Genomic DNA, 288,358 nt, shown 5'->3' with positions numbered 1-288,358 from the left:
AGAAAACCCTTGCCTAAAGGTTGTGACCACCTCTTGGTACAAAGTGTTCAGGTAACTTTCCCCCTCCCTGATGTGTTACTGTGTCTGCAGCTTGGCCTCCAACTCAATGACTCTGAGCCAAAGCTGAAATGGGTCTTAGGAGGAAATGTTGGACAGGCTAAGCTTGTATTCGCTTGGGTTTAGAAGAGTAAGAGGCAGCTTGATTGAAACATATAAGGTCCTGAGGGGTCTTGACAGATTCGAGGTGGAGAGAATGTTTTCTCTTGTAGGAGAATTTAGAACTAGGGATCATTGTTCAAAAATAATGGGTTGCCAATTTAAAACGGAGATGAGGTGAATTTTTTTCTCTCAGAGGGTTGTGAATCTTTGGAACTCTCTTCCTCAAAAGCTGGTGGAAGCAGAGACTTTGAATATTCTTAAGACAGAGGAGGATAGATTCTTGGTAAGCAAGGGGGTGATAGGTTATCAGGGGTAGGCAGAATCAGTTTTGTGGTTATTATCAGATCAGACATGGTCTTATTACATGGTGGTGCAGGCTCGAGGAGTCGAATGGCCTACTCCTGCTCCTTGTTCATATGTTCGTAGATATTTACTGCTGAGGTGATTGCTCTGGGTTACAGTGGAATCCAGGATCACCCACATGCTGCAGCCTTGACACATCACCTGTCCTGCCATCTTTAATATGTTTTAATGATCTACTTCATTATCTTATTCAATTATTTATTTTCTTTTTAATGTGTTTTATTAACCTTACCATCAGATCTTGTAGTACTTTAAAACTTAGGAAATAGAATAGACCTTAACCACTTACCAGATGCTCACCAACGAGCTAGCTTCTTCCCCAATCAATCAAATTGCTTCTTTGTTGTGATGTCACTATTTGTTTAATTTTCACTTTTCTTCCTAACTCAGCATGGGCCGATTCCAAGCATGTGTCTGTCCAACTCCCAGTTAAATGTAGGACTCGAACCTTGTTCCTGATTTATATTATCCTGCTCCGGGCTGGTTCATCACAGGTCCGCCACCTCCCTGACATCCAGATAAGTCAATGTGTGACCCACCCCAGTCATGTGCCTTGGTGCACCTTCCCCCCCAAGTCTTATGTCTCTGTGCACCCTCTCCCTGAGGCATGTGTCTGGGTGCACCCTTCCCCCAAGTCTGTCCCTTGTCATCTGCGTCTGTCCACCCTTCCCCTGGGATCCAGTCAAATCTCCCCCGCCCCGCAATCAAGTCTTTGCCTTCCAGCCCCTTCCATTGCCTCTATCTTGCCCCACCTCCCACTCTCCCGGTCCATCCATTGATTTCCAGCAGCCTCCCCCTTTCCTTCCCACTAGTCTTGCATGAGCACTTTTGGCACGGAGTTGGAGCAGCGGTGAGTGCAGCGCAGTGAAAAATTGGCAAGCACTGAGCACACAAATCTTGAGGTCATGAGTGAAGTGCAATTCACTAGGTGCACATCACTTATGTCCAGTCGTGATTCACACCTGGTCAATTTTGATGCTGGGATGGATGTTTGATCTGTAAGGGGGAGGGGGAGGGGGAGGTGCATGATTCCAGTGGGCTGGGTTTTTAATGAATATTCATGATATTCAAATACATGTAAATGCATTTCCCAGCATGGCACAGTGGGCTACCTGGCCCACCATGGAAGTAGGGAGTGGAAAATTTAAATCTATTTTTACACCGGCAGGAGACTGACTATTGGCCGCACTTCAAATGTTCCCATTCTGCCCACCACAATGCCTGCTGTTGGCGGGACCGGAAAATTCCAAACAAAGTAATTGTTTCGTTTTTCCATCATTTCCCTATTCTCCATTATAAATTCTCCTGTTTCTGCCTATACTGGACCCACATTTGTCCTTACTAATCTTTTCCTTTTCACATACTTAAGCTTTTACAGTTTGCCTTTATGTTACTTGCTAACTTGCATTCATATTCTCTTTTCCCTTTCTATATAAAGTTCTTGGTCATCCTTAGCTGGATTCTGACTTGCTACCAATTCTTGGGCTTACTACATTTTCTGACAACCTTATAAGCCACTTCCTTTGATCTAATACAATCTTTAACTCCCTTTCTTAGCCACAGTTGATTCACCTTTTCTGTCGGTTTTTTGTGTCTGAGAAGAATATATATTTGTTGTAGACCATGGTTGGAATCATTCCAGATTTGTGCTAAATGTAGTAGCGGACAGGCAAAAAGACATTTTAGCCCCCGGCCGCAATGGCGGCCTTCCATGCTGTATCGTCTCAAACCCCCCACATTAATTATGCATTCCTGGGATATACACACCGTTTCCATGGCAGACATGCTCCGATTCACCTGCCATGCTGTCACTTCACCGCTTCATCATGTCAGGCACCACATTTAAAGTCGTGCTCAGTTCTTCCAGACCAGTACTGCTTGAAAGAAGACTGCAGCCCTTGAGCACTTTTTGGACACAGTGGAGGCCCAATGTGATGTCCTCTACTCGAGATCTAGCAGCAGGAGGAGTGGCAACATTACTAATCCGGCCTGGTAGGTGATGGTAGTAGTGATCAGTGCCAATGCTGCACAGAAGAGGTTGGCCATCTAATGCAGATTGAGGATGAATGATCTCATCTGTGCAGTCAGGCTTTGGCAACCATCTCATCGCTCTAAACTCTCACACTCAAGCCCATCACACATTCACTGGCATCTCTCTCATGGCCAGCTCAAGGAACATCACCACCCATTCTCACACACATACCCTCACGTCCATCAGGCCTAATCTCCTCTGGAGACTGCGTCCTCAGCCCTCACCATCTTGAGGCCACTTTCACACATCAACATGTGCCCCCACACACAACACCCTGGGATAACCTTCTTCCCTAGAACAACCCTCAGCCTCTTCCCTTGCCTGAGGCCACTTCTCCACCTTCCCCAAGCAAGCCCTAGCCCTACAACTGTTGAAAAGCCACCCCCACCTTATGGCTAATCTGGTGGGTAGAGACCTGCCATGAGCCCCGTGATGTGGTGCTGTCTGCGAAGCCTGGCGCTGATGACCACGAGTGCTGACCGAAACAAGGGAGGCAAACAAACCTTGAAGTCCCAAGTGAAGTGGAGCCCACCAAGTGCATGCTTTACATATGGTATTGTGAAATGGGCGGATAATCCAGCATTGGGGTGGGGGGAAAAGAGTCTGACGGGCTGCCCTAATATTGATATACCAATTTATTACAATGAGGTTCCCGATGTCTGATGGTGGGAAACGCTGTCTGCCATCGGCAGGCTGAGCAGATAATCACAAATTGGTTTTGTGCTGTTGCGAAACTGACCGTGCCATATTGTCCGCTCACACCACTGAACACACTGATGCCAGCGGGCATGGAAAATCCCGGTCCATGTAATACTTATTTAAATACTAGCCATTGCCTGTCTACCATCAAATCTTTTAATGTATGTTCCCAATCCACCATAGCCAAATTGCAACTCATACCTTCAAAATTTCATTTGTTCAGATTTAGGATTCTAGTTTCAGAATGAACTTTATCACTTTCAAACTTAATCCAAAACTCCATCATATTATGGTCACTATTTCCTAATGGCTCCTTTACAGCAAGGTTGTTAATTAGCCCTTTCTCATTTGATAACACTAAATCTAAAATAGCCTGATCCCTAGTTGGTTCCTCAATGTACAGCTCCAGAAACCCATCTCATATGCACTCCAGGAAATCATCATCCACAGCATTAGTGCTAATTAAATTTACCAGTCTATATTTAAATTGAAATTTACCATTATTAATGTATTAGCCATGTCACATGCAGCTCAGATTTCCTGATTTATACCATATCCAATGTTACCACTACAGTTTCATGGCTTGTAAACAACTCCCATCAACGTTTGCTGTCCCTTGCCATTTCTTAGCTCCACCCAAACTGATTCTACATCTTGATCCTTTGATCTAATATCCTCTGTCACTAATATACTGATCTTGTCCGTTATTAACAGTGCTACCCCACCTCCTTTACGCCTCCACCTATTCTTCCTAAATGATGAATATCCCTGAATATTCAGTTCTTAGTTCTGGTCATTCTGTAACCATGTCTCTTCAATGGCAATTAAATTGTAACCATTTATCTCTATTGTGCATTCAAATCATCTACCCATTGCAAATTTTGTGTTCATTCAGATAGCGTGCCCTTAACTTTTTTTTTAACATTATTCCACATTCTGATTCTATTTCAAGCTCACCTTGCTTTGTCTGCCTTCTAATTTTGCTTATTATTTTTCTACTTCCTGTTACCAGTTTTGCTTTCCTCCAATCTGAGCCCCCTCTCAGGTTCCTAACCCCCTGCCAATCTAGTTTAAACTCTCCCCCATAGCACTAGCAAATCCCCCTGCAAGGATGTTAGTCCTGGTCCTGCTAAGGTGCAACCTGTCCATCTTTTACAGGTCCCACCTGCCCCAGAACCAGTCCCAATGCTTCAGAAATCTGATGCCCTCCCTCCTACATTAAATTCTCCAGCCATGTGTTGAATCACTCAAACCTCCTTCCTCTGGTCTCTAGCACGTGGCACTGGGAGTAATCCTGAAATTATTGCTTTAGAGATCCTGCTTTTTAATTTCCTTGCTAACTCCCTAAAATCTGCTTTCAGGACTTTATCCCTCTTATATTCAATATTCATACATTTTAGTAACTTTCAAAAGCAAATTAGAAATATACTTAAAAAGGAAAAAAGTAATTGGCAGGGCTTTGGTCATAGAGGAGGGAGTGCGAGTAATTGAATAGCTCTTTCACAGAGCTGGCATAGGCATGATAAGCTGACATATCTCAACATGAAGTAGCACGGCTGAGAAAAGCAGAAATGATGGATAGAAATAGTGGAAAAAAATAACTAAAATGTCATTTTATAGTCTATGGCCTCCTGTGCTGAATGATTTATTGAATGCAATTTGTTATAAAAATCTTACAGCCATACTATAAAGCAGCAATATAGTTGATTTTTCCATTATTTCTATGCACTAATTCTGCTCTTTCAACAGTGGTGTTAATGGTGAGATATTTCCATTAAAATGGTACAGTTCAGAGATTGGTTAATGTAGCAGGTAAAAGTTTCTACATTCAAATGCAACTGAACTGCCAAATTAATAACTCCAGCAAATTCTAGAATGGCTTTTATAGAATTGCAAAAGCACCTCAATAGGCTTGTTGCTAGTATAGCCAAGAAGGATTTTTTTTACATTTCCGGTTTAGAATTTTACGTAGACTACATGTGAATAAGAATTCCCAGTATTCATTTTCATTTGTAAGCTTTGTGAATTAAGAAACTATTATTCGGCTTTATCTGTGTATGTAAGAACTAGCTCATATTTTGTACAATAGATATTGAGACTGTAATAGATCAGTATAGAAAAGGCTAATCAAAGGAGCAATTGCGATCCAGTGATTGACTTGATTAAGGGAGCTTGCCAGTTTAATGTTGCTATTCCTTGTTCCATACAAGTATAAACTTCATCTTTTTATTTTCAAATGTGCTTAAGCCACAATGCTTTAAAGTACATGATCAATACCCAAGACTGCATGGCTGTTTGGAAGTGTTTTTAACAGAAGGCTTTCAGTGAGTGAATAAATAACCAAGTAGAATCCATAGTTAGATATAAGAATATTGAGCTTTGAAAAATAGTTATGGTATTACTTTGCAATGAAATAGTTTACTGCACGTTGAGAATCACACACCTGGAAGTTAACAAGTCTCCAAACTAAGAATGAAGTGTAACCCGATTAATCGTTAGCAGAGCCACATGGTTGAACAACAATTAGCAACAGGAAAAATATATACTGTTTGATAAGGTCACTGGTACTTCCAAATTACAAGGATACCTGAATGTGAATTCAACAAAAAGGAAATATTTTCCCCTAATATGAAATCACATCTTCATATAATAATGTTTACGGAAAGCTTAAGAAACAAAGGGAAGTTGCAGCTGGGACAGAATGTTAACTGAAATATAACAATGAAAATGAAATGTATAAAGCGAGAGGCTCTGCAGCTAGACTGGGAGCAGCAGTGAATTCTCCACAGAAGAAAGATGTGGGCTAACTGACCATCGGCATAAAGATCAGTAAGGTATCTTGCAAGTTAAGGTTGCCCCTTAGAGGAATGTAGTTCAATGTCCTTTTACTGCCACGTCAATGTTGCTTGCTTTGCTGATGCATAATAAATCAATTGTAAATAAAGGTTATACTGCTTTTTAAAATGAATTGTGAGAAATTGATTTTTTAAAAATAATTTTGGGGAATATTGTGTTATTCTGTGGAAAAGGCTGTGTGTGTGTGTGTGTGTGTGTGTGTGTGTGTGTGTGTGTGTGTGTATTTGTGTGTGTGTGTATGATTTAATTAAGCTGGGCAGAAAGTAATAGGAGATAGATTGTCTGGGGGGGGGTGGGGTTTAAAACATGAAAAAGAAAGAAGTGTTATGTTTGAGCTACAAGTAAGTAGGTTAGATCTAACATTTGCATTTTTAAATAAGCTGAGAGTTTGCTTGAATATCAAAGGGGGTCAGAGTGGCAAGAAACATGTTTGCATCTTGCAGGAATTCATAGGTAAACAAGAAGTGGGGACATTATATTTTATTGACCTGAAAGCAAAGACAAGATGAAGCCATGAAATATTTTATATTTGGAAGGGATTTCAAAGTGGGGTGACAACAATGGAACCTGATGAAATGGGAAAAAAAGGTATTCTATAATTACTGTTGAGCTGTTGTGAGGTAGCAGTTTGAACTGGAGCTGGGAGAGGATGCAGTTTGAATCAACCATCCAGACAAGCCAGAAAAGTCTTAGGCTGCAAAAAGCAGTTTTATTCTGAAGTTTGGCTTTCCACAGCAGAGTGGAAGCGAATTACAGGTCATATGGTATACCTTTACTGAATCTACAGCAGTTTGCTTTGGGTAATATTACTGGATTTCTTATAGTTAAACATCTATAAGGGAGTGTTGCCTGGAAGGTGTTTACTTGTGGGTCTGACCAAGAGAATCTTTTTGGGGGAAACGTTTGTCAAACTAACCTTAATTGTGTAACTGTAATCTTGTGTGCTTAAGTTTTCTTTTGTTCTTGTTAATAAAACTTTTACTTTTAATTTTTAAAATCCTAAGAGTGTTACTGTACCTCTTGCTGCTGAGATCAGTTCATCTTCTTCTTATTTTCAGAATACAAAAAAAAATGGTATGGCCCGTTAAGCCAAGATTCCCTCTGGGATTTGATTTGTCCAACAATTAACACAAACTGTGGTTATAACAAATTCGGGGGCTCTTTGCGGGATTATTAAAAGTCCTTGATTGGGTTGGAGTTTGTGACTCCAAGGGCTACAAGTATGAGAAGAATGCTGAACTCAGGAGTTTTGTGTTGAACTGCAAAATGGCTTTGGCACTTGCTATGATTTTTCTGGGAGTGGAAAATGTAACTGTGGAGTGTTTGAAATCTCTGACTAAAATTCAGTTGAAAGAATTAACAGATGAAGTGCAGGTAAGATAAAAGTGGAATTTTGTGAGGCTATTTTGTTAAGGTATTTACCCAGCATTTAAAGTTGGAGGAAGGGATGTTTGAAACTAGTGTGTTGCAGCTGGAGCTCTGAAGAAGGTTCATACGGACTCAAAACGTTAACTGTCCACAGATGCTGTCACACCTGCTGAGTTTTTCCAGCATTTTCTGTTTTTGTTTCAGATTTCCAGCATCTGCTGTATTTTTCTTTTATATTATGGAGGTATTAAGACTTCAGGTGCAAATGTAAAAGCTCGAACTTGAACAGAAATGGACTGAAAAAAATTGAATTAGAAGAAAAAGAAAAAGAAATGAAAAACTCAAGTTAGAAAGAAAAAAGAAGGAAAAAAAAGATAGATTAAAAGAAATAGAAATAAAAAAGCTTCAATGGGAAAGAGAGGAGCAGGAAATGGAAAATAAAAGATTACAAGAGATAGAAATGCGAAAGCTTGAAGATGGACTTCAGAGAGAGAAGTTAGCAATTGAGGAAAGAGGGAGAGATGGAGAGCTTCAGAGAGAGAAAGAAGCCAGACAATATGAATTGTCTAAAGTGAAACTTAGAATAAAGGAAGACAGGGGAGATAGTGCTTCAGATAGTGACTTTGATTCCTTTGAGGAATTTGGTTTAATTAAAAATCTTTGGTTAGTGCCTAAATTTACAGAGGATGGACTTAAAAGATATTTCACGTCATTTGAAAAGATAGCTATAAAATTGAATTGGAAAAGAAATGCTTGGGCTATTGTGTTACAAAGTATTTTTTCAGGTACAGCAATGAACGTGTATGCAAGCTTATCAGAGAAACAGTCTGCAGATTACGAGATGGTAAAGAAGGCAACACTAAATGCCTATGAGCTTCTCCATGAAGCTTATCAGTTGAAGTTTAGAACTTTAAGGAAGAGTCCTCATCAGACATTTGTTGAGTTTGCAAGAGAAAAATAAATTATCTGGGATCAATGGTTCAGGGCATTAAAATTAGACAAGGCTTTTGAGAATGTGAGAGAGGTTATGATTACGGAAGAATTTAGAATTGGCATTCCAGTAAACATTAAGACATATTTAGATGAAAGGCAAAGGAAAAGATCAGGAAGCTGCTGCTTTAGCCGATATGTATGATATTTCACACAGTTGAGTGTAGGAAAAGAGTCAAGTGAAAATCAGGAAAGAAGTTGGAGATTTAGAAAACCTAGTGATGGTAAAAATGTTAGTAATAAGGATCAAGCTGAAGGACATCAGTCTATTAAAGATAGAAAGGTGGAAAGTAGTGTTGAAGGAAGGAAACTGATATGTTACCATAGTAATAAGGCTGGACATTCGAGATCAACTGTTTGGAGGTTAAACAAGGGGCAAGATAAACCAATGGTTTTTGTACAGATGGAGCAGGAAGAATGAATGGTAGCTAGAGAAGTGGGAATGTGTTCCTAACTTAACCAAGGAAATTCTGAAGGGCAGGTTGCAGAGATGTTTAACGATTTTATATGCATATGTACAGGGAAGAGCAAGAAAGGATTTCAAAATTTTAAGGTGTACTGGGGCTAGCCAGTCCTTGATGTTATGGGATAGTGCTGTTGTCCAGAAGGGTAATTGCAGGACAAAGTATGAATTAAGGGAATTCATGGTGAGCTCAAACCTATTTCATTGTGTAAGGTAAATTTAAAAAGTGATTTGAAAACAGGAGATGGATTGTTGGGTAGTAGAAAAATTGCCCATTGCAATTCTAGGGGATGATATAGCTGGATCACAGATATTGACCATGCTGACAGTAGTAGAGCAGCCGGTTGAGACACAATCAATAGAGGTTTTACAGCAAGAACATCCTGGATTGTTTCCAGGTTTGTGGTGATGAGATCATATACGCACAAGTTTAAACAGGAAGATGAAGAATCTAAAAGACAGGGGGAGGATGCTGAAATTCAGTTGGCTGGATCAATCTTTGAAAAGATTACTCAGGAGAAGAAGATTAAAGAGGATGAGGTTGAGGTGTTTAGTTCAGTGAAGTTATTGGAGCTGCAGCAGAAGGATTCAGACTTGAAGCAGTTATATCAGACAGCTGATTCTGAAACAGAAGCAGAATACATTCCAGAGTGTAATTACATTGAGAACAATGTGTTAATGAGGAAATGAAGACCGCCTCATGTTCCAGCAGATGAAAAGTGGGTGATAGTGCACAAAGTAGTGATACCATCTGCTACCGGAAAGACATTTTAAGATGGCTCATGAAATTCCTATGGCTGGACATTTGGGGATTAGGAAAACACAAACTAAGATACAAAAACATTTGCACTATCCTGGACAACATTAAGATGTAGTCAAATTCTGTCAAACATGTCACACATGTCACACGATGGGCAAACCTCAAGCAGCGATTAAGCCTGCATCTTTAATTCCAATTCCACCACTTGAGGAACCTTTTAACAGATTGTGTAGGACCCCTCTCTAAAACTAAAAGTGAGAATTGGTACTTATTGACAATCATGGATGTGTCCACAAGATTTCCAGAAGCAATAGCTTTAAGGAAAATTACAGCAAAGTTGATTATAGAGGAGTTAACCAAATTCTTTACAAAATGGATTACCAAAAGAATAACAGTCAGATCAGGGTTTGAATTTCATGTCACAGCTGTTTAAAGAAGTAAAGAATAGCCTAGGAATTAAGCAATTTAATTTGTCTGCCTATTACCCTGAATCACAAGGTGTGTTAGAAAGGTGGCATCAGACTTTGAAGACTATGATTAGAGCATATGGTGATGATTATACACATGATTGGGATCGAAGGATTCCGTTCTTGTTGGTTGCTGTTAGGGCCGCCCCTAATGAGTCAACAGGATTCAGTCCTTTTGAGTTAATTTATGGTCATGAAATAAGGCAACCACTCAAACTGATTCAGGAGAAATTAGTGAACAAAATTCTGAAATTACTCTCCTGGATTATGTGATTCAGCTTAGACAGAAATTAAGCTTGGCCAAAATAGCCAAGTGGTTATGGTACTGGGTTTGTAACCCCAAGATCAAGAGTTCAAATCTCACAATGGCAAACTATGAAACAATGTAACTTCATCTGAAACAGATGGAAACAGGTTTACTCAAAAGAGTATCAAGAGTTCAAATCTCACAATAGCAAACTATGAAACAATATAACTTCATCTGAATAGGAACAGATGGAAACATGTTTGTACTCGAAAGAGTTACATCTTCTGTCCTCAGGGACGGGAAGTATGCGTTGTGCTTCCTGCAAGAAACCCATACCGTTCCGGGAGACGAAGCCACGTGGCTCCTAGAGTGGCGAGGGGGGGTCTACATGAGTCACCTAGCCTCCAATTCTGGCGGGGTGGCTATCTTGTTGGCCCCGCATTTTCAGCCGGAGATCTTGGGGGTCAAGGAGCCGGTGCCAGGCCGGTTGCTGCACCTGACTGTGCGTCTGGGGGGGGCGGTGCTTCACTTTGTGAATGTGTACGCTCCCCTGGGCACGCAGCAGCAAGCGAGCTTCTTTGAAGAAGTGTCCACTCATCTCGGCTCCATCGACGCTGGCGAGTGCATCGTCCTTGGGGGGGATTTCAATTGCACCCTCGGGGTCCGGGACCGTCACGGTACCCCGCACTGCACGCGAGGTGTGAGTGAGTTGCGGGACCTGGTCAGGTCCTTCGACTTAGTGGACGTCTGGCGAAATCTCCATCCTGACTCCAGTGTGTTCACCTTCGTGTCACCTGGAGTCGGAGCGTCCAGACTCGACCGCCTTTACGTTTCGAAGGCGTACGTGTCCTGCGTTCCGGCTGCTTCTATACAGCAGGTTCCGTGCACGGACCACCGTCTGGTGTGGGCGGAGCTCACTTCGTTCTGCGCTCGGACGGGGTCCGCGTACTGGCATTTTAATAACCTGTTGTTGGAAGACCAGCGGTTCCTGGACTCGTTCCGTCGCTTCTGGGCCGGCTGGAGAAGGAAGCGGGGAGGCTTCCCCTCCTTGAGGCTATGGTGGGACGTGGGCAAGACTCACATCCGAGTTTTCTGTCAAGAGTACGCGAAGGGGTCGACAAAGAGACGCAAATCCAGGGTCGAGGAGTTGGAGAAGGAGGTGCTCGACCTGGAGGCACGTCTCCGTCAGCCCGACGCGGACCCGGCCCTGCGGTCGGTGTACGATGAGAAGAAGGGCGCGCTGCGGGACCTGCAACTGGTCGGGTCTCGGGGCGCGTTTGTGAGGTCGCGGATCTGTTTCCTTAAGGAGATGGACCGTGGCTCTCCCTTCTTCTACTCACTGGAAAAAAGGCACGGGGTCCGTAAGCAGCTCTTTACGCTGCTGGCCGACGACGGATCCCTTGTCTCGGATCCGGAGGGCATCAGGGCCATTGCCCGAGATTACTACACTGCCCTGTTCTCTCCGGATCCGTCCAGTGAGGAAGCTTGCAGAGTTTTGTGGGAGGACCTGCCGCATGTCGGCCCGGAGTGCGCCAGAAAGCTCGACTCCCCTATAAGTCTGGGGGAGCTGACCGGCGCACTTGACGGTCTTTCTAGGGGCAAAGCCCCGGGACTAGACGGGCTGACCGTGGAGTTCTTCAGGGCGTTCTGGGACGTCTTGGGGAGCGACTTCGCGGGGGTCCTGGGGGAGAGCATTGCTACCGGGGAGATGCCCCTTTCGTGGCGCAGGGCCGTGATTGCCCTGCTGCCGAAGAAGGGGGATCTCCGCCTTCTTAAAAACTGGCGCCCGGTCTCCCTCCTCAGCACGGACTACAAAATCTTCGCCCGAGCCATGTCTTCTCGGCTCGGCACCGTGCTGGACCACATGATCCACCCTGACCAGTCCTACACCGTCCCGGACCGAACCATTTATGATAACATCCATCTGGTCCGGGACATCATCCACCATTCCCAGAGGGCTGGTCTGTCGAGCACCTTCCTGTCTCTCGATCAGGAGAAGGCGTTCGACATGGTGGATCACGAATACTTACTCGGAACTCTGCGAGCTTTCGGGTTCGGGACGCATTTTGTCGCCCGGATCCGACTTCTGTACATCGCCGCGGAGTGTCTAGTGAAGGTTAACGGGTCCCTGACGGCGCCCCTTCGCTTTGGGAGAGGGGTACGTCAGGGCTGCCCCCTGTCTGGCCAGTTGTATTCTATTTGCGTGGAGCCTTTCCTGCGCCTCTTGCGGAGGAGGTTGTCGGGATTGGTTCTGCACGGGCCGATGACGTGCTCCTTATGTTTAGTGACCCGGCTGACCTGCGGAGGATGCGCGAGTGCCAGGAGGTCTACTCTGCCGCTTCTTCTGCCAGGATCAACTGGGGTAAATGTTCTGGACTCCTGGTCGGTCAGTGGCAGATGGATCCCCTACCCGAGGAGCTCAGGCCTTTCACCTGGAGCAGGACCAGCCTCCTCTACCTGGGTGTCCATCTCTGCCCCGCTGAGGAATCCTGGCCGGCAAACTGGCAGGAACTGGAGACGAAAGTCACGGCTCGCCTGTGGCGCTGGACAGGACTGCTCCGAGTGCTATCTTACCGAGGTCGAGTTCTAGTCATAAACCAGCTGATCGCCGCCATGTTGTGGTCACTTTGACCCCTCCCCCGGACTTTGTCACAAGAATCCAGAAATTGTTAGTCGACTTCTTCTGGGACAAAAGATTGCACTGGGTCGCTGCCGAGGTTCTGAGTCTCCCACTTAGGGAGGGTCGTCAGGCACTAGTATGCCTACGCACAAAGGTGGCGACTTTCCGCCTTCAGACCCTGCAGCGATACCTCTACGTCGAGCCTCCTCCTAGATGGTGTGCCCTGATGACGTATTTCTTCCGTCAGGTGCACGGCCTGAATTATGACGTGCAGCTCCTGTTTATAGAACAGCTGGGCCTCGGTGGCTCCTTGCAGGCATTGCCTGTCTTTTACCAAGACCTGATCAAAGTCTGGAAAATGGTCACCTCACGACGCAGCTCTCCCCCGTCAGGAGTAGCGGCTATCGTCAGAGAGCCGCTGCTCAGGAATCCGTCCCTCCGTCCTTTTCAGTGGTTGGTGGAGAGGAGGGCTGTGGCCGTAGGGGTGACCAGGATCGGGGACGTGCTGGGTGGCGGAGGACTGGGCTGGATGCTCCCGCAGAGTTGGCGCGACGCGCGTCTGTGAGTGTCCAGGTTGCAGCCGATGCCATCCAAGACCTGAGAACGGTCGTGCTCGGACCCGACGTTATTTTGGGTCTTGAGGTGGCCCAGGTGCACGGTGGTCTTCCGTCTGAACGTTCCCCTGTTCGGACAGAATTCCACATTGGCCCCAAGCCCCGAACTCTCACTCGGGTGCTGGTGCCCTGCAATATGAGCCGCCTCGGGGACATGCCCTCCGTGCTTTTTGGCACGGCAAAGAGGGGCTTTTTGTACGGACTGCTGCTGCACACCTTCCATTTTCTTGCCCTTGTCCGTCGCCCGGACTCGCCCTGGGGTGCCTTGTTGCCGTCCGGCGGCGGAGGCCCCCGATGGGAGGCCCTCTACGGAGGTGTCCTCCCCCTTTCTATCGGGGACCTGGGTTGGAGGGTGTTGCATGCAGCAGTCCCTTATAATAAGAGGATGCATAGGTTCACGGACTCTCAGGACACGTGCCCTTTTTGCGGTCTTGTGGAGTCCGTGGACCATGTATACATAGGGTGTTGTAGACTGCACTCCCTTTTTAGTTATTTGAAAAACCTTTCATTGATGTTTTGTTTGCACTTCAGCCCCACGCTCCTGATCTATGGGCACCCGGTGCGGAAGTGGGTCGGGAAGGAGGAGGACCTCCTCGTGAACCTGCTCCTGGGCCTGGACAAGTTGGCCATTAACAGGTCCAGGCAGCGGGCGATCGATGGGGGAGTCCCGCCCGATTGTTTGTCCCTCTTCCGTGGCTACGTTCGCTGCCGGATGTCCCTGGAGAAGGAGCACGCGGTGTCTGCTGGCACTCTCGAGGCCTTCCGTGCTCAGTGGGCACCGCGGGGACTGGGGTGTTTTGTTGACCCCTTTAATCACATTTTGATTTAAAGTTTGTAAGTTTCCTTTAAACTTTGTCCTTGGTTTTACAGCTGACCTGAATTAGGGGCTGTGCCTGATTTATCCCAATTTTGTTGATTTGGTTTTCATTTAAAAGATTATCAAGAGTTCATCTTCTTAACGACCTCGTGGAGGCAATTGTGGATTCAGTTGGTTCCCTGATACTGAGGAGAGAAGGTGTGTGGTGTTGCTGCTCCTCAGTGTTTCAACTGTTTCTGCTGCTGCCTTTGGGGTTGCTTCTGCTGCTGCCCCTGCACTCGAGGGTGTTTACTGCTGCTGCTGGACCTGCACTCGAGGGTGTTTGCTGCAGCTGCTGCTGGACCTGCCCGTGTGGAGCAAAAGGAGAGAGAGGGAGAGAAGAAGAACAGCTTCTGTTGCTGCTTCAGGACAGGAAGGCCAGGAGGCCAGGACTGTGTCTAAAAACAACATCCTAGGTGGGTGTCCAACGTTATTGTTTGTGTAAGGTGGGGGCAATAAAGGACTGTGCTTTGTGGGGGGAGGAAAGAAGACTGCAGGAAGGTTTAGGGAAGGAAGAGAGGGGGGTGTGTGGTTAAAACCACCTTTCTGCTACCCCCCCACCCACCCACCCCACCCAGCCCTTTCCCAGTAAGGCCAGCGGTGGCTGGTGAAGACATCGCCTCCCCCTGCAAGAAGATCATCAGGCCCCCACCCAAAGTCCACCTTTCACTGGAGACACCCACCTGGACTCTTCCCTTTTCCCTCCTGTGCCTCCCTGTCCTTCACTCCTCTCCCTCCTCTCCTCTCCTGTACAAAAGGGGGAGGTTATTACTACCTCTATCCCTAGGGAGGAACATTGTATAATTTAAAAAAAAATATATAATTTAAAAAAAAAATGGCCAATCCTTCCCAGGGTGGGCGTGGCTCTGGCCCTAAGGCCAGTTCAACATCTCCTGTGGCCGGGCCCTCGAGGGCTAATGTGGAGGCGGCTTTGTCACCAGTGGCAGGGCCTACAAAAAAGACCTATGCGGGGGTGGTTGCTTCTGCAGCTCCTGCTGCTCCCGCTGCCCTGTCGCCATTCCATCTCCTCACCAGGGCCCTCGGGGTAAAATGCTACGCTCACCCTGAGATGACTATTGATGCCTGCGTTAAGGCTATGGCTGGGGTCGTCGGCCCCTCAGCCATTGTCGCGGCCTCAAAGATGTATGGGAGGGCCATCTTTTTCTTGAGGTCCGAGCGGGCGGTGCAACTCGCCCTGCAGAAGGGGCTCACTGTGGGCGGGACTTTTCTGGCGGTGGATCCCCTTGAGGCCACCGCCCAGAGGATTGTTATTTCAAATGTCCCGCCCTTTATACCATGTGGGCTCCTCTTCCCCCACCTTAATAGGCTGGGGGAGGTCAGGTCAGGGGTTGCGCCAGTCCCGCTCGGCCTCAAAGACTCGGCCCTCCACCACGTGTACTCCTTCCGGCACCAAGTTTTCGTCTGCTTGGCCCGGGAGGAGTGCCTGGAGGGGGCCTTCTCAGTTAATTTTGAGGGGACCGCCTATCGGGTCTTCTGGACCGCGGAGGGCGTGCGGTGCCATGCCTGTAAGGAGGTGGGGCACGTAAGAAAGAACTGCCCCGCCTCCAAAGCCAAGAGCCCCACCCAAGCGGCTGCGGCTGGCACCGCCCCTCCTCCCCCCGCCACCACTCCATCTCCCTCCCCACAAGGGGAAGCGACCCCGGCAGCAGCTGCCATCTCGGCTGCCGGTGAGGCGGGGGGAGAGCCCCCGCGCCATAAGAAGGCGCGGAGGAAGACCCGAAATTTGGAGGCAGCCCGTGAAACGCCCCAAACCCCCCAAACACCTGGAAAAACCGGCTCGGGGGAAAAAACATCATCCGGACCTGGCGTCGTGTCCGCATGTGCTCCCGGGTCCGTGGGCGCTAAGGCGCCAAGTGCTGGGCCCGGCGTCATCCCTGCGCGTGCTCCTGGGGCCGGCGGGGAAAAGACGCGGGACCCCGAGCCGGGGAAACAAACATCAAAAACCCAGAGGGTTGAGTGTCCGGGAGGGCTGGACAAGGAGGAGGGGGGCCTCGGAAATGGAGGTCTCCCTAGCCCCCAGCCTGACCCGGAAGAGACGTCATGCTTCGGAGGAGGAAGTGGGCGACGCCCAAACTGAAGAAGTTGGGCGTGTCCCTTCCCCTGATGAAGAGGTGGTGGCGTCTCCACCCAGTAAAACCTCGCCCTGCCCTCTGGGGGAACCCGAAACCCCTACCCCTACCACTGTTCCCCCTACCAGTCTGCTGCAGTCCCCTGAACAGGGCCCCTCGGGGGTCACTGAGGGCACCTCCCTTGAGGTGGTGTCCGACTCCAGGGCACTTAATACCCCTGAGGTACCTTCTGGCTCGTTGGGGGACTGCAGATTTGAAATTTTTAAAAATGTTAATGGGTCATTGGGTGGCGGCGAAAAGGAGGGCCTTCCCGCTCCCTCCCAAACCTTGACACCGGGCGTCCTATGTTTAGGACAGGACCTTGTCCTGAGCTCCCCGGACGCCCCGGTGCTGGGAGGAGAGCGGGCATCAGAACTGCCGCTGCCATCTGGCCCAAAAAGTTTAGAGGAGACCAGAGAGGACTCCTCTGGCCTTGATCCTGGGGGTGGGATCGAGGCACAGATAGAGCCAGCTGGCAGCTCCGAATCAGCCCCCGTACTCAATGTGGGGGAGGGGTCGGAAGCTGGAGGCGACGACCCGGAGGAGGACGGGGTGTCGGTGGTGAGCGTTGGGGATTACGCGGAGTCACTCTCAAGAGAGGCGGCGGATCCCCTGGTACCCTCCACTGACTCCCCCCTCATTCCCCCCAAGGGAACTCCGGGACTTTTTGTCGGGGCACCGCGGTCGCCGGGACAGGGTTCAGTTGGCCTTGGACCGGTGGCATTTGTTTCCGCTGGTGTTCTGGTCCACTCGCGAGGCTCTCAAGTCTCCCGAGTTGGATAGGAACGCGCGGCGGAGGGTCCAAACGTTTCTCGCTGGGCTCCTGAAGGAGAGGAAGGACTAAAATGTCCTCTTCTTTTTAATTACTTAAGGTGAAGGTTTGATGTACCTTTGACAATGAAGACGACTATAGCCAGCAGGGGCGCACAGCACAGGTTCCAGAACTTCTCGGTCCTCAGGGACGGGAAGTATGCGTTGTGCTTCCTGCAAGAAACCCATACCGTTCCGGGAGACGAAGCCACGTGGCTCCTGGAGTGGCGAGGGGGGTGTCTACATGAGTCACCTAGCCTCCAATTCGGGCGGGGTGGCTATCTTGTTGGCCCCGCATTTTCAGCCGGAGATCTTGGGGGTCAAGGAACCAGTGCCAGGCCGGTTGCTGCACCTGACTGTGCGTCTGGGGGGGGTGGTGCTTCACTTTGTGAATGTGTAAGCTCCCCTGGGCACGCAGCAGCAAGCGAGCTTCTTTGAAGAAGTGTCCACTCATCTCGGCTCCATCAACGCTGGCGAGTGTATCGTCCTCGGGGGGGATTTCAATTGTACCCTCGGGGTCCGGGACCGTCACGGTACCCCGCACTGCACGCGAGGTGTGAGTAAGTTGCGGGACCTGGTCAGGTCCTTCGACTTAGTGGACGTCTGGCGAAATCTCCATCCTGACTCCAGCGTGTTCACCTTTGTGTCACCTGGAGTTGGAGCGTCCAGACTCGACCGCCTTTACGTTTCAAAGGCGTACGTGTCCTGCGTTCCGGCTGCTTCTATACAGCAGGTTCCGTGCACGGACCACCGTCTGGTGTGGGCGGAGCTCACTTCGTTCTGCGCTCGGACGGGGTCTGCGTACTGGCATTTTAATAACCTGTTGTTGGAAGACCAGCGGTTCCTGGACTCGTTCCGTCGCTTCTGGGCCGGCTGGAGAAGGAATCGGGGAGGCTTCCCCTCCTTGAGGCTATGGTGGGACGTGGGCAAGACTCACGTCTGAGTTTTCTGTCAAGAGTACGCAAAGGGGTCGACAAAGAGACGCAAATCCAGGGTCGAGGAGTTGGAGAAGGAGGTGCTTGACCTGGAGGCACGTCTCCGTCAGCCCGACGCGGACCCGGCCCTGCGGTCTGTGTACGATGAGAAGAAGGGCGCGCTGCGGGACCTGCAACTGGTCGGGTCTCGGGCCACGTTCGTGAGGTTGCGGATCCGGTTCCTCAAGGAGATGGACCGCGGCTCCCCTTTCTTCTACTCACTGGAAAAAAGGCACGGGGTCCGTAAGCAGCTCTTTACGCTGCTGGCCGATGACGGATCCCTTGTCTCGGATCCGGAGGGCATCAGGGCCATTGCCCGAGATTACTACACTGCCCTGTTCTCTGCGGATCCGTCCAGCGAGGAAGCTTGCAGAGTTTTGTGGGAGGACCTGCCGCAGGCCGGCCCGGCGGGCGCCGGAAAGCTTGACTCCCCTATAAGTCTGGGGGAGCTGACCGGCGCACTCGACGGTCTTTCTAGGGGCAAAACCCCGGGACTAGACAGGCTGACCGTGGAGTTCTTCAGGGCGTTCTGGGACGTCTTGGGGAACGACTTCGGGGGTCCTGGGGGAGAGCATTGCTACCGGGGAGATGCCCCTTTCGTGGTGCCGGGCCGTGATTGCCCTGCTGCCGAAGAAGGGGGATCTCCGCCTTCTTAAAAACTGGCACCTGGTCTCCCTCCTCAGCACGGACTACAAAATCTTCGCCCGAAGCATGTCTTCTCAGCTCGGCACCGTGCTGGACCACATGATCCACCCTGACCAGTCCTACACTGTCCCTGACCGAACCATTTATGATAACATCCATCTGGTCCGGGACATCATCCACCATTCCCAGAGGGCTGGTCTGTCGAGCGCCTTCCTGTCTCTCGATCAGGAGAAGGCGTTCGACAGGGTGGATCATGGATACTTACTTGGAACTCTGCGAGCGTTCGGGTTCGGGACGCATTTTGTCACCCAGATCCGACTTCTGTACACCGCCGCGGAGTGTCTAGTGAAGGTTAACGGGTCCCTGACGGCGCCCCTTCGCTTTGGGAGAGGGGTACGTCAGGGCTGCACCCTGTCTGGCCAGTTGTATTCTATTTGTGTGGAGCCTTTCTTGTGCCTCTTGCGGAGGAGGTTGTCGGGATTTGTTCTGCACGGGCCGGGCATCGGGGTGGTCCTTTCGGCTTACGCCGATGACGTGCTCCTTATGTTTAGTGACCCGGCTGACCTGCGGAGGATGCGTGAGTGCCAGGAGGTCTACTCTGCTGCTTCTTCTGCCAGGATCAACTGGGACAAATGTTCTGGACTCCTGGTCGGCCTGTGGCAAATGGATCCCCTACCCGAGGAGCTCAGGCCTTTCACCTGGAGCAGGACCAGCCGCCTCTACCTGGTGGTCCATCTCTGCCCTGTTGAGGAATCCTGGCTGGCAAACTGGCAGGAACTGGAGACGAAAGTCACGGCTCGCCTGTGGCGCTGGACAGGACTGCTCCGAGTGCTATCTTACCGGGGTCGAGTTCTGGTCATAAACCAGCTGATCGCCGCCATGTTGTGGTATCGACTGGTCACTTTGACCCCTCCCCCGGACTTTGTCACAAGAATCCAGAAATTGTTAGTCGACTTCTTCTGGGACAAAAGATTGCACTGGGTCGCTGCTGAGGTTCTGAGTCTCCCGCTTAGGGAGGGTGGTCAGGCACTAGTGTGCCTATGCACACAGGTGGCGACTTTCTGCCTTCAGACCCTGCAGCGATACCTCTACGTCGAGCCTCCTCCTAGGTGGTGTGCCCTGATGACGTATTTCTTCCGTCAGGTGCACGGCCTGAATTATGACGTGCAGCTCCTGTTTATAGAACAGATGGGCCTTGGTGGTTCCTTGCAGGCGTTGCCCGTCTTTTACCAGGACCTGATCAAAGTCTGGAAAATGGTCACCTCGCGACGCAGCTCTCCCCCGTCAGGAGTAGCGGCTATCGTCAGAGAGCCGCCGCTCAGGAATCCGCCCCTCCGTCCTTTTCAGTGGTTGGCGGAGAGGAGGGCTGTAGCCGCAGGGGTGACCAGGATCGGGGACGTGCTGGGTGGCGGAGGACTGGGCTGGATGCTCCCGCAGGAGTTGGCACGTCGCGTGTCTGTGAGTGTCCAGGTCGCAGCCGATGCCATCCAATACCTGAGAACGGTTGTGCTCGGACCCGACGTTATTTTGGGTCTTGAGGTGGCCCAGGTGCGCGGTGGTCTTCCGTCTAAACGTTCCCCTGTTCGGACAGAATTCCACATTGGCCCCAAACCCCGAACCCTCCCTCGGGTGCTGGTGCCCCGCAATATGAGCCGCCTCGGGGACATGCCCTCCGTGCCTTTTGGCACGGCAAAGAGGGGCTTTTTGTATGGACTGCTGCTGCACACCTTCCATTTTCTTGCCCTTGTCCGTCGCCCGGACACGCCCTGGTGTGCCTTGTTGCCGTCCGGCGGCGGAGGCCCCCGATGGGAGGCCCTCTATGGAGGTGTCCTTCCCCTTTCTATCGGGGACCTGGGTTGGAGGGTGTTGCATGCAGCAGTCCCTTATAATAAGAGGATGCATAGGTTCACGGACTCTCAGGACACGTGCCCTTTTTGCGGTCTTGTGGAGTCCGTGGACCATGTATACATAGGGTGTTGTAGGCTGCACTCCCTTTTTAGTTATTTGAAAAACCTTTTATTGATGTTTTGTTTGCACTTCAGCCCTACGCTCCTGATCTATGGGCACCCGGTGCGGAAGTGTGTCGGGAAGGAGGAGGACCTCCTCGTGAACCTGCTCCTGGGCCTGGCCAAGTTGGCCATTAACAGGTCCAGGCAGCGGGCGATCGACGGGGGAGTCCCGCCCGATTGTTTGTCCCTCTTCCGCGGCTACGTTTGCTGCCGGATGTCCCTGGAGAGGGAGCACGCGGCGTCTGCTGACATGCTCGAGGCCTTCCGTGCTCGGTGGGCACTACGGGTACTGGGGTGTTTTGTTGACCCCTTTAATCACATTTTGATTTAAAGTTTGTAAGGTTCCTTTAAATTTTGTCCTTGTTTTTACAGCTGACCTGAATTAGGGGCTGTGCCTGATTTATCCCAATTTTGTTGATTTGGTTTAATTGTTTTCAATTAAAAGATTATCAAGAGTTCAAATCTCACAATGGCAAACTATGAAACAATATAACTTAGACAGAAATTAAGTAAGGTGTGTGAGCTAGCAAGGAAACATTTAAAGATATCTTAACAAGTGATGAAGGCAAAGGTGGACAAAAGGGCAAAGGCTCGTAGTTCTGTGGCTGGGGAAAATGTGTTAGTATTGTTGCAAGTGTCAGGTGAACCATTGGATGCAAGTTTTAGTGGACCCTACCAGATCAAAAAGAGACTGAGTGAGGTAAACTACATAGTAAATATCCGAGATAGGAAGAGTCAGTAAATGTGCTGTGTAAATGTGCTCAAAAACAACATTGACAGAGAGAATAAACAGGAGGTAGTTGTAAAAAAAAGAAAGGGGGGTAGAAATTTAAGGATTCTGAAATTGATTTTCCTCTGATTAAACTGGATAATGAGACAGTGCTTAAGAGTCTAGATGTAATGTTAAATTACCTTCCAGAAAAGTGTTGGAGTGATTTAAAAGAGTTATTGCAGTCACGTTAAGCAATTTGTAGAAACAAACTGAGAACAGATGTGGCTATGCATGATGTTGATCTGGGGAACTCTGAATCAATAAGGCAGCACCCATATAGATTAAATCCAGGAAAATTAGCTTAAGTGCGGAAAGAAATTGAATTTATGCTTCAAAATGACATCATAGAGCTAATCACAGTAATTGGAGTTCACCCATTGTAATGGCGCTGAAACTGGATGGATCACAGACTATGGACTATGTGCCCGCTGGTGGTGGGGCATGTTTGGTGGCATGAGTGGACAATATGGCAAGAAGGCCAAAAATCAGTTTCACGATGTTGTGAAACCTGTTTGCGATCATCTGCTCCACCCACTGATGGCGGGCCACATTCCCCACCATCGGATGTCAGGAAACCCATTGTAATACATCAGCATATCATTATAAGGCCAGCCTGTTGGACACATCCCCCTGTGCTGGATTGTCTGCCCATGTCAGCGAGAAAACACACTGGTACAGAACACGCCTTGACAATTGTTACATGCAAAAGTTGGGATTTACCGTCAGGGCCTTGTTTACATCGTGGACATTTGAGGAGCAGGAGATTCTGGGGCCCAACAGAAATGGCACACTGGATTTTCATGAATAAGACTCTGCTGTGAAGCATCTCATGGAAGTTGGAAAGTCACCATTGATGCTCAGAATGGATGATGGTTGAGGAGGTGGGAGAGGAAGATGTAGGATCAACTGGCAGAGGAAGAGGTGTTGAGGGGTGAGAGTGGGAGGTGGGGAATGAAGTTGTCAGGAGGGTGAGGTTGGGAGGGGGAGAATGAAAGTGTTGGGGTGAGGTTGGGAGCGGGAAGGGAGTACAGGGGAGGAGGGGGTAATGGAGAAGATGGCAACTGGAGAGCTAGGCATACAGGGGTTGGAAGGTGTAAGGGAAGGAGTTCGGAGAGGGGAAGGAGTCTAGGGGGGTGGAAGGAGTGTGGAGAAGAGAAGGGGGTCCGGGGGGGGAAGGAGTGCAGAGACAGGAGGAGGCCTGGGGGAGGAAGGACTGTGAAGAAGGGAGATAGTCCGGGGGGAGGAAGGAGTATGGAGAGGGGAAAGAGTAAGGGTGGAGGAAGGATTCGAGAAGGGGGGAAGGAATAAAGCTGGGGGAAGATGTGAGGGTGTATGAGGGAGTCAGCAAGGGGGAATGAGTAAGACTGGGGGAAGAGGTAAGGCTGGAGAAAGGAGTTGGAGTGGGAAGGACTAAGGGTGGTGGAAGAAGTAAAGGTGTCTGAGGGAGTCAGGAAAGGGGGGGGTTTAAGTTGGGGGGAGTCCAGCAGTGGGAGGACTGGGGGGGTGGGAGTGGTGAAAGGGGTACTTGGGGGTTCGTGTGAAGGTGTTCTGGGAGGAAAATTTTCCAATGTGGAAGGGGTCTGGAGTTGGGGGAACGTCCAGGTGAATGTGCGAGGGAGGGGTCTGATGGGTCCATGACTGCCTCCTGGGGAATGAACTGAGGGTGGGCGTGGTATGAGGGAATGGTCAGAATGATCAAGGGCAGAGTGAGGCAGTAGGGTGGGAGGGTGAGGGTTCGATGCGAGCGATAGAAGGGACAGTGAGGCTTGTTGGTGGGGGCTTTAAGGCAGACATGGACCCTGGGGCAGGAAGGAGAAGGTTGGGACAGTGAATGTGGATGGGGGTGGGATTTTCGGGAAGGAAGGCAATGTACACATTCACCTGGACATCCCCGAAGGAAAAGTGTTGTGGCTGGTAGGTCACAGAGAGGAAACGGAAAGTGATGCCAGAGTGGGGTCACCTGTGATGGGGAAAGGAAATGGGTGACGGGGGAGAGGAAATGACGGGGGAGCTCACAAAAAACAAATCCAGACCATGCTATCTAAATCAAAAGTGAAACGACGGTCATGGTGGGCGAGATCAGGTGCGCATGGCAGTGTGATCATGGGGTGAATGGAGATGCAGGTCAGCTCAGATGGACAACTGAAAGCGAACCCCAGCAGGCAGCATTGAAAATGCTCAGGGCATTGAGGTGAGTGTGAAACGTGAAGGATCTGCGAGCATGGGACAGTGCTTGCACAGAGCTCCAAAAGGCCTTGCCCCACACACACACCTCTCCCACCAGAATCACTCGTTGGCCAGCTGCTGCTCCTGTGGTGACAGAGGATGAGGTGGAGGGTCTTAAAAGCAAAGGGGGCTTGAGAGGACAGCCTCTGAGATTCCTGAGTGGAAGACCCAGGTGTGCCAGCTGCTGCTCCTCCTTCCTTTGGGTGCCCAGAGGCCCCGGCCCGACTCCTTGAGAGGAACAAGCACCTGGAGGGACAGCGAGGTGCCCAGTTTCCCCCTCTCATTGCCACTACAGGAACTCACCCATGGCTCCCACGATTGAGTGCAAGTCTGCACACATCTCCCCATTCTGCTAGACCAGGGTCTCCATTAAGTCCATCATCCACCCCATGGAGACATCCATACATGCACATATGGGCACCACTTCATCAGAGAGCAGGCAGACACACTCCTCCGACTCGCATGTCACTCTGCTGAGGGCTTCCAACTGCTTTGCGTGTTGTCCCCACCCCTTCTTCTGTTTCTCCAGGGTAAGTTGGATGGCCAAATCTAGAACTTCGTCATCTGACTTGGACCTCAAAGATGCCTGATCCTCAACAGTCCTCTGAGTGCCAGGGAGATCACATGAACCTGCCACCTGCTGTTGTGGACATGCATCTATGCGGTGGCCATCACATTATGAACCCGAGCCTGCTCTAGATCTAGGTTCCACCAAAGTGCGTGTCTCTACGTCGGTGCATGGTGTGAGTTAGTGCTATGACGGGTCTTCCAGGCTGCTTATTTCCAGCTCTTCAGTGGAGGAAGTTTCCTATTGGCTGGAGGTGAGGCCATGGATGGGTCTGAGAGAATGACTGGCTGAGGGTGTCGGTTGCTTGGCAGAGTTTCCTGTGAAGCAATGAAGAGATAAGCAGTGCATGGCAGCAGAGTCAAAAGCAGGAGAGAGAGCACTCACATTTGCGTTGAGAAAGGGATGATGTGGCGCAGGATCCTTATGAGGGTGATCACCGCCAACCTCACTGTCACTGCAGGCACAGTCCACGTGCTCACCAGCCAGTGCAATGGCACACTCCTCAAAGTGAGTGAGGGGCCTAATGTGGGCCTCTCCACCCCGGACTTCTCCCTGCTAATGTAAACAGGCATCTCCTGCATGAAAACAGATGGAGGAAGCATGAGCAGGACACATATGATCATAAGACTATAAGACGTAGGAGCAGAAGTAGGTCAATTGGCCCATTGAGTCTGCTCCGCCATTCAATGAGATCATGGCTGACCTGATAATCCTCAACACCACTTTCTTGCCTTTTCCACATAATCCTTGATTCCCTTACTGATCAAAGGTCTGGCTATCTCAGCCTTGAATATACTTTATTGCAGAAGGCTGAGATGGCCAGATCTTTAATCAGTAAGGGAATCAAGGTTATGGGGAAAAGGTAGGAAAGTGGTGTTGAGGATTATCAAATCAGCCATGATCTCATAGAATTCTTTACTGCAGAGGGCTGTAGAGTCTGGGTCATTAAGAATTTCACAAATTCACTATCCTCGGAGAGAAGAAATTCCTCCTCATCTCTGTCTTGAATGAGTGACCCCTTACTCCGAGGTTATGCCCTCTGGTCCTGGACTCTCTCACAAGGGGAAATAACTTCTCAGCATTTACCCTGTCAAGCCCACTAAGAATCTTATATGTTTCAATAAAGTCGCCTCTCGTTCTTCCAAACTCCAATGAGTACACGCCCAAACTACTCGACCTCTCCTCATAAGAAAATCCCTTCATAGCTGGGATCAACCTAGTGGACCATCTCTGGACTGCCTCCAATGCCAGGATATCTTTCCTTAGATAAGGGGACCAAAACTGTTCACGATATTCTAGCTGTGGTCTAACCAGCGCCTTGTATAGTTTTATCAAGACTTCCCTATTTTTATACTCTATTCCCTTTGAAATAAAGGCCAACATTCCACTTGCCTTCCCTATTACCTGTTGAACTTGTATGCTAGCTTTTTATGATTCATGCACGAGGACTCCCCAAATCCCTCTGTGCTGCAGCTTTCTACAGTCTTTCTCCATTTAAATAATATTCAGCTCCTCTATTCTTCTTGCCAAAGTGCATAACCTCACACTTTCCCACATTGTATTCCATCTGCCAAATTTTTGCCCACTCACTTAACCTGTCTATATCCCACACATGGCACTATGTGTAATGTTTGTTTGATTAGTGGAGCCATGGACAGGATGAGAACACAAGCTCAAGAAGGTATGAGCCTGATGGAGATTTGAGGGTGTGTGTGACAGCTAGTGGTGTTGTCCCTTGAGATATGAGATCCCTGTCGATGTGTGATGGGTTTGTGAGTGTGTGAGTTGAGAATGATGAGAAGAGTGAATTACCTTGGCGGAATGGATGAAATCATTCATTCTTTTTTTGGCACTGGGTGGCTGTCCCCTTTTGCAGGGCATTGGCGCTGACCACTGCTGCCACCATCTCCAAAGCATTAGTGAGGTTGCTGCCCATCTTGCGGCCAGAGCAGGGGTAGGGGACATCACGGCGAGTCTCCACCTGCATCCAAAAGACGCTGGAGGAAAGCATCAGTGAACCTTTGCAGCAGACATGAATTGGAAGCACTGAGAGGTGTGTGTGCAGCTGGACTTTAAATATGGACCTGGCGTTTTGAAGCTGGGAAGCAATGGTGTGGCAAGTGAATGAGAGCCTGCCCGCCATGGATATGGCATGTTTCCTGGGAATGCATAATTAATACAGCGGGTTTGGGACAATATGACGTGAAAAGCCATCATTATGGCCAATGGGTAAAACATCATTTTACACACCTGCTACTGCACAGTGCAAATCTGGGACAATACTGCCCTATGTATTGATTACAGAAAAATGAATGCTGTGACAAAAGGAGATTCATATCCTATTCCATAATTGAAGGATTATATTGAGAAAGTGGGACAGTCAACATTTATTACAAAAAATTGGCTTGCTGTGAGGATATTGGATTTTGGAAAGGTTAGAGATATCAGCTTTTGTGATGCAGGATGGTTTATATCAATGCAAAGTAATGCCCTTTGATATGAAAAATGCACCAGCAACATTTCAGAGACTAACAAATAAAGTGACTTAGGAACTGAGCAATTGTGCTGTGTATATTGATGACTTAACAGTATTCAGTCAAATGTGGGAGGAACATTTCCAACATTTAAAGGAACTGTTTGATCAACTGCTGGAAGCCAATTTGGTTGTAAATTTGGCTAAAAGTGAATTTGTGAAAGCGCAAGTTATATATTTAGGCCACACTGTTTGACATGGTCAAGTGGCCCCATGAAATGCAAAAGTAAAAGCTATTGTAGAGTTCCCAGTGCCTACAGCAAAGTGGTAAGTTTTGAGCTTTCTAGACATGAGTGGATTTTATTGGAAATTCATGCCAAACTTCAGCAGTGTAGTGCTCCACTGACTGGATTGTTAAATAAGAACAAAAAGTTGCAATGGACACAGGAATGTCAGAATGCATTTGACAGCTTGAAAGCTGGACTAACAACTACACCTATTCTGTCAGCACCTGATTAAACACAGCAATTTAAGCTGGCTATTGATGCCAGTGATGTAGGGATTGGTGCTGTGTTGCTACAAAAAGATGAACTTGGAATTGAGAAGCCAGTTGGATATTTGTCACGGAAATTGAATGTGCACCAGAAGAAGTATTCTACTATAGAGAAAGAGACTTTAAGTTTAGTGTTAGTTTTGCAGCATTTTGAAGTATATGTTGCAAACAATTCTTCAGAGACAGTCATATATACTGACCACAATTCTTTGGAGTTTCTGGAAGTTTCAGAACAGAAATACAAGACTCTTTCAGTGGAGATTATTATAGTGACCATCAATTTAAAATTTATACATGTGGCTGGATGAGAAAATTTGATTGTAGATATGTTGTCAAGAATTTAAAATTCACAAGAACTGGGATAACCTCTTATTTTTACAAAAGACTTGAACATAATTTCATGGTTAATGCATGTACACTATAGTGTAGTAGTTTTGTTTGTATAGTTAAATGCAGCAAGGAATAAGAAATATGTTGAAAAATTAAATCATCTTTTTGGAATTATGTTCATTTTTTCCAAGGGATTGTGTGAGAAATGGATGTTTTTAAAAATATTTTTGGGAAATGTTGCGTTATTCTGTGGAAAATGCTGCGTGTGTGTATACAATTTAATTACGTTGGTCAGAGATTAATGGGATTGTCGGGAGGGGTTAAAACATGAAAAAGATAGTAGTAATATGTTTGAAGTACAAGTAAATAGGTTAGATCTAACATTTGCATTTTAGATAAATTGAGTGCTTGAATATCAAAGGGGAGTCAGAGGTAAAAATAAACATGTTTGCATCCTGTAGAAGTTCATAGGTAAACAAGAAGCAATATTTTATTGAACTGATAGCAAAGACAAAATGGAGACAATAAAGATTTTATATTTGGAAGGGTTTAAATTACAAAGTGGTGTGAAACAATGGAAGCTGAGATGAAAGAGGAAAAATGGCATTTTAGAGTTACTGTTAAGCTGGAGCTGTGAGAGGATGCAGTGTAAATCAACCATCCAGTCAAGCCAGAAAAATCTTGGGCTGCAAAAAGCAGTTTTATTCAGAAGTTTGGTTTTCCACAGCAGAATGGAAGCAAATTACAGGTCATGTGGTATGCCTTTATTGAAGCTACAGCAGTTTGCCTTGTGCAATATTACTAGATTTCTTATGGTTAAATATCTATAAGGGAGTGTTGCTTGGAAGGTGTTTACTTCTGGGTCTGACCAAGTGGAGAGTTGTTTGGGGGGAAATGTCTGTGAGACTAACATTAATTGTATAACTGTAATCTTGTGTGCTTAAGTTTTCTTTTATTCTTGTTAATAAAATTTTACTTTTAATTTTTAAAGTCCTAAAAGTGTTACTGAACCTCTTACTGCTGAGATCGGTACATCTTTGGAATACAAAAAAAGGTTATGGCCTGTAAGCCAAGTTTCCTTCTGAGATTTAATTTTCGCAGCAATTAACACCGGCTATAGTCATAACAATATATATTGTTAGGAAATAGAGATCATTTAAGTAAGTTATATTTGTATTTGTGGGTGTCAGGGATGAGTTTTAGCTTTAAAAGTTTGGCTTGTGTTTTTGTATTTGTGTTAAGAAAAGTTCTTGGAGAGTGGAAGTTGGAAACCCTCATGTGAAAGATGAAGTTCAGTGAGGCTGCTTGGCTCACAGTCTGACAAACATGTGGGGCTGGGGGTGGGGGAAGGAGCCGGGGAGCTGAGGAGACATCAATAGCATCCGTTTAGGCTGTGGCATCTGTTACTTGGTTTGAGAGTGTGATATGCCGGACTACAGGTCATCTATTGGTTTACACGGACTGTGTACTTACTATAGACATTAGTGTATAAGATAACTTTTGTAACTTGTGTTATCCTTACAAATCTGTATATATCTGTAAAGGTATAGTTGTGGACGAAGGAGTGTTGTAATATAGTTAATCTTTTCTTGTTTAATAAATGTTTTATGTTTTTGTTAAAAGTTCATCAGCTGACTCCGATGACTCTGTTCAGTAGCTATTCTCCATGTGTCTAAAACAAATAAAAGTTGTTTCCAGGACCACTGTCGACCTCATCTCCACTGGAGATCTTCCTTCCACAGCTTCCAACCTCATAGTTTCCCAACCTCAGACGGCCCGCTTCTACCTCCTACCCAAAATCCACAAACAGAACTGAACTGGCAGACCGATCATGTCAGCCTGTTCCTGCCCCACAGAGCTCATTTCTTGCTATCTTGACTCTATTCTCTCTCCCCTTGTCCAGTCCCTTCCCACCTACATCCGCGATTCCTCTGACACCCTACATCATATCAACAATTTCCAGTTCCCTGGCCCTAACCGCCTCCTTTTCACCATGGACGTCCAATCCCTCTACACCTCCGTCCCCCACCATGGTCTGAGGGCTCTCCGATTCTTACTCAAACAGAGGCCCGAACAATCCCCATCCATCACTACTCTCCTCAGTCTGGCTGAACTTGTTCTCTCACTGAATAATTTCTCATTAAACTCCTCTCACTTCCTCCAAATAAAAGGTGTGGCTATGGGTACCCGCATGGGCCTCAGTTATGCTTGTTTCTTTATGGGGTATGTGGAACATTCCTTGTTCCAGTCCTACTCTGGCCCCCTCCCACAACTCTTTCTCCCGTACATCGATGACTGCTTCGATGCTGCTTCATGCTCTCATCTGGACCTGGAAAAATTTATTAATTTTGTCTCCAATTTCCACCCCTCCATCATTTTCACATGGTCCCATCTCTGACACTTCCCTTCCCTTCCTTGACCTCTCTGTCTCAATTTCTGGTGATAGACTGTCCACCAATGTCCATTACAAGCCTACCGACTCCCACAGCTACCTCGACTACAGCTCCTCACACCCCGCTTCCTGTAAAGACTCCATCCCATTCTCTCAGTTCCTTCGCCTCCGTCACATCTGTTCTGATGATGCCACTTTCAAAAACAGTTCCTCTGACATGTCTTCCTCTTCCTTAACCGAGGTTTTCCACCCACAGTGGTTGACAGGGCATTCAACCGTGTCCGGCCCATCTCCCGCGCATCCACCATCTCCCTCCCAGAACCATGATAGGGTCCCCCTTGTCCTCACTTATCACCCCACCAGCCTCTGCATTCAAAGGATCATCCTCTGCCATTTCCGCCAACTCCAGCATGATGCCACCACCAAACACATCTTTCCTTCACCCACCCCGGCAGCATTCGCAGGGATTGTTTCCTCCTGGACACCCTGGTCCACTCCTCCATCACCCCCTACACCTCAACCCCCTCCCACGGCACCTTCCCATGCAACCGCAGAAAGTGCAACACCTGCCCTTTTACTTCCCTTCTCTTCACTGTCCAAGGGCCCAAACACTCCTTTCAAGTGAAGTAGCATTTCACTTGCACTTCTCTCAATTTAGTCTACTGCATTTGCTGCTCCCAATGCGGTTTCCTCTACATTGGAGTGACCAAACGCAGACTGGGTGACCGCTTTGTGGAACACCTTCGGTCTGTCCGCAAGCATTACCCAGACCTCCCTGTCGCTTGCCATTTCAACACTCCACCCTGCTCTCATGCTCACTTGTCCATCCTTGGCCTCCTGTAATGTTCCAGTGAAGCTCAACGCAAACTGGAGGAACAGCACCTCATCTTCCGACTAGGCACTTTACAGCCTTCCAGACTGAATATTGAGTTCAACAATTTTAGATCATGAACTCTCTCCTCCATCCCCACCCCCTTTCTGATCCCCCTTTTTTCCAATAATTTATATAGATTTTTCTTTTCCCACCTATTTCCATTATTTTTAAATGTATTTCCATCCATTGTTTTATCTCTACCTTTTAGCCTATTTGATCCCTTCCCCCCACCCCACCCCAACTAGGGCTATCTGTACCTTGCTCATCCTGCTTTCTATCCTTAATGTCACCTATTAGCACATTTTTTAGTTAATATCACCACTGTCACCACCTCTTTGTCCTTTTGTCTATGACATCTTTTGGCAAACTCCATCTATCACTGGCCCTCTATCCAGCTCTACTTGTCCCAACCCCCATTAAACCAGCTTATATTTCACCTCTCTTCTATTTTTCCTTAGTTCTGTTGAGTCATATGGACTGAAACGTTAACTGTGTTCCTCTCTGCAGATGCTGTCAGACCTGCTGAGTTTTTCCAGGTATTTTTATTTTTGTTTTTGTTTTAGATTTCCAGTATCCGCAGGTTTTTGTTTTTATATTAAATAAAAGTTAGGATCTATCAAGCTGGATTCCACCCTGGGATCAGGCTTGTCCAGTAGTAACATCAGCTGGGGATCATAACAATATATGTATCGAGGGCCCAAATTACATTCAAAAGCATATTGCATAATTATGTAAAAGTATTATCTGTTTCATTTGAGGACTTGAATCTTGGTTGAATTTTTTCACACAAATATGCTTTTGTTTGTTCCCAAAGCTGATTAATTGCTTTGAGCTACTCACATGGCCAGGTTAAAGGTTTACCGTACTTTGAAATTTAAGAGGAGAATTTTCTCCCCGTCGGGCAGGCCGTTTGGGAATGGGCATGGACAGGCGTGGAGCTGATCACTGCCCACGATTGGCTCTGTGCCACAATTTTACGGGGACAGGCCAATTAAGTCCCGCCCAGTGTGAAGCACAGCTCCCAAGGACAGCGGGAATGAACGGGCAGCAACAGGAGTGCAATGATCGCCGGGTCCAATGGCAAACTGGCGGCCTGTTTAAATAGCGCTCCTGCAGCCTTGCAAAGGCTGTGAATCATGGCAAACAGAAGGGCTCCCCAGAGCACTGCTGGTGAGTAGGCCAGGCAGGAGGGTAGGTCAGCGGGGCACTGTGTCCCTCGCTTTTCTGTGTGTGCCTAGCTGCCCTCCTGGAGGGGGGTGGCAGCACAGCAGGGGGTCCTCGTTCCTAGGGACAGGAGGAGGAGGCCCCCCCCCCCACATGACCAAATGTGCATGGGAGCAGGTGGCAGACTTGATTAGCTCCCATGATGTGGTGCGACGCACCTAGGTCCAGTGCCACAAGCGTATCAATGACCTCTTGCACACAGGAAGGCATGGGTCACTGAACACAGCAGATTGATGTTCCCCCCAGCCCTCCGTAACTCTGAGTGCAGTTATAGCATTGAATCATTCATGACATGTGTCCCTCGCTGGGTGGGCTAGTTCACCCTGAGAGGGTTGTGCTGAGATGCGTTCTGAGTGACACCCAGAGTAGTTTTGGGGGCTGTCTCAAGGATCTGCACCTAGATGCAGTTCTGGAACTGCAAAACATTTGAAAGTCAGGCTGCTGACATGCTGGGAGGGGAACTTCCAGGTTGCGAGGCACTCATCCATCTGCTGCTCTTGGCGTTCCACGTGCTTGTGCATCCTTGCTCTGCAAGGTGAAACCGTATGGTAGCAAATGTGACAGGGGCAGCACGTGGACAAGGGCTACAGCCTTGGTTTCTTGGTGTGAGTGTGTGGCAGCTGTGGGGTGATGATTCACTGGAGCCCTGCAATGTTTCACTCAGACGGGGGTGGCAGGGATGCAATGGCAATCCAGGTACAGGGTGGGCTAATCAATGCTCCTCTCTCCTTTTCAGGAGAAGACTGCACACAACACCGCAGAGCGATGCGGACTGGCGGAGGCCAGGCACAGTTGGCCATAATCACCAGATACGAGCAGGAGGCAATGGAACTGGAGACATGCCATGCACCCAGGTCCACCAGTGGCGGTGAGGCTGGGGTGCCAAGGGGAGGTAAGATTGCTGTGCACTGAGGTTACTGTGAGTGACCAGCAGCCACTCCACTGTTGAATGTTCAGTGATTTAAGCTTCCAACATGGGTTGACTATTGATGATGGAAGGGTGAGCGCATTCTGATCTGGGGGCCAGGCATGCACATTGACATTGTCTCCACTTGAACTAATCAAATGTACTTGTTCTTCCTTTCAACATCACAGGAGCAGGGCTGGGAGGAGGAGGCAGAGGGGCCACCTCTAACACCTGAGGGCCCAGAACAATTAGAATCACCAGCGTCACACCATCTCTGCCAGACAGGCACCAGCGCAGATACCAGCACCTTGCTGGGAATTAGATCGTCGGCTAGTGACCCAGGGCACAGTGGTGAGGGCACTTCACACTTGCTTGAGGTGCGGGCGGAGATAGAGAGTGTTCATGGTGCCAGCGGTCGGAAGACTGCAGGGGACCAGGCACATTTTCAGTTGGTGTTTGATGATGTGCCTCTGGAGTTGACCCTGAGGCAGCAGATGCTGGAAGTCCAACAGGGTATGAGGGAGGATCTGGCGGAGATACATGAGGCTATGCATGGCTTGGTCTCTGTGCTGGAGGAGTCCACATGGAGCATCACTGACGCAATGGGCCTCATGGCCGAACGCCATACTTCCACCATGGAGAGAGTGGCACATCTCGTGGAGAGGCTTCTCCAGGAGAACAACCAGGGCCACCTGGGGTTGTGCTTGGACCTGCAAGCCCTCACAGCAGCATTGACCTCAGCTGGTCAATGCCAGTGTGGGAGATGGATTGGACAGCAAGTATCCCAGCTAGGTGCTCATCCACCAGTGGTGAGCAGGGATCTCCGAAGCAACTTCACTTCAGCGCCGGAGCTGCCTATTGTCTCTGTGGGCTCCTCTCAGAGTGCTCCAAATGAGGGTAACAGCTCCTCCGCCCCTCTGCCAGTGACTGTGGGATCCAATGAGTCTGCGGCGATTGAGGAAATGACAGCTGTGGAACTGGCCACTCCCTCCCAGGTGGGGCCATCAAAGGCTCCACCGGCCAGAGGACGCCCGCCAAGGTCATCGAATCCCAACAGGACAGCACAGTGAACAGGCTGTCGCAAATGCCAGTGCCAGCAAGGGGGGTGCACCTAGATGTAGCTCCTGGAAACGTAAACTTAAGGCACCTTAGGCACACCAAGGGCTTCTCACTGGAGGTTTTATGTTGCCCCACTTTTAGTTGATGACAAGTTGGTGTGATGCTGAACATCTTTGCATTCAGTTTCTTTTCTACTTTATTTTGTTAATTCATTAAATGTTTATATGTGAACATGCCTCAGGGTGATTCCTTACTTCTGCAGGTGGATGGGAACACATGATGTTATGTGTGACTTGTTTGTCATTGACCTTTATTGACAAGACACATAGTTAACGTTCCTAACCAGGCAGATGTTGCTGTCAGGTATCAAGTATGGAGCCTGCAGCCCCGATGTGTGTCGGAGGTCCATCTGTGGTGAGCTGGTTGAAGCTTCATTGGATTAATGCCTCCTGGGTCTCCCTGCCTCCCTGGAGGATGCCCGGGTCAGCATCTACCCACCTCAGCGTTCTCCTATGCATGCTCATCCTCTGACTCACTATTGGACTCATTGTGTGCAGATGGAGCATGTGTCTACATCTTCTTCCTCCACTGCGCCAGATGGTGGAGAGCGCAGCATGCAACCACTATCAGCGACACTCAATCTGGGGGGTATTGGAGTGCACCCCCTGAACGGTCCAGGCATTGGAAGCACATCTTGAGAAGACCAATGGTTCTCTCTATCACAGCCCTTGTGGAGGCGTGGCCCCTATTGTACCGCTGCTCGGCCTCTGTTCTTGGATGGTGGAGAGGTGTCACGAGCCACTTTTCAAGGGATAGCCCTTGTTACCCAGCAGCCATCCATCCAGCCGGGCTGGAGCACTGAAGAGCCTCGGCACCTGGGAGTGTCTGAGGATATAAGCATCATGGGAGATGTCTGGATACCTTGCACAGACTTGCAGACTCTGCATCCTATGGTCATACACTATCTGCACGTTCAAGGAGTGGAATCCCTTCCTGTTGATGAAGGCACCCAGCTCACCCGCTGACGCTTTGATGTGTGAAGTCGATTGCACCCTGGATGCAGGGAAACCCAGCAATCACTGCAAAGCCTCTGGTTGCTCTGTCTGGCTGGCCTTGTCCCAGCGGTAGTGGATGGAAGTCAATGCACGCCCGAACAGAGCATCTGTCACCTGCTTGACACAAGTGTGGACAAATGACTGGGAGACTCCGCAAAGATCACCCACTGACCCCTGGAAAGAGCCGGAGGCATAGAAGTTGAGGGCAGCCATGACCTTCAATGCCACTGGCATGGGGTGCCAACCCACACAGTTGGTGCAGATCTCAGGGCCTATCATCTGACAAATGGAAGTCACTGTCTCCCTTGAGAGATGGAGCCTCCTTTAGCATTGTACCTCAGACATATTGAGGTAGCTGCTTCACCACCTGTAAACCCTGGCAGCAGGATAGTGGTGTCTTCTGCGGCCCCTTCCACCTTGGACTTCTTGTTGGTCCTGCATCCCTTGTGCCTGCGCCTGTCCTCCCAAAAGTGGCTCCCCTGGGGGCTGAATGTGGACTCCTTCTCCTCCTCCCCCTTTGGTCTTCCTTTCCTCCTCCTCCGAGGTCCCTCCAGTGGAGAGCACAACTCCCATTCCCAGGGTAAGGGAAGACTTCCTGAAACCAGCAAGGCTCCAAAAATGATGTTTACTCCAGAGTCCTGACCTGAAGCTTGTTACTCCTCTCCAAGCAGCTGTGAAGAGTTTTGAAGTAGTCCTGCTCACACAGGCAAGTAGCAGTAAGTTTAAGCATTAAATGTCTGACAAGTACTACTCACAACCTCACTCACCCCTCTTATCCCACCTGTGGATGAGGTTTATAAAAATGTGGCCTATCTGCCTGCCCAGTCTGAAGGTCTCATGGGCCCCGTAAAATCAGCATCAATTACTGGCTCAAGGGCCTTAAGTGGCCCGTTAATTAATAGCAGGCACGCATCAGAGATCATCGCGTGCCCGCCCACCGAAATATCGCAATGACGTGTGGTGATGTTGGGACGCATGCCCGATGTCACCGCGCATCATTTTATGCGTTGTGTGCGGGGCCCGCTCCCACAAGTGAAAATTCTGCCCCAAGAAGCAATGAAACACAAATATTCTGGGTTAGTTGAAACATTATTTAGACTTGGCACAAATATATCTGACTATTGTGAGGGCTTTAAACAACAGTACCAGAAATTCTACTAATTGAAAAGTACTTTTGAAATGTTAATTCATGTATAATCACAGGAAAGGACAGCACATTGGTACTTTAGGCAATAGTTACAAAATCATAAGAAGATGATACTTTCAACTTCAACAGGAGCTTAAAATGGGCAGGAAGCAAATTGGCTGTCTGTTTCACAATTCCCCTGATTTGCCTTTCCATCCATGCATAGCAGGTACATAACAGCAAGCGAAACAACAACAACTTGCTTTTCCTTGGTGCTTTTAATGTGGTAAAACATCTCGATGTTTTGCAGGGCATAAGGAGATGTAGGGCAGATGACCAAAAGCTTGGTCAAAGAGCTAGAATTTCAGGACCGTCTTAAAAAACTGAGATGTTTAGGGGATGGAATTCCAGAACTTAGTGACTCAGCAGCTGAAGATGCGGACTAATTAAAATTGGGGACGCTTAAGAGACAAGAAGTGGAGGAGTGCAGATATCTTGGAGGGTTGTTGGGCTGGAGGAAGTTCCAAGTTGATTGATTATTTCTCTAGGGAAAGATCCTGTTCTGCTTGGGACCTATTCCTCCATCCCTAGCCCCTTAATAAATCATCCAAGATGATGAACTGACTGTGTGGGGAATTATGAGAATGGTCCTGCATCCAACCACACTAATTCTATATATAAGGATTGACTATATGAATAAGATTACTTGAGGTAAAGCTAGCTTATAATAATACTTTTTCAATTGCCTTTATTTGGCAATGTGATTAGTTACCTAGAAAAGTATATTCTGAAATGCAAGACTGTGTTTTCTTGTTTAAATTTTAAAGAGAACAAACAATTTCAAAGCATCCATTAACTGTAATAGAGTATCTCTCTTTGTATTTAAGTAATAGTTTGGACTGTAACATGTATTTGCTTTTTCACTAGAGAAGATTACTTTTGCCACATTAGAAAGTAAATCATAACAAATTGACTTATGTGTGACAGTTTTGTAGTCAAGGTTATGCTCAAGGGAGGATGCATAATGTTCTCGAACACCATAGCTAAGATTTGAAAAAAGAATAATTACATAATATATACAATGGAAGACGTGTCGATAAAACTGCAATATAGTATTTGTTGTTACCATCATGGATATGAGAAAGTAGCAAATCAGGAGAATGAAATACCAGCAATGATATAAACAAGTCTTCCACCTTTAGTCCAGAACATTAGGTAGCTTGAATTATTAATTTGATCTTTGGTATTTACATTAGTCTCAGTACAGCTGGTCTCTATCATAGTATTCAGTTAGTCATTTTTAGTGAAGATAAATTCCCTGGTGAACCCTTAGTCCTTACTAAACATTCATTTTTCTGTCTCATGTTATTTGCAATACATAATAGATTTCACTTTTTAAAGTGCACACAAAGTGCTTTTCATATATATACCTTCCCACTGATGGTAGAAAATGGGCGGTAGGGAAACAACATTTTATAAAAAATAAATCCTGCCAATTGGCCACTGGAGACTCATCCAACTCTATTTGAGTGGCCCTCAAAATGATAAGCCAAAGTTGCTCCCTGAGAGAAGCAGGAGCTTTAATTCAACATTTAAATTAGGATTGAACACCCTTTGTAGGAACCCTGCCTGACTGTTGTGGATCAATGGCTGGGGTGTGGGCTATGCTGCCTGTCCTTCATTGTCTCAATGAACCAGATGGCCAGATCACTCGGCATTAGAGTCAGCCAATTTCCTGACCTCTCTGACACATGAGCTGCCTCACTGGCTGCATGCTGATAAGGTCCAACTGTGAAGATGGATCGGGATGTTCACTGGTGCAACTGGAAGATTATATTAATGTAGTAAAATCAGTAAAGTATGACAAGTGATGTGAAGCACATATGGTCTGTGACAAAAATATGATCTGCACTGTCAGTTGTTAGTACTATGTTAATATATTTTTTTAAAAATCTGGTTAAACCTTTGTTTACAAATTGATGAGAAAACTGATGTCCATCGTATGCTGTAGTTTATAATCAGTGTCATTGTTTCATCTTCATGAACAGCAAATTTCATTTATATAGTACCTATAGTGTAGATAAACAGTACCTGGTGCTTCACAAAAGCATAAGAAAAGAACATATGGTGAGCTGATGAAGCAGAAATTAGGAAGGGTAATCAAAAGCTTGGTCAGGGGGATTTTAAGGAGGGTCTTGAAAGAAATGGAAAGGCTGAGAGGTTCAGGGATGGAATTCTAAAGAATAAAACATAACCAAATAAATGTAAGACTACCAATGGTTGAGGAAAAAGGAACTGCAGAACAGGTTGGAGTCAGAGGAATGGATAGGAAAGTGTAGGACTATACAGCTGGAAAAGATTATAGAGATAGGGAGAAGTGAGGCAATGGACAATTTAAATAAGTAATGGAGAATGGAGAACTGAGAGCCAATGTAACTCAATAATGTAATTGCAACAGTACCCACTCTCACAGGCATGCATGCGCACACACACACACACACACACACACACACACACACACACACACACACACACACACACAAGAAAAATTGATTGTACTGTAAAAATCCAAAAATTTACTGTCATGCTAGTTTTTTTTGAGATGAAGGCTTGAAATGTTGCAGGCCTGTGATTTCCTTCTTTTGGTCAACTGAAGAAATAGAAGTTTGGAGGTTTATGAAGATAGATCTGTAGTGGCTTACTGCTTCTAATAGCAGGTTTCTCTGGTTTCACTCCAGTTGTTGTGTAATTGAATCCTTGCAGTGAAAATTTTGTTTGATTCCTCAAATAGGAAGGTCAAGGCAAACCCGAATTCTTTGCTTCCTGATGGAATTTAGGCAGGGTCCTGTTCCTTTCCTAGTCTGGAACTCTTCTTCTTTCTCTCCCTACCTGCTGCTCACAAAAATGTCTCTTATTAAATGTCCTTTAGCAGAAACCTGGTTTCTGTCAGGTGACCACAGTATCTGTTTCTTATTGTACTCACAAATGGTCTCTGTTGCTTTGGCCATTGACATACGATGGGGTTCGAGTTTCACCTAATTACATATCCTTGTGATAGATAGGATTATTTTCCTACGCATTCTTTGGAATTCCATTCAAAAGCCAAGAAGTATGCAAGTCTATTATGAATAAATTTCTGTTACTATTTGGATAATCGTAGTCATTAATCCACAGGAAAGGTTTGTTGCATTTTAATGCTGTCTCAATGAAATGTCCCAACAGTTCATTTGCATTTTAATGTATTTTTCAGACATGCAGGCTAGCTTCAAGGGCCTTGTTCCATGTATATTGACAGAAAACTAAAAACATCACCTGACCTCTCAACTCCATTTTTTTTTCAAAAGCAGTGTCCATTTTCCATTTTATTTTCAGGCAAAATGGTTCATTTCAAATAAGTCCATGAATCCATATTGTGTGAACGTGACATTGGGCATTTTGATACGCTGAAGTATGTAGAGAATGGAAAATAGGAAGGCAGCTGGGTTCTGCTTATTTTGTCATTGTGTGTTAGGGTTGACTCCATTCTTTAAGCAGTGTTAACATTACATACCATTGAGGATTCTGTCCAAAAGTTTGTTGAGAGCAGCAAGTATCTTCTCACCAGTTTGTATGCTGTGTAAATCTCTGGTTTTATAGCATCTTGCCCATATTTTGCTTCTGTGAATTATTTTAATTGTAAATAAAATTGTCTTAACAGTGGTATTACATAAAGTGATCCAGCAGTAAGTGTTTTTCTCATCTTGATTTGGGAGGAATTGTAATAAACGTTGAACATATGTAATGTGGTAGTGCCACATAACATGACAAAGGGTATCCTTGGTGTGAAAACAGAACTTTGTCTCCACGACACTTCTACCAATACTGTCATGCATAGATGCATCTGCAACAGGTAGATTGGTAAGGATGAGACCAAGTAGACTTTTTCCTTCATGCTAGATATCTCATCACTTGCATCAGGCCTGGTCTGGCAGCTATGTCCTTCAGGACTTGGCCAACAAGGTTGGTAATGATGGTATTGAGCCTCTCTTGGTCATGGGCTTTGAAATCCCCACCCTTCAAAATGATGTTTAACATTGAGGAGTACTGATGCATCAACTGAGACAGGGTGGTAGATGGTTGCACAAAAAAGATAAGAACTTGCATTTATATAGGCTCTTATCACAATTTCAAGGTGCCGTAATGAGTTACTTGTTAAAGATGGGAAGACCCATGCCATTTTCTTTTGTCTCTAGCACAAACTCTGCAGCCTTGCCATCAATTCCATGCACCTCCCTGTCTTTGTTGAAACCGACTGTTTAAAACCTCAATATCCTTCTTGATGCTGAGTTGAATTTCCAACCTAACATTGTCTTTGTCATGAGGGCTATTTCTAACTACGTAACATTGCCCCTCTTGGTCTGGCTTCTGCCAAAGTCCTCATCCACACTTTCTTCACCTCCAGGCTCACTGCTGCTTTCTTGTCCTTGTACCCTCCATAAATGTCATCTCATCTAAAGCTCAGCTGCCCCTATGTTCTGAACTGCAATAGATTGAGCTCACCTATCACTCCTGTGCTCCCTTAACTGCGTTAGCTCCCAGTTCCTCAATGTTTCCAATTTAAAATTCTCATGTTCATGTTTAAGAGCGGAATTGTCCCAGATTTGCACTAATTGCAGAAACGAGTGGGTAAAATGATGTTTTACCCGCTGGCAGCAATGGCAGCTTTTCACGCCGTATCGTCCCAAACCCACCTAATTAATTATGCATTCTCGGAAAACACGTCGTTTCCATGGCAGGAGGGCTCTCATTCGCCTGCCATGCCATCACCTTGCTGCTTTAACAGACCAGGTGCCATATTTAAAGGGCAGCCATGCGCACACCTCCCAGTGCTTCCAGCCCACTTCTGCCGCACAGAAGACATTGCCCTGAATGGCAAAAAGACTACAGAGCTCAGGTTCAATGACGCATCCCTCGAACATCTTTTGGGTGCAGTGGAGGCTCACTGTAATGTCATATACTCCTGCTCTGGCTGTAGGATGGGCAGCAGCCTTACTAATCTGGCTTGGGAAGTGATGGCAGCGGTGGTCAGCTCCAATGCCCTGCAAATCAGGACAGCCACCCAGTGCCGATAAAGGATGAATGGTCTCATCTGTTCTGTCAAGGTAATTCACTCTTCTCATCACTCTCAATTAACACTCACAGGTCCATCACACATCCACAGGGATCTTACACCTCAGGGGACGACACCACTAACTCTCATACACTCCCTCACATCTCCATCAGGCTCATACCCTCTTGAGCTCATGTCCTCATCCTGTCCATGGCTCCGTTGACAATATGAACACTCCATGCATTCCAAGTGTCCTGCTCACACTCTTTCCATCTGCTTTTGTGCTGGAGAAGCTTGCTCACATCAGCAGGGAAATGTCTCAGACCTGGGGGGATGGGGGGTGGGGGGGTGTGTGTGTTTGTGTGTGGAGGCTAGAGCGCCTCACATTAGGCCCCTCACTCACTTTGAGAAGTGTGCCATCGCACTGACTGGTGAGGTCATGGACTGTGCCTGCGTGATGGTGAAGTCGGTGTTGAAAACCCTTGTAAGGATCCTGCATCCCTCTCTCAATGCAAATGCCTCTCCTGTGTTTGGCTCTGCTGCGATGCACTACTTATATCTAGTTCGGTTCCCAGGGAGCTCTGCCAAGCAACTGATGCCCTCAGCCAGCCAGCCAGTCCCTCAGGTCCATCCACATCTGCACCTCCAGCCATGAGGACACTTCCTCCATTGAAGAGCTGGAAATAAACAGCCTGGAAGATCTGTCACAGCGCTTACCCACACCCTCCACCAGTGCAGAGACACACACCTCGGTGGGATCTAGATCTAGAGAAGGCTCAGGTTTACAAACTAGTGGTCACTGCATGGGCACATGTCTGCAGCAGAAGAAGGCAGGCTTGTGTGAGCACCCAAGCACCAGGAAGACTGCTGGGCATCAGTGAGGTACGAGTCAGATGATGAACCTCTAGATCTGGCCTTCCAATTAGTCCTGGAGAAATAGCAGAAGGCGTGGGCTGTTGGAAGCCCTCAGCAGAGTGACATGTGAGTCAGAGGAGTGTGTCTGCCTGCTCTCTGATGAAGTGGTGCCCGCATGTGCATGTATGGAGATCTCCATGGGAAGTATGGCAGATGTCATGGAGATTCTGATGCAGCAGAACATGGAGATGTGTACAGACCGGCATTCCATTGCGGAAGCCATGGGTGAGTTCCTGCAGTGGCAACATGAGAGGGAAACAGGACACCTCCTTGCCCCTCCAGGTGCTCCTTCCCCTCAAGGCGTCAGGCCAGGGCCCCATGGCACCCGAATCTCAGGAATCTCAGAGGCTCCCTCTCTCCCACCAACCACACCCACCATCCCTTCTACCACTAGCGTTGAACCCTCACTCTCTCACCCTACTGCTTCACTCTGCCCTCAGTCATTCTGACCATTCCCTCATACCACGCCCACCCTCAGTTTGCTCCCCACAAGGCATTCATGGACCCATCGAACCCCTACCTTGCACTTTCACCTGGACATTCTCCCCGGACCCCTTCCCCCTCCTGGAACTCCAACCCCTCCCTTGGTCCTCCCATTCCCCCGAACTCCTTCCCCGTTTAGTCCCTCCCCCTTCTTGACTACCTCAGACACCCTTACTTCTTCCGTCACGCTTAGTTCTTCCTACCTTCCAAATGCTATCTTCTCCCCATTACACCCCCTCCCCGTACTCCCTCCCCTTCCCAACCTCAACCCTCAACAGCTTCATTTCTCCATTCCCTACCTCACCCCCGCCCCGACACCTTCAGTCCCCACCTCCCAACCTCACACCCCCTGATATCTCTTCCTCTCCCAAACTTATCCTAGACCTTCTTCTCCCATCCCCTTTACTGGCATCTATTGTCAGCATCAATGGTGACTTTCTAACTTCCATGAGCTGCTTCGCAGCAGAGTCATGTCCACGGGAATCCACCCAGCATGCCATGGACATTCCTCCAAGATCTCATTGCTGTTGGCTCCAGCATCTTCTGCTCCTTGGCTGTCCGCAATGTGAGCAAGGCCCTGGCGGTAAGTCCCGACTTCTGCACATCACAGTTGTCAAGACATGTTCTGCACCGACGTGTTTTCCTACCGATGTGGGCAGATGATCCAGCAGGGGGGCAATAAGTCCAGCGGGCTGGTCTTATAATGATATGCTGATGTATTACAATGATGTTCCCAGTGTCCAATGTTGGGGAATGTGGCCCGCCATTGACGGCCTGAGCGGACAATCGCAAACTGGTTTCACGACATCGTGAAACCGAATTTTGGCCTTCTCGCCATATTGTCTGCTCATACCATCAAACACGCCAATGCCAGCAGGCATGGAAAATCCCAGTCTAAGTCTTTCTATGGTTTTGTCCCTTCCCTGTCTCTGTAATCTTCTTGAGCTAAGACCCCCACCCTCAAGATTTTGTTCTTCTGACTGGTCGCTTGTGCATTCCCGCTTCCTTCACTTCACCATTAGCAGCTAGATCTTCAGTCATGTAAGTCTCATTCTTTGGATTTCTCTCTCTTATTCCCATTGTCCGTCCACCTCTTTCTCCTCTTTTAAGATTCTCATTTGAGTTTGAGTCTAGATCAATAAGGTAGACAATTGTCTATTTCAGTCTCATCAAAGAAAAATTCCAACTGTAGATAAGAACACTGAGACCCAGCAGAAGTTACCTCTGCTGTACTTCAGTTCCAGACAGGAAGACTCTTAAGGCAGTCTCCAATGAATTAGTATGTGTTCGAGTTCATGCAACATAATTGGCTCCATAGTGCATTTTTGGATCATCACAGAATACTCAATCACTTGAAGCAAGTGAATCACCAAGCATCAAAAGGATACTTTTATAATAAATTGACTTATATAATACTCATCCATAACTCTGAAGGAAAGTTGCAAATGAAATGGATCAGAAAATGAATAATAACTTGTAATAACATAGCACCTTTTTAACAGTATTAAACAACCCAAGTTGCTTCACAGAAGGCATTACAGAACAAGATATGACACCAAGCAACATAAGGAGATATCAGGACAGACAACCAAAAGCTGGGTCAAAGAGTAGGTTTCAAGGAGATGTCTTAAAGAATGAAAACGGGGTAGAAGTAAAGAGGTTTAAGGAGGAAATTCCAGCACTTAGGACCAAGGCAGCTGAAGGCACAGCCAGCAATTAAACTTAGGGATATTCAAGAGGCTGTAATAAGAGAAGCACAAAATAAATATCGGAGGATTGTCAGGCTGTCAGAGATTCTAGAGATAGACAGGGGTCAGGCCATGGAGTGATTTGAAAACAGGGATGAGAATTTCAAAATTGAAGTGTTGTTTAACTGGGAGCCAGTGTAGATCAGAAAACACAGTGGTGGTGGATGAATGGGATTTGTTACAAGTTAGGACATGGGCAGAGATCTGGATAATATCAAGTTTACAAAGGGTGGAATATGGGAGGCCAACCAGGAGGACATTAGATCAATCAGTTCTGGAGGTAACAAATGCATGGATGAGGGTTCAGGTCAGATGATTGGTCAAAATATAAAGAACGGCAGGGAATGACTAAAAGGTTAGTCAAGAGAAAGAAATTAAAGCATGAGAGGAAGGGAATCAAAGGATATTGGTGGTAAATGGGAATGTAAAACTTGAAACATAATCTGATTAGCCATGATCTCATTGAATGGTGGAGCAGGCTTGAGGGGCTGAATGGCCTACTTCTGTTCCTACTTTGTACGTTTGTATGTTCAGCAGCAGAAGAGCTGAGGCTGGATACAGTTGGCAGTATTACAGAGTTGGAAATAGGAAATAGGTGGTGTTAGTAATGGCATGGATATGTGGCATGAATACCAAGCCATGGTAATGAGAAGGAATGACCTAAAGTCTGGTTTAATGGGCTTGAAAGGCTTTTCAAGGGAGGAGAGCAAAGGGCTCAGGGAGGGGGAAATGTACAAGAATACAAGAAATAGGAGCAGAAGTACATCAATGAAGGTTGCTGAGATTAGATGGGTTAGGCTATGAAAGCCATTATAAAGGGTTTAAATTGAATATGTGAGACACACACACTGGTATCGGCCAGAGAACTTGAGGATGATGCTAAGCAAGACTGTATTTTGAACTTGTCTGTGACATCTTTTGATGATCTGCTTCTATCACTGCTTGTTTGTCCCTACAACCACACCAACCCCCTCCGCTTCTCTCCCCCCACCCAACCGCCCCCACCCCCCCAACACACCTTAAACCAGCTTATATTTCACCCCTTTCTTGGTGGATTCACTCAGTTCGGTCGAAGGGTCATGAAGACTCGAAACATCAACTCTCTTCTTCTCCGCCGATGCTGCCAGACTTGCTAAGTTTTTCCAGGTAATTCTGTTTTTGTTTTGGATTTCCAGCATCCGCAGTTTTTTTGTTTTTATCTCTGTATTTTGAACTAATCGTGTTTTCTGAGGGATGGAGAATTGAGGCTAGGAAAGGGTGTGGGTATTGAAATAATAACATTTTGAGTTGATAAAACCATAAAGCTTCCATTTTCACCTATCTTCTTACCATTTCTCTACTCTCTATATAGTGAATATGTCACTAATTTTTGCTTCAGTATATGCTTTAGAAAGAGTTTCACTTGCTATAGCTTCAATCTGGCCAAAGTTTCCTATGATGCTGCCACTAAAACTTAAAAACACAATTGCTTCACTGCTGGCTGTAAAATCTGAAACATTAGCTGCAGATCAATATAAAAGAAAGTATAAACTCAGTAAAGGAGACACTGAGCCACTAAACTGTCCACCAGAAAGGACAACTAACTATTGATGACCTTGTTCAGTTCTAAATGTTTTAGGACATTGCTGCCAATACACCACAACCTTTAATCTCCCAAAATATAATTTACTCGTAAAATTTGTAGACGTACATAAGAAAACTGTTCAAATTTGACATTACACAAAGTGCAATGCAGGGCAATTTATTTCAATATAGTACAAGGTGCCTCATCACACTCCCCATTACAGGTATTAACAATGTGCATTTATATTTCATGTTAAACATTCTCTGGTGCATACAGGCCATGGTTTTTAATCCCTCAGGGTACAATGACAGAAGGGCTTTAGATGTTGGCCTTTCCACATTGAGTCTTTGCAGTGGCAGCCCCAAGCTTTAGTGTGTCCCTCACTTTTCGGCAGACCAAAGAGCATCTTTCAGCAAGTTGATGGTACTCTAGCAGCAGTTGATGTTTATCTCGATGTGTATCCCTATGCCTGTAGAGCTTGGAGTCCTGCATTAGAGTTGCTCGGGATCAACCTCAACGAAAGCCACTGCATCTCTTCCTGCTTTGCATAGGTATATTCGAGAAAGCGTAAGCAATAGTCTCTTCCCCACTGCAGCCACCTGGTAGGCAGCATGTGTTGGTGCTGAGACACCAGGCATGCAGGAAGGATCTTCGGGGGAGGCTCCTCACCACCAACAAAGCTACATCTTGGGGTGCTTGTATGAAAGTTCTGGCACTGAGGCAATCTGTCAAGTAAGTTTGAGATGCTCAAGGAACCTGTCAATATAGCACAGTATGTGATTCATTGGTCAGTCTGAAATTAGCACAGGACTAACTCAGCAGATATGTTCAGCGATATGGCCTACACTCCTCTTTAATTTATTCTGAAACAAAAGACAGCATCTCCCATAATAGTTTAGATCAACATTCAACCAAAGGCAAATGACGTCTGAGTGTATTAGTCCTGTTCAATCAAATGATTCAGGCAACCAAACTACGTATGCCTTTGAAATTCACACCTTGAAAAATTCCTGTGAGCTTGGCTGTCTGCATTGAGCTGATCATTTTCTTGGTGAGGAATACTTTATGTAACCATACAAAAGGCAAGTTTGAAAGAAAAATCAGAGGAGTACTTCCAAATTAAATCCGGTATTGTCATAGATTTTGACTCCTTGAGTAAATTGGAGAAGTCACAAAGGTTATTTTAACTTGATAAATTCATAGACTGTTGCAGCACAGAAAGTGCTGACAGGCTCACCCAAAGTTAAGCTGATGTTTCCGCATGTTTTCCAAATAGCGCAAAGGATCGCGGAATTTTAGGCGTAACTGAATCACGATCATGACATTACGCTCGAGTATCCGAGACTTGATAATCCTGTGCCAATATTCGAAGAAAAAACCCAGCCCACCACATTATTTGGCGATGTAATACTCAAGCAATGTAATATTGACATTCTGAAGTGATATTTCTGGCACGCTGATTTTCATACTTCACTATGTGGGCTAGTTTAACGAAGTCGCTCCCACATCGTTAAATACATCGGACAGCGATGCCCGGGAAAGCTCTCCCTGCAGTTCCAAGAGTTCTTCCCTGAATTGCATCATTGGGTTGAACATTTAGCAAGTGCACAGAAGTTATTTTTTTGACGATGACCTTTTCGAATGTACGATACAATGTTTTGAGGCCATCCCTTCAGCATCAGCAGAATAAAATTAAAGTGAAGATTTGCCCCACTAAAGCGCGCGGACAATTGTTGCACTCAAATTGCTGATTGAGAAGCCGGGTCAGGGAACGAGACCACGCACCGTCCGGGCGGATCAGGGACAGCACAGCGCGTGCGCGCCCATCGCTCACACTATCCTGCTGGCTGACACTCGCCTGAGCGCTCCTCCTATTGGCCGTCAGGGGCGGTACCATGTCAGAGCTGAGCGCCCCGAGTGGTCGACACGCAGGTCAATCAGAGCAAGCCGGCTAGCAGGTTAGTTTGAGGAGGGGGTTTGTGACGGGTGATCGAGCGTCTTCACGGCGCTGCAACGACCCGAGGGGAATAGAGAGAGAGACTGTCAGTCATTTTAACAAACAATTCCCGATCGGTGTAAACCCGAGGTAAGAGCTGTGTGGGAGTGAAAGACAGGCGAATGGGTGAAGTTTTCTGGTGGTCAGTATTTGACGGCGATCAGCCGGTTGGTGCGGGGGAAACCGCTACTCGGTTTTTATTAATAAATATAAGGCAGCCCGGTGAAATCCAAAGGTTAAGTGTGAAATTAAGGGCGCTCTAGTATATAAGCCGCTTGTTCGTGGCCGTGCGAGGCAACAGCTCTTGTCTGCTGCCGTTTTTTCTCCCCGACGTTGCGGTTTTTTGGTCATTGTTATGCGGGGTGAATGAGGATAGAGGCTGTCGATGGATGGATGGCACCCCTCCCCGTCCCGACAGGACAGCTCTTTCAGGGGAAGTTAAACCGTTCCCCTCACTCCTTATTTATAGAGGGGTTTTAATTTGCATTGCGGTTGTTTAATTGGTCAACATATTAATTTTATAATAGCATAACCTGGCGGTTCTCGATTTTGTCGCATCGATTTAAAGGGCTGCTTTAAATACGGACCTGTTCGAGAGACATCAGCGCGCACTGTTACTTGAATGTGCACCAATGTAAAGATCACATTTTGAAAGTTGCCTGTAACTTTTTTAACCGAAACTCTTAGACCTGAAACCTGGATGTTTGCACTGGCAATCATTTAATAAATACCAAGCAGCATGGTTTGCCTGCACCAGTGAAACTTAACCGATGCCGAGGCGTTCACAGGTTGAATGATAAACCAAATCATTGTAAAGCGAGGCAAAATGAATAACATTTTCAAGCTTGTTTTATATGGAGGACCCATGTAAATGTGGACAGCACTGATTTACGGCTGCCCGATTAACGCCTGCGTGACCATGTCAACTACTTAAGGGTAAACGGTGCCAGAACTGCAGAAGAATATTTATATTACCGTGCAGTGTCAGAAGTAATGGGCTTGTAAATCAACCAGTACAGAAATCTGTTTACAGATGCATAGAAATTTGAAAATCTTGAGGACTTCCTAGAGTTTGAAATAACGATATGTTAAGCGCTGAGCATGCAATTCGAAGGACTGTTCCACATATTACCTTTACCGAGTTTATTGGGAGCTTAATCCGTTTTATATAGCCACTACTGTAAGATTTATAAGTTGGGCAACAATTTATACTAGTTAATAATGATGTCTTACTAAATTAAGTTAAAATGTATTCTAAAATATCATAAAACAATGTTTCTTATATTTAAAGTAAATTCTACAAAAGTGTAAACCACTGGTATAAAATTGCTACCTTACTGTTGGAATTTAAAAAGTACCATCTGGTCTGGCTTTTGCATTGGATTGTGAAGATTTGCCACAACCAAACACAGCAGAGGCCTTTTGAAGCTCTTGCATTTGTGATGTGAATTGCCTTCCTGTTGCCCATAAATGGTACAACCCAACTCGTGGATTAGATTAAGAGATTAAATATACATAAATTAGGTTGCTATCCCCTGGAAAGTTAGATGTGATAGGATTTAGAAAGGAATTTTTCTGCTGGTGAGGGAGTCTAGAACAACCTTAAAATCAGAGTCAGGCCATTCAGGAGAAAAGTTGGAAACATTTCTTCACAGAGTGGTAGAGGCATGGAACTTTCCAACCAAAAGCTGTAGATGTTAGCTCAGTTAATTATCTCTGCCACTAAAGGTGGGGGGAGGTAATGTTTTCACCCCTGTTTTAGTATGTAAACAATATATCTCAAAAAAACTAATGGATGATTTCAACAAAATTTGTTACACAGATAGGGTATGGCCCAAGGGAGAACTGATTAGTTTTTGGCGAAGTTGCAGATCCGGATCCTGGAATTTTAAAAAAAGTTATCCGTTAACATTGGGTGAATTGGCAATTTTAGAATATTATTAGTTGTTCTATTTAGAATGTTGTTGATTATTTTAAAATATTGTGGCTTGTCTCAGCTCCTGTGGTAGAATTTTTCACAGCTGCTAAAAGGTGAGCAGAGTTTTCAGAGCAGATTGTTGGAAGTAGATTGGCCTGAAGCTGCCTTAGTGAGATGGAAGCACTTAATTTAAAGATTATTTCAGCTCTGTGGTTACAGAGCATCAACCAGGCAGGGAAAAGCCTCAAAGAACAACTGTTTAATTGTAACAACATTGAACTAACAGAATTGCAGTGGTATCTGTTCTGTTGAGTGCCCTCTTCACTTGTTTTACAACTGAGATTGGTAGGTTTTTGCTGGCTATAAAGGGATATGGAGTCAAGGCAGGTAGGTGGAGTTATAATACAGATCAGTCATGATCTCGTTGAATTGCAGAGCAGGCTTGAGGGGCTGAATGGTCTACTCATATTTGATATTTTTAAGCATTTTTTTTCTGTTGCAATAATCATGGTCTGTATGTCAGCTAAATAGATTTGGACATGTGTTTGTAACTCCTAAATTGGCTCATGAGTTGCCCTACATAAATTGATTCAATTAAAGAATACACCTTAGCAATCAGCATGAATACATGACAGCATTGAATACCAATTGTTCACTTCAGAGATCAAGGTTTAGATGGCACACAATTTGATGTACTGCTTAAACAAAGCTTTGTTTAATTACATTGGCCACCTTAGAGTTGATGCCATGTAAATGTTTCTATCTGTATTTACATTAATACACCTCCAAAAAGGATTTAAATGACATGATCCAGATGATAAAATGCACAAGAATAATAACTTGTATTTATATAGCACCTTCAAAATAAAATGCTTCAAGATGCTTCACAGGGCCATTATAAAACAAAATATGGCGCTGAGCTATGTAAAAAGACTCTTGGGCAGCTTACCAAAAACTTGGTCAACGATGTCGGTCTTGAGTGTCTTAAAAGGAGGAAAGCAAGATTGAGAAGTAGAGAAGTTTACGGAGTGAATTCTAGAGCTTAGCACTTAGATGGCTGCAGGCACAGACACCAGTGGTGGAACAATTAAAATTGGGTTTCTTGGGAGGCCAAAATTAGAGAAACACCTATATCTTGTAGGGTTATAGGGCTGAAGGAAATTACAGAGATAGGGAGGGGCAAAGTCATGGAGGGATTTGAAAACAAGGATGAGAATTTTAAAATTGAGGCATTGTTTAACTGGGAGCCAGTGTAGGTCAGCAAGCACAGGTGATGGGGATGACATTTGGTGCAACTTAGGACATTGGCTTCAGAGTTTTGGACGATCTCAGGTTTACGGAGGGTAGAATGTGAGATGCCAGCCAGGACTACATTGGAATCATCAAGTTTGGGGGTAACAAAGGCAGGAATGAGGGTTTCAGCAACAGATGAGCTGAGACAGGAGGTGGAAATAGGTGGTTTTAGTGAAGAGTGGATAAGTGGCTGAAAGCTTATCTTGGGGTCAGTTATGACACAGAGATTGTGAAAGTCCGGTCCAGCATCGGGCAACTGCTCGGGAGAGGGTTAGAATCGGTGGCTGGTACTGAAGGCACTGTCTTCAGTCTTCCCCATATTTAATTGAAAAAAGATTAAGTTCATCTAGTACTGGATGTCGGATAAGCAGTCTGACAATCTAGACACAGTGGAAGGGTTGAGAGAGGTAGTGGTGAGATAGAACTGGGTGTCATCAGTGTCCATGTGGAAACTGACGTGTTTTTGGATGCTGCCCAGGGGCAGAATATAAATGAGAAATATGAGGGGTCCAAGGGTATATCCTTGGGTGACACCAGAGATAAATTTGAGGGAATGAGGGGAGAAGCCATTGATGGTAGTTCCCTTATGATTACATAGATAAGAATGGAACTAGGTGAGAGCAGTCTCGCTCATTACCTCGACTACAGCTCCTTACACCCCGCTTCCTGTAAGGACTCCATCCCATTCTCTCAGTTCCTTCGCCTCCGTCGCATCTGTTCTGATGATGCCACTTTCAAAAACAGTTCCTCTGACATGTCCTCTTTCTTCCTTAACCGAGGTTTTCCCCCCATGGTGGTTGACAGGGCCCTCAACCGTGTCCGGCCCATCTCCCGCGCATCTGCCCTCACACCTTCTTCTCCCTCCCAGAAACATGATAGGGTCCCCTATGTCCTCACTTATCACCCCACCAGCCTCCGATTCAAACGATCATCCTCTGCCATTTCTGCCAACTCTAGCATGATGCCACCGCCAAACACATCTTCCCTTCAACCCTCCCGGCGGCATTCCGCAGGGATCATTCCCTTTGAGACACCCTGGTCCACTCCTCCATCACCCCCTCCACCTCAACGTCCTCCAATGGCACCTTCCCATGCAACCGCAGAAGATGTAACACCTGTCCCTTTACTTCCCCTCTCCTCACCGTCCAAGGGCCCAAGTGAAGCAGCATTTCACTTGCACTTCCCTCAACTTAGTCTACTGTATTTGTTGCTCCCAAAGCGGTTTTCTCTACATTGGAGAGACCAAACGCAGACTGGGTGACCGCTTTGCAGAACACCTTCGGTCTGTCTGCAAGCATTACCCAGACCTCCCTGTCGCTTGCCATTTCAACATTCCTCCCTGCTCTCATGCTCACTTGTCCATCCTTTGCCTGCTGCATTGTTCCAGTGAAGGTCAACGCAAACTGGAGGAACAGAACCTCATCTTCCAACTAGGCACTTTACAGCCTTCAGGACTGAATACTGAGTTCAACAATTTTAGATCATGAACTCTCTCCTCCATCCCCACCTCCTTAATGATTTTCCCCCTCCTTTTTGTTTTTTCCAATAATTTATATAGATTTTTCTTTTCCTACCTACTTCCATTATTTTTAAGTGTATTTCCATCCATTGTTTTATCTCTACCTTTTAGCCTATTTCGAACCCTTCCCCCCACTCCACCCCCACTAGGGCTATCTGTACCTTGCTCATCCTGCTTCCTACCCTTAATTGGCACATTTCTTTACATAATATCACCAGCTTCAACACCTCTTTGTCCTTTTGTCTGTGACATCTTTTGGTTATCTCCACCTATCACTGGCCCTCTATCCAGCTTTTCTTGTCCTACCCTCCTGTCCCTTATACCAACTTATATCTTACTTCTTTTCTATTTTTACTTAGTTCTGTTGAAGGGTCATTCAGACTTCAAACGTTAACTGTGCTCCTCTCCACAGATGCTGCCAGACCTGCTGAGTTTTTCCAGGTATTTTTGTTTTTGTTTTTGACATCAGAGAGGCATTGGACGAGGATGGTGTGGCCAACTGTGTCAAAGGCTGCGGATAGATCAAAAAGGACAAAGTGAATAGTTTGCCTTTGCAGTTACATAGGATGTCATTTGTGACTTTGGTAAGACTGTCTCTATACTGTGGCAGGGGAGGAAACTGGATTGGAGGGGATTCAGATTGGAGTTTTGGGCAAAATGCACAAGAATTTTGGAGATTATAACGTGTTCAAGGACTTGGGGTGGAAAATGAGATAGGGTGGTAGTTTGGAAGGACGGAGGGGCCAAAGACTGATTTTTGAGGAGAGGGGTAATGATGGTGGATTTGAAGGAGAAAGGGACAGCATCTGAGAAGCAAGAACCATTAACAATGTCAGTTAACATGACAGCCAGGAAAGGCAAGTTAGGTAAAAACAAAAAAACTGCGGATGCTGGAAATCCAAAACAAAAACAGAATTACCTGGAAAAACTCAGCAGGTCTGGCAGCATCAAAAGGTGGTCAGTAGTTTATTGGGAATAGGGTCAAGAGAACAAGAGATGAGTCTCATTACAAGATGAGCTTGGAGAGGGCATGAGAGGAGACGGGAGAAGGAACTAGAGAAGGAAACCAGGTCAGTGATAGGGCAGGGGAGGATTTGGTTTTAATTTCTGTTTTCAGCCGAAGCACAAGTTGAGTTCAACTTAACATAGGATAACACAATTACGATATTTAACCTGAGCTGGTTTCAATTTAAAACATAAGATTAATTCAGTTTCCAAGACCATAGCATATGCTTGGTGGGATTAGCTTTTGTAATCTTTAAGTAGTTTGTGGCCTTTGGCTATTAAGGTGCAAAATAAATGCAAATTCTCTCTCTTCCCCTTCATTATGGTAGCTCTTAACTAAGTCTGTCCCATTTCCTTAACTTCTTCACTGACCTATCTCTGCCCTCCTGAATTATGTATGGGTCCTTCTTGTCCTCATCTCTTCCCCAGCAACCTCTGTGTTTGACAGATCATCTTCTATCGTTTTTGTCACTTCCAACGTGATCCCACCACCAAATGCACCACCTCATCTATCTGCTTTTGGCATTCCAAAGGGACCAATTACTCTTTGGCACCCTGGTCTACTCTTCCATCACCCCTAACACCTTCTGTCCTTCTGCTGGCATTTCACCATGTGAGTGCAGAAAATGCAGAATCTGTGCATTCATCTTCCCCAAACCACCATTCAAGACACCAGGCACTCCATCCAGGTGAAAAAGCAATTTACTTACACTTCCTCCAACCTAGTATTCACTGCTCAAGATGCATTTTCCTCTATGTTGAAGAGCCTAAATGTGAATTAGGTGGTTATTTGGCTGAATACCTCCATTTTGTCGGTAAGTGTGACCCTGAGCTCCCTGTCGTTTGCCAATTTAATTTTACATCCTACTCCCACTCTGACTTCCCTGTCATAATAAAAACAGAAAATGCTGGAAATATTCAGCAGGTTAAGCAGCAGCTATGGAGTGAAACAGAATTCATGTTTCTGGCCGATGACCCTTCATTAGAACTGAAGAAAGAAATGTAATAGGTTTGAGCAAGTGAAAGGGGGAAGGGGAGAGGAAGAACAAAAGGGAAAAGGTCCCTGTTAGGGCAGAGGGCAGGAGAGGTTAAATGATAAAAGGTTTCATGGTACAAAAACCAGTGGGAATGGTAATGGCGGTAATGGTGATAGTAGTAATTACTTCCCTGTGCTTGGCCTTTTACACTGTATCAGTGAAGCCCAGCACAAGCTTGAAAAACAGCACCTCATCTTCCTCCTAGACATTTGCAGCTATCTGGTCCCAATGTTGACTTTTACAAGGTGCTGGTAAAATAGCAAGGATCGACCACTCTTTGATGGATGGGGAAGGGAGTGGATTGCTACTTTGGATGTAGGTCCCCATCCTTCCTCTGCCAGCAAGATGGCCTGCACTCCTGATTTTTTGCCTCATTTTTCTTCCACTTGACTACTGGACCACTGGAGCCTGCTCCGATTTTCTTGTATTTCTGGTTTCCCTCTACTTAGCTATCCTTTTTAACTACTCACACTTCCTGGGTCTTGAATATGCCATTTACTTTTTCTAATTTTTCTTAACATGCCTCTTTTAATCTATACTATTGTCACTTCTGTTATTTAACCAGCTCCTGTTCTCCACTTAATTACTTTACAGGTCACTCTTTAAGTTTCTTATGGATGTGGTTTTCCCTTTCCTTTACTGTATTCCTTCTTCTCTCCTTGACTTGCATACAGCTGAGATAGCAGGCATGTGATCTGCTCCTGTCTGATCCACTGTTGCTTCCCCACAGTGATATATGAGTGGGCAAGATCATGGCAGAAAGGATATAATGTGAAAAAAATTGAAGTTATCCACTTTGGTAGGAAAATATAGAAATGCAGAGTATTTCTTAAATGGTGAGAAACTGGGAAGTGTTGATGTCCAAAGAGACCCATGTGCCCTTGCTAACGTGCAGGTGCAGCAAACAATTAGCCAGGCAAATTTATGTTGACCTTTATTGTAAGATGATTTGAGTACAGGAGTAAAGATGTCTTGCTGCAATTGTATAGATCCTTGGTGAGACTGCACCTGGAGTTTTGTGTACAGTTTTGGTTTCCTTACATAAGGAATGAGTTGCCATAGAGGAAGTGCTACAAAGGTTCACCAGACTGATCTCTGGCATGGCATGATTGTCCTGTATGGAGAGATTGAGGAAACTGGGCCTGTATTCTCTCAAGTTCAGAAGAATGAAAGGCGATCTCATTGAAACGTACAAAATTCTAACAGGGCTTGACTGGGTAGATGCAGGAAGGATGTTTCCCCTGGCTTTGGAGGGTGGGGTGTGGCCCAAAACCAGGTGACACCATCTCAGAATAAGAGGTAGGCCATTTAGGACTCAGATGAAGAATTTCTTCACTCAGAAAGTGGTAAATCTTTGGTATTCTCTACACCAGTTGGCTGTGGGGGTTCAGTCATTGAGCATATTCAAGACAGAGATTGATAGATTTCTAGATATTAATGACAACAAGGAATATGGGGATTGTATGGGAAAATGGCGTTGAGGTAGAAGATCAGCCATGACTTGATTGAATGGCTCGAAGGGCCGAATGGCCCACTACTGCTCCTATCTCCTATGCTCCTATGCTCCTTTCAGCCATTCGTCAATGCTATATTCCAGTAATGCATGAAATGTTAACCTATTTCCTTCCTGCAGAATATGGGTGTTGAGAGTTTCCAGCATTTTCTGATTTTGTTCCAGATTTCCAGCATCTGCAGTATTTTGCTTTTACTACTTTCTTTCCCAATCTGTTTTGCCAGGTAGCACTATTAGGCTCCCAGTGGTAACTATCACATGGGTGATGTTAGCCTAAAAATGTACAATTACTTCCATTAAGGAACTGGTGAATCACTATGTCAAAACAGGTCTGACCTCTATAGTGTGTGATTTAATTCTTGGTTGTCAATAAGTTGCATCTCATTGGCAAATGTCTTCTTTCACTCGTCGCTACCTCACCCCTTTGGTACAGGTTACTCGATTACTGTATCATCGTTCACTACTTCCCCTCCCCACTTCTACCTACTCTGCTGTCAGTTGCATCCCCTTAATCCTCCATCCACCCCAAGGTACTGAGATGTTAGAGCCCCCCACTCTGCTTCAAACAGTTTCCTTACTATCATCTCTTCCTATCTATTTTTCTCAGAGGCTTTGCTTACTTTTAAAATTCAATTCTAGTCCTTAGGCATGCATTGTTGCCTAATTGCCATTTCAGTATAGTAGTTGGTGAAGACTGTGCTATCTTCTAATTAATTTCACTGGTGATGTTTTCAAAGAAACAGGTAAGTTTTCAATTATTTTTCCAAGGCCAGGCAGGACGAGCTGTCCTCCTGAGGGTTCCACAAAACTAGTCTTTGCTGCTGCTGCCCCTGTCCCTCCATCCTTCTATGATTGCGACTCCATTCCTGGCATAGAGAGGGCTGGCCATGGAAGTTTTGAGGAAACTTTCCCTTCCTGAATTATACTTTGTCTTTGTGTGTGAACATTGAGGTGGACTTCCCTTCCTTGCCAGTTTACAATTTTAACCCAAATGAGGGTGGAGACATTGGAATTAGTCTTCAAACTTCTATTTGGTTTACATGGGAGGAGAGAATTGAAGAGCTGCTCTTCCTCACTTTACTTCAATTTTGATCTGGATGATGGCGTGGCTTTCAGTTCTCAAGGAGCACCAACTTTGCCTTCATTTGAGCTTGTGGCTACTTTGCAATTGTCAAGAAGCTCCAACTTAGGGGAAAAAGGGGGGCCTCTGTTTAGTTTAATTATGGCGTTGTTCAAATGCCAGTGCAATCCAGGGTTTGCCTTGTTTTTGATTTTTGTTTATTGGGCATTGTGGTAAACACATTGGGAGAAAGGGATAATACTGACCTGATATTGCTATAGTTTTGGCACTTGCAGTACAACATCATCATTTCATAATCATAGGTGTACAGAATTTAAACGGCAAAAACATAATGTAGAACTTGGTGCCTTTATCAACATCTGATTTCTCTTATTTGCTATTTTTATATATTGGATTTGAACTGTTACTTATAAGTTCAAGCTTGGTCTTTTCAAAGGTTATCTTCCTTCACTGGCTTCCTTTTACAGTTCTTTACAATCTAACACTAATCTCTTGATACTGCTGGAATTATTACTATTTGTGAATTCGCAGCATGTTCAGAGGCATGTCTGGAATCAATTAGAATCCTTTTTCATTTTTTTTGAGTAATTTTACACCAGTATTTTATACTAGTTTACCATAATTTATACCAGTTAAGTGGCTGTTCAGTTGTTTCAATAGATTGGTATTTTAACTATATTTTAGAGAGCAGGCAGGGATGGGCAATAAATGAGTGATGCCCACATCCCATGAAAATTTTTTAAAAATGATGCCTCCTTAGGTTCAAGGGTAAGCCCAATGACAGGTGCAAATTCGAAACATTTTATAACTGGAATGTGTCGCCTCCAATTAAATACCCAAAATCCTTAATGGAATGTACAATGTGTTCCATGTTTCAGCAGAAAATTATTTGGATTACATTCCTGCTCAGCTTCTTTTGCATCATTACAATATTGTACAGCATACATAACAGCCTTAAATGTGTTTACTTTATTTTTTTTCTTGGGTTGAGTTCACTTATGGTAAACTTTAAATGATAGTAAATGTATTTAAATTAGTTAGTTTCAACAAGACAAAATTATCACAGGTAAATGTAGTAACTGTTTATTTCACACCCTCTGATCTTTTTATAACCAAGATGTCTAATTATTTGCCATTTTTAGATAGTAAGAGAATACTGCTCTGTCATGACAAATGTTATTGAATGTAGGGTACTCGTTCTTTTCGCTGACTCTGTCAATAATGAATTGCAGGAGACTAATTGTTGCATAATGTAATGTTTGTGGATAATACCAAGCCGTTTGTTCAGGTGATAAGATTTAGGGAGCTAATGTGCATTCAAAGAAATCTGTCACAAGCAGGCAGAATAGAGAATGGCATAACAATGAACACAAGGTAACACATATTGGAGCAGGAAACATAATGGGCCAAACCTTCCGGTCTGTGGATCTTCGAAAGATGTGTCGGGATCCTGTGGAAGTGCTGACACAATGACATATATGGGAATTGCCTGGGAAGTTTAAACCTCCAATGGGCATTCTGCTGTTCCCCAAGACCCTCCGCGATGTCTCAGATTCTGAGTTAGAGTTGGAGACTTCGAACGGTTCCGTAGTACTTAGCTGGGTCTAACAAGATTTAAAATCTAGTCTAACACCTCTAACTACACACCTGGCTCCCTCATCCCCACCCCATCCCCCTCCGAATGTCATCCGACGACCCCCAACCTGACCCAACTACCCCCCAACCATCTGACTACCCTCACGACCAGAGTAACCCCCCCTTGACCACTTGACTCCCCCTGCCGACCTGACCCAATTACTCCCTGCCTGACCAGCTAATCAGAACTAACTACCACCCCACCTGACTACTGCCTCCGACCACCAACGACTCTTTTCCCCCCCCACCCCAATTCCCCGACTGCCTGACTAACCCATAAGCACCAAAGTAATGTTGAGTGCATTTCTGTGAAAGGCAGGATCAAAAGATCCTGGAAGAAATCCGCACAGCACCAAGTCAGGGAATTTGAGTGCAGCAGCAATCTGACAATCACTGCTGCTCAGAAGATCCGGGCCAATGGGCTTAATAGGCCTTATTTTGCATGGACTGATAATTTATGGAATTGAAATTGGGTTAAGAAATTTCACTCTTTCAAGAAGTAGTCTCCATCACTCATGCTGTTATCAAAAAACCTTTCTGGTATAAATTGGGCATACTAACAAAAATAAATTTGATGGCATTTTGTGAATTTCTTAGAAAATTGGGCTGCACATCATTGTTTCTCCCTTCTGGGAAAATGGCATAAATAATACAGGGATGTATTGGCCCACCCTAAACTAATATTTGTAAAGAATAAATAAATAATACATAATTAAAACTGGTGAAATAATATTAAACACCATGCAGTGCCTAGTCAGACTTTCTGTAGCTGTTCTCTTGGTGCAGCAATGGCAGTCACTTCTGTAAGTGGTTTGACTATCATGTTGAGAGGTCTGCTTATATAGACCAATATCTATCGATACATGATGGTGTTACTAGGGATTTAATAACAGCACCTTTGTGTGATCTAGAGTGATACAGTATTGGTGCCTTTTACATATGAACCCTTTCACTCTTTCTGAAGGCAGACCAAGAAAACACTTGGCAAATTGAGGACGTGTACAAGTCCTTAAGCTGCCTTATTTCACATTAACAGCATATATAGAGCAACAGTTGTGACCAGATTTATTTAGTTCAATCAGTACAGCTTTTCTTCATATAGTACAAAATAATGAAAATGCATACTTCCGCACTTTAGTGGGTTGCTTTACTTGCCTTGAACAAAGTAACTCCAGACTTCCATCCTGTTTACTGTTTTGGAACCTGGCCAAACTTGCTTTTTCAGTCTTTGCAGGACCTTCCTGATTGGCAGTGTTTCGGTTTTTTATTTAAATCCTCCCTTCACAACCAGAATGAAACAAATTCTAACAAACTGCATATGAAGCATTTATTGATTGTCAAAACAGGCTAACAAATTGTTTATTTTTTACTGTCTATGGGTAACAACATAAAAACAGTCTTAATAGCATTTTAGCCAACTGTTGTCGCAACACTTTTTTGAAAAAAAAGTATGTTAACACATATGCCTTAAAATGCATTTGAAAATAGCTTTGTTACAAAAACTCTCTGGAAGAGTGGTCATAAAATCTTGAAAAAAACCTACTCTTCCTGAGAGGTATCCATCAAACCAGCTGTCATCAAAGGTTAAGAAAGATTAAGTTATTGATGATGAGAGAGACATGTTGCTGAAACTTTTCATCTTGCACTTATCAGGACAGACACAAGAAATCAAAATTTCAAACAATCACAAAAGGTGCTGATTGGCAAGTTGCCCCTGGCCTAGACATTGCTATTGAGAAAGCCATGGGCTCCCTAAGATCCTGGGTAATTCAAAAAAGGCACAAGGCTTGAACATATTCCTTTTGTTTGCGTAGAACAGATCCTTGCGTATGAATGTATGTTGCTTCTAGCAAGCGTACATGAACCAAGTTATGTACACGGCTGATACCTTCACTAACAAACAATTTAAGATATTAGCACACTCAGGATTGTTCAGCAAGTGCATTTAATCCAGGAATCACATCTAACACGTAGACATTTTGTTTTGGGTTTTGCAATAGTGGGCTGGTTGAGTATGATCTGTACTCTGCTTATTATAAAGAACAGTTGACTTGCCAACAAATCAGCATCCTTATCTCCTGTAGTATAAATTGTTGTGAGTGTTTGAAATTTTGATTTCTTGTGTTTGTCCTGATGACTGCAAGATGAAAAGCTTCAACAACATTTCTCTCTTTTTTCAGCAATGTTCAAGTTCTGTACTACCAAAAGCCTGAGAGAATAATTTGAAATGACTGGTTAGTCAAAATGTTTTCAGTTAATATGAGCAGTAATCAACAACAACTGAATTATACAGGATGAGAATAACTTGGAGTGAAATCATATTTGGAATATATACATTTTGGGTACTATACTTCCTAAAAAGCATCTATAGATTGAAATGGTTTTGAGAAGTGTGACAAAGATAATTTTTGGACTTGAATTGTATGTGGAGATTTGAAGAGCAGATGTTTTAATTGGACAGAAGCTATATAACCTGGGTTCTTTAAAAACTGAGACGTTGATGATGCTGATTTGAGCAGGAGTATTTAACCTGAACTATAAACATAGGAGTTGTGGGTAGAGACTAAAGCAAAGTTTGTGATTAGAACTAATTATTGTTCTCTCATAATATGTGAAGTATTTTTGGATTTAGTGGATGGGTTCTGGTTTGCCACGGTCAAGAGCAGGCACAGATAAAATGGATTGAATTGCTTTCCTCTGTGTTGTGAGCATCAATGGATCTATGAATAGCCTCCCACCAAAAACAAACAATCGATGTTGTGTTTGCTAATTTCATTAAAATGTGGCTGAGATTGGGATGGAAGTTTATTGGGTTATCTGTCGACATATTATTTAATGGATTCTGCATTTCTTGATTCCGAGATTTAAGAGGAAGAGATAGGTGTCATTTTAAGCAAGCCAATCAGTCAGGGGCTAAATACTGAAGAAATTTGATATTCATGAGTTTAGTTTGAATATCTTTATGGACTAGTTTGGAAGTATTTATGCAGAAGTTTTTCCCAAGTGCGTTGACAAGGAAGTATTCAATGAATGGCATGACACTAGGAAGTTCTGAGGAACAAAGGGACCTTGTGTGTGTCCATAGATCTCTGAAGGCAGAGGGGCATGTTAGTGGGGTGGTGAAAAAGATATATGGGACACTTGCCTTTATCAATTGAGGCATAGATTACAAAAGTAGGGAGGTCATGTTGGAGTTGTATAGAACCTTGGTGAGATCACAGCTGGAGTACTGTGTGCAGTTCTGGTCGCCACATTATAGGAAGGATGTGATTGCACTGGATGGGGTGCAGAGGAGATTCACTAGGATGTTGCCTGGGATGAAACATTTAAATTATGAAGAGAGGTTGGATAGACTTGGGTTGTTTTCGTTGGAGCAGAGAAGACTGAGGGACGACCTGATTGAGGTGTACAAGATTATGGGGGACACTGACAGGGTGGATAGGGAGCAGCTGTTCCCCTTAGTTGAAGGGTCAGTCACGAGGCGGCATAAATTCAAGGTGAGGGGCAGGAGGTTTAGAGGGGGACGTGAGGAAAAATTTTTTTACCCAGAGGGTGGTGACAGTCTGGAATGCACTGCCTGGGAGGATGGTGGAAGTGGGTTGCCTCACATCCTTTAAAAAGTACCTGGATGAGCACTTGGCACATCATAACATCCAAGGCTATGGGCCAAGTGCTGGTAAATGGGATTAGGTAGGTAGGTTAGGTGTTTCTCACATGTTGGTGCAGACTCGATGGGTCTAAGGGCCTCTTCTGTACTATGTGATTCTGTGTGGAGGGACTAGGGTAGGTGCATCAAAGGGAATTTTTATTCTGTGATTTCTTAAGGGTTCCATGAGTTCCCCCTATTAATCAGGCCATGAGAAAAGGCCCCAAGCAAGACAAGGAAAACAAAGAGTCAGCCTGTGGCACTCTTGTTTAGCTGATTGAGCGAGACATGGGCAGGGTCCAGTAGATAGGTAAGCTATTTGCCCTCAATGGGAGACTGAGGGTGTAGAAGAAAAGTAAAAGTACAAATATGGGAAGTGAAAAATAAAAAGAGAAGAGATACTTAACTTCAATCTTTTATTTTCATGTTAGCACTGGCTCACCAGCTGAGATCAATAAATCTAGTGATTGATTATGAAAGTGATGGTATGCTTTTGGCATGATCTGCTGTACAAAAATCTCTTTCAAAACACTTGTCAAAAGTGGTTATATGTTCCAGGGCATTCTAATATTTATCATTTTGAAAATAGATTAGATATAAAGCTTAATGACATAAAAATGCACATTTTGCAGTAACTTGCATTTATACAGCATCTTTAATGCAATGAAATGTCCCAAGATCATTCATTTCAGTGCTCTCAGACAAAATTTGACACTGAACTAGATGAGGAAAGTTTCGGACAGATGAGAAGGTAGATGCTAAGCAATGTGTTCAAGGACAAGAGAGGCAGAGTGGTTTATGGAGGGAATTCCTGAGCCTGAGGCTTTGGGGTCTAGAACTAGGGGTCACTGTTTAAAAATAAAGAGTGGCTTATTTAAGACAGAGATGAGGAAAATTTTTTTCTGAGAATCGTGACTCTTTGGAACTCTCTTCCTCAAAAGGCAGTGGAAACAGAGCCTTTGAATATTTTTAATGCAGCGCTACATAGGTTTTTGATAAGCAAGGGGGTGAAAGATTATCGAGGTAGGCGGGACCGTGGAGTTGAGGTTACAATCAAATCAGTCTTGATCTTATTGAATGGCAGTGGAGGCTCGAGGGGCCAAGTGGCCTATTCCTGCTCCTAATTCGGACGTTTGTATGTAGATAGCTCATGGCATGCCCGCTGATGATGGGGCAAGGAAATTGGGGATGCACAAGAGGACAGAACTAGAGGAGTCATTTATACTCTTTCATGGGATGTGAGTGTTGCTGGCTAGGCCAGCATTTGTTGCCCATACTGAATTGCTCTTGAGAAGATGGTGGTGAGCTCCCATCTTGAACACTGCAGTTCCATGTGATAAAGGTATACCCGCAGAACTGTTAGGAAGGGAGTTCCAGGATTTTCAGACAGTGAAGGAATGGCAAAATGGTTCCAAGTCAGGATAGTGTTTGAGTTGGTGGGGGAGCTTGCAGATGATGGTTTTCTCATGTGTCTCTTGTCCTTCTAGATGGTAGAGGTCACGGGTTTCAAAGTTGCCATTGAAGGAGGTTTGGTAAGTTGCAGGGTACAGAGTTACCATAGGGTGATAGAGTGGAGGAGACTTCAGAGATAGGGAGAGGGGCAAGGCTATGGAAGATTTGAACACACACATGAGAATTTTAAATTTCAGCCATTGGTGGACAGGGCATCATCGTAGCTCAATGAGCACAGGGTTGAAGGGTGAGGAGGACGTGTTGCAGGCAGCAGCGTTTTGGATGAGCTCAAGTTTACAGAGTGAAGACAGCCAGGATCGATATCTAGCCTGGAGATAATAAAGCCATGGATGATGTTTCTGCAGCAAGTTGTTAGGGCACAGTGGATCGTAAACGCCAAGCTGCTCAAATCCCACACCATAAGACATAGGAGCAGAAATAGGCCATTCGGCCTATCAAGTCTGCTCGCCATTCAATGAGGTCATGGCTGATCTCATAATCCTCAACTCCACTTACCTGCCTTTTCCCCTTAACCCTTGATTCCCTTACTGATTAAAAATCTGTCTATCTCAGCCTCAAATATACTTAACAACCCAGCCTCTACAGCCCTCTGCGGTAAAGAATTCCACAGATTCACTACCCTCTGAGAAGAAATTCCTCCTCATCTCTGTTTTAAATGGTACCCCTCACTCTAAGCTTATGCCCTATGGCCCTAGACTCTTCCACAAGTGGAAACAACCTCTCAGCATCTACCCTGTCAAGCTCCCTAAGAATCTTATATGTTTCAATAACGTTACCTCTTGTTCTTCTAAACTCCATTGAGTACAGGCCCAACCACTCAACCTCTCCTCATAAGAAAATCCCTCCATATCCGAGATCAATCTAGTGAACCTTCTCTGGACTGGCTCCATGCCAGTTTATCTTTCCTTCACAGTATTCAAGGTGTGGTCTAACTAGTGCCTTGTATAGTTTTAGCAAGACTTCCCTATTTTTATGCTCTATTCCTTTGAAATAAAGGCCAACATTCCATTAGCCTTCACTTTTACCTTCTGAATTTGTATGCTAGCTTTTTGAGATTCATGCATGAGGACTGCCAAATCCCCCTGTGCTGCAGCTTTCTGCAGTCTTTCTCCATTTAAATAATATTCAGCTCCTCTATTCTTCTTGCCAAAGTTCATAACCTCACACTTTCCCACATTATGTCCCATCTGCCAAGTTTTTGTCCACTTAGTTAACCTGTCTATAATCCCTCTGTAGACTCTTTGTGTCATCCTCACCACTTGCTTCCCGCCTATTTTTGTCATTTACAAACTTGGTGATAGGACATTCACTTCCCTCATCTAAGTCATTAATATATATTGTAAATAATTGTGGTCCCAGCACTGATCCCTGTGGCACTCCACTAGCTACAGGTTGCCATCCTGAAAATGCCCCCCTTATCTCAACTCTGTCTTCTATTTGTTAGCCAACCCTCTATCCATGCTAGTGTACTACCCCCAAAACCATGGACCCCTGTCTTCTTAAGTAGCCTTATGTGCAGTACCTTACTGAAAGCCTTTTGGAAATCCAAATATATTACATCTTCTGGTTTCCCTTTATCTATCCTGCTTGTTATCGCCACAAATAATTCTAATAAATTTGTCAGGCATGATTTCCCCTTCATGAAGCCATGCTGACTCTGCTTGATTTATATTATGCATTTCTAAATGCTCTGCTATTACATCCTTTATAATAGACTCTAACATTTTCCCAATGATGGGTGTTAAGCTAACTGGCCTGTAGTTGCCTGTTTTTTGTCTCCCTCCCTCTTTGAATAAAGGTATTATATTGGCAGTTTTCCAATCCTCTGGAACTTTTCCAGAATCTAAGGATTCTTGGAAGATTACTGCCAGTGCATCCACTATTTGTGTAGCTACTTCCTTTAATATCCTAGGATGCAACCCATCAGGTCCAGGGACTTATCAGCCTTTAGTACCATCAGTTTCCCTAGTACTTTTCTCTAGTGATAGTTATTGTATTTATTTCCTCGTCTGCTTTTGCCCCTTGATTATTTAATATTTTTGGAATGCTATTAGGGTCATCTATCGTGAAGACTGATACAAAGTATTTATTCAACTCCTCTGCCATTTCCTAGTTCCCCATTATTATTTCCTTAGCCTCATTCTCTAAGGGGCCTATGTTCACTTTGGTCTCTTTCATCCTTTTTATATATTTAAAGAAGTTTTTAATGTCCGTTTTTATATTACTTGCTGGTTTAGCCTCAAAGTTTATTTTCTACCTCTTTATTTTTTTTGGTCATCTTTTGTTGGTTTTTAAAACTTTCCCAATCCTCTGTCTTATCAGTAATCTTTTATGGTTTTTCATTCAATTTGATACCATCCTTAACTTCCTTTGTTAACCATGGCTGGTTTATCTCCTTCTTAGAATCCTTCTTTCTCACTGGGATATATCTTTGTTGTGAGTCATGAACCATTTTCTTAAATGTCTGCCATTGCTCATCAACCATCTTTTCTGCTAAACTCCTTTTCCAGTCCACTCCAACCAACTCTGTCCACATTCCTTTGTAATTTACCTTATTTAAATTTAGCACAGTTGTTTCTGACTCAAGTTTCTCACTCTCAAACTGAATGCTAAATTATACCATGTTATGGTCACTTTCTTAGATGATCTCAGAATAAAAGATCCCTTATTAAACCTGCCTCATAACACATTACCAGATCCAAAATAGCCTCATCCCTGGTTGGATCCACAAAAAATTGTGCTAGGAAACTGTCATGAATACACTGTATGAATTATTGCTCGTGCCAATTCAATTTTCCCAATCTACATGATTAATTCACCCATGATTAATGTACTGCCTCTTTTACATGCCCTCATTATCTCCTGATTTATTCTCTGTCCTACAGAGAATAAATTCTCTATCCTCTGTCCTATGGTAAGAGGGTCTATAGACTACTCCCACCACTTACGTCTTCCCCTTGTTATGTCTTACCTTCACCCATATGGATTCTATACCTTCCGATCCAAGATCCTTTCTTACTATCATACTTATTCCATCTCGTACTAACAAAGCTACCCCACCACCCTTTCCTTCCTGCCTGAGCTTTCAAAAAGTCATATATCCCTGAATATTTAGTTCCCAGCTTTGATCTCCTTATAGCCATGTCTCTGTAATGGCTATAAGATCATACCTATTAACCTCTATTTATGATGTTAATTCATTTATTTCATTCCGAATATTACATGCGTTTAAGTAAAGAGCCATTAATTTTGCCTTTTACCATTTTTTTCCCACTTTGATCCTATTTGCTGCTGTATTTTATATTTGTACACTCTGTCCCTTCCTGTCACACTCTAGGTATCAATACCTAAATAGCTGTCCTGCAATGCTGCCATATCCTTTTGCTTTGTTGGCCTATGTATCCCCTCTCCAGAACCCTCCTCTTCCAACGCTCCTCACCGCCCGCCCGCCAGCCACTTCAAAGCCCTGTTACAGCCCTAGTTATTCGATTCGCCGGGACACTGGTCCCAGCACGGTTCATGTGAAGCCCGCCCCACTGGAATAGCTCCCTTCTACCCCAGTACTCGTTCCTGCTCCATGAACTGAAACCCATTCCTCCTAAGCCAATCTTTGAGCCACACATTTAACTCCTTGTATTTATTTACCCTATGCCAGTTTGCCTGTGGTTTAGTTGGTAATCCTGAGATTATTACCTTGGAGGTTCTGCCTTTTAATTTAGCTCCTAACTGTTCAAATTCTTTCAGCAGAACCTCCTTTATAGTGCTATCAATGTTGTTGGTACCAACATGGATGATGACAACTGGACCCTTCCCCTCCTGCTCCAAGTTTCTCACCAGCCCTGAGGAGATGTCCTTAACCCTGGCACCGGGCAGATAACACAGCCTTTGGGACCCAAGCCAGTGGCTGTAGAGAACAGCATCTAATCCCTAATTATACTGTCGCCTACCACTGCTACATTTCTATTTCCCTCCACTTGAATGGCTCCCTGTACCACTGTGCTGTGGTCAGTTTGATCATCCTCCCTTCAGTCCTTGCTCTCGTCCACAAAGTTTGCAAGAGCCTCATAGCTGTTGGATAGTTGCAGCCACTGGGTCCCCATTCCTGCTTCACCTGCAGTCACCACCCCCCCCTTCAAGATCACAGACCAAATTTGAATTACCTAATCTGAGGGGTGTGACCGCCTCCTGGAGCAAAATGTCAAGGTAACTTTCCCCCTCCCTGATGTGGCGCAATGTCTGTAGCTTGGACTCAAGCTCCTTAACTTGGATCTGAAGTTCCTTGAGCTGCAAACACTTACTACAGATGCGTTCGCTCTGGATTACCATGCTGTCACATTTTATTTAATTATTTAATTAATTACTCTATTATCTCTGCTCTTTACACTTTATTGTAATTTTTTTACTCAGCAGTATCGATGTTAAACATTAAGCTATTTTTTAAGGAAAGAGAAAAGAAGGGAAAAAAAACTAGAGACCCAAACACAAACTGAAGAACTCACTTCTACTTTAAATCCTACTCACCAGTTGGTGCTCTGCACACTCTTTAATGGTCTCTTGCCTCTCTTTGTGCACTGTTTAATGATGTCTCACTCTACTTGCACTCTTGCTGTTAATGGACCTGCTGCTTCTCGCGCACTCACACTGTTAAAGGTCCTGCTGCTCTTCTCGCACTCTCTTACTGTTAATGGCCCCACTGCTTCTCGCACTCTCACTGTTAAAGGCCATGTTGCTCCTCCTGCTCTCTCACTGTTAATGGCCCTGCTGCACTCTTCTGCCACAACTGTTTTGAAAATTTGTATTTTATTTCAAGATGCATGCCTTGAATTCAGTAATAATAAGTCTACTGAGACTTTTTACAAAACTAAATTGGACATTTATTAATAGAAAAAAGATTTTAAGCACATAACATAGGTCTGCAAATTACTACTATAATAACTAACTCCCTAATTAATCTGGCTCCCAGTTACACTTCTTTTAAGGCAACAGTAAAAACAAATAAATTTCAACAGACCCAGGCAAAGCACACAGTACCCTGGACAGTGATGTTCGTGGTGAGTTTTCTTAGTTTTGGTTCCTATGGACAGCAAGTTGATGCATAGAGGCTGGAGGCTTTTCACATTTGTTAGATCTTAGAATTCCTCCTCCCTTGTACATAATGTCAGCTCCTTTAAACATACTTCTCTCTTTTTAATGTAAATTCCATTGTTCCAATATGTCTTTGCCACTTTACTTTATCTATAATATAAATCTTCCATAGTACTCATATTATCAGTAACCTTTGGGAAAAATAAACACATTGTTTGACTTAGCTTCATATGGCAAAGTATAACATCTGAACATCTCTTTGAAATTTGAACTACTCTGGTTTACCTAAAAAGTCAAATGTTCCTCACACCTCACATTCTAAAACTTCAGCCATGTTTACGTATTTAGCATTTCAAACCTAGCTTCTCGTTTGATAACTCAAAAGCTCTAGACTAGCTGTCTCTAATTCATTTAAATCTCAAACACACACACACACACACACGCACATACACATATTAATCCAAACCCCACTATTAACCTACCTACATTTACAATAAATCACAATAAAATGATTGTGACCAAACGCATTGAGACAGTAGTGGATCAGTGGCTAGGTAGACTTTTTCCTGCACCCTTCAGCTTGATGTGGCAACTTCATGAAACTCACGGAGATTAAAGGCAAGATGCTATTTCATTAAGATATCGGCAGAGTGGTGCTAACCATCCAGCTACTTGTGGTGATTCACAATTCCTCACCATAAGTTGCAGGTCAATTTGCAGATGAATAACAAATGGCCTAGCAAGCCAGTCAGTTGTATTTAACTGCTATGAGAATCAATAAAAAGAAAAACAGATGTACTTTAAGAGGCGATGGCATAGTGTTATTGTCGCTGGACTAGTAATCCAGAGACCCAGGATAATGCTCTAGGGACCTGAGTTCGAATCCCACCATGGCAGATGGTGGAGTTTGAATTCAATAAAAATCTGGAATGCTATTTTCATATCTGGAATGAAAAGTTGAATGATGACCATGAAACCATTGTCGATTGTTGTATTCCCCATTCTACCATTATCTACCATCCGTAATGTCCTTTAGGGAAGGAAATCTGTTGTCCTTGCCTGGCCTACATGTGGCAAATGGCAAGCTGGCAAGCCACTCAGTTGTATCAAACCACTACAAAGTGACAAAAAAGGAAAGAAAGCGGACGGCATTGACCTAGGCAATCTCAGCCCTGTCGACCCTCCTCCTTACTAACATTTGGGGGCTGGCGCCAAAATTGGGAGAGCTGTCTCACAGATTAGTCAAACAACAGCTTGACATATCTTACAGATAATGTCCCAGACATCACCATCTCTGAGTATGACAGGACAGACCCAACAGAGCTGGCAGCACAGTGGTATACAGTTGGGAGGGAGTTGTCCTGGGAGTCCTCAACATCAACGCCAGACCACATGAAGTCTCATGGCATCAGGTCAACCATGGGCAAGGAAACCTGCTGATTACCACATGACTGCCCTCACTCAACTGATGAAACAGTGCTCCTCCATGTTGAACATCACTTGGAGGAAGCAAGAGTGCAGAATGGGGGACTTCAATGTCCATCACCAAGAGTGGCTTGGTAGCACCACTACTGACTGAGCTTGCTGAGTCCTAAATGGCATAGCTGCTAAGCGATAGAACCAACAAGATGGAAAAACACAAACAAAAATATTTGTTTTTGTTTCAGATTTCCAGCATCTACAGTATTTTGCTTTCATCTAAGATGGAAAAACAGACTTGACCTCATCCTCACCAACCTGCCTGCCACAGATGCATTTGTCCATGACAATATCGGTAGGAGTGACCGCACAGTGGTTGTGGAGACGAAGTCCAGCCTTCAAACTGAGGATATCCTCCATCGCATAGTATGGCACTACCACTGTGCTAACTGGGATAGATTTCGAACAGATCTAGCAACTCAAGACTGGGCATCCATGAGGTGCTGTGGGCCATCAGCAACAGTAGAATTGCACTCGAACACAATCTGTAACCTCATACTCTGGCATATTCCCCACTCTACCATTACCATCAAGCTAGGGGATACACCCTGGTTCAAGGAAGGGTGCAGGAGGGCATGCCAGGAGCAGCACCAGGAATACCTAAAAATGAGGTGTATAACACAGGACTACTTGTGTGCCAAGCAGCAAGTGATAGACAGAGCTAAGCAATCTCATAACTGACGTATCTAAGCTCTGGAGTCCTGCCACATCCAGTCGTGACTGATGGTGGACAATTAAACTGGAGGATGAGGCTGCACAAATATCCCCATCCTCAATGATGGAGGAGGCCAGCACAACAGTGCAAAAGATAAGGCTGAAGCATTTGCTACAATCTTCAGCCAGAAGTGCCATCTCTGCCTCCTCCAGAGGTCCCCAATATCACAGATGCCAGCCTTCAGCCAATTTGATTCACTCCACGTGATAAAGAAACGGCTGAAGGCACTGCAAAGGCTATGGGTTCTGACAATATTCCAGCAATAGACTTGTGCTCCAGAACTTGCCGTGCCCCTAGCCAAGCTGCTCCAGTAACATCACAACGCTGGCTTCTACCCAGCTATGTGGAAAATTGCCCAGCAATGTCCTGTACATGAAAAGCAGGACAAATCCGACCTGGCCAATTACTGCCCCCATCAGTCTACTCTCGATCATCTGTAAAATAATGGAAGGAGTCATCAACAATGTTATCAAGCGGCAATTGCTTAGCAATAACTTGCTCACTGATGCCCAGTTTGAGTTCCGTCAGTGCCACTCAGTTCCTGACCTCATTACAGCCTTGGTTCAAACATGGACAACAGAGCTGAACTCCTGAGGTGAGGTGAGAGTGACTGCCCTTGACATCAAGATCACATTTGACCGAGTGTGGTATCAAGGAGCCTTAGCAAAACTGGAGTCAGTGGGAATCGGAGAAAATTCTCTGTTGGTTGGAGTCCCACCTAGCACAAAGGAAGATGGTTGTTGGTGGTCAGTCCCCTCAGCTCTAGGACATCACTGCAGGAGTTCCTCAGGATAGTGTCCCAGGCCCAACCATCTTCAGCTGCTTGATCGATGACCTTCCTTCCATCATCAGGTCTGAAGTGGGGATGTTCGCTATTATGACACAGCTGATAATAAATGCTGAGTTGTTCAAATTCCAGAGAAAACTTGAAACAACTGTCATTACCAGTTGTTGCAATTTGTATGTTTCAAGATGCAGGCTTTGAATTCTATTATAATAAGACCACCGAGTCTCGAGAGGTTTTTATACAACTAAATTAAACATTTATTAATTAAAAGATTGTAAGCACATACATATTACAAATTACTACTGAAATAAACTTCTAAAAATTCCCTAATTAATCTGACACTCAGTTACACCTCTGTTAAGGAAACAGTAAAGCACATAGACTTAAACAGACACCTGGCAAAGCACACTCTGGACAGTCACATTCAAAATTAGTTTCTTTCAGCTCTAGGTCCTTGTAGACAATGACTTGAGGCTTACAGGCTGGAGGCTTTAGATCTTAGAATTCCTCTTCTTTTACCAACACATTCCCTTCCTTTATATATATTTTCCTCTTTGAATGCAAATTCTCATTGTATCACTAGGTTTTTTGAACTTTACCTCTTATAACAATAAAACCCTTTCATAGCACCAATTTTATTAGTAAGCTTTGGAAAAACATAAATGCATCGTTTGGCTTCTTTTGGCTAGGTGTAATATTTCACCCATTCTTTTGAATGGTTTATTTTAAAAATGCAAATTGTCTCCTTTATCCTTCACCTTCCAACTTCCCTATGTTTATCTAATTAACATTTCAAACCTACTCCTCTTCTATACATCAAAACCTCTAGACCAAAAGGCTTTAATCCAATCAATACACACACACATAGACACAGGTACCACTAGAACTCTATTTTCTAATTTCCAATAACTTTATAGACATTATATCTTCTTGATATTTGCTGATGATTGCACAATGTTCAGCACCATTTGTGACTCCTCAGATACTGGAGCAGTTGATGTCCACATGCAGCAAGACCTGGACAATATCCAGGCTTGGGCTGACAAGTGGCAAGTAACATTCACGCCACACAAGTGTCAGGAAGTTACTATCTCAAACAAGAGAGAATCCAACCATCACCCCTTGATGTTTAATGTTATTACCATCACTGAATCCCCCACTATCAACACCATGAGGGTTATCATTGGCCAGAAACTTGGATCTCATCCTCTCCACTCTACCTATACAGATGCATCTGTTCATGACAGTATTGTTAGGAGTGACCGTTGAACAGCCTCTTGAGATCGAGTCCCATATGCACACTGAAGACACCCTCCATCATGCTGTGTGGAACTAACCACCCCAGTATTAAATGGGATAGATTCAGAACAGATCAAGCAGCTTGTAAATAGGCATCCATGAGGCACTGCGGACCATCAACAACTGCAAAATTGTATTCCACCGCAATCTAACCTCCTGGCCTAGCATATTTCTCATCTACCGTTACCATTCAGTGACAGGAGATCAACCCTAGTTCAATGAGGAGTATAGAGGAGCATGTCAGAAGTAAAACCAGTTGTACCTTGAAATGAGGTGCCAATGTGGTAAAGCTACAGCACGGCTACATGAGTCTTCTGGTGTTTGGCACGTGTGGAGCAATGAGAGATCTTACAACCAATATATCAGTTCAAAGGCTTGCAATTTCATCCAGTCATGAATGGTGACCAATTAAATGAATTTCTGGAAACCATTTGATCCTGGGGATTTATCATTCTTTGGTGCCATTATTTTCTTTATTGTTGTTACTTTGTTAGTTTTATGAGCCTCTGGGCCACATTTTCATCTGGGTATGGAGGTGCAAATTACCACAGTTTTTCTTTGGAGGAAATCCAATTTCCCTTCATATTCCTGACCTTGCGCCAGTTTTCTCTGGCCTTTTTGTGGGTCAGGAATGCCAAAGTGCAAAATGCACACTTGCCCCCGCTGAGGTTGTGTTCCCTATTTTAAATCGGGGACCAAAATTGGATTTCCTCCCACACACCATTTTAGTCTGGTGGTTCGTGGTTTTAGAAGCCCACTTAAAAACATACCAGGCCTGAGAGTTTATGGGAAAAATAGAAAGTCTGCTGAGGAGCCTGGAACATTCTGAACACTCTGAAAGGTAAGTGTAAAGTGATTTCACATCTTCAAATGTCACTATTAGGTGCTGTGTTGTAATGTGGATGTGTTTTTAATGCAGTGATTAATCAGAAGGATCTGTCCTTTAAAAGGTAGGATGACCTTTACATTGAGCAACCTTTTGTATTTGATCATGTGTGTTACAGTGCTTTTCCAATGGGGAAAGCACTATAATGCAGTGAAAAATGTTACAAAATGCCCTGTCAACCCATGTTGTCACCTTTTCTACTGGCTGATTTAAAAGAAAATTTGGTTTTAACACTTGAAAAGAAATATAATCATCTATTCCCTTACATCCTGGCTTTGACACTTGGGGGAGAAGAAATCTCCACTTGAAAAAAAATAACCACCTTACATTCTGGTTTTGAAACATGTAATTCTCCACTTAAAATATGTCTAACCACCTACTCCCTTACATTGATTGACTGCTTTAAAATTGAAATGAGCACCTTCTCTTTCCTTCCAAGAGAAAGGTTTAATGTTTGGAGAGCTGAAGCCATTATCAATGCTTGGCTGAATTTCAGTTGCCAATGGGTTTCCGTACAGTAGGTGTCCCATATGTCTGAGAGTGAATGGTAATTTCAAGAAGTTGTAATATAAGACTGTCCCTTTGTAGTTTATGGTTTGTTGAGACAAGCTACTAGGATTACAAGTATTACAAGGTTTTTTTTCACATGCCAGAATGCATTTTTTTCAGTGTCAGTGACATGAAGGCTTTTAGATGGTGAGAGGTTTAGTTTTTCCCCAAGGAATGTAAAATATTTTCCATTGATCTCAGATTCCATGAAATATCATAGTGCATACTGTGTGAGTAAAAAGGGAGGATAAATGGGGGCGCATAAAGGTGGCATGGGTGATTTGAGGGAACATAGAGGATACATGGGGGCTCAACAAGAAACTTGACACCATTGAGGACAAAGCAGCCCACTTGATTGACACCTTAACCACCACCTCCAACATTCACCCCCTCCACCAACGATGCACAGTAGCAGCAGTGAGTACCATCCACAAGATGCACGACAACAACTCGCTAAGGCTTCTTCGTCAGCACCTTCTAACCTGTGACCTCTACTGCCTAGAAGGACAAGGGTGGCAGATGCATGGGAACACCATCACCTGGAAGTTCCCTTTGCAAGCCACACACCATCCTGACTTGGAACTATATCGTCGTTCCTTTACTGTTGCTGGGTCAAAATCCTGGAATACCCTCCCAAACAGCACTGTGGGTGTAGCTACATTACATTGTCGCCCAAGTCCTGTGAAAGAATTTAAAAAAGCGGTGACATGGGTGATCTGAGGGTGCATTGAGGATACATGGGCATAGAAATGGCGTGGCTAACCTGAGGGGGCATGGAGGATACATAGGGTGCATGGGATGTTCTGAGGGGGCATGGGCTTGAGGGGTGTGATTTAGGGAGCCTTAAACACTAGGATAACACAAGAAATAGGAACAGGAGTACACCTTGTGGCCCATCAAGCCTGCTCCACCATTCAATACGATCATAGTTGATCTTGGGCTTCAACTCCATTTTCTGCCCGTTCCCCATATCCCTTAATTCCCTGACACCAAAAATCTGTCTATCCCAGCCTTAAAATGTATTCAATGATGGAGCATCCAGAGCCCTTTGGGGTTGAGAATTCCAAAGATTCACAACACTTTGAGTGAAGTAATTTCTCCTTATCTCAGTCCTAAATGATTGGCCCCTTATCTTGAGACTGTGCCCCCATGTTCTAGGTTTCCCGATCAACAGAAACAATCTCTCAGCGTCTACCCTATGAAGCCCCTTCAGAATCTTTCTATGGTTTCTATGAGATTGCCTCTCATTCTTCTAAACTCCAGAGAATATAAGCCCAATTTACTTATTCTCTCATCACAGGACAACAGCCTCATCCTAGGGACCAATTCAGTGAACCTTCACTGTACTGCCTCCAGTGCAAGTGTATCTTGTCTTAAATGTGGAGACCAAAACTGCACACACTACTCCAGATGTGGTCTTACCAGAACCCTGAACAATTATAGCAAGACTACCTTATTCTTGTACTCCAATCCCCTTGCAGTAAAGGCCAACATGCCATTCGCCTTCAAAATGTTTGCCGCACCTGCATGTTAACTTTCTGCGTACGAGCACACCCAAGTCTCTTTGAACATTAACACTTACAAATTTCATACGGATCACACGGTGCAGAGAGGCCCTTAGGTCCGACACGTGAGAAACACCTGACCTACCTACCTAATCCCATTTACCAGCACTTGGCCCATAGCCTTGAAAGTTATGACGTGCCAAGTGCTCATCCAGGTACTTTTTAAAGGATGTGAGGCAACCTGCCTCCACCATCCTCCCAGGCAGCGCATTCCAGACCATCACCGCCCTCTGGTTAAAAAGGTCTTTCCTCACATACCACCCCCCCAAACCTCCTGTGAAAGAATTTAAAAAAGCGGTGACATGGGTGATCTGAGGGTGCATTGAGGATACATGGGCATAGAAATGGCGTGGCTAACCTGAGGGGGCATGGAGGATACATAGGGTGCATGGGTGGCTTGGATGTTCTGAGGGGGCATGGGCACCTCGAACTTATGTCTTCTCGTGACTGACCCTTCAACTAAGGGGAACAGCTGCTCCCTATCCACCCCGTCCATGCCCCTCATAATCTTGTACACCTCAATCAGGTCGCCCCTCAGTCTTCTCTGCTGCAACGAAAACAACCCAAGTCTATCCAACCTCTCTTCATAACTTAAATGTTTCATCCCAGGCAACATCCTGGTGAATCTCCTCTGCATTGCATCCAGTGCAATCACATCCTTTCTATAATGTGGCGACCAGAACTCCATACAGTACTCCAGTTGTGGCCTCACCAAGGCTCTATACATTTCCAACATGATCTCCCTACTTTTGTAATCTATGCCTCGATTGATAAAGGCAAGTGTCCCATATATCTTTTTCACCACCCCACTAACATGCCCCTCTGCCTTCAGAGATCTATGGACACACACACCAAGGTCCCTTTGTTTCTCAGAACTTTCTCGTGTCATGCCGTTCATTGAATACTTCCTTGTCAAATTATTCCTTCCTCTCTCTTTTCAGGGTTAAATTGCATCTGCCACTTATCTGCCCATTTGACCATCCCGTCTATATCTTCCTGTAGCCCAAGACACTCAACCTCACTGTTAATTACCCGGCCAATCTTTGTGTCATCCGCAAACTTACTAATCCTACCCGCCACGTCGTCATCTATGTCGCTTATATAAATGACAAATAATAGGGGACCCAGCACAGATCCCTGTGGTACACCACTGGACAATGGCTTCCAGTCACTAAAGCATTCCTCTGTCATCACCCTCTCTCTCCTACAACTAAGCCAATTTTGAATCCACCTTATCAAATTACCCTGTATCCCATGTGCATTTGTCTTCTTTATAAGTCTCCCATGTGGGACCTTGTCAAAGGCTTTGCTGAAATCCATATAAACTACATCAACTGCACTACCCTCATCTACACACCTGGTCACCTGCTCAAAAAATGCAATCAAATTTGTTAGGCATGACCTCCCTCTGACAAAGCCATGCTGACTATCCCTGATCAAACCTTGCCTCTCCAAGTGGAGATAGATTCTGTCCCTCAGATTTGTTCACTTTTAAACCTGTCACTCCCTATATCAATTTGCTCAAGAACTTCACAGTCTCTCTCCCCGAGTTCCATACCTTCATCCTCATTCTCTTGGGTGGATACCTTTTTAAAAATATTCTGCTTTTCTATTCTTACGACCAAAGTGAATAACTTCACACTTCCTTTCATTGTACTCCATCTGCCATCTTGTTATCCATTCACTTTAACCTGCCTATAGCTGGAATTTTACAGACCCATTGTGGTGGGAATGTGGCTGTAAAATGTAGTGAGCCATTCTAATCTCCATTGACTTAGGTGGGACTGTAAAATCCCGCTGGCATAAAATTCCGCCCTATATCCCTATATTATCCCCAATTCCATGAGCCCTTATCTTGTCTATAACCAGTTGTGTGGTGCCTTATCGAATGCCTTTTGGAAATGCATATATACTCGTTCCCCTTTATCTATCCTACTCGTTACATTCTCAGAAATATTTAATAGATTTGTCAAACAGGATTTCCCTTAAGTAAAACCATGGTGACTTGTTCTAATTATACTATGCTTTTCCAAGTGTATTGTTGAGACTCCCTTACAACATTTTTCCAACAACTGATATTAGGCTAACTGGCCTGTAGTTCACTGTTTTTTGTCTCCATCCTTTCTTGAAAAGCAGTGAAACATTTGCCAACTCCCAATCTAATGGTAGAGTTCTGGAATCAAAGGAATTTTGGAAAATCATAGCTAGCACATCCAGTATCTATACAGCTATCTCTTTTTGGACCCTAGGTTGTAGGCTATCAGGTCCTGGGGATTTGTTGGATTTTAATTCCTTGAATTTCTCCAATACTTTTTCTCTGGTGATACTAATTTCCCTAATTTCCTCACTTTTCTTTTAGCCCCTAGGTTACTTTCTATTTCTGATCTGAAACTTGTGCCTTCAATAGTGAAGACAAACACAATATTTGTCGAGTGCTTTTGCTATTTAAATATGTGCTGGGATATTCTGGAGAACTGAGGCGGGCCTTCTAACTGGCCCGCCTCCGCACCTACGCTCCTCACGCACTTCAGTATGGTTCACAAACTACATAGTGAACCTGACCCCAGTGCGAAAAGACAAAAATGGCTTGTGAAGTCACACGTGGGTCGGGTGTGCAGTTTACAGGCTGTAAAAGTGTGCAGATCAGATTTCCCTGAGCCAAGTGGAAGATTTGGTCCCTAATTCAATATTAATTTTTCGGAATGCCTGGCATGCAAACTTCTTTCTCTACTGCAAATACTGATGCAAAGTATTTACTCAACAGGTCCATAATTTCATATTTTCATCAACATTATCATTGTTATCAAATTTTCAAGAGGCCCACATTGCTCCTGAACATTTTCTTTTTCCAAATATAGTTTTAAAATTTTTTGTTCATTTTGATTTCGTTGCAAGTTTCTTTTCATCAATCTTTTTATGCCTTTTATTGTCTGTTTTGTTCCACTTTGCTGCAATTTTGCAGAAACTGAACTGGACCAGCCATATAAATACTGTGGCTACAAGAGCAGTTCAGAGGCTGGGAAGAACAACTTGCCTCCTGACTCCCCAAAGCCATCAGCAAGTACAAGTTAGGAGTGTGATGGAATACTCTCCACTTGTCTGGATGAGTGCAAGCCTCAAGAAGCTTAGCATCATCTAGGATAAGGCAGCCCACTTGACTGACACCCCATCCACCACCTTCAACATCCACTCCTTCCACCACTGATGCAAAGTGGCAGCATGTGTACCATCCACAAGATGCATTGCAGCAACTCACCAGGGCTCCTTCAACAGCACCTCCAAAACCTTCGATCTCTACCACCTAGAAGGACAACGGCAGCAGACACATGGGAATACCACCATCTGCAAGTTCCTCTCCAAGCAACACACCACCATGACTTGGAACTTTATCAGCATTCCTTCATTGTCGCTGGGTCAGATTCCTGGATCTCCCTCCTGAACAGCACTGTGGGACTACATGGACTGCAGCAGTTCAAGAAGGTGGTTCACCACCACCTTCTCAAGGGCAGTTAGAGACGGGCAATAAAAATACTGTTCTAGCCAGTGATACCCACATCCTGTGAAAAGAATAAAAACATTTTTTACATTTCTATGCTTTATCCTTTAGCTGTATGTTATCTCTTATCGCTTTAGCCATCCATTGCTTTTTTTGGCAAGTAGACCTTTTGCCCCTTAAGGGTATAAACTGGTTCTGGTTTTTGAATACTGATCTTTTTATCAATTAACAGATTTTCTCTGTTTACAGTAAACAGTCCATCTCAACACATTGAAGTCACCCTCACCTAAATCTAGAATCTTCGTAGCCACTTCACATTTTCCCTTTCGAACACTGTCAAGATTGATCATATGATGATCGCTGATAGATAAATATTCACTTAACTAAATCTGGCTCATTTCTCATTACTAAATTTAATTTGGCCTGCTTCTTTGTTGGTTTTCGACCATATTGGGCAAAATATTTAGCTCAGCGGGCGCATGTGCGCCTGACCCGCTCGAGTGTAAAATGACACGCGTTGATGTTGGGCAAGCTTCCTGACGTCAATGCGCAGTCGCATGATAGTTTCGTCGGCGTGCATGGGAATCGGCAGCGTGCCCACCAACAATGAAAAAGCCTATTAAGGCCATTAAAGTATCAATTGACTGACATTTTTCTCTACCTGTCGAGCCTTATGGTTGTCGGGCAGGTGAAAAGGCCAAACAGCCTTTGCACTTTTTAGGAAACCTCATCCACAGCAGGATGAGCAAATAAAAATAAAATAAAATTAAAAAAATTTAATTAATAACATGTTTTGTCTCGTGACAAAGTCACATGAGGGGACAAGTTTTATAACTTTGTCATTATTTATTTAAAATAAAATCTTCATTTCCCTGCGGCAGCTCTGTGCCTCGGAGATTCTGAAGCGCGCATGCGCGAAGTTCGTGCTCGCCCCACTTGCCCTCCTCCCCCAGCCTGCACAGGTAGCACTGAGTGCTGCTGCTCACGTTTAGTGCTGGGCAGGCCTTAATTGGCCCACCAGCATAAAATTGCCTTCCGGCCTCGATCGTGGGCAGCAGTCAAGCTTGCCCAACAAGGGCAAGATTCTGCCCATTGCTGCAGAAAATGACCCCAGACATACTCAAGAAATGTGCTACTTTTTCTGTTGTGTGCTAGCCTAATTATTCCAATGTATATGAAATTTAAAATCCCCCCCCCCCCCCCCCCCCCCCCCCCCCCCGCCCGAGCCATTAAGATCACACTGCCTTTACTCCATGCTTGTCTAATTTCTGCACTTCTGCACTTCAGGGCTGCTACCAGCGAGCCTCTATGCAACTCCCACTACAGTATGAAATCCTTCTCTATTTCTTAATTTTATCCGTAAAGTATTGACTGCCTGATTACCTTGTTATATCCTATCTAATCATGGAAGGATGAAATCACTTCATTGCTAAAGTACACCTCTGTCTTTACCATTTCTCTATCTTCCCTGTAGACCTTATAACTTGTTATATTTAGTTCCCAGTCCTGACTGTCTTACAGAGATGTCTCAGTAGTGGGTCAAAATCTTAGAATTTCCCACCTAGCTGTGCTGTGGAGTATGTTTCCCATGCGGACTGCAGCGAGAAGCAGCTCACCATCTCAAGAACAAATAGGGATGGACAATAAATGTTGCCCTTGCCAATGATGTCCACGTGTTATGAACAAATACAAGGCATAGGTTGTTCATGCACCGTTATTTTCTCAGCAAACACAGCCCATTATTATTATTATTTGTTTTTCCTCTTTTTAAGCAATATTTCTGGACTCTCCTTTGATACAGGTATTTACATTCTGCTGGGATATGGCTCAATGGATGCTAGTCTTGAAATATTTTGGAAAAAATTAATCCAAGGACAGTTTGAACTGAACTAAATCCAGTGTTGCCTGATAAATTTCTTGTTTTCTGTAAATCTTATTTGTAAATGATCATCAACGTCAGGGAGATAAATGTTATGGTCAGGATGTTGCCATGCCACCATCTATCAGCATTGATAATGTGACACGGGGTTGTTTATCGTTTCACATCTAAGCTCCACAATCGCCAGCAATCTGACACTTGATGCCGAAATCAACTCACACGTTGCAATCACTGCAGCTGTCCATGTCCAATCCGACTAAGAAAGTGTGGAACAACAGCAAACTGAGAACACTAAACTGCGATTCTACCAAGTCTGTGCCTTCAGTGCACTCCGTTACAATGGTGAGATGTGAGCAACATATGCTAGGCAAGAGAAAAGGCTGAACAGTTTTCACCTTCACTGTCTCAGACATAACCTTGGCATCTTTTGGCAGGACAAGGCCATGAACTCGGAGGTTCTGGAACATGCTAATTCCATCAGCATACACTCATTGCTAAGCCACTGTGCTGGTTCATCGAATGAATCATGGCCATATACTCAAAGACCTTATGTACAGTCACGATCTCCTGGCCATCCATATCTGCGCCACAAGGACATCTGTAAGTGGGATATGAAGATGGTGGAAATTGACACTGACAACTGAGAGACATCGCTGAAGGCTGCAACCTCTGGAGGCTGACTGGAAGGGCATAGGAAGAGACGAGCATAAATGAAAAGCTCAGCTGGCCGGCAAGATGGCCCAGAGTAAACTGAACCGTGCACCTTCTCAGCCCATTGTCTTCGTTTGCAGCATGTGTTAGAGACTGCTGTGCCATAGTGGGGCTCCTGAGACATGCCAGCTGATGCTTATTGCAGAATTGACCACCCCACGATGCAAACTAGTACCTTATAAGACAAGGCTGCCACCATTAAATGGTCAGTTACATTATACTGCCCTTTAGCAGATAATTATCTTTACAAACCTCTTTTTTCAACTTACATTTTGAAATCCTGGTGTAGCTCATGGCCCACTATTTGGTGTGATTTAATGTTAATATCACTACTGGAAGAACCACATAACACAATGTAGTGTTGAACCTTCTTGCATTGTTTCCAGCATGGTAGAGTCACAGTGACATGGAGAATATTGCATGATCTTCGTACATTTTAACAAGAACTTTTCGCCACTCTTTGATCTTAAAGAAGTGAATCTAATCGATGAACTCTAAGTGCAAGTGCAAAACCAGATTGACGCCTTAAAATTTGATTTAAATTTAGTCATTACGTTTATGCACATGCAGTTGTCTGAAAATAATAAAGCTGCATTTTTCTTCTGCTGAGGCAGCCTGCCACTAAAAAAGCTGGTTGACAGAGTTGACAGTATTTGTTGCTGATGGTCCTTGGACTCTTCCAGAGGTAAAAGGAAATTGATACTTCAGATGAGATATTCTGCTTCTCTAGAGGCCATAAAAGCGCTAAGTAAGATTATCTTTTCACCATTTCAACAGAGCTGCTCGTGGGCATTCGACAATAGTGCAAACTTCCCTGTAACATGGTACTACTTTGTACTGATTGGGAACAGTAATAACTTTAAGAGCTCAATTACAATTCCATATCGTACGCTGTGGCATTAGATTGTTTGGCAACTATATGCAGTTGGCTTCAGAGTACTTAAGTGTTTGTTTTATTTAGGTGTAGGCTGCAGTTATATATAATTGGGTGGCATGGAGGCTGGTGCAGTTTAAAGGATTATACTGACATTTTCTGTGGTAGGGATTATAGCACTTCATTTCATATTTGACCTTTGCTTTATTTTGATTTTGTAGCGAGTGGAAAATGTGCCATTCCTCAGCCCTGATATCCTTCATGTTGAACTCAAAAATTGCATGCAGATGTGTGTTGATTTGTGATATACCCATCTCATGGTTCGTAATCATATCTAAGGCATAGAAATCATAACATTGAGTTCTGGGTAAAAGCCAGTTAGCAAATTATGCACTGCATTTTACTGTTGTATACCAGGGGAAAAAAGTATCTTTTGACAAGGTCCTTTGGCAACTGTAGGCTGTCATGTGCACAGGACGTATAAGCTATTTAAAGCATAAAACTTGATTTCCTTTATATTGAGGAAAGGAGCCATTTCTTGTTATACTACTTGGTAGCAATTGATTTCAAGAGAATCCAGAGTGTCCACTATTTTTACAGAACCTGTTTCTTTTTGAAATCAGCTATAGATATTTAAAACATTTAGGTAAGTTTCTTTACATGTGGTACAAGCTATGTGTCTGAAATAAGACACTTATAATCATACGTTTAAAGCCTTTGTTTTAAAGAAGCAATGCTTTGGGCACTGTCAAGATACAAGGTTCAGCTCACTGATTCAGAAATAAACCTTGGTGTAGGGGATATAGAATTAACTAAAATTAATACTTTTGTACTATTCATCTTGGAGTTTTAGTCCTCAAGATTTACCAAATAAACAATTAAATCTAATGCTACATTAATATAGGATAGACACTAGTTTTAAAGTGTGGTACTTTATTTTTAAAAGTGCTTTTAACAGACTGATTATTTTACAGTTGAAAATGCCAGCTGACTTCCTGTTATTGTGACCTGTTAACGTCTATCTTAAGAGCAAATAAACACTTGTCCTGCATGTTCAAATGATCTAAAGTCTCATTCATTCTTTTTGTAGAAATCAATCACCCAGCTTTTAAAGTTAAGAAAACAGAGATTGCTTTTACTATTGTACTAATTTTATCTTCTACATTTAGCCTTATTGTTTATGTACAATATTTTCAGACCAGACATGCAGACTTCTAGAGCTGCGTGCAGATTAGGAATCAAGTAGTATTCAATCTTTAGCAATTTCTGAGTATTTGCTAAAAATAATATAAATATTAGATAGACAAGCTTGCTTACAGTCTCCACTGAATTCCTTAAATGCAGAGATTTGTAAATTCCATTGTGTTGGCCACATGCTGCTCCAGGTTCCTGACAATCCAAGCCCAATGAACGGAGTCATATTTATCTTTACGTTTCTTATTTGCTGGCTTAGATTGATCTACGGCTGTAGACCTCTTGTCTCCACCAAGACTCAGAAAGGGTCAGCTATTGTTTAGTGTTTTCCACTTCTAACTCTGACCTTATTAAATAAACATAGGCTACCCTTTCATTACTTTAGGCAATTATTTAAACCTTCTCAACCTGGAAGTTTTCATTGCTTACATTTAAAAATTTCAATTCCCAAAATAAAAGTTATATTCCTAAAACATAGGAATCATGAAATTACATCTTCATAACAGAGGAAACTTCTAATGCTCCCTCTTCCCCTTCCCTTACATTATCTTACCTAGGAGATTGCTGGCTCCACCTGGCTGTGGAGCAGAGATGATGATTTTGTAGGGAGTATCTATAATTCTACGGACATAAAAAGAAAGTAAGATTTGCATTTATATAGCGCCTTTCACAACCCGCAGGGCATCCCAAAGTGCTTTACAGCCAATTAAATAGTTTTGAAATGTAATCATTGTTGTGTTGTAGGAACACAGCAGCCAACTTGCACACAGCTAGCTTTGACAGACAGTGATGTGCTAATGACCAGATAGTCTGTTTTTGTGATGTCCATTGAGAAATAAATATTCACTAACTCCTGCTGCCAATTGGAAGGGAACAGGTGCACATGTGCACTCAGCCCACACTGCTGCTAGCACTTACGCGACTGTTTGGAATTTGGAACATGCGTGATCCACAGTAATTTCAATGCAGCAAATAACCATGAAGAAAGAAAAATGTAATCTACCTTCAACAATTCATCCCAGTTTCCAATCTCTGATGCAGTCTCAGCCTCAGTGAGATTTTATGTAATTGCTGCTTCCTTAAACTTAACCCAGTGAGTTAAGATTCTGTGCAAGGAGTTCCTATATAGCCTGTTTGGCTCAATGGATATAAATTGGCACTCTTAATCCCAAGGTCATTGTTATAGGTCCCAAATTGGGTAATTAATTTTTCTTCAACATTTTATTCAAAATCTTTTTAATTGATTTTTTTTTTGCCAAAAAGTGACCTTCAACTAAATATTATAATCAGTGCTCCACATTGGAAGTTGAGAATCTCATTTACTGAAATTTCCTGATATGTATCATTAACTGGATTGTCATAAGCATGCTTTGCAGAGGGAATGATTGATAAATCATGGATGGAGTGGATTCAAGAATTTGCAATTGGTTAAGGGCTGCACAGATCTAAAAGTGGGTAAATTGAACATATTGTTAGTCTACATCAAGCCAATTTGTTCATTTCGATTCTGCCAGCTGAAGCTCTTGATACTGAGACTACAACTGAGCATGTGTAGGATATGCTCTACTCCACAATTGAACACAGCCACAAATACTGGTCAAGATGCTACTAATCACTCTCCTACTTTTCTTTGAAATAGTGTTGTGGATCTTTTACATCCACCTGAGAGGGCAGATGGGGCCTTGGTTTAACTTCTCACCTGAAAGATGGCACCTCCACCAGTATAACATTGGAATGTCAACCTAGGTTGTTGTGCTCAAGCCCTAGAGTGGTACATGAACCCAACCTTCTGACTGAGAGGCAAGAGTTATACTAGCCGTGGCTAGCATTGTAAGTATAATACAGGATTGAAACATAGAAAATAGGAACAGGAGCAGGTCATTTGGACTTTCGAGCCTCCTCCGTCACTCACTATGATCATGGCTGATCCTCTAACCCAAAGCCGTAGTCCCGCTGTCTCCCCATACCCCTTGATGCCTTTAGAATCTAGAAATCTATCTATTTCCTTTTTAAATATATTCAGTAACTTGGCCTCCACAGCCGTCTGTGGTAGAGAATTCCACGGTTCACCACCCTGAGTGAAGAAATTTCTCCTCCCTCGGTTCTAATTGGCCTACCCTGTATCCTGAGGCTCTGATCCCTTGTTCTAGACACCCCAGCCAGAGGAAGCATCATCCCTGCATCCAGTCTGTCAGAATTTTATATGTTTCAGTGAGGTCCCCACTCATTTTTCTAAATTCCAGTGAATACAGGCCTACTCAATCCAATCTCTCCTCCTATGACAATCCTGCCATCCGAGGAATCAGTCTGGTGAACTTTCGCTGCACTCATTTTATGGCAAGTATATCCTCTCTTGGGTAAGGAGAGCAAAACTGCACTCAACACACCAGGTGTGGACTCGCCAAATCCCTGTACAGTTGCAGTAAGACATCCTTGTTCCTGTTTGCAAATATATTTATACGGACATATGTATGTGCTCTTGTAATCTTCTTGCAATGAAGGTCAACATACCATTTGCTTTCCTAACTGTTTGCTGCACCTGCATGCTTCGCTTTCAGTGATTGGTGTACAAGGACACCCAGATCCCTTTGTACGTCAATGTTTCCCAATCTATCACTATTTAAATAATACTCTGCTATTCTGTTTTTCCTACCAAAGTGGATAACTTCATACTTATCCACATTATACTGCATCTGCCATGTATTTGCCTGCTTACTCAACTTGTCTAAATTGCCTTGAATCCTCTTAACGTCCTCTTCACCTAGTTTTGTGTCAGCAAATTTGGAAATGTTACATTTGGTTCCCCCATCCAAATCATTGATTATATATTGTGAATAGCTGGGGCCCAAGCACTGATTCCTGTAGTACCCCACTAGCCCCCACCTGTCAGTCCAAAAAAAGACCCATTTATTCCTATTCTGTTTCCTGTCTGTTAACCAATTCTCAATCCACAGCAATATCTTATTCCCAATCCCATGTGCTTTAATTTTGCACTAACTTCTTATGTGGGACTTTATCCAGAGCTTTCTGAAAATCCAAATACACCACATCCACTTGTTCTCCTTTATCTATTCTGCTAGTATGTCTTCAAAAAATTCCAGGAAGTTTGTCAAACATGATTTCCCTTTCATAAATCCATGTTGACTTTGTCTAATCCTGTAGATATTTTCTAAGTGTCCTGTTATCACATCCTTCATAATAGACTCTAGCATTTTCCCTACTACGAATGTTAGGCTAACTGATTGATGGATCAGCTAGCCTTTTCCTGACTCTCATTTTCATATGTTGGTTATGTTTTGGAGCTGGAAGTAGGCATTCCTTGTGTTGGAGAATATATCAGCTTGGGAGCTTAGCTTGGAGATCTAAAAGGACACAAATTGCAAACCTTCTGGTTCAGCCTGACACAATGACCAGGGAAGTCGATGGAACCAATAGAAAACATGTGGAATTTTTTGGGGGAAGAGAATATCGTGAGTTTCCCAGTTTTCACTGGAGAAAATTGTGTTGCATTCAAGGTTAGGTGTTGGACCAGCAATCTGTCAGCATAGTGGAATTGTCGTCAAGGTGTGCTAGGGAGGTAGTGTTGGGTGTCAACAATGTACATATAAAAGCTGACCTCTGTATGTGGATGAGATCACCAAAGGGAAGCGTTTAGAACATCCAGAAAAGGTGCAGAATAAAAGCCCAATGATTTCCCATTGAGGATGAGAAAAGTCAGAAGGAAAGTCTGCTTAGTTTGCTCTCTATGCTTCCATGTTATTAGTAACTAAAAGCTTTGACGAAGTTTGGAAGTTTGTCTGTATTACGACAAAGTTGGGAGGAGTGCACTGACTGTCTCTAGTTCCACTACTCCACGGATCACAACATATATTTAAATGATTTCTCCAGCTTGCTATATGGCCAGCTATTAATCTCAGAATGGCCTTACAATACTCAGGTTTTTTTTTTCAATAAATAACAAAATTATTAGTTTATTATAAGATCGGACTTGTCAAGTAGAAGGAAAAGATTATTAACAAACAGTATGAAATATTAAAGTATAATAATTACTCTTTCTAAATACCTTAACTCTCACTCACATATATACACACACACACGCACACACACCAAAAAAAAGAGGAATTCTGCCAAAAGGTTAAAAGTCAACGGTTCGAGGGAAAAGGATAGATGATGGAGTCCTTGGGTTATATGGTTGGATCTCAGCACTGGTCTGAGAAACAATCGATGAGTCTTGCACTACTTTCCAGGTGCACTTCACAGAAAACTTGCAGTCAGTCGATTTCAGAAAGTACAGCAACCTTGGAGCAACTTCCATTCACTTTTTCCTTTGGTCTGGGTCTGGAGCTCCAGGATCTGTTATCATCTTTACCCAAGCAGTTGATCCTCCTTGTTTACTCTCCAAAGCCAAAGCCAGTCTACCAGCTTTTAAACACCGTTTTCCAGGCATGGTTTTTTTCAAAGCTATAAACCACCATGTGACCCTTTTGTAAACAGTCCACCAGGGTCAAGAGCTTCTTTAAAACTGCTTAATTAGCGTTTTTTTGTAAAATGCTGTCCATTTCAGAACAACAGCAACCAGTCATTGCATTAACCCTTTAAGGGATGGTGTCTTTTAAAAAGCACAAGTTCTTCCAGAATGTTGAAGATGAGCCATGTTCTGTGATTAAAGTATTCATGACGCCTGCTAGGCCTCTGAGCTGAGGAATGACATGTAGCCTACGGGCAGACAGGTAGAAAATTCATAAAATATGTATAACAGTGATGGGGTGCACATTTTTTGACTTTTGAATGAATGCCTGATTGCTGGTGATTGATGAACGCTAAGACCTAGTTGGAATATGCAAGGATGAAGAATTGCCAATTGCCACCACAAAAGCATCCACTGGTTTTACTAATAAAATTGAATGTTGATCAGCTAATTTGTTCAGGACAAAAGTCTTATTTCAAGAATATTTCTTAAAAATGTTAACTTGTACAAGCCCTCTTATGAATGTTGTATGAGTTGTTTATCATTAGGGTTTTAAATTCACAGCTCTCCTAGTCAACGTAATTTGTATGCAACTGTATAATCTGTTCTACAGTGAGTAATGCCACAGTAGCTCCGCTGCTATGAATATAAGACAAAACTTACATTTGTATAATGCCTTATTATCGCATCTTTTAGAAATATGTCAAAATGCTTGAAAGTGCTAATTGTGTTGAAATGCAATGATTGTTGTTGTAGGCAGTATGCTAGCCATTTCAATTTATAAATTTATTCCTGGTTATTTAAGTATGGTGACTTGACAGCTTTATTTGTCAAATTGTTAATTAACAGATGTTCCAATTTTCAGGCAAGCCTGTTTCAGCTATGGAAGGTACCATTGGCTAGGCATGATCAGTCATTACAGTGAGAACAGAATTAACAGGTCAGCATCTCTCTCTTTTCCATAATACTTTAATCTGGCAGCCATTTATTGTAGGTAATGGAATGGTGACTGCATGATTAACATCAAAAGATTTGTCTCTTAATTCATATGCTTGCTTTCATTGGTAAATCTCACTTTTACAATATTAGAATCCATGCAATTCACATTCTCAAAATATAAAGAATTTCAATTTTATCACTGTATACTGTAAACTTAGCAGCTTTGTCTTTAGGTATGTCATTTTGCCCAGTTAATATGTAACCAAATGAAATTAAATGGAAATAGGTTTGTGGCCTTGTCCTCTTGTTAAATATTGCATGTTATTTTCAGCAGGGAGTGTTCTATCCTCACAAGAAAACATGCCATTAGTAAAGAGGAACATTGAACCCAGGCACCTCTGTCATGGTGCTTTGCCTGACGGAATTAGCAATGAACTGGAGTGTGTCACAAACAATACGCTAGCGGCCATCATTCGTCAGCTCAGCAGTCTTAGTAAGTGTAGATGCGTCTTTCTTCTCAGAGTTTGTTAACTTTGAATCTAAATGATAAAAATAATCTAACTGCTTGTTGTCTCAAGCATTTTTATGTGTACATCCTTATATAATGCAAATGTTACAAGTATTGTTCAAGAAAACACTATTCTCGTTTAGCAGGTGTAACTAATATCTGTGGATAGAGACTTTTCAGTTAGCATAATAAAGATCAAAGTGTGATCAAAATACTGAAAATTTGTATGGAGAATTCAGAAGTTATGAATGAGATTGATGCCTTGCAGTAAATCTATTTGCCTTTAAATTTAGCCAAAAAAATGTTTCTTGATCTTTAACATATTTATTCTTTTGATAACTTGTTTTTTTCAGGCCACTGTTCTGTTCATTGTAATAGAAAAGAGAATCATGTGAAAATTAAGATTTATTTGATTTTAAATTTCACTGGCAGACTGAAGTCAATATTAAGCCATCTATAGAGGTTAGCAATGCTGGAAGTACATTGCCTTCAGCCAGATCCCAAAATGGTTGATCAATGCATTCACTATTTGTAATTTAAGAGTTGTTGCTGATAGCAGTCTGGCTTAATCATAAATACACATCCGTGTTAAAATTGTATTTATGACCAAAGAGAATCTACAAGTACAAAAATCTAGCAGATCCCTATTATTTTTACATCCATATCAAATTAGAATAGTAAAAGGTTAGGAATACTCTTCCTCAGAAGCTTCTATTGGTCATTACTCAGTAGAATTAAAGGAACTTCAAGATGCACTGCAACAGCTCACCAAATCTCCATCAACAGCACTTCCTTCACTGTCGCTGGGTCAAAATCCTGGAACTCCCTAACAGCACTGTGGGTGTACCTACACCAAATGGACTGCAGAGGTTCAAGAAGGCAGCTCACCACCGCCTTCTCAAGGCAACTAGGGATGGGCAATAAATGCTGGCCCAGCCAGTGAAGCCCGTGAATGAATTTTAAAAAAAAACTATTGCTTTGAACAAATGTTGACCACATAGAAGTACTAGCCTGGGTTTTGGGGTCAGCAACAAAGGAATGGCGCTTAAATAAAAACAAAAAAACTGTGGATGCTGGAAATCCAAAACAAAAACAGAATTACCTGGAAAAACTCAGCAGGTCTGGCAGCATCGGCGGAGAAGAAAAGAGTTGACGTTTCGAGTCCTCATGACCCTTCGACAGAACTTGCGTTCGAGTCCAAGAAAGAGTTGAAATATAAGCTGGTTTAAGGTGTGTGTGTGGGGGGCGGAGAGATAGAGAGACAAAGAGGTGGGGGGGGGTGGTGGGGGTGTGTGGTTGTAGGGACAAACAAGCAGTGATTGAAGCAGATCATCAAAAGATGTCAACGTCAATAGTACAATAGAACACATAGGTGTTAAAATTAAAGTTGGTGATATTATCTAAACGAATGTGCTAATTAAGAATGGATGGTAGGGCACTCAAGGTATAGCTCTAGTGGGTTTTTTTTTATATATATAATGGAAATAGGTGTTGTCTGGCGCACTGACCTCTACCTCGCGGAGGCTGAGCGTCAACTCGCAGACACTTCCTCCTACCTCTCCCTGGACCATGACCCCACCACTGAACATCAAGCCATTGTTTCCAGGACTGTCACTGACCTCATCTCCTCTGGGGATCTCCCTCCCACAGCTTCCAACCTGATAGTCGCCCAACCTCGGACGGCCCGCTTCTATCTCCTACCCAAAATCCACAAACAGAACTGCCCCGGTAGACCGATCGTCTCAGCTTGCTCCTGCCCCACAGAACTCATTTCTCGTTATCTTGACTCCCTTCTCTCTCCCCTTGTCCAGTCCCTTCCCACCTACATCCGTGATTCCTCTGACACCTTACGTCACATCAACAATTTCCAGTTCCCTGGCCCCAACCGCTTACTCTTCACCATGGACGTCCAATCCCTCTACACCTCCATCCCCCACCAGGATGGTCTGAGGGCCCTTAGCTTCTTCCTCGAACAGAGGCCCGAACAATCCCCATCCACCACTACTCTCCTCCGTCTGGCTGAACTTGTTCTCACACTGAACAATTTCTCCTTCAACTCCTCTCACTTCCTCCAAATAAAAGGTGTGGCTATGGGTACCCGTATGGGCCCCAGCTATGCCTGTCTCTTTATGGGGTATGTGGAACATTCCTTGTTCCAGTCCTACTCCGGCCCCCTTCCACAACTCTTTCTCCGGTACATCGATGATTACTTCGGTGCCGCTTCATGCTCTCGTCAGGACTTGGAAAAATTTATTAATTTTGCTTCCAATCTCCACCCCTCCATCATTTTCACGTGGTCCATCTCTGACACTTCCCTTCCCTTCCTTGACCTCTCTGTCTCAATCTCTGGTGATAGACTGTCCACCAATATCCATTACAAACCCACCGACTCCCACAGCTATCTCGACTACAGCTCCTCACACCCTGCTTCCTGTAAGGACTCCATCCCATTCTCTCAATTCCTTCGCCTCCGTCGCATCTGTTCCGATGATGCTACATTCAAAAACAGTTCCTCTGACATGTCCTCCTTCTTCCTTAACCGAGGTTTTCCACCCACGGTCGTTGACAGGGCCCTCAACCGTGTCCGGCCCATCTCCCGCGCATCCGCCCTCACGCCTTCTCCTCCCTCCCAGAAACATGATAGGGTCCCCCTTGTCCTCACTTATCACCCCACCAGCCTCCGCATTCAAAGAATCATCCTCCGCCATTTCCGCCAACTCCAGCATGATGCCACCACCAAACACATCTTCCCTTCACCCCCCTTATTGGCATTCCGTAGGGATCGCTCCCTCCGGGACACCCTGGTCCACTCCTCCATCACCCCCTACTCCTCAACCCCCTCCTATGGCACCACCCCATGCCCACGCAAAAAATGCAATACCTGCCCCTTCACTTCCTCTCTCCTCACCGTCCAAGGACCCAAACACTCCTTTCAAGTGAAGCAGCATTTCACTTGCATTTCCCCCAACTTAGTCTACTGCATCCGTTGCTCCCAATGTGGTCTCCTCTACATTGGAGAGACCAAACGTAAAATGGGCGACCGCTTTGCAGAACACCTGCGGTCTGTCCGCAAGAATGACCCAAACCTCCCTGTCGCTTGCCATTTCAACACTCCACCCTGCTCTCTTGCCCACATGTCTGTCCTTGGCTTGCTGCATTGTTCCAGTGAAGCCCAACGCAAACTGGAGGAACAACACCTCATCTTCCGACTAGGGACTTTACAGCCTTCTGGACTGAATATTGAATTCAACAACTTTAGGTCGTAAGCTCCCTCCCCCATCCCCACCCCCTTTCTGTTTCCCCCTTCCCTTTTTTTTTCCAATAAATTATAAAGATTTTCCTTTTCCCACCTATTTCCATTATATATATAAAAAAAACCCCACTAGAGCTATACCTTGAGTGCCCTACCATCCATTCTTAATTAGAGCATTCGTTTAGATAATATCACCAACTTTAATTTTAACACCTATGTGTTCTATTGTACTATTGACGTTGACATCTTTTGATGATCTGCTTCTATCACTGCTTGTTTGTCCCTACAACCACACACCCCCACCCCCCCCTCCACCTCTTTGTCTCTCTATCTCTCCGCCCCCCACACACACACCTTAAACCAGCTTATATTTCAACTCTTTCTTGGACTCGAACGCAAGTTCTGTCGAAGGGTCATGAGGACTCGAAACGTCAACTCTTTTCTTCTCCGCCGATGCTGCCAGACCTGCTGAGTTTTTCCAAGGAATGGCGCTTGCTGCTTAAAAGCTGGCCTTAGAGTTTTATGGGGTTCTAGGGTGGAGACTTCCTTCATTCCTCTGTTGCTTTGAATTTGGTGCCTTCTACAGGGTATAGAGCATGATAGAAAATTTATTGCAAAGAAGGAAACCATTCATCCCATTGTGTTTGTGCTAGCTAAAATAGATCTATCCCATTTTCCAGCTGTTGCTCTGTAACCCTATAGGTTACAGCATTTCAAGTGCATATCCAAGTATTTTTTACTTGACGATGTTTTCTGCCTCTACCTTTCAGGCAGTGAGATCCAGACTCACACCACCCTCTGGGTGAAAAACCTTCTCAACCCCCCTCGAATCATTTCACCATTTACTTTTATATCCTTATCCAGTTAATGGCCACTCTGCTAAGGAAAATATGTCCTTTGTATCCACTCTATCTAGGCCCCTCATACATTTATACACTTAATTAAATGCCCCCTCAGCTTCCTCTGTTCCAAAGAAAACCCTAACCCACCTATTTTTTCTCCATAATAAAATTCCCCATTCCTGACAAAATTCTCAAATCCCCTCTGTATCCTCTTTGGTGCAACCACATCCTTCCTGTAATATGGTGATCAGATCTATATGCAGTACTCTAGCTGTGGCTGTAGCCTAACTAGTGGTTTGTGCAGTTCTAGCCTTCATAGCCACTTTGCCTGTCTTCCCGTCTTGCTACCTTCAGTGATCTGTGTCATGCACTCCAAGATGCCTCTGTTCTTTACATTAGTATCCTACTATCTATTGTGTGTTTATTTGCTTTGTTTGCACCCACCCCCCACCAAACGCATTGCCTCACACCTCTAATTGAATTCCATTTGCCATTTCTCAGCTCACCTGAACAGTCCATTGATCCTTTTTTCAGTCTTTAGTTTTCTTCCTAATTGTCAACCACACAACCATTTTTTTTGCATTATCTTCAAAATTCTCAATCACATACCCTACATTTGAATTTTAATCATTGGTATATACTATGAAAAGCAGGGGACCTAGTATTGAGCCCTGCAGAACCCCACTAGAAAAAACCTTCCAGTCACAAACAACCCGTTGACCTTTGCTTCCTGCCAGTGAGCCAATTTTTGATCCAGCTTACCTTGCCCTTGGATCTCATTGGTTATTCATTTTCTGACCAGTCTACCACATAGGACATTATCAAAAGCCTTGCTAAAATCCATGTAGACTACATCAAATGTGCTACCCTTATTGACTTGCCTTGTTACTTCCTCAAAAAGCTCAATCAAGTCAGTCTTCCCTTAACAAAACCACACTGACTGTCCTTGATTTATTTGTGCCTTTCTAAATGACGATTCATTCTGTCACATCAGAATTTTTTCCAATATCTTCCTGAGATTAAGCTGACTGGCCTGTAATTACTCTGTGTCTCCCTTTATAAACATTGACACAATATTAGTAGTCCTCCGACACCACACTGTAGGCAGAGAAGATTGGAAAATGATGGTCAGTGCCTCTGCTTTTTCCACGCTTGCTTCTCTTAAGCATCGTGGCTTACATTTCATTCAAAACTGGACATCCATGAGGCTCTGCAGCAAAATTGTACTCATCCACAATCTTTAACCTCATGACCCGACATATCCCTCATTCTATGATTACCATTAAGCTGGGGCTGAACCTTCGTTCAATGAAGTGTGCAGGAGGGCATGCCAGGAGCAGCATCAGACTTACCTAAAAATGAAGTTTCAGCCTGGTGAGCTACAACACTGAACTGCTTGTATGCTAAACAGCGGAGGCAGCATGCGAACGACAGACTATCCTGACTAGGAACTATATTGTCGTTCCTTCACTGTTGCTGGGTCAAAATCCCGAAACTCCTTCCCTACATGCGAACATATACACAAGAACTTACCAGTTAGGAGCAGGAGTAGACCACTTGGCTCTTCAAGCCTGCTCCACCATTCAATAAGATCATGATTGATCTGATTGTAACCTCTACTCCACATTCCTGTCTACCCCAATAACCTTTCACCCCTTGTTTATCAATAATCTATCTAGCTCTACCTTAAAAATATTCAAAGACTCTGCCTCCACTGCCTTTTGAGGAAGAGAGTTCCAAAGAAAAAAATTCTCCTCACCTCTGTCTTAAATGAGTGACCCCTTATTTTTAAACCTGACCCCTAGTTCTAGATTCTCCCACAAGAGGAAACACCCTCTCCACATCCACTCTGTCAAGACCTTCTCAGGATCTTCAAGGTTTCAATCAAGTCGCCTCTTACTCTCCTAAATTCCAGTACATACAAGCCTAACCTGTGCAACCTTTCCTCATAAGCCGACCTGCTTGTTCCTGGTATTAGTCTAGTAAACCTTCTCTGAACTGCTTCTAATACATTTACATCGTTCCTTAAATAAGGAGACTAGTATTGTACACAGTACTCCAGATGTGGTCTCACCAGTGCCCTGTAAATTGAAGCATAACCTCCCTACTTTTGTATTCAATTCCCCTCATAAAAATGATAACATTCTATTAGCTTTCCTAATTACATGCTGTACCTGCATACTAGTCTTTTGTGATTCATGCACTAGGACACCCAGATCCCTTTGAATCTTGGAGCTCTGCAACCTCTCACCTTTTAGATAATGTGCTTTTTTATTTTTCGTGCCAAAATGGACAATTTCAGAATTGCCTACATTGTACTCCATTTGCCCGATCTTTGCCCACTCATTTAACCTATCTATGTCACTTTGTAGCTTCTTTGCGCCCTCTTCATAACTCACTTTCCTACCTGTCTTTGTGTCATCAACTAACAGTCCCTAACAACACTGTGGGTGTAACTACGCCACATGGACTGCAGTAGTTCAAGAAGGTGATTCACCACCACCTTTTCAAGGGCACTTAGGGGTGGGCAATAAAAATGCTGGCCTTGCCAGCGATGTTCACATCCCATGAAAGAATTTTTAAAAAGCCCCTCATCCCAGGAATGAGTTAAGTGAACCTTCTCTGAACTGCTTCAAATGCAATTCTATGTTTTTTTTCAAATAAGCAGACCAAAACTGCACACAGTATTCCAGATGTAGTCTCACCAAGGTCCTGTACAGAAGCAGTAAAACTTTCCTACTTTTTCTTCCATTGCCTTTACAACAAATGCCAACATTCCATATGCCTCCCTAATCATTTGCTGTATCTGCATATTAACTTTTTGTGATTCATGTACCAGGACACCCAGATCCTTCTGTACCATGGAGTTCTGCAGTCTCTCTCCATTTAAATAGTATAATGCTTTTCTAATCCGCCTGCCAAAGTAGACAAGTTCACATTTTCCCACATTACACTCCATCTGCCAAATTTTTGCCCACTTGCTTGACTAGTCTCTATCCCTTTGCAGACTTTTTATCTCCTCTTGACAACTTGCTTTCCTAACTATCTTGTGTCATTGGCAAATTTAGCTACCATACATTTGGTCCCTTCACCTATATCATTGATATAGATTGTAAATAGTTGAGGCCCCAGCACTGATCATTTTGGCACTTCACTTGTTACAGATTGCCAACCCAAAAAATACCCATTTATCCCTACTCTCTGCTTCCTGTTAGCTAACCAATTCTTTATCCATGCTAATACGTCACCCCCTACACCATGTAATCTTGTCTTGTGTAGTAATCTTTGATGTAGCACCTTATCAAATGCCTTCTGAAAATCTAAGAACACCACATCCACAGGTTTCCCCGTTATCCACCTTGCTTATTACTTCCTCAAGAAACTCTAATAAAGTAGTTAAACACAATTTTCATTTCACAAACCCATGTTGACTCTGCCTGATCAAATTATGATTCTCTAACGGTCCTGCTTCTTGACTGTTGTCAGAGCCATACTCATCCAGGCAAGGGGTGAGTTCCATCACACTCCTGACTTGTGCCTTGGAAACCTTGGACTTTGAGGAGTTATTTGCTGCGGAATTCCCAGCTTCAGACCGGCTCTTATAGCCACAGCATTTATATGGCTGGTCCTGTTCGGTTTCTAGCCAACGGTAGCCCCTGGGATATTGATAGTGGGGGATTCAATGATGGCACTGCTATTGAATGTCATGGAGAGATGTTTGGACACATTTTTGTTGAAGAGGATCATTGCATAGCACTTGTGTGGCATGAATGTTATTTGTCACTTAGCAGTCCAAGACTGACTGTTGGCCAAGTCTTGCTGCATATGGACTTGGACTGCTTCAGTACCTGAGGAGTCACTAAAGGAGGAGGTGCTAAACATTGTGCAATCATCAGCGAACACCTCCACTTCTGGTCTTTTGATGGAAGGAAAATCATTGATAAAGTTGCTGAAGATGGTTGGGCCAAAGACACTCCCTTGAGGAACTCCTGCAGTGATGTCCTCTGACTGAGATGATTCACCTCCAAGAGTCACAATTATCTTCCTTTGTGCTAGTTACGACTCCAATCAGTGGACATTTTTGTCCCTGAATCCCATTGACTCCCGTTTTGCTAGGGCTCTGTCAAGTGCTGCCTTGAGGTCAAGGGCGGTCACTCTCACCTGACCTCAGCTCTTGAGTTTTTGTTCATGTTGGGACTAAGGCTGTAACGAGGTCAGGAACTGAGTGGTGCTGGCAGAGCCCATACTGAGCGTTAGTGAGCAGGTTATTGCTGAGTAAATGCAGCTTGATAGTACTAGTGATGAACTGTTCCATTACTTTGCTAATGATCGAGAGTGGACTGTTGGGTGGTAATTGGCTAGGTTGGATTTGTCCTTTTTTTTTGTGGACAGGACATACCTGGGCAGTTTTCCATATTGCAGGGTAGATACCAGTGTTGTAGCTGTACTGAAACAGCTTGGCTAAGGGCACAGCTAGTTCTGGAGCACAAGTCTTCAGTACGATTGCTGGAATGTTGTCAGGGCCCATAGCCTTTGCAGTATCCAGTGCCTTCAGCCACTTCTTGATATCACCTGGAGTGAATCGGATTGGCTGAAGACTGACAACTGTGATGCTGAGGACCTCTGGAGGAAGCTGAGATGGATCATCCACTTGGCACTTCTGGCTGAAGATTGTTGCAAATGCTACAGCCTTATCTTTAGCACTAATGTGCTGGGCTTCCCCATCATTGAGGATGGGGATATTTTTGGAACCTCCTCCTTTAGTGAGTTGTTTAATTGTCCACCACTATTCACGACTGGATGTGGCAGGACTACAGAGTAAGTAATCATGTGTTCTAGCTTTGGATTAACACCCTCCCCCCCAGCAACTCATCATTTAACTGGTTGATCCCCCCCGGCATGATGGTAATGGTAGAGTGGGGGATATGCCTGGCCATGAGCTTACAGATTGTGCTTGCTGTTTGATGGCTCACAGTGCCTCATGGATGCCCGGTTTGGAGTTGCTAGCTCTTGTTCTAAATCTATGCCATTTAGCATGATGGTAGTGACATGCAACACAATGGAAGGTATCCTCAATGTCAAGACAGGACTTCGTCTCCATAAGAACTATGTGATGGTCTCTTCCACTAATACTGTCAAGGACAGATGCATCTGCGACAGGTAGATTGGTGAGGACGAGCTCAAGTAGCTCTTTCCTTCTTGCTGGTTCCCTCACCACCTGCTATAGACCCAGTCTAGCAGGTACGACCTTTCGGGCTTGGCCAGCTCGGTCAGTTGTGGTGCTACTGAACCACTGTTGGTGATGGACGTTGAAGTCCCTGACCCAGAGTAAATTCTGTGCCCAAGCCACCCTCAGTGCATCCTCCAAGTGGTGTTCAACTTGGAGGAGTACTGACTCATCAGCTGGGGAGGGCCAATAGGTGGTAATCAGCAGGAGGTTTCCTTGCCCATGTTTGAGCTAAAGCCGTGAGACTTCACGGTGTCCAGAGTTGATGTTGAAAGCTCCCAGAGAACTCTCTCCTGACTGTATACCACTGTGCCACCACCTCTGGTGGGTCTGTCCTGTCAGTAGGACAGGACATACCCAGGGATGGTGATGGTGGTGTCTGGGACATTGTAAGGTATGATTCCATTAGTAAGACTATGTCAGGCTTTTGCTTGACTCGTCTGTGGGACAGGCACCCAATTTTGGCTCAAGTCCCCAGATGTTAGTAAGGAGGATGTTGGAGCGTCGACTGGGCTGGGGTTGTCATTTCCGGTGCCTAGGTCTACGCTGGGTGATCTTCTAGTTTTGTTCTTTTTTGTAGACTTTGTAGTGGTTTAATTTTTTCTATTCATTCATGGGATATGGGCATTGCTGGCTAGGCTAGCGTTTATTGCCCATCCCTAATTGCCGTTGAGAAGCTGATGGTGAGCTGTCTTCCTGCATCGCTGCAGTCCATGTGGTGTAGGTACACCCACAGTGCTGTAAGGGAAGGAGTTCCAGGATTTTGACCCAGTGAAAACAAAAGAATGACAATATATTTCTAAGTCAGGATGGTGTGTCGCTTGGAGGGGAAATTCAGGTGGTGGTGTTACCATGTATCTGCTGTCCTTGTCCTTTTAGACGGTAGCGGTCGTGGGTTTGGAGGGTGCTGTCAAAGGAACCTTGGTGAGTTCCTGCAGTGCATCTTGTAGATGGTGTATACTGCTGACACTGAGTTGGTGGTGGAGTGAGTGAATGTTTGTTGATGGCGTGCCAATCAAGTGGGCTGCTTTGTCCTGAATGGTGTCAAGCTTTTCGAGTGTTGTTGGAGTTGCACTCATCCACACAAGTGGAGAGTATTCCATCACACTCCTGACTTGTGCCTTGTAGATGGTGGACAGGCTTTGGAGAGTGAGGAGACGAGTTACTTGCCGCAGCGTTCCTCGCCTCTGACCTGCTCTTGTAGCCACAGTATTTATATGGCAAGCTTGGTTCAGTTCCTGGTCAATGGTAACCTCCAGTTTGCTGATAGTAGGGCATTCAGCGATGGTAATGCCAAGGGGTGCTGGCTAAATACTCTCTTGTTGGAGATGGCCATTGCCTGGCACTTGTGTGGTGCAAATATTACTTGCCACTCGTCAGCCTAAGCCTGGGTACTGTCCAGGTCTTGCTGCATTTGGACATGGACTGCATCAGTATCTGAGGAGTCAGCAATGTGCTGAATATTGCGCTATTGTCAGCGAACATTTGCACTTCTGGCCTTTATGGAAGGAAGTTCATTGAAATAGCTGAAGATGCTTGGGCCTAAGACACTACCCTGAGGAACTCCTGCAGTGATGTCCTGGAACTGAGATGATTGACCTCCAACAACCCACAACATCTTCTTTGACGCTAAGTATGACTCCAGCCAGCGGAGAATTTTCCCCGATTCCCATCGACTCCAGTCAAATGTGGTCATGATGTCAAGGGCCGTCACTCTCACCTCACTTCTGGAGTTCAGCTCTTTTGTCCGTGTTTGAACCAAGGCTGTACTGAGGTGCCACATCAAAGGCTATTGCGGAAAATAAAAGCTCATAGCGTGGGGTAACATATTAGTCTGGATAGAGGATTGGCTGACTGGCAGAAAACGGAGTATGCATAAATGGGTCTTTGTCAGATTGGCAGAATATGACTAGTGGGGTCCCTGCTGGGGCCTCTGCTTTCTACAATTTACGTCAATGACTTTGATGAGGGGAGCGAAGGCATGGTAGCTAAATTTGCAGATGACACAAAGATAGGTAGGAAAGTATGTTGTGAAGAAAACGTAAGGAATTAATAGATGGGTATAGATCAGTTGAGGGAGTGGGCAAAAATCTGGCAGATGGAGTATAATGTGGGAAAATATGAATTCTTTCACTTTGGGAGGAAGATAAAAAAAACAGAGAATGACCGCAGAATTCCGAGCTGCAGAGGGATCTAGGTGTTCTCGTGCATGAGTCACAAAATGTTAGTATGCGGGTACACCATTTAGTCAAGAAGGCTAATGAACGCTATCCTTTTTTATGTGAGGAATTGAATGCAAAAGTAAGGATGTTATGCTTCAGTTATACAGGGCACTGGTGAGACTGTATCTCGAATACCAAGTGCAGTTTTGGTCTCCTTATTAAAGAAAGGATGTAAGTGCGTTGGAGGTGGTTCAGAGGAGATTAACTAGATTGATACCTGAAATGAGCGGGTTGTCTTACGAGGATAGGTTGGACAGGCTGGGCATGTTTCCACAGGAGTTTAGAAGAGTGAGGGGTGACTTGTTTGAAGTATATAAGATCCTGAATGGTCTTGACAAGGTGGACGTGGAAAGAATGTTTCCTCTTGGGGGTGAGTCCAGAACTAGGAGGCACTGTTTTAAATTTAGGAGTCCCCCTATAGGACAGAATATACCAAAAATATAAACAGATGAACTAATAGTCAAATTAACTAATTAACAGCCCCTTAAAGGGGCACTGTAACAAAAATCAAAACTTTCAAGAAAACATATTGAATTCAATCAAAATATGCCACCTTGGGACTGATGATGCACTCCAGCCCCTGCAGCGCAAACTGGTCATGGAAGGCCTCAAGCACTCTGGCAGACACTGTGGACACCTGGGTGTGGATGTAACCTGGAAAAAGAGGCAGACAGTCTGGTTAAGCAACCCCCTCAACTGTCCGCTGCTTGGACCTGTTTATGGCCACTTTGGCCAGTTCCAGGAACAGGCTAACAAGGAGGTCTTCTATCTGCCTGCCCCACCTCCGCACCAGATAGCCAAAGATCAGGACCGTGGGGCTGAAATACAACCAAAAGTTGAAGAGTAGCCCCTTCAAACAATCTAAAATGGGCTGCAACCTTGCACAACCTATATACACATGGAACACGGACTCCTTGAGGTCACAGAAGTTACAGGCGGCCTGGGAATCTGTGAACCATCATAGTTGAGTGCTGCATGCAAAACCCTCCACACCAGGACTCCCACATGGGTCCCCTTATCCTCCTGGTGGCAAGTCTCTCTTTTTGTATGTACTCAAGTTGCTTAATCAGTACCCTCCACCTGTTTATCCTTAACACCTTTTATTTTGAGAAAATTAGTAGAGTTAAAGAGAAATTGTTCTTTTCAGGAGCAAGTTCAGCCAGGGAAGGGTGGTGGTTCATGGAAACTGTTTGGGTCTCTGTTTATGGGAGAAGTGGAGAGCCCTCAGACTGTCCTTGCTGGGGATGGAAGTGTGGCGATATTGAACGTCCATGGTGAAGATGAGACAGCTAGGAGTAGGAAATTGTTGTTAAAGTAACTGAGGGCATCAGAAAAGTCAAAGTCCTTGGTAGGAAGAGACTGGGTAAGTGGAGAAAAAATAGAGTCAAGAAAGGAAGAAATCAGTTCTGTGAGGCAGGAACAGGCTGAAGCGATAGATCTATCAGCGCAAAAATATGAGTTCTGTCGAAGGGTCATGAGGACTCGAAACGTCAACTCTTTTCTTCTCCGCCGATGCTGCCAGACCTGCTGAGTTTTTCCAGGTAATTCTGTTTTTGTTTTGGATCTACCAGCGCAGCCTTGTTTGTGGATCTTGGGAAGGAGGCAGATGTGACTGTTCGGGGTTGGGGCACCATGAAGTTGGAGGCTGTAAAGGGAAGAGCTCCAGAAGAGATGGGGTCAGTGACAGACTTCGAGGTGATGACTTGATGTTCGGTGTTGGGTCAAAGTCCTGGAGAGGTAGGAAGAAATGTTGGAAAGTTGTTGTTCAGCCTCTGCAAGGTCAGTTCGCTAGATGACAACAGCACCACCTTTGTCAGCAGGTTTGATGATGTTAGGGTTGAACCTAAGAGAACGGAGTGCAGCAAGTTCAGAGGGAGACAGGTTAGAGTGAATGAGGGGAGCAGAGAAATTGACAACTTCTGGCATGATATTCGTCATCTCAATGAAAATAATTTTGAAGTCCATTTCCTGATGCTGATGAAGCATCCCATTATGAAGCAAGATGTGGGGTGATTGGAGTGTGGGTGTAGACATGGCAGCATTATTTTGGATGAATTAATGCTTCTGTAGAGCTGAGACAGGGGAACAGTTTAGGAAGCGTCAGAAAAGTTGAGCTCTCAACATGTTGAAGGCCTGTACTAGGCTTTTGAAAGAGGAGTTACAGGGTGGGCATATGGAGTTGAAAGAAAGCAGTCTTGGTAATTGAGCAGACTTAGGGAGGAAGCTGAGCTCAGGATTTGGCAGTACACTAAAGATTTGAATCTTGTGACAACCTGAGGTAACAGCCAGGGTTTGATGATGTCAAGGCCAAAGATATGTAGTTATATGTTAGCCAGGAGACTGACATTGGTTTGCTCAACATTAACTTGGAAGAATTTTTGGGATATTCAAGTCATGATATTGGATGGGCTGTTAGAAAATGAATCAACAGCTTTTGAATTGATGGCAAAGCTAAATGTTAATTTGTCAGCATACATATGGAAGTTGACCCCAAGTTAGTTGCATGCTAGCTGTATTATCAGGCTGGTTTGGTTGACATTTTTGTTCACTTCATTCTGATTTCTCATTTTAAGAGCATAAATAATGTGAGAGTCTTTAAATGGAATATCACTTCTTGTTTTTTAAATATAGTAGTTTCATGATTCAGTCTACCTGAAAGGAACAGAAACTGTATGAGGATATTGATTGAAATTTATACAGAGATGAACACATTTAGTTTACCACAGGAGAATAGTACGAACATATGTGCAAGGAGCAGGAGTAGGTCATTCAGCTCCTTGACCCTGCTCCGCCATTTTATAAGATCATGGCTGATCTGATACTAACCTGAAACCTGCATCCCACCTACTGCTGATAACCTATCACCCCCTTGCTTACCAAGAATCTATCCACCTCTGCTTTAAGAATATTCAAAGACTCTGCTTCCACCACCTTTTCAGGAAGAAAGCTCCAAAGATTCACGACCCTCTGAGCGAAAAAATTTCGCCTCATCTCTGTTTTAAGTGGGCGTCCCCTTATTTTTAAACAGTAACCCCCTAGTTCTAGGTTCTCCCACAAGAAGAAACGTTCTCTCCACATCCACCCTGTCAAGACCCCTCAGGATCTTATATGTTTCAATCAAGTTGCCTCTTACTCTTCTAAACTCCAGCGGATACAAACCTAATCTGTCCAACCCTTTCCTTATTAGACAACCCACATATTTCAGGTATTAATCTGGTAAACCTTCTCTGAACTGCTTCCAGTGCATTTACATCCTTCCTTAAATAAGCTGACCAATACTGTACACAGTATTCCAAATGTGGTCTCACTGATGTCCTGTACAACTGAAGCATTGCCTTGCCTACTTTTATATTCAATTCCTTTTGCAATAAATGATATGCAATAAATGATTATAAATGATAGACATTCTATTAACTTTCTTAATTATTTGCTGTACTCGCATACTAGCCTTTTGTGATTCATGCAATAGGACATCCAGATCCCTCTGCTCCTCAGAGCTTTGCAATCCCTCACCATTTAGATAATATGCTTCTCTTTTATTCTTCCTGCCAAAAGGGACAATTTCACATTTTCCCACATCGAACTCCACCTACCAGATCTTTGCCGACTCAACTTATCTATGTCTGCTTGTAATCTCCTTATGTCCTCTTCACAACTTACTTTCCTACCTATCTTTCTATCATCAGCAAATTTGGCAACCATTCCTTTAATCCTTTCATCTAAGTCAATTACATTGTGTTGTCATTGCAGCAGTTCTATGAGGGGTATTGGTGGCTATTAAGAGAAACAGTGGCTTAGGGAGATTTTGAGTTGCTTGTGCACCATTTATCAACATATATTTAGGCTTTAATAACTGGAAACTATGTTTGGGATTTTCTGATCCTGCCAGTGGGAGAACCAGAAATTCCTGCCCAATGTAAACGGATTTTTGGCTGCCCTCCAAATTTTCTTATCCCACCTGCGCTGATTCCTGCTGTGGACGGGATCGGAAAATCCCAGCCTATCTTTGCCTAAGCCATCCAAATCATGGTAATGTGAGATTAAAATCACCCAAAATTCATCCAGTGGGAGTTGGGTGTCAGCATATCATTTCGAGGTCAGCAAGCATTGCATTGGATTGCGCCTAGGATTCTGTTAAGCCTCCAAGTTTCAGCCTGTCAGTGCAATTCTTGGTTTGGCTGTTGAACTAAGTATTCCACAGTTCCTAACTTGGGATCCTTCCTGCAACCTTCCCCATTGGCTCTTGGTCTCCAGATGATCTCTGCTTTATCTGACTCTAGGATGTGAAGACAGATCTGTTTTGGGAGAAGGATGAGGCACACCTTACGGAGTGGCTCTCATTGAGCACTACTTGATGGCTGAATCAGCCAAATCTAGTTGCTCACATCTCAAATCCTTGGCCTTGAGTTCTGACTCTGAGTTTGTTACATAATGAAATATGAAACAAAAACAAAAATTGCTGGAAAAACTCAGCGGGTCTAACAGCATCTGTGGAGAGAAAACAGAGTTAACGTTTTGAGTCTGTATGACTCCTCTGTGCTCCGAAGAAGAATCATATGGATTCAAAACTTTAACTCTGTTTTCTCTCCACAGATGTTGTTAAACTGCTGAGATTTTCCAGCATTTTCTGTTTTTGTATCAGATTTCCAGCATCCGCAGTATTTTGCTTTTATTTATATAATGAAATATGTTTACTAATTAAATTGCAATATTATCTACTAGTTCATTTCTCAATATTTCTGTGGCAGTGTCTTCACAAACCACAATGTAATCCTTTTGTGAATGATATATGTATCAATGATCAATGGCAGGAAGTGCACTGACAATTTAGATCCATGCTGATAACAAAAATTTGTGCTAGTAAAATAAATAAACCCTCACATTAAATTGAAATCACATTTTTTAATTATTCAGTGATTTTGTTCAATCTTTGTTCCAATAAACTTGAGAGTTAAGTTAATTCACACATGTCGTTGGCATCCTTCCATCTACGAAAGATGTTGGAGATGCAGCAAACAATCTATTTCAGATGGGGTGTTTTCATATGGCCCACCTTTTGCCGATGGCTGAAGATGCTAGTCTTTGAGAGGCAGGCTCAAGTGCCACAAGTGCCGCACATGAAGCTACCAAATGATGGTGCTGGCATCCGGTGCCAAGCTGCTGTAGCCAATGGTTGTCATGGTGATGTGCGTCAGTCCACAGGAGGTGTCGCCATTTTTTTGTTGTCAGCTCGTGACTTCCAGTTGCGATAATCAATGCTTAAGGCCTTCACATCATGCTTGAAAGCATCTTGAAACGGAGCTTTAAGGCATTCTACTGGTTATTTGGCTCTGGCTACCTCACCATACAGAAGTCTTGGGGATTCAACGGTCTTCCATCCTGCAAACGTATCTGAGTCAACAAAGCAACCTCAGTGCTAACAAACTTGGGAGCTCTGTCTTTGAGAGGATTGTCACATTCGTGATTTTGTCCTGCCAGTATACACCCATACTGTGCCGCAGTCAGCAAAGATGGAAATTCTTGAGCTTTTTTTCTTGATAGCTGTATGTTTCATAGCCATATAACAAGGTGCCATATAAAGCATCAGCTTGTTCCTAAGGGCCAACCCGATGATGTTCCATGCGCATTTTGTGAGTTAGCCAAAAGTGGTAGCTGCTTTCCCTACACGTGTATCAAGTTCTGCATCAAGGGATAGGATTGTCTGTCACCGTGGACACGATGTAGCAGAATTTGCTAACCACTTCCAGCAGAATGTTATTTATTGTGATCAGAGGTGGAGATGCAACATCTTGTTTTATGAACACTTTTTCTGACTCTTATAGGCAGGGAGCATAAGTTACAGGCATGAGAGAGACAATCCAAAGGCTGAACAGTTTCCACCATCACCATCTCAGATGTATCTTTGGCATCTCTTGGCAGGACAGGGTCACCAACTCAGAGGTCTTGGATTATGCTAATTTCATCAGCAAATGCCCATTGTTAAACCAGTGATGCTGGTTCTGGCTTAGCCATGTTCATCGGTTAGATGACAGCTGTATACCCAAAGAACTGGCTACTGGGCCACAGTGTCCTAGGTGTCCACACTTCCATACAAGGACACCTGCAAGCGACATATGAAGATGGTGGACATTGACACTGACAACATTGTCACTGAGGGCCATGATCTCTGGAGGCTGACTGGAAGGGCATAGGAAGAGACGAAGAGAAAGAAAAAGCTCAGCTGCTAAGAGGAGGGCTCAGAGAAAACAGAGGCCAGCAAATTGTGCACCTGCAACAAATACGGCAGAGACTACCATGCCAGAGTCGGGCTGCTGAGTCACACTAGGTGATGCTTAACACAGAGTTGAGCATCACAGTGCAAACCATTGTGTTATAAGATGAAGGCTGCCACCAAGCCTGTTAATGGGCTGTGGAGGGCCAGAAGTAGATTTTTCAAAGTGGAGTCTGGAAAAGTGAACGGTCTGTAGCGCATAAGTGCTCAGCTATTGGGTGCAACGACGGGATGTGACTGATGAACAAAAGTAATGGAAAAATAGGGCAATTTCAACAGAGTGGGTCAAGAACCTTCCGATTGACCATTTGGTCACTTATGTGCTGCTGGGCCTCTGATCTTCTGCCTGCTCTATATTCTGCAAGACAATGGCAAGCCCTGTCATGGCTGCTATCTGCCTTTCAGCATTGCAATCTAGAGTCTGTTCCCACCTCCATGCAGCACCCCAGCACAACTAATTTGGTGCTGAACTTGCCTCTGGCTCAATTAGTGGCTTCCCATTTCAAAATAATGGTGTGGACCCAGAAATGATCCAGACATCAGGTTTCCAACCCCAAATTGAAAATCAAGCTCTCTCTGCCCTTTATATTGTGTCACTATCTTCTACTGTTGAAAGCAGGCTATTTCCAGTAGTTGAAGGGCCAAGAATAAGAAGACCATAGATACAAGATGAAACATAATTTAAGAGATGTGGAACAGAGGGTAGAAGAAACTTCCTAACACTGAAAACGGAGGATAATGGAATTCGCTTCCAGAGAAAGTGATGGAAGCAGTGACCATGGTTTAGAATTTCCTTTAGGGTTGTATTTTGTCTGCAGCGTGGGAACAGTACCAAGGATTTTCTGGGTCTGGCAACATTCAACATTAGATTAGGTAGGTGAATGAAGGGAGATGGGAACAGGGTGTACTATTTATTCGTGTGGAGGTCAGACACAACACAGACTGATTAGGCTGAATAGTCTACTTCCATATTGCAACTTTTTTATATTTCAATGAGTGTGAAAGGTAGAGCCATGGAAAGGGATAGATATGAAGAGGGAGAGTGCAAGAGACAGGTGTTTGAGTTGAGCTGCATTGGGGGAACAGCAAAAAGGGGAGGGTCAGGAAGGAATGGCAGTTGGGGCCAGAGGTCATTGAAGAGAGAGGAAAAGAGCAAGAGGTGAAGACTCCAGCCAGGAAGCTGTAGATGGATCTACTGTTTGGGGTTGGAGGTGGAAGTAGGAAAATTAAATTCTCTGGCAACCACATATTTGGGGAAGGCCCTTTCTGGTTTAAATAACAGGCTTTGCAGAAGTCATAGGAATTCCATTGTTTTGACACATTTAACATTTGTTTTAAATGCCAATCTTGCTTGGCGGGATAAGGTCATTCTAATTTTACATGCGGTTTGGTGACAGTCTTATTTTGTGCAATCAGCTCTGCAGATGGTTATTTTGATCTCCAGTATATATTTGTAGAACCATGGATGAGTGGTTCTCTATTGTGTATTGAACCAGCTGCACAACAGAATTATGGGGGGTGGCGGGGAGGAGAGGTGGTGCGAAATTGAGGGGGTGGGGGGGAGGTTAAATTTAATTTTTAGGCATTTTGAATTTCTGCCTTGCTGGGGAGTCGGGGTTCCAATTTCAATTGGATATGAGGGCAGGTTCAAAGTCACCTTTTATGTCGGTGTAGGTTGTTTGTCCATCGTATTTTTAGTGTGGGTTAGTCAGATTTGATTGAGCTACCAAGAGTTGGTGAGTTTGGTGGCTGTCACCAACTTTTGCTGTACAGAGAGAAATGGGATATATGCAGCAGTCTAGGTTGAATTTCAAGGCTGTTGAGAGTTTGGAAGGTTTAAGACACAAAGTTGGTTTCTTCAGTGTATTGTGAGAAGGGGAGGGAGTCGCTTTGGTCTATGACAGTGCTATTTATTATGTTATGATCCCTGCTAGGAAACTGTAAACCAAAATAACCAAATTTACTGAATGACCCCCAAAGGAAGAAATTACCAACAAGAATCCACTTTTTGTAGCTTTTACTTGAACATGAATCAGAACCAATGCGTGAGTTAGCTGGCAAATGATACTTCAGATGAAAAGGTAAATTACACTTTAAAATAGTCGATGCAACAAAGATACGTCTTACACAACTACAAGTGTTTGCATCACTCCCTCCATAAATGTGCTACAATGTAGCTACACAGTTTTACAATATGCTCTTCTCTTTTCTTGCAGGGTAGATTAGGAGTTCTATCTGACAACAGCTTTCACCTTTGAGTTTCATTGGTACAATTATCATCAGCAAAGGCACACTTCTATGAACCCTTTCTCCTTCGCGTCATGTCAATCATGCTGGAGTAGCTTTCCAGAGTTTCCTTTCACCTGACCACAAGACATAGGAGCAGAAATTAGGCCATTTGGTCCATCGAGTCTGCTCTGCCATTCAATCATGGCTGTTAAGTTTCTCAACCCCATTCTCCCGCCTTCTCCCAATAACACCCCGGTTTACAGTTTGGCCACTTCTGGGAAAACCCCTAACTCTTTGGCATCTCCGAGCTATTCACACAGCTTTCCAGGTTTTAGAGCTTTTTGGTCAGCTCACACAGTACCTTCCAAGAGCTCCTGTCTCTTTTTCTACCAAAGAGAAAAAACTGACCTCTTCCTAATAGTGATTTGATTCTTCTCCTCACAATAATTCTGTGTTCCTTTCTGTCTCTGTCTGCTTTCTCTGTGTCTGCATCTGTGTCCTGATCATCTTCACCCTTCAGCTCCTCTGCTTGTAGCTCTCCTTTGTGTCTGCCAGCCACACAGCCTCTTTCTTAACTTCCTTTCTGTTGGTACTGCTTCTAGGTCAAGGTCACCAGGTCACATGGACCAGTGTTGTTTCTGATCCCAGAAAATTACAAATGATCCCTTTACAATTGATACAAACACTTAAAAGGCCTTTTCAAACATTCTTAACAACAATTACAGATTCCAAGATATTTTAAAGAAACGACAAATTTTCTTTACTGTACTGCTTCCAGGTTGTCACAAGTACTCTTTCTTGTCCAGCATGATCTGCGGGCTAAATACTTGCTTGCCAATGAGGTGAAGGATGCTGTAGCTTAGAACACTTCAGGAAATGTTTGTATCATTCTGATGTTATTGTACCTATATCATTTGAGTTCATTTTACTGCAATCTTCCATTTCCATGATTCATGGTGCTGATCTTTATACTTTACACTCGTTCTCTCTGCTTGTTTAATTGCTTTGTTTCATAGCCAACTATGGTACTCTCAATTGACTGCCACCTGTTCAGTCCAAATCAGGTCTGGTGTAAAATGGGCTGCAGATCGCTATTGACTATTCTGTGTTAACGCCAAAGACCAGTTTTAACTCCACTGTTAATGTTTAATGAGTGGATGTTTAAGAATCCTTGTTGGTAGTGCCTCCAGTATGTCAGAATCATTCGTAATCGTAACAGTTGTTATTCTTATTTCCTGAAGAACGGCTGTATTGCTTATTCTTACTTTAATCTCCAAAAGTAATATTACATTAACGCCTGTTATTATTACTTGTGTTCCAAGTGGTGATGACATGGCTTCTGCTCTAGAGTCTTTATACACGAAGGATGACATCAGAGGTCACATGATTATGGCAAGCCACAGTACATAAAGGCACTTCTCCAAATGTCCTCCTTTTCGTAAAAAGAAAAAGCAACCTGAATATACTACCATTTGCAGTTGCAAGTCAGACACATACATGGTCAATAATGAAAACCATCACGCATATACAGTAAACTGTTTATTCATTCTAGTCTGTCCCACTTTCCCCTGTCCTTACACAAATCTGTTGCCTTTGTTGGGGAGCGGTTGACCTCTGGAACTGATTGTCCTTTAGTTCCTTGTGCAATTGGTGAAATCACATCTTCCTCATCAGCTGTCAGCTGTGAAAGAGCAGCTTCTCCAGTGGCACATATTTCTCTGCCGTCATGACGATATATTTGGCCGTCCATTCTCACTGTGTACGGTCAGGGTGACAACTTCTACGCAGGTTGCAGCTGCCAAGTGGGCTGACTTTTGAGAGCGTTAAATGTTTGCATTCTGACCGACTTTTCAACTCTTAGATCTGGCAGTGATTTGGCAGCATTATCAAAGTGAAATTTAGTTTTCTATTATTTCACTTGATTTTGTCACTTATTCCTTCTGGCTTTTGTGTTTTTTTAGCTATTGGAAGAGTGGTTTGGGTGTGGAGTAACACTAGTTGCTGAACTGGACTACTGTCCCTACCTTCAGTAGGTGCATTTCTCCACTCCAGGGTTGCCTTCTACAAACCTGTGCTGGATCTTCTTGATTTTATTGATGATCCCGTTAGTAATTTTCACTGCTGCCTCAGCCTTTCCATTTGACTGGGGATAGTGAATTCACCAAGGCTCCTTCAACAGCACCTTCCAAACCCACGGCCACTACCATCTAGAAGGACAAGGGCAGCAGATAGATGGGAACACCACCACCCTGACTTGGAAATATATTTTTCATTATTGCTGGGTCAAAATCCTGGAACTCCCTCCCTAACAGCACTGTGGGTCTACCTACACCACATGGACTGCAGAGGTTCAAGAAAGCAGCTCACCACCACCACCACCTCTCAAGGGCAACTAGGGATGGGCAATAAATGCTGGTCCAGCCAGTGAAGCCCACATCCCTTGAATGAATATAAAAAAAAGTGTAGGGATGATATGTAATGCTGAATTTCCCATAACATTTACAAAGCGCCTGACTTCACTTGTGAACTGAGCACCATTGCCACTCATCACAATGTCAGGAATGCTGTAATGACTGAAGTGCACTTTCAGACATTCTATCTCACTCGTGGTCTTTGATGTCAGCTTGTCTGACTCCCAGTAGTCTGAATAGTAGTCAATGGTGATGATGTAGTCAGTTTCAGTGAGAGTGAAGAAGTCTACTCCAAGCTTTATCCATGGTCTGTCTGGGATGTCATGAGCAGCTCTTTAGTTTGCTTAGCTTGATGTTCATTACAGGCACTACACTAGCTAATATGGTCCTTTTATCTCATTGTTCATTTGGCCAGCAGAGTACTTCTCTTGCTTTCCTCAGACTAGACTCAGTTCCTTGATGGCTTGCATGGATGCAATTAAGCATCTATTTTCTGATGATCTCAAGGATAATGACACTGGTTCCTTTGTACAAGGTGCCATCATAGGTAATCATTCCTGTATACCCAATACACACTCATACAATAAGTATGTCTTTGATGGTTTCAGGCCATTCTTTCATCACTACTTCCTGTAGCATTTGGAGAGTTGCACCTCATTGCATAGCTTGCTTCGTCTAAGCAAGACGTTTACCTGTCAGATTCAATGTCTCTGCTGGGTTGATGACTTCCAGAGCATGCTGTGCGGTTGCTTCTTGTTGAATCTGGAAGAGTTCACACTCTATATTAGCATTGTCAACTTTCTTCAAAGGGAATGCAGCTCTTGACCACATGTTGATGATGTACATCTGCTTCCCTTGCTTGTACGTCACTTCCAAATGATATCTCTGCAAACAAAGTAACATCCTTTGCAGATGCTTTGGAGCAAATAAAAGCACTTTGAGAAAGATGCTTTGAAGTGGTTAGACTGTACCATCACTGTCTTTTCCAAACAGGTACTGATTAAAATGCACACATCCAAAGACAATAACTAGTCACACTTTCTCAATCAACGTGTAGCATTGTTCAATTTGCGTTTATGCTCTGGATGCAAACACAACTTGGCTGTCCTTGCTGCATGAGGGTTGCTCCAAGTCCTGTCTTGCTGCCATGCAGGGTAATTTCATTGTTAAGATTATAGTACCTCAGCACTAGCGTTGTAGCCATTAGTTGTGTGATGTGTGTGAAAGCAGCTGCCTGTTGTGTGCCCCAATACCATCAAACATCTTTTGCAGTGATCTCGCGTAGAAGTTCACACTCTGATGACAAATTGGACAATTAATTTGTTGTGTCACTTACAAATCCAAGAAATCATTGCACTGCCTTCACATCTCTTGGTTGCTGCAACTCTGCTACAGGCCTCATCTTATCCAGGATCAGAGCAAACACCTTTCGCCGTCAGTACATGATCTATGTATTTGACTTCAGTCATCTTCAATTGCAATTTCTTCTTACTCAGCTTTAGATTCATCTGGCAATCTCTGTCTAGCAGTCTCACTAGACTACGATTGTGTTTTGTGATGGCTTCTTGCATTGTATCTCCACATCCACAGACCAGCAGGTCATCCATAATCGCTTCCATTCTTGGAAGTTCATTGACTATCTCATGCTGTCTGCATTGATACTCTTCCAGAACATTAGAAATGCCAAATGGCATGTACAGTGATCTGTACCTCCCAAATGACATCTAGAATGTCATCAGAAAATTGCTGCTTTCATCCTATCCATCCTTCACAACTAGCGTGATGAAGACCTTTGCTTTGACTAGTTGTGGCAAAATTTCTCCAGTGGTTAGCATGGGGTAGAGAGATATCTTCAAAGCTTTTCTTGAAGACCTTTGGATCTATGCCTGATCTCAGCTTTCCAGGTTTTTTTCACTGCACCAATGCTGCTAATCCAGTCTGTAGGAATTATTACTTTCTTGATTACTCCCATCTTTTCATTTCCTCTGTCTTGTCTTTCAGCTGGATTTGATAGCAGCGGAACTCTCCTCTGAAGATGCTGAATTGGTCTTGCATTCACATCTATTTCAAGATGATATTCACCAGGAAGACATCCAAGACCTGCGAAAACATCTTTGTAGTTTTTTTAGCAGTTGTTCAAGCAGTCAGTGCCATGTGAAACACTGCAAACTCCTTCTGGTACATGGAGGGTTACCAGCCCAAGCATATGACTTATTTCAGCTGAGATTAGTGGATTTTGCTTAGTGTCTACTATCTGAAACTGTAGATCTCCTTTCTTCCCATTGCATTAGGCTCTCAGCTTGGTTTGTCCTCTTGGGATGAGCATTGTTCCACCATATAGCCTCACCTTTACCTTCAACAGCTTCATTTTTGGGTCGTCATCTTGAGCAACTTCACACAGGTCTCTGAAGCTTATGACGTTGCACGTAGTACCAGTGCCACCTGACACTGCATATTAACGATGCTCTCCTTCTGCAGTCATCATTCCAATAGTCACAATCCAATTTTTCCTTGACACTCAGGGTACTTACCTGTTCTAGGGCATAGAGTGATTCATCAGGATCATCTGACATGTCTCCAGCGATCATCTGAAATGTCTCTAGCAACCATCTTTTTAGGCTTGCTTCTCTTCTTTCCAGTAAAACACTTATGCAAAAAGTGACTCAGCTTCTTGCAAGTTAGAGCACTGTCTTTCCCATGCTGGACATGCATCCTTTTCTTTTGTGCGGTGTCCTCCACAATATTTACATCCTGTACTCTGGTCTCGATCTTTCTGCTGGCTGTCCTGCAAATAGTTCTTCCTTTTCTCCATTGTCTTAAGCTTGGAAGGCCTGAACTGCCCCTGAGCATGGTGCAAATCCTTGTCTGCTCTCCCATCAATACTCTTCAGCTGACGATTTACCACTTTAGAGTTTCAGCATGTGTCAATAGCTTTCTCAAAAGTAAGTTTCTCATCTCTCAGCAGACGTGCTCTCATGGCAGGATTTCTTGTTCCTAAGACAATCCCATCTCTGATTAGATCATATTTCAGTTGCTCAAACTCTCAAAATCAGCTAGACATCTCAATGCAGCCAAATACTGTTCAATATTCTCCCCCTCTTCCAGAATTCTGGTGTTGAACACACAGCGTTCATAAGTAACATTAGTAGAGGGCTCAAAGTGGGTCTTTAAGACTTCCAAAATTTTACAAAACTGGCTTTTCTGCTCCTCACTGAGACTGGAAGGGCAGGATTTTCCGCTGCTGCGATCGTCCTGTTCCGCCGCAAATCAATGGACTTCTGGTTGGGGCGCTGCCTCGCCCACGGCAGGTCCCAACTGCAATGGGGCCAGAAAATCCCAGCCAAAGAATTTCCTATTTATTTTCAAATCTCTCTTCATCTCCATAGGAGCCAGCACTGGGATATTTAACAGCATACTGACTCACCCAGCAGTCAATATGTTGTACAAAGTTGCAGACTGAAGTTTTAATTACTCTCCGCTGTTTCTTACAGCTATCAAGATAGCTGGCTCTCTTCCAGCTATCAATCTACTCAATTTCATCTGCACAATCCTGACACCATGTTCCAAGTGGTGGCTGAAATGGCTTCTGCTCTCAAACCTTTATATGGAAAGGATGACATCAGAGGTCACATGGCAAGCCACAGTGAACAAAGGCACTTCTCGAAACAAGAACAGAAAATGCTGGAAAAACTCAGCAGGCCTAACAGCATCTGTGGAGAGAAAGACAGAGTTAACATTTCGAGTCTGTATGACTTATTTGGAGTCATACAGACTTGAAACGTGAACTCTGCCTTTTTCTTCATAGATGCTGTTTGACCTGCTGAGTTTTTCCAACATTTTCTGTTTCAGTTTCAGGTTTCCAGCATCTTTGATATTTTGCTTTTGTATTAGTGAATACAGAGGAGCTGATCAGCAGAATCATTATCTGCCAATCAAAAAAAAAAGTAGGAGCAGTAGTTATGATCTGAAATTTTTGAACTCTGTTGAGTTCAAAAGACTTTAAAGTGCCTACATGAGTAAGATGAAGTGCTGTTCCTTAAGTTTCTGTTGAGCTTCATTGCAGCAGTGTGGGAGGCTGAAGACAGAATGGGATGGAGAATTAAAATGGCAAGTGAACACAAGCTCAAGGTTGTGCATTGTTCTGTGCTGTATATTTTGGTTATTTCTGTTGCTCCCACAGATGTATTAGTGTACATTCAGAGAAGAGGCCAGTGGGTACTTTTTTTTAAAGTATGCCCCCCTCTTTTGCTCTGTTATGACATCTTTGGCAGTTTCTTCTTGGCCTCCACCTATCACTGGCTCCCTTTCGAGCTCTCCTGTCCCACCCACTTCTACCAGCTTATATTTCATCTCATTTCTGTATGTCTTAGTTCTGATGAAGGGTCATACGGACTCGAAACGTCAACTGTATCCCTCTTCACAGATGCTGTCAGACTTGCTGAACTTTTCCAGGTAATTTTGTTTTTGTTCTTTAATATATCATGTTAGCTTCATACATGAAAATTTTGGCATCACATGTAAGTCTTACAAATTGTACAAGTTATTTAGTCTCCATATATAGCAGCACTGTATGTATAGATTGGTAAACTTAAAGCAATATTTTCTCACCAAATGTGATGAATAGCAACTACAGTTCTGAACAATTAGGATAAATTTAGAACAATATTAACAAAGCTTTAAAGAATAAAAATTGAAAAGATGATCGATCTGCCCAAGACTAAGAACTATGTGGAATCATAATTAAGATACTAATCATTAATCAAAAGACTCCAATTGACTGAAGGGATTTCTCACCTTCAATTACATCCTGTTGTGTTTGTGTAGAATTATCCACGATTCCGCTCAAAATCATGTGGTGACCTACTGGCCTCTCAACCTGACTGGGATTTTTCTCACGCTGCCCCACACCTTTCCAACCCACTGCTGTAAATGGTGATTGTCTGGAGTTCCGACAGATTTTTTGCTTTCCACCACCCACTACTGCTTCCTATTTGGCAATATGTCATGGGAATTAACAGTAAATACGCAATAAAAACAGAAAATGCTGGAAAACCTCAGGTCTGGCAGCATCTCTGGAGAGAGAAACAGTGTTAATGTTTTGAGTCCGTATGACTCTCGTTCAGTGCCATAATAAAAATATAGATTTTTTTTTTATACTGTTGGTGCTCATCAATATTAAGTATTACTAATAAAAAATGAAGGGAATAGGTACTTTTGGGGCCCAGAACATTATTTAATCAATTTTATGTAAGTGAATCCTGCACAAATCACTAATTGTTAAGTACATATTTATAGAACAAGTTATCATTTGCTCTGCAGTGAAAAATAATGACTTTGATATTAGATTTAATTGTGGGAATGGTAAATGGCACATAAATTAGAAGCATAACAACACTGAAGCATATTATGGTTATCTGGAACAATGTAACAGAAAGTTAAAATAGATGCAAAGTAAAAGATGAGCAAGACTTAGAGTAAATTGAAGTGGACCAAAAAGCCAGTTCCTAGTACATTGCTTCTATTGTGCAAAAGTAAAATGTTAATTAATGAAAAAACCAACAAACATTCCTTGTTATGTGTCAATAGTTTAAAAAAAAACTGTAGTTTGTAGTAGGAATGAAAATTGAGTTCTGAACTCCCACTCAGAATCATTCTCATACAAAATAATGTTCAAGATTTGAATGTGTTGGGACAGCTGGTACTTACTGAAGAAAAACAATTAGTCTTGGATTTAGCCTGGGATGAGGATAACTGCATTCCCCTCTCTGAACTAACTCTTGCTGGGAGCTCTGGTTTGACTGAACACCCCACTGCTAGCATCCTACTTCCTTTAGCAGTCCTGACTTGATTCCTGTGGACAGCTTGCTTGCTTGAATGTATTAACTTGCTAGTAAGCCAGAAACTGCAGTTCTGCTAACAACAAAATTAACGTTGAATCACTTCAGAGCTAACAGCAAAGTTTGAATTGGGACTATAATTGGGAGTTGGATCAAGGCTCCACACATTTCAGCAAGTTAGCTAATAAGATCTCAATGCTCTATCTGTGATATTTTTTCCCTGGAGCATTTTAGCCAAGTATTATGCACTGCACAGGTGGAAAAGTGTAATACTCAGCAGCTATGTTGGTTCACTGTTGGCTGTCCCGCGAAAGGATCTCATCTACAATGGGCCGCAAAAGTAGATGCAAGATAAAACATGAACAAAGGTGTTGGTTACATGTAAATTTAACTACCTACTATTGCAGATGAATCATGATTGGCTACTTTTCTGTCCTTCCTGTTTTCTAATGATATCTTGGATGGAATAAGCCAAAATAAAATCATTATCATTTGGGGATTGTGGAGTGAAAAAAACTTAGAACAAGAAAAGAAAATATGACCATTTACATGCCATAATATTCTCCTGCTGACCTAGAAAACATTTCAGATAAAGAAGGAAGCAATGGCCAGAATCTTTAGGTCGACGTGTGGGGGTGGGCCCTGCTCACTGACGCGTAAAATAATGCGCGGTGATGTCAGGCATGTGTCCCAATGTCACTGCGCGTCATCCAGATCTTCAGTTCGGCTGGTGTGCACTGGAGTCAGCTGCACACCCGCCGAACTGTTAAAGGCCTATTAAGGTAATTTAAACACTAATTAAAATAATTAACACAGTTGCCCGTCCAGCCTAAAGGTTGGTGGGCAGGAGAAGAGCCCAGGCGGCCTTCACATTTATCATGAAACCTCATCCATGGGCAGGATGAGGTTTCATGAAGGATTTATAATTCAAATAAATTTATTTTATTAAAATTCATTGACACGTCCCAGCTCATGTGTTGCTGTCACTTGAGGGCACATGTCTGAAATTTTTTTTCTCTCTTTATTTAAATTTTTGAAAATGTAATTAAACTCTCTGAGGCAGCTCTGTGCCTCAGGAAGATTTCTGCGTTCTTTCACGCGCATGCGCAAAAGAGCGCAGACCCTGACTCAGCCTACTCCCCCTGCCCACACAGGGAGTGCTCAGCACTTCCGAGTGCGCATCACACTGGGTGGGCCTTAATTGGCCTGCCCACTTAGAATGCCGGCACTTGCTTTTCCTTTTATATTATCTCTCTTCATTTATTTCTACTTGAGTTCTGCATTTGCTTTCTCATTTTCTCTCTTTGTTTATTATTTTCTTACCTGTTTTTACTTCATTGCCTATTTTGTTTCTATTAACTTTTGGTGACATTTCTGGTAATGTTTTGCTACTTTTAAATTCATTTTCTTGTTCCATTGTCTCTACTTTGTTCTTGTAAAAATAAAGAATAAACATTTCTAATCTCGTGAAATAAAATGACAGTTTGTTCCTTTCGTCCCTTCTGTTTTGAACCATGCACTCCTTTTTACTCTTTGAAGCCATGAATGACAATTTATCTTTTTTGCATTGTAGAAAAGATTGTGTTTCTCTCTTGGAATTCTGGCTTGAATATACCAGGCATAACACATCTTAGTTTAGCTTCTAGACTTTAGTTCACCTGTTGTGAATGATACTTTGCTGTAATTAGACTGACCCAATGATGGGGGAGCTGAGCACATCAGTGCAGAAGATAAGGCTGAAGCATTCTCAACAATTGTCAGCCAGAAGTGCCAAGTGGATGATCCATCTAGCTTCCTCTAGAGGTCCCCAGCCTCACAGATGCCAATCTTCAGCCAGTTCGATTCACTCCGAGAAATGGCTGAAGGCACTGGATACTGTAAAAGGTGTGGGCCCTGACAACATTCCAGCAATACTACTGAAGACTTATGCCCCAGAACTTGACGCGTCCCTAGCCAAGCTGTTCCAGTACAACTATAATATTGACATCTGCCCTGCAATGTAGAAGATTGCCCAGGTCTGTCCTGTACACAAAAAGCAGGACAAATCCAGCCTGACCAATTACTGCCCCATTAGTCTATTCTGCATCATCGGTAAAGAGATGGAAGGGTTCATTAATAGTGCTATCAAGTGGCACTTGCTTAGCAATTACCTGCTCACTGATGCTCAGTTTGGGTTCCGCCAGGGCCACTCGGCTCCTGACCTCATTACAGCCTTGGTTCAAGCATGGACAGAAGAGCTGAACTCCCGAGGTGAGGTGAGAGTGACTGCCCTTGACATCAAGGCAGCATTTGACAGAGTGTGGCATTGAGGTGCTCTAGCTGAACTGTAGTCAATGGGGATCAGGGACACTCCGCTGGTTGGAGTCATACCTAGCACAAAAGAAAATGTTTGTGGTTGTTGGAGGTCAATCATCTCAGTTCCAAGGCATCACTGCAGGAGTTCCTCAGGGTAGTGTCCTAGGCCCAAATGTCTTCAGCTGTTTGATCAATAACGTTCCTTCCATCATAAGGTTAGAACTGGGAATGTTCACTGATGATTGTGCAATGTTCAGTACCATTTTTAACTTCTCAGATACTGAAGCAGTCCATGTCGAAATGCAGCAAGACCTGGACAATATCTAAGCTTGGACTGACAAGTGGCAAGTAACATTCGCGCCACACAAGTGCCAGGCAATGACCAAGTCCAACAAAAGAGAATGTAACCATCGCTCTTTGACATTCAATGGCATTGCCATCACTGAATCCCCCACTATTTAAACCCTAGAGGTTACCATTGAACAGAAGCTTAACTGGACTTGCCATATAACTACTGTAGCTATCGGAGCAGGTCAGAGGCTAGGAATGCTGCGGTGAGTAACTCACCACCTGATTCCCCAAAGCCTGCCCATCATCTACAAGGCCAAGTCAGAAGTGTGATGGAATACTCTCCACTTGCCTGGATGAGTGCAGTTGCAGAGAAGTTCGACACCATCCAAGAGAAAGCAGCCCGCTTAATTGGCACCCTTCCACAAACATTCATTCCCTCCACCACCTATGAACAGTGGCAGCAGTGAGTACCATCTATAAGGTGCATTGCAGAAACTCACCAAGGCTCCTTTGGCAGCACATTCCAAACCCACGATTGCTACCGTCTAAAAGGACAATTGCTGCAGATACATGGTGTTATGTACTGTATGTCTTGTTTAGTTTGCCATACTTTGCAAGCTAGTGCATTATAGGATCATAGAATCCATTTTGTTTGTTAGTTTGGTTGCCGAGCTAAAATAAGATGGAAGCTGCAATTTTCAATCACCTCCGCGTCTGTGTATATTGATTAATCTTTGAAAAGTTATCAGTACCAGTGTTAATACATAACAAATTGGCAATGAGGATGATGGACCTTTTGTGGTAATGCCACTTGAAAAGCAAAATTAAAGTAAAAGAGCTAGTAAAAGGAAATTATTAGTTTAAAAAGACTGCACTTGGCAATACTCCCGAAGCAAAAAGTTGAAAATAACAAGGCCCTGAAGAGTTAACAGAAAACAAAAATCCCCCAGAAAAGAGTTGCTACAGTTCTAAAAGTATTGAGGGTTTTAAAAGAAAAAAAAAATCCACAATCCCTAGGATCTCTCCAGCTCAAAGCATAGGAAAATTACTGGGAGAGGATCGGCTGGCTGCAGACGGCCCCCGAGGTTCAAAACAAAGGCAACACCTGCAGAATAAAAAGAAAACAAAAAAAAAATTACCTTGAGGCCAAAGAGGTTTCTACAGTGATTCTTCAAAAGTTTACAAAAAGAATAACCCCGCTCGCTGGGAGTCCGTCAAAACCAGAAAAGCGTGGGAAACTCGAAGCTGACAGCTGCAGAGAAAGACTGAAGTAAAAGAGTTACAAATCTTAAAGTGGCAACACATTTAAGGCAGAAAATGACTACACTTACCAGACTTATGGGAGATTTCAGTGAGACCGTTGAACAGTGGAGCTTCTACACTGAACACTTGAGTGTTTTGTGCTTGCAAATGGAATTGAAAATATAGAAAGGTGGCAGGCTTCTTAAGTGTGATGGGAGCTGAAACCTTTGGCTTATTAAGAAGCTTGGTGCAGGCTGATAAACCTAGCTGAAAATTGTATGAGGACATTGTAAAAATCCTGGAGATGCTTTTCTCTCCTAAGCCACCTGTTATAGCAGAAAGATTTAAGTTTCACAGAAACCAGGAAAAAGGGGAAACAATTGCACAGTATGTTGCAGTACTTAGAAAGCTCACTGAACATTGAATTCACAATGAAGTACTGAGTGATACCCACTGTGACAGGTTGGTCTGTGGCCTTCGTAGTGAAGCAATCCAGAAGCACCTCCTGACAGAGGCTAACCTCACCTTGCAGAATACCATGGAGCTGGCTGCAAAAGAAGGACAGCAGCTGAGTACTTCAACTCGCATGCATAATGTGACAGCTGAGCGTGCACACAAGTTAGCAAGCAGCCAAGAATGTTACCGTTGTTGGTACAGAAACCTTGAATGCCATCAGTACAGCAAGAAGTAACACATTGAGCGTGTCTGTAAAAACAAAAAATTGCAGCGAATCAGAAAAGCAAACCAGAGGATAAGAAATCTGCAGTCTGGCGCAGATAAGAAATAAGAAAAATCTGCCTATCATACAGCAGGAATGGGAGGACCAGAGTGACACTGAGTCTGAAGAAGTGCCCCTCCACATCTTGTCAGTGGCAGGTGGTTCACAGGGCTACTGGGTAACACCATTGCTGGAAGGTCAACCAATGCATATGGAATTGGACACAAGGGCAGGAGTTTCTCTGGTTCCAGATGCTGTGTATAACGAAAGGATTAAACATCTTCCCTTGAAGCCTGCAAAAATCATTCCGAAAACATATACAGGGCAATCTGTACCTATGATGGGCAGATTGGAAGTTATAGTGGAACTAAATGGACAGACAGCTAAGCTTCCACTTTTTGTGGTGAAAGGCAACTATCCAGCTTTAGTTGGACGGTCATGGCTTGAGAAGATCCGGTTAAGCTGGGCAGAAGTACACAGCATTGCAAAAGAAGACACTGGTTGGACAGTTGTAATAAAATAAATGCTGTTGTACTTGAAGAAGATTTGGGAAGCATGAAAGGAATGGCCATAAAATTGAATATCAAAGCTGATTCTCAACCAAAATTTCTGAAGTCCAGAATCAAGCCTCATGCCATATGAACAAAAGTTGAAGCTGCCCTGGACCATCTGGTCAAGATAGGAGCCTTGGTTACCTGTCTCCCATAGTGAATGGGCAAGACATTCCAGTGCTCAAGAAAGATGGCTCCATATGCATCTGTAGAGATTTCAAGGTTACTGTTAACCCTATGTTTTTTGCTGAACACGATCCACTTCCCCATATTGAGGACCTTTTTAGCCTGGCTGGTGGACAGAAATTCAGCAAAATAGATCTGTTACAGGCATACTTACAAATGCACATTGATGAGAAGTCACAAGACTATCTGACCATCACAACACACAAGGGACTGTATAGCTATTGCTGTTTGTCTTTTGGAATAACATCAGCTCCAGCCGTGTTTCAGAGGGCCAGATCCTGAATGGCTTGCCTGGAGTTCAGTGCTACCTTGACGATATCTTGGTAACGGGTAAAACTGATGCCAATCATAAGACCATAAGATGTAGGAGGAGAAGTAGACTATACGGCTCATCGAATCTACTCTGCCATTCACTGAGATCTTGGTTGATCTGATATTCCTTCTGATTCCCTTACCGATTTAAAAATCTGTCTCTCAGTCTTGAATATACTTAAAGATCCAGCCTCTACAGCCCTCTGTGGTAAAGAATTCCACAGAATCATTTCCCCCGAGAGAAGAAATTCCTCCTCATCTCTGTCTTAAATGGGCGACCTCTTACTCTGAGATTATGCCCTCTGGTCCTAGGCCCTCCCACAAGGGGAAACAACCTCTCAGCATGTACCCTGTCAATTTCACGCTAAGGATCCTATATGTTTCAATAAGGTTGCCTCTCATTCTTCTAAACTCCAATGAGCATAGGCCCAATCTACTCAACCTCTCCTCATAAGAAAACCGCTCAAACCCGGGATCAACCTAGTGAACCTTCTCTGGATTTCCTCCAATGTCGGTATACCTTTCCTTAGTTAAGGGGACCAAAGCTGATCACAGTATTCTAGGTGTGGTCTAACTAGTGCCTTGTAGAGTTTTAGCAAGACTTCCCTTTTTTATACTCCATTCCCTTTGAAATAAAGGCCAGCATTCCATTTGCCTTCCCTATTACGTGCTGAACTTGTATGCTAGGCTAGCTTTTTGTGATTCAAGAACTTGGATGCCACTCTAGGAAGGCTAAAGAAGTACGGCCTACGGGTTCGCAATGACAAATATGAGTTTTTTCAGCTCTCTGTAGAATATTTGGGGCACGTCATTGATGCTGCTGGGCTTCACAAAGCACCCTCCAAGGTCTAGGCTATTGTGGATGCTCCAGCTCCTCAGAATATCAGCCAGCTTCTCTCGTACTTAGGGTTGCTGAATTGTTACAGGAGATTTATTTCACAGCTGGCAACCCTGCTGAAACCCCTGCATGAGCTTCTGTGTCAGAACAAAGCCTGGAAATGGACAGAAGCCTGAGACGCTGTGTTCAAGCAGGCTAAAACAGCGCTAACAGATTCTGAAGCACTGACACACTTTGACACCCCCTTACCTCTGCAACTTGCATGCGATGCATTGCCTTATTGAGTTGGGGCTGTTGTTTCACACATAATGCCCTCAGTTGTGGAGAGGCATTCGTTTCATGGACTTTAAGCAAAGCAGGGGGCCAAATTGAACATGAAGCACTGGAAATCATTTTCTGAATCCAGAAATTTCACCAGTACCTTTTGGACGGAAATTCACGCTGCTGGCTGATCATCAACCACCCACTTCAATATTCGGTCCACACATACGCATCCCTTCTTTAACTGCAAGCAGGAATGCAGCTTTGGGAATTGATGTTGAGTACTCACATATATGACATCAAATATCGAAAATCTACTTTACATGGCAATGTGGATGGTTTTTCAAGGTTGCCTCTACCAGTCAGCCATGTGGATACTGCTCAGAAAGACATCTTCTATTTTGCACATGTGGAGAACACACCCATCATTTCAGTCCAAATCAAGAAGGCCACTCGAGTGGATCAAACATTGACCAAAGTCATGGACCTTGTGATGCATGGCAACTCTTCCCCGAACTTCCAAGTCTCACCTGACCTTCATCCTAACTTTTCCAGGCGGATGGAGTTATCAGTCACTTCAGGATGTTTGCTTTGGGGCATGCGAGTTACTTTTCCACGAACGTTGAGGAAACCAGTGTTGAACCAACTACATGCTAGACACTCTGGAATCGGTTGCATGAAAGAGATTGCAAGAAGCTACTTTTGGTGGCCTGGCCTGGACCAAACCAAGGCAAGATCTTGTTCTTCATGTCAGTGCGTGAGAAACATGCTTCAAGTGGCGCCCCTCCATCCATGGGATTGGCCGGAAGACCCTTGGTAGTGCATCCACGTCGATTTCACTGGTCCATTTGAAGGAATAATGCTCATGGTGGTTGTGGGTGCTATTTCCAAATGGCCAGACATTTCAGTGATTCCTCTACGACTGCTGAGAGTACAATTCAAAGGCTAAGTCAGACAATGGCCCTCAGTTCGTCTTGCAGGAGTTTGAGAATTTTTTGAGAAATAACGAAATTCACCACATCAACTCAGCACCATACCACCCATCCACCAATGGATTAGCAGAGAGATTTGTTCAAACCATGGAACATGCTTTAAGATCAGCACAAAGACATTCCTCCATTCAAAAGCATCTGGGCACATTTCTGCTGACATACTGAAACATGCTCCATGCTATGACTAAAGCATCTCCAACATTCCTACCAATGGGATGGCAACTGCGTGTTTGCATTGATCTGCTGAAACCAACAAAAACAAGACAAGCAGAGCAAGATCAACAGCACGACCAAGTGGAGAGAAGAGCACAAAGATCACAGCCAAGGACTTTCTGTTCTGGACAAGAAGTTCTAGCTCATAATTATGCTACCGGAGCTAAATGAGTACATGCTACTGTGATTGCTCAGGTAGGAACTGTTTCGTACACGGTTCAAACTGTGAATGATCTCACCTGGCAGAGACATGTTGACCAACTGTTGCTAAGTCAAGCACCATTTAAGGATACATCTCTTCAAGTGAGCCATCTTCAAATCAAGGAATGCTGACTTCAGTCTCACCTCCTCAGTCTAACTCGACTGAAGTTGAAGCCATCTCGCCTTCACCTACATTAGACATAACTTAGGACTTGTAGCAGAATCCAAAGTTATCATCAGTCTCTAATGAACATTACTCTGTAAAAGCACCAGGAGTCTGCCATAACCCACACTGGGAGAGAAGACCACCTGAGCATCTGAGTTATAGTTAAGGCGATCCTATGGCCTAAATTTTACCTTTTGGCATGTGCAGCCGATCAGTGGCTGGGGAGTGGTCAGCCCCCCACCGCAATTTCATGCTGGCTGACCAATTAATGGCCTGCCAACGTGAAATGCGCGCTGGAATGCTCAGTGCTGCTGGGATGGGAGTGGGAAGAGGGCTGGTGATGACATTTCTGCGGGTGTGGGTGAGCGCTGAAAAAAGCTCCCTGAAGGCAAACAGCTACCTCAGGAAGCTGGAGTCCTGAAAAAGCTGAAATAAAAGCTTTAAAAGCTGAATAAAAGTGTCCATGTATCATAGTCAATCACCTGAAATTATAGCTGATAACAATGCTGTCCACAGAAATTTATTTTTATTTTATTTCATCACGGAAATTTCATCCGGCCCTTGGATGAGGTTTGATGAAAAATGCAAAGGCCGTCTGGCCGATTCGCCCACCCACCAACCATAAAGTTGGACGCGCAATGACAAATCGGAGTCGATTGCGCCGTTAATGGGCTTGATTGCCCTCTTAATTGTCGGTGGGCATGCTTTCGACTTCTGCACTCATCTGCCAAGTGAAATATTGCACGAGAGATGCTTGCCCAACGTCTTCTCGCATGATTTTGCACTCGATTAGGTTGGGGGTGTGCCTGCCCACAGGACGTAAAATTCTGCCTCATGTTTTTTTTGGGGGCAGGATAATCCTCCGAGTTCATCTGGGAATAGAGGCAGTCTTTCCCTAGTTCAGAAAATGTTTTGTTAAACTGATGTTTCCCATAAGGGGGGGAGGAATATATTATGTACTGTGTTCATCTTGTTGACTTGCCGTGCTTTGCAAGCGGGTGCCTTATGGGATTGCAGAACCCATTTTGTTTGTTAATTCAGTTGCTGAAGTAAAATAAAATGGAAGCTGCAATATTCAATCACCTTCCCATGCCTACGTGTTAATTGATTAATCTTTGAAAAGTTATTGGCAGTACCAGTATTAAGTTGTAACACATGGGAACCCCACCTCCTAGAAGTTCCCCTCCAAGCCACTAACCGCCTGACTTGGAAATATATCGCTGTTCCTTCACTGTCGCTGGATTAAAATCCTGGAACTCCCTCCCTAACAGCACTGTGGGTGTACCTTTACCATAGGGACTGCGGCAGTTCAAGAAGGCTGCTCACCACTGCTTTTCCAAAGGCAATTAGGGATGGGCAATAAATGCTGGCCTAGCCAGTGAAGCCCCCATCCCATAAATGAATATATATTTTTTTAAAATTGATTTGCGCAAGTAGGCCCTCCAGACCACCTCTGCCCTCCATCCAGAAAATGGTTAGATGTTGCTTGACCATTTCTGTGAGGTGCCTTGTTGGAGTTACTTGTTGGTTGGGCTGGCTTTGGCTGCTGGCCTGAAGGAGTTGTTGTTATTGGTCAAAACTGCCCATGATGACAGATGTTTTCTGCATACAACGTTGCTGGTGTATCCGTTGTATTGAAGTCCAACTTTTTCACCTGCATTGCATACTATTTTAGCAGATAACCAGTAGCAGCATAGAGTGATCAAAAACATTTCTGTACTGTGCTTTTTATATTAGCATTTCTTTAAAACCAACAAATGCATTTAGGGATTCAAAATAGAGAATGCTCAAAAGTGTCAGCAGGTCAGGCAACTGCAATGGAGAGAGAAACCGAGTTAACATTTCAGGTTGATGGCCTTTCATCAGAACTGCAAAAGTTAGACATGTAACAGGTTTTTAAAAAACACAGTGGAAGATAAAGGGGGAAAGGGGAGGAAAGAACAAAAAGAAAATCTGCGATAAGGTGGAAGGCAGAAGAGATTTAATTTGGTCTTTCCTACATCCTACCCCAACACAAACCTCTTTTATTCTTCCCCACAACCCCTCACCCCTTTCCCAACCTAAAACCTGTTATATTTCTAACTTTTGCCAGGCCTGATGACAGGTCATCAACCTGAAACATCGGCGATCTCTGAAGGTTGTACCGAGGCACCCCCATCCACCAAGATGTGCTGGGGGCCCCCCGGAAGTCCCAGTGCACTATGCGGGAATTGGACTTAATGGGCATTCCCGTGTCTGGAACCCTCAGAAACTCTTGAGTTAAAGTTGGAGACTTCAGATGGCTCTGACTCACTTACCAGAATAGTTACTCAGGAAAAGTTAGAAGGATTAAAACTAGTTGTAACTCCTAGGTAACTATAATATTGACCCCTTGACGACTCCCCACTGGACCCTCCCCAACTACTTTCCTGACCCCCCCCCTCCCCCCCAACTACAGCCCCAACCACCTGACTGACTGTCAATTAGCTACATACAGCTAATAAGTAATGTATTGTATAATAGTAGTAGTTGCTGTGAATGCAAAATAAAATTATTCCTATTGTGAGATTAGAAAATTTCCTTTTAAAGTAAGTTTAAAATAAATTTTCATCATTAGTACCTTATTTAGTAAATTATCGCATTTAAAAAAAGCATTTTGACAAATATCCAGTTATAAAAGGGATAGAATAATTGTACAGAATAATTGTTCTGGTTCTTTTGGGACCACAGAAATGTTATTCATAGAATGTAACTGATCACAAAAGTAATGGATTCAACTTCTTGAATTCATGCTTCATTCCCTTTAGTGGTCAGGGAGATATTCAGGTATTTATGCATGGCTTGTGTTAAACCTTCTCAGGAGATTAACCTATTTTAGTAGAGTCTGTGACGATGCAATTTTAGCTCAGCCTTATGAAATAAGTGACTTTGATAGGCTAAGTACTTTTGTATTTTTCTTAAGATGTACTAAAAACATAGTATTTATGAAGTTTCCTCCTTTCTAGTTTAAATGTTGAATAATGCTGTTACTGGCACTTTTCTATGTTGTATCAGGGCTCCACTTAAAACTGTTACATAGATTATATAAAACTAAAACACATTAGGATTGAAATGTTAGAATGTAAGATGAGCCTTTGAAGATTTTAAATTGCAATTAAGAATATATGCAGCCAAAGGTCAGTCAGACTGGCTGGGATTGTATTTTCTCATTTTTCCCCTCATTCGATTTCTGGCACATTTGTGTTTGTAACCAGTCCAGAAATCAAATCAGCAGATTTCTAGCTAGTTTCTCTAAAATTGCATACATAAAACTCCAGGATCAATCCCTTTCTGTACAATTTGAACTGGTGAAAGATGCCAATTTACATTTACATCACTGATCATAGGTACATTCTATCTTCCCTGCCTCTGTCCAAGCCTGCTTGAGATTATCAATTGAACAAATATGACGGATAACAAAGAAAAGGAAGGAACTTAACTAAGTATTCAAGTTTAATGATGTAGACTGGGATTTTCTGGCCCTGTCGCAAAGTCAATGGACTTTTGGTTGCCTCTCCAAATTTCCTGTCCTGTCCACAGCAGGCCCTGCCACGGGCAAGACTGGAAAATCCCGGCCATAGAGGCAGAAATAAGACTTGTTTGGGAGCCTAAAGGGATTTCAATGCCATAGAAACTGAAGGAGATAATACAGCAAATACATGATTAACCAGGGCTGCTTGTAAGATAACACATTTCCATTAATATTTTCCCTGTTGCCATTCTCAGATATTCCTGTGTCATGCTGGCACTGGTCAAGAAATTGCCAAAAAACCTTTGTTGAAAGTTCTCACTAAATGGGTAAAATTTTAAGTCATTTGATCTTGAGCGTGTTTCTATAGCACCATGGTACAGGGGGTAATTCAAGTTGGGAGAGCAAAAGAGAATGTAGTAGTGGTAAGGGACAATATCACTGGGGGGGATAAGTACTGTTCTGTGCAGCCTAGAGCATGAGTCCTAAAGGCTCTGTTGCCTGCCTGGTGCCAGGATTAAGGACACCTCCTCAGGGCTGGGAGGAAAGGATCCAGTTGTCAAATGCACCAACAACAAAGCTATGACTAAGAAAGGGGTTCTCCTAAGGGAGCATGAGCAGCTAGGGGCAAAATTACTAAGCAGAATCACAATGGTAATAATCTCTGGCTTACTGCGTGTGCCGCAAGCGAATTGGCATTGGATAAATAAGATCAGAGTATTGAATGGTTGGCTCAAAAATTGGTCTGGGACAAATGGGTTTCAACTCTTGGGGCACTGGCGCTAGTACTGGGGAAAGAGCGAGTTGTTCTTTTGGGACGGGCTTCACCTGAACTACGCTGGGACCAGTGCCCTCACAAATCTTATAACTAGAACAGTAGAGAGGGCTTTAAACTAAAGAATGAGGGGTGGGGTTAAGGTGAGGGGAAATTTGAGAAGTTAAAGAGAAAGGATGATCCATTAGTGCAGGGTAGTGATTTCAGTAGTGATGAGCAGAACGTGACAAGAAGGGACAGAGCATTTAAACATAAACGTGCGCCAGCAAATAAATCAAGAAATAAGGGGGCTTCTAAGAGGCTTTTGCAATAATCATGGGTGATTTCATATAGATTGGACTGATCAAATTGGCAAAGGTCACCTTGAGGACAAGTTCATAGTTTCTTAGAATGATATTTTGAGGAATCAAGCAGGGAACAGGCTATCTCAGATCTCGTAATGAGACAGGGTTAATTGATGACCTCATAGTAAAGGATCCTCGAGGAAGAATGATCTTAACATGATAGAATTTCACATTCTGTTTGAGGGCAAGAAATGTGGGTCTAAAACTAATGTCTTAAACTTAAATAAAGGAAATTACTAAGGTATGAAGTTAGAGTTAGCTAGACTGGAAAATGGGTTATAAGGTAAGATAAGCAGTGACAGGCATTTCATGAAATATTTCATAATGCTCAACAAAAATATGTTCCATCAAGAAAGAATACTGTAAGAAGGATGCATCACCTGTGGCTAACTAAACAAGTTAAGGTTGGTATCAAATTGAATGCTGTGAAGATCAATGGTAGGCCAGAAAGTTGGGAACATTTTAGAAACCAGCAAAGGATGGCTAAAAAAATAATAGCGGGTTAAATTAGAATATGTGAGTAAACTAGCATTCAATATAAAAATGGACAGTAAGTGCTTCTACAAGTACATAAAAAAGAGTAGCTAAAGTAGACATTAGAACTATAGAAAAGTTACAGCACTGAAGGAGGCCATTCAGCCCATCTTATCCATGCCAGCCCAAGGACACCCACGTGCCCTTTCTAATCCCACCTTCCTGCACCCGGCCCATAGCCCTGCAGTTTACAGCACTTTAGGTGCAAATCCAGGTACTTTCCAAAATAGTTTAAAGTTTCTTCCTCTACCACCAACTTGGGCAGCGAATCCCAGACATCCACTACCCTCTGCATAAAATAGCTCTTCCTCATGTCCCCCCTACACCTTCTGCCACTTATCTTGAGTCTATGTCCCCTAGTTCTAGAATTCTCCATTAAGGGAAACAATTTTATCCTGTCCACTCTATCTATTCCCCTCATAATTTTGTACACCTCAATCGAGTCACCTTTCAGCCTTTTTTTTTCAAAGGAAAATAACCCCAACCTATCCATTGGTCCCTTTCCTACCTGAAAAGTCTGAAATCGATTCTATGTTCAATTGCACTCCAAACAAGAGGATAAGACTGGGGAATTAATGGGAAATAAGGAAATGGCAGAGACTTTGAACAAGTTTTTTTTTATTTCTCTTCATAGCAGAAGACACTAAAAGTATCCCAATAATAGCAGATGATCAAGGGGCAAAAGGGAGGCTGGAGCTTAATACAATCACAATCATTAAATAAAAAGCGCGAGGAAAACTAACAGGACTAAATGCTAACAAGTTCCCTAGACCTGATGGCCTGCATCCTTTGATCTTAAAGGAATTGTCTGCAGCGACAGTGAATGTATTTGTTGTAATGTTCCAAAATTCCCTAGAATCCTGGAATGGTCCCCTTGGATTGGAAAACCACAAATGTAATGCCCCTCTTCAAGAAAGGAGAGAGACAGAAAACAGAAACATATAAGCCAGACAGCGCAACATCTCTCATTGGGAAAATGCTGGAATCAATTATTAAGCAACTGGTAGCTGGACATTTAGAATATCAGAATACAATCAGGCAGAGTCAACATGGTTTTATGAAAGGGAAATTGTGATTGTCAAATTTATTGGAGTTCTTTGAGGATGTAATGAAGTAGGGTGGATAAAGGGGAACCAGTAGTGTATTTGGATTTCCAAAAGGCATTCGAAAGGTGCCACATAAAATGTTACTGCACAGATAAGTGCTCCTGGTGTTGGAGGTAATCCATTAGCAGGGTTAGATGATTGGCTAACTGACAGAAAACAGAGCATGGGGATAAATGGGTCATTTTCTGATTGACAAATTGGAACTATTTGGGTGCCACAAGAATCAATGCTGAGGCCTCAACTATTTATAATTTATATTAATGACTTGGATGAAGAGAACAGAGTATATTGTAAAATAAAAGCAAAAAACTGTGGATGCTGGAAATCCAAAACAAAAACAAAAACAAAAATACCTGGAAAAACTCAGCAGGTCTGGCAGCATCTGCGGAGAGGAACACAGTTACCGTTTTGAGTCCGAATGACCCTTCAACAGAACTAAGTAAAAATAGACGAGGTGAAATATAAGCTGGTTTAAGGGGGGAGGTGGGGTGGGGGGGGGGGGAGTGTAGAGCTGGATAGAGGGCCAGTGATAGGTGGAGATAACCAAAAGATGTCACAAACAAAAGGACAAAGAGGTGTTGAAGCTGGTGATATTATCTAAGGAATGTGATAATAAAGGTACAGATAGTCCTAGTGGGGGTGGGTGGGGGGAAGGGATCAAAATAGGCTAAAAGGCAGAGATAAAACAATGGATGGAAATACATTTAAAAGTAATGGAAATAGGTGGAAAAAGAAAAATCTATATAAATTATTGGAAAAAAGTGGTGGGGGGGGATCGAAAAGGGGGTGGGGATGGAGGAGAGTGTTCATTATCTAAAATTGTTGAACTCAATATTCAGTCCGGAAGGCTGTAAAGTGCCTAGTCAGAAGATGAGGTGCTGTTCCTCCAGTTTGCGTTGAGCTTCACTGGAACATTACAGGAGGCCAAGGATGGACAAGTGAGCATGAGAGCAGGGTGGAGTGTTGAAATGGCAAGCACAGGGAGATCTGGCTAATGCTTGCTGACAGACCAAAGGTGTTCTGCAAAGCGGTATATTGTAGCCAAGTTTGCTGATGATCTAAATGTAGGTGGGAAAACAAGTGGTGAAGAGGACACAAAGGGTAAGTTACAGAAGTAGGAAAAATGTAAAATAATGTGGGAACAAGTGAAGTTTTCCACTTTGCTAGGAAAAGCAGAATATTTTTTAAATGGAGAGAGACAACAGAATACTGTGGTACAGAGGGATTTGGGTGTTCCTATACATGAATTGCAAAAGGTTAGCATTCAGGTAAAGCACTTAATTAGGAAGGCAGATAAAATGTTAGTCACAACTTTTCACAGCACAGAGCTGATCTCAGGACATCTGATGCCGTACAAAAGTAGGGAAATCATGCTACAACTGTACAGTGCATTGGTGAGACTGCACCAATGGTACTGTGTACAGGAGGGATGCACTTGCTTTGGAGGCAGTTCAGACAAGGTTCACTAGATTAATTCCTGGGTTGGAGTGGTTGTTTCATGAGGAAAGATTGAGCAGGTTGTACCTATTGTTATGTGTGAAGATGGATGTTATATTTTAAAAATATTTTTGGGAATATGGTGGTATTCTGTAAAGAAGGCTGTGTGTATGTACCCATATGTCCATGGGTAATTAAACTGGGGGAAGGTTGGTAAAGACAGCTCGTCTGTGGGAACTGAGAGTTGAAAGGTAAAGGTGCTAGATGTGTGCATTTGAAATGAGAAGCTATCGTGAAGTTGAAATTACAAATAAATAAATTGGATTTTAAAATTTGCATTAGGTGATAGGTAAGGACTTGACTTTTCAACCTCTAAATTTCAAAGGGAGTTTAAGGGACTTTAACAACTTACAAAGGTTTCATAAGTAAACAAGGGAAAGTTATTAAATTTTATTTTGCCCAAAAGTGGAGGCAATAAGACATGAAAGATTTTTATATTTTGGAAAAATTGAGTTCAAAGAGGTGCTTGGGATAATGAAGTCTAGGGTGAAAGGGAAACAATGATATTTAAGGGAGATGTTTAGTTGAGATGGTTGTGTGGTGATGTCCTGAGGCCAGCTCTGTGCTGAGAAAATTTCTGAATTTGAAGCAGCCATCCAGTTTCAAACCAGAGAAGTCTTTGTTTTCAGAAAGCAGTCTATTTCTGAACTTCCTTCAGATTTCCACAGCAGAGTGGACAGAGTGAGAAGTCCTGTGGTATATTTTATTAAAGTAGCAGCAGTTTTTGCCTTGGGTAATTTTACTGGATTTTTATAGTTAAAAATCTATAAGTGAGCTGTTGCCAAATAGGTTACTTGTGCGTTCTGACCAAGTGGGTTTTTTTGTTGAACGTTTTGTAAGACTCTTTCAACTGTAAAATTTTAAATTCGTGTGCTTAAGGGTTTTTTTGTCTTGTTAATAAATCTTCTAATTTTAAAACCCTATAAGTGCTGCTGAGATTCTATGCTCCTGGAATCAGTAGTTTTCACCTTATTTTCAAAATACAAAACAAAAGATGTTATGATCAGTAAGACAAGTTTCCCTCTAGGATTTGGCTTACTTAGTGAATAACGTTGGCTGTGGTCGTAACAAATGATTCCTATAGAGACTGCTAACTTATAAAATGATATTTAAATTCAGTGACCAACTTAAAGAAATTCTACAACAAGATTTCAAGTTTTAAGACTTTTACTGTACAATAGCAACCTTGACTAACCACTATTTTGTAGGCAACTAGTAGTCTAACCTACAGAAAAGATACTTCTTTTTTAACTTTTTAACATGATTGAAAACCCCTTGCCACAGTTTTCCTTTATTGCCTGTTCTTCACAGAATTGCAGTTTTTACAAGAACCATGCAACATCACTCCCAGATTCCAATAGGTTTGCTTCTCTGCATTTCGCTGAGTCATAATGTTGAGTGACCATCAAAAGGCACTTCTTTGAGTTTTTAGAGAAGGAGTAAGGCCTGCTTCTGGTGATTCCTTCCCGCGGCCACGCCAGGATGAATCTTCCGGAGTGTTTAGATTGCCACAGATGTGCTTCTTCGACTAGAGAATTTGTTCCCTTCCACTTTGTGCCTGGCAATCCACAGAAAGTCAGTGCACTCCTCTCTGCTGACCAAATTGGTTGCAGCCTTTTGTCTCTGAGAGACAATTCTCTCTCATTCTCTTTCTCTCTCTCACTGTCCCAAAAAACTCAAGAGACAGGACCCAAATGTCTGTGGAGTGACAATCCAAGTCGGATTACCACTCCGCTCCGAATTTCTTACTTCGACTCAGGCCAAGTGAGAACTGTGTAGGGGCAGCGTGATCCTGAGGCCTTCAGTCTGGATTGCAGAGTTGGAGTAAGGAAACCGTGCCCACTTTTTTAAGGCAATAGCTGCCATAAAACAAGTAAGTTTAAAGGTCCAACCACTTTTAGAAGCCATGGAGAAGGTAGGCTTGTAAGGTAAGAGGATAGGATTGAGGGAGGTGCTGGGGGTCAGGTGGTCAGGGATGGCTGGGGGTTGGGTGGTCTGTAAGGAGGGGTTGGTTGGGCAGTCAGTGGGGAGGTTGGTTGTGGGGTCTGGTGGCCAACGCGGGAGAGTTGGTTGGGGGATCGGGGGCTGAGGGTCGGCTGGTGAGTTAGCAGGCTGGCTGAGGGTTCGATGGTCAGTTGGGGAGGAGTCAGTTGTGGGGGTTAGCTGGTCAAGTTGTGTGGTCAGTGGGGATGTGGGCGTTGGGTAGTCAGTATGGGTGTTGTTCGAGTGGATTGAGTGGTCAGGGGTGAGGATTGGATGGTCTCTGGAAGGGGATTGTCTAGAGGGTCAGGTGGTTGGGGGTGTGATTACTGGGGGGGTTGATTGGGGGGGTTGGTTAGGGTGTCAGTGGGTTTTGGGCATTGGGTGCTCAGTGGGGGTGGTCAGTTGGACAGTGTAGGGCGGGGTGAGTTGGTTGGTGAGGGGTCAGGTGGTCAGTAGGGTTGGGTGGTCAGTGATGGGAATCGGTTGGAGGGGTGTCATGTGGTCAGTGTAAGAGTGTTCAGATGGTCTATGGGAGGGGTGTGTGTCAGGTGGCCTTGGTGGGTAGCAGTGGGGTGCCTGTCTGTTCACAGTTTGACAGCTTTAAGTGGTTATAAAGTCTTTGATGTAAGGCTATGAATACAAATACATGTTTTTATAAGGGACTATGTAGTTGAAGGAAGGACTGTTAATGTAGTGAATTGTTTTTTGTGAAAGTGTATTTTAATAAAAAAAATAAAATCTGCAATAGACACTATCTTATTTTATCTCAGCATGCATCCTGAGTTCTTCCCATGGTGGATACTGGGTGAGTTGGCATGGAGGTTGTAAGAGCAAAGGGAGGTGTGGTGGGTGGAGACATGGATTGGCATGAGTTGGCACTGATGGCACAGGGGCTTTAAAGGGCCATGGGGTGAGTAGAGAGGCATAGGTTGGCATGGAAGTTACGAGTCCATGGGGTCGAAGTGGGGCATCATTAGGTGGCATAGATTGGCCTGGATGGGGCATTGGGAATGTGTGGAGGGGTGAGGGCTGGAGGACTGTTTTTTACTTTATTATTTTATTTTACAGCTAGGATGAAATTCCAGATCACCGAGGCGGGAATTTCACACAGCCTGCCTCCATTGACAGCAGCCCCAATGGCTCCCTCCAAACTCTTTCTGGGGGTGTCAGGCCCGTTGCCTGTCAACACCGACCCACCATGAACAGAAATTAGACCATCTGGGGCATTTTCTCCTGAGTCAAGTTTGTGGAGCTGGGAATATTCTCGACTTTGCACTCCCAACTCAGAAGACAAAGTTCAGGCCATAATGTCAGATTTGAAAAAGATGAGTTTTGCACATATCCTTGGAGCACACTTGCCAAAATTGAAGCCAAAGAAATGGTTGCCAGAACTGTGGAAATTATGACTGTGGGTGTGTGGACAGAGCAAATTATGAAGACAAGAAGTTAACACTTGGATGATTAGTGGATTGAAATTGAATGTTGAAAGTAAAAAGGAAAATTGCCATACTGGAAACTGATCAAGTGCTTCCAAGATTGCTTAAATTATATCTGTAGAGTTTCTCGTGTGGCTGAATTGTGCATCTTGACAGCAGCCATTGTTAAATCAGAAGTGTGAAAACCAAATAGAGTATTCAATTTTTTGTTTTTGCCATTTAATTACTTATATAAATGTTAATAAGTTTCTCATTCGTTGTGAGAGTGTTTAGACAGCTTATGTTCTGTACTATGCAACAATATAAAATTCCACAGAAAGTCTCCAGGCATATGTAATGACAGTAGTGAAGCACTATGCAAATACATTATCAAATTCATTGTATGATTTAGCAAGGGCCATTCAGCTCCTGACTTCATTACAGCCTTACCCAACATGGAAAAAGAGCTGAACTCCAGAGACGTGAGAGTGACTGCACTTGACATCAAGGCATTTGACTGAGTGTGGCATCAAGGTGCCCTGGCAAAACTGGAGTCAATGGGAATCAGGGGGAAACCCTTCATTGGTTCAAGTCATACCTAGCACAAAGGAAGATGGTTGCAGTTGTTGGAGGCCAAACATCTCAGTCCCAGGGCATCACTGCAGGAGTTTCACAGGGCAGTGTCCTTGGCCCAACCATCTTCAGCTGCTTCATCAATGATCTTCCCTTCGTCTTAAGGTCAGAAGTGGGGATGTATGCTGATGACTTACAATGTTCAGCACCTTTCACAACTCCTCAGACACTGAAGTAGTCCAAGCTCATATGCAGCAGACCTGGACAATATTCAGGCTTGGACTGATAAGTGGCAAGTAACATTCATGTGACTGTCAATAACCATCTTCAACAAGAGAGAGTCCACCCAGTGCCCCGCGACATTCAATGGCATTACCATCGCTAAATCCCTCACTATCAACATCCTGGGGGTTATCATTGACCAGGAACTAAACTGGACCAGCCATATAAATACTGTGGCTACAAGAGCAGGTCAGAGGCTGGGAATTCTGCAGCAGGTAACTCACCTCCTGACTCCCCCAAAGCCTGTCCACCATCTACAAGGCACAAGTCAGAAATGTAATGGAATAATCTCCACTAGGAAGTTCGACACCATCCAGGACAAATCACCTGCTTGATTGGCCCACATTCACTACCTTCAACATCCACTTCCTTCACCACCAACACACCGTGGCAGCATAGTCTACCATCTACAACATGCACTGCAGGAACTCACCAAGGCTGTTTAGACAGCACCTTCCAAGTCCGCGACCCCTACCATCTAGAAGGACCAGGGCAGCAGACCATCTGCAAGTTCCTCTCAAAGCCACACACCGTCCTGACTTGGAAACATATTGCCGTTCCTTCACTGTTGCTGGGTCAAAACCCTGTAACTCTGTCCCTAACAGCATTGTGGATGTACCTACACCTCATGGACTGCAACAGTTTAAGAAGGCAGTTCACCATTACCTTCTGAAGAGCAATTGGGGATGGGCAATAAATGCTGGCCTAGCCAGCAATGCCCCCATCCCATGAAAAGATTTAAAAAAAAAAGATTTATAGCAGCATGTTACCTCTCAAACTGGAATCAAACTCTGATTAATATCCATTTACTCCCTTTATTATTTGTTTGCATATTTCTTGTTATAAACTGTCTAATGGTACTTATACATGTGGTGCAGTGGTCAGAGAATTACTTTTGCAGTCATCGTAAATTGCAGCGTCTTAATTTTGCTGCTCAAATGAGGATTGCCACTTTTCTATTCAAGGCATAGGCCAAGATTTTCAGCCCCTTCTGCCCTTCGTTCCCACCGAATTGATTGGAAATTTAAATGCCTCACCACATCTGCTGGGGGAGAGATTTGCCAAGGTGGGGCCGGAATATCCTGGCCATAGACCTAAAGGTACAGTACTTATCAAGAGAATTTTGGATAGTTACATATGAACGTAATGAATTAGGAGCAGGAGTAGGCCACTTGGGCCATCGAGCCTGCTCTGCCATTCAATAAGACCATGGCTGATGCGATTGTAACCTCCACTTCACATTCCTGCCTACCCCGATAACATTTCATCCCCTTGTTTATCTAGAATCTATCTAGCTCTGCCTTAAAAATATTCAAAGACTCTGCTTCCACTGCCTTTTGAGGAAGAGAGTTCCAAAGGCACTCAACCCTCTGAGAGAAAACATTTCTCCTCATCTCTGTCTTAAATGAGCGACCCCTTATTTTTAAACAGTGACCTCTAGTTCTAGATTCTTCCACAAGAGGAAGCATCCTTTCCACATTCACTCTGTTAAGACCCTTCAGGATCTTAAAGGTTTCAATCAAATCACCTCTTACTCTTCTAAACTCCAGCGGATGCAAGCCTAACCTGTCCAACCTTTCCTCATTAGACAACCCGCCTATTCCTGGTATTAGGCTTCTTTGGCATTATAAATTTCCCTTTTTTTCATTAAACTTTTTCTGTGTCAATCTGTTTAGGCAAACATGCAGAGGATATATTTGGTGAGCTGTTTAACGAAGCCAACAACTTCCATATCCGAGCTAACACTCTCCAAGATAGAATTGATCGTTTGGCTGTCAAAGTTACTCAGCTGGACTCCACAGTGGAGGAAGGTAAGTAATTCCATGGTAGGGCTGATGATGTGATAATTATTATGTTACAAGAAGAATTAATATTACCTTTTTATATTTGATTTACTTAAGAAAACCATTAAGAATGTTATCAGTTTTTGAATAATTACTAAAGTCAGTCCAAGATTCTCAGTAGGGAAAGAAATAGTAATTTTGTTACCTACGCATACAGATGATGTCCTCTTTTTGTGATAAATTACTTTCTTCTTAGTCCTTGGAAATAGAAAGTTAATCCATCTAAACCTTTTCAAAATATTATTTTAAAAAATACATATTTAGTATAAACTTATTTAAGTTTTGAGCACTGTTAGGTGTACAGTAACACTTAACAATCTAACCTAGCTTTAGGTTTTCTGAAATAAACTAAAAACAAGTTATGACCCTCCTGTGTGCACAGATCACCTAAAGGCAATGCTTCATGATGAACACTTCAAGTCCAGAAGGATGATTTTTGAATGACTGACTTTTAAATGTTCCCCCATTTGCACATCTGCCTGGGGTCTTGTTCCCAGCTGGATTTCACTGGCATGATGTAGAATATGCACCCGGCATACCTCTGGGGCTGAAAATTACGTGTAGCCCTTCCATTCCTCCTTTTCAATGTAGCTGTAACCATGCAGATATTGTCCAGATGTTCTCTCCTCTACTGTCTGCTACTGCTCAAAATCTGGGTGTTAAAGCGATGAGAAATCAGCTCCTCTGTCACTTTTTCTTTCTGCATGCCTTGTGTGTTCTTCTTTTGCTCTCATTTGACATGTTGACTCAGGCTCTGCAATTCAAAGCTCTGAAGTTATCTTGTCTTCACCTTGTTACCTTCTTGTAATGGTGTGTACTTAGAGAGTATGAGGGATAGAACAGAGCAGGAAGGTGCACAACCTTGACTATTAGAGTGACAGTAGTGTGAGGAGTGTAGAAATTGGTTTCTGGTAGTGACATAACCAATGGTTAGAGTTGACCCCAACTTTTCACAGCTGGTTGTCACTGATTTTATTCTATTGTAAGGTTGATGTTCCTGAATCTGCACCAGGTCACACTCCTTTTAAGGCTCTCCTCAAACCCATCTGATTATGATTTATTGCAACACGTGCAATGCAACTGATTATCAGCCACTGCGTATAATAAATAGCCAATCCAATACCGCTCCTTTTTTGCATCATCACACAAGAATTTCTACCCCATATTGAAAACAAAAAATTTCTGGCAATACCCTGCAGATCAGGCAGCATTTGTGGAGAAAGAAACTGAGCAAATGTTTCATATTTGCTGAAAGATCACTGACTTAAAATATTAACGTTAACTGTTAAATTATTGCTCACTGTGTATTGCAAATACTCACGAATGGGCCTAAGGCCACTTTCAAACCTGTAAAGTGCCCAGTCTATATCAAACTACCTTGGAAAGGTAAAGTATCTCAAAAATTTGAGCAATAGTGAAGCTAGCTGTTTCACTGCTACTATGCAATAGCAACGCGAGTAGTGTTTCCACTAACAGCATATGGCCGTCAAGCCAAAAAGACATTTTGCCCACCACACGAATGAGTAATGTAGTATGTGAATTTCAGTGCCGGTGTGATTCCAGGTATGTAGGTTGTATGTCCCAGTGACTTGAGGATTGTATCAAACGGAATGTCCTTTCAGCTGTTTGTGATAGGCAGAGTACTGACTCTATTCAACCAACCCACGCTTGCAAAACTCAGAACATAATGTCTAATGTTAGATGTGATTCTGCGATTGGACAGCATTTGTTGAACAATCCTGAATGTGCAAAGAATTACACTAGCAACCAATTTGGGCTCGCAATGTAGCTTGCTTGCCCTTGCTAGAAGCTACATATATTCATATGCAGAGAACTGTCCTCTGCAGGCAAAAGGAATATGTCCAGACATTGCAAATTTTTTGAATAAACAGAAGAATGGGGGACCAAAGCTTCCTGGTATATTCACCATGGCAACATCCTGACCAATCAGAGTTTCATTTGCTAACCTATCAACACCTCTTTTCCCACACAGTACAAAGGGTTGTTCCCTTTGAAATTTGGCATTCTTGCATCTGTCCTGATGATTGCAAGTCAAAAAGCTTTGACAGCGTGTCTCTTTTTCAGCAACACTCAAGTTCTGTTCTACTAAGCGACTGATACTATTTAAAGTATAATACACAGATATTATGAAAAACAGAGGAAAAGTCATCACTGATGCCATATTTCTTTAAATGCTCACAAACAATACCATTAAAGTGAAAAACACACTGATTGCATATACCTATAACTTTAACACTGCCTCATTAGCTTTTTTGCTGCGTTGCACAAGGGTGGAGGATCCCAGCAGTTCTGGCTATGGTTTCTTTCCTCCTTATTCACCCCAGCTGCATTAGTTGCATTTAATTTACTGCTCTCGCTTTTGAGCTTCAACTCTTGAAGAACACTGCTGTAATGAAGAATGTACAATAGTTTCATAAATTGAGAAACAAAGTATATTTCAATAATGGGAGTGCTGGGAATGCAACAAATCACTATTTTTGGTAAGTGAGGGAAAACCATGTTGAAGGTAGGAGGCTCAAATCAAAACTTCTAAAGTACGCATCTGAATGCAATACCTGACACCTTAACCCCAATTTCCCATTCACCAAAAGATACACACCCTCTCTTTCCTCTATCACTGACCATCACAGCATCTGCTTGGCCACAGTACAAAAATGAAATCCACCACAGAACGCACATTCCAAATCAAAATTATAAATTAAATCCTTTTTTTTAATCAAAATGTATTCATGGGATGTGGGTGCTGCTGGCTAGGCCAACATTTATTACCGGTCCCTAATTGCCCTTGAGATGGTGATGCACTGTGGTCTGCGTTTTGTTGGCACACCCATCTTGTTGTTAGATGGGGGTTTCCACGATTTTGACCCAGCAGCAAGGAAGGAATGGTGATATAGCTGCACATCAGGATGGTCTGCGACTTGAAGAGGAACTTGTAGATGGAGGCCTTCTCATGCACCTGCTGCCCTTGTTCTTCTAAGTGGTGGAGGCTGGCATTTTGAAGGTGCTGTTGAAGAAGCAATGAATATTCACTAGATTTGATTTTTAGGTCGAGAGAGTTGTCCTAGAGGGAGAGGTTGAGTAGAGTGGGCCTATACCCTCTGGAGTTTAGAAGAATGAGAGAGAACCTCACTGAAGCATACAAGATTCTGAGAGGGCTTGACAGAGTAGGTGCTTGAGAAGCTATTTCCCCTGGTTCGAGAGTCTAGAACTAGGTGGCACACAGTCCTCAAGATAAGGGGTCGATCATTCGAGACCGAGATGAGGAATTTCTTGACTCAGAGGGTTTTGAATCTTTGGAATTCTCTGCCCCAGAGGACTCTGGATGCTCAGTCCTTGAGAGCATTCGAGCTGAGCTAGGTAGATAGACAGAATATAGGAAGTGAGTGGGAAAGTGGAATTGAGGCCAAAAATCAGCCGTGACCTTACAGAATGGTGGAGCAGGCTCAAGGGAGCATTTGGCCCAGCCCTTCTTCTATTTCTTGGTGCATTGCAGCAGTTCATCTTATATATGATACACAATACAGCTATGGTGCTCTGGTGGTGGAGGTAATTAATGTTTATGATGATGAATGGGATGCCATGAAGATGCTTTGTCCTAAATGGAGTTGAGCTTCTTAAATTTCGGAGTTGTACTCATCTAGGCAAGTGGAGTATATTCCATCAACCGCTTGAATAGTGCCTTTTAGATGGTGGACAGAATTTCAGGAGTCATGAGATGAGTAATTTGCTGCAGAACAGCTAGCCTCTGATCACCTCTTGTAGCCACAGTATTAATGTAGCAGTATTATGCAGCTGTAGTATTTATTGAGCTTCTAGTCAATAGTAACACCCAGGATGCTGATGGTTGAGGATTCAGTTATGGTAATATGTTGAATGTCAAGGGGAGGGTGGTTAGCTCTGCCTTGTTGGAGATAGTCATTGCCTGGCACGAATGTTGCTTGTCACTTATCAATCACAATCTTATCCAAGTCTTGTTGTATGTGGGTACAGACTGCTTCCTTATCTGAGGAATTAAGAATGGAGTTGAACACTGCACAGCCATAAGGACATAAAAAAATAGATGTAGGAATAGGCCAGATGGTCCCGCGGGCCTGCTGCACTATCCAGAAAAATTATGATTGATGAACTCCACTTTTCTGCTCGATCCTTACATTCCTTGATTCCTGTGGAGGGGCCAAATGGCCTACTTTTGCTCCTAATTCCTATGTTAAATGTTTTCCTATTCTTCCTGCCAAAGTAAATAAGTTCACATTTAACCACATTTTTGCGCACACACCAATCTATGTCCCTTTGCAGACCCTGTGTCCTCCTCACAGCTTACTTTCCCACATAGCTTTGTTTCATCAACAAACTTGGATACGTTGCACTTGGTGTCTTCATCTAAGTGATTAATTGTGAATAGCTGAGGCCCCAGAAAAGATTCTTGCAGCACCCTATTAGATCACAGCCTGCCAACTTAAAAATGACCCCTTACTCTTAGTTTGTTTTCTATACTTTACCCAATCTTCTATCCATTCTAATTATCCCAACCCCATGATCCTTTGTCTTGTGTAAAATAACCTTTGATGTGGCACCTTGTCTTTTGAAAATTCAAATATACTATGCCAATTGGTTTCCCTTTATCTACCTCACTAGTTATATCCTCAAAAAACTCATAGGTTCGTCAAATCAATTTCCCTTTCATAAAACCATGTTGACTCTGTCAAATTAGATGATTTTCTAAACGCCATTACCAGTGTTCTCCCTAGGCTGTGAGGCTGCATGGAAGTTTCTGTGCCGGCTGCGCCAAAGTCAGCCCCTTTTGTTATCATATCTGCATGGCTGTGCAAAAAAAATTTAAGGGCTTGTGCGCTTAAACAAATTGGCTGTGCACCACAAAAAAAAAGAGGGTACATTGCCTCTTACAACTTCCTTAATAATGGATCCCAGCATTTTCCTGATGACTGATGTCAGGCTAACTGGCCTGTAGTTCTGCTTTTTTTTCTCTTTATTTCTCTTATTTCTTGAATAGAGGTGTTACATTTGTAGCTCCTAATCCAGTGGGTCATTCCAGAATTTTGAAAGTTCACAGATCTGCAGCCACCTCTTTCAGAACCTTAGAATGTAAACTGTCAGGTCCAAGGGATTTTATTCCCATTCACTTCCTCAGGATGTTCTCTTTACTAATATTGATTACTTTAAGTTCCTTACTCTCATTAGAGCCTTGGTTCCACACTATTTCTTGTATGGTTTTTTTGTGTTTTCAATTGTGCAAACAGACAAATATTTATTTAAGTCGCTGCCATTTTGACGGACACATGGGACTGACTTTTAATCAGTTCCAGAGGTGGGACTGAGGATGGGCAGGCCCAGAATGCTCTGCTGCTTACCAGCTCGTCCTCATCGCTGGACCATTTTCTATTTGTGTAGGATCCTTTTAGGGATCGTTAACATTTAAAGAGAAATCTTAACATTCATTGAATGATTGAACGCAACACAAGGTTTAATATTTATTTTAACAAAAACAGGCTTTACTGTGTATAAAAAAAAAATCAAGCACTATATTAACTTAACTCAATTTATAATCATTTATGCTACGAACTCAGTTCTACTTTTTACTTGCCCCACCCCCCAATAAGAATCCTGTTAAGTTACAGCAATCTTTAGGGACCAATCCACAAACCACAGCCCACCAGTATTTATTTTAACTTTCCTTAGTATTCCAGCTGTTCTCTGAGGTATGACATTTCATGGGGATCCTCCCATTAGTTTTTGGCTAAGTGATCTTCCAATTTTCTTTAAAACCCTCACAACTGTGAACTCTTCAGTTCAAACATGGGCTTCACTGCCTTCTTGCTTAAGGATTTAAACACCAGGAACACTCCCTGGTTCCTAATGGTCCTCAGTCTTCCCACAGTTTCTGTATGGCTGCTGGTCCCACAGCTAATTCCAATTTCTGGCAGATACTTTCAGCCAGTTCTTCTGACCTAAAAAGCTAACTGCTTCCAAGCTAACTTTGTTGACCACCTTCTGCTGCAAGGCGCTGAGAGGACCATTGTAGATCTCTTTCTGTAGTTTTGAGCTAGGCAAATCTTGCAGTTTCATTTTTCCCTCATAAATTCCAAAGCTCAAGCCTCAACACGCTTTCTCTGCAGTAAAAGATAGCTCCCCCAACTTGGTGAACTGCAGTCTACATAAGGCTCAACCTGCAAATGCCTCTGTCTGTTCCCCAAACTGAACTTCTGTCAGCAAACACACACAAATTGAACAAAGGAACCTTCCTACCCCTATATCCCATCTCTATCCCAATGTGACATTTTTTGGAATGTCCAAACAGAAATTCAAACTAATTATTTTACCTTCACGTAACTCTCTGATTCTGTAACCCATATGAATAATTTATATTTCTAATGGATGTAATTGCCTTCTCTCCAGACTCCCTGGTTCCAATAAGAGGTCCAGAGATGGGTCTTTTGTTTTTTTTTAATCAACTCTGGCTCTATAAGATAAACACAGGTTAATTAATCCTAGTCTTGTTTAATTTGCCTTTACGTTAGGGTCATTTTATCAGTTTCTTAACCAGGCTTTTCCATTTACCTTGAATTCAACATTTTACTTCCTAAAACTAAAACTAAATATTATATGCTAAAACCTATGAATTATGAACTAGATATTCGTAATATTTCACCCAGAAAGAAATGAGCATCCTTAACCCTCATGATTCATTTTCATTTATCCCAGTTAAAGTATTACAAACCAACAATATGTTTTATATCTTAATAATTACTTACATGCAGTACATATAATAATCATCCCCCCCATTGTTCAATTAAATTCATAAGTCCAACTCAGAAGCAGTGTACTGCTGAATCCCTGTCCACTTTAAGATGTAAAATATTACTTTTCATGGTATCTTCAGAAAGCTTTTTTCTTACAGTAGTTAAAATTCAAAGTTCCATCTGCAAAAGGAGATTTTTCATTGCTATTCACATATGAAGTTTCAAGCTCACTTTTTAAAACAGTCTGTAGTTCAATTACCAATAATTGTACTAACAACTAATATAGAGCATAATAATTGATAACTATGGGGAGAATTTTCCTCCCATTGTGGTGGGCTGTGTGGGAGTGGGCGCGAATCCGATTGGCACCCCCAATCGGGTCCGCGCCACCATTTTACATGGCCGGGCCAATTTAGCCTCGCCCAGCATGACGTGCACCCAGAAGTGCTTTGTGCTCCCTGTGCGGGCGGCGGGAGGTGGGGGGGCTCTGAGTTGGGGCCTGCACGGAGGTGCCTCAGGGAGATTAGTTTAAGGTTTAAAAATTTAAATAAAGAAAAGAAAATATTTTAAGACATGTCCCCTCATGCGACAGTGTCACATGAGCTGGGACATGTCAAGGAACATTAATGAAAAAATGTATTTAATTTACAAACCTTTCATGAAACGGCTCATCCCGTGGATGAGGTTCCATGAAAAATGCGAAGGCTGCCTGGGCTCTTCGCCTGCCCACCAGCCTTAAGGTTGGACGGGCAGCTCAGTTTATTACTTTAATTGATATTTAAAAGACCTTAATAGGCCTTTGACAGTTCGGTGGGCACGCAGCCGTGTTGGCTGTGCGCCTGCCGAACTGAATATCTAAATGATGCGCAGTGACATCAGGATACCTGCTTGACGTCACCCCGCATCATGTTACGCCTGTCCCCGCTCGCTGAGCTGAAAATTCTGGCCAATATTAACAATTTAAAGCCAATCATGGCATGGGGATGACTAATGTTTATACTCTTGTCCATTCCTGGCAGCTTTCAGAAGCATTTTGTTCCCCAAGAACTCCGATGTTCTTTTGAAAAATTGATGTTGATCTGAAGGTCTTTTACGCTGTCCACTTCCAACCTATTTATCTCATGTCTTCAAGCAGTGGTCATCATGGAGGAAACACTGTGGATACTAGACATCTCTCCTTTCCACCTCTTCCACCAAGACTTACAGTGCAGCACACAAAAACCCTGGAGCTTGTTACCTCCCTATCTCTTTCCCAGGCCAAATTTTTTTCAACCAGCATCTGTTCCAGCCACAACGTACCTCCCCTCTAACAGGTCCATACAAGATTTAAGTGGTATGCTCCACTCATGATAATGGTCCCCTACTGATGTGTCCAACCAAGGAATATGAAAGTAGTACTGGCTAGATGCAGAGCTCAGTTAACTAAACAGGCAGAAGAAGCAAGTGGCATGCAAGCAAAGGACGAGAATTAGTCACATTTTGTGATTTCCTTGCCTGTTTTCAGGGGCTATCCAATTTAGCCCCCTCAATCTTTTTATGGAGACCTGCCTCTTGCTGCAGGCAAAGGTAGTGGGGGAATGAAGGCAAAAAATCAAATAATGTGAACCGAAAAACTGTAACTTTTTTTAAGTTCTATTCCTTGTAATCAATAAATTTTAAAGTTTTACAGATGTATGAAACTTAAAATTAAATGTGTATTTTTAATATGTCAGTGATTAGTGTACCGCGCTAGTTGTAGATATTGAAAACAAGGCTTCATATTGAATGTTGTTGTGTAGTTTCTTTACAGGATATCAACATGAGGAAAGCTTTCAAGAGTTCTACAATACAAGACCAACAGGTCGTTTCAAAGAGTTCAACCCCAAACCCAGTGCTCGAAATGTATACCCAGAGCGATAAACCACCTCCACTGGATATTCTTTCATCATACAGGTATGAATGTGAAATGAAAGACTAGATATTTTGCTTTTATAGATTTGCCGGACATTTTTGGTGAAATGGGACTTCTACCTACTGAAAAGCTGTACCTCTGACCACATCTGATTCTTGGCTTCAGTCATTTGTAGTTTTGGCATGAATCCTCATATCCACAGAGGGCTTCCATAGCATTCCATTTCTTCGTAGCCTCAAAAAGCCAAAGATTTTGCTAGGCATTATCTATCTCTTGTGAAATGTGTTGGCTGTTTTTTTACAAGTTTTTAAATTCTTTTTCTTTTGTCCTCAAGTTTACTCTTGTATTCTGGTGCAAATCCAATATTAAAACTGACCCCTTGGACCCCTGAATTCAGACAACCAGACAGTAAAACTTTAAGTATCAATGCAAATGCTAAACTTAAGTTGTTCATTAAACATGTAGTGTAGCACCCTAAATTTTTCAGAAATCTGATTTATTTTTGAATGCCTTGTCATTTAAAGGTTTATTACTCATGTTTTCTCTAACTGTAAATAACTAAAATTTGTAGTAGATATCGAAATGACTCACTGGAGGGATATCAAGCTGAATTATTTAAAAATGTAAATAGCCTTTACATTTAAAAACACAAAAATGTTCATTATATTTTGTTTTAGTGGGAAGTGAAGCAGAATCACAATTCTGTGAATGTTTTTCTACATGCATTGGTCAGCATTGATGTAGAAATACCTATTACAATGATTTCAGCTGTGAGCTTATTGAAAGTGCTGCTAATGTAAAGACAGGTCTGTGGTCACATTCAGCTTCTTGATGTTAGCTGGAAGCTTCAAACATTTCTCAAGCAGTGAAATCTAGGAATAAGCTTACGCTTCTTAACTAAATTCAAACTATTTTGAGTGATTAAATTCATAGGAACTCACCATTGTGGTCCTTGACCTGAAACGTTAGCTCTTTGGGCAGAACCTTTCATATGGTGGGCGGGCTTGGCGGGAATAAGGGCCCGCCCAGCATAAGACACGACTGGTAATGCTCAGTGCTACCTGTGCGGGCAGGGGGAGGAGGGAGAGTCGGGGCCAGTGCTCTTTCACGCATGCGTGCGGAAGAGCGCTTCAATCTCCCTGAGGCATGGAACTGCCTGGGAGATTGAATCGATATTAAAATTATTAAATAAAAGGCTTAAAAATTTATTTAAACATGTCCCCTCATGTGACTGAGTTGGGACATGTTTTTATGTTTATGAAAATGTTTTTATTTTTTTCATATAACTATAGGAAACCTCATCCTGCTCGTGGATGAGGTTTCCTAAAAAATACGAAGGCCGCTTGGCCTTTTTGCCTGCCTGCCAACCATAAGTTTGAATGGGGAGTGTTAAATAAGTACTTCAATTAATGTCTTAATGGTCTTAATAGGCCATTTACATATCGGTGGGTGTGCAGCCGACTCTGGCGCACACCCGCCAAATAAGACATCGCTACTCAGTGTGATGACGTCAGGATGCATGCCCACCGTCCTCGCGTGTCATTTTATGCGCCAGGGTGTCAGGCCCACCCTCGCACCCCACTGAAAAATTCTGCCCTTTCTCTCCACAGAGGATACCTGACTTCAGTATTTCCAGTGTTTTCTGTTTTTATTTTAACGCCATGATTGTGTTTCTGTTATCAAACTTGCAAATTTTTTTTTATTCGTTCATGGGATGTGGGTGTCACTGGCTAGGCCAGCATTTATTGCCCATCCCTAACTGCCCTTGTTTAGAGGGCATTTAAGACTCAACCACATTGCTCTAGGTCTGGAGTCACATGTAGGCAAGACCAGGTAAGGATGGTAGATTTCCTCCCCTAAAGGACATTAGTGAGCCAGATGTGTTTTTACAAGTCTAAGGGAATGCACTTTCAATTAGAAAAAAAAGTCTTAATAAAAAGTATAGATGCATAATTCTATGGCATTATTTGGCATCACCGATGACTTGCCTGAGAGATGGTCCACATCAAGCTCAATGAGAATCTGCTGCTGCTAGCAGTTGAGTACCCTGCATCCTACCCTGGTGGTACAAACTTTCTTGAAGCAGGCACAGTTGTAATAGCGATTCTATCAGTGAATGGCGAATGCTGCCAGCAACTCTGTTCTCAATAATGGAGGTCAATTGGTATCTCTACTTCATGAACAGTAATCTGGCAGACTGGAACCCATTTATAGAACCCACCTGATTTTTCTTCTATTGATTTCAATAGAATCAAGGCTATGTGGAAAGGACAGGGCAGTGAGACTAATTGGAAAGCTCTTTCAAAGAGTCATCAGAGGCATTATGGTTCAAATAGCCTCTTTCCATGCTGATTCAATAATGAGCAGCTAATCCATTTCCCAACATTACAGCCTGGGCAGAATGAAAATTTTTGCTAGAGTACAATTAAAAAAACTTAATCACATTGCATATTAGAAGCAGAAATTTAATAAAGAGCTCCCAGATTGGTAGAAATTATGTCACAACAGTTGATAAATTACATCTTGACTTAATGCATTGGATTTTATGTTAAATTATATTCTGTATATTCATGGATATGAAGCAAATTGGCAATTAATAAATTACTGTTTGGAGAAACAAGGCCAAAATTAGCATCATAGTATTTGAAGCACTTCAGAAATAACAAGCCTGCTATAGCTTTTATGGGCATGTAACATTTAACTACAGGTTCTGACAGTTTGGTAGCTGGTTGACGAGACATTTGCTTTGAAGTTTTCTCTGTACTTGAGTGTTTATGTCAAAACAAAAGTAGACATTGATTTACAATGAATTGGAGTCTACGAAAAATAATCTGAACTGAATATTATTTAAACTGGCTGTTTACTTTGGAACATTTGACTATTGTGTGTGTCACTAACTGAATTTAATCAGTCAACGGTTTTTTTAAAGAATTACTTCACTTCAGTTACAAAATATAGAGTTAATCTTTAGTCCAAGTGAAATAGCATTCAGCACTGTGCCAAAGCTTCTGCCAACAGTAAAACCACCTAATTATTTCAGATTTTCGTGATGTGTGTTATTTATTTAAAGGGACTCTGCCTTCATGGTAAAAAATAAACCAAAATCTGCTTTGGTTTGTTCATCAACACATAGTTAATTGAGGTAAACTTTGTTTAATAAACACCAATCCATCACTGGAATATGACATACATGTGACAAAATTAACTCTTCTGCCCCAATAAATAAAAGATAATAGCCATGATTTTTCAAGAAGACGTGCCTTTTTCATACTAAATCCTTAACACATTGAAGCACCTGAGAAAATTTTGAGAAGTAGAAGCGCCCTTTTATTGGGAATCATTGAATTACATTACATATGTATATTAAATGTCAATAAAATAAATAAAAATCAATCCTTGCCATAAATAAGACACTGAACCAGAACAACAATCTTCCATGCTAATTACCTCTGCCCCTGAAGGTGGGCAGAAATAATATTTTCGATCCTATTTGTTATCTATGAACAATATATTGCGAAATTAATAGACATATTTCAACAAAACTTGGTAAACAGATAGGATTTTCACAGAAGAACTGGTTAGTTTTGACAAAGATGTGGATCCTGATGTGGATTCTGGGGCTGAATTTCCCTCTGATTGGCAGGCAGCTCTAGCAGTCCTTATGGTGTCAAAACTGAGTTTTGGGCGTTTCTGGCTCTACAGCAAGACCCAGAATGCAAGCATGGTGTCAGAGCAAGGTAAGTTCGGGGAGGGATGGGGCAGCCTGGGTTGGGGATGGGGGATGTGGGTTTTGGAGGCCATACAGGGAGGAACAAAGTGGGGGGGAGGGGGTGGGGTTGTCTTGATGCACACAGCTGCCCCATCAATTTAGTGCCTATTCTTCCTTCCTGCTTTTTCCACAAAGTTTTTAAAAAAAGCCTATTCACTCCCACCTGCCTGCCCATACCAACTGTGTTATTGTGTGGGCAGCATAATATTTAAAAAGATACGAATTGGAGCAGGAGTAGGTTACTTGGCTCTTTGAGCCTGCTCCGCAATTCAATAAGATCATGGCTGATCTGATTGTAACCTCCTGCCTGCCCCCGATAACTTTTCATCCCCTTGTTTATCAAGAATCTATCTATCTCTGCCTTAAAAATATTCAGACTCTGCTTCCATTGCCTTTTGAGGAAGAGCATTCCAAAGACACTCTACCTGCTGAGGGGAAGAATTCCTCCTCATCTCTGTTTTAAATGGGTGACCCCATATTTTTAAACAGTGACCCTTAGTTCTAGATTCTCCTATAAGAGGAAATATCCTCTCTACATCCACCCTGTCAATCCCCCTCAGAATCTTAAAAGTTTCAATCAAATCGTCTCTTTGTCTTCTAAACTCCAGTGGATACAAGCCTAGCCTGTCCAACCTTTCCTCATAAGACAACCTGCCCATTCCAGGTTTTAGACTAGTAAACCTTCTCTGAACTGCTTCCAACGCATTTACATCCTTCCTTAAATAAAGAGAACGATTCTGTGCACAGTACTCCAGATGTGGTCTCACCAGTGTCCTCTACTCCCTACTTTTATATTAAATTCCCTTTGCAATAAATATAACATTCTATTAGCTTTCCTAATTACTTGCTGCACCTGCATATTAGCCTTTTGTGATTCATGCACTAGGACACCCAGATCCTTCTGAATCTCAGAGCTCTGCAATCTCTCACCATTTAGATAATTTTTTTATCCTTCCTGCCAAAATGGACAATGCCATATTTGCCCAAATTATACTCCATTTGCCTGGGGTGGAATTTTACAGCCCTGTCAGGGCAAGGCCGGAAAATGCGGAAAGCAGTTCAAAAGTCTGTTGACTTCGGCAGGACTGGAAAGTCCCGCCAGCGGGACAGGCCGTAAAATTCTACCCCAGATCTTTATCCACTCACTTAACCTATCTATATCCCTTTATGGCCTCCATATGTCCTCTTCACAACTAATTTCCCTACCTATCTTTGTGGCATCAGCAAATTTAGCAACCATACCTTTGGTCCCTTCATCCAAGTAAATTATATAAAATTGTAAAATGTGGATGCCCCAGCACTGATCCCTGGGTCAATTCACCTGGTAACAAGCTCCATTGGCCATTAGTAATTTTTGAAAAAATGGCGGTCTGCTGATTTCGGTGCCTGCACGCCTATCCTTCTACGGGGACTGGATCAGGAGTAGGTATGAAGGCAGTAGGCTAGCCACCCATCATATCTTGCGTGCCCCCCTGCTGTAAACATGCCCAGTGGGGGTGGCCATAAAACCCAGCCCCTGGAATTTTTTTGAAGGATCTGTTAATATTGGGAGATAGGGCAAATGGACTTTTATTTTAGAATGTTGTGGATTGTCTCAGCTGCTATGGTAGAATTTGTCACAGCTGTTAAAACGTAAGCAGAGCTTTCAGACCAGGTTGTTGGATGTGGATTGGCCTGAAACCTCCTCAGTGAGATGGAAGTTCTTAATGAAAAGATTTTTTTTTCAGTCTTGTAGTTAGAGCTTCAACCAGACAAGGAAAATCCTCAAGGGAGAGCTGAATAATTGTAATGACATTGAGTTAACACATCATGGTGGAGGTATGCACTCTACTTTTTTTAATATACATTCATGGGATGTGAGCATCGTTGGCTAGGCCAACATTTAATGCCCATCCCTAATTGCCTATGAGAAAATGGTTGTGAGCTGCCTTCTTGAACAGCTGCAGTCCATGTGGTGTAGGTAGACAGTTCCAGGAGGCAGTTCCAGGATTTTGACCCAGTGACAGTGAAGGAATGGCAATATATTTCCAAGTCAGGATGGTATTTGGCTTGTAGGGGAACTTCCAGCTGGTGGTGCTCCCATGCATCCACTGCCCTTGTCCTTCTGGATGGTAGCGGTCATGGGCTTGGAAGGTGCTCTCTGAGGAGTCTTGGTGAGTTCCTGCAATGCATGTTGTAGATGGTACACACTACTGCCACTGTGCATTGGTGGTGGAGGGAGTGTATGTTTGTGGATGGGGTGCCAATCTAGTGGGCTGCTTTGTCCTGGATGGTGTCAAGCTTCTTGAGTGTTTTTGGAGCCGCACTAATCCAAGCGAGTGAAAAGTATTCCATCACATTTCTGACTTGTGCCTTGTAGAGGTGAATGGGCTTTCTGGAATCAGGAGGTGAGTTACTTGCCGTAGGATTGCAAGCCTCTGGCCTGTACTTCAGTTACTGTATTTATATTGCTAGCCCAATTCACTTTCTGGTCATTGGCAACTCCCAGGATGTTGATAGTGGAGGATTCAGCGATGGTAACACCATTGAATGTCAAGGGCTGATGGTTAGATTCTCTCTTGTTCGGGATGGTCATTGCCTGGTACTTGTGTGGCATGAGTGTTACTCACCACTTGTTAGCCCAAGCCTCGATATTGTCCAGGTCTTGCTGCATTTGAACATGGACTGCTTCAGTATCTGAGGAGTCGTGAATGGTGTTAAACATTGTGCAATCATCAGTGAATATCCCCACTTCTGACCTTATGATGGAAGGAAGATATTTGTCCTGGCCAGAAGACAGGAAGGAAAATATATATGTTAATGTCAACCTGGCTACTTTATAAAATTATTTTTATTTTAAAAATGAACAAGGCTTTACTATGACTAGCCACGACTCATATCAGAAGAATTTCTAATCTTCAGAAACCAGCAGGGACCTTGTTATCTTTAAAGGGGTGCTAATGCTCTCTATGATTGCTGACAATCAAGTTCCAAAGAAATGCACCAAACACTTTACATTTATATGGCAGACCTCCAGCCAACGGAGATGGTATGTCTGCAAAGGACAAAAGGGTTCCTTGACTCCTCTATTAAACACCTCAAGGTTCCAGATCTGGAAAAATACTTCCTTTGTCCAAGGAGAAGTGGGAGGTATGTCACATGACCTCCCCCAAGCTGCTAGAAGCTGAAATATTGCCATGTGGAACTAAACCCAGGCAATTTTTAATTTTACCATCTAACAGGTAGCAGCAGAAAGAGCGCTATCCAGGTGAAGTGCCTGGCCCTCATCTACACTGTGTACTACTGGAATATTTGAACTCCTGGTGCCTGTAAGACTCATTCACCTCTATGTGCCGCCTTCCATCGTGGAAGTTCTCACTTCCGGAAAGTCAGATCAGCCTGCTAACCTCTGAAGGAATATGCCACTGTACTTTTGATTGTGGACTCGTGTGAAATCATAACACTTACTTTTATTGTTGCCTTGCCCTGCTGCCCTTTCTTTCCCTTATCCTTCTTTTATTATATGAGTGCAACAGGGGCGGGCATTGTAAAACACTTTCCCACATTTGTATGTGTAAAAATAAACCTCGTATTTTACCTTATCTCAAGTTTGCTGAGGGGTTATTAATAAAGGATTAGCTCACTCCAAACTAAAAGGGAAACATGCCACCACTTATAAAGGGGGAAATCCGAAATCAAACACGCCTTTCTGTTTAGGGATGGGTAGTGAGAGGGGAAATCAGGGCTGTTTAAATTAATCCCCCCTCCTGTCCATAACATATTGATGAAGCAATTGATATGGTTGGGCCTAGGCCACTACCCTGAGGAACTCTTCTGAATGCTCTTTTCACTTTTTGGATAATGTGTTTATTTTTTTTTTTAAAACCTCCTTTTGTCATTGGAAGTTAACCTCTTGAGGTGAAGAAACAAAGGCCGGGATTTTCAGTCTCTGACACCAGCGGGCATCATTGTGGGTGCGATGGGAAAATTTGGAGAGCCGTTGGCTTTATAGGCTCTCCAGATTTTCCTGTCCTGCCTGCAACGATGCCTGCAGGTGTTGGGGTGGAAAATTCTTCCCAAACCTTTGGTCATAGAATGGTCAGCAGAATTTTCAATGCATAATAGATTCTTATTTCGTCAGAGAACTTGTAAGAAGCACATCTTTTCATATTGCGTATAATGGAACAAAATATCAGAAACCTATAAGGAAAAATCTCTGAAGTTTGAAGAGAAATAATTACAGGGACTCATTAAATTATGATTGACAATCAAAATCACAAGAAGTTAATTTGAAAATCAAATAGAATTGTTTATCAGATGCTGCTTAAAAATTATTCTAGTACAGTGAAATCTTACCACTTCAATCACTTTTGAGACTTACCAAGTGATCATCTTTGGGTTGGCATTTATCCGAAGCTATTACTGTAGACCTTCGGGACAGAATTCACTGCACTACCCTGCCATTTATGAAGTGCTGAAATGATTGCATTTTCCTCTTGCAGAGATGATAAGAAAGATGGACTTAAGTTTTACACAGATCCATCTTATTTTTTTGACTTGTGGAAAGAGAAGATGCTGCAGGATACTGAGGATAAGAGGAAAGAGAAAAGAAGACAAAAGGTACAAAGCGTTAGAGAAGATTTTTACATCTGCACTATACAATCTACAAAAAGCCATAATTAACTATTGTTAATGTATCTAAATTATACTATGTTTTACAGTGTTGATGCATGCCAAAGTAATTTGACTGAAGATTTAAAAATAATTTAACAAGGATTTAACTTTCTACAATGCTTAAAAGAAAGCGCTGTATTTGTTAACCCAGAATAATACAAAATGATGAAAACTAAACTCTTTTCAAAAATAACGCTGTAAGTGCATCTATTAAAATCTAAGGGCTTAGCAGTTGGTTTTACTATTATGTACACATTAAGATACATATAGCCAGGCTTTCAAATAAGGAGACTTAAAAGTAGTGTTTTTGATTACACATTTGCGAAGGTGCTTTTAGCCTTTTTGACCCTTGATTGAGCAATTGAAATAACATGATAACAGCCTTGTGTTTACAAGTGTCAGTACATAATAGACTGCTTTTCATGATTCAACACACACATGTCGTTGGGTCGCATCTTAGCCATTTAGTGAGGTGTGCCAGGAAGAGGTCAAAACCAGATGAGGCACTATCCATTTAGGGTGGGTCAGGAAAAATCGTTATTGTGCTTCTGGATGCTCCCTACAAAGCAACAGAGGCCTGGAAATGGGCTGACCATTTTTCTGGTGAGGGAATGGTAAGTGGCTAAAGGGGAACCCAAGAGAGTTTAACATGTGATTTATAAAAATAAACTGTAAACATATAACTTCTGTTGTTACGACTCCCCTCCTTTTCTCAGATTTTGCTTCTATAGGAAGAGGTAATTGCAGAGAAATTCTTTTACACAGATGAGTGCTGAACGAGTGCTGAATGTTTATATCAGATACTAGGTTGGCATGTGGGCTTGTCCAGATGCTGCCATCTGGGACTTCAGTGAAGCCAATTGATAGCCAGTCTCAAAGCTGAAGTCAGTGTTGCAGCTCTCAGAAGTGTCTGGAAACCCAAAATATTGAGTACTTATATAATGATGGAAGTACAAAATTCTACCAGATAGCATATCCCTATTCTATTTTTCACATTTCTCCATCAAACAGACTGTAAGTTTTAACTCGATGAAAGTGGTCTAATAATGATGGCCAAGGCTTTCTGCTTCGACCCTTGTTTGTTGCAATGATTGGAAAATTGTGAGCCTTTGAGCACTGAAGCACATAACTATATTCCTTAAGTCTATGTACATCTAACCATGAGACTACAATATTATTCAGTTATGGACATGAAGTATCATTTTTTTAAGTAACACATGGGTCTCAATTTTAGCCCCTTCCTCTCATCCAGCGACAATGATGCATAAAAGGTGTTAAGCTTAAGCCAAATTGATTTCCCAGCCTGGGATAGTACAATTTGCCTGACTTTCAAGTTGGCCAAGACTATTGTTATAGGCAGGTGAGGACCTCTTTTAAAAGCAAACCTTTCTGCTTAATGACATTATCAATGCAGTTCTTGATGCTAACGGAAAGTCACGATGAGTTGCACAACATCTGGACTTCACAGCAGAACCATGGGAGACAACTGATTGGCCCAAAGAGGCTATTAGTTTCAAAACCTACTTCTGTGGCAAGGAAGCCACTGTAAGAGGTGTTCCAATAAAATTAATTTTTCCTTACCTCAGCAGATTCCGTAAATATTTTTTTTGCACAGCGAGGCCAAGAATATTATGAAATGCACCATTTTCATTTCCTTTTAAAATCGGGACCATGATTTCAGTAATTGGAATGTTGAGACAGAAGGTAAAATCGTACCACTTATTCCTAAAAATGTAAAAACAGGTATCTATCATCTCATCTCTTAAGAAATATGAGATTAACTATTTCCCAAAAAATATTGTAAACCAGTGCTAATTTTCAAATTCTTATGACTCCCAAGATTTTGCTAATTATTTTTGTTTTCAACCTCTTCTCCCACGCCCAAGAATTACCAATTTATGATAACAGAGATGTTAATCTTTTTGTGTTTCCATCATTGTCTATGAATAACAACTTACTATCTCAGTACTTAAAAACATTTAGCACAATTTTAAACAAGCTGTATTTTCTACTGCTTGATATGGAGTTCCTTTTGAAATGTGTTGCACTTGTGTGTCTTGTTAACATACATGTAAAAAGCAGTCATTAACATAAACATGTCATTTTGCATTTTAATCAAACGCAATAAATTATTTGCTGTTACAATTCTGTGTTAATTCTGAAAGCAGGTATGAAATGAACCATCTGTGCATGAATTTGTAAATATACTGTTCTTCAGTATTAACTTTTCACTGCAGTAATAATAAGCATTTATCAGATTTTAATCATACTTGATACATCAACAGTGAGATTTTCCACCCATTTCATCAGTAGTTGGAACATCAAATTTTTGGTTTCCTTTCTTTTAAGTGAGCTGGACATAACCTTCTTAAGTTAGCGTCCATAAATACTGACTAAGGATGCAATTAAATATTTAGTATCATTTAACTAAACTTATACATTTTGTTAGACAAATGATTAATTTAAAAATATTATTAGTTTAAAGCTAAATCCTTGACATAACTGCTATGAGCATTAGTGGATGTACACTTAATACATTTGTACAGGACCCCCATGTATGCTGTTTTACTGGAGGCATTAATCTTCTTGAAATGTGATTTAATCCTGTATTAAAATAGCAGACAGAGGTATATCATACAAATGTAGTAAAGTTTGATCTATTAATGTCACCAACAGTAATTTCAAGGTTCGCATATTAACACTAAATTTGTGTGATGCCTGAAAGGAGTAATAATATGTTATAGTATAACAGCAAGAAAATAGCACAACTTGTACCAACAGAATGGAACTGAAACATAATTGCATCAATTTTTTCTTTATTGAAAATTTTTTTTTTTACTCTAATTCTACTTTGGTGTGTGCTTCTTTCATTTTGACAGTTTTGTTTTTCATAATCTTTAAAAACATTGTTCGCATTTTGAGTCAAACTCATTGTTTCCAATGGAATTCCACTTACTGTTCTATTCCTTAATAGAAGTGAAAATTATACAAAATAATTAAGCTTTCACAAAGATATCATTGACTTGAGTACTACATTGAAATCCAAAAATTATTAATAATCTATATTAGTAGTCCACACCTTGTAGAGTGAAAAAATGAAAAATCATGCTGCTTTTGGTACAATTTGCAAGATTCCTTCTTTGAAGCATCACACTTTCTTTCTGTTGCACTAACAAAATTTACCCACTCTATCTCGTCATTCTATCTCTTGGCATGCTTTCTTCATACCTTAGGAGCAGAAGCGTGTAGATGGCACAACCCGTGAGGTGAAAAAAGTTAGAAAGGCCAAGAACAGGCGCCAAGAATGGAATATGATGGCATATGACAAAGAACTTAGACCTGACAACAGGTTATCTCAAAATCTATACCATGGAGCATCTTCAGAGGGATCAGTGTCCCCAGACAATAGGTCTGTGCATATCAAAACCACCAGGTCTATAATAATTTGGAAGAGTAACTATGTTTCCAGAATTCTTTGTTATTTACTGTAAGAGTGACAAATTATAATTAGATATAATGCTTTTTTGAATATTCTAATTAAGAAAAGTATACTGAGATTTTGTTTAGTAAAAACAAAATCAATCTGAATGTAAATGTAAAACAACTCTCTTTCTTATTTAAAGCTGATAATGTTTGGAAACATTTGCCAATTGCACCTAAAGCTTAAATTTTTAGGTCTGTGAATTGTACTAATTAACTGAGGTGTTTCAATTCCAAGATAAGTTGATTTTATTGTGCTCATTGAAAGAATAATAATGTTGTGCAAGGGAACGGTTTCCATTTCAGGTACCCTGGCTTCAATGACCTGCTGTTGGGAGGCTGCCACAGTTTCATGATGGCCTTCTGATACAAAGGATACCCCATGCAGCAGCTGGAAAATCCAGTTAGTGTCAGGGGAGTGCCAGTTCCATTCCCTGGCCCTTTTTTTGTAGCCCTGCAAGAGTTGTTTCCTTAAGGTGCTTATCCAATCCCTTTGAAAGCCATGATTGAACCTACCTATCAGACCGTTTCAGGCAGCATATTGCAGATCCTAAGGACCCACTGCATAAAAATATTGGTTCCTTTTGCCAATTACTTGAAATCTGTGTCCTCTGTTTTTTGACCTTTCTGTCAATAGGGAACAATTTCCCGCTATCTATTCTGTCTAGACTCCTCATGATTTTGAAGACTTCTATCAGATCACCTCTAAACCTTCTCTGCACTAAGGAGAACAACCCCATCTTCTTCAAACTAGAGCCATTTCTATATCTTTTCTGCACTGTCTCTAAAGCATTCACACCCTTCCTAAAGCGTTGTGCCCAAAATTGGACATGATACTTCAGCTGAGGCCAACATAGTGTTTTATAAATGTTCTACATAACTTCCTTGCTTTTGTTCTTTATGCCCCCGCTTTTAAAGCTGCGGATCCTGTATGCCTTTTTTAACTACTTTCTTAACCTTCCCTGACACCCTCAGCAATTTGTGCACATATGCACCAGGTGTCTCTGTTTCTTCAGCCCCTTAAAATTGTACGCTTAATTTTATGTTGCCTCTTCTTGTTCTTCCTGCCAAAATGTATCATATCATGCTTCTCTGCGTTAAATTGCATCTGTCAAATGTCTGCCCATTTGACCTACTTGTCCATATTATCTTGAAGCCTATTGCTATTTTCCTCATGGTTCACTCTATACTTCCAAGTTTTGTGTCATCTGCAAATTTTGAAATTGTGTCCTATGCACCTAAGCCTAAGTCACTAGTATTGTCTCCTGGGGAAACCCACTGTATATCCTCCTCCAGTCCAAAAAACAGCCTTTCATCACTACTGTCTGTTTCTTCTCATTTGGGCAACTTCTTATCTATGCTGCTGCTGGTCCTTATATTCCATTATCTTCTGCATCACCCTCATCAACCCTCTCTGCTACCTCATGAAAAGTACTCAATCAAGCTGGTTAAATACGACTTGCCTTTAACAAACCTTTGCTGGCTTAGTGACTGTTTATTGTTTATTTTGTCCTGAATTATTGTTTCTATAAACTATAATTGTTTTCTACCACTGAGGGGAAAAATTGACTGGTCTCTAATTGCTGGGTTTATCCTTACACCCTCTGAGTGAAGAAATTTTTCCTCATCTCAGTCCTAAATGGCCTGCCCTGTATCTTGAGACTGTGGCCCCTTTTGCACCTTTCCAATCTTCTGGAAGCATCCCTGTATCTAAGGAGGATTGGAAGCTTTGAGCAGACACCTCTGCAATTTCTACCCTTACTTCCCTCGGCATCCTTGAATGTATCCAATCTGTGAAAAACAGAAAGGCAGAGTATTATTTAAATGGTGATATACTGGGAAATATGGATGTACAAAGGGACCTGGGAGTCCTTGTACACCAGCCAATGAAAGTAAATAGGCAGGTGCAGCAAGCAATTAGGAAGGCAAATGGTATGTTGGCCTTCATTGCAAGAGAATTTGAGTTCAGAAGTAGGGATGCCTTGCTACAGTTATACAGGGCCTTGGTGAGATCTCACCTGGAGTATTGCATGCAGTTTTGGTCTCCCTACCTAAGAAAGGATATGCTTACCATAGAGGGAGTGCATGGAAGGTTCACTAGGCTGATACCGGGGATGACAGGACTGTCGTATGAGGAGAGATTGTTTCGACTGGGCTTGTATTCATTAGAGTTTAGAAGAATGAGAGGGGATCTGATTGAAATGTATAAAATTCTAACAGGGCTAGACAGACTAGATGCAGGGAGGATGGTTAGGCAGTCGAGAACCAGGGGCCACAGTCTCATGATACAGGGCAGGCCATTTAGGACTGAGATGAGGAAAAATTTCTTCACTCAGAGGGTGGTCAACCTGTGGAATTCTCTCTGACAGAAGGCTGTGGAGGCCTGGTCTCTGAGTATATTCAAGAAAGAAATTGATAAATTTTTGGATATTAGGGGCATCAAGGGGTATGGAGAGAAAGCAGGAATAAGGCGTTGAGATAGAGGATGAGCTATGATCGTATTGAATGGTGGAGCAAGCTTGAAGGGCCAAATGGCCTACTGCAGCTTCTGGTTTCTATGTCCTGGTGATTTAAGTATATCCAGCCTTTTGTACCACAACCTTATAAATTTTTAGCCCATCTAGCATCTCAACTACCTCCTTTTTCATTTTGACTTTGGAAGCATTCTCTTCTTTGGTAAAGACACATGGAAAATATTCAGTCTGCAACTCAGCCAAGCCCTCTGCCTTTGTGCGTAGGTCTCCTTATTGGCCCTACCCTTCTTCTTACTATCGTTTTACCATTTGTATGCTTATAGAAGATTTTGGACTCTCCTCGTTAGCTGCAGTTTCTTCTCATGCTCTCTTTTGCCCCTCTTATTTCCTTTTTCATCTGCCCTCTGAACTCTCTGTATTCAGCCTAGTTCTCACTTGTACTAATTGTGTAGGAAATGTAATAAGCATCCTTTTTCTGCTTTAACCTACTTCCCATCTCTTTCATTACCCAGGAAGCTGTGGCCTTGGTTACTCTGCCTCTTCCCATCTTGGGAAAGTAGCTTGACTGTATCTGAACCGTCTCTTGAATTGCTGCCCATTGTTTGATTACAGTCTTTTTTTGCCAATCTTTGATTTCAATTTACCTGGAAGGATCTATTCTCACCCTCTCCAATTGGCCCTCCTCCAATTAAATATTTTTACCCTTGATTACTCATTGACCTTTTTCATAACTGCTCTGAACCATTATAATACAATGATCACTGCATCTTAAGTGATCTGCTACTGGCATTTGACCAACCTCATTCCCCAGAATCAGATCCAGTAATGTTGGGCCCGAAATGTCCTAAACATGCTTCAGGAATTCTCCCCCTTCTCTGCCTTGCTTTATATTAGGAAAGCTGAAATTTCCATTATTACCGTTCTAGCACCTCCCTAATTTCCCTGCAAATTTACTCCTCTATATCATTCCCACTAGTTGGTGGCCTGTAGAATACACCTCGTACCTGTTGTTTCTTTCCTCTAATGAAATAATAACTAAAACTCTGACCACTCTAGGAAATCATTTTTCTCCAGCACTGCAATGTTCTCCTTAAGCAAAACTGCTATCTTATCTCCTCTCTTTCCTTCCCTACCTTTTCTGAACACCTTGTATTCAAGAATATTGAGTACCCAGTTCTACCACCTTCTGAGCCAGGTCTCTGTTGTCATAATATTGCCTTCCCATGTGGCTTTCTGTGCCTGCAATTCACCAACCTTAATTGCTGCATTTTGTGTACTTACATGCATGCATTAATAATCTGAATTAGGTTTTATTATATTCCCTCTCAACCTAACCCCATATAATACCTATTCTAGTGCTATCTGTCTCTCCTAATCCTTTTGCACCTTGTTTCTCATTTCTAATGCTACATCCCACTTTCCATCCCCCCTGACAAATTATTTTGAACCTCCTCCCACAGTAGTAGCAAATCACCCCATGAGTTCATAGTTTGGATCTCAACAGGCCAGGACCAACCTGGTCTGTACAGGTCCCCCTGCCCCAGAACCAGTCCCAATGTGCCAAGAATCTACAGTTCTCCCTCCTGCACCACCTCTTCAGCTACATATTCATCTGCATGATCCTCCTATTCCTATACTCACTAGCGCATGACACCAGGGTCATGCTTTTGAGGTCCTGTTTATTAATTTCTTTCCTAACTCTCTCAAATCTGCCTGCAGAGCCTTATCCCTTTTTCTACGGAGAGGCTGTAAAACATTCTGGTGGGTGAGGGCAAACAGCCAGAGGCTGCGGCCCATATGTCAGTTCAGCCTCCCCCCTCAGAACATGCTGCAGCTGCCCAGTGACATCCTGGACCTTAGCACCAGAAAGGCGACATACTAACCTGGAATTGTGTCTTCAGCCACAGAAAAGCCTGTCTTTTTCCCTAACTATAGAATTCCTTATAACACTATTGCTTTTTGAATTTTTCTCCTTCTTGCCCTGCGCAGCTGAGCCACCTATGGTGCCGTGGACTTGGCTCTGGCTGCACTGCAAAGAAGAACCACCACTCTCACCAGTATTCAAAATTGAATACTGGTTGGAGAAGGAGATGTACTTTAGGGTCTCCTGTATTACCTGCCTGGTATTCCTTGTCAAGTCTCATGGTCACTCATCCCCTCTCTGCCTGTCCACTCTTAAACTGCAGGGTTACCTCATCCAGAGATGTACAATCCGTGTTGCTCTCAGCCTTGTGGATATGCCACAGTGATGCTAACTGCTGTTCAAGCTCCAAAACCCAGAGCTTGAACTCTTCCAGCTGATGATACTTCCTGCATATGTGGTTATCCGGGGTGCAAGAAGTGTCCTGGAGTTCCCAAATGGAACAGGATGTGCACTTAACAGAACTTTGTTTCATAATATGAAATAGAAAATAATTTGTTGGACGTGCAGTTAACAAGTTGTGGTACTATCATCAGTCGTAATCATGTAAGTCAGTTCAAGCATTTCAAAATGGTAACTAATCATAATTTTATTTGTTGATGTTCATAATTACTGAACAATATGAATTTTGACTTGGTCACTTTTAACATCTGCATTTTGAGCAGTGGCTGAGACTGTTACCTATGTTGTTGCATGGTAGTGCAGAACTTGAGTATTGCTGGAAAAAGAAACATGCTATTGAAGCTTTTTGCCTTGCACTCATCAGGACAGATGTAGGAAGGCCAAATTTTAAAGGGAGCAACAATTTATATTATGTGAGAAAATGATGCTGATTGGCAAATTGACTCTTGTCGAGGTGTTGACATGGAGAATGCACCAGGAAACTATTGTCCCCCAGGCTTTTGTTTAATTCAAAAAAGGCGCAGTGCTTTGACATGTTCCTTTTGCCTGCAGAGGACAAATCCCTGCTCATGAATATACAAAGCTTCTAGTAAGCAAAAGTGAGCTACATGGCGAGCCCGACTGATTAACTTAAATTGGTTGTTAGTGTAATTCTTAGCACTTGCTGAACAATCCCGAGTGTGCTATCAAATCACAGAATCACATCTAATTTTAGACATTATGTTATGAGATTTTCAAGCATAGGCTGGTTGAGTGTGGTCAGTACATTACAAACAGCCGCAGAGACGTGGGTTTGATATAATCCGCCAGTCATTGGGACATACAGCTTCCATAGCTGGCATTGCACCAGCAGCGAAATTCATATACCGCATTATTCATTTGTGTGGAAGGTAGAACGTCTTTTTGGCTTGATGGCAGCATCCTGTTAGTGGAAAATACCACCCATGTTACTACTGCATTGTGGTAGCCTGAAACAGCTAGCTTCACCTATTGCTTAAATTTTTGAGAGACCTTAACCTTCCAGGGTAATTTGAGGTAAACTGGGCACTTTTCAGGTCCAAAAGTGGCGGCCTTGGACCCATTCATGAGCATGTGTGATACACAGAGCAATGATTTGATTGGGATAGTCATTATGCCACAGGGCGAATAAGTGGCTTAGGAACAATTTACAAGATTGCAGATAAGGTCAGTCTTACAGCGCATGGATCTGAATGAATCACAATGCCTACAACGACTAATGTCGGTAGACAGTAATAGAGAAATCATTAGCGGATTTCTCAACTACCACATTAAGGAAAAGGAGGTCATCAGACTGCTCCATTTCAAAGGTAAATTTGAATGTGAGACGGAGTGCATTAAAGTGTGTCAGGAAATTCTTACATGCCACATATATCCATATGCAGGGACCTGTCTTCTGCGGGCAAAAGGAACATGTCCAAGCATTGCATCCTTTTTGAATTAAACAAAAGCCTGGGGACAATAGTCCCCTGGATCATTCTCCATGGCAAGACCTCAACCAATCCAACTTGCTAATGAATCAATGCTCTTTTCTCATGCAGTATAAACTGTTGCTCCTTTTGAAATTTGACATTCTTGTGTCTGTCCTGATAAGTGTCAGATGAAAAGCTTCGAATCCTTGTCTGTTTTTTCAATATTATCCATATTATTATTTTGGTTCACTTGCATTCTTAAGTTGAGCTGGGAGGCTTTTCCTAAAGAATTTTGTTTAAGCAACTGCTGCTGGTCTTATGTTTATTTCCTATATTGGTATGGTTTCCCCTCCAGAGAGAGAAACATAAGTTGAATTCAAACAGAAACCACCAAGTTAATGTGAGAAAAGTCAGAACAAGAAAAGAAGAATGGGAGAGAATGAAAATGGGCAAAGAGTTCATGACTGACGCAAAGGAACTGGAGCAGGCGGAGGGCATGAGAGAGGAGAAAATGCCTAAAGGGTTTGTTAGTTTTATTATCAAAGCCCTAACTGCTTTGGTACCAATCCTGCTTCAGGTCTTGTTTCAATGACTTTGCTGCATGAAAGCAGCAGTATCCTAATGGTCTTTTAATTGGGTTTACTGCTCTGATCAGTGACATGCTGGGGGCCATATGACTCCACATACTAAAAAAGCATCTTCATGCAGCAAAAAATCTTTCTTGGGTACTCTGGGTCTTTCCGTTTTATGAACTCTCTGCTCAACTAATTCAGAATGACAAATTTCTTTCTTCTAACTCTCTTCCAGTAGCTTCTTAAGTGCTCAGAAATGTTTTCAGTGCATTTAACAAATAAATCAATTTCAGTTTGTCTGTGCTGCCCTTTTTGGTATTGTGTTATAAATTGTTTAATATTTGTATTTTAAAGTCATATTTTAATTTATGTTGGAGAATCAGTGTGTTACTGATGAGGGGGAGAATTAACATAGATCATGGCGTATAAGTCGACATTTGAAGCTTCGAAGAATCCTTCCAAAATGGGGGGGCAACTTATATGCCAAGTATAAAATGTGAACCGCCAGTGTTGGTACAGGCGTGCCCATTTCTGTTCGTCGGTCACCATGTGTGGTCTGGCCTGTGCAGGCATGTCTTAAACTCCCATACATCTTCTTGGCAGCGGCCCATATTACCTGCTTCATCCCCTGCACTGGTTTATAAATATACCACTAAACATGTATCTCTGAGCTAAAAAAAATTGAGGCCAACTCCTAATGTGAGTATAGCCCAAACATGCCTTTATTAGCTGAAAAATGGGGAGTGGTTGGGGATAAAGAAGAGGTTGACTTATACAATGAGTATAGGCCTAAACATAAATTTTGGTGTGATAAAATGGGGTTGTCATATATGCTGGGTCGACTTATATGCTGCGATCTACAGTACTTACAAATTAAGTTCAAATGTACTCGTTCTTTAATACAATAGTACAAGTAATGCTTGAAAATACATGCTTCCAATTTAATTCTACAATATATATGGCTTATATTGTTAATTCATACAAATTTTGGGGAAATGATTTTAAAATGTATGCAGACTTTCTTATAAATATCAATTTATAAAGTAATGCAATCCTTTTCATCGTGTATTTTGTCATATGGTGGAGACAGAAAGTGCCAGGCCCATTTTTTAAGCTTTCTGCTATTCCACCAAATCAGTATTTTACTTTGATTCTATTCTTTTCCCACTTGTCCAGTTTCTACATGCAACTGTGGCACATTCATTTATTTTAACAATTTTAGGTTCTCTGGCAGTTTCTAATTCTCTAGCCCCAGTTGTCATCTTCTGTGTAGATGCAGCTCATATGCACCTCCCTCACACAGCAGAATGGTCTCATGTCTCTGCATTTCTTTGTCAAGTGGCATCTCAAATGCCTTCATCCATAATCAGTCTCCTCTGCTTGACTAAACTTGTTTTTGCCTTCACCAATTTCTCTTACTAACTAAAGCTAAAGCATATGGAATTGGAGGTAACCTTGTGATATGACATGGTTTAATACTGCTTTAGGACGTAGCAGGTAGATAGTAGCGGTAAAGGAAACGTACTCATTGATGAAATGTGACAAGTGGTGTTTTACAGGGATCTGTACTGGGCACCAGTTTTTCACCACATATATCAGTGACTTGGATGAAGAAACAGAGCTGTATATCCAAGTTTACTGGTGGCTCTGAGTTAGGAGGGACAGTAAGTTGTGTAGATGGGAGCAAGAGGTTACAAAGTAACACAGATAAATTAAAAGACTGGGCAAAACTGTGACATATGGTATTCAATATGAGGCAGTGTTAGATCATCCACTTTGGATCCAAAGCTAAGCTGAGTCAAATAAGATTGCAAACAGCCTGGTTTAGCCTGCGAAGGTGACCAGGAAGGGAAATGAAATTGATAGCCAAAGAACAGAGCTCTTGTCAAGGGGTTAAGGATAGTATCTGCAGGTTTCCCAATGTTTCATGCAAAGAAATTTCAACTCATCTAAGACTAGATGCTGGACAAACAATCTGACAATGCAGAGGTGGTGTTGAGGTAGCTCTGGGTGTTTCAGCCAATTTTAGCTCTCAAATTTCAATTCCACAACCTTAAGGGGAAGAAATTTCCAAATATCCAACAATTGTGGGGAAAAGCATTTCATGTTTTCACTCCCGAATGGCTTAACTTTAAATTTAATGTTATACCCTCTTGTTCTGGATTCCCTCACCAGAGGAAATAGTTTTTCTGTAATTACCCTGTTGAATACTTTTATCATTTTACACACCTAAATAAAATCACCCTCAACTTTTATATACTCAAGGCTATACAAGCCAAGTTTATTCAACCTATCTTCGTAATTTAATGCTGTTAAGGAGAGAGTTCCAGGATTTTGACCCAGTGACAGTGAAAGAACAGCGATATATTTCCAAGTCATGATGGTGAGTGGCTTGGAGGGGAACTTCCAGGTGGTGGTGTTCCCATATATCTGCTGCCCTTGTCCTTCCAGATGGTAGTGGTTGTGGGTTTGAGAGTCCAGGTACACAAATCACTAAAAGCAGCTGCGTAAGTGCAAAAAGTAATCAAAAGGGCTGATGTTATGTTGACCATTACCTCAAATGGGATTAAATACAAAAAGGAGGAACCTCTATGTTTCAGTGATAAAGATTCTTGGTCATAGCCCATTTGGAGTACTGTACTGCATCTGCTTTTGCACAACATCTTGGGAGGGATATATTAGCATTAAGTTCTGGGAAGGAAGGCCCATGGTTGGCCTTCCTGCCCCACTGCATATTGAGGCCTGTAAGTGGCCAATTAATGACCTGACATTACTTAACCTGCAGCCTGGATTGCTCTGCCATCCTGGGACTTCAGTAGATATTTTTCCTGCAGCAGCCAACATCACCTCTGTGGCACGGCTGAGCATAAGAGCCGCCTCTAATTGGCTGGTAGCTCTCAGTAGGCAAGACTTCCACCACCACCACCACCACCACCACCACCCCACCCCCCCCCCCCCCCCCCAGCCGGGAGGCCAGATGGCCAGATCCCCAATGCCTCAACAAGATTCTGCCCACTATCTTTACACCTCTCTCTCCTTTAAAGGCCCTTCTAAAAACCTTGCCCTTTGACCAAGCTTTTGGTTGCCAGCTCTAATGTTCCCTCCTTTCATTCAGTGGTCATGTTTCTGTCTGATTGCACTCCTGTGGAAAATCCTTGGGACGTTTAACAGTGCTATATAAATGCAGATTGTTGTTACACCCAAAATGTTAATCTCTCATTCCTTTGTCGATATTGACAACCATGCTATGCATCTTCAGCAGTTATGTTTTTATTTCTTCCACCCTAAGGATTTAACTATAGGGAAGTTGCAATTAAGCATCTGCAAAAAAGACCACACAACTAAGAAACAGAAACTTCATTCTACTTAGATCGCCATTGTTTTAAAAATCTAGAACTTTGTTGGAGTTGTGTTTTTATTGGGAGAATGAGGTGGGAGTAATGGCAGTCATCTTTGTTCCACGCGGTGGGTACTTTTGCAAGTCTGTTGGGTAAGGTTAGGCTTTAGGAGGAAAGACTCTGACAGGTTCACATAAAATCTACTAATACTCACTGCTGTCTTATTTCTTTATCTTTTTATGGGTTGTCCGTCACTGTCAAGGCCACCAGTATTGTTGCCCATCTCTAATTGCCCTTGAACTGAGTGGTTTGTTAGGCCACTTCAGAGGGCAGTTAAGAGTCAGCCGCATTGCTGTGGGTCTGGAGTCACATGTTGGCCATATTGGGTAAGGGTGACATTCCTTCCCTAAAGAACATTAGTGAACCAGATGGGCTTTTACAAAAAGTGATATTTCACATTTATTAATGAATTTAAATTCCACCAGATGTCATGGTGGGATTTGAATCCGTATCCCCAGTGTATTAATCTGGGCTACTGGATTACTAGCTCCATGACACTACCACTACCCCACCATCTCCCCCTTATTAAATGTTGTCTCATCAGGGTTTGTATTTTATTCTTACCCAGCTTGCAGATCAATGACTTAATGAATGTCGCTTTCAAATCTATCTTCTTGTTACATATTCTGGTGCATCACAAATTTTGATAATCAAGGTTTTATGACCTTTTTTAAATTAGATTGCATGAAAAGTAAAATTTAGGTTTGTGAAGATGATGCATTCTATATTTGAGTAAATATTTGCTTGTTATATGCTTTATTGCAACAGTGCTTTGCAGAAATTTGAAAATCAACCAAATTTTCTGAAGGCCCAAAGTTAAACATATTAAGTTTTGGTTGGAGAATGCTCAATTAGCATACTAGATTTCAGTTTTGATATTATGCTTTGAAACCTAATCATGGAACACTTTCCAGAGTACTTACCATTACATTTTGAATATGAAATATTTTGTCTCTGCTTTTGACACCAGATCTCATGGATCAGATCTTACAGATTACCCGTACCCTGCTACCCCAAACCATGTTCATCATTCGCTGCAGCAGCAGCAAATGCCAGCTTCATACATGTCTGGTGATAACCAACAGCAAATGTTAACTGGAAATCATGCCCAGGAACATGACTACAGAGCCTCTACAACAGCATTCAGACATGGTACTCTGAACAGGCCTCAACAACCTCCGCCACCTCCACCACCAACTACTGTAAATGGTGGTGCTCCACCACCACCACCTCCACCACCACCACCACCACAACAACAACCAGTGGATTACAGGTAAATCCCATCAGTTGTGAAAATATTATGAAGTCTTGAATTGTAACCCATTTCCTCTAAGGCAATCATTTGCAACCTTTAGAGCAGTATTTTGTATTTTTGTTTTTATTTACCTGTATTGTATGTGATTAGAAATTAAACTGATTGCTTATTAGTCTGCTACAGGATACACCAATATTGATTTCAAATTCACCAATATTAGAAATTCATGGCATTTTGTTACCTTGTACATAATATACTTAAAGTGCCTCAACAGTTTTGATATATTGCAATATCTAATTGTCTGTTTACATCTAGGTATTTTTTTTTCACTTTCTTCTGTAATAAAGCCTTTCTCTCGTTTTTATGGGAATATGTTATTGGCCTGCCAGTCACTTAAGAGGATATACTGGCAAAAGGGAAATATACATTTGTATCAGTCTGATAGATCTGCATCCTTCTGTTTGTCCATTGGGTGCAACAAAATAAACCCTTGAAATGTAGCTTCACAAGTTGGCACAGAAGAGAGCTTAAAGCTGTTAAATTGTGTGTATCTGAAGCTTTTAAAAGTTCAGTATGGGACACAGTAGTCCCAATTTTAACTCTAGATGGGAACCAGGCTGGCATGGACTGAGGTAGCCAGAAAGCCGTTGTGCCCTCACAGCGCTAGACTCTGGGATTTTAACTTTAATGTGAGAAATTGTATATGGCCAGCAGGTGGGAGCACAATGTTGCATGGGAAGGGGCTGCAGCTGGAAACCAAAGGAACAATCAGTTGTGCTCAAGTAAATTGAAAGAGAAAGGCAGTCCAGGGTAGGGAAGGTTCTAAATTTGTCACTTGAGGCATGTTGTGGACTTGTGCTCTCGCAGTGATAATGTACCCAAATTACATAAAATATGAGTCAATATAAGTAGTTCAGTGGTTCCAAAACACTGTCTATATTGTTAAATGGTAAAAAAACAGAAAATATTGAAAATATGTAGAAAGTTGGAGCCTTTTGCTCCATGCCTAGGAAATAAATGATCCCCACACACAAGGCAGAGGAAAGTCAGCCCTCAAACGCATTACCTATACTGTACAGGCTGAGTAATTACTTTATAATTAAACAAGTGATAAGTTCCCAAAATATTTAAAAGTAGCTGAATGTATTAACAAAAATGTTTAAACGTGATCTAGCCTCATTCTTTAAACTGAATTATTGTAACATTTTAGATTCAAAATGTTAGGTTACCTACTTTCAAGTACAGAATAATCCTCCCCCCTCCCACTGCCCCCCACCTTCTCTCTACCCTTTCTCTGAGTTAGTATTGAGTATTGAGCCTATTATTTCTAATTAAGCAACCAACACACTACCATGGGATTGATGCCCAGTACAAGTAGGTGGGAAGGCAACAGTTGTTCACCTCTCAGATACTGAGACTAACTTGTCTCTCATTATTGATATTTTAATGTGCTGATATCCCATCAGACACTCATTTGGAGCATATCTTTAGTGAAGTGAACTTAAGATTTTCAGCAGGAAAACTTGTAAGTCATTTTAAGAGTTCATAAACAAAACATTCATTGTGAAATATTACTTTAATTGAAAGAAGGCATTTTTGCTTGTCACAATTCTACACAAGAAGATTTTTGCAAAATGTAAAAAAACTGCATTTGGTTAGGGTTAGCTATTTGCATATTTGCTGTGTTTTGGCATTACCTAAAACATAACTATAGGTGTTCCTTGATGGATCATTTAGTTCTTCTCATGGAGACATATGGGATAAAACAAGCTTTTATTTTTGTTGGTGGGATGATTGACCAGTTTCTTTGCCTTTGAGTTAATACTGTCCTGTAATGTTCTGAGCAGAGATTAGAGAATATTGCACTTTAGTTAATATAAATTTTAAGAGTATGAAAATAGCCAAGGTTTCCTGAAAAGAAAATGTTGAGATGCTTATGTTGAATGCCATGTTAAAACTAAATAAACTTTATTATTCATTAAAGCATGCCAGCTTCTCAAATGATGGAGTACTACGCTTCTGCTGGCCCTCCTCTGCTTCCTCCTGGTCCAGTAATTCCTTCAGCACAAACTGCTTTTGTCAGTCCTGTCCAAGTGCCTACTCCTCCAGCTTCCCATCCTGGATCAATGGTGGGGGTTGCATATTCTTCCCCACCCCCACCTGGAGCAGCTCCACCACCTGGTCCCCCTGGACCGCCTCCTCCTCCTCCACCACCAGCTCCACCAGCGCCACCTTCTTCCCTTGCTTCTTCTCCAATGCACTGTCAGCTTGTGATTGAAAACAAACGGTATGAACCAACAGGCACTCCTCTCAATGATGCCAGAAGTGACCTTCTTGCTGCTATTCGTATGGGTAAGTAAGGAATGTGCATTTAATTTTTTTTGCTCTTGCAGAGACCCAGTACAGACATGACAGGCTGAATGGACTCCTTCTGTGGTTTAACCATTAATCATTGGGGCGAGGGATCAGGGGTGTATTTCCACAGGTGCTCTCCCAATACTCTACAATAACTTTGGCAGAAGAGCCATGGAAACTCCAGAGTAGCAGCATAAATTCTTTCTAATTGGATGCTGAAACCAGCACCTGTGATTTATCAGTATTTTCTCTGTTCTCAAGCCACAATTGACAACTTCCACTTGGAAAGAACCTTGCAAAAACTGATTACACGCCACATTATAGAATGGATGATGGGAGGAGTGAATCAGTTGCAATTTTCTCTGACTCATTAAAATAATTTACTCCACCTTTGAACATCCTCCCAAACTAATATCAATAAAAGTGTTATTTTGAATAAGGGAATTAAGATAAAAATGAGATATCCACACTCCTAAAAAGCAAGAATGTTTTTACCACCTGTAGAGTTGGCTGATTTCCAAGTGTTATGTGCCAGTTTTTTTCTCTTTTTGTGGGTATTAATGGAAAAGAAACCAGTTGTTCTATCCATGTGAATGTTTTCTTTGGAACTTGGCTGTTTTCCTTAACCACTATCCAGACCTGAATGGGACAGAAAACAATCTCTTGCGATATGCTCATACATTGTTCTGGCATAATTAAATTAAATATGGTTCCTCATACATAGATAGTTGAGCTTCTCACGATATGACTGTTCTTTTATTTTCCTAGGTGTTTTTCTTATCCTTAACTCAACTTCAATGAAAATATTTTTCCCTGTAAGGAGTTTTTTTTCATTATGTATTGATGAGACATGCATTTAAGGATGGAATGGTTATACCTTTCAGAATTCCACCAGATTTCTTACAAATTGGAGATTATGTTATATATATTTATTTGGGGAATTACTGGCACGTAACACTTGGAAGTCAATCATCTCTACAGGCGATAAATACATTTTTTTTAGGAGCATGGATATCTCATTTTTATTTTATTTCCCTTATCAATAAAGGTGTTATTTTGAATATTAGTTTGGGAGGGTGTTCAAAGCTGGAATAAACTATTTTAACTTGGGTCAGAGAAAATTACAACTGATTCAGTGCCCCCATTATCCATTCTATAATGTGGTGTGCAATCAATCTTTGCAACATTTGTATATAAATAATCGAATAGTAAACTGTGGATATGGAATATAGTTTGGGGTGAGTGCAACACCTATGGAAATAGAAATTAAATAGGTGCATGAAAAAATCTGCTTTTGTTTAACTGATTCAAGTCTGAACTGTCATTAATGATTCTAGGTCTAGGTATGTAGGCATAAAACTAGAAAGTGTTGGAAAAGCTCAGGTTTGGCAGCATCTGTGGAGAGAGAAATGGAGTTAACATTTCATGTCTCTTTGGAATTGAAGAGAGGTGGAAATGTGATGGGTTTTATGCTGTTTAAAAAGTGGGGAGGGTCAGGTAAAACAAAAGAAGATAAGAGATAGGTTAGAGGGTGCAGGAGATTAAATAACAAAGACATCAAGGAACAAAAAACAAAGAGAGTGGTAATGGTTGTAGTAAAGAAACAAAGCATTAGTTCAATACTTACTTTGGACCCTGCTTTGTTTCCTTACTACAATCATTACCACTCCCTTTGCCTTTCGTTCCATGACATCTTTGTTATTTAACCTCTTGCGCCATCTAATCTATCCTTAACTTTCCCTTTTGTTTTACCTGACACCCTCCCCTCCACCCCCAACTTTTTCAACCGCACAAAACCCATTACATTTGTATCTCTCTTCAGTTCCGAAAAAGTCATATTGGACTCAAAATGTCAACTCTGTTCCTCTCTTCCCAGCTGTTGCTAGACCTCTTGAGTTTTTCCAGCACTTTTTATTTTTATTTCAGATTTCCAGCATTTTCAGTATTTTGCTTTTATCTTTCTTGTATATTTTAGTTCCCTGCTGTAAAGTTCATATTTGTTGAATGTAATTGAAAACTTCAATAACAGAAAAAATGTATTCTGAATGGAGTTTTATGTTTTAAGTTCTTAAATTCAATATTTTTGAAGAAACAAACGGGTTAGCTTGCTATGCATGTGGTTCAACAAATGCCATCATTGGTTTTTAAAATAACCTTATAGATTTACTGGAATCAACTTTCTTACTCTAGGTATTCAGCTAAAAAAGGTTCAAGAGCAACGTGAGCAAGAAGCTAAACGAGAGCCAGTTGGGAATGATGTAGCAACTATTCTGTCAAGGCGTATTGCTGTGGAATATAGTGATTCAGATGATGATTCAGAGTTTGATGAAAATGACTGGTCAGATTAACTTCACTTCAGTGATGCTAATAATTTAATGTGAAGTCACAAAATAATGTGAGACAAATCTGAAACAGTATAGTTATAATGATTTTAATGGATTTTAGGTCAGAAAGCAGAATTCAAGCTGAGGCTGTTATGAATGTTTCAAAAGTTAGTGATTTAATTGCATTGAATTATGTAAGTACACCCCCCCAGGAGTATCGATGTATAATTTAAACATTGTAGAAATATAAACTTTTCATTTACAAAGAACATGCTATGTAAGAACAGATTAAGTAGCTCATATTTAGTGCCAATTAATATGCCATTTAATTATTAGTTTCAGTGTTATTGAAAATGCTTCATTGACCTCTATTGAGCAACGTTTTTGACTCAGTGGCCATAGAAAGTGAACCTATCTTTTTTTGGGACAGCTGGATGTATTGGACTGTGTGGAAACTCAACAATGTGCTTAAGAATCCTCCAAACTAAACTCTTAAGAAGTGCGCATATGTAAAGTTTTCGTTTGCATGACATGGAATGCACAATCATTCTCTGTAGGAGTACACCTCACTTATCTAAACCCAGAGAACTTCAGTAGTCAGTGAGAACAAAAGTTTATTGATCCTACTCCACAACCCACCTCCCTAGTCACCCAGTGTAAATACTTACCAGTATAAAGAAAGCACTGCTTAGCTTTTGACAGCCTGTCCTGGTGGGACCATTCTGCTGTATGAGTGTTGTTTTATAGGGTTATTTGGAGCTAAATGGGAAGAATCCCAGATCCCAGTGACAAATCTACCCATCAGTCAAAACAATGAATTAGCCTTTTAATTATCAGCGGTGCCCTGGAATACTATGGATCTGCTGGTTCAGGAACTGGAATACTGACACTTCTATGAGGATTTAATTCCTAATCGACGATGATATCACCTTGGATCCAGAAACCCCACATATCTCACTTTGGCCAAGGAGGATAGTCACTTGCTGAACATGAAATAAAGCTCAGTCTTCACTAAACCTCTATGACCATCATCCATATAGTATAAACCTTAAGTATCATAATTGCAAAATAGCTAGGCATAAAACTAACCTACAGTTAAGACTTATCAATTTTTAGCTCTACCAGCTTTATTTTGTGATGAAAATTAAAGAATTGCCCATACAAACTATTATAAATTGGAAAAAAATAATGTAATTGAATACTACATAGAAATGTTAGACTATTCTGATAATATATAGTATTTCTATGAAGTAGTAAACAGATATATTGCCAATAGCTCTAAATTTATTTTATTTTCTGTATGCATTATCATAGATATATTTGTAACTAATTCAAGTAAAATGTGTTTATTTGGTATTATTTGTGAGTTTTAACATTTTTGTAGTAATACTTAACAACTTTCAAATAATGTAACAAAACCCACCTTGTATAACACTGCTTATGCTTAATTTGTTTCATACTGAATTTTCCTTTATAGCAAATAATTTTTTTCTACTCTTGTACATGGATGTGTAAAATTATAATGCTGGAAATTATAAAAGTGAATTCAAATAAACTAAACCCCAACACAAAACATTTATTCCTAGAGTTTTCGTATTTCATTCAAACACCTGACCAACATTAGAGGGGATGATGTTCAGGTGTAAACATTTATAGCTTTTAGAACTGTAACTTAGTGCATTGGATCCACTGGAATTTCCATCAGGGTATGGAAGGGCTGAACTTCTGACAGTGCCTGTCATCCTCATGACCCCATTCCAAATCCCAGGAACAGAGTCATTCACATATTAAGGTCAGGTGTCCTTGCCAATGCTGGGAACTACTGGGACATCCACTTTCTGCAGCCCATGTTCAAATGACATTTGATTAATCTGGGATAGATTGCAATTTGAATATGGCATTGTGATGCCCATGTATCTTGCTGTATGGCATATCCTCTTGCTGCATGCAAGTGTACCACTGGTTGTATCTGATGGGATCCTGCCAGATACACCCACAAATTGACATTGGGACGGGGTTGCAGTCAAAGAAGCACCTGCTACCCTCTGAATCGGAAGCTCTTAATGCAGTGAAGAAATACCCACATTTTCTTCCGCTCTGTTCAAAATTTTCTAAATTACCTCCCCATTACAGTGTGGAATTTCTAAGCATATTCAGAGATTTCTAATTTTTTATGAACAGAGGTGGCCCAACGCCTACCTTCGCTAAATTATCCTTTTGTAAAAATTGAAGTGTCAGCCGTGGCTCCATTATAGAATTCTGAATTTTGAGACAGAAGTCTGAAGGTTCAAATCCCATTCCATGAACTGAGCACTTAACTTTGGCTGATAATCCAGTGCAGTCCAGCAGGAAGTGTCATCTTTCGGATGAAAGGTTAAATAAAGACACCTTTTTGCCCCTTCAGGTGGATGTGAAATATTCCATGACTCTTTTTGATGAAGAGCAGAGGATTTCCTGACACCCTGCCCAACATTTATCCCTGAACCAACATCACTACAGTCTGTTTGTCATTTTTCTCATTGCTGTTTATGGTTCCTTGTGCACAAATTGGCTGCTGTGCTTTCCTACATTATAACAGTAACTGCATTTCAAAAGTACTTAATTGGCTGTGAAGTGCTTTGGGAGTTGAGAAAAGTGCTATATAAATGCAAGTCCTTTCTTTGGACACTCGAGTCCAAAATATTTGAGCATGTGTGTAACAACTTATTTCTGTACACTAGTTAACACTCCAAATCACTACTTATGTGACCAAACCTAAGTTATTGGCTTACTTGATAAAAATACATCATTAGAAAAATAAGTTTAAAATTGTCGTTTGGGGAACTCAGGAAAAATCCAATTATGAGTGTCATTGAATTGGAGCAACTATTTTTAAATATGAACAGCTTTATACAATTGATCTTTTTTTCTAATTAAGTGGTTCTTCAATGGTGTCACTCTCAGTAAGTTGCAGAAGATGGTCTTCTACCGGTCCCTGGCATCTGCACATTGCTAGTTCTTTTTCTCTTTACTTTCCTGTTCTGTCCTTCTATTCTTCTTTATTTGCCTCTGAGTCCTTTCTTGTTTCTCATCTACTTTATCATATTTTGTACTTCTTTCTGTGCCCTTTTCTCTAATTATTTTATCTTCTCCACAGATCTACATCCTCCAATACAACTTCTTAACATAGGCTTGATCTCATTGCTGTCCCTACATTTAACTGTCTTACAACTGCTTTAGTACTTTTCCCACACATTCTGCTTCATGTATCCTCTCACATTTGTATCCTTGGGCAGAATTTTGCTCTCGTTGGGCACCCAGGCCTGGGAGCAGTTGCAAAGCCAACTGCCGCCCGCGATCGACAATTAAGCAGCCTATTAAGGCCCTTAATTAAGTGAGTAGAATTTTTTGCTGCCGACCACAATTTCACGCCGGCTGGCCAATTAATGGCCAGCCAGCGTGAATCGCGTGCTGCAGCGCTCAGTGCTGCTGGGGTGGAGGTGGGCGGAGCGTGAGCACTGAAGTTCGCATTCGCTTGCGGGCGCGCACAGTAAAAGCTCCCCGAGGCACAGAGCTGCCTCAGGAAGCTGAAGATTTTTAACCATAAAAATAAAAATATTTAAAATCATGAAAACGTGTCCCCTCATGTGACTGTCATAGGAGTGTAAGAAGTTTCTTTTTTACTCACTGGTCGAAACCTCAGCCCGCCCTTGGATGAGGTTTTGCCAAAAATGCAAAGGCTGCTTGGCCTTTTCGCTCGCCTGCCAACTGAACAGTTGGATCGGTAGCAAAAATTCTACTCACTTAATTGATTAAGGGCCTTAATAGGCTGCTTAATTGTTGGCAGGCATGCTGCCAATTCACGCGCCCGCCGACCAAAATATCGCGAGTGCGCGATGACGTCGGGATGCTTGCCCAACATCATTGCGTGTCATTTTATGCGCGTTCAGGTCGGGCATGCACTCACCCAACGAGAGAGAAATTCTGCCCCTCATCTTTGCATTGTACCTTCTTGTCAGCACCTTCAAATCCTCTCACCCCCATTTATCTTGTTCTTGTGCACCTGATTTCGGCCTTTGTAACTATCCATCAATTTGCTTTTCTCTTTCACTTATTCTGAGTTGCCCTGCCCTCACATAGAATCATAAAATCGTTACAGCACAGAAGGAAGCCATTCGGCCCACTGTGTCTTTACAGGCTCTCTGCAAGAATAACTCACCTAGTCCCACTTACCTGCCTTTTCCCCTAAGCCATGCAATTTTTTTCACTACAGATAATTATTCAATTCTCTTTTAAGGGCTTCAATTAAATCTGCCTCCACTACATTCTCAGGCAGAGGATTCTAGATCCTAGCCAATCACTGTGTAAACAATGTTTTCCTCTTGTCACCATTGCTTCTTTTGTCAATCACCTTAAATTAGTGTCCTTTGGTTCTTGATCCTTCTACCAATGAGAACAGTTACTCCCTATTTATTCTGTCCGGACCCCTCATAATTTTGAACATGTCTATCAAATTTCCCCTTAGGCTCTTCTTCAAAGAGAACAGCCCCAGCTCCTCCAATCTGTCAATGTAATTGAAGTTTCTCATCCCTGGAACCATTCTTGCACATTTTTTCTGCAACCTCTCTAATGCCTTTATATCCTTCCTAAAGTGTGATGCCCAGAACTGGACACAGCACTTCAAATGAGGCTGAATCAGTGTTTCATACAGGTTTAGCATAACTCCCTGTTTTGTACTCTATGCCCCTATTTATAAAGTCCAGGATCCCATATGCCTTTTTAACCATTTTTTCAACCTACCCTGCCAACTTCAATGATTTGTGAACTTATACCCTTAAGTCTGATTTCTCCTGCAACCCCTTTAGAATTGTACCCCTTATTTTATATTGTCTTTCCTCACTCTTCCTACCAAAATAAATTTTGTCACTCTTCTCTGCATTAAATTTCACCTGCAATTTGTCACCTAGAATGTCTATGGGCAGAACTGTCCCAGATTTGCACTAAGTGTGGTAGCAGGCGGGGAAAACGACGCCCAACATGCCATCACCTCGCCACTTCATCATGCCGGGCACCATATTTAAAGTACAGCTGTGTGCACACAGTGCTTCCAGCCCAGGACTGCTGCACGGAAGACTTGGCCCCAAAAGGCAAAAAGACTGCAGCCCCCAGGTTTAATGATGCATCCCCAGTGCGCCTTTTGGATGCCACGGACGTTCATTGTGATGTCCTCTAACCCTGCTTTGGCAGCAATATCATCAATCTAGCTTGGGAGGCGGTGACAGCGCTGGTCAACACCAATGTCCTGCAAAAGAGGACAGCCACCCAATGCCACAAGAGGATGAATGATGATCTCTGTTCAACCAGGGTAAGTCACTCTTCTCATCACTCTTAACTCACACACTCAACAGGGCCCTCACTCACTGCCAGTTCAAGGGATATCACCAATCACTCTCACACACACCTGCCCACTCACCACCCACACATGCCAAACATACTTATTGTCTGGCCTTGTAGATAGCCTGTTTACACTCTCCATCTCTATTCATGCAAGAAAAGCTGACAGCCAACAACAGGGAGAGGTCATGGACTGGTGGTGAAATGCCTGAAATCATGGTCCTCACTGACTTTGAAAATACAGCCAACCAGCTGGCTGGTGAGGACCTGGACCATTCCTGCACTGACAGTGAGGTCAGTGGTGCTCTACCAAGTGAGGATCCAGCAGTGCAACATCCATCAGACAACCATGCTGTGACTGATGTAGCCTGGTTTACAGGTCACTGCCATGCACTAATTATCACTCCTTGCTTTTGCAGGCATGTCTGGAGAAACAATCGGAGGAGTCCACAACCCAGGGCCTACAATCAAGCCCCAAAGAAACCTCTGAAGAGGAATCTGAAGGCACCTCCTTGAAAGCCCATCACAGTGCTCACCCACACCCTCCACCAGCACAGAGACACATACTTTGGTGGGATCTAGCTTTACAGTAGTTTTGGGGTCACAATCTGGTGAGCACATCGCACTTTCTGATCCACAGTAGGTGGAGGCAGGGACTTCCCAGGTTTCTGGCACTCAGAGGACTGCTGGAGACCAGAAATTTGCTGAGTCTGAGTCAGATGATGAGCCTCTGGACTCAGTCATGTTTCAGTTGCTGAAGCTGCAAAGGCAAGCATGGGAACATCAGGAAGGGATGTCAGCTGCACTCTGCAGATAGTAAGGCACGATGGAGGAGCCCACCTGCCTTCAAGCTGAGGTAATAGCACCAACATAACCAATGCACAAAGCTCAACACTGGTAGGATGGTGGCTGGCCATGGAGACCTTGGTCCAGGATGCCACTCCTACACTGCTGAACACCAATCACTGACGCCATAGTTGGCCTTCAGCAGTGTACGTGAGAGGGGTGAGGGGCAGATCGATCTCAGTCCAGCTTCCCCCGCTCAAGAAGTCAGCTAGGGGCCATTGGGCGCCCATAAGAAGGAAGATCAGCAGGTGCACACCCCAGGGCTATCCACCCAGGTTTCTCCAGAAGTATCCAGCCCATCCGAATCCCTTCTTATGACCCCAGCAGCCCCAGCTCCACAGGACGAGGAGGGTGCTCCTGCCACATATCAGGATCCTGAAAGCAGGCCGGGACCCTCCAGGTCTCAGCCCTCTAGAGGACGTTTATCAAGGTCATCATTGATAAGGCATAGTAGTCAGCAAGCTGCCTCCATCTCCACTGTAGATGTCTGGTGAGCACCAACAGGTAATGATAGTGTTAGAAAGGTTAAGAAGATGTAACTCTTTCGAGTACAAACCCGTTTCCATCTGTTTCAGATGAAGTTACATTGTTTCATAGTTTGCCATTGTGAGATTTGAACTCTTGATAATCTTTTAAATGAAAACCAAATCAACAAAATTGGGATAAATCAGGCACAACCCCTAATTCAGGTCAGCTGTAAAACCAAGGACAAAGTTTAAAGGAACCTTACAAACTTTAAAATGTGATTAGCCATTGTGAGATTTGAACTCTTGATCTTGGGGTTACAAGCCCAGTACCATAACCACTTGGCTATTTAGGCCAAGCGTTAAGAAGATGTAACTCTTTTGAGTACAAACACATTTCCATCTGTGTTTTTCAGATGATGTTACATTGTTTCATAGTTTGCCATTGTGAGATTTGAACTCTTGATCTTTGGGTTACAAACCCAGTACCATAACCACTTGGCTATTTAGGCCAAGTGTTAAGAAAATGTAACTCTTTCGAGTACAAACCCGTTTCCATCTGTTTCTGATGAAGTTACGTTGTTTCATAGTTTGCCATTGTGAGATTTGAACTCTTGATCTTTGGGTTACAAACCCAGTACCATAACCACTTGGCTATTTAGGCCAAGTGTTAAGAAAATGTAACTCTTTCGAGTACAAACCCGTTTCCATCTGTTTCTGATGAAGTTACGTTGTTTCATAGTTTGCCATTGTGAGATTTGAACTCTTGATCTTTGGGTTACAAACCCAGTACCATAACCACTTGGCTATTTAGGCCAAGCGTTAAGAAGATGTAGTTGCACAGCCTGAGCATGGGTGTTAACCACTTGTACATAATTTTCACTATTGTAAATAGACACTCAACAATATCTCCCTGCCTATGGCTCCTTGTTCTGATGAGCAGTGTTCATGTCACTCAGATTTGAAACCTTTCCGCACAAGATAAAGACAAGTGTCTCAGTCTGGGACCTCCTCCCTGTGCTTTGTGCAGCCTTGAGACTGAAGTGATGATCCGGCCTCACACTCCCTGGACACATTAGTGATGTCTGCACCTTGTTGGTGCTTGTCATTGCTGCCAGAATGCCGTGGGCAGGATTCACAGAGTTCCATCATTCTCTCTGTGTGCTTTCAGCATCTTTAAGGTGGGGCTGGCCCCCATCTCTTCAGTGAAATATGCCCACTCATCCAACTGTTCTGCAGGCCACTAAAAGACTCATTAGTTTGCAGTCTGTGCCCGAGAGATGAAAAGCTCTGGGGCACATGGTGGTTCTTTCACGCCTCTGCGTTGCTTAACAGGACAGATAAGCTGGAGACCCAACTCCACACATGTCAATGTGGCTGTGCCTGAACTGTCTCAGCTGCAGAGGAATGGTCACTTTATACAAAGTTTCCCTAATGCATGGCTGCTTCCCTCGCCCACCACCCTGCACGTGCTTATGCACTACCTTTAACCGCAGGGCAGGCCTTGACCCCTCTAACACGCCTCAACCTTGAAGTCCCTTGTGAGCATTGCGCAGTGTTATTGTACACTCACCCCCCGAGTTCCCTTCAAAGTGCAACCTGTCAAGTGCATGCCTTATATACGCCGTTGTGAAACACGTCGGCAAGGAACGTGTTGGTAGGAAGATTGGAAGACCAGTGTCTCTGCACTTTCCACCCTTTAGTATCCTTAGATGCATCTCATCTGGACTTGGTGACTTATTAACTTTCCAGCCTGTCTGATACCTCCTCTTTATCAATTTCTAACCCATCCAATATCTCAATTATCTCCTCTTTTACGATGACTTGGGCAGTATCTCCTTCTGTAGTAAAGACAAATGCAAAGTACTAATTTAATACCTCAGCTATGCTGTCTTCCTCCAGGCATAAATCCCTTTTTTGGTCCCTAATTTGGCCCTGCTCCTTTTACCACCCTTTTACTATTTATATGGTGATGGAAGACTTTTGGATTCCTTTTCTGCCAGTTTCTCATCTCTCTGCACCACTATTTTACATTTTTCACCTCCCCCCACCACTGAACTTTGTATAGTCAGTCTGGTTCTCTATTGTATCATTCACCTGACACCTGTCATATACACGTTTTCCTGTTTTATCTTACTCTTTATCACTTTCATCACCCAGGGAGCTTTGGATTTGTTAGTCCTACCTTCCCCCCTCATGGCAATGTACATTCACGCTCAATATTCCTTCTTCATCACATTACTCCTTCCTCAACATCCACATTCCACCAGTGTGTTTTGACCATCTTTCTCACCCCTTCACAAGGCTCCAATTGCTATTTCCCTCATCCTTCACCCCCATTATTCTAAGGCTTCTGCATGTGCGAAGTTGGAGATAAGGTGAGTACGGGGCATGTGCTAAGCCATAATGCAATAAGCATGCTTCAGCATACAATAGATGATGGAGGTTTTGCAGATGCAACTGGGAACCAAGAAGAGACTGCAGATGAAGAGTCAGGAAGTGACAGGATGGGCATCATTACCCGGAGCCAACTACAGATGGCAGATATTGGGTCCAATTCATATTTTAGCATCTGGAACCAAGAGCATGTCTTACGGAAAATCTGGACCAGGACAGGAAGGAACCCTGAGAAATCTAATGGTTATCTTGCTGAGTACTAATATTGGATGTTTGAAAAGTGAGTAGCTCAAGTGGGGACTGGGGTCTAAAAGTGTGGTTGAAGGCTTAGCATGGGCTGAAAAAAAATAATACCACGGGTAATTTTAGCACCAGTAAATACTTATCCAGATATTCCCGGTTATCAGGTGTTCAAGAAATAAAGGAGAAGGAGTGACATTATTGATTAAGGATAATATTACAGTGCTAGAGAGAAAGGATGTCCTAGAGGGGTCAAGCACAAAATCTATTTGATTCAAGCCAAGAAACAATAGAGGAACCATTACGTCGCTTGTTGTAGACTATAGGCTACCAACTCATGGGAAAGATGTAGAGGAACAAATTTACAAAGAAATTATAGAGAGGTACAAGATTTGAAGAGTAATTATAATGTGAGACTTCAATTATACCAATATAGACTGGGATATTAATAATGTAAATGGCAGTGAGGGGGAAGAGTTTCTAAAGTGAGTTCAGGAGAATTTTCTACATCCATATGTTTCCTGCCCAATAAAGAAGGAGACATTGTTGGATCTGGTTCTGGGAATGAGGTGGAATATGTGGATCAAGTGTCAGTAGGGGAACATTTAGGGGACAGTGCTTATAGTATCATATGGTTTAGGTTAGTTATGGAAGAGGACAGAGAACAATCCAGAGTAAAAATAATTAATCTAGGAAGGCAAATTTTTATGATGTGCACATGCATTTGGCCCAAATAAATTGGGATTAAAGATTGGCAGGCAAAACAGAAATGCAACAATGGGCTCCCTTTAAGGAGGGAATGGTTCAGGTACAGTTAAGGTACATTTCCATGCAGAGAAAGATGGAATAAACAAAATCAGAGCTCCCTGGTTGACAAAAAAGATAGTAAGATGAAGCATAAAATGAGTGCATATGACAGATGTCAGACTGCTATTGCAAGTGCAAACTAGGCATAATGTAGAAAGTTCAGAGAAAAAGTGAGAAAAGAAATAAGAGCAGCAAATAGAGAGTATGAGAAGAGACTGGCTTCCAACATAAAAGGGAATCCAAAAGTGTTCGATCAGCATATAAATAGAAAAAAGGTGATAAAAGGAGGAGTAGGGATGATTAGGGACCAAAAAGGGGATCTATTCATGGAGGCACAGGGTACAGCTGAGGTACTAAATGAGCTTATCTGTTTCAACCAAGGAAGAAGGTACTGCCATTGTTGTAGTGAAAGAAGAGGTAGTTGAGATGGGCTAAGAATGAAAAAGAGGAGGAATTAGAAAGGCTGGCTGTCCTTAAAGTTGCTTAGTCACCAGGACATGATCATTTGCATCCGAGGACACAGAGGGAAGCAAGGATGGAAATTGTGGAGGCACTGATTATAATCTTCTAATCTTCCTGAGATACCAGGGTGGTGCAAGAGAACTGGAGAATTGTAAATGATGCACCCTAGTTCGTAAAAGGGTGTAAAAATAAACCCAGCAATATAAAAGAAAGGATATATTTCCAAAGAGAGTGCAAGAGTAGAGGTTCCTGAGGTATAAGTCCACAAATAATTGAAGGAAGCAGAGCAAAAAATGAGAATAAAGCATACAGGATCTTGAGCCTTATAAGTAGAGGCATGGAATGCAGAAGTAAGAAAGTTATGGCGAACCTTTATAAAACAATGGTTTGGACTCAACTGGAGTATTGTGTCTAATTCTGGAGCTGTTCTCCTTAGAGAAGAGCAAGTTGAGAGAGGTGTTTAAAATCATGAGAGGTTTGGACAGTGTAGATAGTGAGGAACTGTTACTATTGGCGGAAAGGTTGAGATCCAATTTAATAATATAGCGAGTGGTTAAGATCTGGAATGCACTGCCTGGGAGTGTGTTTGTTGCAGGTTCAACTGTAGGTTTCAAAAGTGAATTGGCTAAGCTCCTGGAAGGAAAAGGAATTGCAGTGCCATGGGGAAGAGGTGGGGGCGTGGGACTAGCTGAGTATTATCTTACAGAGGACCTGCATGATTGGCTGAATAACCTCCTTCTGTGCTGTAACCACTGTATGAAACTATGGTTCTAGGTACTTCTGCATATTGGGATGGAGCAGGGTAGGGGGGAAGCAATCTATTTCATTATGTACCAGCAACACCTTAAACATAGCTGGAAGATTTGCTAATATAAAAGCAAAATACTATGGATTCTGGAAATCTGTAATAACAAAAAATGCTGGAAGTGCTCAGCAGGTCAGACAGCATCTGTGGAGAGAAACAGAGTTACAGTTTCAGGTCAAGGTTCTAAGAAAAGGTCATCTTGAGCTGAAATGTTAACTCTGGCCTGAATTTTTGTGCAAACGGAGAGGCACTTAGTGAAATTGGCTGCAGAGGCATGAATCTAGAGGTCCTGCCCCAGAACCTAGCCCCTATCAATTCGAGTTTTTTTGAAAAAGTGAATTAACCAATAGACATTTAAGAGCTTTATCTAATCTCAGCATTGGTCCTGAGGTCGGCCATTGGTGGATAAGGGTGGTTGGTGGGGGGGCATGGATTCCCTGAGTTGGCACAAAGTTGACATAGAGGCTATAAAGGGATATGGGGGCATGGGTTGGTATGGAGGATATGGGGGCATATGAGAGTCGAGGGCATAGATTGGCATAGAAGGAATGGGGCCATGGGGTGGGTAAAGGGACATAAGGTTGGCATGGAAGGTATAATGGGCCATGGGGATTGGGGGAGGTGCATGTGGTGGCATGGGTTGGCATAGAGGATATGAGGGGCCATGAGGATGGGCTGGGGCATGAGATAGCATTAGTTCACATGAATGAGGTATGGGGTGTAGGCTGGGGGTGAGGGCTAGAAGGCTGTTTTTTGTTTTATTATTTTCTTCCCATGGCTTCGCCAAAGTGCTTGAGCACTGAGGTCAACCTTTCACCCAGCCTACCTCTGCGCCCAGTAGACTCCAAACTCTTTCCGAGGCCAGCAGCCACAATCCCCATTTGCCCCCACACCACCCCCCATGGAACGCAAAACCGAATTTCCGGGGCACTTTCTTCCAGTTCGGGTTTGCAGAGCCAGGAACTGTGACAACACTACGCTCCCGACCCGTGAATGAAACTTCAGGCCTCTTTTCCCTCTCCAGATGCTATCTGACCTGCTAAGTGTTTCCAGAATTTTTAATTTTTACTATGTAAGATTTGCTATTTCTGGTAACATAAGTGTATAGTAAGCTCCTTTAAACTCTGATAATTGCCATGAAACTGAATTCCTTGAAATGTTTTCTTTATAAGCGACTTCTGCCAAGGATTTTTAGGAGTAAATCTAGGTCAAAGCTGGGGCATTTTCTATCAGGCAATCTGCAGAACAGTTAAACATATTGACGCCAAAAAGTATCTTCAACGTGAACAAATTGAATGATGTGGAAAATACAAATAAGCAAACACTTTCTACTGCCAACCGTGGTATCCTTTTACAGTAGTATCTTTGGCCTAATGAAATTATCAGCTTTATTTATTTGTTTACGTCCCTGGTTTGTGGCAATTTCTCCACATAATATTTGCACAGATCTCTTAACATAAAACTATTCTAGTTATTTATACTAACTTCAAAATATGAAATTTTACATTTTACGTCAGCATATTGTGAAAAATTGATTTTTAAAAATATTTTTGATGAATATTGAGTTATTCTGTGAAAAGTCTGTGTATGTGTTTTTATTTATTCAATCGTGGGACGTGGGCGTTGCTGGCTAGGCCAGCATTTATTACCCATCCCTAATTGCCCTTGTTTAGAGGGCATTTTTAAGAGTCAACCACATTGCTTTGGGTCTGGAGTCACATGTAGGCCAGACCAGGTGAGGAGAGCAGATTTCCTTCCCTAAAGGGCATTGGTGAACCAGATAGGTTTTTATGACAATCGACAATGGTTTCATGGTCATCATTAGACTTTTAATTCCAGATATTTACTGAATTCAAATTACATTATCTGCCATCGTGGGATAGGAATCTGGGTCCCCAGAGCACTATCCTCGGTCTCTGAATTATCAGTCCAGTGACAATACTACTACGCCTGTTTGTGTGTGTGTGCAGGTGTGTGCGTAGGTATGGTGCGTGTAGGTGTTTACTTGTGGGTCTGACCAAGTAGAGTGTCTTTTTGGAGCAATGTTTTGTAAGACTAAGTTTAACTGTGTAACTGTAATCTAGTGTGCCTAAGTTTTTTTTTATTCTTGTTAATAAAACTTTTACTTTTAATTTTTAAAATCCCAAAAGTGTTACTGGACTTCTTGCTGCTGAGATCAGTATGTCTTATTTTTGTTTTCAGAATACAAAAAAAAGCTATGGCCTGTAAGTCAGGTTTCCCTCAGGAATTTGGTTTGTGCAGCAATTAACATTAGCTGTGGTCCAAACACTATTCATACAGAGTTTCTAGAAATCCACCATTTAATTGGCAGCTGATCCGGGAGCTAGACGTACTTATTTCCTTTATGCCTAGCGTTCTTTTTAAATTAACAAAACTGGCCAGAGCAAACCAAAAAAGGAACCCCAAGCTTCTGGATTATATTAACAGAACAACTAAGCAGTAATGATCAGATTAGGGGTTTCCAACGAGATTTTAAGGTTGTGAGCTCTGAGGATGTAATGGCGACTGTGGAGCAGAGATTCTGTCAGGAAAGTCCTGGGACCAGTTCTATAACCCTATGATACGTGCACGTGAATTTTTTTCTAGCTCATGTTCACTGGGAGGGGAGGGTAGTGAACCTTCAAGTGAGCCCACGCACTATAGAGTTACATCAATCAATGGGAATCCAATTTGGAAGATCAGTAAGTGAGGGAGGGAGGTCATGCTGCAACTGGAGAGTTGGGGTGATGCGGTGGCTAAGCAGTCCCTGTGTGCAGAAAGTTTCTAAACTTCTCATTGGCACGGCACATCTCTAATCAGGAACTGAACAGGCTGAGTCATTTTGATAATTACAGCAACTTGCAGTATCAGCCATACTCCCAGATTTTGAGAGATTGTGTTGCAACATTCATGTCCATGTGTCTCATTAAGCCCAGTGAGTAAGAAAGTTATACTGAAGGTTACTATCTTGCTGTTTTGTTTTACTTTGGTGACTAGGGTCACGCTAATCAATTGAAGGACCCAATCCCCAACTTCCCACTTAGCAACAATTCTCAGACTCCTAAATTTTCACTCTGGGGTCACATGAATTCTGAGGCGTTAAAATGGGGTCACACCAGGAACAAGTTTGGGAAGCGCTGGATTAATTCTAATTGATTAAGCAACACCCTGTAGCGGCAACATAAATATATAATAGCACGATGAAGTTGATGAAGCAGGTTGATGGAAAAATGCCAATCTTTTCATTGAGTTATAAAAGACTGAACAAATACACACTTTTCAACTAATGTTCCTGAATACATGGTATGTTCAGTTATAATAAATTATGTCTGTATAAGTTTGTGTTTAATGCAGAATCGTGGATTTTGCTGAATAGTGTTGATTTTGGGATTGGAGAAGGCAGGATAATGGAGCAGCTTGAAGTAAAGATTAAAAGTCCGCCTGTGGGGAGGAATAGAGATAGCAAGTTCTTGCAACCTGTGTCCAACTCATCCTCTCCTCGATTATTGAACAGCAGCTTTTACCTTTCACAGAACTGTACTAAATGCTTTTGTCTATTGCAGCAGACATTATATCAGAATATCTCTGTGCTCATTGCATCAGATTATTATTATTTTAGTCATTATTTTTCAAAGAACTAAACATTTTTAGGGGAATCCAGATTTAATTTATCCATTTGGAAGTTAAAAACTCCCATGTCACCCATTTGAGCTATCACGAATACCTTATGATTCCCCAAATCCTGTCCACCATCTACAAGGCACAAGTCAGGAATGTAATGGAATACTCTTCACTTGCCTGGATGAGTGCAGCTTCAATAACATTCAAGAAGCTTGACACCTGGACAAAGGACAAAGACCAGGGCAAAACAGCCGGCTTGATTGGCACTCCATCCACAAACATTCACTCCCTCCACCACTGCCACACAGTGTCAGCAGTGTGTACCATCTACAAGATGCACTATAGGAACTCACCAAGGCTCCTTAGACAGCACCTTCCAAACCCACAACCACTGCCATCTAGAAGGAGAAGGGCAGCAGACACATGGGAACACACCACCTGGAAGTTCCCCTCCAAGTCACTCACCATCCTGACTTGAAAATATTTCGCTGTTCCCTCAATGTTGCTGGGTCAAAATCCTAGAACTTCCTCCCTAACAGTATCTGCACCACATGGACTGCAGTGGTTCAAGAAGACAGCTCACCACCACCTCCTGAAGGACAGTTAGGGATGGGCAATAAATACTGGTCTGGCCAACAATGTCCACATCCCATTAATGAAAAAAAATATAAAAGTAAATAAAAAATACTAATGGTAAGTATTTTCTTACAAAGTTTACAGCAATTTTTCTATCTGTTTTTAGCATTTTGCTCTGTGAAATTTTGTATTAAGGCCAAAACATTATGAATCAAAGAGCAAGAAAATATGAACCTCAAATTTAAATTAGGAGTTCATATTCAGATGCAATGAGTAGAGGAATCAAGATTCATAGAGTATTGAGTTCAAGAGAAATATAAGGACAACTCTTGGTTTAACTCAGCAGGAGATCTTTTATTGTTCTTTCCTTGGTCTGCAATATTGGTTAGTGGTGCTGTGATCACAGTAGTTCACTTTTCAGTAGCTTGTACTCTGCTGTGATTTACTGTAAAGTCACCTAATACTTAATATCATGCTGTGTTCGTGCAGTGTTCAGTTTCTAAAGCATCAGACAAGCACTCCATATGTATATGCTACTATAAAGCATATGTTTTATGAATTGATGGTAAACTGATTCTTAATTAATTCCTTGAATGCAAATAAATCCCAGTAAGCACTTGTGCCCATTAGCAGGATAGGTCAATGTTATAATTTATTCTTACAGAGAAAAATAACACACAAGAAAATGTATTATGGTGATTTTAGACACACATGCAAAGGCCATCTCAAGCATCAAGGATCTCAAGAATGCACTTTCCCATTATCAAGAGAAATAATGGATGAGCAGAACACCTCATCCAATTTCACTTCAATACATACAATCAGCATTGTTTCTTATAAGCAAACTAGTGAAAACTCAGTTTATGATAGATCTAGTCCATTAGGATTTGAGGGTAAAAGGGCAGCATGTCTGGCAGGTCTGTGACTTTTCATCATGGCCAGGATCCTAAGGACATGGGTATGCACATGACTGCAGCATGCAGATGTCCAGCAGTGGAAAAAATACCACACAATTCAAATCATCAGTCCCATCAAGATATATGTCTCAGTCATCCATGTGTAGACCTTGTGTGAGTACAAGGTTGGACTTGGCTGTTATGCCTTTATAGTTAAATACCTTGGTGGCACTCATTGTCTAGGCTTATATGTACATAATAGTCACTTATAGGAGTTACCAGAGGCCAGAAGTCTCTGTGGAATTATACTTCAAAAAGAAACCAATGCAGAATAATGCTGACTTCATTAAATTTTCATTGTAGTTGAAATATGAATAAATCCTTAATAATATGTCTTATAGTTAGGTAGTTTACTAATAATAAAGCCATCAAGATGATATTCAGAATATAAATCAGGTATGTTTGGCCAGTGAAAAATATAAAACCTATCATATAACAATAGGACATGTGATTGGTTCTGTTAAAGATCCTAACTGAAATATAGCACATTGGGTTTTTATCATAAATGTTAAATGGAATTGAGCAAAGTTGTGTCAATGTAATTTATCTGCACCTGATAAATTATAGAGAGACAAATAAAAATAGTTATAGAAAAATAGCTGCTTTTTTACTAGGTGGCTAGAGGTACACAGGATGTTCAAGCTCTGGTCTATCTTCCTTTCTGTTTCTGCAAAAATCAAAGTTTTCGTGCTAAGAAAATTTACCACTGTGATTGAACAATAATTTTCTATTTCAATGAGTCAGCTTCCTGCTGAGATCAAGCATGTTCATCCTGAAGATATTCATGGCAAAATGAGAGTGATTGTCAATGAGTCAAGGAGGACATTTTCAAGATCAATGAACACAGGCAATAATCTTGCTTTGTTTAGCACATTTGTGTAAAGTGGTTAAAATTAGGCTCTGAGACTTCTCTCTATGGGGATTGTGTGTCTCCATTTGTTAGTTATGGTCTAGAAATAAAAGTGGCTCCTTGAACAAAGTTACATAAAATAACCCTGCAGGAAAACACTTGAATATGAGTAACCTTTGATGTTTGTATAGTTCTTGCTTTTTCATAGAAGTCTCTGCCACGTTTCAGTGCGCAGTTATATTGTCATTTTCATGTCAGTGTGAAAAAGTTTTAAATGCAATTATTATTGTTAATGTGACAATATAATTCAGGAGATTATTGATTCTACTAAGATTGTGAAGTTTGATATCCCTCCAGACCATTGAGTAATTTTCCATGGAGTGCGTATGACTGCAGTCTCAGACACTCAGACCCTTGTCCCATTTATATGCATGATTGCCAGTTCTACAGGTAAACAAATGCAACAAACTTTACATTTACAATGCATCAGGGTAAAGTTATCATGGGGGTTCACCTGATCACCCTCCTGAACAGGGTGTTCCAAACAGGCCAGACATGTGGCAGGACTCGACCTTTCCTTTTCACTATTCCATTGGTCGTAATAAGGTTTTTGTAATTTATAAGGATGAACGTTCAGTGTCTGTACTTTACCATTTATGCGCTGATTGCAAAGAATTCAGGTGTGAAATCCCATAGCAGGTTTGCCTTGGCATGTCCTAATTATAATTCACATTGGACACTTCCAGAAACTGACCAACTTGTAATATCAGACATGGCAGGTGACCTGTGACAGGTATCTTAAGCCAGTGTCTGCTTACTTTAAAAAGTCCTTTTAAGGAAGTTCAATATATTTGGCCAGCCGATGATGTTAAAGATTACTATTATACATGCACGCGTCATATCATGAAAAGAGGAAGATCAGCAAAAGCCACAGGACAACTGTGTAATAAGCCATCAACTCTCCAGGATTTCATTCTGCTGAAGTTAAGGTGGGAGATTGGAAGAAAATCATGGGTATGAAATTTATTCACATGATGCTGCTAGCAGTGTTACGTGGACTTACCTCGATTCCCAGCGGGCAGGCAGGACACCATGGCCCATGTAGCATTCGATATTGATATAGGGGCATGCAGCTGTGTCCCACGCTTGCATCTGAGCACATTGATTTGATGCTATCCTGGCATCACAAAGCCCAACCAGCTGATGTGACTCTAGGATATCAAAATCAAGCAACACAGGTGCTCACACTGTCTATGTCCAGAAATGCATAAAGAGGTGTGAAGAAGCAAGATAGACCCTGTGGCATTATTTAAAAAAAAATAAGCACCCTAATTGCAGGTATATGAACTTTATTGAACTTTTTCTATCATAAAGCATCTGAAAGTACTTGAGTGTTTTTGAAGATGTTTGCTGCACTTGCTGGGTGGAGAGTGTTGCTGCATCCTCAAAGACAGAAGAGTAGATGGCCTGTCCACACAAAGGCTGCAGCTGATATGGGGCAGCAGTGGCAGTGCCTCTGAATCAGCAGCATGACAGGGAAATGGAGAATAAGCTGCTGAGAGGGCAAGCTCTGCACCATCCCTTTTGGCACATGGGATCCAGACTCCTCCATGTTCCTTGACAAGGATAGATGACTGCCTTGCAGGCAGCCAATGCACCCAGCATCTCAGTGTACATGACCATCAATACTCTCCTGTGTGCCATTCTTCTGCTCTGACTTCGCCTTGCGTTGAGCTGGCAAATGAAACATCCTTTACACCTGGCCTGGCTGCAGGTCACTTGGGCCCAGATGACCCAACATGTGCTGATCTCAGCTTTGTACAGTGCCAAGATCTGAGCTGTTGGATGCTGTGCTGTTGCTCTCTCTCTTCACCCTTTATCTAGTGCAATTGGGCAGGTGAAAGTTCTTGGGTGTCTAAAGATAGGAGAAGGTTGTTATGAATGAAGGGGGAATAGGGTGTAAAGCAAGAGGTCCATGGTAACACCATTAACAGCTGGAACATCATGTTAAATAGTGGGATGAATAGTGGCTGGCAGTTGGGAAAGGGCATAACGCAGGAGCAGACAGTTATCAATGTTCTTAGTGATGTCTCGGCAGCTGGCCTAATTGCAGCTATCCCCATGATGCTCCCCCATATAGTTCAGCCAATGCAGACATCCTTATTGCCCATCAGTTCTACTCTGCTCCCTTCTGTTGTTTATCACCTTGCAAGAGAGGGGGCAGAATGTCAGTGATTGTTTACCACTGTGTTTGGTGATATGCTTGCCATAGCTGAACACATTGCGATATGTATAAGCTGTGAGAGGTGGGCGTGAGGTTGGCAGTGGTGGTAGGTTTCTGAGGCTGTGGTGGGGTACATGAATGTTAGGTGTGATCCTGAGTGCCAGGGAGTGTTGCTGGATGAGTGATGAGTATGGTGCTGGTGAAGTGGTAATATGAGATGTCATATGAAAATGCACTCACTGACATTGACCACCTGCATGAGGCCATTAGACTTTTGATAGTACAGAACTTGACTATTGTTGAAAAAAGAGACATTTTGAAGCTTTTCACCTTGCACTCATCAGGACACTTCGCAGCCTTGACGACACCAAGTATGTCCAAATAGATGGTGTTGCCATGGGATCCCCTCTAGGCCCAGCTCTTGCAAACATCTTTGTTGGGTTCCAGGAGAAACGTGTCTTCGGTGGAATGACACTAACCTCCTACCCCTCGCATATTTCCAATATGTGGATGATATGTTTGCTATATTTAAATCCACAGCTGCATGTAATAATTTCTTTACATGTCTTAACAGGCTCCATCCTGCACTCAATTCACCTTTGAAATGGAGCAGTCAAATGAACTCCCCTTCCATGATGTATCAGTTGAGAAATCTGCCAGGGAGTTCTCTACCATAGTCTACCTCAAGCCTACCTTCACTGGGCAATATACGTGTTGGGGTTCTTAAAGTTCCTCCTGCTATAAAATTAGTCTTATTGGCAACCTTGTAAATAGGGCCCAAGACATTTGCTCACCATGCAGGCTTGATGCTGAAAAAGGACACATCAAAGGCATCCTACGGGATGATGGCTACCCTGATCAGATCATTTTGCTCTGTACATCATGCAAACATATGAACGGACCTAGGGCCGTCACTTTTGGCCCTGAAAAGTGCGCAGTCTACCTGAGATTATTATGGAAGGGCAAGGTATCTCAAAAGTTTGAGCAACAGGTGAAGCTAGCTGCTTTACACTGCTACTTTGCAGTAGCAATATGAGTGGTATTTGCCACTAGCAGGATGCTGCCATCAAGCCAAAAGGTCGTTCTGCTTATCACACAAATGAGTAATGTTGTATATGAATTTCAGTGCCAGTGTGATGCTAGATATGTAGGCCGTACATCCCAAAGACTGGGGGATCATATTAAACAACATGTCCCAGCTGCTGTTTGCAATGGGCAAGTTACAGACTGTAGCCCACCAGCCCATGCTTGCTAAACTCAAAACACAGCATCCAACATTAGATATGATTCAGCAAATAGACAACGTTTGCTAAATAATCCTCAGTGTGCTAAGAATTATGCTGACATCCAATTTAAGATTGTTAGTCAGGCTCACAGTGTGGTACATCTGCGTGTATTGAAAGTTACATATATTAATTTTTTGCAGACAGAAAGAACATGTACACGCATTGTGCCTGTCTCAGTTAAACAAAATAAATGACAGCCATTTGCTGACTCAACGGTCAGGGCAATGCCTTGACCAGTCAGGGTCAAGCTGCCTGGTTTAAATTTCAAGTAATGGCTTTGCAGTTAACTATCAGTTGCCATCAATTTGTGCATTCTCCATGGCAATGCCTCTACCAATCAGAGTCCACTTGCCAACCAATCAACACTTTTTTCTCATACAGTATTAATTATTGTTTTCCCCTTATATTGGTATTCTTGCGAGGTGTCCTGATGAGTGCAAGATGAAAAGCTTTGACGCCTCTTTTTTCAGCAATAGCCATTAGACTTTTGTGGCACTGCTCCCAGCTGCTTGGATCCAAATTCTGGGAGTTGACCTTCATGGCTAGCTGCTCCCACTCCCACCTAAGGATGGTCCCTAAGGGTCTCATGTCCCCTTTCTGGACCACAATGCCTCTCCTACTGACCAACTTCACAACTAAAGCCTCCGACACCAGCCTGAACGCTGCTGTGTTTTTCAGGAATTTCTATTGCAGGTTTTTTTTTCCACACTCCCTTTAAGAGGCAGCTTACCTTTAAGAAAATACTACGTGATCAGGAAACAACATTGCGGATGCCACCTGCTTTGTGTAAACCATGCTGGAAGCACTGAAAAGAGGAGACCAGCATTGGGGGCACAAATCATAGAGATCAGATGAATGGGTGTGGGCACACTGAGAATAACGACACCCTCACCCAAAAGCCTGGGCAATTGAGTTTCATGCCTCACGTGTGCCAAATGGAATTAAAACCTCAAAGTACAGTTGCTGATATCAGTGACCAGAAAAGTTTTTTTTTAAATCAGTAATAAGAACCAATGTCTCCTGAAGGTGATCCTGGTACTTACTGAGAGCACAGAAGGTGTTGGAGAAATTATACTGGGGCACCAATAGACAACTAGCCTTCAAAATTCGGTTCCATTGTGTTTGTATTTTTAGCACTATGGGTGCTATTTTGGTGCACTTCATGCCAGGAGCCATAGTGTGGGGATGTTAGGAGTGTGTGCTGGAAGTATGAAGAGTCGACAGATGGTGATGTCAATTGACATGTAATGCTGGTTTGATGTCAGTGCTATTTTCAACTTCACCACTCCACCTAATACTCTATTTTAACCTTGCACAGCTGAACTTATATTCAGTAGCAGGAAGGACCCACTCCTAATGCTATTTTAAGAGATCATCAACTAGTTTCAGGTTCACTGCTGATTAATTTCTAGCAGCTTTGTGTTTGTAGAAGTGCTGTAAGTTTCCTGCTGTTATTTAAAGTTCTCTCATGGGATGTGGGCATCACTGGTGGGGCCAGAATTTGTTGCCCATCCCTCATTCCCCTTGAACTGAGTGGCTTGCTAGGCCATTTCAGAGGCCAGTTAAGAGTCAACCACATTGGTAAGATTCTAGGGTCACATCTAGGCCAGACCAGGTAAGGACATCAGTGAACCAGATGGGTTTTTACCACAATTTATCATAGTTTCATGGTCACCATCACTGAGATTGAGACTAGCTTTATATTCCAGGTTTATTAATTGAATTTAAGTTCCACCAGCTGCCTTGAGGGGATTTGAACCCATATACTCAGGGCATTAGCCTGGGCTTTTGGATTCCTAATCCAGTGACATTACCACTACACTGCCATCTCTGCTGGGTGAAGTTGATGGGGAGTGGCATTACACATGGTGAAAACCTTGGTCCTGGCTTCAAGAGTTCTGGTCAAACCACAAGGTCCCCAGTAATGGGTGCTCCAGCATGACAGGAAGATTGAGTGGAGGCAACACAGAGGGAGGAGAAGGGAGGGAAGAACTGCTTTCAGTAGGAGGCCTTATCCACACGGAGTTTTCAGGGGGCAATATTCCTACCTTAACCTCAGGGGGCAACTGTGTGTGTAACGTCCCTGTTTTCCAAAGGAAATACACTGAAATCTGCCACCCATTGCAGACAGATCTGCAGCCTCAGAGCAGGGTGAGGACAGTGCTGCCAGTGGCTTTGGAGGTGACAGTGGCCATGAATTTCTTCATGTCAGGATCCTTCCAGGCTGGAGCAGGCTTTGTCCCTAACAGTTTCCATGTTGCTGATCATTGCTTTAGAAGGGAGGTCACCGACACTTTTTATGCCAGGAGAGGGGATTACATAGCATTCGCTCTGACAGGAAGAAGCAGGCAGAGTGTACATGTGTCTTTGCCAGAGCAGTGAGCTTCTCCATGTTGCAGGGTACCATTGACTGTATATTTGTGGCTTTATGGGTGCTGCATCTTAATGCTGAGGTGTACTGTGAGCACAAAAGGTTCCATTCCTTGAATATGCAGTCAATGTGACACATCATGCAGCTGAATGCTCAGTATCCTGGCAGCAATTGAGATTCCTTTATTCTATGCCAGTCCGCTGTGCCATCAGTATTTGAGAGCCGCCACATCAAACCAGAGGCTGACTGCTGGACAATAAGAGCTATCTGCTGACCACCTGGCTTGTTATTCTGGTGTGCCACAGCCAGCATACATCTCTGCCACATGAAACATCATCAAGCAGATGTTGGGGTGCCTAAGGAATAGTTCCACTGCTTGGACTAGTCATGATGCATCTGAATCATCAAGACACAAACAGGTGGATTCTCAATCAGTGGGCCATCAGGATTGTTATAAGAGGAAACCTCCCTTTCTAAGTCTACTCACCGCTCTCGCCACTATCATTATATGGCTGCTGTGATGTTGTGGTTCCTACGCTCTTCCCCTCTAATCTTCTTGCTCCTCACATCTGTCTCCTCTCCTGTTTCTTTAGCCCAATGATTCCCTCACCTCTAAGTGCTGCACCTGAATTTTGCACCTGGCCAGAAGATCAACTGGCTCATTAAATCAAAACTGGAGTTGTTAGAATCAAGGTAGTTTTATATGTAGAAGAAATTGGTTGAAGCTACATGTGAAAACATAACCTAACCTAATCTGTACTCCATGCTTTGTTACTAGGTTTCTGGCAGCCTCCTCCCCCTTTCATCATCCAGCAGCTGGTTGAAGCAATTGGTGATGGTGCAACCAAAAGTCTCCTGCCAGAATATCTACTTCTCGACTTCCAATCACAGGTTTTCTCCCTTCTGCCTGCCCTTGCTGCCCCTCCAATCATAGATTCTGTCTCTGGAAGAGCAGTAAGAGGGGGAGGGAGGGAACCTGTGATTGGAGGAGCAGCCACTCATAGATTCTGTCTCTCCCATGCTTGCATCTCCTCCAGTCAAACTCTACATATTTTTCCACTCTCGACAAGATGCCTGTACCTGCAATTTTTAAAAAATTCTTTCACAGGATGTGCGTGCGACTGGCTAGGCCAGCATTTATATTGCCCATTCTTAATTGCCCTTGAGAATGTAGTTGTGAGTCTCCTTCTTGAACCGCATCAGTCCAATTGGTCAGTCCCAGACCATGGGGGAGCAATAATGTAAAATAATATTGCATGGGGTGACATTTCTTGAATTTTTCACCCCTATATTTGCTTTCCCATGGGCTATGTTTCAAGGGAGAATTTGCCTTCATGCACCCCCCGCATGTATTTTGAACTCTGTTACTGATCATCACAGCATTTGCTTCTTGATACAGTGCTGAAATAAAAGCCACCACACAGCAACCATTCAAAACCAACTTTATTAAACAATCTGTCAAATATTCCACACAAAAGACAACTAATAACCATTGTGAGTTCCCTGTCTTCTGGGTGCCTTCGCCTGTCTGAGTGCACCTATGCAGTGCTACTCCTGTGATTGCTGCATGTCTGCTGGAAGTCTGCTGACTTTCAGTGGAAGAGACTCTAGATGGCCTTGCAGGCTTTGTGGCTACAAGTCCATGATTGAATGACAGTATTTCTTCATCTTCAGTCTCCTGTTCCTCTTACACTCCCCCTTTTAGTTCTGGTATCTGAAAAGAGAAAGACAGAAGGGGTAAGTTTGCAGTGAGGGAAGGAAGGGAAAGCAAGAAGTGCATGGTTATGCAATTTGCAGTTGTAAATCAGAAGAGATTGTGGGATGACATGAAAGTGGGATGTGAGAATGAGGATTAGGTAGGAAAATTCCATCATTTTCAATGATTTCAGCCCCACCACTGACTATAGCCTCAGTCATGGCTGCTCCAGTTATGCCATGCACCTTCTCCTCCATGCATTCCTGTCCCTGTTTCCTGAGGTTAGCATCTGTTGTCTGCAGTTGTGCACCATCTTGTCCTGTGAGAGAGAAGGAATTGTGTCCGTGAATGTCAAGCAATCTCTTTAGGTAATGTGCCTGTCATAGTTGAATAGCTGGCAGTGTGTGGAAGCTGTGAGATGTGGGTATGAGGCTTGCAGCAGTGCTAAGGGTGTGAGAGTGAGGTGAAACTATGAATGTGAAGTGTGAAGTGGTAGGTGAGTGAAAAAAAGTTGATGAATTGAAGTGTGTGAGGCTAGTGATTTAGTTGTATGGATGTATGACACCTGAGGATGCATTCACTGAACTTGATTGTTTGTTTGAGGCCATTGAACTTCTTGTAGCACTGGATCCAGGTTTTCAGAGCATTCATTGTGATGGGTCTCTATTGCCACTACTTTATCTGGAAAGCCTCCTTGTGTCCTGATAGAGGACCTTTCTCCTCCTGTCTACTTGCTGCACCAAGGCCTCCAATGTTACATCTGAGAACATTGGAGCATGCCTTCTGTCCTGATGCATCATTATTCAGTGTTCTTCCTTCTCAGAATATCTTCCCCAGACATCTCCAGGACCTGCTGTAGCCAATAGATACCTCCCCTTAAAGAAGTGCAGGCTAACTTTAAGTGGTGCTAGCTTTGTAACAATCTTGGGTTCCCTGCCAAGATGTAAAGTCTTGCAGAAATATACTTAACATTGGGCTGCATGCTACAATCATCTAAATTAGCAGGCAGCACAGAGCTTGTGTGGTGTTGGCATTGGAAAAAACGGGCTCGGGTTAACCGTGATCCTTATGCCTGTTTTCAGGCCTTATCCAATTCCACCCTCCCCTAATTTCTTATGTTTAATATATGTTCCAACAATTCTGCTTCAGGAAGTGATGGATCTCTGTATTAAAATTTAATTTAAGAGGAATTCCAGGCAACACATCTGATGGGAAGTAGCAGAAATGTTTCATAAATCTTTGCCATTGATATTCACTGCCAGCTTTTTGGTTTGAGTTAATGCAACATTTCTTGTGTTTCCAGTATAAATTTGGATGTCCAGTACTTCTAACTATTGTCATGTGGGCTGAATTTCCTTGCTGTTCCCAGCACAGTGACCATGCTGGAACAGTTTAGGAAACTTCTTCCACAAAGGAAGTGAGGCAGAATCTGTTTTTGCCCCACTTTTGCATTCTCTTGAGTTTCCTCCGAACTTTGCAGCTCACTTACAATTCACTGATCAATTGAATCACCATAGACTCCATTTGACTATTTCAAAGATCGATAAGAGTGGTAAAGTGCTCTCCGAGCTTTCTGCAGCTGCAGTGCTGTTGTGCCTGGGGCACATTAGACACAGTTCGGTGGAGCGTAGTTGCTGTGAGGGTCAGCCGTTCAAAGCAGAAGCGAGATGTTTCTTTAAATAGTATTGAATTATTATGATTTTTATTTAATTATCCTTACAGACATCTGCACTTTCTTCAGGCTGCTTCCCCTTGGGTTGGGCCACAAAAAATTGTCAAATTCACACCGATGTCGTGATCAGGACTTCTCTTGCTTCTTCTAGGTCACACATGAGGGCAGGCATTGCAGGAGGTGGTTAGCTACTCATGCTGTGCAGAACATCAACAAAAGTGGCCCTCCTCTTATGTCTGGTTGCTCCTTATCAGCTGGGTGTTCCACTGGTGTGATACTTTGAGGGGGATGCTGGAGGCCCAGTATGTGCTATCTCATGACAGAGTATTATGGAGCTGTGACTACTGGGCTGCCATGATACCCATCATCCACTTCATTACCATCAACCTACTCCTGTGCGCCTGTTGCTGTGGTGGATCTGTGAAAAGTTAGGATAGAAACTAAGAATGGGGAACATCATCCTTTGGGATTAAGGAAACAGGAGATTGTGATTGTGTTGGGCTTCACATGGATGTTAGGAGGCTAGTGTAGGTGCTCAGTCAGTACCTGGAGCAGTGTTGGGTGGGTTAAGGCAGGGTTATCCCCCTGGTGCCCTGCTTGTGGCAGGCATTGTGTGCCAATTTTGCCATAGGCTAATATTTCAGGAGTATTGATCAAATGAGGCAAGAGAATTGAAATAAGAGATGGTAAAGTGAGCAAGCAGGATTTAGAATTGTGCTGTAAACATTGTGCAAGATGCTGACTTGAACTTAAGCAGTGAGCACTGTGAATGGAAAGGAAAGTGTTACTTTAAGAGGGTGAAGGGTGATCCAGTGCTTGGGCTGGACAAGGGAGTAAAGGATTAAATGTGCAATGTGTTCCTTGTCTGCCCTGTGAGGATGTGGAACTTTTGAAAACACTGTTCTGCAGTCCTAGAGAGTGAGGGAGAGATAGTGCCAGTGGCACCTCTATCTAGGTGCCATCATGATAGAATGGGTGGATTTGATCTCATCAACATCCAGGGGTCTGTTCATCCTGCCTTCAAAGTTTTCCAGACCTGGATTTTTTTTTTGATTGGTGAGATATAGTTATTGGGGGACATTACAGGCATATCTTCATCCACCCATTCATCAACATTCCCTGTAATACCGTGTGTCTCAGTTTGACAGAACAATTCTTCTATGGCACCTAATCAAATAGCTTCTGAAAATCTATATATACAACATCCAGAACATTTCAACGATCTATACAGATTGTGACTTCCTTAAAAAATGCAACTAGGTTAGGCAAACGTGAAGTACACTTTATAAATCCAAGTCTCACTAATTAGCCCACAACTTTCTGAGCCTCATTCCTTCATTTTATACCATCTTAAGTCATTTCAAAACTCCCCATCCTCACCCACTGAAATCACCAAAAGCCTCACGTATTCACTGCCCCATTCAAAACTGCTGAAGGGTTATGACGAAGAAGATAATTCTGCATTATCTTAGGGTAGTTTCAGTATAGATAAAACAGAATGCTTTAATTTAATAAAAAATTAGAAATTTTCAAAGTGAGTCATTTTAGCTTGTTTTCATCTTGGATTAGTGAGCTATTCTGTGTAATCCTGAAGAGTGGGACATAACACAGAAATTTAGAGCAAATTAAAATCTTGCGTTATGAAACCTCAGTCATTGTTTGTTGCATACTTGAGTGGCAGTATTCCACATAGACTGCTCAAAAACTATTTCTGTAATCTCTTTGGGTTTGTGGTACTTCAGTATAATCAGCCTGTTGAAATTTCAGTAACAAAGTAACCTTGGGCTGCTTGCCCAATGTATCAAAGCACCATTAATGGAATTCAGCTCCAGTGTTCTTCAGGATCATTGAAAACTGAAGCAAGGTGACACAAATGTTGGTTTCTGGGTGGCTGCTACCAGGATGTAACTTTACCAGTGTATAATAGAGAAGGACATTTTGCAGGATTTGTTATTCATGCACTTGAAGTTTTCATTAAATTATATTTGTACTTCAAACATTTTCTGTTTTTATTTCAAATTTCTCGCATTAATTTCATTTCTAAGTCCAAAATTTAAGTCTATTAGTTTCACTGGTTACTACAATATTTTCAATTTTGCATTATTGTTACTAATTGGGTTTGAGTTATCTCCTAACAAATGCAGTCCAGGGGGAGAATTTTCTCCCCGTCGTGGGGGGGTTGGACGGGAGTGGGCGAAAGTGGGCGCGCAGCTGATCGCCACCCGTGATTGGCTGCGTGCCACCATTTTACACGGGTGGGCCAATTAGGTACAGAGCTGCCTCAGGGAGATTAGTTTGATTTCTAAAAATTTTAATTAAGAAAATTTTTAATAGGTAATTAATAGGTAATTAATAGGCCTTTGACAGCTGACTCCAGTGCGTGCAGCTGACTTTGGTATGCGCCCGCCGAACTGAAAACCTAAATCCGGCAAGGTGATGTCGGGACGCACTCCTGCCATCACCACATTTCATTTTATTTGTCGGCGAGCAGGGTCCGCCCATGCTCGCTGACCCGAAGATTCTGACCCAGGTTTTGTAAATAGTGATAAAGTTCCTCCTTGTTTAGTGACAATGTGTTAGCTATTTTAAGTACTAGCTAGTACAGCTAGTGTAGGTGCTTTGATGTATACTAGTTTTGAGATGTAAGAGAGATAGAGTCCATTTGCATTTTGTTGAATAGGGCATTCAAGAAGGGGAGTGAATTCTAGCACCTAGCCAGCAGAGACCAAGCAATGTTTATATTCATAATAAAATTGGTACTATGAAAGGGGTTTTATTGTTAGAAGAGGTGGAGTTCAAAGGGGTTGGTGATACAATGAGAATTTACATTCAATGAGATGTGCTGGATATAACAATAGCAATTTTGTGTGTGCAGAGCAGAGGCATGTAACATCGAAGCCTGTAAGCCTAGTACTGTGCCTGCAAAGGAGCCAAAGTGAAAGGAACCTCATTTTGAATTTGTAAGGTGAAAATGGGTTGCTGTTGCCTTAGTGGAGATTGGTCTGGGAATTTATTAAAAGTTATGATAGTAGTAATTTGTTTAATGTGTTGCAACTTAATAAAATGTTTCATTTAGTTTAATATGAAACCTCTCGAGAATTGGTGGTCTGATTCCTGACTTTAGAGCTGCATTTCAAACATACTACTTAAAAATATAGGTTATGACAGTTGTTTAAAGTTTCCCTCTGGAATTTTTTAACAACTCAGCTTTACCAACTGCTGGGTCATAACACCGTCATAATTTCAATATTTTCTTTGTTGAAATCATTCTATTAACAGTAATCTCTTCATAGGACCTTTTGGGCCCACTTTTCCCTATTGTGCTAGTTTTCTATTTGATTGTGATAGCAATGCTTTTCTTTGGTATTGCCAGTCAGTAATTTTTTTTGCCTTATTTTGTAGTAGATGTTTTCGTGATTCCACTGTCACTGTACATTGTCCTATCTCCAAAGCACTGTCATGGTTGGGGAAAATGGAGGTGGTTAATGCAAATCAGGGTGAAATTAGAGCAATAGAGGTTTGGACAGTTAGGGCAGGAGTTGGTTACAGAGATAAGGGAGAAATCATTAAGGGCTTTAAACTCAAGGCTGAGAATTTTAAGTCTGAGTTGGTAGGGTCATTGAGGGCAGGGGAGGTGCCTGAGCCTTATTGGATACAAACTTTGGATCCAGCTGAACATTAATGGAGTGTGGAGTATGGGACACTGACCAAGAAAATAATGAAATCATTGTGTATGGGGGTGACAAAGGCATACATGAGGATGTAAGCAGTAGATGGCCTGAGGTGTGTCTGAGATGGGTAATATTATGGCAGTAAAAATACACTGTCATTTTACCAGTGTGATAGTGGAGGACATTTTGCTGGATTTCTGCTTGGACATTTGAAAAATAAACCCTGTATGAAAACTCAATGTAAAACGAGATCATTATCTATTGTAGTGACTCATTGCTAACTTCCAATAAATTGCAATGGAGGGAGATAGGTGTTACTTCCCTGGTGTCCTGACCACCTCCATTTACCCATCATGATGTCACTTTTGGGGGCAGGGTTGACAGTTTTCTGGGATCCCTGAAAGTTCTGCCAGTTCTATGTACCCTACAACAAAAATGCCTGCATGAAATAATCTTCCTTTTGGAGACAGGCAGATCAGCAATAGAGGTCCTTTGAACTGATACGTGGCAATTTAAAACCTTTGGCTACTTCCTCAACAGAGCACGAAAAGTAAATGCATGAACAGCCCTGGCGAATGCAGTCAGGAAGGTGGGATGGGAGGGTGGAGTGGTGAGGGGTGAAGGGTGTGGGGAAGGGGCAGCTTCACATACACTCTTTTTGTGGGGAAAATGCTGGAAATTTTGGATGTGGAAGCAATGGAGGAAGTCGGAGAAGGTGAGGCCCAAGGCCCCCCCAAACTTAAGATGGCTTTTAATTTTTCTATTCCTCATTTAATCATTCATTTACTTTCCTTCTTACTCTCCTTCTTAATTAATCATTCACTTTATCACATACTGGCATAGACAGCGCAGCATAACATATTCCAATGCATTGAATGGCAGCTTCAAGGGACCTATAGCACAATATTCTATGACCTCCATTAGTACCATTGTAAACATCAACACAGACACATGAATCTCAGGGTGTGGGGTGAGGTGGTGGGGGCAAGTGCATTATTTGATAAGCTGCAGGAGGGAGCAGCTAAAACAAAGCTTCAGATACTTGAACCTGCCAGCAGGGCTGAACTCTAGCAAAGTTGTCCAAAATTATTATAGCTGGCTGTGTTTTACATAACTCCACCCTGTAGAAGAGTCTTATCAGGGAAAAAGTTACAGAATAAAGGCAACATCAACCAATTGCAGAAGATAATGCCAGCCAAGAGCCAAAAGACATTTCTGCCAAATCACCCACTTAGTCTTCAGTGAGCAGAGGTGGACCTGAATATCAGCAATTACAGGTATAGGCTAGAGTAGTTAATGGTTATGGTGCATCACTGTCCCTTGATTCAAGGATAACATCTACTCAGGGTTGCAATTTTCTGACATGGGCCTCCAGGTTGCTTCTTGACCCACAGATCTTTGGGGACATGGGGCAGGACGTCCCATAGGTAGTTGGATTTGGAGTTCAGGATTTGCTTCCTTTTCTTTCTTTCTCTGCCATTGTTCTGTCTCATCATTAAGGCGTTGGGGCTGAAAGCATGATGCAACTTGATGGACAAGTTGTCGCCATTTTGAACAACTGGCAGCTAGCTTATCCCAGCCATTAATCGCAATGCTACCCTGCTTCAAGGAGAGTTCCAGAGTGTCTTTGGAGCGTTTTCTTTGTCCTTCCCTCTTGTTGGTTCCCTCATCACCTGGCGCAGACCCAGTCTAGAAGCTATGTCATTTAGGATCGACCAGTTCGATCAGTAACGGTGCTACCGGGCCACTCTTGGTGATGGACATTGAAGTGTTGTCATCAAGAATCTGTTACAGTTTATTTTGGGCAACAGGGCTTCCACTAGCATTAATGGTCTGCCAATTTCTGGTCTGACCTGGGCCATGTCAGAAAAGCTAGGTTAATGTGTCCATATTTGTGCTTGCATTCTTTGACATCTATCAGTAACTGGAGCCAATTCTTTGCTTAAAGTTTACAATTTCAACACCCATTTCCTTTGAAAGGATCAACTAATTGCTTAGCTTAAGTTCCAAGGACAACTGTGGATCGTGTAATTTTTTTTGTGTTAGGCCTGACAAAACTGTTCCAAACATACAATTATTCTGCCGAAGGGTCATGAGGACTCGAAACGTCAACTCTTTTCTTCTCCGCCGATGCTGCCAGACCTGCTGAGTTTTTCCAGGTAATTCTGTTTTTGTTTTGGATTTCCAGCATCCGCAGTTTTTTTGTTTTTATATACAATTATTCATCTGTCTCACTCAGGGGAATTAAACCCAGTATCACAGCAATTCAAACTGCATGATACAATCATGGATGCTTACATTCTATCCATTGCCTCTAATCAGACCTACTACTAGCCAACATAAATTTCTGAAAAGCAGACTCTGAGGAGCCTGAAGTCTCAGCAGCGTCTCACCTTCTCTGCGAGGCAGGCACCAGCGCAGATACTAACACCTCGGTGGGAATTTGAACATCGGCTAGTGTCCCAGGGCACAGTGGTGAGGGCATTTCACAGTCGTCAGAGGAGCTGGCAGAGGCAGAGAGTGCCCATGGCACCAGCAGTTGGAGGACTGCAGGGGATCAGGCACATGTTCAGTTGGTGCCTGATGATGTGTCTCTGGAGTCGGCCGCGATGTAGCAGGGCCAGGAAATGCGGCCGTGTGTGTGGGAGCGTCTGGTGGAGATACATGAGGCTATGCTTGGCTTGGTTTCCATGGTGGAGGAGTCTAGGTGGATGATCACTGAAGCAATGAGCCTCATGGCCGAGTGCCATGCATCCTCCATGGAGAGAGTGGCGACACACATGGAGAGGCTCCTCCAGGAGACCCATCACAGCTTCCTGGGGATGCGCTCTGGCCAGCAAGCCCTCACATCGGCATTGACCTCAGCTGGTCATTGCCAGTGTGGGAGATGGTCTGGGCATCAAGTTTCCCAGCTTGGTGCCCATCCATCCACGGTGAACAGGGAGACCTGAAGCGACCTCACGTCGACGCAGCAGCTGCCTGTCATCTCTGCAGGCACCTCTCAGGGCACTCCGGATGAGGGCAGTAGCTCCTCCGCCCCTATCCCAGTGACCGTAGCGTCTGGTGAGGCTGCGATGACTGGGGAGATGCCAGCTGTGGAACTGGCAGCTCCCTCCCAGCCGGGGCCAGTACAGGCTCCATGGGCCGGGGGACGGCCGCCAAGGTCATCAAGGCTAAAAGGACAGCAGAGTCAGCAGGCTGGCTCAGATGCCACTCTGAGCGATGGGGCAGCACAAAGACGTAGCACCCATAAACTTAAACATAAGGCACCTTAGGCAAACCACGGGTTTTTCACTGGCACTTTTGTGTTGGCCCGAGATGAGGTCCTTATGATTTGTTCTGATTTGTAACACTCATGTCTTTTTTTTAGCTTAACTTTGTTTGCTTGACATATTAAATTCAGATATGTCACCATGGCTGAGGGTGCCTCTTTTCTTTTGTATGTGGATGGTTTCCAAAACTGTAATGAGTGCTTTGTTGGACATTCAGCTTTATTAACAAGGCCCTTAGTGTCTGTTCCTAACCTGGCAGATTTTGCACTTAGGTGTTGATTATGGAGCCTACAGCCCAGGTCCATATGTGGTGTGCTAGCTGAAGGTTGATTGGATTAAAGCCTCCCGGGTGTTCTTGCCTCCCTGGAGTATGCCCGGGTCAGCATCTACCCCCTCAGCATTTCCCTGCACGTGCTCATCCTCAGACCCATTGCTGGACTCATTGTGTGCAGCCACATCCACTGCATTGATGTCTTCATCATCCACTGTGTCCCCCCTTTCCAGTGCAAGATTGTGGAGAGCGCAGCATGCAACGACTATCACCAGCACATGATCTAGGGGGTACTGGAGTGTACCTCCTGAGCGGTCCAGGCATCGGAAGCGTATCTTGAGAAGACCAATGGCTCTCTCCACCACAGCCCTTGTGGTGCCATGGATCCTATTGTACCGCTGCTCAGCTCCTGTTCTTGGATGGTGGAGAGGCATCATGAGCCACCTTCTGAGGGGATAGCCCTTGTCACCCAGCAGCCATCCATCAAGCCGAGCTGGAGCACTGAAGAGCCCTAGCACCTGGGAGTGTCTGAGGATGTAGGCGTCATGGGAGCTGCCTAGGTATCTTGCACAGACTTGTAGAATCTGCATCCTGTAATCACGCACTATCTGCATGTTCATGGAGTGGAAGCTCTTCCTGTTGACAAAGGCACCGGGCTCACCTGTTGGCACCTTGATGGCCACATGTGTGCAGTCTATTGCATCCTGGACACGAGGGAAGCCAGCAATGGCTGCGAAGCCTCTGGCTCGCTGTGTATGACTTGCCTGGTCCCAATGGAAGTGGATGAAGGTCAACGCACGGCTGAACAGAGCGTCTGTAACTTGCTTGATACATGTGTGGACAGCTGATTGGGAGACACTGCAAAGATCACCCACTGACCCCTGGAAGGAGCCAGAGGCATAGAAGTTGAGGGCAGCTGTGACCTTCAGAGCCACTGGCACGGGGTGTCCACCCACACAGTTTGCGGAGATCTCAGGTCTAATCATCTGACAGATATAGTTGACTGTCTCCCTTGAGAGGCGGAGCCTCCTTTGGCACAGCACCTCAGACATATTGAGGTAGCTGCTTCACCACCTGTATAACCTGACAGCAGGATAGTGGCATCTTCTGCAGCACCTTCCACCTTGGTCCACCTCTTAGCCTTGCACCCCTTGTGCCTGCGCCTGTCCTCCCAAAGGTGGCTCCCCTGGAGGCTCAATGTCCACTCCTGGCCTCCCCCTTTTAGCCCTCCCTTCCTCCTCAGGGGAGCTGCCTCCAGTGGACAGTTCAGCTCCCATTCCCAGGCTAAGGGAAGGCTTCCTGAAACCTGCAGGCCTAGAAAAGATTCCTCATTGCAGAGTGCTGACCTGAAGGTTAAGAGTCCAGAAAAAGCAACTGGGATGCGTTTTGAAGTACTGCAGATCACACAGGCAAGTTTCAATAACTTTGAAATTTAAATACTTGACAGCCCCAGTGAGCCCTCTCATCCTGCCCGTGGTTGAGGTTAATACAAATCTCTCCTACCTGCCTGCCTGTTGCACCCGTGCGCTGACCCGAAGATTGCACGGGCACCGAAAAATCGGCATCAGTTGGTGAGTCAAGGGCCTTATGTGGCCCGTTAATTAATGGCGGGCGTGTATTGGGCATCATTGCGCGCCCACCCAACGAAAAACTCTCGCCCGACATCACCGTGAGTCATCTTATGCGTGGACCTGCAGGGCCTGCCCTATGCATTGCATTAGTAATCACTCAAGTCAGTAAAGTTTGGAATTAAAATGATCCATTGAATAGAATTATTTAATCGTAGTTATTGATTATTTAATTATATAATAATTTATTAGTTATTTAGAGATGTTTCCCAAAATTGTCAAATAAACAGCAATTGACTATATCAAAGGTTGAACAGGATTCAAGGAGCTCAGGTGATGTCGTTGAGAGTTTCAATGTCAAGGTTTACAAGGAGTCAATAATCAGATCTTTAACATCTTTGGCCCTGCTCCTGGCTTTCCCCATTACGAGGTCCTTTAAGTGTCCAGTGACCAATAGAACAAGCCTCATTATGCATTCATTGGAAAGGACATTTTCACAAAGGGGAAGCAGCTGCGCTGTGATACGGTCACTGGACTAGTAATCCAGAGACCCAGGGTAATGTTCTGGGGACTCAGGTTTGAATCCCACCATGGCAGAAGGTGGAATTTGAATTCAATAAAAATCTGAGTTAAAAATCCCAATGATGACCATGAAACCATTGTCATATTTGAAAAAAACCTACCTAGTTCACTAATGCCAGGAAATCTACCATCCTTACCTGGTCTGGCCTACATGTGACTCCAGGGCCCACAGCAATATGGTTGAATCTGCCCTCAGTAAATGGCCTGGCAAGCCACTCAGTTGACTCAAACCACTAGAAAGTCTATAAGGAATGAAGCTGGCAAACCACTTGGCATTGTCTTAGGATGGGATTTTCTGGCCCTGCCTGCCAGTCCAGCTGAAAATCAATGCACTTTTGGCTGCACCACCGCATCACCTACAGTGGGGCCGGAAAATCCCGGCACCAGAAACGGCAAGGGCAAACTCAGCCCTGTCGACCCTGCAAAGTCCTTCTTACAAACATCTGGAGGCTTGGGTCAAAATTGGGAGAGCTGCCACACAGATTGGTCAAGAGACAACCTGACATAGTCACCCTCACTGAATCATATTTTAAAGATAATGTCCCAGACACCACCATCACCATCCCTGGGTACATCCTATCCCACTGGCAGGACAGACCCAACAGAGGTGAACGCTCCTTTTTTTCTCCCCCACTATCAACATCCTGGGGGGGTTACCATTGACCAGAAACTGAACTGGGCCAGCCATATAAATACTATGGCTGCAAGAGCAGGTCAGAGGCTAGGAATCCTGCGATGAGTAACTCACCTCCTGACTCCCCAAAGCCTGTTCAAAATCTCCATGGAATAGTCCTCACTTGTCTGGATGAGTACAGCTCCCACAACACTCAAGAAGCTTGACACCGTCCAGGACAATGTAGCCCGCTTGATTGGCACCACATCCAGAAACGTTCACTCTCTTCACTACCGATGCAGAGTAGCAGCAGTGTGTACCATCTACAAGATGCACTGCAGGAACTCACCAAGGCTCCTTCAACCTTCCAAACCCATGACCACTACCATCTAGAAAGACATGGAAAGACCATCACCTCGAAATTCCCCTCCAAGTCACTCACCTTCCTGACTTGGAAATGTATCACCGTTCCTTCTCTGTCACTGGGGCAAAATCCTGGAACTCCCTTCTTAATGGCACTGTGGGTGTACCTACCACCACATGGACTGCAGCAGTTCAAGAAGGCAGCTCACCACCACCTCCTCAAGGGCAGCTAGGGATGGGCAATAAATGCTGGCCCAGCCAGCAAAGCCCACATCCCTTGAATGAATAAAATAAAATACCCTATGTTATTTTGCTAATGGAAAGGCAACTAGACCCATTTAGGGGGAAAGTCGATAAGTACCTGAGGGAGAGAAAGGAACAGAAGGATATCTGACAGGGTTAGGTGAAGTAGATTGGTAGAGGCCAGTTGGGCAATTGGCCTTTTCTGTGCTGTAAATTCTAAGTAATTCTATGTCATTCTATTGTTTCCAATTTTAAGCAGGCTCTGGGAGGGCAGATAAGCTTCCCAACCAAAGCTGGCAGGGTTCAAATTCAAAAATGCTATTCAGGACCCAATGATGTCATTAGGCCCCAGCGCAAATTTACATCTGGCCTGATTGGGCAATCAGTTTGTTTTTCCCTGTCAGGTGAAGGGCAGCGTGTAGAGGTTACACAGGTACATATTTACTTCTGGGGCCAGGAGAAACAAGAAGGTTTCAATCTCTACTGTCTCTCCTTCCCTACCTCAAAAGCCTCCTTCCAAACACTGCCAAGCAGCTTATGGATTCTTGTCCATTTTGCCCTACAGATATATGCCAAAAGAGAAGATGAGTCAAAGAGAAAATATCAATGTGAGCAACAATGGAAGCATTGTGGGGGAGTAAGGAGAAAATATTGCTTTGCCAACATATAAAATAGCAGAAAGTATGATATGATCATACAAATATAAAAACAAGCTAAAGGAGGCTAAGAAACTTTTTGGAAGAACTAAAATAGAAAATTAGGTTAGAATGCAGGGAATATTAAATTTGAATAAGTATTTCTATAAATACCAGCTGATATCCCATGGTGATCCTTCTTGTGAATTGAAGGACGCACTGTTTTATAAAAATAGAGGTATTATCCCATGTTATATACAATGTATTATCAGGGTCACTGAATTATAAAATCAATACTATTTTTATTACATGATATTCTGCTCTTCTCAGGAATTAAATTCGTAACTATTCATTTTTCTACAAAGGCTGTAAATCAGTGTGCCTTGACTGTTCTTATATTCATGCATCAGTAGTCTTTCTTTTAGATTTTTTGGGTCATACAATTTTTATTCCTTACCTTGTTTAAAGTGCTGAATATACAACAAAATGGTATATAAAACATGTCAGATTAGATGTAGGTATGCCGTATTGGTGAGTGAAAGGAAAGAAAGCATGTGCATTTATATTTTCACAATCTCAGGGCACCTCTAAGCACTCTACAGTCAATAAATTACTGCTGAAATGTAGCCATGATTAGAATGTAGAAAATGTGGCAGTTATTTTGAACACACCAAGGTCCCACTTAGAGCCATGTGATAATGACCAGGGTAATCTATTTGATGATTTTGGCCTGGACATCATGAAGAACTCCCCTTTTCTTATCCAAAATACTTCATTGGGATCTTTTATGTTGATCAGAGAGGACAGATGGGGTCTCAGTTTAACAGTTCATCTAAAAGATGGCACCTTCGACAGTGCAGCACTCCTTCAGTACTGTACAGGAGTGTCAGTCTAGATTTTTATGCTTAATTGTCTGGAGTGGTATTTAAACTCACCCATCTGCCATAGCTCCTTTACTATAGGACTGCTTTAACATTTAAAAATAAAGTATGCTTGCAAAATTCATGGGTCAAACTTTGCTCCCAGCCTGAACCCTGAAGTAGTTCCAACTGTTGCATCACTTCAGGCATACCTGGGCTGGCCATATGTCTGGTCTCAATGAAGGTCCAGTTTGTTAATGTTTGGAGTCTATCATGTGACCCCTTAAATTGATGGTCACCTTAAGGATGAGCAGAGACTTCAGTCAGGACTTTACATGCTCGCTGGCGCCGGGCATGTTCAGTGGCGTGAGCCGACAATGTGATGCGATCGCGTGAAACCAGTTCACGATCGTCTGCTCAGCCTGCTGATGGCGAGCCATGTTCTCGCCATTGTATGTTGGGAACCTTGTTGTAATACATCTGCATATCATTATTAGGCCTGCCCAGTGGAATCGTCCCCACCACTGGATCATCCGTCCATCAAAGTGTTTCACAACAGCACATAAACGACATACACCTGGTGAGCTGCACTTCGCTTGGGACTTCGAGGTTTGTTTGCCTACCTTGCTTTGGTCAACACCCACAGTCATCAGCGCCAGGCTTCACAGGCAGCACCACATCATTTTAGGGGGGCTCATGGCAGGTCTTTACCTACCAGACCAGCCATATGTGGGTGGCTCTTCAATGGCCGCAGGGCTAGGGCTTGCTTGGCGAAGGGGAAGAAGTGGCCTCAGGCAAGGGAAGAGGCTGTGGGGCGAGGGCTGTACTGGGGAAGGAGGGTATGTGTGAGGGTGTGTGTGAGGCACATGTTGATTTGTGCAAGTGGCCTCAAGATGGTGATGCCTGAGGAGGTAGTCTCCAGAGGAGATGAGGCCAGATGGTGATGTGACGGTGTGTGTGTGAGATTGGGTGGTGAGCAGTCCCTTGAGCTGACAGTGAGTGAGGTGTCAGTGAACATGTGATGGGCTTGAGTGTGTGAGTTTAAGGTGATGAGATGGTTGCCATTACCTGGCTGCATGGATGAGATCATTCATCCTCCATCTGCATTGGATGGCCAATCTCTTCTCTGTAGCATTGGCACTGATCACCACTGCCATCGCCCACTGAGCCAGAGTGGTAATGTAGCTGCCCCATCTGCAGCCAGAGCAGGGGTAGAGGACATCACAGCGGGCCTCCGCGGCATCCAAAAGGCACTCAAAGGCTGCAGTCTTCTTGCCTTTCGGGGCCATGTCTTCTTTGCTGCAGCCCTGGGCTGGAAGCACTGAGTCTGGCTGTACTTTAAATGTTACCTGGTGTGATGAAGTGGTGAGGTGATGGCATGGCAGGTGAATCGGAGCCAGCCCGCCATGGAAACAGAGTGTATCCCGGGAATGAATAAATAATGCAACAGGTTTGAGCCTCTATGGCGTGAAAACCCATCATTGTGTCATTTTCCCCACCCGCTACCACACTCAGTGCAATTCTAGAACAATTCCGCCCTTTGCCTCCAACAGGTGAACTCAGAAACTTCAGTGCTTGGCTGGGACCCAGGACATCCAGGCCCTGGCCTAACTCCTGATCATTCTGGCATATTATACTGGAAGTTATGGTGGGACTATGTGGAGATGCTGTGGAATTCCAGTGCTATTATTTTAAAGCCACTGGAATTTAACTTCTGACTTCACAGTGTACCTCCAATCTTGAAAAATGGTAGACCAGTGCATCAGATCTGATTTTAAGCTAAAAACATTCAGTGAATTCCTTAAACAGAAAATGAACATGTGAATAATACAGCAGGCAATTATCTAACTCACTGACTGGAAGAAAAAGCATTTACAGTTGAATTCTAAAGCTGGGCTATTCTTTTATAGATACCCTTTAGATGATGGTCCATTTTTTTCTTGTAATTTTTGTTTTGGTAATGAGGGCTAGTTAGCCTATCTCTTGTGAAAATTGCAATTAATTTCACTAGCTCAGTTAAATAGACATATTCAGCCTTTTATGGATTTAGTCTCACTGTCACGGCACCTGCCAGTAAGCCTGAAAGTCATCAGAGATCTGGCACGGGTCTGTGGCAGTCATCAGAACCCGATTATGTGGCAGCAAATTCATGAATTCAGATGACGTGGGCTTGCCGCTAGATCACATGGTGGATCGGCTCTGACGTCAGGAAGTCAAGTCTCACCAAGTCTACAGTTTGCAAACTATTCAAACCATCCTTATGGTATTTCTTCTGAATTCACCTGGCATATGGCTTTTTCTAACTGCTGGTTTTAAAAGGCTAGAAATGCTTTGGCATGTCTTTTTGGGGAAGATCTGCGATGTGGTGGGTCTTCCACCTGCTATTGTTGTGCCCCTTGACCCTGTCCCATGGTTATGTCCTTTGACCTCCTATATTCCAGAGTCGGGAGGACCTACTTGCCATTTGCAGCTCTGTTGGGACGTCCACCTCATTTGTATATGGGTGTAGAGGGCTGATGAAGAAATTCACTGCAACTCATTGCATTGCCAAGAGAATTGTTTGGTCTTTTTAAATCCGTAGGCACTTCTGGGCACCATTATCTCTTGCACCCAGTATCACTGGGGAGCAGACAGTCAGAAATCTCTTTTCTCATTTGTATGTCATTATAATAAATCTGCCTTTTGATGGGCAGAAAATGTGCTCATGCCTAATTCTGGTGGAATTTAGATGTCAGCTCTGCCCTGAAATTCCTAGCATCATGATTCTGAAAGAAAAGCTGGTCAATACAGGCAATGTAGGCTTGGGGAAAACATTGGGCTGCTCTTTATCATTCCATTCATCATTCCATTTTTTTCATCTACTTTCTTTCTTTCTCCTGATGATAGCAACTTACATGGATATCAGTGTTCCTGCTGTAGTTCTCCCAAGTGATTATTCTACATCAGCAAAAACTGGCGGATGCTGGGCATCTAAATTACAATCAGAAAATGCTGGAAATACTCAGCAGGTCAGGCAGCATCTGTGGTGAGAAAAATAGAGTTAACGTTTCGGCCACACTGGCGGAGATCACCGCAGACCATCAACTTGGGATCAATTTGAACTCTTACTCATCTGTATAACTCAGTGCCGCATTAGCTGTTGCATCTGAGTCTGGAGACAGGTCTTTAAAACTAATCAGTTAAAATCAGGATTAATAACAGAGGTGGTGAGAGGAAAGCAAATTTTATGACTGGCATGTCTAGTTTATTGTTTGTTTTTGATAATACTAGGAAAATTGCAAAAATGCAGACGTAAAAATGCTCCGAATGTTAACAAATGGATAAATAGAATATTGGATGTCACAAAGCTGGAAAGGATTGTATTCATGCACAAAGCGAGTTATGTAAATACAATATAATAGACTTTGTGGAAGGCAGTTCAGGCTAGCTTATTGACTGGTGGTAGAAGGGAACCTGATTCCAACATGTGCATAATAGAACTCAAGACAGCCTCAGAACAGCATGAGCCAGAATGCAGCAGAAGCACTTGATAGGCATTAAGCTTCACGCCATTATTTTGTAATTGAGAAGATTTTGTAAAATGCATATTTTATAAACTGAAAAAGCTGTATAATTTACCAATGTAACAAATATCCAAGAAACAATTATGTGGGACAAAAGGACTAATTAACAAAGGGCCTGCCAAAGTCTTGAAGCTTCATCTGTCAATTACAAATGATGCCTGCTTGAAAGATAAGTAGAGAAGACAACACATCTCTATGTCCTACATCTCAATTACAAAGAGCTGACACCAAATGAAATCAGAAGGGTAATGGAAATAATGTAATATTAATGTCAATCTAGTGGCCTGGAAGAATTGGCTACTGCATAAATCTTGGATGAAAAAATGCCAAATCTGGAAAGTGTTCCAAATATGCAACAGATGTACTGTAAATGAAGTTGGAATTATTCCAGATTAGTGCATTTGAAGTATGAAAAAAGATTATGTGTGTAGGAGCTTTTAACGTGGTAAAGATTTAGGGGGAAAAATTCGATAAGTCCATTTTCAGGCACGGGAAACATGATGCACATTTACCCAAATCCTAGTTCCATTAAGGCAGGCAGCACACCAATCATCTGAATGATTTCACTGTGCAGCTCACTGCTGACAGGCTGCAAGCTCAACAGGTGGTCCAGCAGGGTCCATGGCTAGCATGACACACAGTCAACCCGGTCCTCTTAAAGGCAGCCTGCCCCTCTTAAAGACAAACTGCACTCATGCTACATGAGCTGCTGTGACTGCCTCTGGAAGGATGGCTAGAAGGAGAAGCACAACAAATCGAGCAACAGGCCAAGGATAGAGGACTCCTGGGCTTTCTGATGTGACACAAGAGGCATTAGTGTTGCAGACGGAAATCATGAGGGCACCAATGCTGATGTGTAACATAAAGTTAGTATGGAATGTTTTTTGTTGGTGGCTTTTACTTCAGGATTTTGACCAAGAGGTCACTTGATGGTACTGTTATGGGCAGGAGGAGGTTTAATTTAAACAGTTCTGATTTCTCCTCTCACCACCCGCCTGTAAACAGGAAGGTGTTTTGATTTTGATTTCCCTCTTTATAAGCGATGATATATTTCCTAACCCCTCAGTTTTGGTGTGGTCCAATTTTTATTAATAACCCCACATCAAACTCGAGATAGGGTAAACTCAGAGGATTAGTTTATTCGTGCATACTCAAAACATGGGAGGTGAGTGTCGTTGTGTATTTATACAATAAAAAAAGGGTAGGGAAAGAAAGATTTACAGGGTAAAGACCACAAAACAAAAAATGATTGTTTCACATGAGTCCAGAGTCCAGAATCAAAATCCAGTGGTGTATTCCTTCACAGAAGTTGGTAGGTTGAAAACTGATGCTAGATAATTCACTTTTCCAGTAGAGATGACTTCCATGATGAGATAAGCACACACAGATGATTTGCCTTGTAAGTGGTGGTATAGGAGTTCTAAAGTCCAATAGAAACAGTATAGATGGGGGCAGGTATTCAAACCTGGATAGAACCCTTTTTTTTGAGCTGCTGTTTGCTAGATGGAAGATGACAGAGTGAGTTTTGCGGCTCCACAGGGCAATATTACAGGTTCTTCCAGCTAAGGGGGTAATGTCACATGCCTCCCACCTCTCCATTTTGGCTTTGACAAAGGGTGTATATTCCTTTGTCTGAATTCCTGAGACTATTGATGCTCTAACCATTAATAATTACAAAGGAAGGTTGCAGGGCTCTTTGTCCTGGCAGACTAATAGACTCCAGTGGCCAGGCCTAGCTTATGAAATGTACTTGGCCTTTGTTTAGTTCCCTTTGAATTTGGTCGCTGCAGTCCACAGGATTGCTAGCATCTCTTCAGAGATAATGAGGCACAAATTTCTTCGATACAAGTGGATTAGCTCCTATTGTTCAAAGGTCACAGCTAGACATGGTTTCAGTCATTTTAAAAAGTTGTTGTCCAGTTTTAAAATTTTAGTATATTTCATAAAAATATAGTGTGAGGTCTTACATCCATTATAATACATAGCAGATTGATTGAAAGGCAGGGAATTGTGGAGCAATTGTGTTCTGGGGTTGACACCTCAGGGGAACTAGAGTCAGAGCATCTGTTTACGAACAGACCATCTGGAGTGAAGGGAGTCCTGAATGCCTCATCCCTTCCTCCTCTTCCTCCTTCTCATTCCCTTCCTCTTCCTGAAGTAGCTGCTGAAGGCCTAGCGACAAAGTTTGCACACTTTTAATAGCAAGGTAGTGGAGAATGCAGCTACCATCACCAACTTGGAGACACACTCTGGTGAGTACTGGAGGGCTCCCTGAGCAGTCCAGGCAGTGGAACTATTGCTTCAGCACACCAATTGTTGTTCCATGATGTTTCTGGTTACTGCATGGCTAGATGGCAGAGTGGAATCATTAGCCGGGCGTATAGTGGGTAACTTTTATCACCCGAGAACCAGACTCTGGTTCTTTGTGATGGGCCAAAGCTGGCAGGTATGGCTGACTAGTGGAAGATGAATGTATCATGGCTGCTTCAGGTATTCATCGAGAGGATTTTCTGGGAACGGCTGACACCAACTGGAGATTAATAGAGTCATTGCCCTTGCGGTTTTGGAACATCTCCTGGTTAACATGTGGGGCCCGCCAAGTCACATTGTGTGCAGTCGATTGCACCCTGCACCACTGGGTATCCCACCAGCCTGGTAAATCCATGTGTTACCTCTTCCTATTTTTCTCTGGTCAGTGGGAAGATGATGAATTCCCTTTTACTTTTATACAGAGCCTCTATCACCTCCATGATTCAATGATGCACAGGATCATAGAGTTGCTAATGTTGTCTTCTCCCACCTGAAAGGATCCACTGGCATACAAGCTTAGGACTCCTTGACAGCCACTGGCAGCACCATCCTTGCCCTGCTGTGAGGTTGCAGGTGAGGTTGTAGGAGATAGCTCTGTTGAGTGACCACCCCTTGGTGAAATGTAGATGCCTCACACATTGGGTGGAATCTTGTGGAGGTGACAGAGGTCTTGCCTTCTGGCTGGTGAGAGGCCCATGATACCTCCTTTGGGGAAGGCCCACCGACCCACAAGCTGATCAAGCAGTGGAGAGGACAATGGCGTGGGCCTATCCCCAGGGGTGGAGGATCCACCTACCCAGAACTGCTGGCCAGTCAAAGGCTGGCAGCTCTTTTACTCAGCAGCGCCACAGGGGAGGTAGTGGCTACTGCTGGAAAGACACCCACCCAAGACGCAGGATCATGACCCAGCCCACAGTGAAAAAGGGTGGGCAGGGTTTCGTGGGGTGGAAGTCGCAGGCTAAGGAGGTGCTGGGGAGGTCGGCAGCTAGGGCATGGGGATGGCTCCAGCGTCCTCTCCCTTCCCGATGTTGGGTCAGGCAGTGAGTACCTTTGAAGGAGATACCTCCCCACTCTCACCCCACCCCAGGAGATGGCAAGCAGCCCGTACAATTTAACTTGTCATGCACACTGCATAGCCTTTCACAGAGTTAATACCAGTGGTGGGAGCATGAGATCCTTAAGTGGTCATTAATTGTCCACTCAAGGGCCTCAATTAGCTGCAGGGTGGGAAAGTTGATCACAGGCCTTTCCACCACAGACTTTAACTGGGATGGAGGCAGGAAGGCAGGGGGCGCACTCACCTACCATCTTCCCACCAGATTAAATGCCCTCCCTGCCTCCAAATAAGCCACTAGAGAGGGAAGAAGATTTAGCCCATTGATTCTGGCTCCCTAAAGACCATTGGTGGGTAGCAATGTTCCCCTGAGCTGTGCAGCCATGCACAAGTCAGCCCCTTTAAGTTACCCTGCATGCACAGGCACGCAAAAAAATTTAAAGTGCATGCACACTTAAACAAATTGCCCATGCACTAAAAAAATTAGACATTATGTTAGTGAGTAGGGCATTCTATTAAGTGCCCTTCTCCTGTCTGCAAACTGCTTCTGCTCTCTGCTGCTGTGCTCTTGTCAGGATCCTGCATTACTCCCTTGAAAATCCAATAAGTTTACAGAATCCCTCCAATGATGCAGAACACACAGCAGACGTGGTGCAGCGTTTTGTCTCGTAAGATGATGGTTTACGCCGTGGTAGTCAAGCATCGCCTGGTGTGGCTCCGAAGCCCCACTCTGGAAATAGCAATTTTTATATCATTTGCTGCAGAGGAAGACAGTGGGCAGGATTTTCCCTTCGTCAGGCGGGTGTGGGCCCGGGAGCAGCCGCGAAATGGACCACTGCCCACAGTCAGGCCCTGACCACGATTCCACAGTGGCTGGCCAATTGACAGCCAGCCAGCATGAAACGCGCACTGGGAACCTCAGCGCTGCCAGGGTGGGGGCGGGAGGAGTGCAAGCGCTAAAGTCTGGGCATGCGCGGGGAAGTGTGCACTGAAAACTCCCTGAAGGCACAGAGTTGCTTCAGGGAGCTGAAGAATTTTACAATGAAAAATAAAGATTTTAAAAATAAGGGAAACATGTCCCCACATGTGACTCAGTCACATTTTAAAAATGATGCTTAAAATTTTTTCTTTAAAAAAAATGGCTGTGGAGACCTCATCCTGCATGTGGATGAGGTTTCCTAAAAAATACAAAGACCGCCTGACCTATTTGCCTGCCCACCAACCGTAAGGTTTGGTGGGTGGCAAAAAATACAAATTAATTGCTAGTTTAATTGCCTTAATAGGCCTCTTAATTGTTGGCGGGCACGCTGCCAACTTTTGTGCACGGCCGCTGACCGAAATATTGCACAAGTGTGCGATGATGTCGGGATGCTCGCACTATTTTACTCTCGATCGGGTTGGGCGTCCGCCCACCTGCGGGACATAAAATTCTGCCCAGTGGGTTGCGAAGGTGCAGGATTCACTGGCCTCTGTTTTCTCTTGGCCCTCTTCTCAGCCAGCCAGACTTTTCATTTCTGCTTGCCTCTTCCAATGCCCTTCCAAACAGCCAGCCGTCAGAGACTGTCTCCCAGTTGTCAATCTCAATGCCTGCCATCTTTATATCCCACTTACAGGTGTCCTTGTAATGGAATAAATGCCCAGGAAGTTGTGACCAAGTGGACAGTTCACTGTACAGAAGGTCTTTGGGCATATGGCACATTACCAAGCCAGTGCAGATGTTGTTGACTTAGCAATGAGTTTATGATGGAATTAGCACATTTCAGGACCTCTGAGTTGGTGACCTTGTCCTGCTAAGTGATAACAAGGATATGCCTGAGACAGCGAAGGTTGAAACTGTCCAGCTTTTTCTCCTGCCTAGCAAAGTTGACCAGGTCACATCCACTGTAGAGGAGATTGCTGAGGACACAGATTTGACAGACTCACAGTCTGGTGTTCTCAGTCAGGTTACTATTGTTCCACACTGTCTTACTCAGCTTGGGCATAACAGCTGCAGCTTTTGCAGAAGAATGTATAATAAGGCTTGGCAAAGAGCCCAGATGTCTATTACTTTGTTAAAACAGCTGTACCCCAGGAAAAATATTGCTCAATTGACAGCTATTTCTCACTGATCTATTCTGTCAAATGCACAATGTTTATTTACACAAGATAAAGAGGTTTCAAGTGCTTGCAGTTTCTGCTACTGATAGTTGAAAGGGTCTTGATGGTTGAAACTTCTTAGGGTTGTATTAAAAGCAATTTTTATAAATGGTTGACTGTTTTTTAAAGCTTTTTCATACATTCTATTGATATTATAATGTTCAATGATTCTGTACAGGTGTATACTGGGCATGAAAGTGCATAGATTGGTATGAAGGCTATAGGGGGTGGATGGTGGCATCAGGTGGCAAGGGGCATGGGTAAAACCTTTCAAGCTTACCATTCAAAAGTTTCCCTTATCCAGGCTATGGTTCACAACACCTCTGAGGGGCCGTGAACCAAGACTCCTTGAAAAGCTGTCCCTACTGCATGAAATTAGCAGAGGGCTAGGAGATGCCTATCTCCACAATGGAGCTGGCTGGGACAGGAGTGCAGGGTGTCGGCTTGCAACCCACACCAGCCCATACCCTCACGCTGGTGAAAATTAAAGGCCCTGAGAATGGGGCTGTGAATTCTGGTCGGTCCTGGCTGCCATTTTTAAAGATATGCAGCATCTCCCTGGCTCTGCAAAAATCCAGCCCAATGGGCCAGGTAGCCTCTTCCCCTGGTGTACTGTTTTAAGGTTTCATAATATTTATGACATTTTTATTAATATTTTAAGATACAATTCTTTAGGGGCCTTTTTTTATTTTCAAGTGTCTCAAGTATAAAATTTCCTTGTTCAAGTGGTACAAGATTAAAGAAGAACCATAGAAAAGTTATTGTGCAGAAAGAGGCCATTCTATCCATCGTGTCTGTGCCAGCCAAAAAGAGAAAAAAGAAACTAGCCGCTCATTGTAATCCCACTTTTCAGCACCTGGTCTGTAGCCTTGCAGGTTACAGCACTTCAAATATAGACCCAGATACCTTTTAAATGAGTTGAGCGTTTCAACCCCAACCATCAACTTAAGCAGTGAATTCCAGGTGTCCACCACCCTCTGGGTGAAATGTTTTTCCTCATGTCCCCTCTAATCCTTCTACCAATCACCTGAAATCTAAGCCCCCTGATCATTGACTCCTCAGCTAAGGGAAACAAGTCTTTCCTCTCTACCCTATCTAGGCCCCTCATAATTTTGTACACCTCAATTAGGTCACCCCTTAGCATCCTCTGTTCTAAGGAAAATAATCTTAGCCTATCCAATCTCTCCCTGTAGCTGCAATCCCAAGCCATTGGGGAAATTAATACACACCAGGTCATATTTGCAGACTTGAGCAAAACTGACCTGTCAGTGATGAGGACCAGTGGAAACTATTTGCTGAACCTTGTCACTGTAGCACAGAGCCATGATAATATAGAAATGGCACTGCCAGTGGTTCGCTCATGCATGTGCCAAACAGATGATTAACGGTTTGGGTTAGCATAGCTGACATTTACACCTGCCATCATACCTAATAGCATGACAATGTTGCTCAATGTAAATGCACTGATGCATTTCTCAATGTACTGAGAATGGCTGCAATATGACCAACTGAAGAAGCTTTTGGAAGATGTGAGTATGGGAAGGCTTTCCTTTTCGGTTGCAACTTGAATATGTGCCATTGAAATATGGGCAAGCAGCAGATACACCAGAAAGTGTAAGATTGTGGGAGGGTTTGGCATGGACAAGCAGTGAATGTGGAAAAAATTAACAGGCAACACTTTCTTCTGTTCAACCATGGGCCATCTAGTTTGTACATAATATTTTCGGTAGCTTTCCTCTGCCAGTTTCCGTAAAGCATGTTGTCTTCTTTCACATCTGTTTCTGGATCAGGAAGGTACGCTACACAAACGTGAACCAGTCAGGCACCTCCTATTATGCGTGCTGTACTGCTGTTTCATTGACAATGTACCCTGAAGTGCCCATACACCTTGCATTTACCTATGCAGTGGCATATTCCTCAGCCCAAATGAAGTGTCCGCTGCTTTGATAATAGCTCATAGATTTTGTTTCACACTTCAATACTAATTTGCCTTCCCTTGCTTTTGACCTGCCACTTCTTTTCCCAATAGAGCCTCTGGAAAGGGTAACAAATGGAACTATAGAATGGTTACAGCACAAAAGGATGCCATTGGGCCTGTCATGTCCATGCTGGCTCTACGCAAGAGCAACTCATTTAGCACCACCTCTCCACCTTTTCCCAAATTCTCTTTTGAAAGCCACGATTAAATCTGCCTTCACCACACTCCAGGCAGTGCATTCAGATCATAACAGCTCGCTATGGAAAAAAAGGTCTTCCTCATGTCACCAATGCTTCTTTTACCAATCACCTTAAATCTGTGCCCTCTGTTTCTTGATCCTTTCACCAATGGGAACAGTTCCTTACTATATACTCTGTCAAGACCCCTTGTGATTTTGAATACTTCTATGAAATCTCCTCTCAACATTCTTTTATCCAAGTAGTATAGCCCCGGCTTCTCCAATTTGTCTATGTACCTGAAGTTCCTCATCCCTGGAATGATTATCGTGAATATTTTCTGCACCCTCATTAATGTCTTCACATCCTTCCTGAACTGTGGTGGCCAGAACTGGAGACAATGCACCAGTTGAGGTGAACCAGTGTTTCATGCATCAATAAACTATTTTCTTTCAAATGTTTTGCCACACAATATGGTTACTTGCCTTCAAAGGTCACAGCCTTTTAAATTTTCCCAGTGCCCTCTCATTGGGGGATGGGATGTAAAGTGCTGCATAGGAGGGTGTGAGCTGGATACAGATTAGAGAAAGTGGAGTTGAGGATGAAGATCGGCCATGGTAGTATTGAATAGTGGAGCTGCCTCAAGGGGCCAGTTCTTATTTCTTATGCTCTGATGTTTTTATATGGGAGGAGGAAGGAATAGTACTGTGAATGGATCCTTGTAGAGGAATACCTGGAAATGAAGACCTTGAAGTCAATGTGCAAGAGATAGGGCTGGGTAAAGGCTAGGTTGATGTGTGTGTGAAACTTGTGTAACAGTGGCCTTGGGTAATAGAATTTTGGATTAATTAGGGTTTGTGCAGTGTAAAGGGGACATCCTGATAGAGCGATTCATGTAATAAATTGCAGTGAAATACAGATCACTTTAGAGTTCATTTTTATGTTTCCAGAATATTATGAATGCAAACTATCAATTGTATGGATTAACTTAGGTTTTAAATAGCTGGCTTTCGGACATAATGGATATATACATGCATTATTCCCCCAAAATTGGGATTAGGATGACCTTCGTTCAACACATGAAAGTACTGCTGGTAGCAACTTGAAATAGAGAAAACACTGTTTTGAAAGGTTTTTGTCCACTTTGTCAATTTAATAAAATAGATGGAAATCTGAATCTTTAAAAAGAAAATGATTACTGAGCCGAATTAAATGAGATGGAAAGTACTAATAATATTTTCTTTTCTTTCTTCTTTTTTGTGGTTTCACAGACTGTATAGAAAAGCCTTTATTTCTTGACATCCTCCAGAAAGTCCAAAAGAGGGAGATAAATGTCTTGCTTTCTGGAGTTCCATTTTTAGGGTCTAGCTTGTATAATATGAACTAATAATTGAGCAGAAACAGGAAATTAGTTGTAAAGACATTAATTGTGATTAATAGTGTAATATGGGGGATATTGAAATTGCTTCCCGATATACCCACTGCCTGATCTCCCCTTGCATTGAGTTCAATGGAAAGGAAAATTGTATACTGTGAGGCTAATTCAATATTGTCCACGGAACACCAATGTTAAGGTGCCTCCCAGCTTGACCTACTCTTTATTGCATGTATCAGCCTAATGGCAAAATAAATTTAGGAAAACTAAAGTAGAAAATGAAATTGAAGTCCAGGCAAACTATATTTTTTCAAAAAGACACTTTGAGATACCTGAGGTGATGATGCTGAAGTTAAAAATGACAAATGCTGTTGATGTGATATGTTATATCCGACAGCATATTAAGCAGCCTGTGAGACAGAAAAATATATGGCAAATGCTCACTCACCTGGTGCTGTTGTGCATCTAATTAAACAGTCTGCATTTGGGCTGACGATGCGGAAAATGTCTGAATACTGTTTTCCTTCTAGATGCAAAATGTGCCTTTTTAGGGAAGGCTCTTCATTGATTAATAGGGTACAGATAATGGTTATTTTTTTGATGGGATGTGGGCGTTGCTGGCAAGGGCCAGCATTTATTGCCCATTCCTAATTGCTCTTGAACTGTGTGGTTTGCTAGGCCATTTCAGAGGGCACTTAGGAGTCAAACATATTGCTGTGGGTCTGGGGTCACATGTGGGCCAGTCTGGCAGAAGGAAATCTTCTGAAAGAAAGGACATTAGTGAACCAAATGGGTTTTTACAACAATCAATGATAGTTTCATGGTCACCATTATTGAGACTAGCTTTTCATTTCAGATTTATTAATTGAATTTAAATTCTATCAACTGTAGTGGTGAGTTTCTGAACCCATGTCCTCTCCAGAGCAGAGCCTTTGAATTACTAGCCCAGTGAAATTATCATTATGCCACCGTTTCCCTTCATTTACTGGGTATGATGCTTATACAAGTCTTGATTAATTGAGTAACTGAATCAGATCCAGTGACACCCTGTCCCCAATCGTTTCTACCACATTTTCTTGCTCTATTTAGTTGCCATGTGATTAAAGCAGAGGCAAAATGAAGAATGTTCGGGTCTAATGCTACCTGTCTATTTTAATAAAGATGAGACCCTGTGATGCATTTGTTTAATGGTTTTGAGCACAGTGAAAATGCAATGTAGGGACAAAGGCTATTGGGATTGTTTGTGCATTTATTTAAAATAGTTCTGCATCTAAATTTTATAATTCCATATTTGGAGGAATAAACTAAAGTAGATTACATATTAGTTCTGTTTCCTGCCTTAAATGGTAGATAATCAATAAGAATAAGAGCTGAAATGGTAGACAATCAATAAGAATAAGAGCTGTTCATTTTTATGTAGCAGTTTTGGGCACAATGCAATATTTCTGTTCCTCTTTCCAATCCTATTATTTCTTATTTAGAACATTTTCTGATTTACCACTTCACATGAGGGGAGCAAGTTTTGGGTCCTTGGCAAGGAGATCAATATGCCTTGAACAATCTTATACCAATTATTTTTAATGAATAGAACATTGTACGGGCTGCACTGACCTTTGTGCCAGAGCTCTCAGTGTAAGTTCTTGGTGCCTGAAGTTCTGAACCAAAGGTGCTGATTTGTGAAACTTCCACCAATTATTTTTACTTACAAAGACTGCAATAACAGATCAATTAGTGGTGAAGGTACATGTGCATTCTGATTTGGCTTTACAATGTTATATTATCTAAAAGTCTTTTATCTAGTGCTCCATTATAGAAAGAATGGGCGGAATTGTCCCAGATTTGCACCAAGTGCAGTAGCAGGCGTGAAAAAAGACATTTTACCTGCCAGCCGCAATGGTGGATTTTCTCGTGCCGTATCGTCCCCTCCCCACCTCATAAATTATGTGGTCACGGGAAACACTCCGGATTGCTGGCAGCAGGCCTCCAATTGACCCACCATGCCATTACCTTGCCACTTTCTCATGCCGGGTGCCATATTTAAAATGCAGCCTCACGTACGGTCCTCAATGCTTGCAGCCCAGGACTGCTTCGCTGAAAACATGGCCTTAAAATCCAAGAAGAGTGCAGCCCCCCCAAATTCAGTGACGTATCCCTGGGACACCTTCTAGACACTGTGGAGGCCCCCCATGAAGTCCTCTACCCATGCTTTGGCCGCAAAAGGCCCATCAGTCTCACTACTCCAGCTTGGGAAGCAGTGACAGAGGTGGTCAGTGTCAATGTTGCACACAAGAGGTTGGCCATCCAGTGAAGAAAACAGATGAATGATCTCATCTGTGCTGTCAGGGTAAATCAACCATTTCATCACTCTCAACTCACCCACTCACAAGCCCATCACACATTCACTGGCATCTCACTCACTGCCAGCTCAAGGGACATCACTACTCATTCTCACATACAAACCCTCACATCTCCATCTGGCCTCAGCCCCTATGGAGATCGCCTCCTCATTCTGTCCGTGGCTCCACTCAGCAAATACGCATGCCTGGCACCCTTTTCATTTTGCTGGGCATGCGCCTTGCTCGCACTCTCTCCATCTGCCTTTATGCAGGACAAGATTGTGCATAATCGCTGGCAGAGGTCGCAGGCTGGGGGTGGAGTGCTGGGTATCAAGATCCTCACTGCGTTTGAGAGTTGAACGTCGAAGCTTGGTGGAGAGAATGTTGACTGTTCCTGCAGCAATGGTGAGGTCGATGGTGAACACCCACATGAGGATCCTGCATCACATGATGCCTCTCGCAACCTCACTCTGAATCCACTGTTCTGTGTTCAATGTGGCTGCCAAGCACTAATAATCTCCACTATCTCTCCTAGGCACATCTCACACGTAGTCATCAGGCAACTGTGACCCCGACCCCAGTGCAAAGAGCACCTCGGACAAGGCCCAAGAGGGCAGCATCATTGAAGACTCGTCACAGCACTCACCGACACCCTCCACCAGCGCAGCAACACATACCTCGGTGGGACCTAGATGTAAAGTAGCCTTGGGGCCACAATCTGGTGAGCACACCACACAATCTGTTCCATAGCAGGCAGAGGCAGGGACATCAGAAGTCTCTGGCACTTAGAGGACTGCTGAAGGCAAGGAATCTGCTAAGTCCGAGTCAGATGATGAGCCTCTGGAATTGGTCCTCAATCAGTTGTTGAAGCAGCAAAGGCAGTCACAGGAGCATCGGGAAGGAATATCTGGTGCAGTCCTCAGATTGCAAGAGACAATGGAAGAGTCTATCCACCAGTGTGAGAGGAGGGAGCAGATTAAACAGCCCCAGAGTGGCAGAGCAGATAAAACAGTGCGAGAGGAGGGAGCAGATAAAACAGCTGGTGGTCCCCCAGAGCGCTATTGGGAGGCAGTGCGAGAGGAACGGAGGCCTTGGTAAGAATTAAAAGGAACAGGAGCTGAGAGTCAGAGTGGATATTTAAAAAGAATGGGAACTGGGCTAGGTGCTGAAAGCGGCGCGAGGACAGAGCGAGAGTTCCGGGGAGACTCGGGGCTTAAAGTAGCGCAAGGACGTCACGATTGAAAAAGTGATGCGATGCAGGGGAGGCAGCTGATTGGTAAGTAGGGTCAAATGAGTACTTCTACTTTTTCCACTAATTAAACTGCTGCAGTCCATTAGCTTAAACAAAATAAGGTGAGGACTTTGGACTGTAGTGGGTGTGTTTGGAGTGGAGTAAGGCTCTTAGTGTAATTAATACTCTTTAAAGGGAGTAACTAACGAGTTTAATCTAAAGGGAAGTCATGGCAGCAGACCTCATACCAATGACATGCTCCTCCTGCACTATGTGGGAAGTCATGGATACTTTCATTTTCCCTAGCGACCATGTGCGCAGGAAGTATGTCCAGCTACTGGCTAACCGCATTTTGGAGCTGAGCTGCGGATGGATTCACTGTGGAGCATCCGTGATGCTGAGATTATCGTGGACAGCATGTTCAGTGAGGTGGTCACACTGCAGGCAAAGACCGAACAGGATGAAAGGGGATAGGTACAGGAGTCCCCTGTGGACATTTCCCTCTCTAACAGATATACCATTTTGGATACTGTTGGGGGAGACGATGCTCAAGGGAAAGCAGCAGGAGCCAAGTCCATGGCACCATGGTTGGCTCTACTGCACAAGAGGTGAGGAAGAAGAGTTAAAAACAAAAAAACTGCGCATGCTGGAAATCCAAAACAAAAACAGAATTACCTGGAAAAACTCGGCAGGTCTGGCAGCATCGGCGGAGAAGAAAAGAGTTGACGTTTTGAGTCCTCATGACCCTTCGACAGAACTTGAGTTCGAGTCCAAGAAAGAGTTGAAATATAAGCTGGTTTAAGGTGTGTGTGTGTGTGGGGGGGGTGGGGGGGGTGGCGGAGAGAGAGAGAGAGAGAGAGAGAGAAGTGGAGAGGGGGGTGTGGTTGTAGGGACAAACAAGCAGTGATAGAAGCAGATCATCAAAAGATGTCAACAACATTGTTGACATCTTTTGATGATCTGCTTCTATCACTGCTTGTTTGTCCCTACAACCACACCCCCCTCTCCACTTCTCTCTCTCTCCGCCCCCCCCACACACCTTAAACCAGCTTATATTTCAACTCTTTCTTGGACTCGAACTCAAATTCTGTCGAAGGGTCATGAGGACTCGAAACGTCAACTCTTTTCTTCTCCGCCGATGCTGCCAGACCTGCTGAGGAAGAAGAGTGGCAGGCCTATAGTGATCGGGGATTCAATAGTGAGGGAAACAGAAAGGTGTTTCTGTGGCCGCAAAAGGGACTCCAGCATGATATGTCGCCTCCCTGGTGCCATGGTCAAGGATGTCTCAGAGAGGCTGCAGAGCATTGTGAAGGGGAACAGCCAGTAGTCGTGGTACATGTTGGTACCAATGGCATGGGTTAAAAAAAAGGGTTGAGGTCCTACAAGCTGAATATAGGGAGTTAGGATGTAAATTAAAATGTAGGACCTCAAAGGTAATAATCTCAGGATTACTACCAGTGCCACATGCTAGCAAGAGTAGAAATAATAGGATATATCAGATGAATACGTAGCTGAAGAAATGGTGTATGGGGGAGGGATTCAGATCCCTGGGACATTGGGACCAGTTCTGGGAAAGGCGAGACCTGTACAAACAGGACGAGTTGCATCTGGGCAGGACCGGGACCAATGTCCTCGGGGGGCTGTTTGCTAGTGCGGTCAGGAAGGGTATAAATTAGAATGGCAGGGGATGGGAACCTGAACAGGGAGACAGAGGAGGGTGGAACAAGGATAGAAACGAAAGACAGAAAAATAAGAAGCAAAAGTGGAAGGCAGAAAAAACAAGGATGAAAAACAAATGGGGTCATAGTGCAAAATAAAGCTAAGATGCCTAACAAGGTTAAAAAGACAAGTCTAAAGGCATTGTATCTTAATGCGTGGAGTATTCACAATAAGGTAGACGAATTAACAGCACAAATAGGTATAAATGGTTAAGATATAGTTGCTATTAGGGAGACATGGTTGCAGGGTGACCAAGGATGTGAACTGAACATCCAGGGGTATTCAATATTTAGGAAGGACAGACAAATAGGGTAAGAAGGTGGGCTAGCATTGTTAGTAAAGGAGGAAATCAATGCAATAGTGAGGAAGAACATTGGCTTGGAAAATCATGATGTGGAATCTGTTTGGGTGGAGATAAGAAACACACCAAGGGGCAGAAAACATTGGTGGGGGTTATCTATAGGCCCCCAAAACAGTAATGGAGATGTAAGAGAAGGCATTAAACAGGAAATTAGAGACGCATGCAATAAGGGTACAGCTGTAATCATGGGTGACTTTAATCTGCATATAGATTGGACAAACCAAACTAGCAATAATACTGTGGAGGAGGATTTCCTGGAGTGTGCATGTGATGGTTTTTAGACCAATATGTTGAGGAACCAATTAGAGAGCAGGCTATCCTAGATTGGGAATTGTGCAATGAGAAAGGATTCATTATCAATCTTGTTGTGCGGCGTCCCTTGGGGAAGAGCGACCATAAAGTGATAGAATTGTTCATTAGGATGGAGAGTGAAGAAGTTGAATCCAAAACTAGGGTCCTGAATCTAAATAAAGGGAACCAAGAGGGTATGAGTCGCAAGTTGGCAATGATGGATTGGGGAACCTTACTGAAAGGGTTGACAGTGGTTAGGCAATGGCTAATATTTAAGGAATGTATGCATGAATTACAATAATTATTCATTCCTGCCTGGCACAAAAGTAAAACAGGAAAGGTAGCTCAACCATGGCTTACAAAAGAAGTTAGGGATGATATTAGATCCAAAGAGGAGACATTTAAAATTGCCAGAAAAAAGCAGCAAGCCTGAGGGTTGGGAGCAGTTTAGAATTCAGTAAAAGTGGGTAAAAAAATTGATCAAGAAGGGGAAAATGGGGCATGAGAGTAAACTTGCAAGGAACATAAAAACTGAGTCTAAAAGCTTCTAGAAATATGTGAAGAGAAAAAGATTAGCAAAGACATATGCAGGTCCCTTACAGTTAGAAACGAGGGAAATTATAATGGGGAACAAAGAAATGGCAGAAGAATTGAATGCATATTTTGGTTCTGCCTTCACAAAAGAGGGCACAAATAATTTCCCAGAAATGTTAGGGAACCAAGGGTCTAGTGAGAGGGAGGAATTGAAGAAAATCTGTATTAGTAAAAAAAATGGTGCTAGAGAAATGAATGGGGTTAAAGGCTGAAAAATCCCCTGGGCCTGATAATCTACATCCCAGAGTACTAAAGGAAGTGGCCCTGGAAATATTGGATGCATTAGTGGTCTTCTTCCAAAGTTCTATAGACTCTGGATTGGAGGGTGGCACTATTTGAAAAAGGAGGGAGAGAAAAACCAGAGAATTACGGACCATTCAGCCTAACATCAGTGATGGGGAAAATGCTAGAGTCTATTATAAAAGATGTGGTAACAGAACATTTGGAAAGCATTAACGGGACTTGGCAAAGTCAGTATGGGTTTATGACAGGCAAATCATGTTTAACTAATCTACTGGAGTTTTTTGACAATGTAACTAGTAGAATAGATAAGGGAGAACCAGCAGATGTGGTGTATTTGGATTTCAAGAAGGCTTTTGATAAGGTCCCACATAAGAGGCTAGTGGACAAAATTAAAGCACATGGGATTGGGGATAATATACTGGCATGGATTGAGAATTGGTTGACAGACCAGAAACAGAGTGGGAATAAATGGGTCTTTTTCCAGTGGCAGACGGTGACTAGTGGTGTACCAAAGGGATCAGTGCTTGGGCCCCAGCTATTCACAATATATATAAATGACTTGGATGAGGAAACCAAATAAAATATTTCCAAATTTGCTGACGACATAAAACTGGGCTTGTGAGGAGGATGCAAGATGGCTTCAGGGCAATTTAGACAAGCTGTGTGTGTGGGCAAACACATAGCAAATGCAGTATAACATGGATAAATGTGAAGTTATAAGCTTTGGTGTGAAAAACAGAAAGACAGAATATTATTTAACTGGTGATATATCAGGAAATGTGGATGTAAAAGGGACATGGGTGTCCTTGTACACCAGTCAATGAAAGTAAACAGGCAGGTGCAGCAAGCAATTAGGAAGGCAAATGGTATGTTGGCCTTCATTGCAAGAGGATTTAAGTTCAGAAGTAGGGATGTCTTATTGCAGTTATACAAGGCCTTGGTGAGACCACACCCTGGAGCATTGTGTGTAGTTTTGGTCTCCCGACCTAAGAAAGGATATACTTGCCATAGAGGGAGTGCAGTGAATGTTCATTAGGCTGATACCAGGGATGGCAAGACTGTCATATGAGGAGAGGTTGGTTTGACTGACCCTTTATTCACTGGAGTTTAGAAGAATGAGAGGGGATCTGATTGAAATGTATAAAATTCTAACAGGGCTAGACAGAATGTATGCGGGAAGATGTTTCCCCTGGTTGGGGAATCTAGATCCAGGGGCTACAGTCTCAGGATACAGTGCAGGTCACTTAGGACTGAGATAAGGAAAAATTTCTTCACTCAGAGGGTGGTCAACCTGTGGAATTCTCTCCCACAGAAGGCTGTGGAGGCCAGGTCACTGAGTATATTTAAGAAAGAAATTGATAAATTTTTGAATATGAGAGGCATCAAGGGGTATGGAGAGAAAGCAGGAATATGGCGTTGAGTTAGTGGGTCAGCCATGATCATATTGAATGGCAGAGCAAGAGCTGAATGGCCAACTCCTGCTCCTAGTTTCTATGTATCTATGTTTCACTTCGAGCTGATCGTGCCAGCATGCTGACACACTGAGGTCAACACTGGCAGGAGACCATGGAGACCTTGGTCCAAGATATCAGTCCTGCACTGCTGCGTGAGCTGAACTCCATGGCTAACGCTAAAGTTGGCTCCAAAACTGCCCATGTGAGAGGGGTGCAGGGTGGCTCAATTTTACTCCAGCCTCTCTTTCTCCTCAAGGAATCAGCTAGGGGCCCTCAGGCACCCATAGAGAGGAGGACCAGCAGCTGGACAACCTGGGGCCATCCATACAGGTGAATCAGGGAATGTCCAGCTGATTCAAATGCCCTCTTCCTCTGACCCAAGCGGCTCCAGCTCCACAAGCCGAGGACAGTGCCCTGGCTCACAGCCGGACATCTAAAGCAAGCTGGGGCCCTCCAGGTCGGGCCCTCCAGAGGACGCCCACCAAGGTCATCACAGACAGAGCGTTGCAGCCAGCAGGCTGCCTCCACCTCTGCTGTGGAAGTTGGAGGAGCACCAAGACATAGCAGCAGGGTTAGGAAGGTTAAGAAGATATAGTTGCACAGCCTGGGGATGAGTGTTAATCACTTGTACATAATTTTCACTATTGTAAACAAACTCCCAAGAATGTCTCCCTGCCTATGGCTCCTTGTTCTGATGACCAGTGTTTGTGTCACTCAGATGTGAAAACTTGGTTCCTGCACAAGATAAAGGCAGGTGTCTCAGTCCACGGCCTCTTCCCTGTGCAGTGTGTGACCTTCAGACCAAAGTGATGGTCCAGCTTCACACTCACTAGGCACATTAGTGATGCCTGCACCTTGTTGGTGCTTGTCATTGCTGCCAGAATGTCGTGGGCAGGTGTCACAGAGTTCCATCATTCTCTCTGTGTGCTCTCAGCATCTTTAAGGTGGGGCTGGCCCCCATCTCTTCAGCATCTATGACCAATGACGCTGTGCTCCTGAAGGGGACAGGTGCTGATGGCTGACAAGGATCAGGTGCATTTAAAGATTCATGGCTGCGACTCCATGATATGACCCTGATCACGGAGTGCAAGCGAGCTGCCCTCATGATATAAGTCTGAGCACTGAGGGTATGTGCGCTGCCATCAGCCACGCAGGAGTCAAACTCTCACAGATGCATGGCCGGGGTGTCAGGACTGTTCTCACTGAATCCCGTCATCACCCTGCACAAATGTTGGAGTTTTGAAGGCCTCCCAAGCATGCCTGCCTCATCTGGCTAGTGTAATGGCCACATCATCGGCATCCTCACCTTTGAGGATCTCATCCTCATCATCCCCTTCAACGTCCTCCTCACTGGAGGAGACATGCAGCTCTTCCATCTCCTCCTCAGCCAGGTCCTCCCCGTTCCAGTGCTAGGTTGTGTAGTGCTCAGCAAACGACGATGATGCACGACACCCTCTGGGGACTGTATTGCAGTGCTCCACTGGACATGTCGAGGCACCAGAACCTCATTTTCAAAACGTTTGCTTCACCAAAGTCTGTGTTGCAGCATGAGCCTTGTTATACCATCACTCTGCTGCAGTCTGAGGCCGCTGCATGGGCATCATCAGTTTTGTACTCTGTGGGTAGCCCTTGGCCCTGAGGAGCCAGTCCTGCAGCCTCTGTGGACCCAGAAGATGTCATGGATCTGAGACCTGCTCAGGATGTAGGAGTCCTGGGCGCTCCCTGGGAATTGTGCACAGACCTGTAGGATGGGTTTGTGGTTGTTGCACACTAGCTGAACATTCAGTGAGTAGAAGCCCTTGTGGTTGATGTAGTTGACTGCTTGTTGCCATGGAGATCTAAGCACCGGTCAATGAGTGAGTACAGTTGATGGCACTGTGGACCTGTGAAAAACCAGAGATCTGTGCAAATCCCAATGTTCTTGCTTCCTGACTTTCCTCATCCCGGTCGAAATGCACAAAGTTCTGTGCCTTCACGAAGATAATGTCCATGACCCCCTGGATACACTTGAGTGTGGAGGCTTGCGAGATCCCACACAGGTCACCTGTGGAGTCCTGGAAGGAGCTATTGGTGTAAAAATTGACCGTTGCAATCACTTTCATGGTCACTGGTAGTGGATGCCCTCCATGTACCCGTGGTGCCAAATCCTGCAGCAGGTGGCTTATGTGACCGAACAGTTCCCTAGATGTGCACAGTGTTCGGCAACACTGGATCTCAGTCATTTGCAGGAATAACAAGCGCCGTCTGTGGCCCTGGGTGTAGAGAAGGGCCTACGAGCAACGGCTCTCTGTGGATCTTTAGCTGCTTGCGCAGCAGGTCCTGCTATCCCTACACCCTGAGGGAGCTGCTGAGCGAGATGCCTCCGCCGCACTCCTCCTTCTTCTTCTTTGTTCACTGTAAGCCATGAGCCATGCCACTAAATCACCAGGCTCCATTGTCATGAAGTTCTCCTCTTGCAAGATCAAAGGGAGATGTGTGGGTTATCATTTGTGTCCTAAGGACCTCCCTTGATTAAGTCTGAAGGCCCCTTCACACATGCAAGAGAGTGGCCAGCATGTAGTGCAATTCATGGCCGTCCGAAACCCCACCCACTTCCACCCCACTCCATTTGACCGATTGGCGGCAGCTTCAGCCGCTGGACTGCGTGCTGTGCTCTCAGCTCAGGCACAGGCATTCCCCTAACCTGCACTGCAAGGCTGAGCTGTTAGCTTGAACCATGAGGGATACTGGTCCAAACCTGAATAAAGACATTACAAGGGACCCTGAGAGCCTCCAACAGTGTCTGCACCAGCACCTTTCACAAGGTGGTTCTACAACTTGCCCAGTTGGCCATATGTTCTTCTGCCCCATAAAATGTACATTAATTTGTAGTCTGTGACCGAGGGGTGAAAAGTTCTGGAGCATTTGATGGAACACTCAAGCTTTTGTGTTGCTTGAGTGAGCAGAAAAGCTTCAGAGGCCTGACTCCAAGCATGTCAATGGACTTGCTGCTGAACGGTCTTAGCTGTGGTAGAATGCTCACTTTTAACAAGCTTTTCCAAATGTGTGGCCACTTCCCTCAACTGCCTCACCCCCGGACCTCACTCACACTGGAGCCCTTGCCCCGGCAACACACTGAAAGCCAGCCGGAAACAAAAACTTGCTGGTGACACCCCCCTCGAATGCGCAGCGCCTCTTCCTTGATTTCCTATGGACGATGCTTACGAGCGCTGCGCAACAGAGGTTGTGTGCACTCGCCTCTGAGTTCCCCAAGAAGTTCAGCTCTCCAGTTAAAGACAGTTGTAAAGCATGCTGTCCTAAAGTCATACTGACATGGGCAGTAAATTTGACATGGGGGAGTGATTCCAATGAGCAGGGCTTATGATGAGATTCTAAAGTATTGAAATTAGGCTCCTGACTTGCAGTGGCAGGAAACGCCAGCCTGGCATTGACAGGTGGAGCGGACAATCGCAAACTGGTTTCATGACGGCATGAAACCGATTTTTGGCTTTCTCGCCATATTGTTTGCTCATGCCCACTATGATGCCAGCTGCCAACAGGACTGGATGATTCCACCCAATATTTTTGTCAAACAGAACATGCAACATGCCTTGCAAGATTAAAATATCTCTAAATATTGTACATATTGTATACGTACATTGCATCTAAAATGGAAAGTGACTATTACTAACAAAATGTTGATTAAATGATGCTGGGTTTGCAAAATTATGATGACAGGTTATCGACCTGAAATGTTATGACTGTTGCTCTCTTCGCAGGTGCTGCTAGACTAATTGCATATTTACAGACTTTTTGTTTTTTTTTCTGCAAAGCTGTAATTATCAGGTGAGATACTGGAAAGACTTGGAGCACAGAATGGGTGGGTAAGGAAGGATGATGGGGAAGAAGTGAGGATGAGTCATCAATTAAAAGTTTTCACTAAGAGAGGAAGGGAAGAGGTTAAAATGAACTTCTTTACACAGAAGCTTAGTAGCGCATTGGATACTTAGTCACAAAGAATGGTTGAGGCAGAGACCATTGCACCGTTTAAGGAAAAGTTGGATGAACTTTTCAAGCAGAAGAATTATGGGGAGAGAGAAGAGAAATTAGGCTGATTTTAGATTGATCTGGCAAAAAGCCAGCTCGGATTTGTGACGCAATGTTGTAAGCAACTGTGACATGTGATTGTTAGCCTATACCTTTAAGGCCACTGTTCAAGTACGTCCCATAGGAATTGAGGTAATTTTGGCTGCTTATAAACTGCTAGAGCAAATCAGACATTAATAAATTCTTCATAAATGTTGGTTGCTAAGTCAGAATCCAGAATGAACTGCCTGAGTTTTGCAAAGTGAGAGTTCTGCATATAATACCCAGTATGTGGTGCCGAGAGCATCCTTAAGGACTTAAGGGAAGAATGGGAGAATTGGGACCACAGCACTGAATACATTTGGAAAGCGTTTGCTGCTCAAATTTCTCAGAACCTAATCACCATTTTGTTGGTAATAGCCACTTCGCCTTTTGGATGCAATATATGCATACAATACACACAATATGTAGAAATATATTCATCTCACATGGAGTTACTCAGGTAAGTGTACAATTTGTTGTTAAATTTAAATAAATTCTTAACAAATAATGTTTCCCTTACCGGTGCTAAAAATTATTTGTTTTGCTCGTATGCCACAGTTCGTAAGTAAATGTTTGTGGAGACCAACCCTTTGAATATAATTAGCAACATTATTTTTCTTGATCAAATTACTACAGATTAAGTTCATAAATTCATGCTTTACTTTGATGTTCTCATTGTTAGGATTCTGTTAGGAACCATTAACATTTAAAGAAGAAATCTGAACAGATATCAATTAGCCAACAGGATTACACCTCAAAATTTCATGTTTTTAAGCAAAAACAAACTTTTTTATATCATAAAGAATTAAACAAAGTAAGCACTATTAACTCAACACTACAGTTTATGAAGACTTATGCTATTAACTCTGTTCTACTTTTTACTCCCCCCCCCCCCCGCCCCTTATTTTATGAAATCTTGAATGCTCATTCACTTTCCTTAGGACCAACCCAAAAGGTATGCCATAGCCCTCTGGAATTTACTTTAATTCTTTTTAGTATTTCAAATTCTATGTGGGTCCTTTCATTAGCTTTTTTGGTTACGTAACCCATCCCTTTTCCTTTGTCAACCTCATGACTGTGGATACGTCAGCTACTTGTTCAGGTTGCCAGCAGATATCCAACTGCCTTCCCACAGCTTCCCAAGCTTCTCCCATTTTTCTGACTGCTTTCTGCCACAAGGGTCTATGAGGACTCTAGTAGATTTATTCCACTAGGTGAAAGCTAGAGCAAATCTCCAGCTGTTTGTTTCCCTCATGAAATCCAAACTGAGCAGGAGCTCCACCTGCATTCCTTGTTTTTAACAATGAAGCTAGTATTTTCTCAGCTTGACTATCACCTCCTGTCAGCACTTACAGTCCGGTGAGATGCAGTCTTCACTAAAGCAAAGCTACAGTTGTCTCCATCTGTCCCCAATTTGAACTGTCTGCTGAACTCAGGGCTTACACCCACCAACTTGGGGTGCTTTCCACTCCAAGCACAAGGACCTTCTGGAAAAATCCCACAGGCAGCTTCCCAAAATACCAACGAAGGCTCCACCCTGAATTACTTATCTCTATGGCAACGTAGCATGCTTTGGGATATTCTCAAACGGAAAACAAAAAAGTGAGGCACAGTCATAGCTCCTACAGGATCAAATATGGATACAGAAGTGGGGATTGTAAGAAGGACACATGATTCCTTTTTCACTATTTAAAAAACAATTCTCATTTTCTTACTCTTTTCTTTTAATTTTATACTTCATTTTTTTTGCATTTCATGTCCAGTCTTTACCTTATCACTGTTGCTTGCTCCATGATTTAGATATACAAAATATAGTAATCCTTTGAAAATTAAATAGAGGACTGTACAATAGATATGAAGTATTAAAAATTTATTGTAAGATTATTTAGAAACCTATTCAACTTTCAGTGGGAAAACAATTCTTAAAGGGAATTTATGAATCTCATACAACTTTAACATCTTAGAATTTAAAAGAACTGGGTTTAGATATCAATAACTATTATAATGCTTTACCACCTTGGAATATATAGCAGTACTGATACTAAAGGCTGAATTTTCACAGAGTCAGGAAGACTCCGTGGACCTTTAAAAATGGGACCTGAATGCAGAAGACCTGACACCATTTCCAACAGATACCACTATTGCTGATATGGGAAAGTGGGTGGGTTGGGGGGCATGGTTGGGAAGGGATGATCCACAAATGAAGGAAACCCAAACTCAGCAGACCCATTTAAATTTAGTGCGGAATTCAATCAGAACACATTTTGGCTGTTGCAAAAGCTTTATCCTGTATTGTGGGAGTCACAAATTGATGGAGCTGATGTAAATAATCATAAAGGGTAGATAAGGTCTGTTTAATTGTCATAATCTGAAATTCTTTTAAATCCCCAGTGCTTTAAACAGGAAAAGAATCAGGTTGTAGGTGTCAATGATTGTTAAAAAAATCTCTGCTGGATTACTTAGATTGACAGGCCAACTGGTGTAGCATCTGTTCATCTAACATTAGACAATTGGTGGATTGAATGAAACAGCACGTCCCCTCAGCTGTTTGTAATAGGCAAAGTACTGACCATACTCAACCAACCCATGCTTGAGATTTAATAGCTTGCAATAGGCTTTATGGATGGGAGGTTTTGTCACTATCTAGTGTGTAGAGTGAGAGCTGTCTTAGATTTTTAGAAGTTTCTTCTCTACCATGGCTCCTGAGGTCTGCCCATGATGATGAGTTGGCACTGAGTTGGCATGGAGGGTATGAGGGCCTTGGGGATGGGTGGAGTGCATGAGTTGGCATGGAATTGGCTTGTTAGGCTTTTGAGGGGCCATGGGAAATGGGTGTATGTGAGGGGTGAGAGGGGTGAGGGCTAGAGGGTCCAACTGCTTTTATTACAGCTTGGATGAAGTCCTTGAGAACTGAGGCGGGCCTTCTAACCAGCCATCTTAGCAGTTGTCTGACCTGTCGCCACCTAGGCTGTGCTTTGGGGTTGATGGACCCGGCTCCATCCTGTCCCTACCTCTCTTGAGTGAAAATTGTGTGAGACAGGGCCCTTTATATCAAGGCTGATTTGTCGAGTCAGGAAATTTCTCATCTCGAGCGACTCACCTGGGTAGTGAAAATCTGGCCCTAAGTCTGCTTTGGTTATTATTAACACCAATTTACATTTAGGCTTTATATGACAAAGGGTTTTATATGTCTGGACTAGAGTCATTAGTTGATCGTATTAGGTGAAGTTATGCCGCACATTCTGAACTGTGAAATGGTGTGGAGGGCATCAGGTAAACTCCATGGTGTATAGCTGTATTTTGTTGAGGCCACACTCATGGTGTTGTTCCAATTCACAGCTCCTGATGCCTGCCACAGTCCTCCAGCCATAGAGAGGGGTACAGAAGACAGTATGTTCTCTCCTCTAGAAATCCTGCTGACAGATTAGCTGCTGCAATGTAAACTAATCAGCATTGCAAGCTGTAGAAGCAGTGTGACCTGGAGGAATAATGTAACATAGGGGAGCAGTGAAACATAGAGAAGTAGTGTAGCCTGGACAAGTGGTGCGATCTGAAGATTCAGGCTTTCCAAAGACTTTAGTCCCTAATATTTATGAGGAACTGTGGAGGGATTCTGGGGATGGAGTTCCCCAGGCATTCTACTGACAATGGCAGCTGATGCATTTTAGATTTTTTCACTGAGTTTCCTGCCCGACTGCTTGTTTGATAGACTTTTATTTATGCGCAAGTGTGCAAACTGCAGGCGAGGGCCAGATGCATGGTTAAACTTAAATATCCAAATGTTGCTTTTCGAGCTGCAGTCAGTTTTGCAAAAGCAGCATCTCATGATCTGTCTCACCAGTGGAATGTTTGAATTGTGTGAAGCTCCTGTATTTTCATGGTAGATACAAAATAAAACAAAGGCAAAATACCGTGGATGCTGGAAATCTGAAATATAAACAGACTGGCTACCTTTTGTCAGAACTGGAAAATATTACAGATGTATATATGAATGATTAATGAACAGCAGAATCATTACCAGCTAAAATAAAGGCAAAATACTGCGGATGCTGAAATAAAAACAGAGTGCTGTTAAATCTCACCAGGTCTGCCAGCATCCGTGGAGAGAGAAGCAGAGTTAACATTTCAAATCCATGATGACCCTCCACAGATGCTTCCAGACTGGCTGAGTTTTTCCAGCACTTTCTGTTTTTATTTTGGAATCATTACCAGTGTCTGCTGCTCAAAAAGTGGGAGCAATGACTATAATCTGAAATTGATGTTGAGTCTGGAAGGCTGTAAAGTGCCGAATCATGAGATAAGGTACCATTCCTCAAAGTTACATTGAGCTTCATTGCTACAGGGTAGGAGGCAGAGGACTGATAGTCAGAATGGGAGGGTGGTAGAGATTTGAAATGAGAGGAAACTGTAAACTCAGGGCCATGCTGTTATGTATTGAATGACTTGTTTGGCTTGCCATACTTTGCAAACCAGTGCATTGTGGGGTCACAGAATCCATGTTTTTTCGTTAGTTCTGTTACTGCAATAGCATAAAGGAAAGCTGCAATGTTCAATCACCCCCACCTCTCCATAAGTATTGTTCAGTCTTTAAAAAGTTATCGACCGTGCCAATATTAAAACATAACAAATTGGCGATGAGGACGATGGACCTTTGTGGTAAGGCCGCTCAAAATGTGAAATAGCGAATAAAAAGAAATTACTAGGAAAAAAAGGTGCACCTATTCTCCCGGAATGCTTCTGAAGTTCAGGCAAAAGGGATCTGTAAGGTGAAGGTAAAAAAGACAAAAAAGGAAAAAATCACGGCTGTGCTTTTCTGAACGGGAAAGAAGTTTAGAAAAGGAAAGCTAACAGAAAAAAGTGAAGCAGCCACGTTTGCAGAGAAAAAAGAGACCCACGATTCCGGGATCCTGATAATGCGTGGGAAAAATACGGCGACAGGGCCGCCGGCTGTAGACAGCCTCCGAAGTTCCAAATATACGGGACATGCAGGGTTCAAAAAGAAGACACGGAGAGAAGAGCGTGCAGCAGTTTTTAAAATGTTTAAAAACTTACAGAAGGGGAATGTCCACGGTTGCTGCAGAGCTTTCCAAGAACCCAAAAAACGCAGGAAAAACCACAGAGACATAACCGGCAGCTGCTGACAGCCTGAGTTTTAAAAAGTTACTGTTTTAAAGTGGTAACAGCATTTAAAGTGTAACTACAAATAAAGGAAACAACAGTAGACAGCAAGTAACTGACGAAGAAGAGAAAATAAAAAGGTGGCAAATGACTAAATTGACTGGACCTATGGGACATTTCAATGAGATTGTGGAACAGTGGAAGTCCTACACTAAATGCTTTGAGTTTTTTGTCCTTGCAACTGGAATTGAAAATGATAGAAAGGTGGCAGCTCTCTTAAGTGTGATGGGAGCTAAAACCTTTGGCTTATTAAGAAGCTTAGTGCAACCTGACAAAACTGGCACAAAATCATATGAGGACATTGTAAATGTCCTGGAGATGCATTTTTCCCCTAAGCCACTTGTCATAGCAGAAAGATTTAGGTTTCACAAAATAAAGCAAGAATTGTGCAGTATGTTGCAGTACTTAAAAAGCTCACTGCACATTATGCATTCAATGAAATACTGAACGATACTCTCTGTGACAGGTTGGTCTGTGGCCTTCATAGTGAAGCAATCCAGAAACACCTCCTGACAGAGGCTAACCTCACTTTGCAGAACACCATAGAGATTGCATTTTCCATGGAGCTGGCTGCAAAAGAAGCAAGGCAGCTGAGTACTTCAACTCGAGTGCGTAATGTGACAACTGAGCATGCACACAAGTTAACAAGCAGCCGAGATGGTTACCATTGTGGAAAGCCTGGTCACCGTCCATCTGAATATTGGTGTAGAAACCAGGAATGCCATCAGTATGGCATGAAATGACACATTGAGCATGTCTATAAAAACAAAAAAAGTTGCAGTGAATCAGGAACGCAAACCAGAGGATAAGAAATCTGCAGTCTGGTGTAACAATAAGAAAAATCTGCCTATCATACAGCAGGAATGGGAGGACCAGAGTGACACTAAGTCTGAAGAAGTGCCCCTCCACATCTTGTCAGTGGCAGGTGGTTCACAGGTCTACTGGGTAACACCATTGCTGGAAGACCAACCAATGCATATAGAACTGGACACAGAGGCAGCAGTTTCTCTGGTCCTAGATGCTGTGTATAAGGAGAAGCTTAAACATCTTCCCTTGAAGCCTGCAAAAATTGTACTGAAAACATATACACGAGGAATCTGTACCTATGATGGGCAGATTGGAAGTTAAAGTGGAACTAAATGGACAGACTGCTAAGCGTCCACCTTTTGTGGTGAAAGGCAACTATCCAGCTTTAGTTAGACGGTCATGGCTTAAGAAGATCCAGTTAAACTGGGCAGAAGTACACAGCATTGCAAAAGAAGACACTGGTCTGACAGCTGTTATAAAAAAAACACTGTTGTTTTCGAAGGAGATTTGGGAAGCATAAAGGGAATGGCCGTAAAATTGAATGTCAAAGCTAATTCTCAACCAAAATTTCTGAAGGCCAGAACCAAGCCTTATGCCATACGACCAAAAGTCGAAGCTGACCTGGAGCATCAGGTCAAGATAGGAGTCTTGGTACCTGGTCTCCCATAGCAAATGGGCAACACTCATCATTCCAGTGCTCAAGTAAGATGGCTCCATACACATCTGTGGAGATTTCAAGGTTACTGTTGACCCCGTGTTGTGAGCTGAACAATATCCACTTCCCCATATTGAGGACCATTTTGCTGGCCTGGCTGGTGGACAGAAATTCAGCAAAGTAGATCTATACCAGGCCTACTTACAAATGCATGTTGATGAAAAGTCAGAAGAATATCTGACCATCACGGCACACAAGGCACTGTACCGATATTGCTGTTTGCCTTTTGGAATAACATCAGCTCCAGCCTTGTTTCACGGGGCCATGGACCAGATCCTGAGTGGCTTGCCTGAAGTTCAGTGCTACCTTGACGATGTCTTGATAATAGGCAGGACTAATGAAGATCGTTTCAAGATGCCACCCTACAAAGGCTGGAGGAGTATGGCCTATGGGTTCGTAAAAATAAATGTGAGCTTTTTCAGCTCTGTAGAATATTTCGGGCACGTCATTGATGCTGCTGGGCTTCACAAAGCACCCTCCAAGGGTGAGGTTATTGTGGATGCTCCAGCTCCTCAGAATATCAGCCTGTTTCGCTCGTACTTAGAGTTGCTGAGTTATTACAGGAGATTTATTCCACAACTGGTAACCCTGTTGAAACCCCTGCATGAGCTTCTGTGTCAGAACAAAGCCTGGAAATGGACAGAAGCCTGAGACACTGTGTTCAAGAAGGCTAATGCAGCGCTGACAGATTCCAAGGTTCTGATGCACTTTGATCCCTCCTTACCTCTACAACTTGCATCGCCTTACGGAGTTGGGTTCGTTTTTTCACACATAATGCCCTCAGTTGTGGAGAGGCCCTTAACATTCGTTTCATGGACTTTAAGAAAAGCAGAGTGCCAATACGCTCAAATTAAATATGAAGCACTGGGAATCATTTTATGAATCCGGAAATTTCACCAGTACCTGTTGGATGGAAATTCACACGACTGACTGATCATCGACCACTCACTTCAATAGTTGATCCACACACACACATCCCTTCTTTAGCTGCAAGCAGGATGCAGCTTTAGGCATTGGTGTTGAGTGCTCACACATATGACATCAAATATCGAAAATCTACTTTGCATGGCAATGTGGATGGTTTTTCGAGGCTGCCTCTACCAGTCAGCCATGTGGACACTGCTCAGAAAGACAATTTTTACTTTGCACATGGGAGAACACACCCATCATTTCAGCCTAAATCAAGAAGGCCACTCGAGTGGATCCAACATTGACCAAAGTCATGGACCTTGTGATGTATGGCACCTCTTTTCCGAACTTCCAAGTCTCACCTGACCTTCATCCTTACGTTTCCAGGAGGATGGAGTTATCAGTTACTTCAGGATGTTTGCTTTGGGACGTATGAGTTATTATTCCACTAACATTGAGGAAACCAGTGTTGGACCAACTGCATTTTGGACACTAAGATAAAAGCATAATACTGCGGATGATGGAAATCTGAAATAGAACAGAAATTGCTGGAAAAACTCAGAAGGTTATTATTTTTATTCCTGTATTCATTGTTTTATCCTTTTTTTACCTCTTTTTATCCCCTCTTCTATCCTTTTTGCCCAACCACTGCCCCTCCCCCTACACCCCCCAATATAGCCATCTGTCGCTTGTTCTATGTTGTTCTTTCACAGAGTGCTGATCCTTGTTCTGCTATTAACACATTCTGCTTTCATACCTTTATGCCACTATCAGCATTTCTTTATACTTCACCACTCCCATTAACACTCCCTTTGTCTCATGTCCATGACATCTTTGTCAATCTCACCTCAGCCCCCACCTATTGCTGACCTTCTATTCTGCTTTACCTGCTCCACCCCCTCTTAAACAGTGTAAATTCCATCACATTTCTACATCTCTATAGCTCTGAAGAAGAGTAGTATGGACTTGAAATGTTAACTCTGTTTCTCTCTCCACAGATGCTGTCAGACCCGCTGGGTTTTTCCAGCGTTTTCTGTTCTTTTGCATTTTTGACACCGTGGAATAGTTTGCATGAAAGAGTGTGCAAGAAGCTACTTTTACTGGACAAAGACGTTGAAGACAAGGCAAGGTCTGTCCTTCATGTCAGAGTGTGAGAAACATGCCTCAATTAGCACCCATCTGTCCATTGGATTAGCCAGAAAACCCTTGGCAGTGCATCTGCGTCGAATTCACTGGTCCACTTGGAGGAACAATGCTCATGGTGGTTATGGATGCTCATTCCAAATGGCCAGAAGTTTCAGTGATGTCCTCTACTACTGCTGAGAGTACAATTCAAAAGTTGAGAAATGTTCAGTCATTACAGGTTACCAGAACAACTTGTGGCCAACAATGGACCTCAATTTGTCTCGCAGGAGTTTGAGAATTTTTGAGAAGTAATGGGATTCATCACATCACCTCAGCACCATACCACCCATCCACCAATGGATTAGCAGAGAGATTTGTTCAAACCATGAAACATGCTTTAAGATCAGCACGGGAATATTCCTCCATTCAAAAGTGTCTGGACATGTTTTTGCTGACATACTGAAACATGCCACATGCTACGATTAAAGGATCTCCAACATTCCTGCTAATGGGATGGCAACTGCGGACTTGCTTTGATCTGCTGAAACCAACAAAAACAAGACAAGTTGTGCAAGTTCAACAGCACAACCAAGTGGAGAGAAGAGCACAAAGATCACAGCCCAGAATTTTCTGTTCTGGACCAGAAGTTCTAGCTTGTAATTATGTTTCCAGAGCTAAATAGGTTCCTGCTACTGTGATTGCTCAGATAGGGCCTGTTTCGTACATGGTCCAAACTGTGAATTATCTCACCTGGCAGAGACATGTTGACCAACTGTTGCCAACTCAAGCACAATCTAAGGATACAGCTCTTATGGAAGAGCCATCTCCAAGTCAAGGAATGCCGACTCCAGTCTCACCTCCTTAGTCTAGCTCGACTGAAGTTGAAGTCGTCTCACCTTCGCCTGCATTGGACAGATCTTCAAATTCGGCAACAAATCCTAAATCTAGAGTAATCGTAGAACATTACTCTATAAAAGCACTGGAAGTCCACCGTAACCCACACCAGGATAGAAAGCCTCCTGAGCGTCTGAATTTATAAAGTCAGAGACTTGAGACGGGTTCAGCCTGGAATTGAGGCAGTCTACCTTCTTTCCCTAGTCCAGAAAATGTTTTGATAACTGACATTTCCTATAAGGGGGGAGGGATATGTTATGTATTGAATGACTTGTTTGGTTTGCTGTACTTTGCAAGCCAGTGCATGGTGGGATCGTAGAATCCATGTTATTATGTTAGTTCTGTTACTGCAGTAGAATAAATGTGAGCTGCAATGTTCAATCACCCCCAAGTCTCCGCAAGCATTGTTTAGTCTTTAAAATGTTATCGACTTTACCAATATTAAAACACAACAGTTGAGTTCTGCAAAGCAGTCACCCAATCTGCATTTGGTCTTCCTAATGTTGAGGAGATCGCATTGTTCACAGCAAATGCAGCATATTAGTTATAAGATATACAAGTAAATCACTGTTTCACCTGGAAGGAGTGCCTGGAGCCATGGATGGTTGGAAGGGCAGAGGTAAAAGGTAGGTGCTGCATCTCCTGCTCTTGCCTGGAACTGTGCTCTGGGAAGGGGAGAAGTATTACAGTTTGCACCCGCCTGACAGCTCAATGATGTCTCCTCCAAGCCACAGCAGCACCACCATTGACTTCCTGCCTCATGAATGGACTTCCTTATCTACGCACTTTTTATTCATGACCGAGGTGCTCAACCCATGCTGGGCTGGCTTCCACCTTTCCACTATTTTCAGGGTTGGAGGGCCCAACTCATGTTAGACCCCACCCCGAAACAAAAATCCAGGACAGTTTCCCAGGAGTCAGGTTTGTGGACTTGGGACTTTCACTGACTCTGCGTTCCCAGTGTGAGAGCAAAATTCCAGGCCTTAGTCTTTCAGGTAGAGTCAGGTTTATTTAACTGAGACTCAAATTGAACATTCAGCTGAGACAATAACTAGGTTAGTTATACAATGCTAAATGAATGCTCACAACAGTAGCACTGCTTTCTATTTTAAGGCTTGTTTTCTTTTCTAGTCACAATACAAACCTCTTCAGAATCAAGTTTTCTCACTTCCCATTTACGCTTGGCGGGGGAAGGGGGCTGATGGAAGAGTGGATCAGGGTGTCATGGAGGGGCTGGTGCCTTTGGAATGCTGAAAGGGGAGGGGAAGATGTGATTGGTGATGGCATCTTATTGGAGCTGCTGGATACGGCGAAGGATGAACATTTGAATGTGCAGGCTGGTGGGAGAGAAAGTGAGCACAAAGGGAACACTACTGTGGAACAGAGGGGAAGGGGTGAGAGCCAAAATGTGGTAGTGTAATGGACCTTGTTGAGTACCTTGTCAACCACCGGAACTGTTAAAGTGATGGAGGGGGTCAGAAATATCACAGATATGAGTTAGAAGGGACTGGACAAGGTGAGAAAAATAGAGTTGAAATAGGAAGAAATCAGTTCTATGGAGAAAGGCCAGGCTGAAATGATGTGTTTCCCAAGGTATTCCTGTTTGTGAATCCTGGGAAAGAGATAGAAGCAGGCTGTGTGGTCTTTGGGGACTCTGAGGTTGGAGACCAAGTGGAAAGCTCTCCAGAGGAGATGAGGTCAGTGAGGGTCTGGAAAATCATGGTTTGATATTCGATGGTAGGCATGTGGTCCAGGGAACAGGAGGAGATGTTTGTAGAACTGGTGTTCAGCCTCCACCAGGTAGAGGTCTATTTACCAAACAATTGCACTGCAAGATCAGAGGGAGACAGGTTAGACTGTTTGAGAGGGGTGAAGAAATTAGGATGACTGAAGTCACGTTGAAAGTTTCCTATAAGGTAACAATACTCCTTAAGTATTGTTTATTTATCTAACTACCCCTTTAATGAAGAGGTAAATGTTAATTGCCATCAGTCAATCTCTCTGGCACTGAAAAAGACTGCCTTCTTCCACCTCTAAAACATTGCCTGACTCCACTCTTGTCTCAGTTCCAGGTCCTGATGAATCCCTGATCCGTGCATTTGTTACCTGTAATCTTGAGTATTGCAGAGAGCCAGCCTCTGAACTTTCAGCCTCCAATGTTCCAGCTCATTCAAAACAATGTTGCCCATATCCTAATTTGCAGCAAGACCCATTCACCTGTCACCTCTGTGCTCGCCGGCCTATATTGGCTCCTGATTTGGCAACAACTCAATTTTAAAATTTCTCCTGTTTTCCAATTCCTCCATGGCCTTGCCCCATCCTACAAGCCTTTGAGATCTCTGTGCTCATTCAATTCTGTTCTATGAACATCCTGGATTTCAATCATTCAACCACTGGTGGCTGTGGCTACAGGTAGTTAGGCCCTAAACTCTGACACTCCCTCTCTTAGCTTCTCTGCCTCTCTCTCTCCTCCTTTGGGATGCTCCTAAATACAAACCTCTGATCAAGCTTTTGGTCATTTGTCCTGACATCTCCATATGTGGTTCAGTGTTTAATTATGTTTGATAGTGCTCTTGTGAAGAGTCTTGAATAACCTGAAGTGTTACATAAACCCAAGTTATTACTTTTGTTGATTTTAACTCATCTGAGAGCTGAAATTTTGCTATTGAGACAGGAAGCTCACTTGGCAGACCCATCTCCCTTAAAAGGGCCCCTGCCCACCATATTTTAGTTCCAGAAAGGCCGGGTGGAATGGAAGGCCCACCTCGGTTCTCTGGGACTTCGTACTAATTGTTTTAAAGACTTTTAATGCCTCTAGCCCTCATGCCTCCTCACCCTGCCTATTCCCCATGCCACCTCCATGCACCTCCACAACATCTATGTCCCTTTCATGGCCCCCTACATTATCCAAATTCACTTACCCAAGGTGCATTATAGAACCTAAGACCCATGTACTAACAATGGTAAGTCTTGAAATGCACTTAAAAAAACACCCATTCAGAAATCTGCTTTCAGAAAACTGCTGCTCTTACAACCCTAAATAATTGTTAGTCAGACAGAGCCATTATACTATCAATAACAGAAGCTATACCTCATTTCATACCTCTTGATCTCGTCCAAATAAATGTACAGACATTGAAAGAAAGGTTCGAAGAAAGAGTAATTTATTATAACCTCATAAAGATGTCAATCAATCAAAGTGAATACATCACATGCACCAGTGAAAAGGGACATCTGCTAAACTTATCCATTAGTGAGTCTTGGCGCTCACCCAAACATTCATAGTAAGACCATTTAGAAAAGTTGATGTCTGGTCATCTGTTGCTGTTCATAAATTTCACAGATGGCCTCATTATGAAGTTGAACCATCCAAATGAAATTTGTAGGAGGTTATGAGATGCCTACCCTTCAATTGAGCTGTCCATGTCAGGAATGCAGGGTGCTGGCTTGCTACCTACACCCTAATTCCATGTTGGCAACAATTGCTGTTGCTGGGAATGGGAATCGGATCCTACCCACCATTTTTAAAGGCCTCTGGAAATAGCCCAATTCCACAAAAATCTGGCTCTATCTCCAATTACTGTAAAGATGGGACAGTTTGCCATGAGAAAGCTCCTTTCTGAACACTGTTGACTTACTTATGATTTAATTGAATAATTATATCATTTGAATGAAGATGTTAATAAATCTTGATTCTGAATTTTTTTTTATTGTGACTACAAAAGAAAACAAGCCTTAAAATAAAAAGCAGTTCTACTGTTGTGAGCTTTCGTTTAGCACTGCAGAACTAACCCGGTTATTGTCTCAGCTGAGCGTTTGATTTGAGTATAATGATTTAGCTAAACCTGACTCTACCTGAAAGACTAAGTTCTGAATTCTTCCCCAGATCTTGTCCTGATAATGGGATCTGTTCAGAGTCTTAGGGCGGAATTGTCCCAGATTTACACTAAGTGCGGTAGCGGGCGAGAAAAAAAACATTTTACCCGCTGGCTGCAATGGCGGCTTTTCACGCTGTATCGCCTAATCCCACCTCATTAATCATGCATACCTGGGAAACATGCCGCTTCACTGATGGGCGGCCTCTGACTCGCCTGTCACACCATCTCCTCACCACTTCCTCACCTCATGTGCTATACTTAAAGTGCAGCCCTGCGCACAGTGCTTCCAGCCCAGGACTGCTGCACAGAAGACATGGTCCCAAAAGGCAAGAAGATGGCAGCACCCCCACCCCAGATTCAGTGATGCATCCACCGGAATGCCCTTTGGACACCATGGAGGTCTGCTGTGATGTTTTCTTGCCCCCTGCTCTGGCCACAATGGGGCGGCAGCAACATCACCAACCTAGCATGGGAGGCCGTGGCAGTGGTGGTCAGCATCAATGCACTGTAAAAGAGGACAGCCACCCAGTGCCGAAAAAGGATGAATGATCTCCCCCATTCCGCCAGGGTAAATCACTCTTCTCATCACTCTCAACTCAAATGCTCACAAACCCATCACACACCCATAGGGCCCTCACTCACTGCCAGTTCAAGGGACATCACCATTCACTCTCTCTCACACACCTTCATTGCCCTCATAATGTTCATGGGACCACTCACCACCCACCAGGCATCCTTAACATCTGGTCTGGCGGTGTTCTGCTGACACTCTCTCCATCTGTATTCATGCAGGACAAGTGACCACACAACAACAGGGATAGTTCACAGACCAGTGGAAGAATTCCTGAAATCAAGGTCCTCACAGACTTTGTGAATAAAGCCATCCAGCTGGCTGGTTCTGCACTGTTCCTGTGCTGACAGTGAGGTTGGTTTAACCAAGTGAGGATCCAGCAGTCCAACATCCATCAGACAACCATACTGTGGGTTATGTGTCCTGTTTCACAGGCCACTGCCATGCAGTAATTATCTCTCCTTGCTTTTGCAGGCACATCTGGGAAGCAGCCGAGGGAGTTCACTATCCAGGTCCTTGACTCAAGCCCCGAAGAAACCTTAGGAGAGGAATCTGCTGAAACCCTCACTGAAGACGAATCACAGCATCACCTACACCCTCCACCAGTGGAGAGACACACACCTCGATGGGAACTAGCTTTAAAGTAGCCTCGGAATCATAACCTGGTGAGCACATTGCACTGTCGATCTACAGCAGCGCGGAGGCAGGGACTTCCCAGGTTTCTGGCACTCAGAGGACTGCTGGAGACCAGAAATCTGCTGGGTCTGAGTAAGATGATGAGCCTCTGGACTTGGTCATACCTCACTTGTTGGAGCTGCAAAGATAAGCTCGAAAGGGTTAGGAAGGAATGTCCGCTGCAGTCCTTAGATTGCAAGGCATGATGGAGGAGTCTTTCTGCCTTCAGTTTGAAGTGATAGCACTGGCATGCCAATGCACTGAGGTCAACACTGGTAAGATGGCAGCCACCATGGAGACCTTGTCCAGGACATCAGTCCTGCATTACTGTGCGGGCTGAACTCCATTATTGACACCACAGTTGGCCTCCAAAAGTGTCAACATGAGAGGGGTGTGGGGCAGCTCATCTCACTCCAGTTTCTCTTTCTCCTCAAGGACTCAGCCAGGGGCCCTTGAGCACCCATAGGGAGGAGGATCAGCAGGTGCACACACCGGGGCTATCCATCCAGGTGACTCCAGGAATGTCCGGCCCATCTGAATCCCCTTTTCCTATGACCCCAGAAAATCCTCTTCCACAGGCCAAGGAGGGTGCCACTGCCACACGGCAGGACCCGAAAGCAGGCCGGGACCTTCCAGGTCTCAGCCATCCAGAGGATGCCCGTCAAGGTCATCACAGACAGGGCGTTGCAGTCAGCAGACTGCATCCTCCTCCACTGTGAATGTCGAGGGAGCACCAAGACATGGTGGCAGGGTTAGAGAGGTTAAGAAGATGTAACTCTTTCGTGTTAAAACCAATTAAACCAAATTAACAAAATTGGGATAAATCAGGCACAGCCCCTAATTCAGGTCAGCTGTAAAACCAAGAATAAAGTTTAAAGGAAACTTACAAACTTTAAACCAAAATGTGATTAAAGGGGTCGATAAAGCACTCTATTTCCTGTGGTGCCCACCAGGCATGGAAAGCCTCGCGAGTGCCGGCAGACACCGCGTGCTCCCTCTCCAAAGACATCTGGCAGCGAACGTAGCCGCGGAAGAGGGATAAACAATCGGGCGGGACTCCCCCGTTGATCGCCCGCTGCCTGGACCTGTTAATAGCCAACCTGGCCAGGCCCAGGAGCAGGTTCACGAGGAGGTCCTCCTCCGTCCCGACCCCCTTCCGCACCGGGTGGTTAAGAAGATGTAGGTGCACAGCCAGGGCATGGGTGTTAATCACTTGTATATAAGGTTCACTTTGTGAATAAACTCCCAAGAATGTCTCCCTGCCTATGGCTCCTTGTTATTATGAGCAGTTTTCATGTCACTCAGATGTGAAACCTTTCTGCACAAGATAAAGGCAGGTGTCTTAGTGCAGGGCCTCCTCCCTGAACTTTGTGTAACCTTCCCAGCACACTCATTCTGTGCCTTCACTGTCACTGGTCACATCAGTGATGCCTGCACCTCGATGGGTCTTATCATTGCTGCCAGAATGTCCTGGGCCAGTGGCACAGAATCCCTCATTCTCTCTGAGTGCCCCCAGCACCTTTGAAGTGAGGCTGGCCCCCTCATCTCAACAGCATGTGTGTCTGGTGACAGTGTGGCCCTGTAGGGTTCAGCTCATGAAGGATGTCAATAAGATCATGGGAAGTTAAAGTTTCCCTGCTGCATCTCCATGATATGATCCTGTTGACAGAGCACAAATGATCTGTCATCAGCCAGACAGGAGTCAGACATTCTCAGAGGCTATGTGAAGATCTATGGAGTGTCCCCACTGCATGTTGTCATCATCCTCCTGGAATATAGGGACAATTAGGGCATCCACTGCATCTCCATGACAGGAACCTTATCACAGAGGGTATGTACGCTCTCATCAGCCAGACAGGAGGCAAAAATTCACAGATTCAATGTGAGGATCTATGGTGTCTCCTCACTGAATGTCATCATTATCCTTCATGAATCTAGCAGCTATTAGGGCCTCCTGAGTGCACCTGCCTTGACTGACCAGTGCGAAGGCCTTATCGCCGTCATCCTCGCCTTCGAGGACCTCCTCACCCTCATCCCCGTTGACATCCTCCTCATCAGAGGAGAGGTGCAGCTCCTCCATCTCCTCCTCAGCCAGCTCCTCACCCCATTGCAGTGCCAGGTTGTAAAGGGTGCTGCAGGTAACGCCAATGCCTGACACCCTCTGGAGACTGTACTGCAGGGCTCTACCACATATGAAGAAGGGTCATACGGACTTGAAACATTACTTTGTTTTTCCCTCTCCACAGATGCTGTCAGACTTACTGGGTTTTTCCAGCATTTTCTGTTTTTGTTCCACCAGATCGTTCCAGGCATTGGAACCTAATTTTCAGCATCCCAATGGTTTGCTCCACCAAGTTGCGAGCCTTGTTGTACCTTCTCTCTGCTGCAGTCTGAGGCCGTTGCGTGGGTGTCATCAGCCATGCCCCCTGCAGGCAGCCCTTGTCCCTGAGGAGCCACATCTGTAGCACCTATGGACCCTGGAAGACGTTAGGGATCATGGACCTGCTAAGGATGTAGGAGTCATGGACACTATGTTGGAATCATGTGCAGACCTTCAGGATGCATTTGTGATGGTCACACACCAGCTGAATATTCAGCCAGTGGAAGCCGTTGCGGTTGACATAGTTGACTGCCTGTTGCCACGGAGACCTGAGTGCCACGTGCATGCAATCGATGGCACCCTGCACCTGTGGAAAGCCTGAGATCTGGGCAAATCCCAGCGCTCCTCCATTCTGGCTTTCCTGACCCTGGGTGAAATGCACAAAGCGATGTGTCTTCGCAAAGATGGCTTCCATGACCTCATGGATGCATTTGTGTGTGGAAAATTGACATCCCACAGAGGTCACCTGTGGAGCCCTGAAAGGAGCCACTGGCGTAAAAATTGAGCACCATGGTCACTTTCATGGCCACTGGCAGTGGATGCCCTCCAAGTCCCCGTGGACCCAAATCCTGCAGCAGGTGGCAGATGAGACCAATCAGTTCCCTGGACATGCACAATCTTTGGTGACACTGGTACTTGGTCACCTTCAGAAGGGCAAACGCCATCTATAGACCCTGGGTCTAGATAGGTGCCGAACAGCGATGGCTCGCTGCAGCTCCTCAGCATCTTGTGGGGAGCCCCAGCCGCCTTGTCATCTTGAGGGTGCTGTCCCTTCCTCTGCCCAGCCAGGCACCTTTGTCTCTATCTTCTCCTTCGTCTCCGCTCTCTGTAAGCCGTGAGGCATACAGCTAGTTCACCAGGCCCAATGCTCCTGATGTACTCATCCTGCAGGATGAAAGAGAAGGATGTGTGGGTTAGCTTGGGTGAACTAAGAACCTCGCTTGGTTAAGTCCAAAGGCATCTTAACACAGGGCGCTGCATGGCTGCCTGAAACTCCACCCACTTCCGCCCCACCTCACCTGACCAATTGGTGGCAGCTTTGCCCACTGGACTGCATGCAGTGCTCTCAGCTCAGGTGCAGGAATTCTCCTAACCTGCAGTGCAAGGCTGTGCTGTTAGCTTGAACCATGGAGAGACTGGTCCAAACTAGGATGATGACATTGCGAGAGGCTGTGAGTGACTCCACCAGTGACTGCTCCATGGCCAGTTTTCACAAGGAGATTGTACAACATTCTGCAGTCCACTAAAATGTTCATTACTTTGCAGTCTGTGCCCGAGGGGTTAAAAGCTCTGGAGCACTTGGTGGCACTTTCGGGCCTCTTCGTTGCTTGAGTGGGCAGATAAGCTAGGGGCCAGACTCCAAGCATGTCAGTGTGGCTGCGGCTGAACTGTCTCTGCTGTGGAGGAATGGTTGCTTTATATAAGGTTTCCCTAAACCGTGGCCGCTTCCCTCCTCCTCTCCCACTGCACGTGCTTGTGCACCACCATCAACCACAATGCAGCCCTTGTCCCCCTTCCCCCATCTCCGACTCGCCTCAACCGCAGGGCAGCCCTTGCCCCGGCATCGCACTGTCAGCCAGCCGGAAAAATGCGACTTGCCTGTGCCCTTGCCTGAATGAGTGGTGCCTCAACCCTGTAATTATTTCTTTTCCAATTGGAACCTATGAGAATATCCTATCCTCCTCTGCTGTCAACTGCAGCAAAATTACTTACAAACCTTTCTTTTTTAACAATGAGCCTTACTCAGTGAATTTTGTCGTGTAGTCTCTTCTGAGGGCAAAATTATGGGGAATTATTGTGTAAGAATTTAAGGAATCAAGTACCAGACAGCACAAATTTTGAAACCATGAATTATATAGCACCTTTTATGATGTCCCAAAGCACTTCACAGCTAATTCAGTACCCTTGAGGCACAGGCACTGCTGTAATGCAGAAAACAGCCAACTTACACACAGTAAAGTCCCACAAACTGTAACAACAAAATGACCTGTTTTAATACTATTGGTTGAGAACTCCACTGCTGTTCGTGAATCGTGCCCTGAAACAGAAGGCAGGCCCTCGATTTTCTCTTTAGAAGGACAATGTAGCATTCCCTCAAACTGTCAGCCTAGATAGTGTGCTCAGTGATGGGATATTCCTCGGAATTGCTCCTGTTTGTGTACAGTTCTGAGGAATCTCCCAGCCCAAGATCTAAATAGCCGCAATATTTGTGGTGAAGTAGGGAGGGAGCAGGAGCCTTTGTCATCAGCTGTGAAACTCAGGAACAGGTAGGACATGATGAATTTAACAGCAGGACCTCATTAGATTTTTATTTTACTCTGTTTATTACCTGAAATTGGCTAAATTGAATGTTAGGTGGGTGTCAGGATGGAAAGTTTGTGTTTCAAGGCAGCAGCTGGATACCATTGGCAACTGCCTGGGGCAGTTGAGAAGATTGGGGTTGGCACAGGGTGGTTTTGGAACTCAAGGGGGACTCAGACTTTGAAAGGTGAGATTGCAAGGGGAGAACAGGAATCATGGGTGTTAGAGAAATCCTGGGGTAGAGAGAGATTGTGCGGAGAGAGATTGCAGAAGGTTGTCTGATCACATAGAAAAGAGAGACTGTAGCAGGATGTGGGGCCTGGAGAAGCACTCCTACTCCTCTGTCCCACAGGCAGTGCTAGAAAAGCACATACTTGGTATAGCTGGCAGCTCCTGTCTTTCTTTAGCTGCCAGGTTTCCTGAGCTCTGAGAAACTCAAACTGTATCTATTAAATTCAAAATCTGTGTCACTCAGCCACTTTTAAATGTTTTAATTCACAACCCATCTCTGCAGAGTAGTTGACTCACCCAACCCCAAACCTATCTCCTTTAAGCCAGAAGTAGCCGTGTCCACTGTGGGTTGTGATTGGGTTACCATTTTCAAGATTTAACCCCCTACTTAACTGTCTCCTGCCAACCACGGCAGTGGAGGTTAAACTAACCCCAATGATTAAGAAAGTAGGTCAGGTGGAATAAATTGTGGGATAATTTACTAGGTAAGTGGTCAGCATAAATGGCTTCAACAGACAGCCAAATACAGTTCTGGAGATACAAAAGATTGACGAAAGTAATAAAGCGGCATGTCGATATGTTGAAGTATATCAGAAATAAATAGTTTTGTTGGGCCTTTTCCTAAAAAAATAATTGTATGTTTTATAAAAAAGAATGGGATGACCAAAACTCAATTGGTCCATCAAATCCTGTCCTTGTATAAACTTTGTGCAACCTGCCCTAAGATATATTTTCAGATATGTATTTATTAATCTGCATGAAGATTCTGCTTATATGCTCCACAAATAAAAACTCTCCGTATCAATAAAACAAAACTCAAGAATATTTATCCGTCCTCAAATCCATCCCCTGCTGCTCTCAGAAGGTATCCCTCCTCCTTGCCTCAGCTCCAAAACTAGAGAGATGATCACACCCTGTGGTTTAATTAATTCTCCAATTCCATAATTATACTGATAAATTCCAGTTCTGTGCTCAACTTAACATTTATCCATTTTCTTTTTGGAGTTAATCGTTCAGCATTATGGGGAGTCCAATATAAACAGTTTCCCTCCTTCCTCTTGCTCCTTTGACAAGGATGCCAAACTTGCCCTCTAAGGAAGCCTGAGTGGAAATATTAATCAAGAATTAAGATTTGAACATATGTATGGCAGATAATAATAGCCTGATAAATGTTGATATATAGGACGCAAGGATTGAAAAACACTTGTTTTTAAGTTTAGAAGCCAGGTACAATGTGAGTTTGAAAAGCATATATGATCAGTTTTCAGTACAAAACCAACAATTCATCTCTCAGGTGAGGGAAAATGTACATCAGTATGTAAAACAACTTCAGAAAATGTGTAGTCCAACTAAGCATAAAAGAATAATTTATCATAAATATGATTCAGGAATATTTTGGTAAGTCAGCAGCCTGGAACATTATTTAAAAGCTGCCAAACACTGTAGGAGAGCATAAAAAACAGCTGAGAGATAATGGAAGCTGTCTGTTTCCCCCAAGAGGCTCCTGTCTAACTAATATTTGATCCAGTCATTATCATGCTTGGTTAAGCACATTCTGAGTGCCAGAGGATTCAGCTTGCAGGTTTTACCAAATATTCACTGATTATAGACTATATGGCCTTGCACAGGGTTGCTAATGAAGACAACATTGACTGTATTAACCGTAAATCAAATGCAGTTGCTGCAGATCTGGGGTTGATACAATGCATCGGTGTTTATCTGAATGTTAGGTTTCCAAATAATTTCATTATACTACTCTCTATTCTTACTTAGATGTTTGCAGATCTGTGGTGTTTGGTAGAAGCATCCTTTGTTCTGACATGTAAATATTTATTTCCTAAAAATGTAATGATTTCAGTGATTACTATTGATAACAATAACAGCTTGCATTTATATAGCACCTTTAAAGTAGTGAAAGGTTCCAAGACACCTCACAGGAACATTATCAAACAAAATTTGACATTGAGCTATAATGTCTATAAAGAGACATTAGGACAGATGGCCAAAAAACCTGGACAAAGAAGTGTCCTAAAGGAAGAAGATGAGATACAGATTTGGAGAGATTTAAGAAGAGAATTTCAGAGCACTGCATCTAGGCAGCTGAAGGTACGGCTACCAATGGAGGATATGCAAGAGGCAAAAAAGAGAGGAGCGCAGAGATTTTGAAGGCTTACAGGGTTGGAGAAAGCCACAGAAAGAATGAAGTAAGAGGGCAGGGCCATGAATATGAAAACAAGGATGAGGATATTAAAATTCTTGGATTGGTAGTCAATGTAGGCCAGTGAACACAGGATGTTGGTTGAACAGCATTTAGGAAGAATTCAGATATGGGCAGCAGATTTTTGAATGAGCTCCAGTTTAAGTAGGGTGGAAGATTAGTAGCCAGTGAGGAGAACATTGGGATAGTCAGGTCTAGAGGCAATACAGGCATAGACAAGAGATTCAGCAGCAGGTGAACTGAGACAAGGGTGGAGTCGGATGATGTTATGGATGTAGAAGTAGGCAGTCTTAGTGGTGGAGCAGATAGATGAGGTCAGGAGCTCATCCCTAGATAAAATGCAACACAGCGTTGCAATCAGTCTGGTTTAATTACAGACATTTTCAAGGGAAAGGAATGGTATTGGTGGCTAGGGAATGGAGTTTGTGGCCAGGACAGAAGACGATAATATTAAGTGGGAGAGAATTTCTGCTCATCCAGAACAGGAAGTTGGACAAACAATGTGACAAATTAAGGCAGTGGAGGTGTCGAAAGAGGTGGTGGCACAGAGCTGATTATCATCAGTGTATATGTGTAATCTGCCATTGTATTTACAGATGATGTCATCAAGAGGCAGAAAATTGATGACAAAAAAGTGAGGCCAAGGATAGCTCTTTGGAGAACTCCACAGGGAACAGTGAGGGAGGAAGAGAAGCCATTGCAGATGATCTTCTGTCTGTGACTGGGCAAATAAAAATGAAACTATGTGAGGGCAGTCTCATCACACTGGGCAACTATGGAGAGGCGGAGGAGAATGGTGGTGGTCAACCCTGACAAAGGTCGCAAACATGCCATGAAGAATGAGGAGGGATTATTTACTATGGTTACAGTAACTCGGGATATCATTTATGACTTTGATAGGAAGCTTTCCAACAACACCAGCTTGCATTTATATAGCACCTTTAATGTGGGGAAAATATCCTAAGATGTTTAACAAGAGCATTATCACTAAAAATGTTGCACCAAACCACAGAAGACAATGTCAGAACAGATGATCAAAAGCTTCATCAAAGAGGTAGGTCTTAAGGAGCAACTTAAAGGAGAGAAAGATTGAGAGGTGGCAAGGCGTTGGTGACGAAGTTCACAAAGATCAGGACCAAGGCAGCTGAAAGCACATCTCCAATTGTGGAGCAATGGGTCCTAGTTATACCTGTCTTTTGTAGGGTATGTGGAGCATTTCTTGTTCCAGTTCTCCTCATGCCCCCTCCCCTAAGTCTTTTTCCGGAATTGATGGCTGTATTGGTGCCGTTTCCTGCTCTCGCCTAGAATTTGAAAACTTAATCAAATTTTCTTCAAATTTCCATCCTTCTCTCCCTTCACATTGTCCATCTTTTCCACACAGCCCTTCCCTTTCTCGAATTCTCTGTCTCAATTTCTGGGGATAGGCAGTAAACTTAATTCATTATAAGCCCACTTACACCACAGCTACCTCAACTACACTCCCTCATACCCTACCTCCTGTAAGGACTCTAATCCATTCTCCCAGTTTCTCCACCTACGATGCATCTGTTCTGATGATGCTACCTTCCACAACAGCACTTCTGACCTGTCTTCCTTTCTCCTTAACTGAGAATTCACCCCATTGTGGTGGCAGGGCCCTCAATCATGTCCAATCCATTTCCCACACTTCTATTTTCACTCCTCCCCCTCCCTCCCAGAACCATGATGGGGTGTCCTCACTATCTACCCCACCAGCCTCCAAATTCAAAGGATCATCCTTCACCATTTCTACCACTTCCAGCATGATGCCATCATCTTCACCTCCCCTCCCTTGTCAGCATTCTGGTGGGCCCATTCCCTCCGCAATGCCCTGGTCTACTCCTCAATCACCCCCAACTCCTTGTCCCCTTCCCGTTGCACCTCAAACTACAGGAGATGTAACACCTGCCTTTTTACTTCCTCTCTCCTCACTGCTCAAAGCCCTAAACACTCCTTCCAGGTGAAGCAGTGATTTAAGTGTACTTCTTTCAATCAAGTCTACTATATTCGGTGCTCACAATGCAAGCTCCTGTACACTGGGGAGACCAAATACAAATTGGGCGACTGCTTTACAAAACACATTCACTCAGACCACAAGCATGACCCCGAGCTCTATTTGCTCACAATTTAAATTCACCACCTTGCACTCACACTTACATTTCTGACCATACTGCAGTGTTCCAATGAAGCTCAATGCAAGCTTGGTAAATAGCACCACATCTTCCGATTTGGCACTTTACAGACGTCTGGACTCAACATTGAGTCCAACAATTTCAACCCATGAACTCTGTCCCTCTTTTGATTCTTTTTTTGCCACGTACTGGTCTTAATCTTGTTTATCATGCTTTTGCTTTCAGACAAAGCTGTACATAAATTGGCATTCATACTCACTCCGGACAAATGCTTTGGATGTTTGGTGGTGAGGCCGGAGAATCTCACGAGAAGGTCCTAGTCCCATTTCCTGACAATGTAAATCCAGGATGCGATTGTCCCCTCCCCCGTCAATGGCAGGCTGCGTTTCCCGCAGTCGAACCTCAGGAATTAAATTTTAATAAATTTTCATCTCATTATTGTGGCCACATGCTGGAATCATCCCCCATGTTAAATTTAAATCCTACGTTGGCTTGATTTCACAACAGCATGATTTACAACTGCCTTTAAAAGGCATACACCTGGTGACCTCGACTTCAAGGGGAACTAGGAGGTGAGTACACACACAATTTGTGTAGCACTCATGATAATCACAGCAGCTGCGCAGATCTGGGGGTGGTGGGGGGGGGGTGGGTGTGGCACAGGCAAGTCTCTGCAGCAGCTTCTTTGTGGTGCTGGAGCAAGGGCAACAGACTTGGGAAGAAGACAACCTTCCCCCAAGGGGGGAAGGAGGAGAAGGAAACTTTGGGGCAAGGGCAACAGTGCTGGGGGAGGGAGGTGGGCGTCATGGCAACACTGACTGAAGCTTGAGCACAAACACATGTTGGGGTGGGTGGGGGTGGGGGTAGGGGTGAAGAAAAGGGCCCAACTAATGGCATAACATGTCAAAGATGAGCACTCCACTGCAGCTGAGAGTGTTTAGCTTGAGTTCAATTGACATGCTTGGAGTCAGCCTGGTCAAGCAATTGTGCCCACTGATGCAGTATTGATTCCTCACAGTGCCAATGATTGCTCCTTTACTGTTAATCCCTCATGGGCACAATTCAAACTTGGATGAGTGCTATGATATTGAAGAACCATTGCACGACTGGGAAAGCCTGAGAATCCTGTTGGGAAAGGTAGCAATAGGACACTGATGAAGGGGTACACTCCTATTCCCTTGCATTATGTTTCAGTTGACATTGAAAAGTTGCCCTCATGGTCCAAGGAAACCACGAAGCCTTGGAGTCCAGGTTAGGAAAATGCCTGCGCCTGAGATGAGAGTTCGGGATGCAGTAGAGTGGCTGAAGCTGTCACCACTCGATCATGTGGTGTGGGCCGGTGCTGGGTGTGGTCATTGTGGACCATCATGGGCACTAAACACTGGGCATCCATGTGGTGGCCTGGACTGTCTGGGATGTGTTAAGGGGCCTTGAGAGGCAACCGCTGGCGATGACTTGACCAAGAGTAGTCCTTAGGAGACAATTGGCTGACACTTGCAACTCTCTCTTTGATAGTGCAGTGAGGACACCATCAGGAACATGGTGATCTTGCCATCTGCCTCATTGCTTATAGGCAGGAGAGAAGAAGGAGAAGAGTGCGATGGAGGCACCTGGCTCGCCAAAGGGAGAGCAGAACCCTGAAGACCAAGAGGCAGCACGGCCTCCTTCACACACACAGAATGATCCACACAGAGCTATCATTCACATGTGCATTTCTCGACCCAGGGTCTATAGACGGTGCTTGTGCTACCTGCAGATGAGTGAGAACCAGCGTCGCCAATGCCTGAGCATGTCAAGGGAACTGGTCACACACATATGCCACCTTCTGCAGGGTTTGGCATCAGGGCGCTCAGAGAGCATCCACTGCCATTCTGCCATGTTCAGTTTCCACGGCAGTGGCTCCTTCCGGGGCTCCACTGGGGACCTTTGCGGGATCTCGCAAGCCTCCACCCACAGATGTATCCAGAATGTCACAGACACCCTTTTTGCCAAAGCACACAACTCCGTCAATTTTGACAGGGATCAGGCAAGCCAGGAAACAAGTGCACTGGGATTTTCTTTGGAGAGGTGATGGCATAGTGGTATTGTATCTGGATTAGTAATCCAGGGACCCAGGTTCAAATCCCACCATGGCAGATGGTGGAATTTGAATTCAGTAAAGATCTGGAATTTAAATTCTAATGATGACCATGAAACCATTGTCAATTGTCGTAAAAACCTATCTGGTTCACTAATGTCCTTTAGGGAAGGAAATCTGCTGTTCTGGCCTGGCCCATATGTGACTCTAGACCCACAGCAATGTAGTTGGCTCTTAAATGCTGTCTGATTGAGAGCAATTAGGAAAGGGCAATAAATGCTGTTGAGGGAGGTGTTGCTAAAGTTGGTAGCAGCATGTTTCCTCCCTTCCACAGCCATGACTTTCCAGCAGTTTTCAATCCCTTGGAGAATGCTTGCTCTGTGCAGCGGCACCCTTTAAATATGGCACCCGGATTACTGAAAGCCTAGGGTCACGGCAGGGCAGGCGAATCAGAGGTCGCTCTGTCAGTGATCCGACATGAAATGCATGCCTCTGCACTTTTTCAACAAAGTGCCGCACAATATGGCGGAAAAAGCTGCCATTGCCGTCGGCGGGTCAAACTCTGCTTCCCCTGCCCATTGTCAGACTTTGCAGATTTCTGGGACGATTCCGCTCTTAGATTTTTTTATTACAACTATTATCACTCCCTTCGCCTTTTGTTCCATGATATCATTGACATTTAATCTCTCCCACACTCTCTACCCTCTCCCAGATCTTCCCTTTTGTTTTCCCCCCACTCCCTCCTTTCAACATCAGAAGGTCCATCCTTCTTTCACTTTCAAAGAAGAAATCATATTTGACTCAACACACTAACCCTGTTTTTCTCTCTGCAGATGCTGCTAGACCTGCTGAGTATTTCTAACATTTTTGTTTTTATTGCTGAAAGTGTGAACTGATAACAGAGCAGGGAGGTAAACAGGGCATATGTTTCTTGAGTAAACAGGACAAACAACAGTGTATCCCTTTAATCAAAGAGGCTCAAGGATTGGGAAATAAACAGGAAAAGGAATGAGAAGGAGGGTAAATTAGAGTGGGCGAATTCAATATCAAATCAGCTACAGAAGGTGAAATAAAGAGAGGGAAAGAAATAGTGGATTGAGAGAGGGAGAGAGAAAAATGACAGCAAGGAAAAGTTAAAAAAAAATAAACTGCATATTTTTAAAATCTTCCTGAAAAATTTAAACATGGAACAAATTGAACTGCATGCTTATAATAGTTAATTTATGGTGCCAAAAGGTTGGTTGGCAGTCATTAACATGTATCCCATTGTTAAAAGGGTACTTAGCATTCTAATTCCTTGCCCTAAATATTTGAAGCAGGTTTTATTTGTATCTACCATGCAAATACAGCAACTACATGACATTCAATGCATGTCATGGTGAAACAGACAGCAAAGTGCCTTTATTATGACCCTAGTGCTGGTGAGGTACAATTTGAACAACCACTTTTGGATATTCGCAATTATACATTTACTACTTGCCTCAAACTGATGTACCATCTATGCAAAAATATCAGTGAGCACCATTAGCCTGACTGTTATTTTATCAGCAAAGTCTGTCCATTATGTATGAAGCCTGAAGGTGATCCAGGGACATCAGTTGTAAGTTGCAGCTTGAATATATGTCCCACTGGAAATGCAGGATTAAGAGCCAAAATGTATTTGGGCTTATTGGTCAATTATAGATCTAAAAACAGACAATAGTTTGCGGCTTGCATACTTGGGCTATCTACGTGGGGAATGACCATATGGAAAAGTTTACCCTGATAAGTACAAAAATTCACCAAAAATATAAATTAAGAGAAAGATATTTGTCAGATAAAAATTATTGTGAGGTCATTTTGAATACTGTCTTATTTGGAACGAGTTGATAAAAGTACAGTATTTTGTTCATTTATACAAATGTACAGTGAAAATGAAACAACTTCTACTTCTTAGGTATATGTATGAGGTAGCTTGATATCTTGTTCATCCAGCAGGGAGCTAAACAATGGTGTGAGTGCTGTCAGCCAGAAACACAACAGAGCAACACACGGTATGACCTTGCACCTTATAATTGTTCTCTCTACGATAAATTCCTCTTGCATTGTACACTGCTTATTTTTGATGTTCACTATGGCAATACTTGTGTTTGAAAAATAAACATCCGTGCACTTCATTTTCTTGTTAATTGTATCCAATTTCATTGCATATCTTAGTGCTGTACTGTGGAATCTGCTCAATTTTACCAATTTTATCAATGCTATATTGCAATGCTGCTAAGATCTTTTGTAATACTGTAAGCTCCATAATTTACTTATCAAAACAATATTTTGTTGTTTTTGGAACTGTTCTTTAGTTTCAAATGTGGTTTTGCATTTATACATTGTCCTGATGGTGTACAGGATATGTGGCTCAGTGAATTGAAACCAGGTGCAGAGCTCTGCTCTCTGGCAATAGTTTTTAATATTGGGAAAAGCAGGTGGGAGTTTCCACTTTCTTATAACATTAAGATGATTTAAAATTAATTTTAGAATGTATTCAGAGGATTCAGTGTTTCCTGACCCCTTTGTAACCCCAGCTTCTTTCCAGACTAAAGCTAAGTTTTTACTCATGCCAAGTCCATGGTAGCGAGGCCCTGACAACTGTCATAGAATTCCAGGAGAGAAATGGAAAGCAATGAAGGTGAGCAAGGCAAAAAGTCCCTTGGACTCACTCAAGTTCTGTCGAAGGGTCATGAGGACTCGAAACGTCAACTCTTTTCTTCTCCGCTGATGCTGCCAGACCTGCTGAGTTTTTCCAGGTAATTCTGTTTTTGTTTTGGATTTCCAGCATCCGCAGTTTTTTTGTTTTTTGTTTTTATATTTTTTTGTTTTTATATAGAATTCCAGGGCCATTTGTTCCTGTTGTAATGGATAGGGGAGGGAGGCAAAACTGAACTCCTTTATTTTTCTCACTTTCTGTCTGTAAGAAGAGATGTTTTAATCTTTGAAATAGGCTGTGATGTGTTTCCCCAAGCCCTCTGTTTTGTGAAGTCAATTTTTAAAGTTACTCGCAGCAACCTCTCTTAAGGGTTAAATCAGAAGTAAAGTTTATTCACACGTTCAAACCCGGGGAATGGTCGCAACTTCATACACACACACAAGCACACAATAAGAAAATAAGAAAGGGGAGTTTTTTACAACTATGAATAACTTAAAGAAAAAGCACCACGGATGTGGGTATCAGTTCATGTGATTGCCAGAGTCCGGTGAGGGTTCCTTCAAGGAGGAGCTAGAGTTCAGCTAGCTGAAGCAGGGTTTTGCAGAATTCCTTTAAAGCTAACAGTGACACAGTGAGATGAGGTTGGTATCCACAGACCTGGTCTGCTTGGCAGGAATCTTCCAGAGAAACAGGGTTCGAGGAAGCTTAGACTTGATGTACACTGTAAGTCAGCCTGGAGTCCTGCTTTGATATTTGCAGGCTGGAGTTTAGACAGCAGACTGAGTTACGAGTCTTGAAATGTAACATTAAAATTTTCCAAAGGCCAGAAGCTTAGGTCACGTGATATGGCTCATTAATGAATCAATTGCAGGCTAACAAGTTGGTTCTATGCCTTTGGTCATAATCCATTGTTTACCTTAGGAGAAAGATGGTGGCATTTAGTACCTCTGCAGGTATAACGAATTTCGATGACTCTCCCTTTGTGAAACATGTAACCTGTAGCAGCCATCTTGTGGTTCATCAAAGTCCACTTTTTAAATAAGCAAAAAGATTTAAACAGTTCATGATCTTTCATGTCTTGGGGACATGACACTATGATGGCTTATTATTCATCTAGCTTAAAATATACTATACAAGATAAAGATTTGATTCATGCAGCTAAATAAAGGGATTGCACAGTAAACTTTGTACACACTATTATTTCCAGCATGAGTTAGCACTGGTATCCCAGGAAAGGGGCATTGTGTAGGGTAATTTTCAATGGAATATTTATAGATCTTATATTAATATTGGTGCTTGTTTATTTACTTCAAAGTAGGAAAAATAATACATTGCTGTCTATTTTTTTGAGGTGGTCAAAAAGCCCCTTATAGCAGACATTGAGTTGGAAAAACAGAGGGCCCTACCCACCTACACCCCATGGGACCCCCCATTTACCCTACTGACCCCCTACCTCGCCACACCCCACAACTACCCTCCTGACCCCCCACCTATCCCTTTGACTATTCTCCACCCCCCGACTAACTTCCTGACCCCAGACAAATCCCCACCACCCTGACTGCCCTCTTGATCCCCTGGCTTCCCTCCTGAGACTTCCGACTCCTACCGACTACCCTCCCAACCTCCCTGTCTACCCCCAACCCACTGACTACCGACCTGACCACCCAACCACTTCCCAATACCCCACTGATCCCCCCAACTGATCACCTGTTCCCCTGCCTACTGACCACCTGACCCCCACCCCACCCCCACCACTAATCATCCAAAATCCCCCCACTGGACTACCAACCCCCACCTGGCCCATCCTACCCGCTTACCTTACACACTTACCTTCTCTCCGGCTTCTCGAAGTGGCTGGGACCTGTAAACTTACCTGCTTTAGGGCAGCTACATTTCAGCTGATTCTGTGGCCCTTGACTGAAGGCCTCGGGAATACACTGCACTGCACTTTTCTTACCAGGGCTGAGTTAGAAGGTCAGGAGAGGAAGGTGCAGCTCCCTACTAAGGTAGGAAAAGTGGAGGGGAGTGGCTATCTGACTGTGACTGCCACTCCTTGGAAGTTCTGGCCCTGACTCTAATTTAGAGTTGGAGGCATTTATGGAGAGTTCCAGGGAAGGAAGAGAATTACCTGCTGGAAGTTCAAGTTTCCTGGGTATGTCCATGGAGGTCAGTGCATCAAGATTTCTATCGGGGTTGTAACCTCCACCTTGAGTCATTTGTCCAGTCTCCAACAATCTGGAGGCTGGAAGACCTGAGCCAATGTTTCAAGCAGCATGTTAAATCTGTGCTGTCTGCTCTTTGAAATGATTTCTGTGTGCAGCCCGCCTGTCCATGTTGTTCCTTGGCTGCGCAGATCAGCAGGTGGCCTGATTCTGCAAATGTCTAGCGCTACTTAACGACAGCCTGCACCTCTTAAAGTTGAGGTGCATTGTAGCTGGAACAAGTAATGGAGGTTTTTTTCATGACTCTATATGTATCCTGATACTTTGAGCAATGGCTGAAAATGTAAGAGAGCATGAACCAAGGTTTTCAGAAATGCACTGGGGGCCTTGGTGGAAGAGATGGAAATGAGGACAGATGATCAGTATATGCAGGGGGATAGGAGATCTTCCAGACTCATTATCCTCAGGAGACGGTACCTGGATGCAACGCAAGGCGAAGTTCAATGACGGATGCCAGAGCAGTGGGACCTGGGTGTATACGTACATAAATCATTGATATAAATCATGTATATAATTCATTGAACATGGCCGGACATGTTGAGAGAGCAGTTAGTAAAGCATACAGTATCCTGGCCTTTATTAATTGGGGCATAGAGTACAAGAGCAAGCAGGTTATGTTGAATTTATATAAGTCACTAGTTTGACCTCAGCTGGAGTATTGTGTCCAGTTCTGGGCACTACACCTTAAGAAGGATGCATTGAAGAGATTGCAGAAAAGATTCATGAGAATGGTTCCAGGAATGAGGAACTTCAGTTATGAAGGTAGGTTGGAGACGTTGGGACTGTTTTCCTTAGAGAGAAGAAGGTTGAGAGGAGATTTGATAGAGGTATTCAAAATCATGAGGGATCTGGACAGAGTAGATAAGGAGAAACTATTCCCACTTGTGGAAGGATCAAGAATGAGAGGACACATATAAAGTAATTAGCAAAAGAAGCAGAAGTGATATGAGGAGAAACTTTTTTATGCAGCAAATGGTTAGAGTTTGGAATGCACTGCCTGAGATTGTGGTGGAGGCAGGTTCAATTGAAGCATTCAAAAGGGTATTAGGCTGTTATCTGAAAGGAAAGAATGCCAGGGTTATGCGGAGAAGGCAAGGGAATGATGCTAGGTGAGCTGCTCATTTGGAGAGCAGGTGCAGACATGATAGGTCAAATGGCTGCCTTCTGCGCCATAATTCTGTGATTCTGTGATGATCTCACATGAGTTGTCAAGGTGAGTGCCATCTGTGAATGCTATATTCAATCAAATGCACCAATAGCCTTATCTACTGTTCAAATCACTCACCTAACAACAATCTCTATCCATCAGTACTCAAACCTGCTCTAAGTAAGAGTCATATGAACTCAAAACATTAACTTTGTTTCTCTCTCCACAGATGCTGCCAGACCGACTGAGTTTTGCCAGCATTTTCTGTTTTTATTTCTGTCTTTCAAATGCATTCCTTCATGTTCATATGCTGAAAACTATAGCAAGCTCACACCCACAACTCATTGCTCACACACCCTAGCAGCTACTCACCCTGACAGCCACATCACCCAAGCATATTGCTACTGGCAGCATTGGAAAGATTGATATGAGGGTACCTACATACCTAACAATCCTTCCCTCAGCTTACTTCGCCCTCATCCCTCAATCTCTGAGTGAAAAGTTGTTCTTCTTACTGTCTTCTCCACCCTCACCACATCACAACCCTTATTACTTTTTCATTTCCGAAACCCAAGGAGTGGAATCTGCCCAGGCAGTGAAGAAAGAGGAAGAAGACTGCGAAGGTGAAGAGAGACCATCACTTCTTACACTAAACCTGCCAGCTCAGATATTGACATTGTGCATATTTTAGAGACTAGAGTAAAGGAGGGATTTACATGTGGTGAGACACCAGGCACAAGAATGCAGGAACCAGAGTGGGGAGATGGAGTAATTATAGTTCTGATAAACGTAGGACTGTAGCTTTAAGAATAATCCTGTTTGTAAGATCACATGATTTGTGTAAACCAATGAGTTAGCAGTACAGGGAATCTCTAGGAGGGAGTTCTTCTTTAGTTATGGAGTTAAATGCACACATGTAGCTGCTGCTGCTGTCTTGTAAATAAAGTTCAATATTTCCACCATGAAAAGTTGCCTGGAAAATCAACTCTAATAACAAACTGGCAACAAGGATAAATCAGATCCAGTGCTTTCCCTCACCCTGCGATTGTGAGTATCTAAGATAATTAAAAAGAAAGGAAGATATACTTATCTGAGATGCCAATTTGGCAGAATTGATCTCTTTGAGCCACTTTCATGACTGGTCTCATCATATAGAATGTCTTGTGTTCTACTTTCAAGCCAACAAAATCACAGGGGAGGAAGTGAGAAGAGCGATTCTCCTGAGTATTTGTGGGAGAAAGGCCTACAGTTTAATTCAAAGCTTGACAGCCCCCGGTGCCCCAATTCATAGACCTTCAGTGAATTAGTAGACCTCATTAAGCAATATTTTCAATCCAAGCCCCCAATCACAATGCAGAGGTTCAGATCTAATTCATGGAATAGAGCTCTGGGAAGACCATTGCTACCTATGTGGCGAAATTAAAACAGCTAATGGAATATTGTGATTTTGGTCAAACCCTGAATGATATGTTCAGGGATCGTTTAGTCTGTAGCATGCAAGAGGGTGCTATTCAGCAAAGATTTCTGGCTGAAGTGGATCTTGATTGTAAGAAAGCGTTAGAGATAGCGTTTGCAATGGGTAGCACTGCAAGGGATGCTCAAGCGATTCAAAGTGTGCAAAATGGCACCATTTTCCTAGATGTGCAGGAACGGTCAGCCGAAAGTGGCACAAAAAGCCGGGACTCCGCCGCTAACTGAAAATTTAGACGAAACAGTTTAGCAGCAAATTTGAAAACCAGTTTTTATCGATGTGGAAACAATCATACTCCTAACGATTGGCAATTTAAAAAGGTGGAATATTATTTTTGTCACAAAAGAGGGCACATATTGAAACATTGCAAAGTGGGATTAAAACAGGCTTCCAGGCAACAAATGAAGTCCAATGAAGTATATAGTGTGGAAGAACCAGAAACAACTAATTCTGATATTTATTCCTTATTCAACATGAAATTTGGGAAGACAGGGCCAATATCTATCACATTGCAAGTGAATGGTAAACACTTATAAATGAAAGTAGTGTTTCTATCACTGGAGTAGGAGAACAAACTTTCAGATCTTTAAATAAAGGCATGCAACAATTAAATTTGGAACAAACTTCTGCCAAATTGAAAACTTACACAGGCAAAGAAACCCAGGTAAAAGGTACCATCAGGGTACACATTTATTATAGACACCAAACAGCGCAACCACCAATGATGGTTTTAGAAGGCAGAGGACCAAGCATTCTGGGTCAAAATTGGTTGAGAGAAATTAACCTTGATTGGCCAGTGAGATTTCAAAAAGAAGCATGAAGAGTCCCTGAGTTGAAAAAGGAACAAGACAAGGTACTTCAGAAAAAGCCTGGAGAGTCCAAGGACCACAACAGAATGAAAAAGAAGTGTGTAGCCATTCAGCAGCCTGAAGAAATAAAGACTATCTTAAACAATGACATGGAAGAACAGCAGAAGAAACTCAAGGAGAGTCTGCTGAATGACAAAATTCAAGATGAACCGAGTGAGTTTAGCAAAGAAAAGGAAAACCTGTTGAAAGACCTGCATACACAACAAGGATCATTCAGCTCAAAGTTTGTGCCTCTGGAAAGTTATGAAGAGAAACAAGAAGAATTTAACATCTCTCTGAACAAACTGAAGAATCAATTGGCAGAGAAGATGCAGCAATGTTCAAGGTTCCAGGAGGAAGCCGACAGATGCAAGAGGGAGACAGAAGAGCTGAAGTATCAACTGAATGAAGCTAAAGAGGCTTTGAAAGCAAAAGTCGTAGAACTTTCCAAGAGGCGAGTCGATAATGAAATCATGGGTAGCTCAATTACTGAACTAAGACAAGTTGAGATTTCACCTGAGAGAAGTCTGGCTAACAGAGAAGTCAAAATGAAGGTCTGGTAGAAAGGAAACAAAAAGGAAGAAGGTTCCTTAAAGACAATAAAAGGTGGGAATGAAAAAGTTAACAGATGCATTGTTGGAAACTAAGCTTGCTCGTTTTCCATTTCACTACAGAACACCCCACCCCACCCCCACACTATGACAGGTGCAACACCTGCAGAGTTACTGATGAGGCGCCATCTTCAAATAAGACTAAGCCTTATACTTCCCAATTTGGAGGGGAAGGTGTAGAAAAGTCAAGGGAACCATAGAGCGACTCATGATTTGCATAGTCGTGAGCGACAATTTACTGTTGGAGAAGCAGTATATGTAAGGAATTTTGGTGGAGGACCGAAGTGGTCATCTGGTAAAGTAAGCTCTGTGACCGGACCTTTGTCGTACCATGTGGAAGTGGACAGCCGGAACATTCGTAAGCATGTGGATCATTTAAGAAGAAGGGGGATACCCCAAGAAAATGATGTTCTACCTGTAACCATTGCTGAACCTGTGGTTCCTTTTGAAGCTGCTCAACCAACGACAGACATGCCCAATGTCTCTGTCGGAGAGAAAGACTCTGAAATGCCTGTGCCTAATGAGGTATCTGATGTTAATGCGGTTCCAGAGACTGTGGTTCCTGTCAAAGAATCGTAAGTAGTGGAGCTACGATATTTCACGTGGATCAGGAAACCACCTGAAAGACTGAACTTATAATTTCATGACCTGTGTAAATATTGTAATGTCATGAGATAAATATCCTTGTAAATACAAAACGTATAGAAAAGCTAAATGGGGAGAAATGTAGTAAGGAATGTAGTAATTATAATTCTGTTAAACATAGGACTGTAGCTTTAAGAATAATCCGCTGTTGTAAGATCACATGATCTGTGTAAACCAATGAGCTAGCAGAACAGGGAACCTCCAGGAAGGAGTTCTTCTTTAGTTATAGAGTTAGATGCACACATGTAGATGCTTCTACTGTCTTGTAAATAAAACCCAATGTTTCCACCAAAAAAGGTAGCCTGGAAAATCAACTCCATAACAGGGGAAATGAAAGCACGGATGTCAGCTCACCAGCGGGTGAGGTCACACACAAATCCTACTGCATGGGATTTAAATGAGGACTTTGGTGAACCAGGCTACAGAAGAATTCTGATTGTTGTACACAACCAAACGCTTTATGCACTGGAAATCCTGCCAGAAAGTGTTAAGGCACAAGGAGGAGTTGAGAACCAACTTAGTCCAGGGTTTTGCACAGAGTTTAGAACCAAAGATTTCAAACATGGATTGGGTGGTGTTGTAGGGTGGCTAAGTTGTACTATTAGTGATAGAATTGATCTGCAGACATTTCTTGGCTGGCAACGTTAAGCTTATTTACATTATACTCAACAGCAACTACACATGTGCTTTCAACTCCAACTCCATCTCTACACTGACTACTGAGATAGCCCGTGCTACTCTCCTATTGGTTACTACAGATCATGTGATCTTCCTTACCAAGTATTATTCTTAAAGGTACATTACACACTAAATAAAACCACGATTACTGCATTCCTCCCCCTTTAACTCGGCTATACATATTATATTTACAGTACACATTTTTCAAGACAACAATATTTACACTGGGTAAGGAATTTACAAGTTCAGTATTTCAGGTGGTATCCTGGTACATGTGGAATGTTGCAGCTCTACAACTTCAGATTCTTTGTCCTGAATCTCCTTTTCCGGAGTTGCCTGAACATCAGGTACTTCAGTGGACACTTGCAGTTCTGTATCCTCAACTCTTACAGGGACATCAGACATGTCAGTCCTGGGTTGAGTATCCTCAACAGGAAATGCAGACCCGATCATGGTCACTGGTGGAACCAAATCTTGGTGATTTGTCTCTCTCTTCCTTAAATGGTCCACATGTTTACTGGTGATCCGGCCTTCCGCCTCCACATGGTAAAATAGAGGTCCAGTCATCGCACTTATTTCACCCTGTAACCACTTTGGTCCTTCCCCAAAGTTCTTCATGTATACCGGCTCTCCCATGGTAAATTTCTTCTCGCAACTACGCCAGTCCTGTCTAATTTTCTGACTTCCCTGACTCCTTTCCATCTTCCCCTCTAAATCCGGCATTAGTAAGCTCAATTGCATCCTGAGATGCTATTTCAACAATAACTCCACAGGTGTGGCACCTGTTGTTGTGTGAGGGGTAGTCTTGTAATGAAAAAGAAAGCGTGCTAGCTTGGTTGCCAAGGTATCGCCAGTTAGATTTTACATGCATGCCTTGAACGTTTGAACTGCCCTTTTGGCCAGTCCATTTGAGGAAGGGTGCAGTGCAGTTTTCACATGAGTGAAAACTATTGAGGCTGATAAACCGTTGAAACTCAGCACTCGTAAATGCCGTGCTGTTTTCGGAAAAGGTTACTTCTGGTAGTCCATGAATGGCAAAACTCTGTTGTACTTTTTCAATTGTAGCAGCCGACATTGGTGACTTCACATTATATACGTCCAACCATTTTGAATGGGCATCGACAATGAGCAGAAACATTGTTCCCAGGAAAGGTCCAATGTAGTCAATGTGTAACCGCACCCAGGGTCAACCTGGCCACTTCCATGGTTGTGGTGGAGCTGTCACTGGCAACCTTTTGCAGCTGCTGATATTACACACAGTGCTTTACTAAACTCTCTATTTCTCCATCCATCCCATGCCACCATAGGTAGCTGCATGCTATAGCCTTTATTCAGGAATTTCCTGGACAGACACTGTGTACTTCAATTAAAAGTGGCTCCTGTTCCTTTGGAGGACCTATCATTCATGCTCCCCACAATAAGATGCTATCCTGGCTGGTTATTTCACGCCTTCTGTTGAAGTACTTTTCATTTCGTCAGATATGGGCTCCTGTCACCAACCATGTAGCACTTGTTCTCATACCTGAGATAGGTCTGGGTCCCGACTCGTCCAGTCTCTGATCTGTCGAGCACATACTGGTGAGGAATCTAAGAAATTTAACTGTAAAACAAATTCCTTTGCAACTGGGATGTGCTCATCATTTTCTTGTAAAGGCAAATGACTAAGGGCTTTGGCATTTGCAATTTGATTGCAAGGCTTATGTACGAAAGTGTATTTGTATGCTCCCAGAATGAAAGCCCATCATTGTACACTTGCTGAAGCATAGTGGTATAGCCTTGTCCTCACTAAACAATCCTAACAATGGCTTGTGGTCTGAAACGATTGTAAAATGGTGGCTGTGTACGTACTGGTGAAATTTCTTGGCACCAAAGATGATGGACAGGCCTCCTTTTTCTATCTGCGAGTATCCCTTTTCCACTGTGGGGAGTGTTCTTGATACGTAACCCATTGGCCATTCTGTGCTATCGTCCATCTGATGAGAGTGCACTGCTCCCACTCCATAGGGAGGAGCATCACATGTCAGCATCAATTCTTTCGTCTGGTCATAATACACTAATGGATTGGACAAGTACAACAATTGTTTCACCTTTATGAAAGCTTCTTTCTGAGGCGCCTTCCAAGACCAATATTGGTTCTTTTTGAGTAGAAAATACAGGGGGCCAGCACTGTAGATAAATTAGGTAAGAACCGCACACAGGAGTTGATCATTCCTACGAATGCTTTGAGCTCTGAGGCATTCTTTGGCACGAGTACCTCTCTTATGGCTCTCACTTTCTCCTCAACTGGATGGAGGCCTTATTAGTGTTTCTGTATCTTCTTTCTATGTGCCTTCTTCTTTCTAGTACAGACTTTAATCTCAGCCTTCTTTTGGACTTCGCTATTGGCCAGACTTCCCTCAGATGCAAGCTCAACTTGTCTGAGCTCAGTGGCTGAATCTCCCAAAGTTTCATTATCTGTCTGCTCCTTGGGAAATTCTGCGACTTTTGCTTCCAAAGCCTCTTTGGCTTCATTTAGATGATTCTTCAGCTCTTTCTAGACAGCTAGCTTCACTGAGCTGGCACTGCCTTGGAGTTTATCTGAACTTCTGCCCCCTGGCTGTATCCGGCTATACACGACTCTCAGGACCTCTTGTGAGACCTCTCCAATTACCAGGGCTTCCCCTGAGCCCTCTCTGATTACCAGGGCTTCCCCTGAGCCCTCTCTAATTACCAGGGCTTCCCCTGAGCCCTCTCCAATTACCAGGGCTTTCCCTGAGATCTCACTAATTACCAGGGCTTCCTCTGAGCCCTCTCCAATTACCAGGGCTTCCCCTGAGCCCTCTCCAATTACCAGGGCTTCCCCTGAGATCTCTCTAATTACTAGGGCTTCCCCCTAGCCCTCTCTGATTACCAGGGCTTCCCCTGAGATCTCTCTAATTACCAGGGCTTCCCCGAGCCCTCTCTAATTACCAGGGCTTCCCCTGAGCCCTCTCTGATTACCAGGGCTTCCCCTGAGCCCTCTTCACATTTCTTCTGCTATGCTTCCATTCTACAGTTTGAGACAACCTTCATTTCTTCATGTTGCTTAATGGTTATGCATTCATTTTGCATTTGATCTTGAAGGGCAATCAACTGTTCTTTCAACTTTAATTTCTAGTTTTCCCTCTGCAGTCTCCTGTTGCCCTTGGTGGAGTTGCCCTCCCTCTAGGGTCTCTTGTTCCCTTCGGCAAAGTTGCCCTCTCTCTGGGGTCTCCTGTTGCCCTTGGTGGAGTTGCCCTCTCTCTGAGGTCACGTGTTGCCTTCCAGCCCTCTCTCTGGGGTCTCTTGTTCCCCTCTGCAGAGTTGCCCTCTCTGTGGGGGCCTCTTGTTGCTTTCCGCAGAGTTGCCCTCTCTCTGGGGTCTCCTGTTGCCTTCCACAGAGTTGCCCACTCTCTGGGGTCTCTTGTTGCCTTCCACAGAGTTGCCCTCTCTCTCAGGGGTCTCCTGTTGCCTTCCACAGATTTGCCCACTCTCTGGGGTCTCTTGTTGCCTTCCACAGGGTTTGCCCTCTCTGTGGGGTCTCTTGTTGTCTTCCATAGATTTGCCCACTCCCTGGGGTCTCTTGTTGCCTTCCACAGAGTTGCCCTGTCTGTGGGGTCTCTTTGTTCCCTTCAGCAGAGTTGCCCTCTCTCTGGGGTCCCTTTTTGCCTTCTCTCTGGGGTTTCTTCTAATTTTTTTCCATAGCCATTTTTCTTGTATTTACTACTTTAAATGTATTGCTGCTTTAAGAGCAGTCACTGTTTTTTAAACTCAGGCTGTCTCTGCAGCTGTTGGCTATTCTGTGCTGTGTTTCCCACACTTTTTGAGTTTTGAAGGGATCCCTGTAATCGTGGGCCTTCTTCTCTTTCAACTTTGTAAAACTTTGTTCCCGTTCGGAAAAAAACACAGCAATGATTTCTTCTCTCTTTTCTGGGCGATTCTGTAGAGTTTTTTTCATTTTAAATTTAAAACTGCAGCATTGCATTCTGCTCTAATTGCTGTTTTATTTTACTTACAAGCTGTGTGCCAGCTTCTCTAGCCTCCTGAGTCCGTGGGACTGCCACCTATTTTATAATATAAGTACAGATTCTCCTTTTTTTTGTTTTGTTCACCTGTCTTGTGGATTCTCACTCAGGGGTCTTGCAATTTTGTTTTATTTTCATGTTGGGAGTGCTCCAGGAGATCTCTCAGCCATTTGATCGGGCCCATTTTCTCTTTAACTTAAAGCAACGGCATACCTGGCGGGTATATCTTTTCTTTTTAATTATCTTAAACATTCACAATCGCCAGGCGAGGGACAGCAACGGATCTGATCCTATCCTCATTGCCAGTTTGTTGTAGGGTGGCCAAGTTGTACTATTAATGATAGAGTTGATCTGCAGACACTTTTTGGGTGGAAGCATTAAGTTTATTTACAATATACTCAGCAGCAACTACATGTGTGATTTCAACTCCAACTCCATCTCTACACTGGCTGCTGTGTTAGCCTGCACTACTCGCCTATTGGTTACTATGGATCATGTGATCTTCCTTAATAAGTGTTATTCTTAAAGGTACATTACACATTAAATAAAACCATAATTACTACAGGTTGTCACCTCCATCAGCATTCCTGTGGAACCCAGCATGGCGCAGAGTCTGATGGTCAATACTTTAGCTTCCAATGCAACACAAGCATCTTCCTCCAAAGGTCTGAGTACTACAGTGGAAGCTTAGACTGCTGCCATCTTGACTCTGTATACTCGTGCTGAAAGGCAGGCCAGAGCAGGTGGGTCGCAGTGTTGCCGTTGGAGCTGGAGGCTCTATGTTGCAAAAATAGGGCCACGGCCAGGAAAGACATTCACAATCCAAAAGGTCCAGTCAGACTATACCTAGGGTCTTCAGGGGCTCTCAGCAGGAGCCATGTCTGCCCAGGTCTTCAGAGAGCAGTTCTTCCATCTCAACCTCAGTGAGGAACATCACACATCCCCTCTGCACCAACGTGGTACTCTCTGAAATTTGCCACAGTTGCAGCTCAAACTGCTCCCTCACAGCTGAGTGAGGATGGCATTGCCAGTGACTGTGTAGGTGACCATAGCCATGACTTTTATGCATCTCTTTCCTTCCAGGCTAGAATGGGAAGTATTTGAAAAATCTCTCACTTAGCGACCTGGATGACACTGAGGCTATGAACACAAAGAGAGCTGAATACCTTGGATGGAAGCACATGGCTTTACCAGGATTGTCTGCTTCCCCATGGTGCAGGGTGGCATTCACTGCACACATCGTTTTGCAGCCACTGCATGTAAATTTTGAGAGAACCGCAATTAGAAGGGATTTAGGTATCTCAGTGTCCTCCAGGTGTGCAACCATACTCAGACCATCAGGCAGGTCAATGCCTGGTACCCTGGCAGCAGCAATGATGCCTTTATTCTGAGGCCATCCACTGTGCCATCTGCATTTGAGCCATCACAATAACCCAGAGTGTGGCTACTGGATGTCAGGGACTATTTGCTGACCACATGGCTCACGACTTTAGTGCGCAACCTGTGCACACGTGCGCAGCATGCATCTAATGACAGCCTGGCTGTCACACAAACTATCATCAAGCAGACCAACATAAGCAATGTTTCTATAGCTTGGACTGCTCTGGAGGAGACCCACAGCACTCTCCAGAGAATGTAGCACAATTCCTCATATTCTACTGGTACAACCTTACCTTCATGAGGGCACAGCCTGGCAGGCAGCTGAGGAGGAGGAGGAAGAAGGGAGGAGTAAGTGAACACATTCTCCTTTCTAGCCCGTATTTATAATCCTTTCATTGGATATTCAGCCTCTTTGGATTAAAAATGGCTTGTATAAAAGTTATCCAAGACAGTGATCATTTCAACTTCTTTTTTTCTTTGCCTGGAACACAAAAGACATTTCATTTTTAAACAGTAATGAAAACATGGAAGTCTAATTACACTTACCTCCATCATTATATTTTTAAAAAAGATTTTGAAAGATATCTTCTGGCTGTGGAAAGGACACATCTGGTGAATTTTCATCTGTTTTTGAGATAAGATTTCATGCAACATACTGCACCATATCAGTCACACAAAACATTTCACTGTGGTACAAAGAGCTAATAGCCACATTTCTAATATACCCTAGGGATGGCAACACTGTGAAGGCAGACAATAGAGAGCAGTAATATCTGACACCAACAAAGAGCCAGCGCATTCCAGCTCTTAGGAAAAGTACATGAGGCAATTGAATGCTGCACAGGACAATCAGACATACTCAACAAAACTTGAATGATATTGAAGGGAGCAAAACAAAAAGCGGCCTGCACAAAACAACTTTAAAGGGAACCACAAACTAAGTATATTCACAATGAAAGAAGAGATAGTTCTGTTGCTTTTCTCACTGCAGAATTGCATGGTGTGGGAGTTGGGGATGGGACCTATCTCCAAAGGATTGGGAATTTTGATATCATGAATTATATATTCAATACTTACAACTAATTTGTTACTTCTGGAAAAAATAATTAATGAAGAATGTGGTACTTAAAAATAAGTGTGCTCTTTCCAGTATGACTGTAATCTCAATCAATAACAGAGCACAAATTACTTTATGTCCTCCTTTAATGTAAGGAACACAAAAGCTAACGTAAGCCTGGGTCACTTTCTAAGTTGCTGTGTGGGGTTCACAAAGTAAATGGTACAGCGGGTAACATCGGGGTTGGAGGTGAGGGTGATCGGTAATGGAACATGGGCAACCTCTTTCTCCAGGGTTACCTATGTGCCCTTATCCTCAATGCCTCAATGTCCTCCCTTTTGTCATCATCCTTATTGTCATCTTCATAGTCCGCCAGAAAGAATCATCTTCTCTCCTCCACCTCATCATCGTTTTCTGCTCCAAGTGCTTTGATAGATCTGAAGTAAAGAGGAAACATGCCAAGCATGGGTATTAGATTCCACTCCCACTCCCACGCCCCCACCCCCCCACCACCCCAACATTTTGGGATTACATTGAATTATACTCAAATTACAACACCTGGACTATATTGCAGATTATCCCCCACACCAGGAATTGTTCTAATCCTATACTGCTGCCAGGTTCCGATGTCCCTTTATTCGCCCTTCCCTTCATCAATCTAACATATTTTTAATGGATGATGTAGTCATTAACTCCTGTAGTGCCACAAAAACTTGTGTACAAAAACAATATTTTCCGGCTCTCTGTCTGAAATCTTTCACATTTAATTATTTACCTATTAGATATAAGGAGTGACAAGGTATTGGAGGTGTTGGCAGGCTTAAAAGTGGACAAATCTCCAGGTCCGGATGATTTGTGTCCCAGACTGCTGAGGGAGACAAGGGAGGAGATCGCAGGGGCTCTGACCCAAATTTTTAATTCCTCTCTGGCCAGAGGGGAGGTGCCAGAGAACTGGAGAACAGCTAATGTGGTTCTGCTATTTAAGAAGGATTGTAGAGATAAGCCAGGGAACTACAGGCCAGTGAGTGTCACATCAGTGGTAGGGAAATTATTGGAGAAAATTCTGAAGGAGAGAATCTATCTCCACTTGGGGAGGCAAGGTTTAATCAGGAATAGTCAGCATGGCTTTGTCAGAGGGTGGTCATGCTTAACAAATTTGATTGAATTTTTTGAGGCGATGACCAGGTGTGTAGATGAGGGTAGTGTAGTTGATGTAGTTTATATGGATTTCAGCAAAGCCTTTGACAAGGTCCCACATGGAAAGAAGGCAAACGCATATGGGATACAGGGATATTTGATAAGGTGGATTCAAAATTGGCTTAGTTGTAGGAGACAGAGGGTGATGACAGAAGGCTGCTTTAGTGGCTGGAAGCCAGTGTCCAGTGGCATACCACAGGGATCTGTGCTGGGTCCCCTATTATTCATCATTTATATAAACAACATAGATGACTATGTGGGGGGTAGGATTAGTAAGTTTGCGGATGACACAAAGGTTGGCTGGGTGGTTAACAGTGAGGTTGAGTGTCTTGGGCTACAGGGAGATATAGACGGGATGGTCAAATGGGCAGATAAGTGGCAGATGGAATTTAACCCTAAAAAGTGTGAGGTGATACACTTTGGAAGGAATAATTTGACAAGGAAGTTTTTAATGAATGGCATGATGCTAGGAAGTTCTGAGGAACAGAGGGACCTTGGCGTATGTGTCCATAGATCTCTGAAGACAGAGGGGCATGTTAGTGGGGTGGTGAAAAAGGCACATGGGACACTTGCCTTTATCAATTGAGGCATAGATTACAAAAGTAGGGAGGTCATGTTGGAGTTGTATAGAACATTGGTGAGGCCACAGCTGGAGCACTGTGTGCAGTTGTTGTCACCACATTATAGGAAGGATGTGATTGTATTGGAGAGGGTGCAGAAGAGATTCACCAGGATGTTGCCTGGGATGAAACATTTAAGTTATGAAGAGAGGTTGGATAGACTTGGGTTGTTTTCACTGGAGCAGAGAAGACTGAGAGACGATTATCTGCCCATTCGACAATCCCGTCTATATCTCCCTGTAGCCCAAGACACTCAACCTCACTGTTAACCACCCAACCAATCTTTGTGTCATCTGCAAACTTACTAATCCTACCCCCCACATAGTCATCAATGTTGTTTATATAAATGACGAATAATAGGGGACCCAGCACAGATCCCTGTGGTATGCCACTGGACACTGGCTTCCAGCCACTAAAGCAGCCTTCTGTCATTACCCTCTGCCTCCTGTTCGAGGTGTACAAGATTATGAGGGGCATGGACAGGATGGATAGGTGGCAGCTGTTCCCCTCAGTTGAAGGGTCAGTCACAAGGGGACATAAGTTCAAAGTGAGGGGCAGGAGGTTTAGGGGGGATGTGAGGAAAAACGTTTTACCCAGAGGGTGGTGACGGTCTGGAATGCGCTGCCTGGGAGGGTGGTGGAGGTGGGTTGCCTCACATCCTTTAAAAAGTACCTGGATGAGCACTTGGCACATCATAACATTCAAGGCTATGGGCCAAGTGCTGGTAAATGGGATTAGGTAGGTAGGTCAGTTGTTTTTCAAGTGTCAGTGCCGACAACCTCTTCGGCACTGTGTGATTCTGTGATTCTGTGATTCTATGCCCCCCACTCTAAGCCCATCCATCACTGTCAACTGTTTTTATCTACTCTGTCACATCCCTTCAGAATTTTAAAATCTTAACCATATCAGTTTATAATCTTCTCTGCTCCAGCCCCAAGCTGGAATTTTCTGTCCCCCTTGACTTAAGCATCATGGTGGGAACAAGTGGACATTATGACAGGAAGACCAAAAATCGGTTTGCGATCATCCGCTTCGCCCGTCAATGGCGTGCTGTGTTTCCCACCTCCGGATGTCAGGAACTTCTGCATATTATTATAAGCCCTGCTTGCTAGAATCATCCCTGCATTCTGGATCATCCAGACACATCAGTGTGATTGCACCCTGACGTGTTTCACAATGTCATTTACAAGGTGTGCACCTGGCGAACTGAACTTCGAGGGGAACTCAGGGGTGAATGCACACTATCGTTGCGCAGCGCTCGAGATAGATCGCCCGTTGGACTTCAAGGTTGAGGTGCCACACATTCAGGCAAGGGCACAGGCAAGTCACTTTTCCTGGCTGGCTGACAGTGCAGTGCTGGGGCAAGGGCTACACTGTGTCTGAGGTGATTTGGGGGCGGCAAGGCAGCCCGGTCTAATGGTAGTGCACAAGCACATGTGGGGGGTGGGCAGGAGGCTGGAGGGAAGCGGCCACGCTTGTATAAAGTGATCATTCCTCCACAGCTGAGACAGTCCAGGCACAGTCACATTGATATGCCCGGAGTTGGGCCTCTAGCTTTTTTGCCCACTCAAGCAATGTGGAGGAATGAAAGTGCCACCAAGGGCTCCAGAGCTTTTCACCCCTTGGGCACAGACTGCAAAATTTTAGTGGATTGCAGAACAATTGGACGACTTGGCAAGTTGTACAATTTCCTTGTGAAAGCTGGCCATGGAACAGTCACTGGTGGAAGCCCCTTACAATGTCATCATCCTGGTTTGGATCAGCCTCCCCCATGGTTCAAGCTGACAGTACAGTCTTCCAGTGCAGGTTAGGAAAATGCCTGCACCTGAGCTGAGAGCACAACATGCGGTCCAGTGGGCAAAGTTGCCACCAACTTGTCAGGTGGAGTGGAGCGGAGATGGGTGGGGTCTCAGGCAGCCATGCAGTGCACTAAATTCTGGCCATCCAAG

At 43.3% G+C, this 288,358-nt stretch overlaps 1 protein-coding gene across 4 annotated transcripts; it reads left to right on the top strand.

Annotated features, from left to right (window-relative positions):
• Nucleotides 1–48,379: 48,379 nt before the first annotated feature.
• Nucleotides 48,380–179,643, top strand: wasf3b (WASP family member 3b). 4 transcript variants are annotated; one of them, XM_041200029.1, is made up of 10 exons: nt 48,380–48,505; nt 90,388–90,462; nt 90,793–90,954; nt 141,200–141,334; nt 149,925–150,078; nt 158,288–158,405; nt 168,522–168,688; nt 173,107–173,409; nt 175,376–175,743; nt 177,937–179,643. In XM_041200029.1, the coding sequence occupies exons 3-10, from the start codon at nt 90,822–90,824 to the stop codon at nt 178,092–178,094; spliced, it is 1,536 nt and encodes a 511-aa protein (XP_041055963.1). In that variant the 5' UTR covers nt 48,380–48,505; nt 90,388–90,462; nt 90,793–90,821; the 3' UTR covers nt 178,095–179,643. The 4 variants fall into 4 exon arrangements, with proteins under 4 accessions (XP_041055963.1, XP_041055961.1, XP_041055964.1 ...); XM_041200027.1 differs by having other exon boundaries at nt 48,393–48,505; nt 90,796–90,954; XM_041200030.1 differs by lacking the exon at nt 168,522–168,688 and adding an exon at nt 161,693–161,868 and having other exon boundaries at nt 48,393–48,505; nt 90,796–90,954.
• The last annotated feature ends 108,715 nt before the right edge of the window (nt 179,644–288,358 follow it).

This window comes from Carcharodon carcharias, chromosome 11, assembly GCF_017639515.1.
Source record: "Carcharodon carcharias isolate sCarCar2 chromosome 11, sCarCar2.pri, whole genome shotgun sequence".
Classification (NCBI taxonomy): domain Eukaryota; kingdom Metazoa; phylum Chordata; class Chondrichthyes; order Lamniformes; family Lamnidae; genus Carcharodon; species Carcharodon carcharias.
Note: the sequence above shows the minus strand (reverse complement) of the source record. Positions and strands in the feature narration are given on the sequence as shown.

Excerpts from the sequence above, each read along its gene's own strand:
- wasf3b (XM_041200030.1), top strand. The coding sequence starts at position 90,822 with ATGCCATTAGTAAAGAGGAACATTGAACCCAGGCACCTCTGTCATGGT. Across the intron at positions 150,079-158,287 it reads GATATTCTTTCATCATACAG|AGATGATAAGAAAGATGGAC; the intron begins GTATGAATGTGA and ends TTCCTCTTGCAG. Across the intron at positions 173,410-175,375 it reads CAACAACCAGTGGATTACAG|CATGCCAGCTTCTCAAATGA; the intron begins GTAAATCCCATC and ends TATTCATTAAAG.